This window comes from Saimiri boliviensis, chromosome 4 (assembly GCF_048565385.1).
Source record: "Saimiri boliviensis isolate mSaiBol1 chromosome 4, mSaiBol1.pri, whole genome shotgun sequence".
Classification (NCBI taxonomy): domain Eukaryota; kingdom Metazoa; phylum Chordata; class Mammalia; order Primates; family Cebidae; genus Saimiri; species Saimiri boliviensis.
Window position 1 is genome coordinate 31,467,019 of NC_133452.1, and position 288,358 is coordinate 31,755,376.

Genomic DNA, 288,358 nt, shown 5'->3' on the forward strand with positions numbered 1-288,358 from the left:
AATACGATGAGGAGCAGTAAGTTGCAAGATGTATGTGTTTTATTTTTCCCTTGTTGCTAAACACTCTGCTTTACTTGAAACTAAATTTAGCTCTGAGTTTACTGGCAGTGAAGGCAAAATACAAATACAAAAACAAACAGGTTACTTCCTCCTCCCTCCCTTTTAACGTAAGTATCTATTTACAAGATCAAATAGTTGTTCTCAAAGCCCTCGGCTTTGAATTCTTGAAAAATGGCCTCATGTTTTCTTATATAAGAAATCAAGTGATGTAATGAGTACCTACTATTCATATAGATTTATGGAAGACAGATTTGGTGATTTTTTTATATTGACCCTCTTTGAAAGCTGACACATAACGTTAAATTTTAATTTAGTGCAGGCGTTTCTAAAGGAAGCTGAGATAATTTGGCCTGAAACCATTGCCTCTCAACAGCATAGTGTAATGCAGGAATAAAATGAGAAATTCTAAAAATTGTGACTACTCAGAATGACCTTTAGTTTGCCTTGAGTATTAGTGCTCTCAAGTTATCACTTGGCAAATGCTAAATTGTCAGGTTGAATATGATCATCTGTTGTCTTGTGTGTTACTTATTCCTAGAAGATGAATTTATTTTGTGTTTCCTGTGGTTATGAGACCAGACTCAGTTTCTTGTTGTGGGGACTAGTATAACACATTATTTTGTGAGGACTGATTAAGAGAAAAAGGTTTGAATTTAAGTTTGTGGGGATGTTCAATTGATTGAGGTGAGAGAGGGTGCACTGGGAAAGACTCCCCAGCCTGGCCGTTAATTTCACTTTCATGTTTATCTCAAGCTATCATGTCCTAGTGCTGAAAGTATGGCTTTGCCCCGTCAGACTGAACTGGATTTGAATTCTGGCTCTGCCAGTTTCCAGCTATATGACCATCAGTCAGTTATTTCTGTTCACTTCTCTGAGCCATTACTCTCTCTGTCTGCACAATACGGTCTGGAAGGCTTATCTTGCAGACTGTTGGTGAGAATAAAAGGACATATTTAAAATAAATTGTTCAGTGTAGTTCCGAGTATTGAGATAATGAGAATGTGGACTTGGGGGCTTTTGATTCCTTATAATTGGATGCTCCAGTCAGAGAGGAAATGTGAACACAAAGTCATTCTTTCTTGTTTTTCTTTTTTTTCGAGATGGAGTCTCACTCTGTCACCCAGGCCAGAGTGCAGTGGTGCCATCTCAGCTCACTGCAACCTCCACCTCCTAGGTTCAAGTGATTCTCCTGCCTCAGCCTCCAGAGTAGCTGGGACTACAGGTGCATGCCACCACACCCAGCTAATTTTTGTATTTTTAGTAGAGCCCGTTTGGCCAGGCTGAACCTGAACTTCTGACCTCAAGTGATCTGCCCTCCTTGGCCTCCCAAAGTGCTGGGATTACAGGTGTGAGCCACCGTGCCTGGCCTTCTTTCTATGGCAGAGTAAATATGGAGTAGCAGAGACCCCTTTTCCTTTTAAAAGTGGTCCTCTCAGTTTCACTTTTCTTAAGAAAATGATTGCTTCAGTGGTTTAAAAATTTATTCTTAAAATGAAGATAATGAAGAAATAATTATTAGTCAATACCGGTTTACCTGTTATTGGTGTTATATGTAAAATTTTTTAGATTTATTTCATAATCTGATAGCAAATAATATAAGATTATGATGATAAAAGAGTTTGACCATTTGCATATTAGAGTTATTTGGTAAAATCATTGCCAATATTAGTTATTTAATATTTTAGAATAAATCTTAGCTTAGTAATTAGCAGTTAAGCTGGTTCCAGACATCTAAAAGGCTGGTATATTCAGTAATGGGCATAAATCTGATAGAAAATTAACGTATTTGACTTATAATTTATCCATCTCATCTTTAAATATTGTTAGGTCTATTTTTATTTTTGAGATACTCCTAATTTGAGGCAATTAAAAAAATTTGCACAAAACAATTCATTTAAAAAAAATTTTAAGAGATCAATCCTGACATTAAAGCACTGATTTTTTTTTTTTTTTTTTTTTTTTCATTTTAAAAAAAGGAGGTGAGGAGAAATTTTAGGTCATTCTATTTTTTTTTTTTTTGGGACAATGTTTTAAAAACCCAACCAAACTGAAACTTTAAATGAGTGAATTTCATGAGTACATACAGAACAACCACCTTTTTAGTAAGCTTTTTACTCTACAGCCAGGAGACCTTTCTTCTGAGTAGGAGAAAATCTCCGCATAGTCAGCTTTAGTCTACGGCTGGGAGACATCTCTTCTGAGTAGGAGAAAATCTCTGCATAGCCCCTCTTTTGAATGCCTCTAAAGCAGGAGTCTTCATGAGACCTTAATGGAACCACTTTGCCATCAGGACACTGGCCAGGGAAAGGGAAATTTTATGTTTGAAGGGACCTTAGCAATCACTTCACCAGCCCTGTCACATGGCGGGTAAAGTAATGAGACTTGAGAAGTCATTTGCTCACAAACACACTGTGTTGATCTGGGAAAGGGAGTTACAGTGATCCTAACACCATCAGGTGATATGAGAGAAAAATGTACTTGTTCCAGATAGAATTTGATGAGTTTGTCCCAGATTGACAGCCATCCCCTTCCTTATAATAACTCTAGGCCAGAGTTTCTTTAACTGACTATTGTGTCTTGGACTCCTTTGCAGCCTGGGGAGGTCTATACAGTTTTTCTGAATAATGTTTCTAAATGCTTAAGATAAAATACAATTTGTTACGAAGGAAGCCAATGTACTTATCAAAAATCCTCAACTTGTGGTAGAATAATAGATATCCTTCCCCCATGAATACGTTAAATAACAAGATCTAGTAGTGGTTTCTAATCACCACCATGTGTTCCAAGTCTGGGAATGTTTAGGATCTGCAATAGGAAGGGGCTTTTCTGGGAAATAAACTGCAGGTCCTGCCAACATTGCTGTGATTAGTTGCATACATTCCAAATGAAAGGGCGTGTTAAATTTCAGTTATGAGTCAGTGAAAATAGAGCTATAACTTTTTCCCTTTTAAGTTTGTGGACCCATTCTTTTATTTATTTATTTATTTATTGAGACAGAGTCTTGTTCTGTTGCCCAGGCTGGAGGGCAGTGGCACAATCTTAGCTCACTGCAACCTCCGCCTCCTGAGTTCAAGCGATCCTCCTGTCTCAGCCTCCCGAGTAGCTGGGATTGCAGGCACGTGCCACTACACTGGGCTACTTTTTGTATTTTTAGTAGAGGTGGGGTTTCACCGTATTGGTCAGGCTGACCTCAGGTGATGCACCTGCCTTGGCCTCCCAAAGCTCTGGGATTACAGAGATCCCTGAATTCTTTGCCTACCCTAAATTACAAACTTTCATTCTAAAGTGAAGCTACCTGGGGAATAGAATGCTTGAACAACATCCACCTATTTCTGCATTTTGAAACCTTGCCAAAGTGCAGACTCCTGAGCTCTGCGCCATACTAACTGAATGGAGAGGAAATAACATGAGGATTTCCTCTCTGACTGGAGCATCAGAGTATAAGGAATCAAAACAAGCCCCCAAGTCCACATTCTCACTATCTCAATGGATCAGAAGTTCTGCAAGAACACTTGAAGGTATCCAAGTCCTGGACACTGGCGAGTTTAACATTCAACAATTTTTTATTCTTAGGGATGTGAGAATATGAGACTGTCTAAGGTGGCTGAGCTAGTTCAACTACCTAAGTGAGCTGGGGGAGGAGGCTGTAGTCAGTGGAGGGGAAGGATGGTTTTGATAGGGGTTAAGTCACTCAGTAAGCCGGTTACACTGTCCTGCCATTTTCCTTAAGATTATATAGAGGGGCTGGGCACAGTGGCTCATGCCTGTAATCCCAGCACTTTGGGGGGCCAAAGCAGGCAGATCACAAGGTCAGGAGTTCAAGACCAGCCTGGCCAACATGGTGAAAATCCATCTCTACTAAAAATACAAAAAGTTCAGCACTTTGGGAGGCCAAAGCAGGCAGATCACAAGGTCAGGAGTTCAAGACCAGCCTGGCCAACATGGTGAAACCCCATCTCTACTAAAAATACAAAAATTACCTGGGCGTGGTTGTACACACCTGTAGTCCTAGCTACTTGGGAGGCTGAGGCAGGAGATTTGCTTGAACCTGGGAGGCAGAGGTTGCAGCGAGTCAAGATCATGCCACTGCTGTCCAGCCTGGGTGACAGAGTGTGACTTTGTCCCCCAAATATATAGAGAGACTATTTGAATTTCTAAAGCTGAATTTGGCTATAATTCACATGGGGTGGGAGATTTCTTTTGCTGATTACCTAGTCATGAAGTTGGGCTATCGTAGCCCCAGCAGAAGTGAACATGCAGTATCTAGTTCATCCAGAAGTAAGCAGAATGGAGGTTATAACACTCGGTGGGAAAACACATTTGGTTTATCTGCCCCAAATGGGTCCCTGCCTAGTGGGTGGAATCAAATTCTATTCTGTTAAAATGGCCCACATATTGAAGGGGAGAGAGTTTGGACCTCAATAGAAGATGACCAAATAAGGCAGATAGCCTGTGTTCCCAAAGAGAGCAGATAACTAGCTTTCTGAGGCCAAGAGCCACTGACTTTGAACTTAGGAATCCTTTTTGATTGTCAACTCTGCTGGTACTTTCCTTTTTCTTTGAGATGGAGTTTCGCTCTTGATGCTCAGGCTGGAGTGCGGTGGTGTGATCTTGGCTCACCGAAACCTCCACCTCCCGGGTTCAAGCGATTCTTCTGCCTCAGCCTCCTGAGTTGATGGGATTTCAAGCATGCGTCACCATGCCCACCTAATTTTGTGTTTTTAGTAGGGACGTGGTTTCTCCATGTTGGTCAGGCTGATCTCGATCCCCTCACCTCAGGTGATCCACCTGCCTCAGCCTCTCAAAGTGCTGGGATTACAGGCGTGAGCCACTGCGCTCCACTCTGCTGGTACTTTCTTAGGGAATAACGTTGCATTTGTTAGGACAGCTGGGTGGGTCTGTTTGTTTGCCATCCTAATAGCCTTACAAAGCCAGACATAAGGTTTTACAGTGATTTTTAGATTATTCACTACAAAAGCAGGTATAAATCTTAGCCTACAACTTTATTAAGTTGTAATTTTCTTTGTTTTCCTCTAACTCAACTAAAAAGTGTTCTGCACCTCTATTCTACTAGGGCAGCACAAACTTAATGTGTGTGTAAAGGACTGAGGCTTTTAGAAGATAAGAGCTGGAGACTTACAGGCAATGTTTGGCATTCTATCACATCATGGCCCTTTCCTGAAACAATAAACTCTTGAGCCAACTATTTACCTGACTAGGGAAAAACGAATGGGAGAAAACACCGAGAGACAAAAAATAGATTAATATCTTGAGAATGCTTTTCAGCCAAATGCATTTAATACTTTTGAGGAAAAACTTGTATTGAAGAAACGTGTTCTAGTAGCATTTATCTATGATTTTTGGATCAGGGATCTGGTCCTTTAAATCCCTATCTGTGCCCGTTTTTGAATTTTGGCTAGTCTACAATTTCATGAAAGATACAACTCAAGTTGTTCTGATAATTGCCTGAATCCTGTGTGTCCTTTCAAGGGAAGCCTTCGAAACAAGGCTGTTAGGATGTCAATCTATATCTGGTTCATGCCTAGGAGGCTTGGGCAGGTCACAGCACAGGTGTGCTCAGCTGAGTGTCCGGGGACAGAGAGGCTACTGCCCCTGGCCAGGCTGAGCAGAGGGCTGACAGAGAGACTGGGGAGGAGGAGGAGTTGTTTCTGTCTCCATGCCAGGACCTGCTCTAATCCCCCCAAAATCCCTGAAGGCTTACAGGGTTGGTTGGTTGTTTCCATAGAAATAAAAGCTATTAGGTTGGTGCAAAAGTAATGGGTTTTGCACTAAAAGTAATGGGAAAGACTGACCAGGTGTGGTGACTCATACCTGTAATCCCAGCACTTTGGGAGGCTGAGGCATGTGGATCACCTGAGGTCAGGTTCAAGACCAGCCTGACCAACATGGCAAAACCCTGTCTCTACTAAAAGTACAAAAATTAGCTGGGCGTTGTGGTGGGGGCCTGTAATCCCAGCTACTTGGGAGGCTGAAGACAAAGAATTGCGTGAGTCCGGAGGAGGAGGTTGCAGTGAGCCAAGACCATGCCATTGTACTCTGGCAAGACTCTTGTCTCAATACAAAAAAACCAAAAAACAAAAAAAGTTATGGTGAAAACCTCAATTACTTTTGTACCAATCTAACAGTTAAATTAAATTGACCAATCTAATAATCTAAAATTTAACTGTCTAAATCTGTACTAATATGTAACTGCCTGTGTCTTTAGTTCATTGTCCTTAGAATAAAACATCAACTATGCTCAGTTAATTTTTCAAAATGTCTATTTATAAATGGTTTTGACCTGAGAGGTCTATTATTATATATTCTCCTTCTGCTTGAAAAAGAAATCTATTCTAGACTTTATAAGAATATTATTTTTGTAACCCATTGTTATGCTTTAAAAGAGCTGTCAAATATTTACAGAGTCCATAGCCATTATAGGAGCAGATTAAAATGAAGCTTGAAATATCAAACTTTTATCTGAATACAGCCAGCATATCTTTCCTTTATAATGGGCACATTAGCTTCAATACTCAATTTTTCAAGTTGCTATAAATGGAGCTTTCTACTTCACAACATTTAACATCTTTCATTTCCTTGAAGGTAAATCATTCTTGGCTAGAGACACCACTAGAGAATGTTGTTTCAAATTCTTTCTCTACTAGAGACAGTGCTAGACAATGTTGTTTTACTTCCTTCCATCTTTTAAACTGGTTAGTATAATAGCTCAGTGTAGCTTCCTTATATGCATATACAAGAAAGACTAGGAAACAGGCCGGGTGCAGTGGCTCACACCGGTAATCTCAGCACTTTGGGAGGCCGAGGTGGGCGGGTCATTAGGTCAGAAGATCAAGACCATACTGCGCCAACATAGTGAAACCCCGTCTCTACTAAAATATAAAAAATTAGCCGGGTGTAGTGGCGCACACCTGTAGTTCTAGCTACTCAGGAGGCTGAGACAGGGGAATTGCTTGAACCCAGGAGGTGGAGGTTGCAGTAAGCCGAGATCACGTCGCTGCACTCCAGCCTGGGTTACAGAGCAAGACTTGGTCTCAAATAAATAAATAAATAAATAAATAACTGGGAAACAGTATCAAAGAAAATACCAGTTCAATATTTTTGAGTTCTCAGCTCTAAACTGTTGTGCATTTCATCTCTTCATGTTTAAATAGAAATAGCCTAGTGCTTTTTTTCAAAAAAGAAATGATTTAGAATCTGTTTATAAACGTCTGTGGGATTTAACTATGCCTTTATAATCTTTGAGTTTGAATGAGATCATTAAACTGGACAGTTTGTTTCTCTGACAGCACAACATTTTGTGCAGCCAGATTAAGTTAGCAAGGCAGAGTCAGGGCACTAATGGCTTCATGTTGTAACTAGGAATCTATAAATAAAAATAAACAAGGAGAAGACGGAAGAGATGTTTATGTGCTCTTTCAAAGGCTTGAGATAACAAACTCTGGTCGATATGTGAAAACCACAATTTTGCATTATGCTTCGATTCTATTTTCACTTGTATATGAATCTAGTTTTAAGCTGTACGAGAAAGTGAATTTTCTAATGAGTGATATAAAATATACATCAAAGCTACATTATAATACAAGTTTTGATTATAAGCCAAATAGTTGAAGTGTATCAAGTCTGTTTTAAAGAAATACACATAGATTTGTTCACATAGTATATTCATTGCTAGATATTAATAACTGAAGAATTGGCCATTGACCTAGAATTCATTTCCAAAACGTTTGATTAAAGAGATCTGTTCCTGAGCTGCTAACTTCATATTAGATTGGTGTAGTGTTAAGCTTTCTGTATTGGAGTACATTCATGAATATGAATGTCAAGGATATGTACATATCTTTGAATATAAATTAACTTGCAAAACACCATGGTATTTATAGTTATTCTCCTACGCATAGTACTTACTGTTGATTAGGAACTAGTGTTTACAAAGCACTGCAAGATAGAGCTTTCATATTACCTTTCGGCAGCCGTTTGAGGTAAGAGTGTGTTTTCATTTTACAGAGCAGGACACTTGAGCTCTAAGTAGCTAAGTGGTTTTTTTTTTTGTTTGTTTTTTTTGTTATATAGGTATATTGTATATATGCTGATGCAATCAGAGGAAAAAAAACAGTGCAAATACAATTACAATTCATAATAATACTTGGTTTCGATGCCCCCGGGAACTGCCCCATTCCTCGGCTACCTCCCAACCCCCAGCACTTCCCCACAATATCAACCTAATGCTGGGGGGTAGGGAGGGTGGGCAGGTTAGGGTAGGGAGTGGGCTCTGCCAAGGCAGTACTGGTGACCCGGAGGGACTACTCCAGGGTGGGGAGGCAAGGCACAAATTAGGGGTGGGTGGTGGGGGAGGTGGCATCTCTAAGGAGGGATGGGGTTGGAGCAGCTGCCAGTCTCAGTGTGCTGGGCCCGGCCCACTCCCCTACCCACCCTCCACAGCCCTGCCTCCCTACCCCCTCCCCTTCCCCAGAAACCCTTTTGCACGGATCATACACAAACGGGCACATTACAAAATGACATAACACAGTTTCACAATATCCATGGCTAGGGCTTTTTTTTCTCTTTTTCAGTTTTTTTTTTTTTTTTCTACACAATGTACAATTCCTTTTAAATGGATCAAGAAATAGCTTATATACACGAATGAGTCCTTGTTATAACATCTCGGCAGCAAATATCATAAGCTAATGAAGGTCTTGATGGAAAGGGTGGGAGCCTAGGGGACTGATTGGGGTTGGGGGGTAGGGGGTGTGGAGAGAAGGGTTATGCCTTCTGGAGGAGTGGGGAGGTTTCCCACTTCCAGGAAGAGGTAAAGCATGGGATGTGAACTCTGATTTTTTTGGTGGAAGCCCCACTCTGACACAGCTGTCTCCATCCACGGGCATGGTTGGCCCCTGTATTTGTGATGTGCTTTTTTTTTTTTTTCTTTTGGAGACAGAGTCTTGCTCTTTCGCCTAGGCTGGAGTGCAGTGGCATGATCTCAGCTCACTGCAACCTCCACCTCCCAGGTTCAAGTGATTCTCCTGCCTCAGCCTCCTGAGCAGCTGGGACTATAGGTGCCTGCCACCATGCCCAGCTAATTTTTTGTATTTTTTAGTAGAGATGGGTTTTCACCATGTTAACCAGGATGGTCTTGATCCTGACCTCATGATCTGCCTGCCCTGGCCTCCCAAAGTGCTGGGATTACAGGCATGAGCCACCACACCCAGCCTTGTGATGTTCTTATGCAAAATATGTTGATGTCTATTTTAGTTTTATTTCATCCTTATGATGGAAGTGATTGAGTTTTTGTGGTGTAACAGATCACTAGTGTGTATGTGTGATAGAATCATGATTTAAGGTCCTAAGCAAAAATTCCATTTCCACAGCATTTTGAATATCTCTTATCCCACACTTGACCAAACAGCAGTTTTCTATGATTTGGGCAGGGTGATACCTAGGCTGATATATTATAGACTTACAAAACAATCTTTTTAAAAATGTTTTCTTTTTTAAAAATTTTGTTAACTGACATCAATTAAATTAATTGTACATATTTATGGGGTATAGTGTGATATTGTGATATATGTATACTTAAAACTACAATCTAGTAAGATCAGGAAGTTAAAAGTAGCTGTATTTTTTTAATATTACCTTTAAATACTAATATTCTTATTAATTGAGGGATTTTTGGTTGTTTATGAACAAAAGGTAATACTTTAATTTTTTTCTTTTTTTTTTTTTGAGATGGAGTTTTGCCCTTGTTGCCCAGGCTGGAGTGCAATGGCACGATCTTGGCCTACTGTAACCTCTGCCTCCCAGGTTAAAGTGATTCTCCTGGCTCAGCCTCCTGAGTAGCTGGGATAACAGGCATGTGCTATCATGCCCCACTATTTTGTATTCTTAGTAGAGAAGGGGTTTCCCTGTGTTGGTCAGGCTGGTCTCGAATTCCTGACCCCAGGTGATCCACCTGCCTCTACCTCCCAAAATGCTGGGATTACAGGCATGAGCCACCGAGCCCGCCAATACTTTAATTTTTTAAATGAATGATCCACATCAATATCTACTGACGGTATGAATTTGATATATGTTCTTATGAGTAAAAGATAATTTCACAGAATAATCACTTTTTTTTATAAAAAAGGAAATAGTGATCTATTTCTACAAATTTGTTTTTTTAGGCATATAGCAAACTGTCAATAGTGACTATCTTCATGTTATAGGATTTAAAAGGGGCCTTTGACATTCAGACTTATGAAATGCCATGAAAAGGAGCCTGGTTCTTTTGACAGAGTTCTGTAAACAGGATATTTATATAAATTATTTAGGTATATTTAGTAAAGACAATAGTTTCATGTACCAGATTTTTAATGCATTTGAATCTTTATTCTACAACACAAGCAACATAAATACAGTATCTTTTAAAATATTTTCTCTTTAGAATTTTCATTTTCACTTCAGATAAAATGTACACAAAATACACTTGCAAGCTTGCTTACAGAGACCTGTTAAACAAGGAACAAACAGAGTCTATGAAATCAAACAGTTATAACAACATATAAAGGAGGATGATTTTCAGTTTTTTTTTTAAAAGTAAATGTGATCAAACTGACGAAGAAGACAAAATGAAAAATTATGCTTCTTTGACAAGGCCTTTGGAGTAAACAAAATGCTTCAAGGCTCCTGGTGAATGGGGTTGCAAGGATGAATTTTGCATTTTGTAGGTAAAATGGTGCACTGACTCAAATCACTATGGCTATACCAAGCTTCAGTTATTTATAATCTTCAATGAAAATACGTTGATTCTTTGGCATATTACTATAAGGAATAAAAGGACCCATACCACCCATTGGCTTTATCTAGAGTGGGAGATGGCAGTAGGGGAACTGTTTATATATAATGTAATTTGTCTAAGTTTATTCCTCTAGAAAAGTGGGAAAAGCATCTCGAATAATAGTCTTTTAGCTTGATTAGGGCAACAAGCATCTTATTCTTAGCTCCACCATCCTCCAACACAAACTAAGAAACAAAAATAACCTTTCCCTCTAGGCACCTCCTCCAGCCCTATCATGCCACACCCGGGTATTCTATCACATGGTTTCAACTGAAGTGAAACCCAAAATATCAAAAGCATTGATCCTTGTTCAGCTTTGCCTATTTTGTGGGAAATCAATTTTTATTATAGAGAAGCACTCCCATCAAGAACGAGATGAAAGAAATGCAGGACAAAGCAGCTTGTACATAATCCCAAAGTCACCAAAGACGCTCGCTGGGGCTGGCAGTGTCAGGGCTTGACCCTCCCTAACTTTAAGAAAAAGCATAATCTTTCATACATTAGTTCAAAAGATTGGCTTTCGGATTCCCTCCTCTCCTTTTTGGCACTGGTTGGTTAAACAAAAATAAATTACTCTTAGAGATTGACTTTTGAAATTTAATTTTAAAATCAGTGTTATCAAAGGAACTAAATGCACAAATAATTTCCAAAACTTATGGGAAACTAAAGTAAACAAAACAAAACAAACAAATGGGAAACTAAAGTAAACAAAACAAAACAAACAAACAAACAAACACCCTTCAGTTATTTCCACCCACAGAGGCAAAAACTCTGTGGATTGTCTCCTTGATATCATTAACATTCTGATATGCTTTCTGATCTAATTCTAGTAAACATAATCATTTCCTTCCATTCCTACAATAGTCTAAATTAATTTAAACGATGTCAGGGTGTTTATTAAGCAGAAGTCATTAGAGAAACCTTATTGAATTAATAAGCATTTTGTGTAATTAATGCAGTTTAAAAATAGGTGATGATTTTTAAGTTACTTGTTTTTTCTTATATCATTCTCTATATGGTCCTTAGTTTTTTTTAATGGTAAAAGAATTTCCAAAGCTAATTAATTAAATAAAGAAGAGACAAACTAAGGCCCCCTCTATATGAGTTAACATGTTTTCACTGGATTCCCAAAGCACATTGATTCTCTTTTATATTTTTCCCATCACTTGGAAGATGAGATCATGAATACAGTCTCCACCATGCAGATATGTGCACAGACACAACATATTTACTGAAAAGTCAAAACAGGCACACCTACCTACCTGCTTAAAAGGGAATTAGTTTATTTTGCAAATTTCCGTGAAGCCTTTGGGTAGACTCTTTACAGATATATATGAAATCAAAATATTAATTTATACCAGACAGTTAAATGAAAGATGAAAGTACAGCAAGTAGCCTCATCTCGAAAGACTAATATTTTGATGGCCAATGAGAAATGTAAAACAACAGGCAAGCAAGCAACTACTCAAAAACCTGTAAGCCAGGAGCCAAGGCTGCAATGGAGCCAACATGGAAACATCTCATTAAAATGATATGGACAGAAGAAATTTAAACACTACAGACTTAAATTTAAAATCACCTTCGGTACAAGTCAAAGGGTCAACATGATATAAATGATCATCCATAGAATCAATGTTTCTAAATACAAAGACAAGAAGCTTAGATTTATCTCACTGTTCCATAGAAATTATACATTCATTGTCTTCTAGCTTGTAAAAACCAATTGTTGGTATAATAAAACTGGAAACTGGGAAGATTGAGCAAGACTGCTTTATAGAATCCAATCCCAAGTTGTCTGCCCAAGGGTAGATTCAGTTTTTCTCTAGCATGTGATAAGTCAGGCTGATCTTAAAAGTAGTAGTTGGAAAATTTTTCAAGGCAGTGGTTCTCAAAGTTTCCAAAACAGCATTATTGGCCTCACCTTTAAACTTGGTAGAAATGCAGATTTCCTGATTTACTTAACTGGAAAATCTGAGCATGAGCCCAGCAATCTGTGTCTTAACAGGCCCTCCAGATGATTCTGACATGTGCTAAAGTTTGGGAACCACTGTGCTAAAGACAAAAGATACTAGACAACCACTGGTTAAACCTTCAGGATAGGAACTGACAGTACAGACAGTTCTTGGTGGTTGAAAAGGGTGGAAGGACCATAATTAGATGGGATTCACCAGCAGTGGAGTGCCGTTTTCTCCCTAAAGTGGTCAGCCACTCTCTCCTCCCTGGTACCCCTTCGTAGTACTGTACAAAGATACAGAGCAAAGGTTTTGTATGGTGCTAGTGGTGTGGCAGTGGTTTCTCTTCAATGACGGGGTGGGATCACAATTTACAAAGAAACCAATGATCTCAGGATATATTTTTGGTCTGTCTTCCCTGACATAAGTATTGTGTTTTGGAAATCTAAAGGGTATTCTCTTCCAAAATCTTAAGTTATTAGTTATTTCCACATCAAATAACAAAGACTGCAATACACCCAGAGAAAGAGGATCTTCCAAACAAACAAAATAAGGTATGTTTTCTAGATTGCTCCACTACTAAATGAGAACTTTTTTTTGAGGAGGCATAGTTAGAAATCAAGTTCTTGACCAATTTTACACATCTTTCTCAGTAACAAGCTCATATTTCCAATAAAAAGTGCTCCTTTGCTTTCCTAAGGCCACACTAAATCTCCCTGGGATCACCTAAGTGGTGCCCAAGCATACTGAAGTTCTATCATTCCACTGCAAGACTGGATTTTCCTTCTGCCTGTCTCCTCGTCTGTAAAACAGGTGGAAATGTGTAGATGTTACAGCACATGGTTACTATGGATATCAACCTGATGCCCTTAGCACCTGGCTCTTCAAGCAATCTCGTCCAACCAGCTGCTTCCTCTTCAGAGAATGTATATTTTGAAAAATGGTTATCCATTATTTTGCATATTCCCAAACTTTGTGCTACAAATTTAGTACCATGTATTTCCCAGAGAAGCAAGTACAGAGGCACTGTTGGCTACAGGGCACTTTATTCTGAGTTGATTAAATGATTTTTGAAAAAGGTTTACAAACATGCATGCCATTCCAGACACAGGCTGTCATGTTTTTCTGTGTTCACAGCTGGCCGTGAACAGTATTATTCCATCATTTCCACCTAATTCCGTGAGTTTTCTAAAGTAACACTGAATGTCTGCTTTTAAGATCAAAGTTCAGATTTTGGTTTTATTTTCAAACACTCAGACTGTGTTATATATGATTTTTCTATGTGTAAACACAGTTCTTTTTTTTTTTTAACTTTATTTTAAAAAACCTCCATAACATCCCAGACAAATCTAAGATGCCAGTAGTCTCATTTTAATGGCCTCATTCCTTGAAACTTTCTTTCGTACTAGAGTGCTTACTCTGTGGACTTAGAGCATGTTGTCAGAGAGAGAGAGAGAGAAAATGGCCTTTGAATTCAGAAACACCTCTTTTGCAACCAACTTTGCCTTTTACTTATCTTGGGCAAGTTTCTTAACTTCTGTGTGTCTGTGTTCTCGTCTGAAAAAATGAACACAATAGCTGTCTCACAGGTTGTTGTGAGGACTACGAGTGATAATATAGGTAAAGGTTTGCAATCACAGTGACATTCGCCACACTCACCTCCTCCCTGCTATGTGTAACCTCTTGATATTGTTATCAGCTCTACACGAAGGTCTTCATTCTGTTTAGTATGATGGGACTGATACTAATTGATTTTCCTTTCTGAGAAAGAAAACTTTTCTGTATAAGCAGAATTGTGATGAATCTGGCAAAGTCAAGGATATCTATTACGTAACTATTACCTTCTCACAGTGAAGGCTATTTGACTCTCAACTAACCCTGTATAAGCCTTCTCTTTAAAACAACAAAAGCCTAATGATCATTGCACCAGTGTTTCAATTTCAAGGTAATTTTGAGTTATATTAACATGCTTGTCATGTTTAAAATTTTATTTACTTTTTTGAGACTAAGTCTCACTTTGTCACCCAGGCTGGAATGCAATCTTGGCTCACTGCAACCCTCACCTCCTAGGTTCAAGCAATTTTCCTGCCTCCGTCTCCCGAGCAGCTGGGATTACAGGTGCCTGCTATCACGCCCGGCTAATTTTTATATTTTTAGTAGAGATGGGGTTTCACCACGTTGGCCAGGCTGGTCTCAAACTCCTGACCTCAGGAGAGCCACCTGCCCTCAGCCTCCCAAAGTGCTGGGATTACAGGCATGAGCCACTGCACCCAGGCTGATTTATTTTATTTTTGTTTTTTGAGATGGAGTTTTGCTCTTGTAGCTGAGGCTGGAGTGCAATGGCACCATCTTGGCTCACCACAACCTCCGCCTCCTGGATTCAAGCGATTCTCCTACCTCAGCCTCCCCAGTAGCTGGGATTACAGGCATGTGCCACCACGCCTGGCTAATTTTGTATTTTTAGTAGAGATGGGGTTTCCCCATGTTGGTCAGGCTGGTCTTGAACTCTCAACCTCAGGTGAGCCGGCCTGCCTCGGCCTTCCAAAGTGCTGGGATTACAGGTGTTTAAAGTATATAATATGAGCTGTTAAGCATGTTGGCATCTGCCTGGGTTCTTATTGGTCAGTCATTACACAGCCCCCAAATAGTAAAGGGGTTCTAGTTTTATATCTATAGTGAAGGCTGGACAGTTATCATAAGGGGAGAGAGAAGATGGTGTAAAAAGGCAGACTAACTATCTTTAAAAGCAGATCAGGAGACACAGAGAGCTAGGTGGATGCTATGGACAGGCATGAGCCTTCAGTCGTTAAAACCTATGTCCTCAGAGAGAACTCTGTCCCACTGTATACTTGACTGGGCAGGGTCTCTTGTACTTGGAGTTTTCCAGATGTTTGTTTCATGAAGCACACTTTACCAAAATTTAAAAAAAGGGAAAGACCTCAGCTTTAGGGTAATACACTTTTGGCTGTAAATACAGGCAACTAAGAGCAATGTATAAACTCTCATCCTGCTTAGGTCATGCTAATAACTGTTCTAAATTTCAAAAGGCTGCCTTGAATTTTGTCTTACTGTTGCTGCAAAAGAGACTCTGAGAAGCGAAACACCTGGCACTTTCAGAGACTGGGAGGGAGGGAAGGAAAGTGGGCGTGTCGGGGGGTGTGACTGAGTCACGGGAACAGGGCAAGAGACCGAGCTGGGCAGCCTGAAAAGGTGCCACTGCCCACCAGTGTTCCTCATCTCTTCCCTTTCTTCTCCACTTGCTGGGAAGCATCAACTAAAGGCCTACTTATTAAAGAGTACTCTGCACCAAGCAGTATCCTTTCTGGAAACTGCAAATGCCTCTGAGAAGTACTGCTGTCACTCAGTGACGTTTCTCGTTGAAATCTGATGTCAGCGGATGTCCGGGAACTCTGGAGCGCAGAGTATGTTAGGACTGGGTTATAGAGAAGACAATGGGAAGGTACCAAAACGCTCTTAAAAAATTGTAGGTCAAGAGCTGTGTACACCTTCGCATCCTTTTATTTGTGGGACCCATAATCAGGCTAGAACTAGAACAGTGTTCAGACATAGTACAGGGTAAACTTATGTTCAAGAACTAACTTTGGATCCCATAACAGAGTATCAAGGAGAATGAATTCTGATTTCCAAACAATTAACTAACATACTTTGGGACACAGTATTCTCGATTTTTGTTTTTTTTGTTTTGTTTTGTCTTGTTTTTGAGATGGAGTTTCACTCTTATCACCCAGGCTGGAGTGCAATGGCCTGATCTTGGCTCACTGCAACCTCCACCTCCCAAGTTCAAGTGATTCTCTTGTCTCAGCCTCCTGAGTTGCTTGGATTACAGGCGCCTGCTACCATGCCCGGCTAATTTTTGTATTTTTAGTAGAGACGAGGTTTCACCATATTGTCCAGGCTGGTCTTGACCCACACACCTCGGCCTCCCAAAGTGCTGGGATTACAGGCATGAGCCACTGCCCCCAACCAGTATTCAGAATTTGAGACAGCTTCCTTTGAATTTTTCTACTTTATGAAAAGTTGCTATGTATAAATACTGTAATTCTAGCCTCTGCTTTACTGAAGCCTTTCCCCCCAGTAAAATGGAGTACTCACAGGTTCATAAAGAAGAACTGAACCTCAGGTAAGCTATAAAAAGAAACAATACAACTGTGGTGTTAATTCTGTTGGAAAATTTTTAAAAAGCAGATACCCAACTTTCAATTTCACTTATAAAGTATAAAAAATTAAAAGTATACAACATAGTTCATTGCTATCTCAACAATTGCCTTTTAAGATCAAGCAGTTGATTACCTGTTTCTAAACTTGAATTCTTGTCTAATGAGTAAAAACTGAAGGCAAAGGGTGTTTTCTGGAACTGGAAGAAAAAAAAAAAAAGCATCTCCCAGATTCTGTGGTGATCTCTAGATGGCACACTGAATGATAAGGGTCTTTTTTTCAGATCACCTGAAGAAGTCAGAGAACCCTGCCTTCCTCTTAACCTCTAAGTTAGTTCCATATTTCTCAAGGAGGACAAAGTTTACAAATACCAGCACTGAACAAAGTTCAATCCCTTTGAAATAGTTATTTTAATACTGTAGAATTTATGTCTTATATTTAAAGGGTGACTTACTGATTATGAATACATTTTTAGGGGCTGAGAAATGATAATATATGCCTTAACAACTAGCTCTGCTCTGTAGAATGTGTGTAAGCTTGATTGAGGACTTTTCAATCATTAGGATAATGTAAGAAATACAAAAAATACTGTAAATCATAAGATAAAAAGCTTTCAAATATATTATTTGTCTAGTAATGCTTAGAAATAGCCACCTGAAATACTGGTCTGAATGAAAAGACATCAAACAGGGTAACTTTACTTGCTAAATAGGATACATTTTTTAAATAGACAACATTTTCTAAACGTGTCTTTCTCCTTTACTTTCATTTTGTGAGACTGGAGCGTGTGTAACTGACACCATACTTCTGTAAGATTGTTGTATTGCAAGATTTAAAATGATTTAGTCATCATCTCTCCCCACCCCACACTCCCTGCTCCCTTCCCTGAGTCCCTTTCCTCCCAAGAGTGTTGACAGAAAAAGAGTTGTGTTTTCATGTTTTATTTTCTTAAAAACCAAATGTTATACTTTATGTTCAGGTAATTGTGGGCATAGAAATGTAAGTGCAACAAAGGACTAAGGCACCATGTTTCTTTCCTTTCCTTGCTTGCCTTGGGGACGGAAGCAAACACCACAAGAACAGCCAGGGTGGCCGGTCAGTCTTACGTCTCTTGGCAAGGTATGTATCAGCCACTTTCACTGGGTACTCTGTGTCACAGGCTGAGAAGCCACAGACTTCAAACCCTGCTAGGAAAGAACTTTCTGCTTTTAGAAATACAGAAATAAAGGCACAACAGTACCTTACATGGGGAAATTGGCAAATACCTGAAAAGCTTAATGATTTAGGAATAATTTTGAAGTGTTCTGGATTATTTTACAACAGAAGTCACCTCTTTCTTGATTATGACACCCAAGAATATATTTTTATGGTTGTCTTCTTCCCAGCCAAACCCATAATCATACATCTTCCTCCATTTAATAATCCCTGGTATTAGATGTCTGAGTGTTTACGTTATCAGCTTGACTTACCAGCAGTTATTGCCTTAGGAATTGTATTTATTTTTAAAATGATGGATCAAATGGATCAATATGGTGTTTTCAAAGGCGTAATCCTTGAAAATGACTCATCTGGGGATAACATTGTAAGCAAAAGCACTGGGAAATATACTTCAAGAGTCAGAAACATATCAAGGATTATAGATTCTTCTATAATAATGTGCAAAATCAGAATATCGTTTGTGTCATCTAGATACAACGTTAGTATCTAGAATGGCCCCAATGCTGATAAGTGGTTGAAAAGGCTTTTTACACCGGGAAACACTGTTCTCTGAGACACTAGTTTAAGTGGGGCTGGTGGTGGGGAAAACGCAACAGTTGGATTGGCAGGCAGACTCTAACCCTCACTACTGTTTTTTTGCGGGGAGGAGTGGAACAGGAGTCTGCTACACAATGATGTCATAGACACGGCCCACTCGGCCCAGCCACTCCCTCACAGCCTGGCGAACTCTGATGTCGGTCACGTGGCAGGTCAGTTGACTGATGCACGGGAACACTGCGGGCTGAAGGGCCGTGAAGGTTTGGTCTGGGAGAATCTGAATCTGATTGAGAACTGTTAGCACCATGTTGGTCCACGCCTAAGAGAAAGGATTTAAGAAAATTAGTGGCTTCTCCCCTGGTTTTATTTGAACACTTGAGTGTGGCCCTGCCAATTTGGATTTTTTTTTTTTTTAAACAGGCTTTAGTTGTAATAAATTAGTTTTCACTCATTTAATATGCCTATAATTGTTGTTTTAACTTCACATACATAAAGATGGGCAGAGGCTCACCTTATTTTCAGCTTTCACAAACTACTAAGCTCCTACTTATTCCTTAGATTTAAAAAAAAAAAATCCTTGCCATCTCATAATGAGATTTCCATAGGCCATTAATCTCAAACTCATTTTTTGATGCACCATAGAATTACACTCAAAGCCTCCCTGAAGAATGAGAATTTTTATGTGTACGGGATGGACTAGGAAAACTTGAGATGAAAACAATTTGAAAAAAAAATTCATTGGCATAACCATACAATATTCACTTTGCTTCTTTTATATAATGCTTCATAACTACAGAATTTCCTCTGTAGTGCCATTTTCAAATGACACACTAAGAACTCAATGCCAGTTAAAGCTTACTTTTTAAGACAGAGTCTCTCTGTGTTGTCCAAGCTGGAGTACGATGGTGCCATCTCAGCTCACTGCAACCTCTGCCTCCTGGGATCAAGCAATCTTCCTGCCTCAGCCTCCCAAGTAGCTGGGATTACAGGCATGTGCCACCTCGCTTAGCTAATTTTTGTTTTTTGGTAGAGATAGGTTTTGCCATGTTTGTCCAGGCTGGTCTTGAAAAAGCCTACATTTTAAGCTTAAGTCTCACCTTATTTCTACAGGTAAGTTCCTCATTCTCAATAATCTACATTACAATGGAGAAAAGCAGTTCCTGAAATTATTTGAGAGTACAATTCCAGCTTCATCACGACATATTGATACTAGCAGATCCTGCACTTAGGCTCAGGCAGCCCTCTGACTTCGGAGGGAAATCGGTTCGTGCCCCCTACCTGTTTCTGTACATCTTTTTTCTTTTTTGCTCATTTATTTACTCAAGTACAGTTAACATTCAGATGCAAATGTAAATTTGAAATTACAAATTTAATTAAACAATGAACTAAATTCTTTAATTCAACTTTTTTTGTCTTATAATGTTAAGAAATACTGGACCTCGTGAAGCCCTAAATGTCTTATTTTTTTAACTCATTTTTTAAAAATTGCATTTTAGGTGTTGGGGAACATGTGAAGAACATGCAAGATTGTGGCACAGGTACACACGTGGCAGTGTGATGTGCTGCCTCCCTCCCCATCACCTATATCTGGCATTTCTCCCCATGCTATCTGTCCCCAACTCCCCAGCCCACGCTGTCCCTCCCCTATTTCCCCCCGACAGACCCCAGTGTGTGATGCTCCCCTCCCTGTGTCCATGTGTTCTCACTGTTCCACACTCACCTATGAGTGAGAACATGCGGTTCTGTAAATCTTGGCCTGTATGTGCCCAATCTGCAAGGGGGAGGGGGACCCATCTAGTATTGGAAACCCAGCCTCCCGCCCGCCTCCTCTAGGCTGCAGGACGGTACCTGGATCTGTGCTTCTGCGTCTCTCACCGAGACACTAAGGGAACTCCCGGTGGAGCCTGAGCGGGGCCTCTTGTCCTGCCGCAGCAGCTCGGGGCCCGCGCTGAAGGAATGCCGCATTTGCCCTTGATCCATCAAGTGCTGGGGACGCTGAAGCAGCGGGGAGTCCTGGCCCCTGGGGCCCAGTGGCTCTCCTTTCTTCTCCGCTTTGACGTCTTTGGGGAACGCAGGCACGTTTTGCTGCTGTTTCCTCTTTTTGTATTCGGTCATCAGCTTTGAAATGGTCTTGTCGGCCGCCATGCTGTAGATTTTGTTCCCTGCGTTCTCCCACCACTCCTTCTTGCGGCTGGGATCCTTCTTCTCCACCTTGGGGCTGGGGGGCAGCAGCAGGTCCCCACCCCCGGCCTTCAGGCTCAGGGACTCACCTGTGTGCTCCCGGGGCTGGCTTCTGTCGTCCTCGGAAGGGGTTTCTTTCCCAGAGAAGCCCCCGGTGGAGGGGGTGGATGACTCCGACTGGAAGGAGGGCAGGATGAAGAACGGGTCGCCCTTGAAGATGGGAGGCTCCTCCATGCAGTTCTCCAGGTCCAGGTGCATCTGGATGTAGTTGTTGCACAGTTCCATGCACAGCTTGTGCAGCCTCTTGACCAGCCACACCCAGTCCGCGTTGCTGACGGGCTGGACACTGAGCAAGGGCATCCGTGCCCGCCACTGTCTCTTCTCCTTGCCTCTCGGGGGGCTGACCTGGGCGGTTTCCTCAAAGATGTCTTCATCCTCGGATGAACACTGCTGGGAAGAGTCTGTGCTTCTCTCGTCCTCCTCAAAAAGGACCTTCTTCACTTGCTCGGCTGTGATGGTTTCTTGATTGGTGAGGACCGCACACACCAGGGCGTGGAAATAGATGTTAAAGCTCATGGCAGACTGGCGGTAGAGGTTGGCGGCACCCCCAATGCCAGACACTTTCTTCAGCAGGCACTTCAGCCCGGGGCTGGTGTCAAACTCTCTGGCCGTCCTGTAAGAGTCCAGCAGCAGGTCGAATATGACTGCCAAGTTCTGCATGGAGATGTATCTGAGGAAGCCAGCCAGCTTGGCTTCCGGCACTTGCATCGTCTTCTCCTCTCCAGGAGAGGGGCCTTTGACGAACTCTTCTAACAAGATGTCATATAAGTTCTGGAGTAAGACCTGATGAGACAGCAAGCTCACCACAATTTCCCTGAAAGACACGCTTCAAGTGAAAAGAGAGGGACTGATTAATGGTTTCTGCCTTATAGCAGGTATGTCAAAGCAGTATAGACATTACCCATTTTAGAATGATATACGCAGATTTACAAACTAAACTACCTGGACTCAAATGTTTTCCATGAAAAAGGGCATGCTTTTGGGGGCATTATGCGATAACCATTTTAATCACAACTAGTGGAATTCTTAACACTTTAAGAAATTCCCAAGGTTATAGAATATACAAGTTATGATGCCAAATTAACAATTATCAAGATATATTTGTGAAAAGACATCACTGTTGAAGGGGGTTGGAGGGTCTTTTTGCCTGTGAGGACACTGAATACATTTTGGGTTTTCTATAACCCATCACATGAGGTCAGGTGTGGAATTTTCCATTTGTGTTATCCTGTTGGCACTCAAAAATTTCAGATTTTGATGGATTTTGGCATTAGGAGTGCCCAACATGTACTATGTTTGCCAAACAAACATTTTAATTCACCAGTGTGGTTCAAGATGGTTTTGGTTTACAAGTTTCATTTCTTTTCACTGCTCTTAGAATTTTATGGAAATAGTTTAGGCTATTATATGGCCAATTAATTCCCCAAACTGCATAATTATAAAATTATGACAACTGTTATTAAAAATATTAATTTCAAAGGTCTAGCCATTATGTTAATAACATTTTGCTTTATGTCTATGACTTTGAATGTAAAAATTTGTATAAGTAGGAAAAGTGCTTTTCTAACAGCAGAAAATGACAAATTGTACATAAGTCTTAATGTTAACTTTGCCCTTTGTGTGGTCCTTACTGAGGGAAAACACGTTACTCTCAAGATGAAATGAATCACAGAGGACTGTTATTCAAAAATGGTTACCTTTTAAAATAAATCACTTAAACATAAAAGTTACTACTTCAACTTTTTTATGTACACAATTCACTGGTATTAAGTATATTTATAATGTTGTGTAACCATTACTGCTATCAATTGCTAAAACCTTTTCATCAGTTTTAATCAATTTTTTTCATCAAATTTTATTTATTTATTTTGAGATGGAGTGTCGCTCTTGCTGCCCAGGCTGGAGTGCAATGGCGTGATCTCACCTCATTGCAACCTCTGCCTCCTGGCTTCAGGTGATTCTCCTGCCTCAGCCTCCAGAGTAGCTGGGATTACAGGCATGTGCCACCACACCTGGCTAAGTTTGTATTTTTAGTAGAGACAGGGTTTCTCCATGTTGGTCAGGCTGGTTTCGAACTCCTGACCTCAGACGATCCACCTGCCTTTGCCTCCCAAAGTGCTGGGATTACAGGCATGAGCCACCGTCTCCAGCTTTCATCATTTCTAACAGCAACTTTGTACCCATTAAACAACTCTCCATTCCCCAGCCCCAGCTCCTACTTAAGCTACCAGTAAACCTGAATACGGATTATTCTGAAAAAGGGACTCCAAAAGTTTATACCAACTTGGTCCAAAAGCTACTACTTTGTTCTAATGTTTTCTGTCCATACTATAGGAAGTGAACTAAAAAGAGTTCAGACAAGTCTGTCCCCATGATACCATAACATCCTAAGGGAAAGGACAATATCGTATTCATCTTGCTGTCCCCAGTAACTGGGAAAATGGTGAGTAGCAGCGTTCAATAAGTCTCCAAGTCAAAGAATGAAAGCAGGCTGGCTCTGGGCACAGGCTGCCTGAAGGAGATGCTCCCCTGAGAAATGGCTCTGACATTTGAACCCCACTCCCCTAGGATCCTGGATCCCTGACGCAGGAAGCACCACCAGAGGGGTGAGTTTAATCAGTCTGGTGAAGGCGTGAACCCCTTCACTCATAACACTGTTTTTTATTACTTTCCCTGAGAAATGGCAAGCCATTTTCCAGCCAGCACCTAAAGAGAGGCCAATGCAAAGCCACCTCTGAATTGTGGAGTACTTTCATCCACCGAGATCATTTTTTTTGGATGCTTTAAGAGATACAGCCGCTAACTATGCATATAAAAAAGGGCAGCAAATCCCCTTTACCTTAGGTTTGGGTTAAAGGGTGCAGAGACGAGAAAACGGAGTGGGAGGGAAATAATACTGAAGAGATCAAAATTTCAGAGAGATAAGGGAAAAGGGAAACAATTTTATAGATATCCAATTCCTAATCATTTATGCTGACGGGAGACAAGAAAGATCTCAAACCAAATCGACAAATAACTTTGTAATGCAGCACACCCAACCAAGGTTTCAAGCTTTTTCTCAGCACATCTTTGATGTCTGCCTTCCTCCTGCTGCTTAAGGGCAAAGGAAAGCCAGTCTCCAGATTGGATAATTGAGAGTTAATTGCATAACAACTGGTTGACTTAAAACATGCTTATGTATATCTTAAAGCGCTAATTAAGATGTGGATTGACTAAAGCTTGGGGCATCAATGTCAAAACTATTAAAACAAACCCAAACAAACCAGCATAGCTTTCTCTGTTTAAATGCTGTAATCTGGTTTTAGGATTACATCTAAAAGATGCATTTGGCCGGCATATAATTTTCCATAGGTCTCACTCATCTTCCACTACATCCTATGCTAAACTAAGAATTGCCCCTGCAAATAACAGTCAAATGTAAGAATGCAAAGCATACAGAGTTTGGCTGAGGGCTCTTAAGGAATGTTAAGGAATGTCCTTTGGCTCAGTGGCCAGTGGCATTGGTGAAAGAATTTAATGTGCTTATTTTGTTTTGCTTAACTACGAGTGGGTAATTGCCCATTAAGAGTGCTAAGTAAATTTATGAGCCATGTTGGTATATTTTAAAACTATAACCTTTTAAAACCAATAACAAAAGGGTATTAGGCTATTCTCCTATATTTTATTTATGATTTGAATGCAGCCTATTATTCCTTTTTCCTACCTTCACATCAAAAATATTTCAGCAAGAATAATTGGCTAAATGTGAATCAGAAATAGAAAAAAAGGAAGAAACTGAAATTCTGAAGTAAAGCAATGCTTAAAGCTGTCAAAGGATTGCACAATTTTGGTATATAAAATTAAAAATAACCACTTAAAAATTAGTGACTGGTGGTTGAGGGATAAAGGGGCTAGAACTGGGGAGGAGCTCATGGGATTTTGGTAAAGTTCTATTCCTGAATTTGGAATTTTTTTGTTCATACTTCATAACTTTTGCACATTCCACATTTTTTGATATGTACCAATAATTGACCAAAAATTATTAACTATAAATTTCACTCAAGTGATTGTTATAGTAATCAAACTGCCCCGAAAACTCAGCTACCTTTTTTTTTTTTTTTTTTTTTTTTTTTTTTGAGATCAAGTCTCATTCTGCCACCCAGGCTGGAGTGCAGTGGTGTGATGTCAGCTCACTGGAACCTCTGCTTTCAGGGTTCAAGTGATTCTCCTGCCTCAGCTTCCTGAGTAGCTAGGATTACAGGCATGAGCCAGAATGCTTGGCCCAATCACCCAAAGCTTGTGAAATGATACCAACTATCTTTGTTTGGGCTGCTGTAACAAAATACCATAGACTGGGTGGCTTACAAACAACGGAATTTGGTTTCCTGTAGTTTTGGAGGCTGGATGTCTGAGATCAGAGTGCCAGCATGGGTGGCTTCTGGTGAAGGCTCTCTTCCAGACTACAGATGGCCATCTTCATGGATCCTCACATGGCAGAAAGAGGGCAAGGGAGCTGTCTCTTCTTTTAAGGGCACGAATCCCATTCCTGAGGGCTCCACACTCATAACCTGATTTCCTCCTGAAGGTCCTACCTACCATCATCACGCTGGGGGTCAGGAGTATAAAACACATCAATGTGGGAGGACACATTCTGTCCATTGCACAAACTCTCTCCTTGAAATGGGAAAGGACAGAGGCCTTATGCTCAACCAGACCCAGTTTTGTTTTATTTTTGAGGTGGAGTGTCGCTCTGTTGCCCAGGCTGGAGTGCAATGGCATAATCTTGGCTCACTGCAACCTCTGCCTCCTGGGTTCAAGCCTCCTGAGTAGCTGGGACTACAGGCACACATCACCATGCCCGGCTAATTTTTGTATTTTTAGTAGAGATGGGGTTTCACCATGTTGTCTAGGCTGGTCTCAAACTCCTGACTTCAGGTGATCTACCTGTCTTGACTCCCAACGTGCTGGGATTACAGGCATGGGCCACTGCACCCAGCCCAGATTCTGGCTGCACCACTTTGCAGTTGTGTGTCCTTGGGCAAGGGACCCAAGATTCTCTGTATGCACCCTCAGTGGGGAAATGGGAGTAGGAATACCTATCCACTGTGTTTCAAACACAGCACTCAATCATTACTGTTAGTGTGTCAGAAGTTTAAAAGTGGGAAATGTTGGTCATTGCCTTCATCCTCAAGTCTAGGAACAGTATTAAGGGAGGATGATAGTATTTACAAAGGGCAAGTTTCTTGGGGCAGAGCATAGACCTTTTTGTCTCCCAGTAGCCATTTTTTGTTCCTGGGGAAGTTTATATACTTCTCACTGAAACAATCAGAACCATGCCTCAATTTACTTTTTTATTTTTTAATGAGACAGGGTTTTGTTCTGTTGCCCAGGCTGGAGTACAGTGACACATCATGGCCCACTACAGCCTTGACCTCCTGGGTTCAAGTGATCCTCCCACCTCAGCCTCCTGAGTAGCTGGGACTACAGGCATGCACCATCACACCGGGCTAAATTTTTATTTTTACATTTTTGTAGAGATGGGTTTCACTATGTTACCCAGGCTGGTCTCAAACTTCTGAGCTTAAGTAACCCTCCTGCAGTTCTGGGATTACAGTTGTGAACCATTGCCCCTGGCCTATTTTTTTTTTTTTTTTTTTTAAAGATTTTAAGTGTGTGACATTATGAGTTGGGTTGTGTTTCCTCAAATTCCTATGCCGAAGCCCTAACGCCTGGTACCTCAGAATGTGACTATATTTGAAGAAAGGGGTTTTTAAAGAGGTAATTAAGTCAAAATGAGGTTAGGAGGGTTAGTTTTAATTCAATATGACTGGTGTCTTTGTAAGAAGAGGAAATTCGGACATAGACCTGTACAGAGGAAGTTCATGCTAAGACACAGGAAGAAAATGGTTATCTACATGTCAAGGACACGGGCCTAGGAAGAAACCTTCGTATCTGACTTCTTGATGCCAGAACTGTGGGAAAGACAGTTCTGTTATTTAAGTCACCCAGTCTGTGGTACTTTCTGTGGCAGCCCGGGTAACCTAATACATATGAAATGTGGGGAATTTGGTTACAAGGCGAACAGTTTCTATGAAAACCTTTGCTAAATGACTCCACAAATGTTTTCAGTATTCCTGGCCAGAGCCTGGCTTACAATCTTGGAAGTGAATGAACATTCTTACTTATAAACGCTCCATGAGTTAAGAACTTAGGTACGAACCTTTTCTTGGTGTGTCCATTTGGTTTTTCATCAGGAGGCAGCTCAATAATGAGCTGGCAGGACTGAGCGTGGTCAAAGTTGTTTGGCGTCTTTGGTGAGCACTGAGTGTCCAGCATAAACACCTGTGTGGGTGTGCAAAGGTACAGTTCAGAACTGGGACTACAGGCATGCACCATCACACTGGGCTAAATTTTTATTTTTACATTTTTGTAGAGATGGGTCTCACTATGTTACCCAGGCTGGTCTCAAACTTCTGAGCTTAAGTAACCCTCCTGCAGTTCTGGGATTACTCATTCTCTGCTTGACCTGTCAGGGATCAGCTGGATGACCCTGGGCAAGTTGAGCCTCATCATAAGATGAGGATGATAACCGTTTCCTATTTGATATGCTTGTTGAGGGAGTTAATTGATATGTGTATACTACATATGCAAAGCATTAGAACAGAGGAGCCAATAATCAGGGTTAGCCGTTGACACTAATACTAGCGACCCTACTATTTCTACCATGTGACAATTCATTATACCCCAAATAGCAAGTATTGATGCTTAATATTAACTAAGAGTAAATAAAGAGAGGCTTTGTAAAAGATTCTCTCTGATTTTTGAGCCTGTTTGGTATCATATTCAACACAGGGATGAAAAAATGAGTTAGGACTTGTCAGGATTCCTGATGGTTACTGAAAGGGCCACAGTGCTCTACGAGGCATGGCAGATGTGACTAAGAAAATAGTGAGAACTTACTGGATCTCTGACCAACACTCCCCCGCCCAAATTTTATTTTACATGACTTAAAATACTTTCACTACTTTCCTCTGGAAAGATCAGAAAAATAAATAAATAAATAAATAAATAAATAAATGTATATATATATATATATATGTGTGTGTGTATATATATATGTATGTGTGTATATATATATATATTTGAGACAGGGTCTTACTCTGTTGTCCAGGCTGGAGTACTGTGGTGTGAGCATGGCTTACTGCAGCTTCGACCTCCCTGGCTCAAGTGAGCCTCCCACCTTAGCCCCTTGAGTAGCTGGGGCCACAGGTGTACACCACCATGCCCAGCCATTTTTTAAACATTTTTTTTTTCAACCAGGTGTGGTGGCTCACACTTGTAAACTCAGCACTTTGGAGGGCCAAGGCAGGCGGATCACGAGGTCAGGAGTTCAAGGCCAGCCTGGACAACACAGTGAAACCCCATCTCTACTAAAAATACAAAAATTAGTTGGGCGTGATGGCACGTGCCTGCAATCCCAGCTACTTGGGAGGCTGAGGCAGGAGAATCGCTTGAACCTGGGAGGCAGATGTTGCAGTGAGCTGAGATCACATCACTGCACTCCGGCCTAGGGGACACAGTGAGACTCTGTCTCAAAAAACAAACAAAACCACATTTTTTCTTTTTCAAGTTTAAGGTCCATGTGCAGGATATGCAGTTTCTTATATAGGTAAATGTATGCCATGGTGGCTTATTGCACAGATCATCCCATCACCGAGGTATTAAGCTCAGCATCCACTAGCTATTCTTCCTGATCTTCTACCTCTCCCATTCCCCACAGCTGCCCAGTGTGTGTTGTTCCTTGCTATGTGTCCATGAGTTCTCATCCATCAGCTCCCACTTATAAGTGAGAATGTGTGATGTTTGGTTTTCCGTCCCTGCGTTAGTTTGCTGAGGATAATGGCCTCCAACTCCATCCATGTTCCTGCAAAGGACATGATCTCATTCCTTTTTATGGCTGCATAGTATTCCATGCACCACGTTTTCTTTATCCAGTCTATCACTGATGGACATTTAGGTTGATTCCATGTATTTGTTATTGTAAATAGTGCTGGGATTAACATACAGTGCATGTATCTTTATAAATGGAATGATTTATATTCTTTTGGGTATATACCCAGTAATGGGATTCGCTGGGTCAAATGTTATTTCTGCCTTTAGGTCTTTGAGGAATCACCACATTGGCTTCCATCATGGCTGAACTAATTTACACTCCCACCAACAGTGTAAAAGTGTTACTTTTTCTCTACAACCTCACCGGTATCTGTTGTTTTTTGACTTTACTAATAGTCATTCTGAGTGGCCTGAGATGGAATCTCATTGTGGTTTTGATTTGCATTTCTCTAATGATCAGTGATGTTGAACTTTCTTTCATGTTTGTTGGCTGTATGTTTGTCTTCTTTTGAGAAGTGTCTGTTCAAGTCCTTTGCCCACTTTTTTTTTTTTTTTTTGTATTTTTAGTAGAGACGGGGTTTTACCATGTTGACCAGGATGGTCTCGATCTCTTGACCTCGTGATCCACCCGCCTTGGCCTCCCAAAGTGCTGGGATTACAGGCTTGAGCCACTGTGCCCGGCCCCTTTGCCCACTTTTTAATGGAATTGTTTTTTTCTTGTAAATTTATGTAAGTTCCTTGTAGATTTCATAAGAGATGGACTCTTAACGGTGTTGCTGAGGCTGGTCTTGAACTCCTGAGCTCAAGCAATCCTCCTGCCTTGGCTGCCAAAAGTGCTGGCATTACAGGTGTGAGCCACCAGGCCCAGCAAGATTAGAATGTTTTAAAAATACTTTCTTTCAAAATCTTGTAAGAATTCTCAGATTTTCAAATAATGGGTTAAGAGCGAATACAGAAGGAGAATTTGGGATTGAGGAAGAAATAGAGAAGTATTAAGAAGTGAAAGATTGGCCAGATCTGGTGGCTTATGCCTTTAATCCCAACATTTTGGGAGGCCGAGGTGAATGGATCACTTGAGGTCAGGAGTTCAAGACTAGCCTGACCAACATGGCGAAACCCTGTCTCTACTAAAAATGCAAAAATTAGCTGGATGTGGTGGTGCACACCTGTAATCTCAGCTACTTGGGAGGCTGAGGCAAAAGAATCACTTGAACCTGGAGGTAGAGGTTGCTGTGAGCTGAGATCGCAACACTGCACTCCAGCCTGGCAACAGAGCCAAATCTCAAAAAAAAAAAAAAAAAAAAAAAAAGGCAGAAAAAGAAGTGAAAGTTTCACTAAATAGTTCTCTGTTGCTCTTCACCGTTAATGATCTATTTCAGAAGAAGATTCCATTGGCTTTTTCATATTCTTGTTGTATGACTAGATAAGGTTGCACAGACCACTGTATGTACACGTGCACATTCTTTAGCCAGATGTAAAAACTGCTTATGTGGAGAAGCTATCCTTGTGGAGGGCCACCTTGTTGGTTTCTCTGTTCTCACTTGTAGCTACACCATTGCTGCAGCAGCCACAATTGCCATGCTGCTAGGAGTAGCTCCTTGTTGCAGCCTTTTCTTCTGTTCCAACTTCTGCAGACTGGCCATGGAGACTTCATGGGATGTGCTCCCTTCCTTCAGAGCCAGCAGAATCATCAAGTCCCAGATGTTAGGCATGTGCTCATCACAGGTGTGAGAAACCAAAGGTAGAAGATTCTTGTCCCACTACCTCAAGATAGCTGGGAAAAGCCCTGCGGAAGCCAAACCTGGCCAAGAAACTTCTCAACTAACTGAGCTCTTTACATGGGTAATCAGGGAATCCTAGATGATCAGTGTGTTAAGAGAAGATTTTAAGAATTTAAACACATCTGGTAGAGAAAGGGGCCTTGCCTTTTGAGTATAACTTCCAACTGTTTTCTTCAAATTTAACTCGAACGTGACAGTTCAATTACATTTGTAAAACTTGTTTAATATTTTAAACCCACATCATGTATACACATTAATATATATATGCAAAATAGTGTCTGCATATGAAGACCCAGTTTAGGCATGTCTGTTGCTATTACATGATGGAATATGTAGCCAGTCAATGGTTATTGGGAATTTTGTCCATTTCCATTTTTCACTACTATGAACAGCATGGTTATGAATATATGTGAATTCAGGGATGGCATTTAGCTGGACTGCTGCTTAGAGTCACATATAGGGTTTCCTAGAGGCAGACTGCCATATCACTTAGGAGCTGAGGGCATCTCTGTAGCTCATGACACTACTGTATTCTTCTGATATTTCTGTGATTCGGTTACCCACTGATTCAACAAAAACATACTAAGCATCTTCTCTAGGCCTTGCTCTAAAAATACCAAGGTAAATATACAGAATATGTTCTCTGCTCCTCAGGAGCTAACGATCAAATTTTGTGACTTCTTACATGTGTCTCAAGAAGAAAAAGCCATTGGTATATGATGATTCCTGCATGAGTGAGTACACTTGAACTGTAATGCTACATTCAACTCAAATTTAGGAAGCAATGTTTAAATGTTAAGTTCTGTGTTGTGAATTAAAGATATATATATATAAAAAAACACCCAAATGAGTGGCATTGTTAGGCACTCACAGTTTAGCAGTAACAATAATATTTAAGCGACTACTTATAGGTAGCTCAAGCAAGTTAGGTATAAGGGACAGTGACCACGCTGCTGAAATCATTCTATTGGATCTGGGCACTAGTGGATGCAACAAACAAGAGATGATGGAGAGGAGGTAATGCTGTTGATTGGGTCCAGTCATTCCCGGCAAAGAATGGTACTGGCAAGAGTTGGGAGTCACAAGATGTATGTCCCTCAGGGAATGAAAGGCAATTTGGTGATGCAAGACCTTCAAGGGAGGTCTCCTAACATGTGTTTCAAGTTTCTAGAGCCCTTGAGATCAAAAGCCCCCACCCTTACCTGCTGGGCCATGGCTCGAATGCGCCAGTACTCGGCCTCGGCACTTGGGGAGGAGGATGGGGCTGCCACCCGCACCTGGCAGCCTTCCCCGCTGAAGCTCTCCGTGCCACTGTGGAAGCAGCCCAGCAGGTCCTGGGGAGAAACAGCAGATGCCCAGTGAGTGCATCTCACTGAGGCCCAGCCTTGGATCTGAGATCATCACTGTATCTGAGACAAAAGTACAGGCCTAGCAACTTCTTTCTCACTCTCTGCAAGATCTAAAGTGAGACTGCCTGCTTAGAGGCAGAACCCACCAACATGATAAGGCATCAGGGAGCTAGAGACAGTTAGAAGTGCTCCAGGGAGGGCTTCCTTCCAGTGATGTACCTTCACTGGCTTGAGTGTGGCGGAGAACGCATCTTGCAGGGCACAGCAGGCAAGCCTCCACATCTCCTCAGTGAACACAGGGCCTGCTGTCACAAGGACATATCTGCCAAAAGAAACACGCAAAGGAGTCCTGAATCCCATTTTGTCGCCACAAAATTTAGGCCGTATAGACTCATGCGTAGATTTATTCTGCAGCTCCCTGGAAAGTCTCCCTATCTCTCAACCGTCTAGTATTCCACTGTCAAAATACTTCCTAAACCATTTTAATACAGAAATATCAACGATCCCCTCTACAAATAGGCCAACCATTAAACTTAGATTTGTATGCAAGACTGTATATATTCTGTACTGAATTTTGGATTCTAGTCCCATTTTCCATCACTCCTTTCCAACTAACAAGCAAAATGAAATCTCAAACTCTTATATTGTCACTTATAACTCTTATCTCAATGCTATTTGTTCATTCTGTTTTTCTGCTTGGAAAGTCCCCACCTTCCCCATGCTTGTCTACCTTAGAGGATGTGACCAGTGTCACTGCCACAACAAGACCCTTGCTGGCTGCCCTACGGGCACTTCGCAGTTACTCCGCACTGTCACCATTTTTCATGTGACCCTCTCTCTTGCTGTATCATTTTGAATAGGCTCTAAGCTTCTTGAGGGTAGGGCCTTTAGTTTAGATTACTTTCTGGGAACTGGAGTACTTAAATTTGTTTTGTTAACTTTAATTATCATGGGTACATGGTATATGTATATTTGTATGGGGTGCATGTTTTAATGCAAGCATGCAATGTATCCTAATCACATCACGGAAAATGGGCTACCCATCCCCTCAAGTATTTGTCCTTTTTGTTACCAGGAGTCCAATTACACTCTTTGTTATTGTAAAATGTACAGTATTGTTGACTATAGTCACCCTGCTGTGCCATGAAATACTCAGTCTTATTCATTCTTTCTGACTACTTTCTTTGTACCCATTAACCATCCCCATCCCCCACTACCCTTTGCAGCCTCTGGTAACATACTTCGATTGTTCAATTGTTTTGATTTTTAGCTCCCACAAATAAGTAAGAACATATATGATATTGGTCTTTCTGTGCCTGGCTTATTTCACTTAGCACAACCTCTCATTCCCTTTTTGTTGTAAATGACAGAATCCCATTCTTTTTTATGGCTGAATAGTACTCAGTTGTGTATGTGTACCACATTTCCTTTATGCATTCATCTGTTGATGGACACTGATAGGGTTTGGATGTGTCCTCACCCAAATCTCATCTTGAATTCCCATATGTTGTGGGAGAGACCCAGTGGGAGATAACTAAATCATGGAACTGGGTCTTTCCCACACTATTATAGTGAACAAGTCTCACGAGATCTGATGGTTTTAATGAGTTTTCCCTGAGCCAGTGGTATAGTTCCAGACCAAGTCTGAAAGCCTGAGAACCGGGAGATGTAAGTCCAGTCCAGAGGCAGGAGAAGACTGATTTTCCAGCTCAAATGGTCAGGCAGGCAAAGGACCGTCTTACTTGGCATTTTTGTTCTATTTTGATCTTCAACTGATTGGACGAGGCCCACCCCCATTAGGGAATGCCATCTGCTTTGCTATCTTCCCCAGTTTAAATGTTCTTCGAATCCAGAAACACCCCCAGAGACACACCTAGAATAACGTTTGACCAAATGTCTGGGTACCCTGTGGCTCTGAGCAAGCTTCCTCTTTGCCTGCCACCATCCACGTAAGATGTGACTTGCTCCTCCTTGCCTTCTGCTATGATTGTGAGGCTTTCCCACCACGTGGAGCTGTAAGTCCATTCAGCCTCTTTTTCTTCCCAGTCTTAGGTGTGTCTTTATCAGCAGCATCAAAATGAACTAATACACTTAGCTTGCTTCCAAATTTTGACTATTGTGAACATGCAAGGGCAGCTATCTCTTTGATATATTTATTTCTTTTCTTTTGAGTATATACCCAGCAATGTGATTGCTGGATCATATGGTAGCTCTAATATTAGTTTTTTGAGGAACCTCCAAACTGTTCTCCATAGTGGCTGTACTAATTTGCATTCCCACCAACAGTGTATGAGGGTTCCCTTTTCTCCAGAATTTGTTATTACCTGTCTTCTGGATAAGCTATTTCAGCTGGGATGAGATGATATCTGATTGTAGCTTCAGTTAACATTTCTCTTATGGTCACTGATGCTGAGCACCTTTTCATAGGCCTGTTTGCCTTCTGTAGGTTTTATTTTGAGAAACTGAACCAGAGTACTTTGTAAAATGCCTTACACAATATACATTTGCTCACTAAACACTGAAATGAACAATTATTAGCATATAGTCATTTTTAATTACAAAAGTCTGCTTACAGAAAGCAATGCAAAAATAGATGGCTACCACAAAGACAATGAAATTTCCTTAGATTTTAAAATAAAAACTCCAGCTTTGTGGAGAGCCAGGAAAGCTTTTGCTCACCTAATACAGGAGCAGCCCACTCTGGAGATAGTTTCGGTGGGCTTGGCCACACAGGCGACCAGCAGCTCGAAGAGCTCCTTCAGCATGGTATTGATCATGCTCTCGTACCTGATATCTACGGGAAACAGTAAAATCACAGTTTCACGCAGCTCTAGTGTAAAGAGATAGATTGAAATGGCCATCTACAGCAACAGAAAGTCTGAGTGATAAAAAGATATGCAGACATCTGGGAAAAAGAAATAGAACAATGAGAAAAATGGTCCTATCCTCCACCCCCTAAAAAACCAGTAAAACAATAATTTTCTTAGATTTTTACCCAATTTCAGCATGTTCCATCCACTTCTAGAGAAATAAAAATAAAATATGTAGTTCACTTTTATGTGTTCCTACTATATCAGAGTCTCACACTGTGCAAAGCAATACCTGGCCAGGAACACGTGGCTACCCTTAGGGATATGGTTACCAGTTACCACCTATATGTGGAAAAACTCACTTGTTTTCTTTTGCAATTGATGTTCTTTTTTTTTTTTTTTTTGCAGGGTAAATTGTCTTTGCTAAACTTAGACTCCCCTGGGGTCAACATCCTCCTTAACTTCTCTGTCCTTTCCAGCAAGGGAACCTCTTGTCTCACCGTGATATTCCATGCCTTCGATTTATAAGCTCCGTGGCTAGCATCAATGCTTCTTCTGCTCCTGGACACCTAGATCGTCACACATGCGGCTCCACTGGGACCACAGCAGACATACCCCTGCCTCTAGGTCCCTCTCCATCTGCTGGCTTCAGCTTACTGTCCATCTCACACTTTCACAGCCTCTACAAAGTGCCCTCAATATTAAAACATTTCTCTTCATCGCTAGCTTGTTAAGCTACTTCTTGCCCATAATAGAAGCCTTTTTAAAAACCTACCTCCTCCATTTAGCCTCCCCAGATGAAGCAGGATGACAGGAGATATCCACCTATCCCCCCAGGCTACAGGGATATTTCTTTATTATATATCTAAATTTGCCTCCCCTCTCCTAATGCCCAGGTATCCCAGATCTCTTACTATGTATTTTTTTTTTCTCTCTGTTTCTTTTTTTTTTTTTTTAAAGACGGAGTTTCGCTCTTGTTACCCAGGCTGGAGTGCAATGGCGCAATCTCGGCTCACCGCAACCTCCGCCTCCTGGGTTCAGGCAATTCTCCTGCCTCAGCCTCCTGAGTAGCTGGGATTACAGGCACGCGCCGCCATGCCCAGCTAATTTTTTTGTATTTTTAGTAGAGACGGGGTTTCACCATGTTGACCAGGAGGGTCTCGATCTCTTGACCTCGTGATCCACCCACCTCGGCCTCCCAAAGTGCTGGGATTACAGGCTTGAGCCACCGAGCCCGGCCATTCTCTCTGTTTCTTTTTTGATGGAGTCCTATGCTATTGCCCGGGCTGGAGTGCAATGGTGCAATCTTGGCTCACTGCAACTTCTGCCTCCCCGTTCAAGCGATTCTCCTGCCTCGGCCTTCCGAGTAGCTGGGATTATAGGCAGGTGCCACCACACTTGGCTAATTTTTGTATTTTTAGAACAGACGGAGTTTCACCATGTTGGTGAGGCTGTTCTCAAACTCCTGACCTCATGATCTACCCACCTCAGCCTCCCAAAGTGCTGGGATTACAGGCATGAGCCAGGTATTTTATTTTCTGCCACACATATATTTTGAGCATTCTGCTTGAAAATTTTGTAGACGACACATGGGTATGAATTTTCTCTTTGAAAATCTTCTTTTACAAGACTGGCACTGGCCAGTTTGTTCTATTTTAATAATTCCCAGGACAAAAACCCTGCATTTGTATTTGCATTAGGTATTTACTATGACTTTTTAAGACAATGATGCTGTCTACCAAAGAAATACCCAGAATGAACTGCTGTGGCACTTTAAATACCTGAATGTAGAAAGCTTTGAATGTGCTCCACCACCAGCTCACAGGACAGTCCAATAGCGTGCTTGAAGTTGGCAGAGGCCACATCCCAGTAGGAATGGTCTTTATGGCTACGGCGGAGCCACAGAGACATCACAGGAAGGAGGAGGTGAACCACTGCATAGATACCGAACCCTGGTCCTAAAAAAGAAAAGTCAGCATAGCAACAATCTGTAATGAAAGGGAAGCTCTTTGCCTTCACCTGACATTGTTGTTCTCTTTTGAAGGATCCCTGCATTTGCTGAGAAAGTGCAGAGAAAAGAATTTACTGCTGATGGGGGAATGTACAGTCTTCAGTGGCATTTTCCCTTTTTGTTTTCGCAGGATTTTAGTTATGTGGGCAATATATGAATATATTCCTAAAACATTCAAATATTGCTGGTAAAGCTAAAATATCACCTTGTCAACTCCTAGGACCCAGAAGTAAACACACAAACAAACATGTATAAGAAAATACCCTTTGAAATCTAACTCTATATATTTATGAAATCTAACTACATGGGGAAATGTAGAGTTTTGTTTTTATTTTATATAAATGAGATAATGTGAACTTTGCTCTGCATACTCATGTTTTTCACTTAATAATAGTTGTCAGAACTGGCCATGGCAGTGCACGCCTGTAATCTCAGCTACTCTGCAGGCTGAGGTGTGAAGATTGCTTAATTAAGCCCAGTAGTTTGAGACTAGCTTGGGCAACACTGTGAAATCCCTTCTCTTAAAAAAAAAAAAAAAATTGGCTGGGCATTGTGGAGTGCTGGTAGCCTCAGCAACTCAGGAGGCTGAGGGGGAAGGATCACTTGAGCCCAGGAATTTGAGACTGCAGTGAGCTATGATCACACCACCTGCACTCCAGCCTGGGAAAGACCTCCGTTTCAGAGAAACCCCCAAAATGTTAGAGATTATTCTTTGTCAGCAAATTTGGATATTCCTCGTTTACTTATCCATTACAAACTTTACAACAGTTTACTTATCCATTTCCTTACTGATGAACATTTATGGTGTTTCTAATTTTTTTTTTGTTTTATAGACTATGCTATGATGAAAATCATTGTGCTTATTTGTTCAACATTGTGGAAATGTTGAGGAATCTTTGAAGTTATGATTACAAAAGCAAAGCATCCATTTTATAATAAGCATGGAAATTACATGAGAATACAAAAGAAAAAACTCACCTAGAGACAGTCACATTTCGATGTATTTCCTTTTAGGACTTTTTGAATGCATGTCTGCTTGTATTTATAATTGCATAAAATTTCATATAGTTGATATTGTACTCTGTAGTATGTGAATTTTAACATAAGGCTTTGTAAATATTCACATCATTAAATATTATTCGCAGATATTTTAATGCCTGCAGAATATTTATATGCTTTTATCACAATTAACTGCTTCCACTTTAGGGTGTTCATAACTTTGGTATTCAAGGTATTTCAGCAAACATCTTATATATACAATCTTGTCTTTATTATTGATAATTTCCTTAGATGACATGCTTCTAGGAACAGAAGGGGATTAAATGCTCTTCACACAAATTTAGTGGCAATCAGTGTGAAAGCAGAATATGGTACTGATCAGTACAACAGATTTAGAAATAGCAGTATGCAATTAATTCTATAAAATAGCTACTTATTCTTTGATGGAAGGCTTTTAACCTTTTAACATGTGGGAGTATCTATGGTGGTTTGTTTAATAATATAAACTTTGCTATAGATTTATGAAAAAGTGTCAATTATCAAGTCTTCATTATGATGAGTACAGACCTCCTCTTAGCATGAAAGTGGCTTCATTTAGGATCTGATTCTATTAGTAAAATACATTTCAATAAAAAAATTTTCTTTGATCTTGAGAAACTGGGATGAATACATGTATATACTAAAATTGATTAATTCACAATAAATAAATTCCTAAATGTCATTCTTTTCTTAGACTCTCAGGTGCATTGTACGAGGTGAGCACTCACTGTCTTTTTCCAAGTTTAATCCCCTATGACCCTTGCACAAATGGGGTGTTGGTATCTTAATACTGCATATAACTGCAAGTGGAAGACCCAGTGAGCCTAACCAACAGCCTAGGGACCAAGAGCATATGACTGTGAGATCCTGCCGCAAAGGAAGGCTGTGACCATGGAACACGGCAAAGCCAAATGGTTCATGGAGACACGGATGCCACAGCCTTGGTCTGATTAACGTGGACATCCCGCACATCCAAGTAACTGGCCACCACACAACATTTGTAACCAGACTTCTAGGAAGGAATGCAAACACTAAACAGGCCATATCTTAAACATCACTACCATTCAACAAACATTTATTGGGCATCTCTTACACGTGTGAAGCTTTGTACTAAGTCTAGGAAACAGTGAAAACAGGTAGACACCTGCAGAAATAGCCTCCTGAAAAGAGTTATATGTATAAGCATTCCCCCAAATGACAGACAGAGAAATACTTACCTGGTGTTTTGGTCACATCTCTCAATAGCTCAAAGAGTAAATCCAAAGTTGGTGGTTGGTGCTGCCGTGGACAATTGGACACAGCCGCTGTCAGCTGCTCCAGCAGGATTATCCAGACTTCTATCAGACCTGGAAACCAAAAAGCAGACCAGTAGGAAATTCAGTTAGACATAATAACAATCCCAAGATCTTATTAAACATTGTATGTAAACTGCCAAGTGCTATACAGATGTGAGCCATCACCCAGCGTCTTAGTCTTCAGTGCCCACAGACGTGAGCAGATGATGATTTATGTGTTCTGACAAAGTCAAGGGGAAAAATACCACTCACATTTCCTCCTTCTTCCCCTTTAATAAAAACGTGATAGAGTAAGGAAATTTTTTTTTTTTTGAGACGGAGTTTCGCTCTTGTTACCCAGGCTGGAGTTCAGTGGCGCGATCTCGGCTCACCGCAACCTCTGCCTCCTGGGCTCAAGCAATTCTCCTGCCTCAGCCTCCCAAGTAGCTGGGATTACAGGCACGCGCCACCACGCCCAGCTAGTTTTTTGTATTTTTAGTAGAGACGGGGTTTCACCATGTTGACCAGGATGGCCTCGATCTCTCGACCTCGTGATCCACCCACCTCGGCCTCCCAAAGTGCTGGGATTACAGGCTTGAGCCACCGCGCCCGGCCTGAGTAAGGAAATTCTAAGTTGAAATGGCTGTCAGGTTTCTAGGGAGCTGATGATCACAAATCAATAAGATAGCCATCCAGTTCCATCACCTTCATCTATCTTTTTTAAAAAATGATTTTATGGTGGTAAATATGTAGAACAGAAAAAGCCATTTTAGCCATTTCCACAAGGACAGTTCAGTGGTATTCATGACAACAGTGTTGTGCAACTATCACTACTGTTTCCAAAACATTTTCATCATCTCAAACCAAAACTTCGGAGCCATTAAACAGTTACTCTCCTTTCTTCCTCACTCCTGTCCTTTGTACCTCTAATGTACTATAAATTATGGTTGATTTTGAGGTGTGATAGTGGTGTCATGCTTATGTTTGTTATCTTTAAAGAACACACACAGAAACATCTACAGATAAAATGCTATGTTGGGGATTTGCCTTAAAATATCGAGAAAGAGGAAGAGAGAGCAAAGATAGACATGATCCAAGATTAGCCATAAATTGGTAATAGTTGAAGCTGGGTAAGTATATTATTCTGTTTAGTTCTGTATATTCAACATATAAGTATCTGTATATGTATATATTATGTATGTTCAAAATATACAAGTCTTGTATATGTTTGAAATTTCCATAAGGGAAAAATGTAATTATTTGCCTTTGAAAACAAGAGAAATAGTATCTGAGAATGTATCAATGTCGAGGATTGTTTAATTTTTTAAAACTAATTTAAAGCTGTTACTGATTTCCTTTTTTGTTCTTATTTACTACATCTACGTAATAGTAACTTTAAAGTCCTCGATATATTGATTATGTAGAAATCTTAGATAGGTGCTGGACTGAACTGTATCCCTTAGAAGATGGAGTTCCTAGAAAAAAAAGTCAAAGATTTGCACAAATGGGAAAGAGAATGTGGCCATTACATACACAACTGTTTACAGCTGTTTTAAATAGTGTTATTACAGATAAACAACATTAACTTCTGCTTATAATCATCTGGGTTGGAGGTTTAAAATGCTAAGTAAAACTTGTTCTTATCTAATCATTAAATTGAAACCTCTATTAGGCAATATCTAGCCACCTTCAATACTTTAATTGTTCTCTACATTAGATATTTATTCTTTCCTATAATTATTCCTCACAACTAAACCGAACTTGTGAGATTTTGTTGTTTATAATCTCCATCAAAAAATTTAAATCTCTTAGGCACCCCCATGAAATAAATTTGTAACATCCAAATAAAACAAAAACAAAAATCTTCCCCTCAGAAGTCCTTTATAAAAGAGTTGGAAATAACTTATACCCAGAAATTAGACCTATTTGAGGGTATGATATCCAATTCTAGATATAGAACAAGACAGGGTCTTCTGAGACAGGAGACAGAAGACAGAAGGCATGAGCTTGAGTTAATCCATCTGAAAATGATCCAGTTACTAGCTTGAACTCTGATTCACAGGAGATCACATGGGACCTAATTTGAAACAAATTCTTTAAAATCATTCCTTTCGTGAGCCTTCAGCGTCACCAGTCACAAATAGATTCTCTCTTTAGTAATGGCTTAATTTCCCCAATCTCTAACCAAATAGTCCTGTAGGAAGCAATTGTATAATGATTTGTTTTCTAAAAGGTATTAAAAGACAATTACCAATTTAAGTACCTGGGCACCAATGGAACTTCATTCCAATTTGCTAAAGTCGAGAGAATTGAGAGTTAGGAACTACTTACATGAAATTTGCAAATCTGCGCTAGTTTTAAACAGAGGAATCCATTTTAAAAGGATGGGTATAGAGGTATCCATTGTAAAGTGATGTTTTTGAAAAGTCCATGGAAACTTTAAGCAGACTTCTTGTGACAGAATTACAAAAAATAATTACAAAAATAGATGATCATTCTTATGATCTATGCTATGGTTTGACCATTTCCCCCAAAGTTCACATATTCATGGCAAGTGCATCTGGAGTCTTAGGATTTGATGCCTGCTCTGTTGGGTTTTTGGACTCACTTGGGGCATGTTACTCCTGTCTTGCCTATTTCTCCCCCTTTAGAATGTGAACGTCTGTCCTATGCCTTCCTACCCTTGTATTTTGGAAGCATGCAATTTGTTAACTTCACAGGCCCACAGCTGGAGAGAAATTTGCTTTGGAATGAATCATGCATTACTTTAAACAATACCTGATTTAGACGAGACTCTTGAGTTGGTGTTGAAACAAGGCTTTGAGACTCCTGGGATGGAATTAATGTATTTTGCATGTGAGAAGAACCTGAATTTTGGGGGCCAGAGTGGAATGCTATGGCTTGAATGTGTCCCCCAAAATTCATGTGTTGGAAACTTTATAATGCAACAGTGTTGACAGATGAGACTTTTAAGAGGTGATTAGGTCATGAGGGCTCTGTCCTCATGAATGGATTAATGTTGTTATCACGGACGTGAGTTAGTTATCTCGGGAATGGGTTCCCGATCAAAGCATGAGTTTGGCTCCCTTCTCTCCCCACCACTCTCAACTCCTTGAGTGCTCTCTTGCCCTTCCTCTGTGGGATGATACAGCAAGAAGGTGCTCATCAGATGCCAGCCCTCAACTTTTGGCTTCTCAGCCTCCGGAACTGTAAGAAATAAATCTGTTATTGATAAATTACTCACTCTCCGGTATTCTCTTATAGCAGTGCAAAATGGACTAAGACAATTTCCAGAAGCTTAAGATACTTTGTTTATGACTTATGCTTCTGGGAATATGAACACAGCAAATAACCTGGTTTAGTCCAATCAATTAACTTACCGGTGTCATCATCAAAATCAGACAGGACTGATTCAATTCCATCCTCACTGCTGGCTGACTGTTCTTGAAGTCTTCGAGGCAAGCTGGCAAGTCTCCCACTAAGGAATATTGGCTTCAAGGGCATTTTGTAGATTTTTGCCAATAACTATTTAAACAAAGACAAATTGCAATTATATCCTGGAAAAAGCTTCACTGTGGGTGTTACACAGTCATGAAATGATACACTAGTACTAAAGGGAGATGGGAAACTAGACGTCGAAAGTTTGATTGTGATTTGGATTTATAAAGGTAGCTTACAAGAGGCATTTATCCCATGAAACAGATGAAATGGCATTCAATGGCAACAAAAAAGTAGACAGAAAAAGGATCCTCTGGATAATTTTCCAGTATTTTAATTACATATGAGTTTTATAGACTTTATAAACCTACCCATGGAACCATGAAACATGTCAAGAATTTTTGCCTATAGGAAAAAGTGTTCTGTGGGTATCACCGAGAGGTCAGTCCACAGGCCAATGAGATACCAGACTTTGACTTCTCCTTCCCTTTACTCAACCTCTCAGGAAACACAGGGAGAAGAGCACTTGGAGAAATGGAGGCTGGAGCCAGGAGGGAAAGAGGAAGGTCTCAGAAGCAGAGCCAGCAGAGTGGCCCGGGCTCTTCATCCCCCTCTTGTGACTACTGACCAGGCCCCCGTGGGGTCTCTGCTACTGGGACAAACTTCCGAAGATCCTTCTGTCTTCATTAATGAGAATCCTGCCATGCCCACATTGTTGGAGGAACCATGGCTGTGAGCAAACAGACAAAATTCCTGTCCTGGTGGGTCTCACCAACTACAATCCTTTCTAAAATAATCACATTTCAGACATCAATGCTACAGAAAAAACTAAACAGGTGGTACTAGAAATAGTGAAGGCCGGGCATGGTGGCTCACGCCTGTCATCTTAGCACTCGGGAGGCCGAGGCCGGCTATTCTCTTGAGGTCTGGAGTTCGAGACCGGCTTGGACAACATGAGAAACCCTGTCTCTCCTAGATACAAAAATTAGCTGGGTGTGGTGGCACTACTTGGGAGGCTGAGGCAGGAGAACCTCTTGAACCTGGGAGGTGGAGGTTGTAGTGAGCTGAGATTGTGCCACTGCACTCCAGCCTGGGCGACAGAGCAAGATTCTGCCTCAGGAAAAAAGAAAAAACAAAACGTGACCACACAGGGGACTCTTGGCAGGAGTTGGCAGATCCTTTAGCCCTGCGCTCTGAGGAGGTGACGTTTCAGATGAGATCTGGGAGATAAAGAGTGGCACCTAGAATCTGTGGAGAGAGTCCCAGCAGAGGAAGCAGCGATGGCCCTGGGCAGTAATGAGCAGGTATATTTGGGGGAGGGCAGAAGCCCAGCATGGCTGTAGCACTGTGAGAGGGAAGGACGTGAGGGTGGGGAGGGAGCCAGGCAGGGGTCATGTCACACGGGGCCTGGGGAGGCAGCTGGATGGAGAAGCCAGGGATGTGTGTCCCTTCTTAAGCCATGGGCTCAGTGCTGTCCCCAGGAAGAGGCTGTACATAGATCCCCAAAGAGGCCCAGGGACACCGTGTGGGAAGACAGGTGAGCAAGTACTGAGAGAGGTGTGTCACTGAAGCGTACAAAGAAATGGCTTCAGGGAGTGGGCACATCATCAGGCAGAGAAAAATGGGCACAGTGACACTCATTGCTCACTTTGACAAGCACTGTTTTATTCTGCCTTTTTACTAGATGAAAAAAATTTTTTTGAGACAGAGTCTTGCTCTGTCACCCAGGCTGGAGTGCAATAGTGTGATCTTAGCTCACTGCAACCTTGCAACCTCCGTCTCCTGGGTTGAAGCAATTCTCCTCCCTCGGCCTCCCAAGTAGCTGGGATTATGGACCTGTGCCACCACATCTGGCTAATTTTTGTATTTTTAGTAGAGATGGGGTTTCACCATGTTGTCCAGGTTGGTCTTGAACTCCTGACCTCAGGTGATCTGCCCATCTCTACGAGGTGATCTTGACTGAACATGTCTTTCTTTTATTAATGTCCCTCTTCACCACTTGCACCACCCCCTCCACTTTTTGGTGCCCTCAGAAAGACTTTCCATGACCTCGTGACTCCTTCCCCTAAAACCTCATGCAGACACAGAGATTCCGGTAGTTCGGGCCTCTGAGTGTGAGGGAGAAGTTTCAGAGATCTCAGCATGCAATGCTGTGTTCTAGTATGTTTTCATTATTTGCTTTCCTTCATAGAAAAAGGAGATGCAGACTTCACATCTGAGCCCCAATCTACTCAGAGATGGCAAAGCATCTCTCTTGGGCTTCGGCAAAAGACCCCCATGCGCATTGTGAGAGCATCTTCTGAGGCAGGTTTCCAGGCCTGGCGCTCAGCTGGACCCCTCCCCTACCTGAGAGCAGCGCCTGAGGTAGTCCAGGGCTGGGAGGCACAGGTCTGTGGACGGCGCTCCGGGTGCCGGGACACAGTCTCCAATCTCTTTACAGTCCACCTCCCCTAGGGGTGGCATAAGGACAGAGACCAACAGTGTTAACTCTTGCGGGCTCCCTTCAACAGGAGACCTGTTGACTCAATAGCACTAGTGCACCAAATAGCTACTAAAAGAGCTAGAGAAAAGGAGAAAAATGACTTCAAACTGCACAGCCCTGAGGAAAATCATTTCAGCCATTCTCTCCCCTGCATGTGCACATGTTAAATACAGTTGGGGCCAGGCGCGGTGAGTGGCTCATGGCTGCAATCCCAGCACTTTGGGAGGCTGAGGCGGGTGGATCACCTGAGGTCGGGAGTTCGAGACCAGCCTGACCAATGTGGAAAAACCCTGTCTCTACTAAAAATACTAAATTAGCTGGGTGTGGTGATGCATGCCTGTAATCCCGCTACTGGGGAGGCTGAGGCAGGAGAATCGGTTGAAGCCAGGAGGTGGAAGTTGTGGTGAGCCGAGATTGCACCACTGCACTCCAGCCTGGGCAACAGAGCAAGACTCTGTCTCAAAAAAAAAAAAAAAATACAATTGGGATCATACTGTGCCACGTATCGTTTTGTTGAGATGATATGGTTTAGTAGCTCCCCCTTCCACTAATCGATGTACGTGTACATGGGTACACGTACAAAGGGACCTGCTGTTAGAGGGAGTAACTTGATGACAGAGGACAATCCCAGAGGCAAGTCCTGGATTGGGCTGGAATGAAGCACTTCCCTCTCTCCATTTGGAAAAGGATTTCTTTCCCTGCCGGTGTGTAGCATTAAATGGTGATGATAAATGAGGGATCTGGGAAGAGTCTAAACATCTGGGGTTTGGGGACAGAGACTACTTAATTGCATTTAAATGGTTTTTCTATTTTTTTCTAGAGATTTAACATGTCTGCAGAGGGGTATCTAGGTTTTTCTGTAAGAATAGTAACTGAATTATTAGAATTTCTCTTCTCATAATGAATCCATTTCTATACGTTTAATCAAATAATTTCATTTATTGTAATTGCTTCTAATTGTCTACAATTGTAAGAGCTAGAACCCTCCCCAGTGAGTAAACAGACATAATTACTAGGCGTTAGTTAAAATTTAGAAGAGGCATGTTTCTCCTTTAAAAAAAAACAACAACAATAAACAAAACATTTCTTATGTTTTTGATCAAGGGTTAGCAAACTTTTTGGCAAAAGGCCAGAGAGTAAATACTTCAGGCTCTGCAGGTCACACTGTCTGTATTGCAGCCACTCAACTCCATCACAGTAGTTTGGAAGCAGCCATCGACAAATGAGCATGCTATGTTCTCATCAAACTGCATTTATAAAAACGGTGGGATATAGCTTGCCAACTCCCAGTTTAGATGAACACATTTTATAATATAAACACACAGACCAGGTCAAATTCCTGTTGAAATAAGCAGGTGGGAATTACCAACACATTCATTTCCTATCCATGATTACAGCAGGCATCCCAAAGGTTTTGACTGTGGCCACTGTGTATTTGAACACATCCAAGTCTATGTGAATGGCATGCCCTGGAGCCAGGCAGGACACAGGCACCAAGACTATACAGGGGGCTTTACCTTTTCCATTGAACCCAGGCCCCATGCAAATAACTAACTCCATCTTATAATTCACAGAAGGAAAAAAACCGAGGCTGTTTCCAATATCTTCTATGTGATGGTTTATTTCGGGTGTCCGCTTGACTGGATTGGGGGGACCCAGATGACTGATAAAGCATGATTTCTGGATGCATCTGTGAGGTTGGTTCTGGAAAAGGTTGGTGTTTGAGTCAGACTGAGTAAGGGAGCTCCACCCTTGCCCAGTGCAGGCAGACACCATCTAATCAGCTGAGGCCCAGGGAGAACAAAAGGCAGAGAGAAAAGGAGAATTCTCTCTGTCTCTGTTTCTGGAGCTGGGATACCCTTCTCCTGTCTTAGAGCTATAGCTTCTCAGGCCTCCAGCTTCAGACTAAGAGTTATACCCTCAGTGCCCCTCATTCTGAGGCCTTTGAACGTGAACTGAGCCATGTTACCAGCTTCCCTGGTTTTCCAGCTTGCAGAGGGTCTATTGTGGGACTTCTCAGCCTCCAGAATTCTATGAATGTTCTAAGATTTCCAACCTGAGATTATTCAACATTATATTAAATAATTGCCTTTATGCAGAAATCTATTCTCAGTGTCATATGATTAGCAGCTTGAGTTTGATTTCCTAACTTTTTAGCAGGAGTTAAGAATTCCTCCTACCCTAGGTTTTATTAATTATAAAATATATTTTCTAAGTATAGAAGTCTCCCTTTTTGAAAGCCTCGTGTATTTCAGGAACTACCTAGATAATTTTATACTTAATTTAGAAACACCTTAACAAAACAGATTCTCACTATACAACATGACCTGTGATAGCAGATTTTTACAGAGCACGGGTTTATCTGGGGTGAAATGAAAGGGAGGGACACTTAGTTAAACCAAAATGTTGAGAAACTTAAAATTTTGAGAGTTTCCATGGAGTCTGATTAGACCTGGAGCCTGAGAACCTTTTAAAAAGGGAAAATACAAGGTTGATATTATTCTTTGACAATAAAGTTGGTAGAAAATAATAAGCAAATAGATTAAAAATATGCTATAAGATATTCCATGAACACAATGAAAAGTATCAACTTTGGATAAAATTCAAGTTGCTTTTACAGTAAGTTTCTGCTTCTGAGTGCACGGTGCCACACCACCTGCTTGTATCCCAGATGCGTGCTTGCTCCAGGCAGTCAGTGGGCCCCGTCTCCAGCCATACAGAGCCACCCTGGAAAGGGTCCTCAGCTGTTACGAGGCATGAGAGAAAAGTTCTGCTTACCCAGTCCTTTGACAAACTTCATAAGGCACATGATGTAGCTAGTGGCTGCATTAGCAAAGACCTGGATGTTGTCGGTATTGAGAAAAGCTTCAAATACATCAAACACTGGAGCTTGGCCTTTTCCTAAGGGAGGAAGATGATAGAATTGTAAGAAAGTAAGTTTCTACCCTCGGGATTACTAGGGTGGCCCATACTCCCAGCACCTTCCACGGGGGCCTTGAGGAAGATCTACTGGGGAGATGCCTGGGCTTTTTTACTGAACCGTTGGCTTGGCTCCAGTGCCATGCTCTGTTTTGCTGGCATGGGCAAAGCTCGGCAGAGAGATGAGGGCTGAGCTGGCTGAATGCAGGGCTGAGGCAATGTGCTGGTCTAGAGAGCAGGGAAATATGTGACCTCTGGAATGCTCCTGAACAGATAATTATAGACTTCTACAGGGCAGGGCAGGGCAGGTGTAGATAGGCCTTTGGTGGCATCTGTGAGTTTATACCTGTGCAGAAAAAGAGCACAGAAGGTCTGAGACCACTCTCCTTTTAGAAAGCTTGCTTACAAAATGGATTTTTGGCTGATGTCTGGGAACTCAGCTCCGAGAGTACTCCCAGGCCAGTTAATGGTAAGAGTAGTTCACTGTGCCTAGACTGTTCACACAAACCATTTGGTTTATGCTGAACACCTGCTTTCCTACTGGGAGTCTGGGATTTTGGTATGTGCCAGGGAAAAGGTACGTAAGTGACCAGCCCCCAGCTAGATCTCTAATGGGCTTCCACGGGCAGAAACACTGCAAACATGTTGCTGTGTTTTCACTGCTGGGGGAGGAATGTGTTCTGTGTGATACCTCATGGGAGGGTGACAGCACAGGGAAGCTGGTGCAGATTCCTCCAGACTGCCTGTGTCCTTCCTACATTGCTAAAACTTGGTCATGAACTGTGTAATAAACCTCAACGTAACTATATTCTGGGTCCCATGAGTCCTTCCGGTGGGTTTCTGAGTTTAGGGGTGGTCTTGGGAACCTCTGAGACAACACTGCTGGGTCCTGGGCATGCCTTATGGGTACCCTTCCATTTCCAGCAGCCCGAAGCTCCCTGATTCTGGTTACTCTCTGTTACGATACTTTTCCACTTCTTACTAGCAAGTGGATAACATTTTCCTTTTTGGCTTTGGAAATGAACTCAACACAGCAATGTGTAAGTGAAACAACAGAAGCCTCTCAGCCTTATTGTCCAATTGTCAGCAAGAACAGGGCCTGGCAATGCTCAGGGCTCTCAGCCTGCTGGCAGAGCTCAGAACTCACATTCCTGCTATACCACATTCTTTCCTGCTGATAAAACATGGCTGACAACCTGTTTTCCCTATTGTTCAATTTTTTTTTTTAGCATGAAACTTGGCAGAGAGAATTAATGCTGAATAGCAAGAAACATCCAAACATTCTTACCCATGGAGTAGTCACCAACCAGGTACTCCTTCACCTCTGACTTGTTCCCACCGTGCACTGTTTCCAGGGCACTGAACAAGGGTCTCCACCCGGACTGGATCTGCGTGGAACACACTTCAACCAGCTCACCAATGGATGTGACAACCTGGCAGAGGCAAAGCAAGTGACACTTAAAGTCCTCTCCTTAAAAGGAGCAGAATTTCTGGGAAGGGTGATATATTTCTCTGTTCCCTATTTTGAAGTTAATTTTAGTAAAAAAGAAAAATCAGAAGAGAAAAACTCATTCTTCTGAATAATCAGCCGTATCGTATTAATTTGCATTTCACTCTTGACTAATGTCGCTAAGCAACTTTTCACATCTTCTTAGCCGTATATTTTGTTGTTTTTAAAAATTGGGTTCATGTCTTCTCATTATTATCTTTTTTTGTTTTTAGAGTTCCTTATATATTCCCAAGATTAATTTGCAAAGATTTTTCCACAGCTTTTGGCTTTTTGAAAGTTTTGTTTTCTAATAAGGTCTTTTGAAGATGAAAAGTTCTTAATTTTGGTGAAGTCCAATTAATCTATTTTTCTTTTAATGGATATTGTTAGTGTCATTTCTAAAAAATCTTTGCTTAACTCAAGGTCTCAAAGATTGTCTCCTTTACTTTCTTCTAGAAATAAAGAGTTTTTGTTCTTATGTCTACATCATGACCCATTTTGAATTTTTTTTTAACATGGTGAGGAGGTGTAAGTTTATTTTTATCACATCCATTCAAGCACAATTTGCTGAAAATGTCCCCTCTATGATTGAATTGCAATGCTACCTTCATCAAAAATCAATTGATTATAAACAAGAGAATTTATTTCTGTCTTCATGCCGATATCACACTGTGTTGATTACTGAAATTCTGAAATCAGGTAGTGTACATTTTCAAAATTTGCTCTTCTTTTTCAAGCTGTTTTCTCTTCTATTCTTTACAGTTTCACATAAATTTGAGAATCACTTTGACAATCTCTTCAAAAAGATTTGCTGGGATTTTAATCAGAATTGCACCGAATCTATACATCAATTTGGAGAAATTTGCCATTTTAAAAATATTGAGTCTTTCAATCCATGAATATGGTATATCTCATACTTACCTGAATCTTCTTTGGTTTCTCTCAGCAATGTTTTGTAGCTTTTGTGTACAGGTCTTGAGCTTCTTTTGCTAAATTTATTCATAAATATTTTATCATATTTGATGTTCTTATGAATGGAATTGTTCTTATTTATCTTTGGATAGTTTATTTCTCATACATAGAAATTCAATTGATTTTAGTATGTTGATCTTATATGCAGTGACCTTGCTCAACTTACTATTAAGTTTAGAATTTTTTTAAGATCCCATATAATTTTCTATATAAAACCCCATGTTGTCTGTGAACTAAAACAGCTTTACTTTTCTTTTCAAACCTTGATGTCTTTAATTTCTTTATGCAACGAGTAAAAGTTAATGTTGAGCAGAAACAGAGAAGATAGAAATCCCTGTGTTATTACTGACCACAAGGGAAAAGCACTCAGTCTTTCATCATTAGATATAGGATTCTCAAAGATGCCCCTTATCTCATGGAGGAAATCCCTCTAACTCCTCTTAAAAGGTTTTGTCAAAAATGGGTGATGAATTTTGTTAAATGTTTTGGTGTATATTTATTAAGATAATCAAATGGTTTTAATCTTTTATTCTACTAATATTTATGTTAATTGATTTTGAGCTGTTAAACCAATCTTACATTGCTGGGATAAATTCCATATGCCACAACATTTAATCTTTTTTTTTTTTTTTTTTTTTTTTTTGAGACGGAGTTTCACTCTTGTTACCCAGGCTGGAGTGGTGCAATGGTGCAATCTCGGCTCACCGCAACCTCCACCTCCTGGGTTCAGGCAATTTTCCTGCCTCAGCCTCCCGAGTAGTTGGGATTATAGGCATGCACCACCATGCCCAGCTAATTTTTTGTATTTTTGGTAGAGATGGGGTTTCACCATGTTGACCAGGATGGTCTCGATCTCTTGACCTTGTGATCCGCCCGCCTCGGCCTCCCAAAGTGCTGGGATTACAGGCTTGAGCTACCGCACCCGGCCCTGCATTTGATCTTCTTTATGTGTTGCTGGATTTAGTTTGCTAGTATTTTTTTTTTTTTTTTTTTTTTGAGACAGGGTCTCACTCTGTTGCCCAGGCTGGAATGTAGTGGCATGTGATCACTGCTTACTGCAGTCTCAACTTCCTGGATTCAAGGGATCTTCCCACCTCAGCCTCCTGAGTAGCTGGGACTATAGGCAATGCACCACTACGCTCAGCTATGTGTATATATATTTTGCAGTGATGGGGATCTCACTATGTTGCCTGGCATGGTCTTGGAAATCCTAGACTCAAGCAAACCTTCCACTGTGGCCTCCCAAAATGCTGGGATTACAGTTGTGAGCCACTGTAACTGGCAATTTTTAACGGAATTTTTTGTCTCATTTCATAAAGAAAATTGGTCTATAGTTTTCTTTCTTGTGGCTTTGGTATCACAGAAATGCAGCCTCATAAAATGGGTTTGGAGGTGTTCCTGCTTTATTTTCTGGTAGAGCTTGAGTAGGGTTGCTATTATTTCATCCTTAGTTTAGAGATTCGCCAGTGAGCCCATTGGCTTTGGTTTTTGTGGGGAGGTTTATTATTGTTTTTAAATTTATAAACCTTTGTTTTATTTAATTTGTTAAACAAGAACTGATTAAATTATTGCCCCCCAAATAACAATCATGGAAACACGTCACCTGTTTGAAAGAACTATATTATCAGATACTTAGTTACAAAATTTAATAGTAAGGCTCAAACAGTGGTTGTTGGTCTAACGAATCCACATTGACAGCTTTGAAGTGTTCAGATGCTAGTTTTAAAATAAAAGTGACAAATACCAATCACACTCTCATACTACTGTTCAGGAGCTACATAAAGTTGGTTCTGGAAATAGTTCAATATACAAAGGTATGAGAATAACACTGTAATCACTGGTGATCAAACCAAAGGTGTAATTTTACAAATCACTTTTAGTAAGAATCAATTCTAACATTTTAAACATCTAAATCTGCCTAAAACTCAAAGCCATATATTTTTCTACTTGAGACCAAAATAAATTTCCTTTTTCCTATCTAAACATAATTCTTTGAGGTAAATCTGAATTCATGTGATATATCTTGTCAAACTTTTCCAAAGAATTTTAAGCCCTGTTTAGAAACAAATTCTTATGTTACATATACACATATTTTTATTTTACATATTTTTACTTCAAAGACTAACGACAACTTTATGAGATTAATAGGCCTTCAATATGCAACCATTACCACAATTTGATTTTAAAACAATTGTACTTACCCCTCAAAAAACTCAGTACCCATTTGCAGTCGTTTCCTACTCCACCACCCCATCCTCAGCCCTAGGCAACCACTAATGTACTTTCTGTCACTGTAGATTTTCCTATTCTGCACACACCATATAAATGCAGTCATATAACATATGGTCTTTGGTGATTGGATTTTCTCATGTAATGCAATGTTTTCAAGATTCATCCATGTTGTACATATATCAAAATTTCATTTTTATTGCTGAATACTATTTTGCTGTGTGGACATAACCAAATTTAATGTATCTGTTTGTTAGCTGTCAGGATTAGAGTTAGAAGTTTCTAACTTTTTGGCTATCACGAATAATGTTACTGTGAATATTTGTGTACAAGATTTGTATGGATGTTTTCATTCCTCTCGGGTATATGCCTCGAGAAACTGCCAGACTGAAAGCAGCCACACGTTTTACCTTCCCAGCAGTCGTGCGTGAGGGTTCCAATGTCTCCACCTCCTCCTTCACCAACACTTGCTATTATCTATCGTTTTTATCCTAGTAGATGTGAAATAGTATCTCACATGGTTTTGATTGACATTTTCCTAATAACTAATGATGGTAAATGTCCTTTCATTAATGCATATTTAATGCTATTATTGACATGGTTCTATTTACATATGTCGTTTGCTATTTGTTTTCTGCATATTTATGTATCAGGTCCTTTTTGTTCCTCTGTTCCTCTTTTACTACCTTTTATATTAAACGCAGTCTTTTTTTGTGATCACTTTCATTGCTGCTTATTTTTTAATCTACTTTTTGTGTTATTCTCTTGGTCACTGCCCTAGGGATTATAATATGAATCTTCAACTGATCACATTTTACCTCAAGTTAATACTGACCTAATTCTGGCAAAATACAGCAACTTTGCTCCTATATAGCTCAATTTCTCATCCTTCCTTTCTGCTATTTATATCTTTATGTTTAATAAATCCAACAATATAGTGTTAGAGTTATTGCTTTAAACATTATGCTTGTAAAATAAATTAGGAGAAAAAGAAAAATGTACACAGTGTTTATTTTCCCACATATGTACCGTTTCTTCTTATGCAATAGATTTACCAGTTTGTGTTATTTCTTTCAGCTTAAAGGAATTTAGTATTTCTTGTAGAACAGGTCTACTGGCACAATATTCTTCCAATTTTTGTTTACCTGACAATGTTTTTATGTCATCTTCATTTTTAAAGAGTAATTTCTCTAGGATTATTCATTAACAGCTTGTTTTCTTTTCAGCACTTTACATATGTCATTATGTTGTCTTCTAGCCTTCATGCTTTCTGAAGAAGTCAACATTAGTTAATCCTAGCATTAAACCTAGCATGACTACCTCTGTAGTAATATATATAGTCTTTCTCCCGCTGCTTTTAATGTTTTGCCCTGTTGTTGAGCATTTTGACTATAATGTGTCTATCGTAGATATCTTTGTGTTGATCCTAATTGGGGCTCCACTATTTTTAAAAATCTATTTTCCTGTTGTCTTTCTCCTCTCCATCTAGGACTCTCATTACAGGTATGTTGATATGCTTGACGTTATTGTACAAATCTCTGAGGCTCTGTTTATTTTTGGTCAAACTTAGTTTTGTCTGATCTTCAGAATAGATAACCTCTGTTAATCTCTTTCCATGTTCACTGATGCTTTCTTCTGCCATCTCAGATCTTTCTGGTAATCCCGTATAGCTAATTTTTCATTTCAGCTATTGCCCTTTTCCACTCTAAAATTTGCATTTTCACAGTTCCCATTTCTATATTTAGCATTCCTACTTTTGAGTCACTGTCATTATATTTTCCCTTATCTTTGGGGAATATATTTATAATAGCTACTTTGAAGGCTCTGTCTCCCAAATCCATCTGGGCTCACTCTAAGTTTCTATTTACTGTCTTTCCCTCTGAGTATGTTTCACTCTGTTTCTTTGTATCACTTATATTTTTTAAAATTAGACATTTTAGATAATATATTGCAGCAATGCTGGAGTCTAATTTATTTTTGAGGGTTTTTTTCTTTCCCCAGACTAAGTTGCTTGGACTTAAGACTTGGAATCTGTCTCTTCCCATGGTGCTCATGTGTCTGCTCAGTTTTTGTTCTTCAGTTTTATTTTCTAGCCTGACTCCCTAGTGTTCATCCCATGTCTGCATAGCTTAGTGGTCAGCTATATCACGTGGGTGGAAACCGTGCTCAAACACCTTGAGTCTTTAAGGCTCCTACCCTCTGGCAATCAATCGGTGTGAGAAGGTTGGCCAGAATATTCAAAGTTCAGCCAGTTTTTCTCTCCCCTTTCTGTTACTTTTTTGATGAGATCTTTATGGTCTCCTCTGCACATGCCCACGTTTCAGTCATTCAAGGATGTATGAACAGACTATTTGATCCCTCTTTGAATCTCTGATTTCCAGGATCTTATGTTAGATTTCTTACTAGTTCACTACTCACTGCAAACCTTAGGCTAGCAAGGTTGCAGTCTTCCCCCATTCATTTCTCCAGGAATCCATCACTTTCAGTTGACAAGCCCATGGTCTTCTCCCCCGTTGTCTTCATACCAAGTCTGTTCCTGATAGAACAGCTGATGACTTTCTCAATCAGCTTCACACTGGTCAAACTACTATTCTTGCCAACAGGGCTTGGGAGTAAAGGTGATGGTTGCGGTCTTCGGCTAACAGTGTTTTTAAGAATAAACCCTATTTAATTTTTTTTGTCTGCTTTTGGTCAATTTCCAGACCCCTCAGATTGTTGCTTTAGGCAATTCTATCCTGTTTTATGCTTGATTTTTTGTGGAGAGAGTTAACCTAACTTCTTCATGTCACCACAGCCAAAGCTGCTCCTATCCTTAATCTTCCTAAACACACTGAAGCATTGTTATTTTAAAGTGTGTCTCTGATAACTCTGATATCTGAGTTCCTATGTGTGTGTTGTTTGTTTTTTAAATTTTTGTTTTCAATGACGTTTTATTTCCTAATGAGCCTGGTTATTTTTATTAACTGTAAACATTATACCTGCAAATCAAGAAATAACTTGAAGCTTATTATTAATAGAATGATGTAATCTTCTGTCAGAAAGGTACGAGACATCTCAGATTACCTTAATCTCATGTCAAGGATTGGGATTATTTGAAGTTGGGTATTATTTTCTCTTATGACTAGTCTATTTAAGGTTCACCTTTATTTCTAAGATGTCCCTTTCTCTTCAAGATCCTGACTCAAGATGTCAGGAAGTCTGGGACTTGGCAGGTCCCAGACTGCAATTTTGCTGAGCTTCTCGGTCTTTTATTATGTTGGTGTAAAAGTAACTGCAGTTTTTGCTCTGCTGGCAAAAACTGCAATTATTTTTGCACCAACATAGTATCTTCCTTTTTTTTTAAAATTAGTAGATTCCATTTTAGGAAAAACAGCCTCAAATACCAGGAAGACTATTCTAGGTATTCTTTTTCTCCCAGATCTTGGCCCCCTAGATCTTTACTGCCCTATAGTATGTCAATGTCTTCAAGTGATTAAAAAATTTTTTTATCCAATTTTTTTTAGTTGTTCCCTGTGGGAAAGTTGATCTAAATTACCTAGTTCACTCTTATTGGTATATAGTCTTGGGTGTTAACCTATCTAGGTTAACTTATCTTAGATGTTAATGAACTAGCCTTTAGGTGTGAACGAACTGGGAGCTAAATATAGGTGTTATCTTGAATGTTAACAATCTGGTCTCTAGGTGTTAACTTATATTTTCAATCCATTATTTCCTTAAACTTGCTAGGCATTTTAATATTTTGCATGGAAGAGATCAGTATTTCAGGCCAATTGTTTATAGGTGTAGTTGTCCCATCTGTTGTTTTATCACCTCTCTCTATTGCCTTGTTTTCTTGTGTGTTTTATGAATTTTTAAAAAATACTGAGAGGTCATGTACCTTGAAACTTTATTTGTGGGATTCTTTTGTGGCCTGAGTTGATGTGAGTTTCTCTTGGGGGAATTTCGTTGCTTCTGTATGGTGCCTGTGTAGTTTCTCAGACCCCGAGGTGGTACAATTTCATATACAGATCACATAACAGGGTTAGGTTGTAATAATAATGCTGGAGTGTGTTTTTTGCTTTTTTTTTTTTTTGAGCAGTGGTGCAATCTCGGCTCACTGCGAAATCTGCCTCCTGGGTTCAAGTAATTTTTCCGCCTCAGCCTCCTGAGCAGCTGGAACCACAGGTGAGTGTCACCATGCCCAGCTAATTTTTGTATTTGTTTTAGTAGAGATGGGGTTTCACCATGTTGGCCGGGATGGTCTCGATCTCTTGACCTCGTTATCTGCCCACCTCAGCCTCCCAAAGTGCTGGGATTACAGGCATGAGCCACCGTGCCAGGCCTTGGAGTGCTCTTTTTAAAAAAACTCTCTACTTTCCATTAAGAGCCAATGTTAGAAACAAGCTGACGTGTCTTCAGGAAGTTTGTTTTAATTCAACCTTGATCCAAGTGAACCCCAGCTTTGTAAAGTTTGCGTTGAGATTTGTTTTCTGTTTCTGTGCCCTCAAATCTGGGATGATCACAACTTTGGCTCCACTTGATAGCAAATTCCCTCATGGTAAAACCAGCCTAAGGGCTCTGCTTACCTCTCTGGCTTCCCATTGACACTCAGTTTTTTGGGCTTTCTTACTTTGTTGACAGTGTGTCAGTGTATTTAAAAGAAATGTTTAAACCTCTATTCAACATTTTTGGTGGATTTCAGAGAGAGAGGGAGAGAGAGAGAGAGATCCTGTATTCCTCGCCCACCATCATGTGAAATATGAAATCTCCAGTTGGTTTCTTTACTTTGCCTTCGGTTGACAGTATGGCAGTAGTTAGGAATATAGGCCAAGTATAAAGAGACAGGCCAGTAGATTAAATCCCAGCTCCATCAATTACTGATTATGTAACCTTAGCCAAATTGCTTAACTTCTCTTTGTCACAGATTCCACATAGGATTATTGGAAAGAGTAAGTGTGCAAGGCTCACAGAACTGTGCCTGCCACTGCACTCATTAAGAGCCAGCTATGACGTTGATGACACTGATTCCCATGTCACACTGACCTGGTCTTGGACATCCTCATCACACAACTCCAGCTGCATAATGCGCTCAAAAGGTCGGAAGAGTAATTCATTGAAGTGAAAATGAGGTGGCTCATTCCAGTCAGTGAGGACCTCTGTCAGTATGTCATGGATGAAGGAAACAGCCTTCTGAGACACATGTCTTTCCTTATGGCAAGCAGCCTGCAAAATTCAGAGAGTGGCACACCATCAGGACGGCAGACAAGTGAGAAGGTGGCTTCTGAAGGCTTTCCTAACCTGCCTTATTACAAGGAGGTAGAAGAAGCAATTCTGTTAAAGTCAAAACGTTCTAAGGGATAAATACACACGAATTCCACACTAAATTGGATTTTTAACAATGTAACCAGCTTATTAGACACAAATCAATTTCATGTTGATGTTTCTGGAAAAAGAAAAGTTTCTTGTAATTTCTTTTTCTGTAACATGACAATTTTCTTGAATGGTATAGAACATGCTCACTCTAAAGACACCAGAACCCAGTCTAGGAATGGCTCATGGTTTCATCTTAAATGTGCCCCACACATAGGAAGATCAGATGAGTCATCTGTCCCTCAGTGAGGTAAGGGACCAATTGTCACAATAGCTGCAATTGGTTTTCAAACCTCCTGGTATCCAGGTTCTTGAGTAGTCCTTTCTTATACTGGCCCTGGGCTTGGATGTGTGAGCTGCTTTGGCCAGCAGAACACATGCAAACATCATGTCAGTACAGGATTAAAGTACTCGTGATTTGGGGTTTGTCCTGCTGTTGGTCTTAGAAACTCTAAGGATGCCATGTGAACAAGCTGGGGCTAGTTTGCAGGGGGCTAGTCTATGTGAGAGACCATGAAGAGAGAGGCCTATTTGTCTAGGCTTCCCAGTTAAGGCCAACATGAACCATCTGGCCCCAGTCTTTGCACCAGCTGATCATATACACACAATGAAAGCCAATGAGATCCACCATGCCTGGCCAAGATTAGAACTGCCCAGAGGAGCCTACCTCAAATTTTGACTCACAGAATTATAAGGCAAATAAATGGTGGTTGTTTTAAGCCACAAGATGTTGGGGAGGCCTTATTGTAAGGTAAAAGATAACCTATGGACTCTTTCTCCATGATTATGTTGCTATTTTCTTATATTTTATTGCACTTTAGGTTCTGGGGTACACGTGCAGAACATGCAGGATTGTTGCATAGGTACATGCATGGCAATGTGGTTTGCTGCCTCCATCCCCGTCACCTATATCTGGCATTTCTCCCCATGTTATCTCTCCCCAACTCCCTACCCCCGGCTGTCTCCTAGATCTCTCCCCCCGACAGACCCCAGTGTGTGATGCTCCCCTCCCTGTGTCCATGGGTTCTCATTGTTCAACACCCGCCTATGAGTGAGAACATGCAGTGTTTGATTTTCTGTTCTTGCGTCAGTTTGCTGAGAATGATGGTTTCCAGATTCCTCCATGTCCCTACAAAGGACACAAACTCATCATTTTAAAATTTTCTATCCACTTTCCTTACTAGAATGTTCTCAGGTTAATAATTTAAGTTCCAAGAAGTGTTTTATGATTTAGCTCTACCAGATAAGAGCAAAAGGGCTATTAAGAATAGTTATCACTGCAAAACAGGCAACAGTTTTCCCTGTCAACTTAGAAGTGGCCAGTTCTCATGTTTTGAGACGCTTAGATGTAGAGCTGCCATGAAATTGATTACACAAACTGCTTTCCTTTGGAGAGTGAAAAGGTCTTATTAATTTTGTTGGGAAAACCAAGACACAGGGTTCCCTGACTGAAAGGACACTGTCCTGAGTATATTTAGCTATTAGAAAAATAGACTGGTAGGAACCAAAGACAATGGTATATTTATGTATAAAAACAAAGCTATTAGGAATCATCCACAGTCTTTCTCTTCCAGGCTTAGGTTGATACCAGATCACAAAAAATGAAAACTAGCCGAGTTGTATAATTGCAAAGAAAGAGGGTCAGAGTGAGACTAGGTAGTACTGCCCTTTGGGGTGATTTTTTAGATGCCATGAAGTATAACCAGAACACAGTGATGTCTGTGACCAGGTGATGAGCAACTTCCCATTGCCCAATGCCCACAGTGCTGTCCCCATACATGAATGCAGGGCCCTGTGCTGGCGTTGCTGGTCACTGACTTATCACCTTCCCACCTTCCAGCTGCTCACCTCCACCAGGTGTGGGGCCACGAGGCTCCAGCAGCGCATCACGTGGAGCAGGGGCCGTGCTTTGCTACGCACGATCCTCAGCATGGCATCCCCCAGGCGGAACAGGTGGAGGGCGCTTTTGCGGTCTTGAGTGGATTTAACTTCTCCTATGGGAAGGCAAGAAAATAAATGCCAGAAAGCCAAACTCAGTCATAGTCTGACCTATTCAAGCAAAGAGAGAGGGTGACAATCTAGGTAGGACCAATAGTGTAATTTGATATTGGCTAACCAAGGGAAGAGAGAGATTCGAGGAGGACGTGGTGGTTCACTCAGCAAGGCCTGCATCACTGTCTCATTCATCACTGTAGTTCCAGTACCTGGGACGTGACAGGTGTGATCGAGACTTGCCAATAAGAGGAAACGAGGTAGCGGTTCAGTAGGAAGGCTGAGAAGTCTGACTGTCTGGGCTCATATCCTGGCACCATTTAGTAGTTGTGTTAGGTTGGACCAAAGATATTCCTCTTTAACGATCTTGTCTGTAAACGTGGGGATAATACTGCCCACTCCTAAAACTGCTTTCAAAATTAAACGTGATAATACAAAGTACTCAGCACCCGCCCAGCATATACTCACTGGCCAACATTGTTAGCTATTATTATTGATCTTGTTACTGTCACCTTTCACAGTCACCATCTGCTGTGCCAATCCTTAATAAACCTCTGCAGCCTTTGCCAAGCAGGCCTGGTCCCTCTGCTGCTCAGTAACATGCTGTCTGGCCTGCTGTGTCTCGTTTTAGCACTATCCTTGCCTACCCCAATCTTGGGCTACGTCTTGGCCACTGTCACACTCATCTTCCCCACTCCCTCCTTGTTCATGTCCTATTGCCTCTCCTCTGCTTCCTACTGAGGATGGGACCCAAGTCTAAACACAAAATTCATATCTGTTTTTTTATTTTTTTTGAGACAGAGTCTTGCTCTGCTGCCCAGGCTGGAGTGCAGTGGTGTAATCCCGGCTCACTGCAACCTCTGCTTCCTGAGTTTAAGTGATTCTCCAGCCTCAGCCTCCTGAGTAGCTAGAACTACAGGCGTGAGCCACCATACCCAGCTAATTTTTGTATTTTTAGTAGAGTTAGGGTTTCACCATGTTGAACAGGATGGTCTCGATATCTTGACCTTGTGATCTGCCAGCCTCAGCCTCCCAAAGTGCTGGGAATACAGGCATGAGCCTCCGAGCCCGGCCCATTTCTGTTTAATACATACCTTTATGCACAGCCTGAAGGCAATTTTGTTTTTCCCTTGGGAACCCTCAATAAACTGTGTGTTGTGTGCCTGCATTTCAAGTGCGACTCATCACATGAGATCAGGTGTAGAACTTTTCCACTTGTGGCATCATGCCATTGCTTAAAAAGTTTTGGATTCAAAGCATTTTGGATTTTGGATTTTTGGATTAGGGATACTCAACCTGTAATAATCATCATGGATGTTGACTGTAAGTTTACCCTGCTCTTTAAGATCACATAACTGGTTGTAACTAGGTTGTAACAGTAAATCTTGGAGTGCTCTTTAAAAAAAAACTTTCCATTAAGAACCAATGTTAGAAACAAGCTGATAGTATCCTCAGGAAGTCTGTTTTAATTTAACCTTGGCCTAAGTAAACACCAGGTTTGTAAAGTTTACATTGAGATTTAAACTCAATCAGTAAAAAAAAACTGCGTCAGACACTGTGTTGGTTCCGTAAGTCTTTAATCACTTTAATTTTTATAGCAATTATATTTTCTTTAAAGAAAATATAATTATTGCTGTCTTACAGAGTAGAAAATTGAATGTCTGAAAGGTGATATGACTTGCCTCCGACGCTGTGGCCGGTAAGTGTTGGAGGCTGCGTTTTATATTCCTACCTGACTGATTCCAAAGCAAGGCTCCCTCTTTCTAGATTTACTGCCTCTTCCTGGCCCTTGATCATTTTGTTCTTTGTAAGCTCAGAGTCTACTGTTTTCTCCAAGGCGAACGACTTTGAAAGTTACCCCTGGGCTCAGAGATTCTCTGAAAGTCTGACGGGACTGAGAGGTTGGCTTTATATAGCTCAGGTTTTACAGGCTATTAAAAACCATCAGGGAAACAATTGTGGCTCTCAAATCCAAATCTGCAGCAAGGATGAAAAAGCCAAATATACTGCACTTAGAACTTTAGATTGCTAAGGATGGAAGGGACCTCAGAGGCTGTGCAGTCCAACCTGTGACTAGGGTGTATCCCTGGCACATGGCTCCCTGTCTCTGCCTGAACTCATCTGGGACAAGGTGCTCACTGTTTCAGAACCACCACCTGTGCTGTTGAGAGATCTGCCTACCCTTTGGGACCCTTGGACAATTTAATACAACTCTGCTTTGTCTTCTACAAGACTGGCCTTCAAGGGGGCCTTATTTCTTCACCTGGCCTCACTGGTGAGGACGGGGGTACTGACCCATCATTTATGGGATATGCCTTTGAGATCAGTTTCGCAAGAGTGGTATGCAGTTTCCTTTTTAACTATTACTTTTGGAATCAGTGGTTGCTTCTACATACCACAAACCACCTCCGTCTGGACAAAGGTGTGTGGTATGGTCTGTGATACGCAGAAAAGTTCCACCCTCATGTGAAGGAAGCTATCTGCGCCCTAAGTAGCCACACAATTTCTACCACAAGCACAAAACTTAGCAGAACAACCTAGTCCAGCTCCAGTGGTAATTCGTGTAGATGTGAATGTTTCCATTCACAAAGAGTTATACCACCCCTCACACATGGTGCCTCAACATTTGGAGACAAATCTATACTTAGGCTTAGCTTGAATGTAAGCAAAGGGAATGTGGACTCAAATCTTTAGGCACACTGCTGGTGACAGAGGCCTGGGCTATTTCCTGCTAACTTCCTGGCATATGGTTTCTTCAGGGAAAGAATTACCTGGCATTGCTAGAGAATAGTCAACTGTATCTGTAACAGAATGGAAAAGCTGAGACTGTGATGCTTTCTTCAGCTGGTAAAGAAAACCTCCCAGAGCCATGAGGTTCAACTTATCCGTAGCATCTTCAAACAGCCTGGATACAAACAGAAAGAGATCCATTCTTTAAAAACAATTCAGCAAGGTCTTTATGGCAGGATGATTATGCTAATTTTGTTGATGTGATTAATAGGAATGCTGTGTAAACACTGTAGACAAATGTATGGTATTACATCTATTCTAACTGTGCACAAGTTTGCTCTAACCATGAAATTTTAATTCAAAGGCGAAAATAACATATGAAAAAATATCTTTGTGCCCTCGCGATCTAGCTCCACCATGGTAGGCACTCATAAAATGCTTGGCAAGAAGTTGAAAGATGGCAAAGCATTGTTCCCAGAAACTGAGTAACTGGGAATGGAATCTTCAGAATTAGCTTCAATTCCATAAATGATGTCCAAAAAAAAAAAAAAAAAATCCCAGGACAATAAATAAGGTTTTGTCTGTCTATAATTTATGAGTATAATCCCGGAAAGGATACAAAAATAGCTAAGAGTGGATTCTGTAAGCCCCCTCCAGGGTAGGGACTGGCCTCATACACCCAAAGGCCTGGATGTATGGGAACGCAACGATCTGTTAGGAAGAAAGAATGTTTCCTAACGTGATGGGCCTTGCAGGGTCTTTTTCTCTTCCATCCAGCTGGGCACAGACCTTGCCAGCAGAAGGTGGGGAGGCCGGTAGCAGGACTTAGGGGAGGATCTGAAGGTCACTGGAATGAGGAACGCAAAGCTCCGATCTCTGTTTTATGAGGCCACAATGAGGAACGTGCCAGGCGAGCCTTCTATGGCTCTTGGGTCACCCTGCTGTCTGTCCTCCAAGCCTAGGGACACCGCAGGGCGAGCCGAGCTGTGGGGGTGCCATGGGCTGCTTCAGGGACAGGGTGTCTAACAGAAATGGAATCACGAGTCCTTTTTGAAGGAGAAAAATGAGACACACAGTTTTAAGATGGGAATTAGTGGATTAAATGTTATAAATGAAACAAATATATTTTTCTTGCTATTTTGTAGCTTTCAATTTTGATACCATTTTCTTTCTGGATCTCATTAACCATTTCTCCTCCCTCATTCCTAGTAAGAAAATAGTGATGAATATGACATTCCACCTGACACTTGTATTTCTTTCCAGATTCTAAAACATTTTCACAGCCAAATTGGATAAGCAGGAGAAAGCAATTATGGCAGTGGGTTAGGAGACGGAGAGATGGAGTCTCAGTGCAGCTACGTGTACAGACAAGACCCAGCAGCTGGCGAGTGCTAAGCAAGGACAGGAGCTCAGGTCAACCTGAGTCCCAGTTCAGGGAGTGCTCCTCCCACTCCCATCGCCTGTCTGTCTGTCCTCCCTGTGCCCCTGCGGGGGGGTCTGGGACAGAGTGCCCAAAACGCTGAAGAGGTAAATGAGGTCGAGCTGTGTGTGATGGGTGGACAAATGCACTTTCAACCTCAGGAAGTGCCACCAAACGGTTGAGGTGACTGGCGATTTTCCCTCTTCGTCTTCACATGGTTGTTGGGCATCAAGAAATAACACGTGGGTGGGGGATTTTTGAAAACAGCCAAAATCATAAAAATAGTGGATTTTTACCATCTGCCAAGCTCCATTCCAGGTACATCAGGTTACTAGTTAATTTGCCCTCACAACTACCCAGTGGCAGACTTACTTTTTTTAAATTGTACTTTCAAGTTCTGGGGTACATGTGCAGATCTTGCAGGATTGTTACATAGGCACACACATACCATGACAGAGTTACTTTTAAAAAATGACCCTATTTTACCAATGAAGAAGCCAGGCAGGGTCCAGGGAGGTGAGGTCACTTGAGATCCCCGAGTAAGCGCATAGAAAATGTTTCATTCCAAGTATGGGTGTAACGGTAGAGAGAACTAAGCTTGAGAAAGACGGAAGAAATTGAAGTGATTGGCTAACAAATGGGTCGACCCTGGCTTGACTGAGACCAGATGGATGTGGGTGTTGCCGGTGAGCGGGCTCCCGGGAAGCAGGAGGCTGGCGCTGCGCACCTGTCAGCCTGCGTGGATAGGGTGAGTACCACCTTGGCGGCGCTGCTCCCACTCATGAGGCTCCCACCGCGGAAGTCAGAGGCCCGGCCCCGGCTGCCTTCCCGGACGAGGTCCTGGATGGACAGGGGCTGCACGACGGGAGCCGTGCTCAGGGTGCGCCCCTGCTCTGGGCTCTGCTCAGGGGGCGAGCCCTCACACTCAGGGTCCCCAAGGAGGCCAGTGCTCCCAGTGGCCTTCTGGGGCTGGCTGATGGTCAGAGGGGGCTGCGAGGCGCCGTCGCTGAAGTGGTTGTGCTCCAGGGTGCCCACGTACTCACACACCCTAGAAAGAGCACAGACAAGCAGCTGTTAGGAGCCGCGATCACCCGGCAGCTCCACAACCCCACAGTGCCTGACAAAGGAAGTGCAGCCAGCTCTGCAAGCTGCCCGGCTTTCCCTCCTTTCCTGTGATCAGTCAGTCCTTCCCTCCTGTGTCCTCATGTCACACAGCATTAGTAGTAGTAGTAGTATTTGAGATGGACCAGACAGCCTTGGAGTGGGTAAAGGATTCTTTGGGTTCTCTCATCCCAGGCTGGGAGAAAGACGGCCAATGAGGCCCGGTTCATCCAGTCCCCTGCCTCACCCAGCTCACTGGCTTATCTGCCCTCCTGCTGCTTCAGCCACTTTCCCCCAGGCACCCTGTTTCCCTCTACACAGTGCTCTGATTAGGAGTTGGGAAGGGGAAGCCTTTCATTATGACGGGATCCTGGAATGACCATGCCTATGATGGACAGGCCATCCAGCCACAGTGAATTCTGTCCAGTCATGTTCTGCCTGGTTCTGAGGGCGCCACATAACTCACATCCGGGTGGGGTGGGTGGCAGCTGGGTGGGAGGCAGCTGGGTGGGAGGGTGGTCACCAAATCATAGCAAACACAGGGAAGCTTCACCATATGTGCTACAACTGCCAACTTCCAAATGGTTTGTTCCCAACAGAACTGGGGACGAAGATGGTTTGCAAGGTCCCTCATCTTAGAGGAAGTCTGTTTACTGGTAAAGAGCGTTGTGGAAAATCCACTGTGATGTTCTAGAATCAGGGAATTTTTCGATCCCTAACCCGCCGCATGGGCACCAGGTAAGCCTTTTTCTTTTTTCCTTTTTCTTGTTAGGACAATAAAGAGCGTCAGCTCAGCAGCCTTCATAATAAAACCATTTTCCTCAACAAGCACTCATGGCTATCTTTGCTCTGAAGACGTGAAACTGAACCCAGCTCTGGCTGCTGCCCTGGGCCATCGGCCATCGCCTTGGCCACTCTTGCCCCAAGCCTGCTCTGCCTAGACCTGGGTTTGGAGTGAGCCTGGGGCATGTGCTGCGGAGAAGCAGAAGGAACAGCGTGGCCAGTCCTGCCCTGCTCCATGAGCAGAGCTCCTTCCACGGTGCTGGGTCTGTCCTGAGGCAACACTTGGGGAGACGTACTTTCAGTCTTAATTGTAAGAGGACTTGGGCTCTGGAGCTATTGCTGGGTTTCATCTTACAGGCACTGTGCACTATACAACTGGGAGTTTCTTTTCTCTTTGATGCTACAATGCTTAGAGCTCAATTTTCGGCCTGTCTTTGGCAGAGGGGTACTATTTGTTTTGTTTTGTTTCTCGGTCTAGCTAAATTAAAACTAGGTATCTTGTATTTTCCGTATCCAAATAAGCTATCTGAAATCTTTAAACATACAGCAATGTAATATTGTGGTAACATGACCAGTTTTAGATTTGCACAGTATTCACCTAACTTACATAGTCATCTCAATCCATTATTTAATTGGTTTTTCTTCCTTGGGACAACACATCTCTCTCTCATAAACATGTCAATAGAAAAGTCACAATTCCTCAGACCCAGTTCTGGCCCCTGTTCTCAAAACATACATTTAGTTGGGCCCTTCCTTATTCCCTCTTCTCTTTCCATGTCTCATGTGAAGTTTACTCAAACTCTGTGAATTGTTAGAATCACTTTACATGCCGGCAGGCTCTTGAGTCTACCCCTCTCCACCCCCAAAGCCTGCTCCAGGCTTCCCGAGGCAGGGTCGGTGCCAGCTGGGGGTGGGAGCCCGTCATGCACCTGAACACGTGTGGCCAGCAGTCCGGGTTGTGGCTTCCCATCTCCAGGCCTACGCTGAGGATGGCTTCCATGCACAAGACGTGGGCAGTGTGCAGCCACACCCCCTGCACCTTCCCAATCTGCTCCAGTTTCTGCTCCACTTTTAGTTTCACTGTGCCAGAAAGACATTGATTAAAATAACAGGTTGAGTTAGGGAGACAGAAAGGGAGAGAGAAAGAATGAAGATGAAAGAATGTGTGTCATGCAAGGGCAAAAGGGAAAGGACGGACTTCAGTGGCAGCAAGCGCCTCCACAGCAGGTCCTTGAGGACCGTCATGCAAACCGCCCAGCCGGCAGGTCCCACGTGCCAGTGGCCCCAGCTCTGCGGCTCCAGAAGTTGGATGGATCCTGAGCTGGCAGGTGCCATTCCTCCAGGCCCTTTCATGGGCTCTGGGCCAGGCACGGCAGTGTGGATGGGTTTCATGAGCCAATTCCAGCTAAAGCCATCTGGGCCCAGATCGTTACGCTTCCCAAAAATTGGTCAAATGGAAGAATTCCTGGCTTTCTGCAAAGCTTCTCTGAGATTGTTGTAATGTTAGGCTTTCATTGTGATCATCTCTAAAACAACTTATTTATGTATTTTTGGGCACCAGAATGACTGCTCTATCACTGCAAGTGACCAATATCATTTTATCCCTTGAGTCTGTATTTGTGAGCTTCGAATAATACTTTTAAACATCGTAGGCTGGGTGTGGTGGCTCACGCCTGTAATACCAGCACTTTGGGAAGCCAAGATGGGTGGATCACCTGAGATGGGGAGCTTGAGACCAGTCTGAGCAACATGGAGAAACCCCATCTCTACTAAAATTATAAAATTAGTTGGGCGTGGTGGCGCATGCCTGTAATCCCAGCTACTCGGGAGGCTAAGGTGGAAGAATTCCTTGAACCCAGGCGGTGAAGGTTATGGTGTGCTGAGATTGCACCATTGCACTCCAGCTTGGGCAACAACTGTAAAACTTCATCTCAAAAAAAAAAAAAAAATTAAAAACAATTGTAGATGTTTAATGAGAAAGAATGCAGAAGGTGACTTCAGTAATGCAAAATGCTAAGGCAAGGCCAAACCACAGTGACTTTATTCAATGACTTGAATAAAGGTTTCAAGTCATTGCATCTGGTAAGATAATTAAGTGATGGTTCAGAACCCAGAAATACAGCAAGTCAACCTCAAAGGAATCTGAACCATCTCCCAACATAAGGAGCAAAGTGATTTTTAGCAAAACATCATTTGTCTCATAAATGTGATACTAATTTTATGTATGTATGTATGTATGTTTTTGAGATGGAGTCTCGCTCTGTCGCCCAGGCTGGAGTACAGTGGCGCCATCTTGGCTCACTACAACCTCCACCTCCCAGGTTCAAGCGATTCTCCTGCCTCAGCCTCTCAAGTAGCTGGGATGACAGGCACCTGCCACCATACCCAGCTAATTTTCGTGTTTTTTTTTTTTTTTTTTTTTTTTTTTTTTTTTTTTTTTTAGCAGAGGGGTTTCAGTCACCATGTTGGCCAGGCTCGTCTCAAACTTCTGATCTCAAATAATCTACCTACCTCAGCCACCCAAAGTGTTAGGATTACAGGTGTGAGCCACTGCACTTACCCTTTTGATCTGTGTTTTTGAGATAAGGTCTCACTCTGTCACTCAGGCTAGAGTGAAATAGCATGATTATGGCTCACTGCAGCCTGGACCTCCCTAGGCTTGGTGATTCTCCCACCTCAGCCTCCCAAGTAGATGGGACTACAGGCACATGCCACCATGCCTGGCTAATTTTTGTATTCTGAGTAGAGACAGGGTTTCACCATGTTGCCCAGGCTAGGTTGAACTCCTGCACTCAAGCCATCCACTTTCCTCAGCCTCCCAAAGTATAGGGATTACAGGCGTGAGCCACCGTGCCCAGCCTCTATTGTTTGTATTTCATCTGAATAGCATGGTCTTGGTTTTGTGGTTTTTTAAAAAAATAACTGTGAATGTAAAGATTTTTACGTAGTTCATGGTTGTATAATACTTAAGTAAAACTGTGAGACTCCTTTTTAACACGGGATCTGTGAGAACTATTTTGCTTTCAAATGGGTCTCTAAATTTTATTCAAGTCTGAGAAACACAGAACTAAGCTGTGTTTCTCAGCTAAAAATGTACAGCTGACTCAGTGACTTGCTACGGTGCATATCTGATAGTTGTTACACGATTTGGACCAAGCTTGCATTTTTCCTTTGGTTTGCTGCCTGCCTTGTATCTTCTGTTGCTGTCAGGATGGTCACTCCCTTTCCTTAGATCCAGATAATCATCAGCTTCATCAACTCACTGATTTCAACACGTTAAAAATCAGCCATTTCCCAAGTTCACAAAGCTCAGACTTTTCTGATAAGAGCCTCCTCTTCCTGAGCTTCCCCTCGTTAATTTTCTCCACCTGTTTAATTTTCCCCTTTAGAAAACTGGCCAATCTGCCTTCCCCCACTATAACCTGAAGGGTCTTCAAGTGTGCACTAGTGTGAAGAGCCAAAGCCATGAATAGATGATGACAGAGGTGTGAACAGTTCGGCCAGGTGGGCCTGCAAGGACTCCTGGCAGCACCTGCTGCACTTTGCTTGCCACCAGGGGTCAGTATGTCTCTTGTTCTCCAGGGGGATCTTACCTAGGTCACCCACATAGAAGAGACCCAAGCCTGTGGCTCAGCAGGATCTTGTGATCAGTGATGTGTACATACCGGGCATCACACACAGAACAGGCACCAGTGTTGGCTGGCATGTGTGGGCCTGTGCAGATGTGTGCATACTGCACCTAAGGCACTAGGTGGGTTCTGGCTCTCCAGTTGTTACCTTGTGCAATGGCATCACTGGGTTCTTGGGCCTCCCTCTCTTCTTTTTCTTCTTGGACACAGGAGGCAGCTGCCATCTGGGCAAGGGCTGAGGCACAGTTAGCAGCAACCCCTTTAGAGAAGACAGACAATGACTTCTTGACTGAGTATATCCTGTAACCATTCACCTGGCAGAACCCCTTCTAAAAGGTTTCCCCACCAGCGCCAGATCATTCTCAGTGAGTTCTTCAGGACCACAGCCAGGGAACACGACTCCCACTGGTACCTAGTGCGCAGCTCAGCCGTGCGGCTTTCCGCAGCCCGTCGAGGCTCATGCAGATGGCGTCCCGCTCCTTCTGGTTCTGCTCTTTGATGCCTTCAGCTCCCAGAATGAAGGCCAGCCCTTTGGAGCTCCCTGCCATTCGACCAGTTAGTGGGGTTGATAAAGTATCTATCAAGTTCTTCCAGCAGCCCACCAGAATATAGCGAGCAAATGCCACGCCTGCAACATGGAGGGGTGTGAGTCACTTTCTACAGACAAAAACGAGCTGGCAATGAATGACATGGCGCTCTCTTGCCATCAAATGAGCAGTAATGAGCACACAATTCTACAACAGGAAATATAACTTAATGGATTATATGGGATCACGTTTCGCTTTGTTCTTATAAATAATAAATGTTGTATTACCAGCTGGATGATGCTAAGTAACTTCCATCAATTACTTTTTCTAACCAAGACAAAATCTTGATTCAAGTCACCACATAATAATTTAATTGCTGGTAACACCTGCAGTGTATGGATGTTCATAAACTCAAGACCCAAGTCATTACCTGCCACTGTGGAGTCATCAATTCTCCTGCTCTGGGTGAAAGGAGACTCTGTAGCAGCTGAGGACATCAGCTGGCCACCAATGGCACTGCTCTCTAAGCCATCAATATCTGTCAAGGAAAAAGAGTGAAGTTTCCCCCTAAATAAAATGTTCCAGTCAAAAGCCAGCAAACGGCCACCACGATACTCATTTTTAATAAATATCCCTTGTATCTTTTATGCTTGAAGCATGTAGCACCCTTTTATGAGACTATGATAAATTGTTTTATTCTCTCAGTCTAGCTTTATTTCCTGTTGGTGTATTTATTCTTTTGTTACATTTTTGCCTATTTTTATTTAAAAATAGATGTAAATTATAAATTATTATTTCTGTTAGAAAATCTATTAATTTAGAATATTTTGATATTAAACATTCTTTTTATTCAAAACCATGGATTATTCCCAAATTCAATATGTACAGGTTACCCAGAAGTGAACTTTTCTTTCAGAGCCTCTGTATATGAATTAAGAAGAGAATAAGCCTCTTTAGTCAGATAATCACATACTCAGATTGCAAAGTACAATAAATAATACCTTATAATTTTCAAAGTGTTTTCACATAACCTTTTTTCACTTGATCATCAAAGCAATTCAAATTAGGTAAGCAGGTCAGTATTATTTTTATTTCACACAGGAAGAAACAAATAAGAGTCCTGCACCACAAAATGATGCTTCGGTCACCTATGGACTGCATATAAGACAGTGGTCCCATAAGATTATAACAGCATATTTTTATTGCACCTTTTCTATGTTTAGATACACAAATACTTGCCACTGTGTTATGACACTGCTTACAGTATTCAATACACGTGGTGCAGGTTTGTAGCCTAGGTGTATAAGTGACTCTATCATGGTCACAAAATGACAAAATTGCCTAACATGCATGTCTCATAACATGTTCCGGTCCTTGCTAAAGAATGCATGACCGTATTTAAAGTAGGTAAATGGCTCAAGGCCATGAGGCTGATGATGGAAAGAATTAGTATTCATGTCTTCTGACTTCCACCCAGGCCTCTCTACATGATTCCAGCTCCATACTGGATCCTCAATTAACCTGTTGAAGTTTTTGTTGAAACAAATTCTCTTCTACAGAATTAGCTCAACGAACCACTCTTTAACATGGCAAGGAAAGGACTGGAGTGGGGCTAACAAGGCTGAGCTTTCATCTTGGCTCTGAATTAAGTAGCCTTGTAGCCCTGGGCCAGGCTCTCCAGGGCCTCAAGGTCCTCGGTATAAAGGAAGTAACCCCTGGAAAAGTGACTATGGAGTAACATATGTACTTGGATGCAATTAATGTAGCTGAATGCAACATAGGGAGGGATGGGAAAGGAGGGTAGTTGTGTGTGTGTGTGTGTGTGTGTGTGTGTGTGTGTGACAGAGTCTTGCTCTGTTGCTCAGGCTGGAGTGCAGCAGTGCAATCTCAGCTCACTCCAACTTACCCCTCCTGGGTTCAATTGATTCTCGTGCCTCAGCCTCCTGAATAGCTGGGATTATAGGCATATGCCACCACACCTAGCTAATTTTTGTATTTTTATTAGAGACAGGGTTTCACCATGATGGCCAAGCTGTCCCGCCTCTGCCTTCCAAAGTGCTGGAATTACAGGCGTGAGCCACTGCCTGTATTTATTAGTATTTATAAAGTCTTGAGTTTAGGACTTTACTATCACCCTAAGAGAATGAGAATTCTGCATGGTATATGAAAATTATATCACTGCATCTTTGTTTCTTACAGAAATTACAAAAAACCTGGACACTTCTCAGCAACTATCAGAACCAAAAACAGGGAAGAAATCTATATGGCTGCTAAGGTGAAAACAGACTTTCTCTGAAATTAATTTGACATCTGGTCAAATGGTCTAATGACATTTGCCAGAAATTTTCATTTATCAAAGTATAATGAATGTTTTCTTTTTTTCCTTTTTTCTGAGATGGGGTCTCGCTCTGTTGCCCAGGCTGGAGTACAGTGGCACGATCGTGATTCACTGCAATTTCTGCCTCCCAGGTTCAAGAGATTCTCCTGACTCAGCCTCCTGAGTAGCTGGGATTACAGGCATGCGCCACTACGCCTGGCTAATTTTTGTATTTTTAGTAGAGATGGGGTTTCACCATATTGGTCAGGCTGGTCTCAAACCACCTGCTTCAGCCTCCCAAAGTGCTGGGATTACAGGCGTGAGCCACCGTGCCCGACCAATGAATGTTTTCTATGTGCGAGGCAAAGGTCTGATGAATTCAAGTAATGTAAAGTTTATTTCTGTGCTAAAATTCCACAGTTCTATACAATATTCTGACATGACATCAGGAATGGCCACAGTTAGTACACGATTGATCATGAGATTGCTGGCAATGCTTCTCCTCATACGTAATGAAAAGATCAGACAGAAGTCTCCAAACTCTAGGTTAACTGCTGTTCTGATTCATTGCCACTTCATACCTGGAATTCAGAATCACAAAGAATCACAGACCCTTATTTTGTTAAATTCTTAGGAAAAGCCCTTTTCTATCATTAAAGTTAAATAACTTTCATATGGACATAGCAATTGAGCTTATTGTTCCATTAATAACAATGACGGCTAATTAACAGTGATGACTGATGAATATGGGAACTGTGAATTGTCTGTTACTTACTCCTTTTACATCTACTGAATGACTCCTTTTATTAAGATCTGGGCAAGAGAGTCACACAGATTACTTTCGGCACAGAGAAACTATGGTATTTGCAAATTAAAGCTGGAATGTTTAGGATCCTCATCCAAATTCTCAGACTTACAAGCTCTGGGCAGTAACTTCCATCCCTACTGAAAGCAGTTTGGGAAAACAGAGGGAAACCAAGCATTGCTTATAGGTAAACTAAATAAATGGCTCTCACACATTTGAATGATTATGTTTTTCTTTCTTCCTCTTCTTTTTTTTTTTTTTTTTTTAAGACAGGGTCTCACTCTGTCACTCAGGCTGGAGTGCAGGTGATGTGATCTCAGCTCAGTACAACCTCTGCCTCCCAGGTTCAAGGGATTCTCCCGCCTCAGCCTTCCAAGTAACTGGGACTACAGATGTCTGCCTTGCTCGGCTAATTTTTGTTATTTTTTTTGTAGAGATGGAGTTTCACCTTGTTGATCAGGCTGGTCTCAAACTCCTGACCTCAAGTGATCCACCCGCCTTGGCCTCCCAAAGTTCTGGGATTATAGGCGTGAGCCACTGTGCCTGGCCTGAATGTTTATTTTTTAAATGGATGTAAATGCTACCATGATTAACAAAATACAAATTGATCACCTCTCCAGTGATCCTGATCCCCAAGGTTTGAGACCCAATCTTACTTCTCCCAATTCCATCCTAGTTCTTGAAGCAAGACTCCAAATGACCAGGACTCTGCCACCTGTGGACAGACCTCACTGCATGTCCTGACCTTCTACCTGATTCCTAAATAGTGCCTCACCCCCAATTCCACATGGCTGGGTTCCACCTGCCAGTAGTTTACTCTGATACCTTGTAAGAACCCCCAGTGCCAACCATGGGCAATGTAACATGGTAACATGCCCTTTGGACAACAGATTCTGCATCCCAGCTGGACTGTCCTGCCAAGCCCAGTGCTGTTCCTGTTGGGCACAGAGCCATGCCAAGCTGGGTGAAGATACATACAGACACTCCAGAGAGGGAGGGCCATGCTCTGCACCTCCTTCCGCTGGAGCCAGGAGAGAATAACTGAGATCAGAAGCCAGTCTGGGGAGGGTAGGTGTGCAGCTCACGCCTGTAATCTCAGCACTTTGGGAGCTCAAGGCGGGCAGATCCCTTGAGGTCAGGAGTCGAGACCAGCCTGGCCAACATGGTAAAACCCTGTCTCTACTCAAAATACAAAAATTAGCTGGGCATGGTGGTGGGCACCTGTAATCCCAGCTACTCAGGAAGCTGAGGCAGGAGAATCACTCAAACCCAGGAGGTGGAGTTTGCATGAGCCGAGATGGTGCCACCGCACTCCAGCCTGGGCCACAGAGCCAGACTCAAAAAAACAACCAAACAACAACAACAACAACAAAGCAAAAAAACAAAACCAAAAAAAACAACCAAACAAAAAACCAAAACCCAGACAAGCCTGGAGCTCTAACTTATTTAGGCAAGTGATGACCAGACTAAACTTTCGCTCTCTCCCCAATCTTCGGCACTATGGCCAAGCCACAAGAAGCCATGAAAAGCTGGTTTTGCCAAAACATGTTGCTCCACGACAATAAGGCATACTGCTCTCTACACTCTCATGTGACATTTCTAATTGTTCAATAGGATTTCAAAAGTTCCTGCGATCCATCTGCACCCTGAAACACTACACAACCACACAAAAACCCCAAAATCATGTCCTGTGTAGCAACATGGACTCAGCTGAAGGCCATTATCCCACATGAGTCAATACAGGAACAGCAAACCAAATGCCAGCTGGGCTTGCTGGCTCACGTCTATAATCCCCACACTTTGGGAGGACAAGGTGGGCTGATTGCCTCAGCTCAGGAATTCGAGACCAGCCTGGGCAATACGGTGAAACCCCATCTCTACTAAAATACAAAAAATTAGCCAGGCATGGCAGCAGGCACCTGTAATCCCGGTTACTCTGGAGGCTGAGCCAGAACTGCTTAAACCCTGGAGGCAGAGGTTGCAGTGAGCCACGATTGTACCACTGAACTCCAGCCTGGGCGACAGAGTGAGATGCCATCTAAAAAAAAAAAAAAAAAAAAAAAAAAAAGAAAAGAAAACCAAATGCCATATGTTCTCACTTACAGGTGGGGGAGCTAAACACTGGGTACTCACGGACATCAAGATGGTAACAACAGACACTGGGACTGCAAGGAAGGAGACGGAGGGAGGGAGGGGACAGTGTTGAAAACTGTTGGCTACTATATCAGTATCGGTGATGGGATCAATTCACCCCGAGCCTTAGCATCATGTAATATACCCAGGTAGCAAATCTGCACATATACCCCTTTAATAAAGTAATAGCTGAAACTATACATAGAGAGAACCATCACATGAGGCTACACAAAAGCACCAACTTGCTCACAAGCCATTGCAACCTTATACAAAATAATACTCCCGTGAGGACATCTTCGCAGCACCCGCTTGCCTGTCCAGTTTAAACTGGTGCCGCCCTTGTTACTGATTCTTTACTCAAGGATCATTATGTGAAAATGAAATCCTCACTTTCCTTTTAAACACCTTTGTCGCCCTTTACCTCCCTGAATACACACGTAGTTTCCTCTGGCGGGTGTATTTCCACTGCAGTGCTTATTCCTGAATAATATTTTCCTTAAAAAAAAAATAAAAGCTCTGGACATTGAAGACCAAGCTGCTGAGCAGGTAAGTATTTGGCAATATTCTTAATTCTGGTACAGCTGGGAAGGGAAGGGATGGCCTCTGATATGGATAGAAAACAGAAGGAAACCAACTTTTGTTCTGAGACAGGGTCTTGCTCCTGGCACCCAAGCTGGAGTGCAATGGTACAACCTCCACCTCCCAGGTTCAAGTGATTCTCCAGCCTCAGCCTCCTGAGTAGCTGGGATTACAGGTGCCTGCCACCAGGCCCAGCTGATTTTTGTATTTTTAGTAAAGATGGAGTTTTGTCATGTTGGCCAGGCTGGTCTTGAACGCCTGACCTCAGGTGATCAGCCCACCTCCACCTCCCAAAGTGCTGGGATTACAGGACTGAACCACTGCACTCAGCCAGGAAGCCAACTTTAAAATCAGCCATTTTACATTTACTGGTAAATCTCAAGAACATGGAATGATACGGATTTCGATTAGCATGAGAGAGCTACCAGGAATAATCCTGGGCCTACACATCCTATCCACGTGGCCTATACTTTCACACCAACAAAGGTACTAAGTTAGTCCTCATCTAATGGGGCACAGTGAGCCCTACAGACTCCCACATGGAAAAGGGACAGAAAACTCCTGTGAAGTGAACTCATGACACTTCCCTGGAACTGTCACTAATTGCCAGGGAAGCTAGGAGGTGTTTCAAAGTCTGCTCCAAACACCATTGCTTTTCTGAAAGAGGCTTTAAAATGTAAGCCATTCCACCCTACCACGTGCCCCAAGGCTTTGCGAGGAACCACTGACCGGTCAGCATTGTGATGAGGGGAAGGCTGTTATCTTCCGGGCTGCCCCAGTAGCCAGCCTCTCCAAGCATGTTCCTGTCGAGCACCTGATGGTAGAGCTCCTCAATCCAGGCCGGGGAGAAGACCATCAGCACACCGCTGGACTGCACCTGCTTCATGAACTCCTTCTACAGAGAGATCACATGAGAAGGTGACCACATAACACCCCGCTCACGAACAGGCTCCTACGTGCCTCTGCTGCCTCTTCACGTCACAGAGCCCCGAACTAAACCAAGGCTTGTGTATTGGCTAAGGGGCTGGCAAGTGGGGAGAGGCAGAGATGGAGAATTCCCAAATGTGCTGAGGTTCCCTTCACTGATGACATTCCCTTCACTGATGACGCCTTTTGACAGATACCTTGCAGAGGGATTAGAGAGACCGCATTTTACATTCTTACTCTTGGATGTGTGGAAGGGTTTGCAGCTGCCAACTGCACAGACGTCTTTAACAGAGTAACAGAACTTCCTTTTCTAAAAGTCCCAGCAGCAGAGATGGAACGCATTTCTGCAGGAAGTGCACGTTTCAAGAGATATTTCACTTATGCTCATGAAGTAATCACTTACCTTTGGGAATTTACAATTTCTCAAGCAAACAAATGATTGTGGATTTCCTTCACGTAGATCCATGGATTTAGGCTCAGGAACTGTTAATAGGGTACACCATGGAGTGGCTTGCTCCATCACAGGCACAAGGGACAGAAAACTAACCACAGGACAATCAACATTCTCACTGCACTCCTTATAGAAGGTGCTTGTGAACAATAGCCAGTGAGCTTAGTTCTGGGTCAACAGGTCTGGGAACATACTGGAATATGGTAAAGGGTTTTTATAAGTGCACACCTTCAGCCAGCCATGGTGGCTCATGCCTGTAATCCCAGCACTTTGGGAGGGCAAAGTGGGAGAACTGCTTGAGCCGAGGAGTTCAAGGCCAGCCTGGACAACATAGTAAGACCCTGTCTTTATAAAAAAAAAAAAAAAATTAGCCAGGCATGGTGGTGCACCCCTGTAGTCCCAGCTACTTGGGAGCTGAGGTGGGAGGACCACTTGAGCCCAGGAGTTTGAGGTTGCAGTGAGCCATGCCGTGATCATCCCACTACACTCCAGCCTAGACAACAAAGCAAGACTGTTTCAACAACAACAACAACAAAAGCACAACTCATTTTTAGCAAATTCCCTGCATACCTTCTGATCTGCCTTAACATGTCAATGATGTGGTTTTGAACATGCTTTATACACACGTGTTTAATAATGTTACTGGATGAAACTACTAGGTTGTTCCTAGACAACCATTTCCAGGACCTCATGTCCACATGCTCTTCACTGGAGCCCAGTGAGTAGCTCTACACTCCCGGTGCTGGGCAACTGTATATCTATGCCCTTATATATGTGTCATCTCCTTCCACCTCCTGAAGTCCCACTGGCATTACCCTCAGCCTAGAGCAGTGTGGAACAAAACACACTCTGCTATCCCACTCAGGCACTGTCACTAGGCGGTACACCACAAGACCACAGCCTGCCTTCGGCCAGTCCAACGAGGGGTGGCACACTCACCATCACGCCTGGCGACAGGGTCGGCCGCTTCCTGTAGTAGTCGCCATGGGAGAGCTTCAGGTTGAGGAGCAGGGCGTAGTGTGCAGCTGCGTAGAGGCTGTCCGCGTTCATCAGCATCTGGAAGCTGAGGCTGCTGTTTGCGTCAAAGCCAGGAGAGTGCATCATGCCTAAGGGAGAGAACCAAGAGACTTTTGGGGATGTGAACAGTGTGCTTGGCAAGACTGGCTTCCAGAGAGCTGCAAACCCAGCATAATAGATACTGCATCATACAGGACATTGCTTTTTTATTTGTTTGAGACGGAGTCTTGCACTGTTGCCCGGGCTGGAGTGCAATGGCCCAATTTTGGCTCACTGCAACCTCCAATTCCCGGGTTCAAGCAACAATTACCTGGGATTATGGTTGTGTGCCACCATGCCTGGCTAATTTTTGCATTTTTAGCAGAGACGGGGTTTCACCATGTTGGCCAGGCTGGTCTTGAAGTACTGACCTCGTGATCCACCTGCCTTGGCCTCCTCAAGTGCTGGGATTACAGGCATGACCTGCCATGCTCAGCCATCCCTATGAATTTTAATGGATATGTAAGTAAGAAGATGTGGACCAGAGAAAGCTTTCAAAGTTGAAAATAATTCAAGATCTTTGCCATATTTGAGGACAGTGTAAACACTTCTTGGTGGGAGTAAGCATATATGTTATTCCCATAAAACCACCTTAGACACTCAAAGGTTATAAGACAAGGCAGAGGAAATTCAAAACGGTTGAAATTCTGAAGCTGCCTCAAGAGGTTTCCCACCAAGAGCACTTTGTGATCATGGACTAGGGTGCATTTTAAAAGGAAGGTCAGACTGTGAGTGAGATCTGAAAACCACATCTTTGGTTAGGACATGAGCAGTGTACCCCAGCCCTCATGGTCCATGGGAACTGCCGGCACTCTCAAGGTCCTGGTGGGGCTGATACCAGTTATCTGGAAGAGACATAGGGCCCAAGACCAGTCTCCTTCCATGGTAAAACAGAAAGCAGCATTCAGGGTTGGGTGTTTAACTATCTTGGATCATAGATGAAAGGTACAATTGAGTCTATCAACAAGAAAGTAAAAATGAATCTGTGAAAGGCTTGCAGTTTAGACATCAGCAGTAATTCCTTTAAAAATGTTGGAACCAACACTATTTACCTTGGGATGTTTTGGAAAACCAAGCACCTGCTCAGATGCTGAAAGTGAAAAAGGCAGCTAATGTGAGTGTTGACATGGAGACCAAAATCACCTGCAGAGAAGTAACGAAGCCCTGGCAGGCACTGCTGTTGGCGATGCCCAAGAGGAAAGCATTTGTTGGACTTGTTACGAGTCTCACCTGTTGGTACCACCCTAAGTCTGCATGCAGATTAATTTCTTAAATTCCAAAGAGCTGACAAATTTGTGACCAAAACAAAGGTTTATTTTGTCAACTCAAAGAAAACAGCCATTTTCTTGCAATAGTTCACTGGTGATATGGATAACGGAAACATGATAAGAATAATTTATTAAATGCTTTCTATTACCTAGAACCAATCTCTTCTCATACATCATTTTCTGATCTGTAAGAAAGATACCCCAGAGACAGTAATTTGCCCAGAGTTACATGACTCAAAGTCAGCAAAGGTCTTTTGGGCCTACACTTCAGGTTTTTGCATTAGCCATGCTATACTTGCTTCTAATGTCTAGAAAAGATCTCGCCATATCCTGTACCTCTCTAATAGATGCTCTATTTTCCATTCATCCTTCTGATTGGCCTCATTGATGTGTTATCCAATTTAGAGTAACAAACTCTAAGAACTACGACCTTTAACATATTCTGACTCTTTGTATTGCCCAGTGTTCATTAACTAAAGTTCATTCTCTCCCTTTATAATGAAGATGTGCTTTACTGTGGAAACAGGAGCATGGATCACCGACTTGACTGCTTACCAGGGAAAGATTAGCTACAAGATTAGCATGAGTGACCTCTAAAAGTCCCTTCCATGTCTAAGAAAATTTGGTACATCTTTTTTGGATGAACATTAATTTAGAACATTGAATAATACTGAAGAGTATAAAAAATAAGAACAATAGTCCCTACTTCTCCCCAAGGCCCAATGACACCTCTAACAGCAAGGCTCACTTCCTCGTGTGTTTGAAAATATCACCAAGTGAGATCACACTACATATGCTGGACTATAACTTGATGTTTTCTAAAAATATGTGTTAGATGTGTCTTGATATTGACACGGGTGTGCTTCATTCTTTTTGTTTTTTTGTTTTTTTTTGTTTTTTTTTGTTTTTAAAGACATTGCCAAAACATTTTCCAGAAGAGCTGTACCCTTTAACACTTTCACCAGCAATGTATGAGCCGTTCAGTTTCTCCACATCCTCACTCTTATTTGGTGTTGTTACTGTTTTTTGTTTTAGCCATTCCAATAGGTAGGTAAGATACCTCATTGTGATTTCACGCTGCATTTCCTTAATCTAATTATTTTCAACCGGGCTGCTATAATAAATTACCAAAAACCTGGTGACTTAAAATAACAGAAATGTATTCTCACATAGCTCTGGAAGCTGGAAATCTGAAACCAGTATCATCAGGGCCACACCCTTGCAAACTGTTGTAGGGGGGAACTCTTCCCTTCCCTTGTCTCTTGTCTTCTTACGGCTGCTGGTAATCTCTAGTGTTTCATTCTTTTTTAATGACTGTGCATATGCCACTGCATAGTTATGGGGCTTATTTATCTGATTTTAATGCTCTATTGGCGGACATTTATGTTGTTTCAAGTATGACAAAAACTGACATGACTAAATGAAAATATACTTTTATTTATTCTGCTTTTAGTACACTTGCAGAAGTGTACTAAAAGCAGAATAAGTATATTAAATTTAATAGATATAGCCAAACTATGTTCCAGATAGATTTACACCAATTTTTCCACCTAGCAACTATGCACAAAATACTCTCACACCCACTCTCAGCAACACTGGTCATTATCAACTTCCTAAACCTTCGTGATAAGATTACACAACTTTGCTTAGTCACAGATTTATTTAAGTCTATGGCTCTAATTTTTACATAACATTACTGCTTTATCTTCTGATGGAAGTTGCAAGAAATTAGAGATTTGGGAAAAGGCACAAAGAAGAAAATAATCTATAAGAACATCATGCTGAGATAAGTAATATTAACATTTTAATATGAATTTTAAATCCTTCTTTTCAAAATTACATTATGATAATTTTTCCTATCATCAAACATTATTGGAAAAGATAATTTTAAGTGGCTATTTAGGCTGGGTGTAGTGGCTCACACCTGTAATCCCAGCACTTTGGGAGGCTGAGGTGGGTGGATCACCTGAGGTCAGAAGTTCAAGACCAGCCTGGCCAACACGGTGAAACCCCGTAAACACCATCTCTACTAAAAATACAAAAATTAGCCAGGTGTGGTGGTGCACGCCTGTTATCCCAGCTACTCAGGAGGCTGAGGCAGGAGAGTCGCCTGAACCCAGGAGGTGGAGGTTGCGGTGAGCCTTGCCATCTCTCCATTGCACTCCAGCCTGGGTGACAGAGACTCCATCTCATTAATAAATAAATGGCTATCTAATATAATAAATGGATATACCAGAACTCATTTAACCTTTCCCTTATTTTTGGCAGTTATTTCTAATAGTTTTTGCTGTTAAGTAAAATGTGTATGTTTCTATATATAAATCTCTGCCTGAGTTTCTAATCCTTTAGTGTAGGTTCCCAGGAGCCAATGAGATGCCAGTTATCCATTGGTATCTTTCAGTCTCTCAGGACTTTGAAAACTCGTACATTTGCTGGGTTACAGTTTTTCAGCCAGCATGGGTTTTTTTTGTTTTGTTTTTGTTTTTGTTTTTTTAACCAGAGCTAATCAACTCCAGAGGTTTTTGTGTTCTTCAACAGCAATTCCTAAATAATTACAAATCCTCTAAGAGAAGCATGTGAAGAAGAGCTTAAAGATCCACCAGAGGGAGAAACTGAGTACACTGTAGTTAGCAGGAATGGGTATCACACAGGCATCCTAAGTCATATTTGCAAAGAATACTTAAAGACAGGAGAAACATGGCAACAAAATATTAAGTAGAAAGTAAGTTACAAAATTAGACATGATGTATTTATTCTCCCCATCCTGGTACCGTGCAGTGTAATGAGTGTGCTTTCTGGAGCCAGATTCATTGCCTGGTATCACCTCTTCCTAGCTATGTACATACTTGGATGACTTACTACTTACTACTTAACCTCTGTCTCAGTTTTCTCATCTATAAAATGAGGATAATAATACTATGTACTTTATGGGGTTATGTGTATTAAATGAATTAATATCTGTAAAACTCTTAAGACAATGCAGGGCATATAGGAAGTGCCATGTTAGATTAGCTAGTATTTTTATTATAGATACATGTAAATAAGCACATTCATATGATGAAAAATGACTGCAAGAAAAGATGCCAGGATATTCCAGAGTCAGCTTTTAGGTGGTATGATGATTTTGTGTTGTCTTTTTTTTGGTAGAGACATGGTCTTACCATGTTGCCCACTATGTCCTCCCACTCTGGCCTCCCAAAGTGCTGGGATTACAGGAATGAGATTTTGTATGGTTTTTATAGTATTGTATTCTCTAAGTTTTATATTCCACAATGCCAGGTGTTGGCCGAGGATTCTGTTAGACTACTTATTCTCCATCCCTGCTTCCAGAATACTTCGCTTCTTTCATTTATTAAAGCGAGCAAAGACTCTTATCCTTTGAGGCTCCTGTCATCTGGCCAGATCTTCCACCCATCCTTGAAACTTTCCTCCATGATATGCCAGACACAGTCACATTCACTCGCCAGCCTGGCATGGAGTCTGTGGCCTCCTCTTCACCCCATTGCCTCCTGCCCCTCCTGCCATTACCCTGTACCACTTCAGCCTCTAGATGGCCAACTCCTCCAATGCCAGGTCCTTTTAGAGTCTTGACAACCAAGCCATCCATCATTCCCTCCATTCTGCCTCTGGGGCTCCTATAGTAACACTCGGAGTCAATTCACCCCACTCCAGTGTTCTTCCCACAACATCACTGATTTAGATGGCCCACTCTGACTGGAATCTTTCTGTTGGCTTGCTCAGTCACCGACAATATAGCAGATTTTGGATGAATCCTCACCTTTCCCCTACTGTACTATTGCATTTCATTTGCAGAATAAAGTAAGTATCACTGTTTAACATACTTACATTACAGGTAGGTTATGTGATGCAGGGAGAGGGTCAGTAACCTACCCATGGTCACAGCTCTTCTTCCTCCCTCTCTCTCTCTTTCTCCCCTGCCATCTCTTTCCCTCCCCTCTCCTCTCTTCCTCTCCCTCCCTCCCTTCCTTCCTTTCTCCCCTTTTTTCTTTCTTTGACAGAGTCTTGCTCTGCTGCCCAGGCTGAAGGGCAGTGGTGCAAACACAGCTAGCTGCAGCCTCAACCTCTCAGGCCCAAGTGATCCTCCCACTGCAGCCTCCTAGGTGGATGGGACAACACATGCACCACCATGCCTGGCTAATTTTTGTATGTTTTGTAGAGATAGGTTCTCACTATGTTGCCTAGGCTGGTCTCCAACTCCTGAGCTCAAACAATCCACCCGCCTCAGCCTCCTAAAGTGCTGAAACTGCAGGTGTGAGTGGGCCACTGTGCCTGGCAAAGACCCCATATTTACAAAAGAAAAAGAATTAGCTGGGTGTGGTGGTGTGTGCCTATAGTCTCAGCTACTTGGGAGGCTGAGCCACTGCACTTCAGCCTGAACAATAGTCAGACCCTGTGACAAAAAAAAAAAAAAAAAAAAAAAAAAAAAAGACCAAAGAATAGCTTCATGAATTTACAATCAATAAATATTGATTGAGAATAAACTGTACATCTTTTGGGACCTTAGCATATAGCACAATTCAGCTTCTCTATAAATGCTGCTTGAAGGAAGATTTGGGTAGGGGTATCTGTGTGTGTGTGTGTGTGTGTGTGTGTGTGTGTGTGAGAGAGAGAGAGAGAGAGAGAGAAAGGGAGGGCGTGAAAGGGAGATCTCAGACAAAAAGAGAGACAGACACAACCATACAAAAAACACAGCCCTAGAATGTTCAATCAGAGAATGTGAAATTTAAAGACAATGGTATAAAAGATACTAGGGAGAAATATAATTTTTTTAAGAAGATTTTCCTAGTCTTCCAATGAAACATGAATTTTGTTTCACACACAAATAAAAAATCCAAAATTCAGTTTTTACATTTAACTCCAAAAGAAAAAATATTGAGGAAAGAAATTATGTTAGGTAGCCTTAAAAATCAGTGTACAAATAGGAATTAGAAAATAAAAGGAGAGCTGAGAAATCATGTCTTTTTACACCCGTTTCTAGGTCATGTGAACACTTCTGGAGTAAAAATTCTATGTCTCCTTTGGTGCTTGCTACAACTTTAGACCATTCTCGTATGAATAAATGTTCCTCCTTAGATATACTCAGATTCAAGTGTTTTTTTCTTGTCCTCTTGAAAAAGGACAATTTGGTCAGTTTCTTAAAGATACTCATTAAGCTACACGTCAGTCAGCTTCTAACCAAGTTCTAGTAACTGGGCTACAATTTTTTCATGTGTGTGTATGAAGTTTTCCTTGTTAGGAAATAAAAAGGAAGCGAGACAAGGTCTCAGCTCTCAAAGAGGAGTGTAGAGAGGGGAGGGAGGAAGGGACAGTGGATGCATTGACAAATGACTGTGATAAATGCAGCAAGCACAACGACAAACACATGTTCCAGGTTCAGTGGTGGAAGAGCAAGTGGTGATCATGGTTTTTTAAGCAGTTCTGGGTCAGTTCTCAAGGTCAGCCCTTTGGATCTGAGCATAGGCCTAGGGAGATCCATTCGCCTCAGTATTCTGGGGTCAAGAGACCCTTGTATTTGAGGGCAGTCACAGATGACCTCCCTGGTATCACATGAACATTTATTACTGCCATAAATTTTACATATCCATTAATTTTTCTTTCTGTATTATCTTTCAAGAAAACTATCTTAAAAATAATTATTCACTATGTGAAATGCTACTACTTCTCTGTGTTCCTTATCTGCTTCCTCCACCGAAAGCCTAGGCGATTCTCTTCTGTCCCTCAATAATACCAACATGATTCTCTGGTGTGAGTTGGCCGCTATTCCCCCCAGCACCACTGTTTAATTATGGTCTGAGTCAAAATTCAACAGACAGAAGGATCTGAGACAGGAGAATGCCATGTTACCAAGCTATACTGAACTATCACACATTGTTCGAATATTCAGTAGAATTCAAATATATTGGGAGGACTCGGTGTGCAATTGATCCAAGACGACATTCAAAACAGTTTACATTATACACCATGGAATACTATGCGGCCATAAAAAACGATGAGTTCATGTCCTTTGTAGGGACATGGATGAACCTGGAAAACATCATTCTCAGCAAACTGACACAAGAACAGAAAATCAAACACTGCATGTTCTCACTCATAGGTGGGTGTTGAACAATGAGAACACTTGGGCACAGGGAGGGGAGCATCACACACTGGGGTCTGTCATGGGGAAACAGAGGAAGGACAATCCCAGCACTTTGGAAGGACAGTCGGGGGTGGGGAGGTGGGGAGAGATAGCATGGAGAGAAATGCCAGATACAGGTGACAGGGAGGAAAGCAGCAAATCACACTGCCATGTGTGTACCTATGCAACAATCTTGCATGTTCTTTATATGTACCCCCAAAACCTAAAATGCAATTAAAAAAATAGTTTACATTTTGATATGCCAACACTACACTGCTCTATGAATTTCAGACACCAAGACATAGAAGCATACTGAGAATTCAGTGTTTTAAGAATTACAGATTGTCATCTTGTTTCAATCAGTAGCACCCTCCCAGAATGCAGCTACTTCTCATTCTTTACTTTTCATCCTGTACATTTATCAGTCTCATAGTATATTTCAGCCATTGACTGCTGTAGAAGTCAGATAAACCACCACCAACAGGTCTTAGATTTCTTTGCCCTCTTTAAACTGGGGAAACCCAAAGATTCATTAATATGCTTTGAGCACTTCAAACTATAAGCGTGACAGTAATTGCCCATTAAGGCAAACTGCTCTGAATAATCTTGTTGACTACACAGCACAGAATTGTTGACAAACCTGAGCAGAAAGTGGAGGCAAAGTTCTGCAGAGCGGTGTCCACCTCCTCTACACTGGAGAGAGCCAGAAGCCGAGGAAGGAGGCCTTCCAGGGACTGTATGAACAGCCTGGTGCTGTGCTGATCCGCCTCCTGGTTCTTTAGCAGTTTTAGAGACAGGGCAGCAGTTCTCAGGGACCGGTGGCCCAGGCAGTCCCGGGGGGTCTGCTCTTCATCAGCGAGTGAACAGTTATCCGACCCTATGTCCGACACGTCAGACCTGCCCGAGTCCTTTTCTGCTGCCATTGAGTACTGATCACAGGAATCAAACTCTGTCCTAGAAAGGTCTTGGTCATCAACGCTAAAATTGCTCTCACTATACCTAGATCCGTAGGACCTTGTCCTGCAGTCTACTGACAGGAAGTTAGTTATGTCAGGGTAAGGGACCGTGTGGCTTCTCTGTACCACATCTGGCTGGTCTACTGCCTCTGGTTCCAATACTTTGCTCAGTGTCTCCTTGCCCTCTGGGATGGCTGGCGACTTGAGACTGTTCTTGTGGTTTCCCGAGTGGTCCTCGGGTGTGGTCTGACCCAACTCTCCCTCAAGCGTGGTCTGGCCTGTGTCTGTGGTGACACTGATGCTGATGTCAAGGCTCCTCTCGTTCCCTGACTCCCATGGCGTGTGTTCTGAGGACAGCACTCGCCGCTGCCAGCGGAAGTCGGCCTCATTGATCTCCATGGAATCTCGGCTCCACTCAGCCCCATCCTTCAGCTCCTCAAGGCGCAGAAGCAGCAGGTGTACCTGATCTTCGCTCAAGCCCTTCCCCTGGCTGAGCTCGTCCAGGGCACCTAGCAAGGTGCAGACACAGGACACGGCCGCATAGCAAGCTTCGATGCCACCTTTGATGCATGCTTCGGTCATGCCATCCATGATGCTAAGCGGTGTTCAAAAGAGAAAGTGGCACAAATGCGTAAAATGTAGAAAATGTCTCTGAAAGGAACAAGAGCTGTTAGCCTGGCAAATAGCAGAGTATTCAAAACAGACAGTCTGATTTGCATAAAACGAAATGGTCGGGGTGATAAAGAAAACAAACATGCTCAGGTGGCCAGAGGAAAATCAGATAAAGTGGCCTGGATTGGCCAGGCACAGTGGCTCACGCCTGTAATCCCAGCACTTTGGGAGGTTGAGGTGGGTGAATCACTTGAGGTCAGGAGCCTGGCCAACATGGTGAAATCACGTCTCTACTAAAAACACAAAAAATTAGCCAGCTGTGGTGGTATATGTCTGTTACCCCAGGTACTCAGGAATCTGAGGCAGGAGAATCGTTTGAACCCAGAAGGTGGCGGCTGCAGTGAGCTGAGATCGTGCCACTGCACTCCAGCCTGGGCAACAGTGCAAGACTCCATCCCAAAATAAAAAAAAAAAAAAGAAAATAAGTGGTCTGCATTGAATCATACTCCCTTTTGGCTTGCTGGTTTATTTGGGTACAAACAGAAGCTCCTGATGAGCATTTATAATCTTCCTGAACAATCTCACTTCTGTATTATGCTGTGATTCAAATAGAAAATAGTTATAACACTTATATGATAATGTAGGCCTTCCTCTATAAACATATTCCTGAGCAGATGCATGTGAATACAACTATTACAAGTCCTATAATATTCAGTCTTCTAGGGGGAAGCTACATATGAAGAAATCCTATAGCTACAGTATTTAAGTCAAAAGTTCTTCTCTAAAATAATCCCAATGATATAATTATTATACATTTCAATTGATACATTTCACTTTGATTTTAAGTCAATATGAAAATATGACAAGTTGCATGATTATAATAAATTAAGTCTTCTCATGTAGCTTGTGGGTGAATTATTAAATAGATACTTTTCATATAATGTAGAATTTTTTTAAAACTTCAGGGATTTGCAAGCAAGGTTAAAAATCTTCAGAAAAGCAGCCTCTAAAAAGACCTAAAAGGATAAGTATCATACAGTTTGAGGAGATCCAGATGAGACTTTCTTTTTGAAATTGATCTTTTTCTGGATTCTGGTTCAGTGGAGCTGGGTCCTGCCAAGTCACAGAGACGCTGTGGGCTCCCGAGAATCTTTAAGAAAATGGTAAAAGAGTAACAGAAAAGTGAATATCACAAAAAAGCACAGGGTTTTTAAACTGTAAGATCAAATAAACATGTACTTTCCCTATTGAGTGATACAGTACAAGGAGAAACACAACTATTTGGAACTTCAAATCTTAGACTGATTGGGATTTTCTTCTTGACATATGGTATACATCGGGCTCCCAGCTCCTCAGCTCAGGGTTGGCTTAGACAAGGAAAATTCTCAGAGGGATTGTTTCAAAATCTTTTCTGGCACAGAACTAGAAAACCCTTGGATCTCTGTTCTTTAGTAAGATTGGCTCATAATAGAACCTTCCTGGACTCTTTTTGTCTTATTTTGGTATTAAGCCAGCTAGCTTCATAAACTGGGTGGAGAAGTTCACCCTGTTTCTTGTCGCTGAAAAAGTTCATGGAAGATTGGAATTACTTGTTCTTTGAATGCTTCTATAACTTGTTTCTAAAGCTACATGGGGCCAGAACTTTAATGGGAATACCTTAACTACTTCTTCCATTCCTCTAAAGATTATAGGAGTATTCAGGTCTTCAATTTCTTCTTGAACCAACTTTTATAAAGTTGCATTATTTCCCAGGGACTTATCCATTTTATCTGGTTTTCAACTTTACTGTTCTAAAGTTGCCTTAATAACCTCTTTTATTTATTTAATGTGTGTAACATCTAAAATTAGCTCTATTCATTCTTATTTCTATTTGTACCTGTTCCGAATTTTTTCATTGCTCTTGAGAATAGTCTTTCAATTTTCTTAATCTTTTCAGTCCTAACATTTTCTGTTTGTTTGTTTTTTTTGTCTGTGTTTTTTTTTTTTTTTTTTTTTTTTGAGATGGAGTCTCGCTTGGATGCACAGGCTGGATAGAGTGCAGTGGGGCGATCTCGGCTCACTGCCACCTCTGCTTCCCAGGTTCAAGCAATTCTCCTGCCTCAGCCTTCCAAGTAGCTGGGACTACAGGCATGTGCCACCATGCTCGGCTAATTTTTTGTATTTTTAGTAAAGACAGGGTTTCACCCTGTTACCCAAGATGGTCTCGATCTCCTAACCTCATGATCTGCCCGCCTTGATCTCCCAAAGTTCTGGGAATATAGGCATGAGCCACTGTGCCTGGCCACAATTCTGCATTTTAAACTCCCCTATTTTCCTTGTCACATTACTTTCTTCTTTTATCCTTATTTTTCCTCCTTTTTACCTTCTTTGAATTTATTCTATTCTTTTTTTCTAACTAAGCTGGAGAATTAGGATATTAAGATTTTCTTTTCTAATATAAGGAGTTAAAGCTATAAATATCTTTCCATTTACTGCTTTTGCTAGCTTCTCACAAGTTCTCATATATGTTAGGAATTGTTCACTTCTAAAACTCTTTTATGTATATATGGTAGAAGTCTATAGGAAATTTCAACTCGAGGCTAAATTAATTCAAGGAAAGATGGTTAACGCAGTGTGCCTGCAGCAGACGTCCCATCGTTATGTCCATTCATCTTCAAAGTGATTGATAACTCCAAGCAAAGCTAGGAAAAGGCCCATTACACAGAAGCAGCTGCATTTTAAGTGGCTCTCCTCTTTCCCTCTTTTCATATTTCTTTCTTACCACAGAAATTGAAAACTTCTGCTCTCTGGGAGGAACAGAAATGAAGCTTTCCCTTTTTGTTGACATCAAAAAAAGAGTGACAATGCTGGGCCTAAGTCAGGCAGGCTTTTTTTTTTCCTCTCTCTCTCTTCCACCCCCACCCTATAGGCCTGCAGCCTCCTGGCTGGACCCTATGAGCCTCAGGATGCTCCATCTCTTGCTGGAAGGGTAACTGCATTTCCAAAAGAGGGAATGGAAAACCTCACTGTCTCCTGGGATCCCGCCACAATTTAAAATCAGCTTCACCAGTAATAAACTAGATATTCACCGGTAATAAATTAGATTTTTTTTTTTTAGTGAAATCTCTGTCACCCAGACTGGAGTACAGCATCACAATCTCGGCTCACTGTAACATCTGCCTCCTGGGTTCAAGCGATTCTCCTGCCTCAGCCTCCCAATTAGCTGAGACTACAGGTGTGTGTCACCATGCCAGGCTAAATTTTTTGTATTTTTAATGGAGAGGACGTTTCACCATATCGGCCAGACTAATCTTGAACTCTTGATCTCAGGTGACTTGCCCATCTTGGTCTCCCAAGATAACCTATTTTAATTCCCATATCAATCTTGTGATTATTTCTCAATTGTTTCAGGATCTGGAGGGAAAGATGGACTGATTAGGCTTCCGAAGAACGCTCAACAAATACTAAAAGGAAAAGACGTTTTTAACCTCAGCTTCTTCAGGTGGAAACGAGAGATGTGGGATCAGTGGCTGGGATGCCAAGGACTGATAAAAGACTAGGGAACTTCTAAAGCTGAGCCACAGGAGAGAAAAGGAAGCAAGGCGTACTTTTTCACTACCGTTCATTTTGGAGGGTGGGGAATAAGAAACAAAAAAGAGACTGTGCTTTGAAAAACAAAATGTCCTATATGTCCTTGACCAATAGGCACAGAGTGCATATGGCAGAGTGACAACTACAATGAGAACAGGGAAATAACACACCAAGCGTTCAAACTCCGAAAGGCTAAACAAACATCCTGGGTACCCAGCGGTTTTCTTTGTGTGCATAAGCCCTGCACATTTTGGTATCTAGGTTACCAAATTTCCCAAATGATTGGTTTTGTCATATAAAGCGGAGGCACTGCTTTTCAGAACATCCTGGCCCCAATTAGTCTGCTGGGCTCTTTGGGGCAGCACCACCTGGACGTGCAACTTGGGTGCTACCATCACATTCTAGCCTCACCTCTGCAACATGACTTTGGAAAGCTAGAACATCTACAATGAACAGGAAGACATAACTAACTTCCTTTTGCAGCATGAAGGAAATTTAAAATATATTTAGGGACCTATGCATGCCATATGCAAAGTATGTACTTAGCATTCAGGTACTAAGTGGCTCTACTGTGGGCAGTGACAGCTCTAGCGCCTGTCATTTCTGAGGGGAAAAGAAAGGTTGCTGCTGCTTACAAAACAGCCTCTTTGTAGACATTTTGTCTTCAGGTCCACATGTCATTCAGTCGAAAGTTACTAAACACTTATTCTGATTCAAGCATTATAGAGTGAAATACTAGGGGAAAACATACATAAGCAATCTATACACAAAAATATAGCTGAGGAGGCAAGAAGCTCGTTCCCCATTCAATCGTGAAACATCAGTGTGATGGGATGTATAATCAATTGCTAAATGGCGGGATGGAATTTAAAGAAGAACCCGATCAGTGGTCTGAGGAAGCCTGACTGTGAAAGACAAGAATTTCGATAGCAAAGCAGCAGCCATAGTTAGAACATCGGGCTTCACCATCTTAGCCTTATGACTCACAAGGTGAAGGACTCTGGGCAAGTGATTTTCTTCCACCAGAGGCTCGGCTTTCCCACCTGGAAAATGGGCATAATATTATTTTCCTAAGAGAGTTTGGAAATAAGCTAATGTGAACAGGCAGATGTGTCTAGCCTGTTGAAATTAACTACTCAACTCTGAGAAGGGAGTGGCCCACGGGAATAAAGGACAGGGGACCCTGAAGAGAGGCGGGAAGGTGGGAGTTGAACAAAGCAGGTCATTTAGGTGGGATGAAGGTGCATCCTGGGAAGTGACAGAAAATGCAAATGATGGAAGAAGGCTCTGGAATCTGGGCACAGTAACTCAGCCTTGATGGGAGAGTCAATGAAGAGCCATTAGAGAGCCCTGGGCAATGGCAAAATTATTAACAGTGGTGATTTATGGACATAAGTCCAGTAAGACAAAAGGAATAAAGCAGGCAGGAGAGGGAGGCCAGCTAGAATTGAACCAGCTATTTTCAGTCTCCATGTGTTTTTTTCTCTTCCTTAGAATAGTAATAAGCGCACCAAATATTTGCTTAACACTTTATACTTACAAAGTACTTAGGCAAACTTGATTGCATTTTGAACTTGCAGCCTTTGGAATATTATAACAATGTACGGATGACAAAACTCTTAAGTTCAGAGTTAAATGATGTACCTCTCTCATGTAGCCAGTGAGCGGCAGAGAGAGGATTCAAACCCTGAGTCTCAAACTCAGGCTCCTGACATGGGCAGCTGAACCAACACCAAGAAAGGGGCTGCCGGGGGTCATCTGCACTGTGAGAGTCAAATCCTGTGCTAAGTATGATACAGGAAAAGACCATGGGATAAGAGTCACAGGGATTTGCACCTTTTCTTTTTCTTTGGGACTTTGGGGAAATCATTTGACCTCCTAAAGCCTAAGTTCCTTTGGGGGAGGGAATTTTCTTTGGCATCACACTTCTATGAGGAGGAACACCCAGTGGAGTAAAGTTCTAGGCCTCTCCTCTCCCTTCCTCTTTCTTCCAGGTGCAGAGGAGCCCCTGATCGACTGGTGAATTGAGGATAAGGAGCCGAGCCTGCCTTGCTAGCCCATTTCTCGCCCACCTTCCTGGGGATCTGCCAATCAGAGGAAGCCTACAGTTGCCCCTCCAGGATGCAAGTTGAACAGGGGTAGGGGAGGACCTTTGGGAAGGGCCACTGCGGTCTGAGTGGTAGAGAGTGGTTTGGTCTCACTGGCTTCCAAAGCTGTGTTGTACCCGACCACCTAGTGAAGGTCAGTTCTTATAGCTGGCCTTTTGATCTCCATTGCCTGAAGCTCTGGTGGGGAAAAGAAGTAACATTCCTAATCGGTAAAAATAAAGTTGATGGCCCGGCATGGCGGCTCATGCCTGTAATGCTAGCACTTTGCAGGGCTGAGGTGGGCAGATTGCTTGAGCTTAGGAGTTTGAGACTAGCCTGGGCAACATGTTTCTACAAAAAAAATATAAAAAGTAGCTAGGCGTGGTGGCATACACCTAGGTCCTAGCTTCTCTGGAGACTGAGGTTGGAGGATCACTAGAACCCAGGGTCCATGCTTCACTGAGTCATGATTGTGTCACTGCACTCCAGCCTGGGCAACATAGTGAGATCCTGTCTCAAAATAAATAAAGTTGATATACAAACTGACAAATTTATTACGAATAAGAAAGATAATATATATGAAGTGCCTGGCATATAGTAAGCAAGAAAATGAATGGTAATGATTATTGTGGGCTCATACCAGCCATTAAATCTAGTCCACTGTTTAATTTTTAGAAACAGTGGGTCAGAACTATCCAATACTCATTACAATAAAATCTCATAAAAACGCTAAGAAAGAATTCAAATTTAACTTCTTAGATACTGGCTGGCAGCAATGATTGCTTAAAATAAATAAATCATCAACAAGGGAATTTTGCTACTCTGTTTCTTTTGTCGGGGGCGGTAAGGTACCAAAAGGAAATGCAATCTGACCTTTATGCACAGGTTCACAAATACAGAAACACTGATGACTTTTCGTTTTGATTCTTTGAGAGAAGGCAGAGGAATCTCTGTTTGAAGAACCTTCAAAATAACCCTAATTCCGCCTCAGAACCATGAGGTAGCACACTGGGCTAGCTACTGCAATCTGGACAACCTTTATAATCTCACTGGGGTCATGACATTTGGGAGAAATGAGGCAAAAGAATGGGATAAAGGGATTCCTCTTAGCAATCAGGGACTGGTGAAGCTCTTTTTTTTGATAATGTGTAATCTGAGTATAAAATCATTTTGAAATCCAATGTTGGCAAAGGTGAATAAACACATATACCTGAACACACAGTACCTAAGGTAGCAGAATGAAATCTCAGCGTGGCCCTGGTCAGGTGCACAACTAACAGAGTCTTAACAAGCACGAGCTCAATTATCAAACGGTTTTGCATCAGTGAGCATCACTGACCCCTCCTACCCCGGCTCACAATACATGTACACACACACTGACTCAAGAGACAGCATTCGTTATTGGCGACCATGAGGCAGCAATGAAGTTCTGGCAAGTGATTAGCAAGCCTTTTCTGAGTGCTTCTCGTATGTGAGATGCTAGTCAGGCCCCTGGTAAACCGGGTGGCCATCTCCAGTGCCTCCTCACCTCTTTCATTATTTTGATGGCTTCCACCCGGTGCTGGGGTGGGGGGTAGAGCAGCACTCGGTGGTAGAGGGACTGGAGCACGGGCTTCATGGAATCCACAGACCCCACCAGCCGGACCAACTCAGCTGCGATGTAGTAGATAGTCCGAGCCACAGGCCCGCTCAGGGCCGGCGCGGTGCAGGAGCAGCCTGATCCCCGGCCATGGTCCGACACTCCCGGAGACGCAGAGTCCGATTCCAGGCTGGTGCTGGTGCTGCTGCTGTGAGCAGAGGTGATGGTTTTATCATGTATTGGATTCCCCAGGATCACGACGAGAGCAGGGCAGAGGCTTTTCCTGAGAAGACATGGGGAGAAAATAAGTTTCCCCACAAGCCAAATGATAAAATTTACTCTGTGAGTAAACAGACCCCACAGAAATGACACAGAAGAGGGGGGTTCTTTACTGCTTCTTCTTTTGGCTACATTTTGCCCGTTTTCTAAGTCTATCATTTCTGGGTATTACAACAATACTTTTCCTCATAAATAGAGCTAGCATGAACAAAATAAAAGAGAAGCATTAAGAGGCTGGGCATGGTAGCTCATGCCCCTAATCCCAGCACTTTAGGAGGCCAAGGCAGGCGGATCCCAAGGTAAGGAGTTAAGGAGTTTGAGACCAGTCTGGCCAACATAGTGAAACCCTGCCTCTACTAAAAATACAAAAAATTAGCCGGGCATGGTGGTAGGCACCTGTAACTCCAGCTAGTCGGGAACCTGAGGCAGGAGAATCACTTGAACCCGGGAGACGGAGGTTGCAGTGAGCTGAGATCGAGCCATTGCACTCCAGCCCAGGTGACAGGGCGAGACTCCAACTCAAAAAAAAAAAAAAAATTTAAACCATCATAAGTGAAGAAATGGTCTCAAAATGTGAAATGGCTGTTATAAAGTTTCATATTACTATAAATAACAAAATTATTTCTCATTTGCAAATTTAATTGCAAATTCCATACAGCTGTCATTTGACTGCCTTCCTGTCAATAAGTCCAGGGACCCAGAGAAACCAGCTGGCTGCCTTCGGGGCCTGCCACTTCTGGGAATCTCCGACTGTGATTAAGAGACTGGTATTTGGGTCGAGATGGAGCTCGGCCTAGGAGTAAAGCTCAATATCTCTTGCCCCCTGCATGAGTAATATGCTTTTTGAATGAGCTGAAAACACAGAAAAAGCTCCTGGTTCTGATCTCTCATGATCCTATGATATAAACCGAAGAGGCCCTGGAAGCATATTTTTGCCATAATCATATCGGGTTTTCCACAGATTTTGGCCTGATGAATGTCAACAAAGCAATTTCTCTGCTTTCTTTATTATTACTATTTCTTTATTTTTATAAATAAAGAAATTTTATTTTCTTCATTATTTTGAAACAGAGTCTTACTCTGTTACCCAGGCTGGAGTGCAGTGGCTTGATCTCGGCTTGTTGCAACCTCCACCTCCCAGCTTCAAGCAATTCTCGTGCCTCAGCCTTCAAAGAAGCTGGGATTACAGGAGCCCCCCTCCCCACTATCATGCATGGCTATTTTTGTATTTTTAGTAGAGACAAGGTTTCGTCATGCTCCCCAAGCTGGTCTCGAACTCCTGGCCTCAAGCAATTTATCTGCCACGGCCTCCCAAAGTGCTGAGATTTCAGGTGTGAGCAACCACACCTGGCCACAATTTCCCTGCTTTCTCTCTAAGAAATTTATGCATAGATGGAAGTACGACTGGTAGGTCAGGGACTTCATGGAGAGGGACCCAGAGACACAACCAGCAGCAGCTCTCGGGTCGGCGTCAGCGTGGGGGGATCAGGGGTGGGTGCTCACCAGATCAGGTCCGTGAAGCCCCTGTGCAGATGCATGGAGGAGGAGGAGCTGCTGAGCACAGACAGGATGCACTCCAGGTAGAGAAGTTGCAGCTGCTGACTGTCACTGCAGAGGAGCAGAGCCGAAACAGATCCAGACATAAGACAAGGCAAAATTAAAGAGGTGATGTGTGGAGACACACTCAGAACAATGGTAGGCGTTACCAAAGTGCTAGTTTTGGGGGGAAGATTAGCACTATGGGTTGAACTGTGTCTCTCCTAAAATTCACAGGTTGGAGTCCTAATCTCCAGCACCTCCGAATGTGACCTTATATGGAGATACGTCCTTACAGAGGTCATCAAGTTAGACTCAGTTCACTAGTGGGGATGCTAATCCCATGACTCTGTCCTTCCAGAAATGGAAGTTTGGACACAGACATTGAGGGCAGACAGTGTGAAGAGACACAGGGAAAGACAGTCATCCACAGGCCAAGGAGAGAGGCCTGAGGAGATGCTTCTCTCACAGCTCTCAGGAGGAACCAACCCCACTCACGCCTTCGTCTTGAACGTACAGCCTCCAGAGCTGTAATACAATCAACTAGTGTTTAAGGTACCCAGTTTATTGCACTTTATTATAGCAGGTTCAGCCAAATAATACAGTTGGGGTGATTTTTTTTTTTTTACTAATAAACTTTACTTTTTAGAGCAGTTGGAGATTTATAGAAAAACTGACCATGAAATAGAGTTACCATGTTGAGCCTATTATTAAATCTTACATTGGTATGGTACATTTGCCACAATTAATGAACAAATATTTATATATTAACTAATATCCATAGTTTATGCCAGAAATGCTAATTTTTAATAGGTTTAATTATCTAAACCTTTCAAGAGACTGTTTACCACATTATCTTTTAATTGTGAACACTTTATGACCTTGCATTAGACTTTTCTTCTTTATTAAAGAAACATGATTTTTCAAAGGGCAGATTATTTTGTGTCCAAGTTATTATTATGGAGTTCCTCATAAAAGAACAGACACAGATTAAGAGAACAGACAACCTTATGGGAAACACCTTCTTAATATCCAGATTAACTTCTCTGCCCAGCCTACCAGAAAGTATTAAAATCCAGGTAGTTGACAAGAGTGACAGATAGGGCTAAGGAAGAATTTAATTATCAGGGACATGTTTATTGCAAATACAGTAAATCCGTTTTTAGAGAGTTCACTTACCGATGTGGAATGGGAATACTCAGAAAAAGGAAAAACTTGCTTATAAAAATAGTTTTTGTGTCTCTTTCTCCTAATTTAAAATAAATTAATGACCAAAGGAAGTCTAGTATCTTTAACAGTTCAAGTAACTCCCAGGAGAAGGGGGTGGAAGGAACAGCAAGGCTCATGACAGGCCAACTAGAAACTTGGAGAGACCGGAGGGCAGCAAAGAAAAGCGAACGGTTGTCAGTGCCAAGGCCAGAGATGACAGCCATACAGTTGCCAAACTGAGACTGTAAGACAGGGGATAGGCAGAGGGGCAGACTCTTCATTTATGTGCCATTAAATACCCTGACACTGATATTATGCTCTAAAAACCTTTGTCAAAATTCTTCCATGGCCTGCGCACTAAAAATACTATTTTTATTTTCTTTTGAGGTATATAGAACTAAACAAAAACAAAGACAAGGGACAGAGATAGTTTGTAGCCCTTTATAGAAAAAGGTTCCTAACCCACATTCTAAATCTTCCTTGTCCAAAAAGAGCTGTATAATAATTAAATAAAGTTATTATGCTGTAGAAGGGAATGCCATTTCTATTTGGATAGACTCTGTCTACCACACCCTCTGAGTGGAAGAAGAGGGTAGAAGAAGAGACAGGGAAAGCCTGAGTCTCCACAAAAATTATCACTATTTGCCAAGAGAAAGGTGATGGATGGAGGAAGAGTAAGAAATGACGAGCCATTCTTGGGCTAGGTAAGGACCTCACATCTCTAGGCTTCTCGTCCTACAAGCTTCCCTATGCTTTTGATCAAGATATAGCTCTTGACATGAAACAGCAGGTTTCTTCGCTCTTACGGGGCTGGACAGACATATAAGCAAGTAGACAAAGCACTGGTGGGAAGGGCTGTGAATACCTTAACACAAGGCTCTACGGGACCGCATAGCAGGAGCACCTTCTTAGAAAGCATTTCCACAGGAAATGAAATTTCAGTAGGAGACTGTAGCATGGAGAAGCAGAGAAAGAGGTGTGACAAAATGTGGGGGTGGAGGAGGAAGGGATTTGGGCTGGGAGGTTTGTGGCTAAAGCACAGAGGGAGGGCCTGAGAGGTGGACAGAGGCTCAATCAGGCAGGGTTCTGCAGGCCACGCTAAGACGTCTGGACTTTATTTGCAGGTAAAAGACTGACATGAGCTGATCTGTGTTTCGGAATGCTCAGTGTTTGCTTAATGAGAAATTGAGTGGAGAGGACAATCAGAGGGCCGTGGTATCAACTATAAGCCATATCTGAAAAATCCCTTCTGGAAGGATTGCCTTCACTGTAGTCTCGGCTAACCATTCTGACCAATCACTTGACCCATTATTAAGAAGAAAAATTATGAAATGCTCCAATTCAAACATTTCTCTTTTTCTTTCAAACTGTCAGTCTAGCATCATAAAACTAAAGCAACTATAGACAGTAAACACTGTCAATTTCTGAAATCATTGGAAAATAAGTCCACAGAAAAGCTATGAGTCATCGAGCTATTGGCAAAGTGTGCCACAGTGAATATCGCAACCCCCGGGGAATCAGACTCGCTGACAGGGAACGCATTGCCAAGGTAACTGGCCTGAGAGTCTCCTTGGAGACTGAACGCAGCAGCTTTTCCGTGGGTTGCGGCAGTCGGGAAAACAGGTGATCGTGGCCTTGCATGAGTCATATCATTAAAGGAGCTGTTTAAAACGTAAGCACCTTCCACTATATGCACACACACACACACACACACACACACACACACACACATGCACATTGTATATGCCTGTAATAGCTGTCCCTACATGAACATATAAGTAGAATGCGTAAGGCAAAAGATAGCCTAGAAACTGGCCATCTCCTTCAGAACACCCAAGGGAAAAACCTGTCTATTTAGGAGGGCTGTAAGTCACTTTTCGTGGCTGGCAGGCTCTGTCTCTTCTGGTCTCATTCTCTGCTCATCGCTGGACATTCTCCCAGGTACACGATCTGCAGAGAACAATGCTCAGGCATGGGCCCATGGGCCGTGAAGGCAAAGCAGCCACCCTTCCTGGTAAGGCTACTGGGAGGGCAACCTAGCACGTTTTCTATCTCTGGAGTTCTTAGCCTTTTGTTTTGTTTTGAACCATATTGACTTTGCCTCCCTTAGAAAGAGATTTGAATTTAGATAAAGAAAGGAGAGAAGAAATTAAGTAATTGTGTAAGGAGTGAAATGGAATTCAGACAGACAGTAGAAATGCTTCGGTGGGTGTAGATTTCACTCTAACATTCTGTTCCAGGAGGAGAGGGAAGCACTGAAAGAGTGGTGGGAAACAGGCAGAGAATAAGTAAGTATCTTTCTAAGCCCAATTATTCTTCCAGAAATTCTTGGATTTAAAAAAGCATCATGTAACTTAACTTGCCTAATATAGGACTCTATTAATACCACATCTTCAAGGCATGCGAGGGAGTGTTCTGAGTACCTGAATACATTTTCTGAATCCTCCCAAGAGATCAAGCATATCATGAACACACACCCCTACAGAGCTAAAGCCCCATCAGGCATTGATTTTGGAAATGGCTGTTGAGGGTAAATACCGATCCTGGTGTGATTTCAGAGGAAGAACCTATTCAGAGGGTAGAAGAGACATCAGTCTAGCTAATAGAAATAAAGGAATTATAGCGGCAAAATCAGAAGAAATGGCACATACGTGAAAACTTAGCAAGGAGAATGAACAGAAGCTGGTCTCTGGTGAGAGCAGCCGGGGCATGGGATTATTTTACCAGGTGAACATGAAGGCCTTCCCTTACAGCTACCTTAAGCATCCTGTGCCCCCAGCATCTTTAGCAAAAGGCCCCCATCTTAGGGTAATGGAGTCATGATGGCAAATACCAAAATCAAACAAATCAATCAATTTATAGAGGCAGAACTATGACCAGGGGAATTGTATCGGAAAATCAAGCAAGACTATGAGGATCCTATAAAACCATTAAGCTCCAAAATAACATGCCTAAAGCCATCTTTGATCCAATGTACAATGAGAAATCCTAGAAAAATGTGCATGTGAATAATTTTCTCCATTTGAAACCTGTTCTCAAACTCCTGACCCTCAAGTAATCTGCCCACCTGGGTCCCAAAATGCTGGGATTGCAGGCATGAGTCACTGTGAGACCAGCCTAGCCAACATGGTGAAACCCTGTCTCTACCAAAAATGTAAAAAATTCGCTGGGTGTGGTGGTGTGTGCCTGTAGTCCCAGCTACTCAGGAGGCACAGGCAGGAGAATTGCTTGAACTCGGGAGGCAGAGGTTGCAGTGAGCTGTGATCGCGCCACTGCACTCCAGCCTGGGCGAGAGTGAGGCTCTGTCTCAGACCCTCCTCCGCCAAAAAACAAAACAAAACAAAACAAAACAAAACAAAACCCCACAAAAACAAAAAACTTATTCTCAAGTCATATGATTAAGAAACGCTGTGTTTTTCAGTAACTGAAATCTACAACCTCTGGTTTCTAATACGTGCTGTGCGTGTGTGCATTTGCAATGTTTGTACAATGCATTTTCCTAACAATCTACAGTCAAATTTCTGATGTACACAGCCTAGTGTTCCTAACTGCATGATGACTAGAAATAGCAGCAACTCTTCTAAAAGCAAACAAACCAGTTTAGAGCAAATGTATGTCAAATATTTACTACATGCTAGACACTGCACAATTAAAAATAATTCCACTTACAGCAATATTTCCTAGATTTAAAAACAAAATACTTGTAATAATTACATTATAGGCATAACCTTAAACTCTCTCAGGGAAACCAGGTCATACGGTTGCTCTACAGATGAAGGGGATTTCTGGAGCTGATGGAGGTTCCTGGGTGGCTGGAGCCATTCAAGTTTAAAGAATGATGAACTTGAACCCCATAACACCAGGCACTCACTGTACCTAGTCTAAGACTCTTTCTGACTTACCTTTTAAGTCTATCCTAGATGGGCCTATAGACTCATTCTGCCTTATCCTGCTGGCTAGGGTTTTATTTATTTATTTTGAGATGGAGTTTTGCTCTTGTTGTCTAGGCTGGAGTGCAATGGCGTAATCTCAGCTCATTGCAACCTCCCAGGTTCAAGTGATTCTCCTGTCTCAGCCTCCCTAGTAACTGGGATTACAGGTGCCCACCACCAGGCCCAGCTAATTTTTTGTAATTTTAGTAGAGACAGGATTTCACCATGTTGGCCAGGCTGGTCTCAAACTCCTGACCTCTAGCTAGGTTTTAATTACTAACTGGCATAAGTACCATGAGCCTCTCCCACATTTCTAGCACTTAGAACACTATTCAGGGGAAAAAAAAGTTTAGCTAATTAGTTTTCCCTTGCTTGTGAAGTAACAAAAATACAGTCTTCATATTCTTTATAGTTCTGGTGGTCTTTGTTCTATTCCCTGCCAATGCTAAGACCTGGGGGGTGGGGCAGGGGCTGAGGGAAGCATCTCTGACAGCTGGCAGTACCTGGCTGCCACCAGTTAGGTTGTGGTATCCTCTGGAACACAAACAGGTTCCCAGGTATTAACATCAGATGAGGACTCACCATGACTGCGCTAAACAGGATGAAGCCAATCAACGACCATGCCTCAGCAGAGGTCTTCTTTTTCAAAAGGGCTCGGTATGACCATGAAAATGAACAAATGTGCCTCTCCCTTAAGTGACTCCCGTTTCTTCTTCTCTGACAACTCTAGCTCCCATCTGTTCATCCCGTCTGCTAGAAAAAATTAAGATGCCCAATGCTAGAATTGCCCCTACTTTCTGACAGCACCCACTTTGAACAGAACGCTCAATTTCTAACCCACTCGAAATCACCTAACTCATGCTAAAATCCTAGAACAACCCCTCCGAACACCCTTTTACTGACTGTCCTGTAGTTCCCCATGGTAGACACGCTCCCTCACATAAGAAGTTAATAAAATGAATCTTGTTAATTTCAGGCGTTCCTGGAGCTCTTTGGCTGATGTGCATTGGCAGTCTTTTAAGTGAGTTTTCTCATTCAATCTTCTAAAAACACGAATGTGTTTTACATTACTGATATCATATTCCATACAATATTATAGTAATTATAATAGTCTATTATTTTATAGGGTACACAAGCTTAGGGTTGTTCAGATCTTTGTCCAAAGTCACACGCCAGTAGGGACAGAGCATGGGTTTTAACCCAGGTAATCCAACCAGGATAATGTAGTTGAGCCAATAGTGATTAAATACCACTGGTGATTGGGTCTTAGGAGAAAGCGTGCCAATAGAAACATATTCCAGCTCTGCTATACCAGCTGCCTGTATTATGATGGAAGGGAACTGGATAGGGCCAGGGAGGAATTAGCACTAGAAGAGATCAGACCTCTGCTCACTGATGGGTAGAGTGAACACATGACCTATCCAAACCAGAACACCTTTGAGAGTGAAGGAGGGTAATTATAATTATTGCACAAAAGGCATCATCTGGGACTGTCCCAAGCAAACGGGTGGCATGGGGCCTTACAGATGGGGCTGCTGCACTTGGTGCTAGAGCCCTCAGTTATGATGCTAATCTGAGTGCCAGCTCCATTGTTCCAACACTCCATGGTGTGGTCAGGAAAGACTGGGACCTAAGCAGGGTCCAGCAGCACTATTTATATCCATCTGCTGTAAGACTTAGCACTCCTGAGCTGGGGAAGCCCAAACCTGCTGCCTGCCTAGTCTGCCAGGGTCCAGGGAAGTGAGAAATTTGAGGGTGGGGGTAGGGGAAAAGTTAAGTGCTATTTCTTTCGGGTTTATACTATCCATATATTAAATAGGCCTTTTCATTTTTAAAAATAAATTTTATGGTGCATATTTAAGGTTTACAACATGATGTAATAGGATTTATATATATAGTAAAATGGTTACTATAGTGAAACAAATTAACATATCCATCATCTCACAGAGTTACTCACTCCCTCCCACTATCCATCCACATCCCAGTGGATTTAGCAAAAATCCTGAATACAATACACTATTAATAACCATATTCTCCATGTTGTATATTTGAATCTTCAGACGTATTCAACCCACACGTTTGCTACTTTGAATCCTTTGCCTTATATCTCCCTATTTGGTCTCCCCCACCCCAACCCTGGTACCACGATTTTATTCCCTATTTGACCTTGAAGTGCCTCAACAAAGAGAGCTTACTTTGGTCAAAATATAGAAATGACTTACAGGAACAACAGAATTGATGAAGAAACCATTTGGTAACAACTTTTAAGAGTAATTCTAAGCTTAGCTTAAAAATAATCCTAAATTTCTGAGAAACCAAAAGCAAAACCAACAACACAATGAGTTTCTGCAATGCTTCCAGCAAACTGAGAGACCTCATTCTTGCCTACAACTAGTTTATTTCTCCCAACTTGTTACTGCATTTAAAATTCAATGAGTTTTCTGCATTATCAGATATCCTAGTTACTAATGAATGATAATTTAATGTCTTTCATAATTCAAAGGGTACTTCTGAATTGTACTGTGTTGCAGAATTTTGCAATTCATGACATACACAGCTGGTAGAGACTTTTCATCCCATGTTGAAAGTCTGGCGTTTTATGATTTGGCTTTACTACAGGTGCATGGGTTGTCTTGTTAACTGACTGCATGCAAAGTTGGAGCAGCAGACATCACCTAAATGAACTCATACATTGATTAAGCCGATATGCAAAACAAGTTAAAGAGTAACATGGTCTTCTTAAAGGCAGGTGTGTGAGCTCACAGGCTCTGGAATGGTAGAAGAAATAGAGAAAGATTATACAGTCCAATGCTGTCATTTGATAGAGGAAGAAAGGGCAGCAGAGTTTGATGAGAAGAGTCATGTACTAGGACACAGCTGAGATCTGAATGAGATAGGAATGGCTCTCGCACCAGCTAGCACTCAGCCCAAGATTCCTCCCACTGGCCTCCATGCTCCAGGAAGCAACTGTTCTCTGTAAGGTATTGTTTCCCCATAGTCACATCAGAAAATGACATACTCTAGAAATGGTATGTGGTAATTTAAATTGCCCTACATCTCAGAATATATTCTTTAGGGGTAAAATACCAGTGTTGAAGGCGGTGGGGTGGAGAGGGCTCCCATAATCTTATAATCTGTCATTTGAAGTCACGCTGTAGACAAAGGTTATTTCAGAAGTAGGTGACTGGTAAGGAAAAGTGGCAATGGTCAGGGACTTACTTGATGGCGGCTTGCAGCTTCTCACACAGGATGGTGAGTACAGAGACAACATCATCACAGAGGGACTCCACCGTGGACCCTTCAAAACAGAGGAGGTTACAGGCATGAGACATTGACAGGAGGCACGACAAGCTCCCTGAACTGTCCTTCGCATCTCCCGCTTTAGATGGCTTTCCAGACTGAGAAGATGATTTTCAGATGCGGAGAAGCCCTGAGGCCACCAAAGCGATGATCACGGAAAAGATAGGAATTAAGTCTAATTATTCTTTCTAAAGCAAAACACTCAAAAGATAGTCCAGAAAGAAAAATCACAGACTGTTTATTATCGATAAAAATTAACTCGCACTTAACAAAGGGAAATTGGTAATTTCAAAAAACATCACAATGGACAGCAACTTTCTTAATATTTAGGCCAGTGGACTAATGCATGTATTCCTTATTCTGATCCTTGAATTTCTGGGTCTTCTGAGCTGATTAGAGTTGTATCCCAGAGAGATAAAATAAGGCAGCATGGGGAAAGATGGGCTTTGGAATTAAGAAATCAGAAAAAACAGGGGCAAAATAATTTAGCCACCATCTTTACCTACTTTATTTGTTCAGCATCTGCAGGCCATATGGTCTTTGTTGATACTGAAGCAGTATAAAAACAAAATTTCCCTCCAAATGTGGTCTAGTTTCCAGAAACTAGAACCAAAACTCCCACAGAAGGATAGTGGGAAAAAGGCTGAAATTTGGAATCTGTTCAACTACACGTCAACAACTTGCTGATTGTGTGAGCTTGAGTAAACTTCAGGATTTTTTTCTGGCAGAAATAGGATAAATAATACCAATTTCACAGCATTGTCAGGCTTCATAAATAGCAAGTGGGAACATTTGTTTTCTAAAACAAAAACCTGTAAAGATCTACACAAATGTGGCTCTAAGATCTGATAAATATATACATGAATGAATGATGGTGACATCAAGAAAGATGGGGAAAAAATGGCAAGTGTGTAAGAGAGAAAGTAGAGTTAGAGGAGGGCAGAGAAAGAAAACTACATGGCTGGTCCTCAGAATTAAGATTTTGAATGCAGGAAAAAAAAAGAAAGAGAAAAGAAAAATGATAAGCTACAGTGATAAAACATAGTTTAAGGTTAATAAAACCCAAACAGGTAATCCTTAAGCTCAATTTTAGATAAATGTCAAATGAGTACCTCTGTCAATTTTTTCCTACTGTATTTTTTAGAGATGTATCCTTGACCAAGGAGATGCAGAACCCCTTTTTAGTTTATAAAATCATCCTACATTAAAGTGAAGGCTTTATGAGAACACCATAGCCAAAAACAGACCAAAGGAAGATGGAACAGCTTAGTGAATGTCACTGAGAGCATCCAACTGAAAAGGGCCCTTCCTGTCCACGGCCCAAGGATATAGCGTCATGGGACTAAAACAATACAATCTAGTGATGCTTTAGAACATGACTTAAGGCATGCCTCTTTCTCGTTTCTTTCAAACACACTTCGAACTAGCTGCTTAGCTGTTTCTCTCCTTTTTATTCTCTCCCTTTTTCTCCTCCCCCTCACCACTATCTCCTTCTCATTATTATTAACTGGCAAATATAACAGAAAAGCAGATTTGTCCAATATTTTAAAAATTACTGAATAAAGTCTGGAATAAAATCTATATTTCAGTTTTTAATCAGATGATACTATTTTTGCATATTTCTTTCAGAAAACAATATCATCAAACCTGTCTTTAAAAATTAAATTGCTGGTTAATTGTATGTGGACTTCTGCATTTTTTTCGTTTCCTGGGGTCAGACTGAAAGAAAGTTCCTTAACTTGATTTTAGCTGATCTTTAAATGGGGCTGTCTGCAAGAGGCCCTGTGAGATGACTCATCATTCTTGTCAAAAAATTGATGTTTGACAAACATAAATCTGGTGCAGTAACACTGTATGCCAATCAGGTTTCTACAATCTTCTAGCCAGTTATTCTCATTTTAGCAGTTAAACCTGACTTCATGGAGAGGGAAGTAACTACAACGCCAGCCTCCAAATGAGAGGTATGTGAAGAGTTAATTTCCCTCACATAGTTGGATCAGGAACAGGTGTGGTTGGCCTAAGTAAATGTAGGAACAGAAGGAAGATAGCAGCTGATTAAATAATGCCACCTAAGGCAGAGCTAAGCACAACCACCGAGAATGGTAAAACCACCTGAGAACTCCTTCCCGTCTTTGTACTCCTCACTCCAAGCACACAGTAGGCATTCTCACACCCGCTTTAAAAACTGAACTAGTACAAATCAAATGCAATACCTTGATTCCTGAATTCCTGTGGAACATCTGGATTTTCAATTATCTAGGAAGGGAGATACACACACTATTAGGAGATTCAGGCAAGAAAAATCCTGACTCTTCAACAATGGGAAAATTCTAGAAAACAAAATGGCTTCCTCAGGGCCCTGGGCTCAGCTACCTTGCCTGAGCACACCCTCCAGCCACCAACTCTTGAGAGTGTTTCATTATTCATAGTGTTTATGGGAAAGATTATGCTCTCTGGAACTGAGCTTATCAGTTCCCAAAATAATTCATTCGAGAGTGTCCGTGCAAACGTGAACACTTGCTGGAAGTTTAAACCCTGTGGTGCACTTAAACTTCTAGGATTCCAGGATGCTGTGCTATGACTTGGGGCAATGCCTGGCTAAAGATGTGAGTTAATTTTGCACAGAGAACAACTTATTCCAAGGCTATAGCTGACACTGTGCATGGTCCCGGATAAATACAGACTCTTGACCGTAAGAATTAGGTTCCTGGACTTCAAGATACAGGTCCAAAGATAACCACTGGTCAGAAGCTCCATCTTCCTATCTGATGGGGAGCATATTAACTGCACCTAGCCAGCTGCTCTGGGCTGGGTACATCTAGAACCACGAGGACAAAGACACAACTGTGAGGGAAGGGAAATTGGAAGGAAAAAGACATTTACAAATAATCGGACCTACTTCCCATTGCAGGGATAACTCAGCGACTACTGAGCTGAGACTAGGAAGGTGGAGCTTTATTCTTCTTACCTCTTTGCACCAGGAGATAATAAGGAGGTATTTTCATGCCAATTAATTACCAGACATGTTACTCATCCCATGGTGATTTAACTTTTAAACTTGTTACGGGCACATATATCTACTATTCTCTATTCATTAATTTGCAAGTCAGCTGTTTCCACAGCAACTTTTGTGAAATGTCGTCAGTATCTACAGCTCAGATTGGCTAAAGTCAAGTTGAGAACAACACTTTTTGGAGGAAACGCATCTGAGTCATATTTAAGGGTAGGAGAATCCCTCCAACCTTCAGCCCCAAATATTTACATGTAGCAACTTTACTTTTTGAAATTTGTAACTTACAACTTAAAAATAGCTTAGGTTACCTAAAATAATTCAATCATAAAGCTGGATAATATGTAGGATTTGTGATGATACAAAATCAAAATTATCATCTGTCCTGGGTGTGCAGCTGGGGATAAACATTAGGCTGAAGATATACATCGTGCTAATGATTTTGGCATTCGACATTATTTATTCTCTTTCCACTGCATTTCACCTTCCTAATTTTGAGGTGGCCCATGATGTCCTTCCAGTTGATAACTGAAATGAGTGACTGAGGCAAGTATCTGAATCAGTCGAGGTTTAAGCTAGCTTTAGGGCATGCCCAGGAAAAATGTGAGCCGCAGACACACCTATGGCTGTCTGCACCTGTGCCTGTTTTTCTGAAAAGGTTTTCAGGAGATTTCTATATTTCCTTAAAGGAGGGAGAAAGGCATGTAGGAAGAAGGGCAGGTAGGCACTAACATGCTTGTGAGATTTTACTTAGTGCCCAGCAAATCTAAATTTTACATAAAATGAATGTTTGAAGAAAAAAAATGGGAGTAAAGGAAGAATCAATTATGCAGATATCTCTGGGTAGATAGAGGAATGATGGATCTTGTCTTTATTCTGCACCTGGGAAGACAGGCTTGTAATCAACATTAGCAGTGTGGAATCAAACAGACTTCAGTTTTAGGAGCCAGATTTAGATTACGGACCTAAACTAACAATAGGCATGTCCTTGTTTATGGGAGGCCAGCAAATATTGTACCTATGAGTGATCTGTGGGGGCAGTCATCTGGATATGCCTGAGGCCTCTTACCCTTCTGCGGCGGTCTTGCTACTGCATAACGCTAGTGGTAGCAATTCATTTGGAAGAGGGTGTTGCATGACTCAGCCTCCAGGCTTAACCTTCCCTTGGTATAAGGAATGTGGGGGTCCTGAGATTTTAAAAATTTTCTTTTACACAGTGATAGGCCGTGCTAGAAAATATACACATCTCCCCCAGGTAATGCTCAGTGTTCCCCAGGGAAATATGTGGCCTCTTTAAAACAAACCTCTCTATTGCTACAGACTACTCCATTTTAAGAGCTTTAAAAAAATACCTTAATTCTTATGTGGCAAAACTTATGACTCCCTCCATTGGACATCACAAATGCTTTGAATATCAGCATCCTGAGAATTATGTTTTCTGGGACATGGAATCACATCTCCAGGGACTACATAAGTAATAGAAAGGAAACACCAATTTTTCACATAATTTGAGCTCTTGCCTCCAGTTGGGTTGAGTCCAGATGGTCTGTGACGAGCAGCACCGGAAGGCTGATTAGCCACATAATTCCCAGGACAGAGATTGAGAGCCTCTACAGTATCACCTGGACCTCCATAATGACACCTTTGCCATCTTATAGAAGAGCAATAATGAGCTAAAATGCTGGGGTATTTGACTTGAAACCTAATACTCTCCTACTTAAAAATTTAAAAATGAGATTAAATGAATTCATATAATTGAAAGCACTTTGAAACTACAAACTTTGACTTAAATGTTTCATTTAAAAATATTAAGATATTATTAATATAGCATTTGCTCATGTTGCCATTTAGTATGGATGAAATACGAATGTATAAGATTTCTCAACATCTTAGATTTATGTCCATTAAAAACACTTTTTCTCTTAATGTTTTCTATTTAATTTCTTATAAGCTAAATATTCCCATACCACCTATATTCAAAATCCTACTACAAATAAAATTGTTTTTAGCAAGGGGTAAGCTGAAGTAATAAAAATATCTCAAGTTAAAACAATTTTTAATAGAAACTGGGGCTTTGGATATAGCAAACAGAAAAGAAAAAAAAAATCAGTATTTGTTTTTTCAGATTAGTGTTGTTTTCAGCACTGGCTGCCAGAGCACATATTAACTGAGAAGTCATCCTGGCAGTCAGCTAGGAGACAAGGGGTTTAATTCTGGCTCCTTCATTGATAAGCTCATTAATTTTAGATTTCAGTTTCATCTTTCTGAGCTTCTATAAAATCTTCCCATCTATAAAATGAGGAGCAAAGAATTTGACTAGATCATCCCTAAGGTTCCCTTCAACTCCATGATTTTCTAAAAATTAGAAAATAATTGAATTTAAAAATAATTACAAATAGTTGAAATTAAATAAGAAATTCCATTTTTTATAAAATTAATTTCTGAGCTATCTGGGACTGTAACTGAGATTTTCCATTTGAACAAATAACTAATGTCATTTCAGAACATTTCTTGCAGATTTCAAAAGGATTTTAATCTAAATCATTACAGAGGCAGATTTTAAAACAACACAAAACACCAAGTTTGAAGAGGAATCATCCTCTCATTAACATTCCCAGAAGATAATATATACAAGAAGCCAATTACACTTACATTTTCCCCTGGAACACTCATTTTAGACAATCTGTTCAAGTTCAGAGCAAAAAGCTCTAGTGGGCTTTGATGACAGAGAGAAAACCAGTTCAATTTCACCCTGAAGGCCCCGGCAGGTGAGGGAGGCCTCCTGCCACCTTCTTTTAGTTAACAAAGGGAAACATATCCAACCTCAAAACATGTAATAAATTCCATTCATTTTTCTTAATTTCAAATTTACTTCCAATATCTGTTAATGCATTGCAATATTTCTAATAAACATTTTCAATATGAGTGGTTTTAAAACAATGATTTAAAAAGTTTCAAAACAATGACTTAAAAAATTACAAAAATTGTAAGGAAAAGCAGTTCTCAAAGCTTTGGGGTGAAGCAAGAAAACACCTAAAGATCTTAATTTATACAAACAAATGTTCTTTTAAGACAAGCAAGCCCTTTCTACTGTTTTCAGTAGGCAGGCAGCCCTGGCAGGAGGAGCCCTGGGGCATGAGACACACAGACACCACCAGGAAGGTGATGAACGTGGGGGTATCACAGACTCACCGTATTCTCCTGTCTCTGCCGTAACTGTAAAGTCAAGTCACTCAGCATTTGACTGAGAGTTGCCCGCACAGCAGTGTTTATGCTACGCTGGTGACAGCTGCTTATGTATGTCTCAATGCACACCTGGTAAAGAAATAAGACAGCAACACACATGCTCTGCAGGTATCAGCTCATTAGCAACATTCTTTGGGATTAACTGGAGAGGATATCAAATCCCTCTTAAACAGAAAGTCAGCCTGATTTAGGACTGGTTATTACTAAATATATTTTAAATTCCTGGAAATTTGTTTTTAAGCATATAGGAAAAGTAGTATTTCCCTAAGGATTACCACTCTTACAACCTGTTCCTCTGAGCATCATAGGAGAATGAAAATTAGTGATTTTTAGATGTGCCAAATAATATCTAGAACCAACTCAGATGGCTGGAAATTAATCAGAAAATGCTCCCTTTGTGGTGAGATAGAACAGAATTTATTAACTCCTAGGTTATGAAGTATGGGGAAAGGGTTAGCAAAACCCTTTCTCCTGCTCTACGAATGAATTTGACCTTGGGTCAAATGTCTAGCTGTGTTCTTCTGGAAATTTCATAAAGGTAGAACATCAGCTGTGTTACTAGGTAGCATGGCTTACGGCAAAAATGTTTCCAAATTACTATGCTACATCTGAATTGAGATAACTGTGAATCAACCGTAAATGCCTGGTGGGTAGCCCCAGGTTTGGGCTTCCCTAGGTGTACTGACTCTTCCAACTGATCACATCCTCCGAAGGAATTCTGCAAACTCTGCTAATAGAGTTGTTTCATTAATACTGATCCTGTGTGGGATATGGGGCCTCTAGACCAAGGTGACTGCACTCACTGCGATGGCTCTCATCTCCCTGCACCTATGCTGTCATTTGAGAGCTGGACGTTCTTCCCTAGGCTACTTTGAGGACGCCGGGAATAACAATGCCTAACACTGTCCTGCTCTGTTTCGGGTCCTGTGTCCTGCAAACTGAATGTAAAACCAAGGCTGGCCTATTTGGATCTTGCAAGTCTCAATGCCTAGTTGAGCCTAAAAAGACTTGATGGTGGCTGCTTACATGGAGAAATCTCAACTAGAAAAAAAAAATCCCTCATTTAATAATATGATGCTAAAAGTTATGACTTTTTAGATTTTTTAAATTTATTGTACTTTAAGTGCTGGGGTACATGTGCAGAACGTATACACGTGCCATGGTGGTTTGCTGCATCCATCACCCCGTCATCTACATTACGTGTTTCACCTAATGCTGTATTTTATTGCCGTAATTCTTCTGGAAGCCACAGGGATAGACATGAAAACGCATGCTTTAAATTTGCCTACCTTTTTTTCCTCTCTCCTTATAAGGCTTTCAATTTTACAAAACGTATTTAGAGACACAAAATCAAAAAGAGGTATCTAATTTCCTAAATTATTTTTCTAGGAATAACTCCAAGATTATCTATAATGAAAATACAGGGCTCTCACCTACACGGCAAATTTAATTAAATGATTGACCACTGAGATGGGCAAGAGACTGAATTTTAATCTTTGTTGCTGCTTCTGCTTAAGCTGAGGAATTTTCCGCCAGGCCTCATGTTATTTTTTTCTTTCTGCCATGCCTATGTTTACCTAGCAGAATTAACTAGGTAAACACAAATATTTTTTAAATTTTATTTTATCTCTTATTAGTATTTCAAAGGAGCATTTGAAACTGAAAAACTGTATTTGAGGAAAAAAAAAAAAAAAAAAAGGCAGTCTTCTCAACCTGGACAAAACCCAGCAACCCCCAAGGCTGCATTTGAAAGTTGGCCTAGATTAATTCATTTCATAGTCAAGAAGCAAAAGCAAGTTATAAAGTGTTTGTTTTTCATAAAAGTATTTAGGGCATGTGACTTTTAATTCATTTTCTCAAATTATCATGGACACAGTGGATTTGAAGATACAATAATTTATGCATGCTTAGAAAAAAAGGTATTTCAGGCCAGATGTGGTGGCCCACACCTGTAATCCTAACACTTTGGGAGACTGAGGTGGCTGGATTGCTTGAGCCCAAGAGTTTGAGATCTGCCTGGGTGCAACGTGGCAAAACCCCATCTCTACAAAAAATACAAAAATTAGATAGACATGGTGGTGCCTACCTACAGTCCCAGTTCCAGGCAAGGGAGGATCACCTAAGCCTGGGAAGGTAGAAGCTGCAATGAGCTATGATATCATGCCTCTCCAGTCTGTGTGACAGAGACCCTACATACCCCCTTGAAAGGTGTTTTAATCCTGAAATGCTTCTACTTTTGCATGTGATGAAATGGTTTTAAAACTTTGAAAATCATCTAAATGAGTGCAGTGATTCACTTTGATGAAGCCAAACTCACCATCATGTATCATTTGTATTTCATAATTTAACAGTTTTCTTTAAATCTTACATTTCCTCAGAAATCTTTTTAACTGTTGATCTCCAAGATCTCTAAGCTCTGACATTTTAAATTTCTGGAGGAATTTTAAGCCTTAAAAGCATTACAGATGAAAGAAGAGCTATTTTCAGAGCTGTATTACACACTTAATATAAACTCTCTTGAATACTGAGAGACATATCACTATAAAATATGTTTTAAAAAAATTAGACTCATGAAAGAAAGTGACCACATGAGGAATTGGATTTTCTATAATGCAGCACTGTAAACAGAAAGAACTTTCCAAATATCAAAGGTTGTTGCTGTTGCTGTTTTTTTTTTTTTTAAATGCCAGCACTGTTTTTAGTGTTTGGTTGCTAATACTCTAGGCATTAACACTGTACATGACTTAATGCAGGAAACATTTTATTCAGGGAAAAGGTAAGCATGTTTACTCAGCTAAAAAAAGTATTAATTTAAGAAACTCATTTGGCTATAGTCGGGAGTATAAAGGCTGAAGGCTATCCCACTAAATATAACAATTACCATGTATTGGATGATACGGCTCTCTTTAGGTACCCGGAAAGAAATGCTTTCTCAGCTATCCTGATATCTTCTAAAGCAAAGTTTCTTAAACTTCCTATAATAATAATACATTGGTAAACTAGTAGGATTCATAGAACTAGCTAGGGTTTCCATTTTTTAAACCTGTTCGTTGTATTCCAGACCAACTATTTTTAATGCTTTTCTTCCTCTATTTCAGAGCAGTATTAAATGAGCACACTGAATCAGAGCAGGTAAGAGAAAACCAAGTCCGAAGGCAGGCTGAATTTCTGGGAAAGAGCTAATCAGTTTCTTCTTTTATTCTGTGCATTATTGGTTGTACCTGCCCATGCTTTTGGCTTTCATAATGCAGAATCAACACTGGGAAAGCCTAAGTCCTGATCCTCTCTCTGCCAAAGGCTCAAAGGGCCAAGGCAAATACCTTGTGAAAAGCCCTACAGGCACCTGATCACAAGGAACACACAAAGACCAGGGCAGTGAGGAGGTTCTAAGGGACGCTTGGATTATTTCACTGATTTGTAGACATCCAGCTTCATAATATGCTAAACAGAACTGAGAGCAAACACAAATGGCTAATGACGCAAAATAACCCCAAGAGTAGAAGAAAAAAGAATAAGAAAACACAAGTCTGCAGGCCATATATAAACAATAAAAGCGTTACATCATTGAGTAAGCAGACTGATGGATAACAGTACTAGGTTAAACCCAGGAAGGAATCACTAAAGTATTTAATATGAAGTGGCACAGTGAAACAGAGTGCGCGCGCACTCACACACACACACACACACACACACACACACATATTCAATATATATTGTTCAAAGGGATCACAAATATTAAAGAAGATGCCACAATAAAAATGTGCTTAGCTTTGTAAAATACTTATGATCTTCACTTTGTTGAACTGTGCAATTACCTTATCTTTTCCATTTGAATGGAGTTGTTGGCACTGCTTTGTTAAAATCATGCCTAATATCGAGTAATAAGTTCCATAAAGAGAAGACCTAGTATATTTCCAATTGGAAAACTTTTATAGGGATGAAAAATAATTTATGGTAATTAAAAATAGAAAGGATCAGAGATTAAGCTATAAACAAGCAGAGGGAATGTCTACATAGGGAAGATCATAAATCCTTCTTGAACTCATTAGAACCAGAGAAAATCTTGGCTACCGCTTTAAGTATAAGCCCCACGATTAATCATGCTGACAGCTCAGTTGCCAGGCTATTTCCTATTCTTTCCTTCCCAAGACAGATGAATAAGTGGGTATGTGGCAAGAGGCATCTCATAAAATTGGTCCTGCTGATGCAAACATACATATATACACAGGGTGAACTGAAGTTGTTTTTATTACTTCTAGAAAACAGCTGTATAAGTAAGTCAGATCACCACATTAGATAGGGAAGCTTGCTGGTTTTCCTTTTGGATGTAAATTCAAAAGCAAATTCTAAAAGTGCCAGGCATACCCGGAGAAATCTGACTGTGACTTGCCTCTTCTTCCCTTATTGTCTTCATGGCTTAAGTTGGCATATTAAAATGGCTTAAGACACCTTAACCCATCCATTGCTGCACCTTCCCAGATGCCATCTACTTGGTCTACAGAAGGTCTGCTGAGACCCTCTGTCCTATGAACCAGTCCAAAATGAAGCAGAGACACTGGTCTGTGTGTCTTCTAACTCCAAACAACTTCAAGAGCCAAGCAAGTGAGAGGTTTAAGGGAGATGTGGAAATTCCTTGCCAAAGAAGCACTAGCTTGCTCAAAGCCTATCTGGCAGTAACTAGCTAAAGAACAGACTCCTCAGCGGAGTCAAACCAGAATCCAGAGAGACTGGCACACAGGAAAGAAAGGGTTTCAGGAAGAAAAAGTCAAGCTCCTCGAAATACGATTTCCTCAGTCTAGTGGTCTCAACTGGTTGGAGGCCCTGGTCCTGTTTCCTTTGCTAGTTTTCCTGCCAGGAGGTGGGGTTACTCCTCCCACTCTTACAGAGAACGTAACAAGATGCTTCCAAGATAAAATAGATTAGGGTATTTGTGTATTTTTCTGTGGGATTATAACTGAGACTCTCTGTTTTTAAATTGTAGAACATTTTATTTTAGGTATGTCTCAGAAACAATGCTAATAAAAAAAAAGTATCACTGAACATTTCAAAAGTTATAAACCAGCCCAATCTAAAAAATACTTTAGTGACAACTAGAACTGTTAAATTAGAATCATTGGTGGCAGGTGTTGAGCTTCAATGTTTCTCAAGCTCCCCAGGGCAACAAGTGAAACTATTACTAACTTCTAGTTCTCCGATGTGTTATATATAATGCTCAGAAAAGATACACTATCGATATGGAAAGATATTAGAAAAAGTAGCATATTCCCAATGGCCACTTGAATCCACGGTCATAAAAAAAATAAAATGAATCAACACTTGAGCTTTATATATAAAAACACCATAGAACAATTATCTAACTAAATGTCTCAGTAAAGGTCTAAGGGTATAAGTCTCCTAAGAACTTCCGTAGGTTGCCAATATTATCATGGCAAGATTCTACTAACATTCTCTAAGACTGAGGGGAGCCAGGAAGAAATATAGCAGAGTGATTCACAGCACATGTTTGCAATATTAAAAGCCTGAATTTGAGTATCTAGCTGTAGAAACTTGAGCAAGCAAATGAACTTCACTTTGCTTGGGTTCTTTATTAAGTTGTGGCAGAGATTAAAAGAGAAGACACGTAAAATACTACTTATTGCTATGCCTTAGGGATTCAATGGCTAGTAGCTATTATTATTAAACAATATGGAATGAAGGGCTGGCTGGCTGGAATGAGTAATGATAAAAAGGTATTTTTCATACCCTGAAAGTATGCATCTTAGAGGAAAAAAATGGTATTTGAGAAAGATTTTGCTTGACCCTGATAGCATGCTACAGAATCAAAGACTAAAAGTTTCCATGAGTCAATAAAAACAAACCAGCAAACATGCATTTATGAACAAGGCTTTCTGCCTTTGAGAAATTCCACAGAGAAGCCTTCCGCAGGTATAAAAACCTTTGCAGTGGAGCAGCATTAACCATCTTCATGGCTGTAGCTCCACCTTTTCCACTTTTTCTTTTACTTCAAGACCTTGGCAATTTCTACTCTCACAGCTTTTTCTTATATGAAGGTAACGTTCCTTGGAAAACTCAACATATCTGCTACTCTGTGCATAGTATTAAGAGAAATCTTGGGCTCAGCTTTCAACGAATGAAGAGAAGGGCTATGTATCCATATGGAATTTTAGTAATGAGTATTCACGGAATTGAGCAGAAAGTGCTTGTTGGCTATTTCATAGTTGTCCATTTTTTAATTTGGTAATATTTCGTATGCTTCCTGTCACAGAGGATGCTGCTCTAAAAACCTTTCATTATTGCAGTTTAATTAAGCAAGCTAAATTTAGATACACAAATGAAAGCTGCCCTCTTATTTACATTTTGAGAGCTTAATGATCCTTTTATAGTTTCAGTACCTTGGAGATATAGCCTCATTTTTCATACTTAAGTACACATCCCACTCCCTGATCAGCAGGTTTCAGGGTAAACATTATTCGTGAGTAACAGTCAATGTATACAAGAGTAAGCAGGAAGAGAACATCTAGATTCCTTCTTAACATTTCCACAGACGTTTTAAATGGTTTATTTTAAGGTGCTTTTATAAACTGCTTCCCTGTTTCAAAAGTGGCAACGGCAAACATTTCACATTTACCATGCGGCTGGACTTACACTAAGAGCTTTTTATGTGGATTGTATTTTTCTGTCTCATTAGCACACTACCCTATGAGCAAGGATCACTTATTTCATCTACAGAGAGCAAACATGAGGTCAGCACAGGTATCCCAGGCAACACCACTGTGAAGTGTAGAGCCAGATTTCACATGTAAGCGGTGGGACTCTGGAGCCCATTTTTTCTCCCACCAAGCTCAAATGCCTTTATCATTATATCGCTCTTTGGTTATGATCTGTTGTTGTTTTTCCTTTCCTGGTTTTGGAAGAGGCCATAGTATTTAGTTGTTGCATCCTATCTGGATGGGCCTACTGAGTCTTTTTATTTTGGCTTCCAGATACTCTCAGTGAACACCCTTCACTCATGCCAAACTTGGTGGTGTGTGCCTATTATTCAGGAATTATATTTTCTTTCGAGACGGAGTTTCGCTCTTGTTACCCAGGCTGGAGTGCAATGGCTCGATCTCGGCTCACCGCAACCTCCGCCTCCTGGGTTCAGGCAATTCTCCTGCCTCAGCCTCCTGAGTAGCTGGGATTACAGGCACGAGCCACCATGCCCAGCTAATTTTTTGTATTTTTAGTAGAGACGGGGTTTCACCATGTTGACCAGGATGGTCTCGATCTCTCGACCTCGTGATCTACCCGCCTCGGCCTCCCAAAGTGCTGGGATTATAGGCTTGAGCCACCGTGCCTGGCAAGGAATTATATTTTCAATCATTCTCACTCTCATTCAAAAACCAGTTCTCGTGAGGTTGATACTAACAACCTCGAGAGAACCTATTCCTATCCAGGGGTAGTGCTGAGCTCCCTGGCAGCCCTCTCCTCCTGAAGATCCTCTGCTCCTTGTCATCCTCTCCCCCCAGTTCCACTGGCAGGGGCAGTAGCTTAGCACCTCTCCTTTCTTCCTTCAGATGGCAAAGGGCTAACAAGCCTCTTACACACCAATCCTGCTTCTTGCTATTCTCAGAAACAACACTATCCTTTGAAAAGTGAACCTGCAAATGATGAAAGCACTCACGGGGCTCTTAAAATTCAATTAAAGGTTGAGCCAGGTGGCTCACACACGCCTGCAATCCCAGCACTTTGGGAGGTTGAACCAGGTGAATCACATGGTCAAGAGATTGAGACCATCCTGGCCAACATGGTGAAACACTGTCTCTACTAAAATACAAAAATTAGCTGGACATGGTGGTGTGCACCTGTAGTTCCAGCTACTTGGGAGGCTGAGGCAGGAGAATCACTTGAATCTGGCAGGTGGAGGTTGCAGTGAGCTGAAATCATGCCACTGCACTCCAGCCTGGCAACAGAATGAGACTCTATCTCAAAAAAAAAAAAAAAAGATTCAATTAAAAGCAAACACTGATAATTATTTGATTTCATTACTTGTACAGAGTATATATATAAATGTGTTAAAGGAAAGTGTTCTTTCCATCTATATCAATATGTATTTTAAAAGTGACTTGTGTTGTAGTGAGAGGTCAGCTGATTGGCTGCTGCTTTCTCTTTTGACTAAAAAATTTTCTACATGCTCAAAAATAATTTTCTCTTAATTTTCACTTTTTAATACCACATGATACCATAAAAAGCACACGTATCTGCTAATGTAAGTACTCTCCATGAGCGCTGATAATTAGCCTTTTTCTCCATCATTTCAGAACTCAGAAAATCATTTCTTTTTGTCATTTGAATGTATACTCTTATCAGAACATAAATCCTGAAGATATTCTTTTCGAGAAATGGAAGGGAAATTATTCTAAGCATATTAAAGTTCAGCTTTGAAATGATAATGTTTCCAAAAGCCAAAGGCATATGCCAGACATTCGAGAAGCCAAGTTTTCTGTTGGACACATTCTTGGGAGTGCTGGAAGGCCATATTACTCTGGGCTGCAATACTGATAGAAAAAGGGAAGGCTTTATCATTACAAAAGGCATTCATCAGGGTTTTGAAGGGGAGGGGATTTAATCTAGAAACATCTCTCTAAATCTCCTACTTGGTTTCTTAAAAACTATTCTTTAAAATCAAACGCTTTTCAATGAATCTTAGGCAAATGAGACCGAGAAAGCAATAAGCCTGGGTAGAGCACGGTAAGGAGAACCAGTACTGTTATTCCCACAATTAAGGCCTCAAGCGAAGCAAACGCAAACACACAGGGCTCCGAGACACAGAGCGTTACGAGCAAGGACGGCACACCACACAGCATGCTTCCCACAGATCAATTTCTTAGCAGAAATTCCCCATGGTAGTAATCAGAGAAGGGTTCACTCCAGTGCTGGGGCTTAGTTCCACCCCAGTATTTATACCAATTAGAGATAAAGCAGCTGTGAACAGGACACAGGCAGTACTCACCTCCGCGATCTTCAGCACAGCACTCCCATTCAGATCAAATGTCGGCGTGTAGGTGATGCACAGTAAAACCTTTAACAAGGTGTGAGATGAAGGAAGGGACAAGGGGTTAACAGTCTGGAAATTCACTGTTGTTTCATATGCCCTTTGTGGAGTCCTGTTTTTATGATTCTTTTGCTATTTGCTTTATCTGATGTTTCTTTATAGCCCACCCACTGCTTTCTCATTAGTGGCCACACAGTGTTTAATAAAGCAGAGACTATCCTTTACAAAATAAAGGCTGCTAATCTCTCCCCATGGAACGGACTTGCAAGACTGGCCAAAAACAGCATCTCTCAACAGCTCCAGGACACGTGTCCAGTAACAGCAAAAACCGAAAAAGAGTTGTTTAGTAGCAGTCATTTGAAAAATCCCAGGCTTAATGCTAGGCACTCCATATGAATTACCTAGGATGATCTTTTAAGAATAAGTGTTGTTATTATTGCTCCTGTTTTACTGATGAGAAAACTAAAACCCTATGATTAAATATGTTGCCTAAGGTCATACAGGTAGCAAGTTGTGAAGCTGAGATTTGAACTCAAGGACTGACTCCACGTGCTCACTAGGCAAAGCCATCTCCACCTCTTCTGGGAGTCAAAGGTGAGTGTCATTTTCTATTCCTATCCCCTTCCCAATCCACATGGAATTAGAAATTCTTTTATGGCATTTTCCTCTTCCCTCTTGCAGTTTCCTCCAGAATGCTGCATGGGGTTTACTTATTTCCCTTATTTTCCGAGATACACAGACAATGGGTGCATGACATCTGTAAGATCTTTAAAGATCACTAAAAACTTCACTTTCTACTTGTAGGCCTTTAGGGAACAGATCAATAAAGGCCTGTGGCATTTTAAGAAATGCTTCTCAATTTGTAAAGAGGGTACTCTCTCCCTCTTCACTTAGCTTCTAACTTTTCTTGCTGCAGAAAACAGACACGAAAGTGCTGGTTTCTGCTCCTTGATCTCAAACCCCACAGCCATGCCCTGCCTGCAGCTTGGCCTGCCAGGAGCAATCTTCTGAGCATTTTTCTCATCTGTTCAATTCATGAAGGAGCATGGAAGCCTAGCAAATTTACCTAATACAGGATATACATCTAATCAGCATGCCCCAAAACTGCAGTTGTCAGAGGTGAAAAGAAATCTCTCCCCATCTCATAGTCTTAGCTGTCAGCTAGGCCGGTCCTTCAGAGAAAGCAAGTATGAATGCAATTAGAGGGGAAGAAATACTTTTTGCCATATTTAGTCACAAGGGTGGGTATTAATTGCAGGTGTGTTCCTCAGTCTTTTGATTCTTAGAGAGACTTGAATCCAAGAATCAACTCCAGATAAAAATCGGCTCAGTCGGCAGGGCACAGTGGCTCACGCCTGTAATCCCAGCACTTTGCAAGGCCAAGGTGGGCATATCACTTGAGGTCTGGAGTTTGAGACCAGCCTGGGCAACATGGCGAACCCCTGTCTCTACTAAAAACACACACAGAAAAATTAGCCGGGCATGGTGGTGGGCGCTTGTAATCCCAGCTACTCAGGAGGCTAAGGCATGAGAATTGCTTGAAACTGGGAGGCAGCGGTTGCAGGAAGTGAGCCGAGATCATACTGTTACACTGCAGCCTGGATGACAGAGTGAGACTCTGTTTCAAAAAAAAAAAAAAAAAAAAAAAATTGGCTAAGTGCTGTGGCAACTGAGAAAAGGGGACTAGGTGAACAACTGCCCCTTGGCTTTATGGGAAATGAAGGCTTCTGTCTCCTGACAATCTTTGAGAGTTGGGATTTGGTAGGCAGGGAGGGATGAAAGCTGAGGACAGTGGGGTCACCAGGACCTACCCTGGGCTTGGAGGGAGGCTACACCTTCCAGACCCTGTGAGGACACAGTGGTGGTCCCATGGCTGGAAAGCCCTGTCCTTGGCTCCTCCTCTACTTGTTTTACCATGTGGCTTGATTGGCTACTTTCCCGTCTCAACTCAGACATCGCCCCCTCAGAGAGACATTCCCGGATCGCCCTCTCTAGTGTACTCCTCAGCACATCTCCTTGTTTCATCTACTTCAGAGCAGACATTGGTCTCATAAATGACTTGTTTGCTTATTTGCAATCTTCTCATTAGACTATACCATCCGCTGAGCCTCTGAAAGGCCCTCAGGACATTCTCACATGATGCTTTCTTACTTTGAAGTTTTTTATTTTTGGTGCCACGTTTCATGGCAGGGGTGTGGGGAGTCTGAGGTGGTGGTGGTGGTGGTGGTGGTGGTGGCCAGCAGAGGCCACTCCGTCCATCTGGGCTCTTGGTTTTTTACGTATTGACAATAAAGACTGCCACCACTTTACAATATGAAAGCAATGATGGCAAATATTTGGCTGCACTGGTTAATTATTAACATTGCTTACAGGACTGACGATCGACTTTCTGCCTTCCGTGGCTCTATGCATTCATACAAGGTACACAAGGGCAGGATTAGGAAGAAGCATTCAAAACTTGACCCAGTTTTCTGTGAGCAAGAGCTGCTTTTCGGCAGCAGCAGCTGGAAGTAGGAGCAGTTCCCATGGCGAGGTCTTCATGAGGGTGTTGAGTTAGCAGTATCAGGAATCAAGATTCTCAGGGGAATGCAGGAAGCTCGACCCCCTGTGTTGCAGGGAAGCCCAGCATATATAGAGGGAGGCCTCCCTGCAACAGTCCCCAGAAGCTGAGGATACCTACACCCCGGCCCCCAGCCAGTGCTGACCATGTTCACAAGATGATGGAAGGAAGGCTTTTCACACCTAATGTCTGGCCACCAATATTCAAAGACTCACTGTGTTCCGGGTCCACAAGGGGGTGTAGTTTTAAGGGCAAGAACTTCCCAGTGCCATACCCCCCTCCCATCTCTCTCCATCCAAAGATCTAACGGTTTATGTTGAAACGTCGCAGGTGCAAGAAGAAACAAAAAGTCGATCACTCCAGCGGAAGTTCTAAGGAACTCCTTTCATTGGTCCAGGGTCTTAGGGAAGGTGGGGGTTCCTCCCAGATTAAAAGTCCCCTTCTTCCACACCCCTTTGGATGCCATGTTTGAGTTCCCTTCCACAAACACTCCCGTCGTGGAAGCTGTCTTTCTCTCTCCTGGATTTCCCCTCTGGAGCCCCCTTCTGCACTCTCTCATGGAAGCCTGTCTTCCCCTCCTAAACTCCATCTCTCTCTGTTCCCTTCCACTCAGTGTGGAAGCTGCTTTCCTCTCCTGGATTCCATCTTTCTGGATTCTCTCACTCAGGGTGAGAGTTGGCTGTTTCTTTCTCTCTCCTTCTCTGGTTTCTCTCTCTCTAAATCACTTTCTACAAACACTTTTGAGTCTGGCATTTACTATGCACTGCGCCATGGTCCCCTCTCTCATTCTTGAGAGAGCAGGAGACCAAGAACCTGGAGAAACATCCTTTCAGGGGAGCTGAGGGCACCCCTAAACCCTAATATAACATATATATCTGAAAATAACAGGAAATAATGAAGGTAAAGCACACTAATGAAGCCAGTTCCTTAAGTTCCTGCAGTTTGTTGTTGAGAAGCACAGCAAATTTTAATTACAGGGCTAATGGTTCCATGCCCTCCTGGGACTCACAAAATATATAAAGGGCAGAGTGTCTAGCCAGGATGATGCAGCAGATAAAAATGACTTATCGAAACTGTTGATATTCCCAGTCCTTAGCATATATTAATTTGCCAGATTAAAACACAGAGTAAGGGTAGAAAATTTAGGGCAATGACAAATTGAAATCATCTGACTTCCATTGCATAATGAGAGGGCAACAGGTTTAGATTAACATTCTGAGCACGTTGGCTCCATGGAAAACAGAAGCAGCTAAATATTGAGGGCGATTTTATTAAAAATATATCCTTTACAGGGTCATTAAAGCATACTAACTAAATTAGCATGGAACAGCAGGAACTTGAGTGATGGGCAGTGTCTTGCAATCTATAACAGCTTGCAGAAACTGCCTCCATAAATGAACCACAAGGAAAACAGGAAAAACAGGGGCAAAGCTTTCCATGAAAAGGCAAAAATCGTTACAATGGCAAATAAAAGTCCCAGATCACTTTATTTAAAAACTGAATGGCTGAACAGCTACTATGTGCAAGAAGCAATCCCTCAATTTAAAATGTGCACAGAAACCCTGGGTTTACAGGAAAAAAAAAAAAAAAAGAATTAGACTTGAAAGGAGAAAGCAAAGCTGATTTATTGCAAGATTTGGGCACAAGTGGTAAGAATCTAGGAAATGTGGTCACATTAAGATTAGAGAGGGATGGATGTGGATAGATAATGATGGTGAGTACAAAATTGCAGATATGCTCTTCTAAGAACATTCTGAATTAATCCTCTCCCAAGGACATGTCCTGGTCATAATCGGGGGTTTCTCTGTCAGGCACACCCTGCCCAGTGCCCATGATCAGGGCAGAGCAGAGGCTGTGATGTCAGGGCCACAAATGGGACATGATCATGCATGTGATTTAGTGTTTAATTGCCGTGTGACTTTGTCTATGTCCTCTAGCCCTTTACCTTTAAAATTCCCATCCCAGCTCCCAAGGATATTTACAGGAACAAATAAATTAAATGAACGTTTAAAGAAATAGTGCAGATGAGACAGATCTCTAAGGCTGCCTTCTCACAGAAGATACACAAGTCTCATTTCATGTAGCTCATGGTAGCTATTCCAACATAAATGATTAAGCTTATTTCAAGTAAAAGGAACTTAGAAATGTCAGATAATCCATATTGAGAAACATAAAACCTTTGGTTTTCACTCCATGTCTTAACAAAGCCACAAGTTATCATTTTTCTGACCCAGCTCCACTTTCTTCTTTCTGTTCTTTTAGACTATTATTCAATTCCAGTCATTATTCACTAAGGTTCTAATTGTTGTGGGATTACAAATATAAAGGAAGCACAGTCTTTTGACGAAAAAGGAAAAAAAAAAAACAAAAAATATCATCATCTATTGGAGAAATGAATGCCTGCAACTTTTCTTCAAGGCTGTGATAAATGCTTCTGCAATTGTGAGGTATAGAATGATTTGGAAGGCTAGAAGACACAGTAACTTTGGAAAAGATACACTTTGCAGATGAGAGGAGATGTGAACAAAGCACCGATACTGGAGAGAAAAGGGAGGGAAAGATGCCTCAAGCAAAGGCAGTGTCATGAGCAAGGCATGGAAGTGTGAAAGCAGAGGCCAGGGGTGATGCTGGAAGGGCCAGCTGGAACTTTACTGCATGTCAATTTAAATGCCTTACCTTAAGTGTTTCACACATATTAGGGCTGGTCAGGCCAACAAATCGTAACCAAGAAGAGATAAACTAGGGCAAATTGGAAGTCAGAGAGATAAAACAGGCATTTAGTAAGATGTAGATGATGTCAAAGACAGTTCCTAGTTGTTCCAATGGCAATGAATTGGCATGAATTGGCTGTTGCGCATTTGGAAAAAAGATGCAGGGAAAGTGGAAGGCAATGGTCACCCATGTCTGAAACCTGGGTACCATCCTATCAACTGCCCTCCCACCAAGCCTTACTGTTCGAGTCAACCTGGCTGAAATCTCTCATACCCCACCGTTCCCACATATTTTACCAAGCTTTATATTAGATATTAATGAAGTAACAGGCCTTAGAGAATACAATTTGCTTAAATTGCCTAATACAAAGTATTTAATGCTACAGAATGAGCAATTTGGAATGGTTTAGATACACTACTTAAATGTGTATACTTACACACACACACACACACACCCCCCACTGGACTTCTCAGCTTCTTGAAAGTAAGGACTACCTTTTTTGAGGCCTGCTTGTTCACAGCACCTTGCTGGGCCCCAGGAGGTGCTGGGAGCAGCTGGGCCCCGGCCCGTGCTCAGTATCTTCTATCAAATGTCCAGATGAATGGTCAGCCTAACAGTTTCAGTGGAACTGTGCATCTATGTGCCTACTCATTACTGTAAAATGTGTAGACCAGGCATCCCCAAACTTTTTACACAGGGGGCCAGTTCACTGTCCCTCAGACTGTTGGAGGGCCGCCACCTACTGTGCTCCTCTCACTGACCACCAATGAAAGAGGTGCCCCTTCCTGAAGTATGGTGGGGGGGGGGCGGATAAATGGCCTCAGGGGGGCCGCATGCGGCCGGCGGGCTGTAGTTTGGGGACACCTGGTGTAGACAATGTAGTAAAACAGCCCTCGTGGTATGGAAGAAAACTGTTCTGGGCATCTGAATGTCAGATCCAGGTAGCCTGACTGGTGAAAGGCAATTTTTGTAACCATGTAAAGTAATACTGGAGTTTCAGATGATCTATTTAAGGAAGTTATAATTTGGTAATCCCTCATTCAGGATTAGCAAATTACATGAATCTGGCAGTACCTCATTTTGGATGGGGAGAAAATCATCTCTGGTAAAGTCAGAAAGCATCTCCCATGAGAGCTTTCTGATATTTCCCTTTATGCTCTGTTGAGAACCTATCCATCTTCTGTACTCATCATCATAAATGGTAACTTGCGTAGGATTTATGAGTTGAAGAGCTCATTTCTGTTAGGTTCCAACAGAGCCCTTTGCAGGACCATTTCCAGAGGACTTGGGGGTGAGGAAGTGATTCCTGAAGCGATGAGAGAGCAACTCCATGGCCAGGTTACATCTCCCTGTGTGTGGCATGATTCAGGCTCCCATTCATTCACTCAACAAGTATCTGCTGAGGTGTTACTACAGGCCACGCCCAGGGTAGGTGTTGGGCACACAGCAGTGAACAAATAGATAATCTCTAATCTTGCAGAGCTCACATTTGGTATGAAGATAGTCATAAAATAATGGATTACAATAAGCTGTAATGAACATTCCGAATGGGGAAAGGCACTGTCCTTTGGGGAGGCATATCAGGGTCTAACACAATAATACACAAGGTGTAGTGCTGTATTCATCCTTTCACGGAACTCTAAATTTCATGTTATAATACATATAATCAATAAATTAAGCCTAGGGAACAAAAAGGGTACCATCAAAATGTGAGCTGATTTGGGGGAGTCAATCTACCCCTAGGCCATATGGAGGGCATGAGGGCATATCAAATGAACAAAAAATTTATTTTTTCCTTGTGAAAAATTATCTTAATGAACACACGTGTCCTTCTTGGGGGATCTTTCTCAAAATATCAGATATTATTTATAAATCAAACCAAACAAAATAAGCTACTTAGGGCTCGAAAAAGTACAGCCCACAGAAGGCCTTGCATTTGTCTCTTGGTGCATGGAGAAAACCTTAATGCCAGGTGCATTTCAAAGCCCAACTCTGGCTCTGGCTGAGAATTTAGCTTTGTTACTTAACACGCATTCCCTTCTGGCCTCTCATGTAGATTGGCTTTAAACTTCATAAAGTTAAAAATCATTGCATAATTCCTTCTCTTTAGAAACATTCCAGTTCTTTTTTTACTGTCAAATTTGGCAGCAAGAACAGAAAATTCACTGATTCACACAGGACTATCGAGACATCAAATGCTCTTCTACGGGGTGAAGTGTGTACCTGACTTCCGCACGTCAAATGGAGTGTTAATTGCTGAAAGTGTACCTAGACCATGATATATCAAGAGAGGTTTTTTTCCCTCATGGTCCAGGCACAAAAAACAAAGCAGACTTAGTCTTCTGAAGTTCGCAAAATGGCACAATGTTTATCTTTGGAGTGAGGGAGGGATCGAGTCACAGAGGAAACAAAGAATTTTCAGAGGACATTTCCTTACTTTAATTTAAAGTATGGATGTTACAGAGTGATATAATGGACACTGAAGACTCAGAATGGGGGAGGGAGGAGGATAAGGGAGGTACACTACCCAAGAGACATGTTCACTAAAATCTCAGACTTCACTACTATATAATTTGTCTATGCAACCAAAAGTCACTTGTACCCCTAAAGCTATTGATATTAAAATAAATAAAATGTGGAATGACAAAGATGAGCTTTTTTTTTTTTTGTTCACTTGGTCAGGTTTTTCAATCTTGGCACTATTCATGTTTTAGACAAAATAATTCCATTTGTAGGGGGACTGTGCTGCTCACTGAACGATATTTGGCAGCATCCTGGGCTTCTAACCAATAGATGGCAGTGGCAGAACCCCATCCCCCAGCTCCTCCCTCCCACTGCCAGCTGTGACAACTGAAGATGTCTCCAGGCACTGCTAAATGTCCCCTGAGGACAAAATTGCCCCCGTGGGAGAACAACTGTTTCATTCATTTCTATCCCACATGCCTTGTAGACACAACTCAGAACTTCTACCAACAGCTCAGAACTTCTACCAACAACACCAACAAGCTGTCCAATCCCACAGCCTATGGGCCACATGTGGCCCAGGATGGCTTTGAATGTGGCCCAACACAAATTCATAAACTTTCTGAAAACATTATGAGATTGTTTTGAGATTTTTTAAAGGTCATCACCTATCAGTAGTGTTAGTGTATTTTATGTCTGGCCCAATATAATTCTTCAGATGTGACCCAGGGAAGCCAAAAGATTGGATGCTCCTGCTCTACAACATTGTTCCAATTCCAGAAGGCTCAGAGCTAGAATCTAGGACTTCCAGAGAGGATCTAGGACGAGCCATTGATCCTTCCCTTTGCTTCAGAGACTGTGGCCTGCAAGTCACAACGAGTAGTTGGGCTACATCCTCAATCTTTATTTTGACCCTAAGAAAATGCATCAAGTTATTTCATTTCGTAAAACATCTACCACTATTAACAGGTTATCAAACAAATCACTTTCTGGCTCAACTTACTGAAGTGCTGGCAAATAGCTATTCTGAGAGGTTTTTTAGGAAACTGATTTTACTAGAGCTCCTAAATACTGAAGGTGGAAAATCTTTCAAGTTACTTATGGGCTCATGGTCATGTCACACGTTCTTTTTTGACCTTTATTGATGCCACTAGAAGTTATTCATATTCCTCAGATATGCCCTTAGCACCTGATTCTAGGAAATACTGTACCAGTGATAGTCATAGAAAAAATATGTAAATATTAATTAATTTAGCTAACTCACCTGAACAGATAATCTGTTCATTATGTATATTTTCTTCTCCCTTCTAAACTTTCTCCCTTGGCCAAGTCTTATAACTGTCCTTTCTAACTAGAGGCCTCACAAATCTATTTCTAGAGTCAACATTTCCCCCAGGTTGTAATCCTTAATTTCAGTTTCTAAACATCCCAAATATTGACATATTAGACCAAATAATTTCTTGGTGCCATTCATGAAAATCACATCAACCTCACCAAGGCTCTAATATGGTAAACAGCTAATTTCTTGCTCTAAAATTCTTAATTACCCCTGTAGATATCCCCATCAAGAAACAACCTATTTCTCTACCTTTTAAACATGAGGTACGGGGTGACCATTAACTTGAAATGACCAATGGGACATCAGCAAGCAAACCAACTAAACCCCCCAAACACCTGGGGGTCTGAGTTCCTCAGTTTTCCCTGCCACTGCCACCACGGAGATAACCTGCCATGCTAGAAAATGAAAGGTTTTCTTTCTAATAAAAAGCCTCTTTTTATAAAAAAAAAAAAAAAAAAAAAAAAAAAAAGAGGCACCAGTTTTCTCAGTTGCAGCTGATGCAGCAATTGTAAGTCAGCCAGCCCCAGCCAAGCCACCAACTGACCGAAGGTGGCTGAGTAAGTCCGGCTGGGATCAGCAAAAGAACAGACGGCTGAGCCCAGCCTGAACTGCCTACCGCATTTTGGGGTGGTTTCTGATATATGAGGCATAGTCCCAACCATATTTATTTTAGAATATGAACTTGCTTTACTCTTTCAAGTGAATTCCTGGAGATTCCGCTGTGTTTAAGTGGCAAGGCAATTTAGTTGGTCAAGATGAGGTCTACTCATTCCAACCCTTAGGAAGAACAAACTGGATCAGTCAGTTACATGTTGATTACTGCTGGGTGATAACGCATGATTATGGTGGGAAAAAGAAAAGGAAATTACTGCGGAAGGGCTGACTCAATGCCCTTCCAGCAAGTGTATCAGACATGAAGACCAGCAAGTGTATTAGAACCTGCACCCAAAAGTTGAGTGGAGAAGACTTACATTTTTTTGTTCCATTGTACAAGCAGTTCATGTTTTACAAACAGACTCTTGCCTAAGATTTCAGTAGAATGCAGGATACATTTTCTCATAGAAACAAGGATATAAGAAAATCCTATACATGCAATGAATATAACTGTAAGCACATAGGTATGATGAGAAATCAGTATACAAAAATCAGATTTCTCTTTCATCTAGAACATAGAATATTTTGTATTGGCAATAAATGGAAAATAATAGAAAAATTAAAAAAATATAATTAAGTATGCCACATCAAAACTGTACTTAAATATATATATATACGTGTGTGTGTGTGTGTGTGTATAGCCATATCGTAGAAAATGCTTATGATTTAAAGTATAAAGCAAGCAACAGGTTGACTATGATGGCTCGTGCCTCTAATCCTAGCACTTCAGGAGGCCAAGGAGAATGGATCATTTGAATGCAGGAGTTTGAGACCAGCCTGGGCAACATGGCAAAACCCTGTCTCTACCAAAAAATACAAAAATTAGCTGAGCATAGTGGTGCACCCAGGCGGCTGAGGTGGGAGGATCACCTGAGCCCCGGGAGGTCAAGGCTGCAGTGAGCTATGATTGCATCACTGCACTCCATCCCAGGTGACAGTGAAACCCTGCCAAAAGAAAATAAAAGGGAAAAGAAAAAAGAAAAGAAAGAAAATCCTAAACACACAATGAATATAACTATCAGCACATAAGTAGGTATGATGAGAAATCAATATACGAAAATCAGTCAACATGATGGGATTTACAACGAACTTTTTCTTTTTTGGAATACCCATAATGTTCAACTACTAGCATGTCTTTAAACTAGTCTTTTAAAATATTATGCACACATACACACACACACACACATCAAAAAATTAAATATAAATACTGAGATATGACAATATGAACTCAGTCTCTCTCTCTTAAATTAGCCCCTTAAGACCAGCACTCAACCTACTAGACTCTGGCTGTGAGTCCCGCAGGCAGCTTGGGCTTTCCTTTCCCACCTACTCACTGCCCATGCTCTAGTCACCAGCTGCTCCTCACTGTCTCTGCAAACCAGGTCAGTACACTCAGTCACACGTTTCTGCATTCAGCCCAGGTGGCCCCTTCCTACTGCCACCAACCTGAATTAAGTCCTGGTACCACTGGCTCAGCCTCTTCCAATAAGATATTTCACAATGCTACTGACTTGGTTCTGCTGATTCCTGGATCATGCTGCAAACCCATCCTCCCTGTCCTCACCTTCCATGTTTAACACCCAGCTCTGGCTGGATCACTTGCCTGCTTACAGAGAGCAGGCCTTCTAGAACCTCTGCAATCTGCCTTTCAGATTCATCATCCACTATTCCTCACTAATTACAGTTTCCATCTCCCGGACATTTTTTCTTTACCAAGAATGCCCTCTCTCCCAACATAATTATCTATTTACCTGTCTTTCGAAATCCAACTCAAATAGCATCCTCTCCTTGAAGGATGTTCTCTCCTGCTAAACACACGTCTTCCTCCTGAACATGCCTACTGAACTTTTCTTCTGATTAAACATACACAGCTACTTTGAATTGTGGTAATAGCCTGCCTCTTCTTGCTTTCCGACTGAATAATAAACCCTTGCCTTTGAATGTTTTGTTTTTAGTCCTAGTTTTATGTACTGTTGGTAACAAAAATATATTTGCTGAGTAAACTAGTAAAAATAAGGTCTTAAAAGAAAAAAATTCAATACAAGTAAGTTCAATAACTTATTTTTTTCAAGTTTAACCTGTAACAAACGTATTTTGACTTAATTTCACAGCTGGATTTTTAAGAAGTCAAATTTCACTGGCATGCTCCAGATAACACCCTCACTCTCCTTCCTTTTCTCTTTCCCTCTCAGACTCTGCAGAACGAGAAGCTCATCTCAAAGTGTCTCTGCCAATTTAAACATAGGACTTTTGACAGTTTTATTGTTGATACTTATAGACCTCACCAAGCAAGCCACTCAAGATAGGATTATTAAAGAGCTAGAGCCAACTTGAGTCTCTAGATCTGAAACACTTAATAATTACAGAGCTCTTATGGAATAATCAAATCACAAGAACTCCACCTAGCAGGATGGAACGGAAACATTAGCTCAGCTAAATAGAGGGTGTTTTCCTCGGACTGTGGACTCATGGCTGATGGTTAGGACCTTAAATATATTGAGGTGCTGATATATGATAATTTACAAAATTATTCTTTTAAGCTAGAGAGCTACAGTTCAATTTACAGTAGTAAATATGAGGGCCTTCTTAAGTAATCAGAAATGTAAGGATATGCACGATATTATTCACATTTCACAAATCAGAAAAAGCACAGATAAAGTAATTTCCCAAGGCTACCAGGCATTCTAGCTCCAGAAGCTGCATTCTCACCATTTTGCTACAAGATATTTTGAAAAAAAGAAAAAGTAAAAAGAAGTCAAAGGGCAACAGAGTTCCTTGATTATTCCACAGAACAGTCACACCATGCCATTCTTGAAGACTTGCAGACACACTTGACCATGAAAGTTTCCTCAGTGAATACCTATCTAGTGTGAGGGATTTCCACGCTCTCTTATGTTTCATTATCTTCACAGCCATATCACTCGCATTGATCTTACAGTTAACTCAAACCCCCAGGTCTGGAGTGTTGTCTTCTCTACTTACCCGAAACCATACATCCGCCGACCACATAAACTCTCAGCCTTGCTGCAAAGCCTTTCCAGAAAAATATAAAGGGTTGAAAAGGCAATTCTGCTATCAATGACTGTTTAAACCCAGCCAAGTTACTAAAGCATTCCAACTTCAATTTACTTATGAAAAGGATTTGATGATGTAGGATGTTATTTCAGTTCTAAAAAATAAACCCATGTTGATCTTTCTCATTCTTGTACTCACAGATTATTATCTGTTATCTCAATTTAGTTTCTTTGGTTTGTTGTTTATCCTAGTGGACCATTAAAAACTACCACATGTGTTTCTGTCTCTCCATTAGTCAATAACTAAATTAACAAGGCATTAGTAAGCTATGTGCCAGATGCTGTGCTAGGCACCAGATGGATAAAAACAACACTCATAGTATGCCACTAGTTTTCCCTCAGTAACTAGTGACATTTTCAAGTCATGCCTGAGTCAAGAGTTTAGGAGACAGTACAATGTGTAATGGAAACCAACTAAAGTGAAACTGTGGATCCCTGGGAACCAGTGGATTTATGTGTTTACTTGACTTCTAACTATCACTAGCCTCCAAACACAGACTACATTTTTCTTTGGTTTTGTTTTTTTTCACCACAGGATCTTCTGTGCCCAGCACAGTGCCTGACACAGAAAACAATCAAAGATTTGCTGAATAAATGATTACAAAATCAGAGAACCTTCCCGTTCTATTTGGAACTAGAGAAGATCTAGAGTAAGTGATGGGGGCCTCTGCATTTATACTCGCTTAAATAAGATTATGTGGGAAACGTTTTAAGACACTTAGTAGAGTGATTCTCAAATATAGTTAACACTTGGGAATGGTGGTGCTTTAAAATGATATTAATAGATAATATGAAAATCTCCATCTCAAAAATAATGCGTAAACTCTTTAAAGGAAAATCACATCTCTAAGCTTTCCATGTTTGTTACTTTTTCATGTATTTTTACCATCTGCTGAAGGCTGTCAAATCAAAGGGTAAAGAAAGATGTGACGAAAGTTAGCAAGAATTATATCAATATGTTTGCAAAGGAGAAAAAGATTCTCATCACTCAACCTTATGAGCAGGAAGAGGGAAGGCTGTGTGAGAACTATTTACTTAGCAGAATCACATATTTTAGACACTTCATCGCATTAACTGCGCAAACAATATGTTTGCAAGCTTGTTGGATCAACCTCCAACTACGACACATTCAGGAGGTAAACATTTTTCATCAAATGTTGGATTTTTCCTTAATGCTAGAGATTGCTGCAAATCTTCTGAAGTGTCTTGGTGGCTTCAGGCTAAGAAGAGATTTCTCCCTGTTATGAGAAGCCAGACAAATTAGCCATTTCACTCTCAAACTTCACTAATGATCACATTCTTTCCAAAAGGAACTCTAGAAGACCAAATGCCCAGAGTTAAGAACATCAAAGCTAACCATCTGAAGAAACATCCCAAGTGTAAGACTCTGCCATTAAAACATTACTGAGAGGGCACTTAAACATAGTCTTTCTTCCTTTGTCCTGTTTCTTGCTCCCATACCAAGGCACTGACAGCAGTACTGATACATAATTTAAAAGCACACTCCCCTCCACTTTGTAATACCAGAACTCTAAACGGATACCTTGAAGCTTAGGAATACCAGCCATACAGATAAACTCTTTGTCCATGATTCACTCACCTGTGTATTTTCTGTAGATGTTTGCTAGTCTTTTGTTACATAAAAATACCCCAGTTGGGTGCAGTGGCTCACATCTGTAATTTCAGCACTTTGGGAGGCCGAGGTGGGTGGATCACCTGAGGTTGGGAGTTCGAGACCAGCCTGACCAACATGGTGAAAGCCCGTCTCTACTAAAAACACAAAAAAATTAGCTGGGCATGGTGGCGCATGCCTGTAATCCCAGCTACTTGAGGCAGGAGAATCACTTGAACCCAGGAGGCGGAGGTTGCGGTGAGTGGTGAGTTGAGATCGTGCCTCTCCACTGCACTCCAGCCTGGGTAACAAGAGCAAAACTCCAATTCAAAAAAAAAAAAGAAAAAGAAAAAGAAAAAGAAAACCACAAAGTACCCCAACAGTAAATTCACTCTTTCCCTTTCTCCAACTCTCTCTCTCACACACACACATGCGCGCACACACACACGCACACACGCACACACACCCAGATCCATTAGCTAACTTAGTGGAAAAGACACTTTGATTCCTTCTTACATGTGAATTTAGCTCATAGAACTACTGAGGGAATATCACTGTCATGGGAGGACATGGAAAACACACAGGACTCTGAGCCAGTCCTAGTTTTACCCCTCATTAGCCTGTAACTTGGCTTTTCTGCTCCATCATCTATACAAGGAGAAGAGCAGTGACTAGCACCCACAAGCCTCCTGGGATAGACTCAGCAGGCAAGGTAAGCCACCATTTAAGAGCACAGGTTCAACCTCAGGCTGAATGATGATTCAGATAGTGGCCTGGTCACTTCACTAGCTGTGTGACCTTAGCATCAATGTGCCTGGTGCATAGTAAGTGTCAAATGATCAGCCCCTGTCATTTCTCCTTTAAAAATTGTAAAGCGCTCCACCAGTATTCACTTCTATTATCTAAAGATGCACATAAAACCAGATACCCAGTAATAGAATATTTATCAAATGCCGTCTCAGTGTCCAGTATCATCTCCTTCCTTATCGCCAAAGCCAGCCTGCCCTCCTCAGATACGACACTCACATCTTGCACATGCTTACAGAGCTGGATGGCCAGCCATAATTCCACGCCGCAGCCTTTGAAGACTCAGCCAGCTGTATCAGGTAATAACCTCACTAAAGGTTATCCATCAGAAAGAAGAGAAACAAGTCCTGATTATTCTTGTCAGAGAAGTCATTAGATACGTACCATGGCTCCTATACAGTCTATCTGGCATTTATGGAAACAGCACACACCACAGGAAAATGTTGCCAAAGCAGATGAGTATTTAACCTAAGTGTTCAATAGGCTACTAATCCATTTCAAAGGTAGGTAATCTACCTTCAGAGAATCTTTCTGATTCACTACAGTTCTGACATTTGCTCAAGCTGCAAATTTTTTATTTGGGTTCCATAGCCATTTCAATAAATTGAACATGCCTTTTCTCCCCCTCCTGTTACACAGTAAAACCATGTGGAATATAGTTCCTACTCTGAGTGATTTAACCTCATTCCTGTTTAATTTGTCAGAAGCAAGCATCACTGATTTTTTTAACCCTCTCGTTGAAAGTCTAGGGCCTCCTTTCTAAATGAGAATACTATCCTTGGGATATTGGATTTCATTATTGGCTAGTTTCTGTTTAATCTTGGAGAAATCTCTGCAAAAGGAAACTGTTATTTTCTTTCCAGGAATTTAATATAACTGCTCCATACTCTTTAGAGTTTGACCTGGTTCAATTTCTCATGTTTATAAGCACTAACAGATACCAACATGTGAATAAAATGCATGACCTAACTTCTAAAAAATAACACCTAGGATCTGATATAAAAATGGGCCATGCTCTGGTTGGACAGACAAATGAAAACTGCATGATGTGGCTTTATCCCTCTTGATTAGTATATCCCAGACCAACAGTTGAAGATGTCCACCATATCTTGTTTTAAAAGATTTTCTGTGCCTACAAAATACTTATATCAGATGGCTGGAAGATTTTTACAGGGAATTTCTTAAATAATTTATCATGAGAATGAGTCATGTAGAAGCAACACGACTAAATTAACATACCCTTCATATGTAATGGAAATCCGGTCTTTTCCCTGGGAACTCATCTAATTCTCTCTTCTATAATTTTTGGGAGAATACAGTAAAAGCATTTAATACAGTAATGTTATTAGCAAAACAAGGACTTATGTAAGAGGCTTTACCTGGGTCATTATAAGTATTAGAGAATTATAAGATAAAGGGGTGTGGGCTTCTGGAGATTACTAAAATGGTGATATAGAAATTCCTTGTGCAGAAAGAAGGGAGATAAAACATATTATTCTAAGCCAGAAACTCTATACTATGAACCAATCTCTATACAGAAATAAGTATTTTAAATCTCAGAAACGGGAAATGATCATGGAATCCCTACTTGTGACCTATCAAAGTAAGGTTACCATCAAGTTTTATTTGATGTTAATAATAACATTATCCAAAGTACAGTAATCATATCATTAATTTTCTAGCAGCTTGGCCAAAATGTTTATCTAAGATAAAAGCATACTACAAAAAATTAACTTCAGGCTAGGTTTGTTGTGAACCAAAGTATTTTCCTCCAATCCTGATATTTAAATAGTTAAAAATAATAGTATGTTTCCTGATCATCATCTCCCCATTGCTCCTCCCTTCTAAGCACCCCTGCCTCCAGCAATCACCATCATTCTCTACTTCTGTGAGTTCAACTTTTTTCGATTCCACATGTGAGTGAAATCATGGTATTTGTCTTCCTATGCATGGTTTTATTTTATTTAACATAATGTCTTTTGGGTTCATCCAGAATTATAGTTAAATTGGAGGAATAAATTTCAGATCTATTGTATAGCAAGATAATTATATTTAGTGACTATCTATCTATCGACAGGGTCTTACTCTGCTGCCCAAGCTACAGTGCAGCTGTATGATCTTGGCTCACTGCAACATCTGCCTCCTAGGCTTAAGTGATTCTCCAGCCTCAGTATCCCAAGCAGCTGGACTACAGACACACACCAGCATGTCCTGCTAATTTTTGTAATTTTCTGTAGAGATACGGTTTTGCCATGTTGCCCAGGCTGGTCTCAAACTCCTGGGCTCAAGCCATTCCCCTACTTTGGCCTCCCAAGTGCTGAGATTACATGCATGAGTCAAATGCCCAGTTACAATATATTCTTGAAAAACAAACAGTGGCTGTTATGTGCTCTCACCACAAAAATGATGTAATGCATTTGTTAATTAGCTAGATTTAACCATTCCACAATGTATACATACTTCAAAATCACGCTGTACATAATAAAGCATACTACGATATCTATCAATTAAAAATATTATAGCATGTAACAAAGGCCCTTATCTTTCTAAGCATTTTGGAAATTTTACTGTAAAGACTGATTTATTATTTTTCTTTTTTCTGACAGTGTCTGATTTTCTTCCCAGACATTAACTAAAAGTACTAAGGTTTATAATAGTGTCATTGGAGAGTCCATTAAAATAGCCTTTCCATGATTTCTGGTAGAGTTAACCTGTGTCAGCTCCTATCCTCAGCAAGGTTAGCAGAAGGCACTGCTGGGCTGGATGGAATCAGAAAGCAAGTATAAGTTTTCAAAACAGGTGCTACTGTTGACATAACCATTAAACATTCTGCTTGTGCATAGCTCCTAGAAGAATGGGTACTTCCTCATTTTAATTTTTAACACAAATCTCTGTATTCCACAAAAACTATTCCTGGCAGAATTTCCAGAATAATATATAATCTGTGAGTTGTGTCTCTTAGTATGACACCAAAGCTCACTCTCCAGTATTTGGAGACCTAATAGCAGAAGAAAGATTCACAGGTTGCACTTGGAAGTTACAGAAGTGACTAGCTTGGCAGTTGGCCTCGCCTGTTTTTCAAGAGTGGCACAGAGATAGTGAAGTAAAACAAAGCTAGAGGGGGTCACTCTGCGGTGCCTAAGAATGCCAGCTGCCAAACTTAAAGGATAAGGTAAAACTGTACATTCCAGAATCATAGAGAGTTAAAGATGAATGAGATCCTCAAGATCAGCCAGCTCAGGCATCATCAATATTCACTGTGTTTAGGAATCACTTGGGATGCTAGTGAAAGCTGCACCTTCCTAGTCCCATCCACTGAGATTCTGACTCAGCAGCAGAAGCAGCAGTGGTACCAGCAGTGATATATAACAGTTCTAAAGCACTAGCTTTGTGCCAGATACTGTGCTATGTTTTTTTAAAATGTCACCTTATTTCATTCTCAAAACAATCTTATTCAGTAGGTACTACTATTGCCCCCATTTTACAAACAAGGAAATCAAGGTAGAGTGACTAAGGCATCTCTCCAAGGACATTCTGCTAGGAGGCAGAAGAATAAGAATTCAAACCCAGACTTGTTTCAGAGTTTGAACTCTTAATCATCACCCTGAACTACCCACCAACAGGGTAAGGGTGAGGCCCAGGGCATCAGGAAAATGTCATAACTCCAGTCAATCTTTTCTGCATGGAGAAACTGAAACCAGGAGAAGTTATGTATCTCATCCAAGAAAAAAAATCCTTCAGTGCACTTGCAGGAAGAAATCCACCCCTGGATGACACCAACTATTCCTGAATATTCGTCAACATATGTTCCTCTAGGGAGGAAAAGGACAGAATGCATTATTAAAAGCTTTCTTGTTGGTTCCTGCTGTGTTACCATGACCAAGGTGCTGTTACAGGGCAGAGGCTCTCTCCTTTTCTGTCTAACTCACCATTCACTCAGAGAATATGACACACTCTGGTCAGCATACGGGACCCCCAATCATGACGATTCTTAAAAGGGAAAGCAGGAGGGAGAGATGCTATCATAATGGGAAGGTGGTAATTGGACTGAGGGAGATAAGTTTCACATAACCTGAAGGAAAAAAAAGATGTGATTCTTATATGCCTCCCAACTGTGGTCTTTCTCCCCCTAACCTGACCATTCTGAAATCTCAGTATATATCAAAATATTATCATCATTATTGCTTTAACATATGCAAGTAGGCAGACTACCCAGAATGATCAGATCTACCCTACACTGGAACTACTCACATACATTCTCTTAAAAGGTTACAAATATACTAACAGCCTTTAATGCAGAATGAGTTCAAAATGTCACAAATTTAAGGAAATTTGTCCCTTTTTGATGTTAAACCATCAGAGTAATTTAAGGGGACCATGAGCAAGAATAACAACCATTGTTCGGAATGAAAGATGAGCTAGCATGACCACAACACAGAGGCATTTTCAGATAACAAGTACAGGGGATCAGAATGTGTTCCTGTCCCAGTGACGCACACTGGTGATCACGTCAAACCAACCTTCATCACTTCCACCTGCAGGTCCTCGTTGAGCGAAGGCGTCACTTTCACGGCATTCAGGATCTGATTGAGCAGCTGCTTCTCATCAGAGTCTGTTTCCATGGATACAAACCTCTCTTCCGACAGAAGCTTCTGTAAAGAGGCACAAGGCAGTGATCACAGATAGGCTCTTCCCTGCTTCCTTATTTGGTTGTATCTTATTATGGATTGATGATCAGTCTTACTGGGGGGGGCGTGTAGCTGGAGGCTATTAGGAAAGAACTCATGCTATGTGCCATTAAAAAGAAAAATTCGACTGGGTTCGGTGGCTTATATCTGTAATCCCAGCATTCTGGGAGGCCAAGGTGGGTGGATCATGAGGTCAGGAGTTCGAGATCATCCTGGCCAACAGGGTAAAACCCCATCTCTACTAAAAACACAAAAATACGCTGGGGGTGGTGGTGGGTGCCTGTAATCTCAGCTACTTGGGAGGTTGAGGCGGAAGAATTGCTTGAACCTGGGCCAGGGGGAGGGGCATGGAGGTTGCAGTGAGTCCAGATCGTGCTACTGCACTCTAGCCTGGGTGACAGAGCAAGACTCTGTCTCAAAAAAAAAAAAAAAAAAAAAAAAAAAAATGCAGATGGTTTTTGGCAAAGACCTTTTCCTGCTATTGGATTATTCATTCTAAATTTCCTCAAATAAAACTCTAATGTGCTTGCCATATAGGGTATTTAGGTGGTGAGGCTGAAGAATGTTCCTGCTGAGAGGAATCAAGCTCTGCCCAATAGTCATGCACACACATACACTTTCTAAATGTGGCTTCATCACAGGAAAGAAGGTCCTGTAGACAACAAGTTCATTTTTCAGGTTTTTATCTTTTAACTTTCTAATGTGAGCTATCATTTATCCAGGAATTATTTAGAAATCCAGAAATCTTAATGTATTTCCATCAGAAAATGCATCCTAAAAACCTAAACAAGAAGACTTTCATTTTCACAAGGACTCCCAGGAGTCCACCTCACAGGATAGGCTTTTTCTATTTCTCTTTCTCATTTTCATAAAATTCTTTTTCAGATTGTATCAAAACCCACCTGCCCACAACTTCTACTCCCTCATCTTCCCCTAGAGACACACGGATTAAGCTTCTAAAATATCTGAAACCAGCTATCAAGTCCACCCAAATCTTGTCTTCTCCACACTAAACCTCCTCAGGCTCCTCCGAATGTTCTCTGCCAAATAAGGTTTCACTTGTGTTCTTCTGCTTAGAATGTGGCCTCAAGAGTGGTCGATATTAACAAGTGATACCTAACTTGGATCACATTCTCAGGTCAAATGAGCTTAGTTGGTTGTCATAGCACATTCTATGCTGACTCACCTTGAAACCCCTAATTCTCATTCATAAGGACAGCAATTAAGCTGTTTTCATCCATGATGTCTTGGTGCAATAAGATCCCAGTATAGTCCTTAATGTTTATCCCTATTCAGTTTATTCTTTTCCAAAGTGGCTTCGAGTTGCAGCCTGTGGAGAACTTTGAGAATTCTGATTCATCCAGTGTAATGACTCCCTCTTTTACCTTCATGCCACTAAAGATTTTTAAAATATATTTCAAACCTTTTTAAGCCTACCTGAAATTTTGCCTATATTCTTTCAAAAGGTTTTTTTTTTTCAAAATCATGTGATATACCCAAGAAAGCCCAGAATTAGAGTTTACATACAATTTATTTTTTACTTAAAGTGATAAAAACTGAGAAGCTCTAAAAATGTGCCTAAAGTTAGGAGGCAGCAGGGGGTGGTAAAAGGAAGACTCACAGCCCACCGAGTTGCTTAAGTTAATAAGATTCAGTAAGCCCATGAAAACATGGCACTGCAATTTAGAATATTCCACGGTTAAAGAAAAAAAGAGAGAGAGAAGCTAAATGGAAAATCTACACAATACTAGAGAAAAAAGAACAAAAGCGACAGATCAAAACACATTCTCATCCATGTTTATGGTTGGCCCAATGACCCTGGAGAAAAGCAAAAGCTTTATTTAAATAACATTATTCATAAAGTTTAAAAGATTCAAATGTTGCTGTGTATTAAAATATACATTATCTAATTCCAATCTGCTGGGGGAAAAAGAGCTGTTTCTATTTCATAAGTTTTGTCTCTTAAAAAGCATTAGGAACATTTCTGAACTCAAAAAGCTAACTATGAAGTAGTTCATAGTGACACGAAGACATCTGACAGATGCCACCACGGTTTATCCATGGCGACACTGAACAAACCTACGCAGGCTTCAACTTCACAGCACTTGTCTCTTAGAGGCCAACCGCTTTAAAAAGTCTGTGTGTTTACATAGTCATCACCTTTTTACTGCCAGAATTAGACCCATTATGTTTGGTGTAAAACACAAACCCAAAAAATGTATTCAAGCAAATCTGACTTTTCTTATTCAATTAAATTTCCTTTTTCTTCCTAATCTTGCTCTGCAAATAAAAGATAGTAATCCACTCATCAATCTAACTATGGAATAAAAAACAAAACAGAATCTTTCCAATTTACCATCAATTTTTATTATATAGAACCTTAGATGTTGAATGTATAAAGGATTTGAATTGGTATGAACAAAATCTATATTTGTGTGGGCTTAGCTAAGTACCTATGAATTAGTGTCTGATCACAAAGGTTCAATGAAATAATGCTGTATACAGAGAAATTCTGGTGCCTATACAAAAATCCTGTCATTTTCTATGGTTATTTCATAGTCCAATCAAATTTCTGTCTGAGTCTTTAAACAGCCAGTATTTAAAATGTTAACTATTTGCCCATTCAATGCCAAAGTGGTCTGTCAATTTCTATTATCCCATTGCATTCAGTCAAAGCCATACCTGCATCCCTGCCAAAGCATGTTGGGCCAGCTTCACATTCTTGGATTCCAAAGCCAACTGGAGAGGCAGCAGGCATTTCTCCCTGGCAAACACAAAAATAAGGACAACATGTGAGCTCAGCAAAGCTGGCAGTCAAGTGATATAAGCCTTATGTACATCCACCCCCAAATGACACTACACACATACACAAAAATTATAACCAATAATAAAAATGCACATGGGCTTAAGAGAAAACACTGCAAATAAGCTGTGCGGAAATGTCCCATCAACCCTTTGCCTTCTTGGTATAGCTACAAGAAGGGCAAACACAATGACCTTCACTAATTAGTACCTGGTACACTCATTAGTACACATTGGGACCCCAGCCAGTCTGTGAACCTGCTTTGTTCTTTCCCAAATTAACAGCAGTGCTCACACCCAGCACACCTTGGGTGAACAACTCTAGGAAGCACCATTAAGTAGATTTCTATATCTTGCTTCTACCTTTTCCTTACCTGGAAATTATATACATCACCATCAGCATTCTGCCTCATCAATATACACCAAAATTCTATTAGTTTGTCAATTCCTCCCCAACTGGAAGTATTCAACAATAATTTGTAAATTTAACATTTGCTCTATAGTCTCCATCAAGAAGTAGATTTTGTGACAGGTTCTTAATAAACATGTTTCCAAGACAGAAATACAAATGAACCATCAACAGCATTGGCTGATGAGAGATGCCTGGATGCAACATTATCTAGTGTCATGGGAGAGACAAAAATTAAAAAAATAAAAAACACTCAAAAACCAAAACAAACAAAAAACCATGGAGAGCTACTTGGATATTTTAAAGCTTAAAAACACAAAAACAAAACAAACAAAATGACAGGGCTTTGAAATAGGAATAAACCAAAAGAGTTACAAAGACAAAAATGTCTGTTAGAAGCATCTACTCTAAATAATTAAACAACAGACCAATAATTTTAATCAACCCATTATTTCCCTATGGTGTCATTAGCACAAAAATGTGACTTCATTTTACCAGGTTTCTCTGCCCTCACTTAAACCAGAGCAGCCCCATTCCTATCTGTTTCATATTTTCAGCATAAACTGAAAGATACATTGACTTTAGAGTGTGAAAGCTACTGCATTAGACTATAGGATTTCATCGTTGGAGAACTAAGGGTTACTGTCATAGAACACAATGAAACACAAAGTTAATTACAGCTCTGACTTCCCTCGTCCACTCTGCAGCTCTGCTGCTTTTCCATAAAATTCTGCTACCAGCAGCTCCACAACCAATGAAGTGAGAGTCACACATTCTTTAATGTGCCAGCCACACAGACTACAAAAACAGACTATCAGGAAAAATATTTGCCTTCCTAATCCTCACCTTTCCCCTCATCAACCCAATGTTACAATATTCATTTTTATGGTGACAATTAACACTACAGCCATTTTTCATTAGATTCATCCTTTGACTTACCCAACTGTGTTACATACAGTTGGGTGGCTGTAACTTTGTCACTGTTATAACTGTGACAAGCTGACAATAAGGCAAACACTGTGGTGTAGTCAATTAGTGCAGGAATAGCTTTTTTTTTTTTTCTAATTTTGTTTCTTTTGTTCAACGACAACCAGTTTAAGAGCTTAGAAAAATTAAATGGAGGCATGAAGGTAGAGTGGGAAGTAGAAACCATGGGCAGATGCTATGCTAACAGAAGCAGCACAGAAATTCATCTGTAAACCCTTGGAACAATCAGATTTCCACCAGGCTTAATCCACTGTGAAAGAACGCTCAACTTGGATTTGGAGTCAGATTGGCCAATGAAAGGGCATAATAGAAGGGAAAAAGCATGGAAGTCCAAAAGTCTTACAGCCTAATAGCCCAGGGAAGAGAAAATCTATCCAGTAGCTAAGGGCTAAAAATGTACAAGAATTTACACATTACACATTGGGTACCCATTGAGATTGGATGCCATGTCCAGCAGCAAGGACCCTTTTGGAAATGCTCAACCTGTTGACTCTTGGAAAGCAGCAATATATTCACTTATCCATATTACTCTGCCATTTGCAGTATTAGCCCTTGAAATCCTTATTCCACTCTCTCACCTGCTTATACATTCACATGACATACCATTGACCTAAGCCAGGTTGCTGACAAATGCCAGGATCTCCAGATTGCACCACCACCAGGGGACATCACTGCACTGTTCCCATACAAGCCATGGTCACCAGGCAGGACTGGTAGAGGAAGGTGGTTTAACTAGGTTTTGTCTGAGTTGAAAGATATGGGTGTTTAGTAGAAAGAACATAGACTGTGGAATCACATAGATGTGAATTCAAATGCTAAGCATTGATATGTTTTGCAGTCTCAATTGGGATACTAAACTCTGTGGGTCTTAGCTCCCTTATCCATAAAAAGGGCATTTTAAGACCAATCCTGCAGAGTTGGAGTATAATATGTAGATAACATGAAGATGATATATGCAACAGAGATTGTCAAACTTTTTTGGTAGAGAGCCCCATAATAAATATTTTAGATCAGGCATTCCAAACGGTCTCTGTCCTAACTATCCAACTCTGCTAAAGCACAAAAGCAATAACAGACAATTAGTAAACCAATGAGTATGATTATATGCTAATAAAACTTTATATACAAAAACAGGCAAAAAGCCAGACTTGGCCTACAGGCTGTAGTTTGCCCAGCATTGATATAGACAAAGTGCCCAGCACAGATCATGATCTTCAGTATGGGACAAGCAAATCAATCTTTTTATGTATCCAGAAAGATTTTGCATAAGACAGCAGCTAACTGTCCCAGGAAGGTCATAGCAGAGGCAAGCACAGCAACAAGATCTCCCTTATAAAATAAATGCTTTGGGGAACTATCACTGCAGACAAAGACTTCATCTGGATATTAAACCAAGGCACTCCATCATTCAACCATCCATCCAATCATCCATTCAAACAACATTTGAGTGCCTCCTGAGTGCCAGGCAGCATGCTGAGAGCTAGGGAAGGGTCAGCAAGAACCAAGTTCACAACAGGTACCTGCTTTCATTAGTATTCATGGGACAAAGAGAGAAAAAAGAAAGTTAGCACTTACTATTTCTCTCATCTTAACTGTCACTACAACCTTCTTACCCTTATTCTAAATTTGAGAAAACTGAGGTTCAGAAACTGTCCAAGGCCACACAGTTAACATGTGTTGGAAACAAACTTAAATTCATCTGACTCCCAAGAACAAGTTCTTTTCAACTTCCTTTGGTCTCATAAGATGAGAGAAAGGCTAGAATAGACGTGTTTCTTAACTCATTTTAGTTCTTACACACACACACACACACACACACACACACACACACACACACAAAATCTGGCAAAGGACCCTCTTCCCAGGGGAGGGTACCTATCATTTCAGGGAATCCACAGGTACCCAAACCTCAACTCTACATGGATCCCAAGTTAGGAGTCCTTGCCCTTGGGAGAAAGAACTCTGCTCCACATTCGAGGTCTGTATCAGATAAGAAGGCAGTGCAACCTGGCTGGGGTTCTGCTAGGACGGCCTTGGAAGAGATGCTACACTGAGCCCTGAGTAGCTCTCGTGTGTGTGTGCGCGCGCGCACACGTGTGTTTGCGTGCACCATAGGTATATGCATATATATGTAGGTGTAGGTTACTATAAACATTTTATATTGAAATTGAGGAACAATGCTTAAGAAAATGTCTACAATGTCAATAGTGCTTTTTACTGCAAAGTAGTTTCTTCTTACTGTATCTTCAACAACAATATTTGATCAAATAGATATTTAAAATGAAATGCATAACAAAAGGTTTTTTTTTTTTTTTTTTTTTTTTTTGGTAGTAACTACTAGTAAGAACAAAAGTGTACCCACCAGCCTAATGCTTTTAAATAAGTAACCAAAATAAATGTGAGGCTGGGTGGAGTGGCTCACGCCTGTAATCCAGCACTTTAGGAGGCTGGGCCAGGTGGGTCACAAGGTCAGGAGTTTGAGACCAGCCTGCCCAACATGGTGAAACCCTCTATGTACTAAAAACACAAAAATTAGCTGGGTGTGGTGGCACGTGCTTGTAATTCCAGCTACTTAGGCTGAGGCAGGAGAATCGCTTCAATGTGGGAGGTGGAGGTTGCAGTGAGCTGAGATCAAGCCACGGCACTCCAGCTTGGGCAATGGAGTGAGACTCCATCTCAAAAATAAATAAATAAATGTGAATAAGAATGATTTACTGTAGTAGTAACACACAATTGATAGGACAAGAATAATCTGTAGCTGGGCGCGGTGGCTCAAGCCTGTAATCCCAGCACTTTGGGAGGCGGAGGCGGGTGGATCACGAGGTCGAGAGATCGAGACCATCCTGGTCTACATGGTGAAACCCCGTCTCTACTAAAAATACCAAAAATTAGCTGGGCATGGTGGCTCGTGCCTGCAATCCTAGCTACTCAGGAGGCTGAGGCAGGAGAATTGCCTGAACCCAGGAGGCGGAGGTTGCGGTGAGCCGAGATCGCGCCATTGCACTCCAGCCTGGGTAACAAGAGCGAAACTCCGTCTCAAAAAAAAAAAAAAAAGAACAATCTGTATCGAAGGCTTCTTATCCCCTCAGACCTAGCAGCCCCCTAGAGTATCACAGGCCTCAGATCCTGACTGCAATTGGAAATGAACCCATGTGCAAAAGAAGGAAATTCATAGGGCAGAACTAATTTTGCTGCTTCCTCTGTGATATCCTAAGAACCCTCCTACCTTCATTTTTTTCTAAAAGTGATTCTAATGAAAGAGGAAGCAGGCCTGTTAATTGGGTCTCAGGATGAAATTTATAATGAATAAATATTATAATGAAATTTATAATTTATAATGAAAATGCAACATGGCACACACTGTATTGGAATAATCCCCTTTGCACACACTGTATTGGAATAAATCATCTTTTGATCTTTCTAGATGCTGCCTCATGGGAAAAAGGAATAGCAAAAACCAACATTCGATTACATTAAGTGATTATTTTTTATGCACGGGCACATGAAAATTTGTTCTTGCTTAATTAAAGGCAGTGTCCCCAGGTTTCGTGTCCTGCCATGCCATTATTTCTTAAAGAAGAATAGTGGTGCTGCATATGCTTGAGGAAGGTATCATCTGCACTGTGATGCTGTATCTGGTCATGTCAGTGAGACTCAACCCACTTCCTTAACCGCACTGTCATGGTTAACAGACCAGCTTTATTAGGCTGACAGGTAACAGTGGACAGAGGGAAGTTAAAACAGGTGAACAAAGGAAGAGTTAGGATTTACTAATAATTATCTTTCAATACAAGCACAAACGTGAACTTTTGAAAAAAAAAATTTCCATAAGTTATTAGGGTACAGGTGGTATGTAGTTACATAAGCAAGTTCTTCAGTGGTGATCTATGAGATCCTGGTGCACCCAACACCCAAGCAGTAGACACTGCACCATATTTGTAGTCTTTTATCCCTTGCCCCCCTCCCACCTTTCCCTCCAAGTACCCCAAAGTCCATTATATAATTCTTATGCCTTTTCGTCCTCATAGCTTAGCTCCCACATACCAGTGAGAACATACAATATTGTTTTCCATTAAACAGTTACTTCACTTAGAATAATAGTCTCTGACCTCATCAAGGTCATTGCAAATGCTGTGAATTCATTCCTTTTTATGAGTAGTATTCCATCATATATATGCACATACATACATATAAATATATTCCATCATATATGTATATATATATCCATCATATATGTATGTGTGTATATGTGTGTGTGTATATATATATATATATATATATATATATATATAACTGTGATATATATAGATAGATAGATAGATAGATATCCATACATATATCACAGTTTCTTTATCCACTTGTTGATTGATGGGCATTTGGGTTGGTTCCACCATTTTGCAGTTGGGAATTGAGCTGCTATAAACATGCATGTGCAAGTATCTTTTTCGAATAAAGACTTACTTTCCTCTGGGTAGAGACCCAGTGGTGAGATAATTGGATCAAATGGTAATTCTACTTTTAGTTCAAGGAATCTCCGTACTGGTTTCCACAGTGGCTATACTAGTTTAAGGTTCCACCAGCAATGTAGAAGTGTTCCCTGATCACCACATCCATAAAAAACATGTACTGTTTTTTGATTTTTTTTGATTATGGCCATTCTTGCAGGAGGAAGGTGGAATCACATTGTGGTTTTGATTTGCATTTCCCTCATCATTAGTGATGTTGAGCATTTTTTCATGTTTGTTGGCCATTTGTATAGCTCTTCTTTTGAAAATTGTCTATTCATGTCCTTAGCCCACTTTTTTATGGGACTGGTTTTTTTTCTTACTGATTTGTTTCAGCTCATTGTAGATTCTGGATGTCAGTCCTTTGTCAGGTGTATAGATTGTGAAGATTTTCTCCCATTCTGTGGGTTGTCTGTTTACTCTGCTGACTGCTCCTTTTGCCGTGCAAAAGCTCTTTAATTAGGTACCATGTATTTATCTTTGTTTTTATTGCATTTGCTTTTGGGGTTCTGGCCATGAAATCCTTGCCTAAGCCAATGTCTAGAAGGGTTTTTTCATGTTATCTTCTAGAATTTTTATAGTTTTAGGTCTTAGGTTTAAGTCCTTAATCCATCTTGAGTTGATTTTTGTATAAGGTAAGAGACGAGGATCCAATTTCATTCTCCTACATGTGGCTATCCAATTATCCCAGCACCATTTGTTGAAAAGGGTGCCCTTTCCCCACTTTATGTTTTTGTTGGTTTTGTTAAAGATCAGTTGGCTGTAATTACTTGGGTTTATTTCTGGGTTCTCTATTCTGTTCCATTGGTCTATGTGCCTATTTTTATACCAATACCACACTGTTTTGGTGACTATGGCCTTACAGCGTAGTTTGAAATCAGGTAGTGTGATACCTCCACATTTGTTCTTTTTGGTTCCATACGAATTTTAGAATTGTTTTTTCTAATTCTGTGAAGAATGGTAGTGGTATTTTGATGGGGACTGTGTTGAATTTGTAGACTGTTTTTGGCAGTATGGTAATGATCAAGTGGGTTTCATACCAGCGATACAGGGATTATTTAACATACACAAATCAATAAATGTGATATCCCACATAAACAGAATTAAAAGCAAAATCACATGATCATCTCAATAGATGCAGAAAAAACATTCAACAAAATCCTGCATCCCTTTATGATTAAAACCCTAAGCAAAACTGGCATATAGGGGACACAACTTAATGTAATAAAAGCTGTCTATGACAAACCCACAGCCAACATAAGACCGAATGGGAAAAGTTGAAAGCATTCCCTCTGAGAATGGGAACAAGATAAGGATGCCCACTCTCACCACTCCTCTTCAACACAGTACTGGAAGTCCAAGCCAGAGCAATCAGGCAAGATGATTTGCATTTGGATGCAAGTAAACAGGAAGTCAAACTGTCCCTGTTTGCTGACGATATTATCATTTACCTTCAAAACCCTAAGGACTCCTCCAGAAAGCTCCTAGAACTGATAAAAGAATTCAGCAGTTTCCAGATACAAGATTAATGTACACAAATCAGTAGCTCTTCCATATACAAACATCGACCAAGCGGAGAATCAAATTGAGAACTCAATCCCTTTTACAATAGCTGCAGAAACATAAAATACTTAGGAATATACCTAACAAAGGAGTCGAAAGACCTCTACAAGGAAAACTACAAAACACTGCTGAAAGAAATCACAGATGACACAAACAAATGGAAACACATCCCACGCTCATGGATGGGTAGAAGCAATATTGTGAAAACGTGAACTTTAAGTAACACCAAATACATTCCCGAATGTTAGGACAATTCCTCTTTGATGCCTTGGGGGAGGAGAAGCATAAAGGTATCTTACATTTCTGAGGTCTGCTTATACCCTAAAATTCTAGGATTCTGTGACCTAAGCTATTTATCAAAAAACTTTCTGAATTTCTTCACATCATAATCATAGCTATGGTTGAAATGGCTTAGATGTGGCTTGGCTATGCAGGGTAACATGCTACACATAACTTCTGAAGGTAAACATTTAATTATCAACCAAACTAAAACTAAGAGAGATTAGATTACCTGTCCAAGGTCATATGTTTGCAAATGACAGAACGTTATTCAGACTTACACCATCCCTTTTCTTTTTTAAAAATATTAAATAGACACAGGGTTTTGCTATGTTGCCTAGGCTGGTCTCAAACTCCTGGCCTCAAACAATCCTCCTGCCTCAGCCTTCCAAAGTGCTGTGATTACAAGCATGCGCTACTGTGCCTAGGCTAGACGATTTGTTTCGATAATCTGTGTCAAGCCTACACCACAACGCCTATGTGGATAGCCAGCTCCCACCGACTATGTGTAGGGCTCATTGCTTTAAAGTGGCAATTCAAAGGTCCACTATGTTAAGAGTGGGGCCAGGCATCAAACAAGTAATGTGAACTCTTATTTCGAGTGATAGTCCATGAAGCAATGCATTATGTTGACAGTTGGTGTATAGTTATGAGAAGGTGTACGCAGTTTGGATATGTGGGAAAAAATTGGCTTTGGAACTAGCTGCTGAGTTCAAGCCACAGCCAACACCTTTCCCGGTAGTCAAGATGTTTCCTAATTTGCATATGAAAGGTTTTCCACCCTCACTGTTTGACAATCAGGTTGTTAGTATTCATGCTAATGAATATGGATCCTGTAAATTTAAACAGTTTACACCAACACTGATGAATTTTCATTGATTAAGCTTTTGCCAGAGCCAATTCCATTGAGCCAACTGGAACTACACTGATTCCTTAATTGATTTTCTCTATAGCGCCGTTAAAATGTTTCCATTTCATTTCTATTTTAATGAAATTATTTTTATCAGTATCAATCCTTTTCTATTTCAAAACAAAGATTGGATTCACCCTTCCGGCACTGTTTCAGGCCCTAGGGATATAGCTGTGAACATAAAATTCCTTTTCTTCTGCAGGCTTTCAAGGTTTTTTAGCAAGCCTATTGCAATTATTAAGTTGAGCATATGAAATTGGCATTTGTGTAGGTCAGAAGAGGTTGAATATTGGCAATTTCATATGATTCAATCTAGTAGAAATCATTCTAAATCATATAAAATGGTTATGCCCATACTTTACCTCAGGATACCAACATTTATTGTCCACGATTTTCTTATAAAAAGCACATGAAAAATCCAAACACGCCGAAAAAAATGAACATTAACATATAGCAATGCAAATCAATTAGGGCATTATTTAAGAAAGAGCTCAGCTCACTGCTGGCAGTGGGTATTTCCAGATAGTGGCATCGGAGAATTTTTTTTATACTTTCCATTTGTACCAATTTTAATATAATAACTCCAGAGTATACTTGCGTAATCTGAAGAAAATATTTTGTAAGCTTGACTGATGTAAGTAGAGTGGCAGCTGAGTCACGGAAGTGCCATTATTAAAACCTCCAGCATGCCAGTCACCAGGCTAAGAGCTCAGACACATGATCCCACTAACTCTCACAACCACTCAGTAAGGAGGGGCCAATACAGTCATGTGCCGCACGACAGTGTTTCTGTCAGTGACAGACCACAGTGGTCCCTTAAGATGATAACGGAGTTGAAAACTTCCTATCACCTGGGAAATTTCCGAGCATAACTGTCCTAACATCATGCAACACTATACTCACGTTTGTGGTGATGACAGTGTAAACCAGGCATCCCCAAACTTCACTGTCCCCCAGACCCTTGGAGGGCCACTATATACTGTGCTCCTCTCACTGACCACCAATGAAAGAGGTGTCCCTTCCTGAAGTGCAACGGGGGGCCGGATAAATGGCCTCAGGGGGCCGCATGCGGCCCGTGGGCCGTAGTTTGGGGACGCCTGATCAACTGTGCCGCCCATTGTATAAAAACACAGCACATATAATTAGGTACAGTACTTCACACTGGATAATAAACATGTTACTCGTTTATATATTTACTATATTTTAAAAATTATTTTACAGCATACTCCTACTTACAAAGAAAACAGTTAACTGTAAAATGGCCTAAGGCAGGTCCTTCGGGAGGTATTCCAGAAGGCGGCATTGGCACCATAGGAGATGACAGCTGCATGCGTGTTACTGAACCTGAAGACCTTCCAGTGGGACAAGATGTGGAAGAGAAAGACAGTAACACTGGTGATCCTGACCCCGTGTAGGTCTAGGCTAATGTGGGTGTGTATGTCATTTTTAACAAAAAGCTTAAAAATTAAAAATAAAGCTTATAGGCCAGGCGCGGTGGCTCACGCCTGTAATCCCAGTACTTTGGGAGGTGGAGGTGGGTGGATCACCTGAGGTCGGGAGTTCGAGACCAGCCTGACCAACATGGATAAACCCAGTCTCTACTAAAAATGCAAAATTAGCCGGGCATGGTAGCACATGCTTGTAATTCCAGCCACTCAGGAGGCTGAGGTATAATTGCTTGAACCCGAGAGGTGGAGGTTGCAGTGAGCCGAGATTGTGCCATTGCATTCCAACCCAGGCAACAAGAGCGAAACTCCATCTCATACATACATACATTAATCTTATAGAATAAGGATATAAAGTATTTTTGTACAACTGACAATCTGTCTTAAGCAAAGTGTTATTTCAAAATAATAAAAAAGATAAAAAATTAAAATGTTTGTAAGATAAAAATGTCACAGTAAGCCAAACTTAACTTATGATTGAAGAAAGAACATTTTAAAAATAGTTAGTGTAGCCTAAGTGTGCAGAGTTTATAAAGGCTATATCAGTGCACAGAAATGTGCTTGGCATTCACATTCGCTCACCCCTCTCTCACCGACTCACCCAGAGCAACTTCCAGTCCTGCAAACTCTGTTCATAGTAAGTGCTCTATGCAGGTGCACCTGCATAGATGGCATTTTTTGTCTTCCGTATCTCATTTTTACTGTACCTGTCCTATGTCTAGTTACACAAACACTTTTCATTGTGTTACAACTGCCTACAGTATTCATGCATAACATGCTGTGCAGGATGCCTGGGAGCAAAGGCCTATAGCCTAGGTGTGTAGTAGAGTGCATCATCTCGGTTTGTATAAGCACACTCTACGATGTTGATGCAATAATGAACTCGCCTAATGACACATTTCTCAGGACTATCCCCATTGTTAAGCCACGCATGACTGTGTTATCCACATTTATTGATGAGGGATAGAGAGAAAGAGAAGAAAATCACTCCCAGACCAGAGGTAGGACAGGCACTGGACCCCCAAGCTCATGCCTTGGCACTATGAGACCTTAATGGTGTCCATTTGTCAATCTCAAACTACATTCGAAGAACTAAACATTTTACACACAGCAAACCTGTGAAGAATTTTCTTTACAAAGACATTTCTTTCTTTCTGTCCAATGTCAATCCATTTGAACACTGCCTCACATTATCGCCCACATGTCAGCTTTACAGCTTCCCACCTTGAAATGCTGTACACTGCTCCGCACCCCCGTAGAAACACCTAACTCCACAGAGTCACTTCTCATGGCACCGTGGACAGCACCTGCTCTTTCAGGTTTTCATAGGAAGCATTTTGTCATATATATCAAGAAATTAAAATATCGGTATGCTTTGAACTAGGAGTTCCTCTCCTAGGAGCCTTTTCTAAGGAAATAATCACAGATATAGCAGTTTTCTACGTAAGATTTTTACTGTAGCATTATGAATAATATAACTGACACTAAAGAAATCATGGTACAGCTACAGAATGGAATAATACATAATCACTAAAAGTATTCTAAAGTTTTTTGACACAGGAAAATACTGTGAAAATGTTACACAAAAGTATGAGACTATCATGCAGTTATATACCACACACGATTGTCCTCTTGAATAAAAACTTGCACAAACATACAGTGGAGGGAGGGAGGAAGCAATTGGAAACAAAATCTCCCCCACACTCTGAACTATGTCTTCGCTTTTGGGGAATGTGGATGATTTTGGTTTGTTTGTATGTTTCTACATTTTAAAGATTTTCAAGAGTAAAACATGTTACCTTTAGAACTAGGGAAAAGGTGGCCAGGTGCAGTGGCTTACATCTGTAATCCCAGAACTGTGGGAGGCTGAGGCGGGCAGATCACCTGAGGTCAGGAGTTCAAGACCAGCCTGGCCAATATGGTGAGATCCCGAGTCTACTAAAAATACAAAAATTAGCCAGGTGTGGTGGCAGGCGCCTGTAGTTCCAGCTACTTGGGAGGCTGAGGTAGAAACATCGCTTGAACTCGGGAGGCAGAGGTTGCAGTGAGCTGAGATCTCACCACTGCACTCCAGCCTGGGTGACAGAGCGAGACTTCATCTCAAAAAAAAAAAAAAAAAAAAAAAAAAAAGATGATGATATTGTCCCGCTACTTTTCTCTTGTTCTGCAAAATTCAAGTGTTTGCGTTAGGGACCTCTGCTGCTGCTGTTTCTGTTCAACACTCCTTGGCAGAGGGACACTGCTCCTGCTGGAGAGTCCAGGCAGAGTGCTAACTCCACATTGCCAGACTGCCAGCTGGAACACTTTTATCATGAAAAAAATCATTAAGGAACAAAATGCAATGTTCCATGATCCAGGGCAGGGCAGAGCAATTTCCATCGGCATCTTTCATGCTGTCGGTATAGCCACACTCTAAGGCTGAAAGCTTGATTGTAGGAAAGCATGTCACAGAAAGAAAGAAGCAAGGCTAATTAAATAGACTGATTGTAAATGACACACTTGGCTAAGTTAACTATATTTTAGGATCACAAGCCTCATTTCAGTCAGGAAGGCTTTAGGGAGAGGAGGTAATTCAAGAGCTGTTTGAAAGATGGTAAGAACATTTTTTTAGGGGGAAGAAAAGAAGAAGTGATTCCAGGAACATGGGTCAGTTATCGATAAATTGGAAAGAGTGGTGACTGTATAGAGGAGATTAAGTTAGCACAGAGGAATTCAGGAAGGATGACATTGAGGCCATTAAGGGAAATGGCCTCATTTGCACTGCAATGGTCACCATTACCTCTGCCTCCCAGGTTCAGGAGATTCTCCTGCCTCAGCCTCCAGAGTAGTTGGAATTACAGGTGCCTGCCACCACACCTGGCTAATTTTTTGTATTTTTAGTAGAGATGGGGTTTCACCATGTTGTCCAGGCTGGTCTTGAACTCCTGACCTCAGGTGATCTACCCACCCCACAAAGTGCTGGGATTACAGGTGTGAGCCACCACACCCAGCCCCATCATCTTTTTTATATGCTAATAACCTTGCACAACTCTAGAGTTACCTGTTAAAAAAAATGAAAACTCTATGGCATAAGGATCTTTCAGAAACATCTATGTAACAAGACAGATAACTTAAAAGCAAAACAAAAGTAATAATTTTGAGAAAAAAACCTGACTTCATATTCTCTTTGAGACTCACTGGCCTATTAAAGCTCACAAATAATGCATAAATAGATGTATTATAATTTCTTATAAATTAAGTGCCATGACAGCAAAATGGTTGACCAAAGTTAACAGTTTCTAAAAAATAAAAATTTCCAGGTATGGTGTCAAAATGCCTTATGAAACCAGTCCAGTACCAGTTAACACAACAGTCAGAACAATGTACTTCTCACAAATGAATTAATTAAGCATTCCTAAATGACTAATCCATTTGTGAGAAGTACGTAAGAGTTTCAGTAATAAACAGAGCATTTATTTAATAAATATTTAGCCTACTACATGTCCAGGCACGGTGTGAAATGTTAGACACATAACTATGAATGAGACACATGGTTCCTGTCCACATGGAACCCATAGTCTAGGGGAGGTAATAGACGTGTGATAATACGGTAACATAGGCACAAGGTAATAAACACTTGTACTAATGTACACACAACCAACTAGAGAAATATAATTGGGAGTGGGAGAGATTTTGTCTAGAAAAATGAAAGTTTCTTCATAAAAGGTGATAACTCATTTGGCCTTGAACCGCAGAAGACAGAATGGAACTTGGTCAGCCCAGTGAAGAAGAGGAAAAGGACATTCCTAGCTGAGATTGTAAATGCAAAGATACAGAGTGGATTCATGGAGCAGCCAAAGTCCCATTGTGGCCTGATGAAGTCACGGTGAGAAGACTGGTGTGAAATAAATTTCACAAGGGAGCTTTGAGCCAGCTTTTGAAGGGTCTTGCACGCCATGCAGAGAAACTGACCTTCAGCTAGCTGAAAATGAGGAGCTGATGAAAGATTTTTAATCAAAGGAGTAATGTAATCTTAGACATTTTCTACCAAATGGAACTCTGGCTACAATGTAGAAAATAGAACACAGAATATCATAACAAAAATGTCTGGAGCCAAACTACTCTTGGTCAAATTCAGGCCTTGCCAATGGCAACCTGTGTGCTAAGCATTTCACCTCTTCAACTTTTCTTCATCTAAAAACATGGAGCTAATACTATCTACCTCAAGCAGTGTTAGAACGATCCGATAAGAAGTCACATTAGGCAAAGTCCTGAATGCTCAGGGCCATCCTAACATTTATAGTGCTCTGGGGGGCCCTGGGCCCGTCCTGTTCTGTAAGGGGTCTTAGACAACAACATGAACGCCTCAGCCTGCAGACCAATCCCAACCCAGTCACTGCAGGCAGCTGCTTCGTGGCCAGCCCTTAGGCCTAGGGATGCACATATTTGTGGTACCATTTGCCTTCCGAAAGATAGAGCCAGGAAAGAGACCACAGAGCTGAGTTTTTTTTTGTTTGTGTTTTTTTGAGATGGAGTTTTCTCTGTTGCCCAGGCTGGAGTGCAATGGTGCAATCTTGGCTTGCTGCCATCTCCACCTCCTGGGTTCAAGCAAATCTCCTGCCTCAGCCTCCCAAGTAGCTGGGATTACAGGTGCCTGCCACCATGCTTGGCAAATTTTCGTATTTTTAGTAGAGACGAGGTTTCATCATGTTAACCAGGCTGGTCTTGAACTCTTGACCTCGGGTGATCCACTCACCCTAGCCCAGTGCTAGGATTACAAGCGTGAGCTACCTTGCCCGGCCCCGACAGCTGATTTTTGTAAGGAGGCTCAACACAGACAGAGCAGGGAATTCTGAGGTCTTCAGTACCTAGAGAGAGAAGGGCGGGCTTTGGGTAGGAACACTTCCATTGCCCTGTGGAGACTGAGAATAAACCCTCTACAACATGGGTGCAAGGCAGGGCCCCGCCTCGCCTAGGACTCATGGTAGCAGTGACAGTACCTAGCACATTAGACATGCTCAACAAATGCCTGTGATTATGGTGCTCTTTCTCATGGTCACAGTTGCCTTACGATAACTTCACTGTTGTCATCTTCATTACCCAGAGGCAGGAGAGCCGAGAGGAAGGGCTCCGTTCTAATGGAAGGACCCAGCACTGAAAGTGCATTGAGGTGTCTGCATTCAGGAATGGAAAAAAGGAAAAAGAACCTACAGAGACAGCATGCAAAGTAGAGAGGACTGCCTGAAAGAATAGCTTTGAGGAATTAAGTGGGAAAGACAGCAACTGTATTTTTGAGTTCGAAGTGCCTTTGGGCATCCAAGTACTAATACGTAACAAATTGGATGTACTAGCCTGGAGCTAGGGAAAAATTTAGAAGTCACTAATCTATAAGTAGTAGCTGAAAACTTGGAAGTGGATGAAACTTTCAAGGAAATGTACAAGGTGCAGAACAGAAGGATAGAGCTCTGAGAAATCCCTCCAGCCACTGAGTAGAGAGAATTAATGATGCCAGCAAAGCACTAGTAGTCAGAAGAGGCTGTGATGCTCTGGAAGATGCCAGAAGGAAGGCTGTCCTTCTAAGATATGTCCATTTAGTACCAGTACCCTCCAGCCATTGATGCCCACTTTGTGCCAGGCATTCTGACTTGGTATACATTATCTAGTTTGACTGTTAACACACTATGTGATACATAATTATTTCCATATTATCAATGAGCAGACAGGCTCAGAGACAGTAACCTGTCCCATGTCACCTAACTATGATGAATTATCAGCTCCCACTAGAAGCCTAACTCTACTGTGAAAGTCAGAAGAAACTAGGCACACTTTGTTCACTGCTCAAGAGGAGGCAGCATGGAAAGAAAAAGAAGTGATGTGAGCTAGGAATTTCTCAGTGAGTTAGCTCATTGACTCCTCACAGGAATTGGGGCAATGGGCATTATCCTGTCCATTTCACAGTCCAAGACACGAAGCTCCTGGAGTCATGGATCCACGGACAGAGTTAGTAAATGGAGGAGTCCAGACTCAAATATGAGGATTCTAGGACACAAAAGCCTACAGCCTTTCCATGGCAACGGGTTCTCTCTCCACAAGGGAGCAAAGGCTAAAGGGGGGGAAAAGGCCCCCACAACATGGAAGCAAGCACTGGCAGCCCTGCTGATTAACCAAAGTACTGAAAAGGTTTAATCTTCCAGTTTTCCTATGCTCTTCCCTCAAACCACGCAGCATATGGAACCAACACAATACTCTCCACTTTTCTCAGGAAACGCAGCACTGAGAACTGTTTCTGTTTGAATCGCAGGCTCAGATATAAAATGGGCAAGTACATGGGCTCCAGAAGATAGAAAAATCTGTACCCTTCACTCTTTCATTGACTTTTTATCTGTAGTGATAAAACTTTCAGCATTACACCATTAAATTTAGTCTCAGATATAGTAAAAGCTAAGCATCAGGCTAGTTTAAATACAGGGAAAGGCCAAGGATATTACCTTAAAGCTTCATCTCTGGTGCTGTGATTGACTATACCACTTAAAGCTCAGAATCACACACTCATCAAACACACGCTAGGCACTGTTAAGCCTCATGTCCACTTGACACATCCATTCATCCTTCCAAATGCTATCCTGCTCCATATTCCTGCTTGCCCTATTGGCATTCCCAGAGCCCCTCCTGGCAAGGTTAGTGCTACCTCCACCCCCATGGCACAGGATATGGTAGCTGGTTACATACAGGTGGTTTTAGGAATATCATTAAATAACTGTGGGGGAACATGTCTATCTTGCTTGGTTCGCAATCAACTAGCAATGAACATCTTTGTGAAATCATCTAATATGCAAGTGAACTACCTTTCTAGTATCACAACGGCATACTACATTTTTTACATTTTTTTTTTTTTTTTGAGGTAGGGTTTTGCTCTATTGCCCAGGCTAGAGTGTAGTGGGTGGCTCAATCACTGTTCACTGCAGCCTCAACCTCCCAGGTTCAGGTGATCCTCCCACCTCAGTCTCATTGGTAGCTGGGACTGCAGGCCGGCTAAGTTTTTAAAAAGTTGGTACAGACGGAGTTTTGCCATGTTGCCCAGGCTGGTCTCAAATCCCTGGGCTCAAGCGATCCTCCCTCCTCGGCCTCCCAAAGTGCTGGAATTACAGGCATGAGTCATCATGCTCGGCCACATACATTTTAAAAACTGAGACCATAGCTTCAAAGAGGAGAAGATACCTGTATTTCATGTTAATTTCTGACCAATTGTTAAAATCATTCCTGTAATAAAGGAGACAGTAAAATGACCTTCCTCACTACCATGGCACATCAATTTGATGGAATTTTAATGGCCTTTAAAATGTTTTTAAATAACACTTAATGACATTGGAAAAATGTGTTTGATATGCTAAGTGAAAATAGCAAGCTTCAAAACCTGACATACCATATATGCCAATTTCATTAGATATCTCAGAAGAAAATAAATCAAATATTAAGATTCATCTTTGCACCCAGCAGCCACAGGTTAGAGTTTAGATTTTAACAGTTGTTTCTGGGTAAACCTGGGCGAGTTATCCTCACAAAGCCTCGATCTCTTCATCTGTAAAAGCAGGAATGTAGTAAAACCTTCTGCGTGGTTCAAATGACATAATGTGTGTGTCAATACTTATGTTTTCCAGGCTTTTGAATTTTCTGCATTGAGAACATACTCAATTCGGACCCTGACATTACCTTTTTTCACAAGTGTGTCATTTGTGTGTGTATACTCTTAGGTTCTAAATAATTTAAAATGGGTGTTACGGTGGGTCAAACTGAAACCTTTTTACCTTTTGAAGTTACAGCTTCTGTCCTCGGCTAAAAGCTTTGCAGTACCTTCCCCATAGGCACCAAACATCACTTTCATGCATCCATGTATGAGATAACTCCCCTTAAGTAATTCATTTTGGCAACAAGCATCAGGCAGAGAACAACCAGGTAAAATTTTATTTTCCCATAAACAGCAACTTCTCCCAGCAGTAATACGTTTGTGGTATTTCAACTACTGAACATCCCTTTCAATCCTGTACTGCAAGCATTCTTTAAAAACAGGCCTTGGGTAGGAGCCAAAAAGGTTGGGCTGATTCCTTACTAGCTGCCTGCTTTAAATATATCACAGACCTTATACCTCCCTCTTCCAGCCTGCAGGTCAGCTGACTAAGATCTACATTAACCTGCCCAACAAGTAGCCTCAGGTCTGGCACCCTGTGATGAGAAGACAAGACAAGACTGTTTCTCGGGATAAATGTTGTGTTAGAGGCTGGGTTTGTGTGTGGGCACAATAGGTGCCCTTTAGCCTGTTTGCAACTGCCTGATAGCCTCGTCACCCCGAAGGCAGCTGTATATATAGCAATACATCAGCAATGGGCTGCTTCACTCCAAGCAGGATAATAGCAAGTCGACTATATAAATGCATGACCTTTCCAAATGAGACATGTGCTGGAAGAAAAACAAATATGCCCAGTATTTTTTTTTTTTAACGCACTGAAGACATTAAACAGTAGCAGACTGTTCTCTTAGTGCAATGATTCAAGAGCAAAAGGCAGTCAAACTGAGACAGTAAAAGCTGCCTGACAACTATCCCAACCCAGGGCATGACAAAGGGACTGTGGAGGACAGGACAGATTCTACTTAAGGGGCCAGAGACAGTGGGGAACCTAAGTCTGCCTGATGTTATTATTCTCGCCAATCATATCAGACACCACAAAAAGCAAATGCAGCACCATCATTTGCAGCAGGAGTGGCTGTAAATGCCCTGCATCCAAATAGAGACTTAGTAAGCTTGCAGAACTACACATGTAGGTGCCCACAAAAACCAATGAAAACTGGCTAAGGTCCTGGAAGCTGATAAAAATGTTCATATGGAAGAAAAGGCAATCTGCCAGTAAACAAATACTCAAGTATTATAAACACTATAATTATTCTACTCTCATTTTATAGCAAAATCCTATTATGTAGCTGCCTTTAGCTCAGGACAGGTGTTTTTCCTTTCCCTAGATTAAACTCCCGCAACACACACTCATTTCCCATCCTAGTATAATTGGGAGAAGTTCCTAAATTGAGGAAAACTAGGAGCACTTGACTCACCCGCCTGCACCTGCTGCTGGCTACACCCAATGCCTTGTTACCAGGGTGACTGGACACACTATTCACATCAGGTGGATGCTGAGGTGGGCTGCAGTGTTTCCTCCAATGTGTCAGAAAGCACCAAGGCACACTCTGTCCCAGCGTGGAAAGGCGAAAACAGGCCATAGAGGACTGAATGAGGAACTGGACTGAAAGACAGGCTCAGACCAGCCTGGAGAGAAACGTTCAGACTCAAGTTTACGGGGCATCACCACTCTTCGTGGCTATACTAGGGGGCATTTCCTCCTCCCCAGGGACACACAGGGACTCAATATTATGGAGGACCCAATTGCTCCTTTAGAGCGAGAGCCTTCCTTGCTCAGGTGTCAAGGCAGCTGTGCCTACCCATTTGAAAGCCCAGGGGGCCTGAGCAAGGCGCCTCACTGCTCCAGGCTAGGCAGAGAGACCATAAAGGGTCACAGTATCATGAAGGACAATGGGGTCTGTGAAAAGCACCCTGGTCCAACTCCCTCCCACAGTTTAGCTCTGAACAGAAGTAGGGGATAATCCTGGGCATGTTACTTGGCTCTCTCCGAAGCTTAGTTTCTATCCATCAGATACTAGGAAGGTTCTGACCTCCCCTGCCTCCTTCAAAAGAATGAGAGGGGCTCGGTGGCTCATGCCTATAATCCCAGCACTATGGGAGGCTGAGGCAGGAGGATTACCTGAGGTCAGGAAGTCAAGACCAGCCTGACCAATAGAGCAAAACGCTATCTCGACTAAAAATGCAAAATTAGCCAGGTGTGGTGGTGCATGCCTATAATCCCAGCTACTCAGGAGGCTGAGGCAGGAAAATCTCTTGAACCCAGGAGGCAGAGGTTGTGGTGAGCCGAGATCACGCCACTGCACTCCAGCCTGGGCAACAAGAGCAAAACTCTCATCTCAAAAAAATAAAAATAAAAAAAAGGATTCGAGGAACAACTTGCAGAGGAGATATGTAAAAGCTTTGAGAGGGACAGCACAGTGAGAAGAGCAGCAGAGTCTAGGGAAACAAGCCCTTTTCTTTTGTCCTGGCTCAGACACTTGTGTTCCCTGCAAGTCTCAGTTGTTTTGCTTGCAGGATGGGGATATCTCCACCACCTCTTCAAATTCTAACAGCCTCCACTTTCAGATGTGTGGCTGGCAGCATCAGCAGCCTTCTCCTTAGTGACCAGAGTCCAATTTATTTTGCCCAACAGCATGGTCAGCTCCAAGTGGTAGATGAGGATTGGTGTGAGCCTTTCCCAACAATCCTGTTTTCCACTTTCCCTACGTCCCTTGTAACCTCGGAAGAACTTTTGCTTTACCAACGAAAAGGACCAGACCTGCTTAGTTGGCTCTGCCCTTCTGCCTTCAGTCTTTCGGACTTCTTTCTGGATGGGGATGTGATATCTGAAGCTGCAACAGCCATTTTGTGCACAAAGAGTCAGATATAATGGAAGGCCAAGAGAATTCTGGCGATAATCAGTGCGGGAAGCTGACCTCCAGACAGCCTGTTAAATGAGGAAAATGACCCCATCTCATTTAAACCACTGCTAGTTAGGCTTTCCCTTGCTGACAACTGAACACATTTGTAAGTCATATACTTCACTAAAGCCTGTTTCCAGAGAAGAGGCAATATTCAAGTATGACACATGTGTCCTCTATCCCAATACATTTCCCAAGGGTGAAAGGTGAAATAAACAGGAACAATTTTCCTATGCTAACACATCTAAATGGCAGATATTCAACAAATATGCATTGAAGAAAAAGAACAATTTTCAAGTCAGACCTATATTTGAACCTCTATCATATATTAGCTGTGGGACCTCAAGCAAGTGATTTTATCACTCAAGTCTCAGTGCTCTTATTATTAGAATGCAGATTATATTAGTACCTATCGTACTTGCAGTAAACATTAATAAGACAATGCTCGCCAAACCGTTAGTATAATTCCTGGCGTAGAACAATGCTCCATAATTGGTAACTCTCATTACTGGGGGTCACTTGTGTTGCACCAGAGGCCATGGGTATAAGGATGATGGAGTTCGGGGTCTGGATGGGAGAGCCTACAAGTAAATCAGTCATTTACGGAGGCAGGTCGAAGCTAGAACATACATCTTCATGCTCGAGGGGTGAAAAGAAACCCAAAGCCCCACATCTAAGGTCCCACACCTTGTAAATGCCACAGATATCTCAGCTCTCCTCCCTATCTTATCAAAGTTACCAACCATTTAATTTAAAACTTTAACTCTTTATCTTACACACAAAATTACAGGACAAGAAAATGGTCAAAAGACAGCCAGACACAAAGACAAGAATCCTACCACAGATCTTCAGATTGGTTACGGCAGTTGCACACGCCTGAGCTAGCCTCCCTTCTCTGGGTCCTATGGGTGGTGATAATTCCTATAGGGAGGGTTCATCAATTAGGGCATGTTCAGCTGCAAGTAACAGAAAGTCCAATTCCCTGAGTGGTCTAAACAAGGAGGCAGATTGGCTCCAGGTTTAGGTGATTCAATGCTCAATTAACACAGCCAGGAGGACCTTTTTATCTTTCTTCGGATCCACCATGTGTCAGCTTGATTCCCTGGCTGGCTCTTCACACAGCTGCAAACAGCTATGGCTGCTCCAAGCATCATTTGAATGTGAAATGTTTCAGAGGAAGAAAGGACTTCACTTTCACAAGACTGAGAGGGTACCCCTCTCATATTCCGATGCAGGGCAAGCCCGTGGCCAGCCTCCTTGGAGGCACAGGGCTGATAATGAAGGCAGATCCTATAGCTGGTATGGGGGTCGGGAGCAGTTGGATGTTGGGTAGGCAAGTAATGGTTTCTTCATTGGAAAAGGATGAAAGCCCTAGAGAACTTAAAATGCCATTAACCCCTAAACTAAGAAAGCCCCTGAATATTTTCTGGTTAAAAATAAAACCCCAGCATTATCTTCAGGGAGGTATGTGTTGCAGTACTACTGGAAATGTGATGTCCTCTGTCGAACCCATAGCTCCATCAACAGCCACCCTCATCCATGGACTGCCACAAGAGAGGCCAGCTCAAAGAAATATGAGTCTACAAGTAAAAATGGAAGCAAAACACACTGATAGAGCAGCATTAGATCCCAGCTCCCTTTTTTCAGACACCAGAATTTATTTTAAAGAACACTTAAGACTGTCATAGTCAAGTTTTCCAGATCTTGCCTGCTCAGGCAGATTTGCTTATAATTCCCAAGGACCAATTAGGTCCCTTTATAGTCACAGGACTAGAAAATAATGCTACTTAAATCCAGAGTCTTATCTGCACTTTCTTCCCTGTACCCTTGTGTTTTCCTATCTAAAATCACACTTTGAAACCCAGCGCAGGAGGGGGAAATCCTTAATCATGTTGCAGACTGCCAGAAAACTGTGAGCCTGTTTACTGGAGTGACATTTCATTCACGATTTGTTGTACATTTTGCAAACTGCCGTCTTACTTTCTAGCTTATGTAATCTTCATAAGAACCCAGCAAGGACTACATTGTTTAGGGAGGTGGGGGCTATTCATTCCATAGCTATAAGGATAGTAGAAGTATAATAAAAGTAGTTATTTTTCATTAAAAGTATATTAACATGGAATGGGTTTGCTAATGTTTCTAATAATTTTAAACATTTTGTTTTAGTTTCCAATATGGTAAATCGATATAATCTAAATTTTAAATAGAAGCTCTGTGGGATAATTTTTTTAAATGTGCAGGGTCTTGAGACCAAAGAGTTTGAGAATTGCTGCCTCAGTCCACACAGAGCGTTCTGAGAGCGAACCCGGTGGGTGGGAGCTGCCCTCCTGCCCCAATGCAGGGCAGACACAAAGGAGCAAGGCCCTCCTCCGGACAGACCCAGAGTGGACATATGCTGAGCACTCACAGGGGAGGTGGTGGCCACCTCTGTGGCCTGCAATGGGGTCTCGCCAGACTTACCATGCTGGGGAGACAGAAGCACCTCTCCACCTTCCTGTTTCTATCTCCGTTTATAGAAACTGACAGGCAAAATGACCAGCTCGAGGTCCCAACAGGCATACGAGGGAGAACCAGGACTTGGCCTGTGTATTATGATGACCTCTTTGCTTTCTCTTCAGCAAGTGACGCGCTCTTTGAGAGGAGAGAGCGCGTCCTGTTCCTCACTGCGTTTCCAGCACGCACCACGCTGCGTGTTTGGCTCTGATTCCAAACCCGGGCCACCTGCTCCCGGTTGCCAACTGCCTGATCCACGTGAGCTCAGTCCCCACTCTGTCTTCCTACTCAGCATCACACTCTCCAGACCCCACCGATAGAGATGTCAAAATGCAGAACTGAGAGCAGTGAGGCCATTACCTCGAGCAAACATTCGTAAGAACATCCTCTGCACTGGATGCCTGGGCATGCGCACCTTTAACGACGGGGTTTTTTTTTTTTCTTAAACCCCCCTGTTGACTGTAAATTACATCTCTGTTTATTACCTCTGAAGTGCACGAATGCTACCCTCCCCATTTTCAGCAAAGGTGGTGTTGCTGGCCTTGTCTTCCATACCCAGCTTTATTTCAGAGTTGGGGGTAAATCCAGCAGCCCTCCCACCTAATCAGTTCTCTGTGTTCAGCCCTCTCCTTCTGCCCCTCCCACTCTGGGATCCCTTCTCCCCCCCACCCCCAAGCACAGCTGGACCCAGTTTCCTGGCTTCTGTCCCACCAAGCCTCTGAAATATGCATACAAAACCCCTTTTGTTTTTGAAGGTTTTTCTCCCAGCTGGTCAATACAGAAAAACAAAATAGGATTTATAAAATAAACCACACCATGGGGCAGTTACAGTTTCAGGAAAAACAAAAACATTATTTTAAATAGAACAATTCTCTCTGGACTTCATTAAATTGAAAATTAGTGTAGGTCTGCTCTCACTTAAATATTCTAGAAGCATTCCTTTAGGCCTAAAAATGAGCCCTATCCTAAATCTTCTCTCAGTAATTCTTCAGTTTTGCTCACCTTAACCCTTATTAAAAAATCATATTAATTGTTACCCGGCCTTTTCCCTTGCTCAAGTCTGCAGAAGGTGGAGAGGTAAGAGTTAGTTATTTAATTACATAATTACTCAGGTTTCCCCAGTGGGTATTCACATCCATTCCAGACTAGAGTCTTTTTTATTTTATCTTAAAGTTTCCTCCTGCCTTACAGAGAGGTAAAGTCAATTTAGGTCATTTCCTGGCAAAGTTGGGGATATACACTAATCTTAATAGCTCTAATAATTCATGACACTCCCCTCAGTCTGAATATAGAACAACCCTCTTTTAAAAGTACTAGCTCCTTGGAAATTCCATGTAAAGCTGTTTCGATACAAAGTGGTCTAATCTATAATCCTTTATTGATAAACTGCACTTGTGAGTGGGCAATGGCGAAATATAGCAGATTTTCTAGGTTTTTTTCACCAATGGTGCTTCATCAAGTAATTTACTACATGAAATTTAATTGTATGTATCTCAGCTCTTCCCATAAATTACAAATAATAAAAAAACACTTCTGTCTTAAGTCAAATAATCGGAGAGCTAATACCCCATAGTGAATTAAGAAGGTGATCTTAGGGGTCCAGCAACCGTAGATCTGCCCTGGACTGGCTCAAGGAGCAAGGCCAGCTGCAACAGCCTCTCCAACCTCAGTGTGCCCACTGTCTCACACAAGAGTGCTGTCAAGATTGAGAGAGGCCAGCATATATATAGTAAAAGTCCCTGACACTTGGTAAAGGTTTGAAAATGTTAACTTGTGTTCTCATGTGTCCCAAATTTAGATGGGAAATGTGAATTATAAGGCTATTAAATACATTAAGAAGCATCATATTTATGGAGTATGGACTACAGAATAGGTAAAGGGAGATCTCCTGTATCACATGTATCAGACTTAACTTGAGAAAGATACATCAGGGAATTATGTAATTACATAATCCTACTGATTTACATACAATTCAACTATACATAAATATGCAGCAAAATATACAAAAATATAAAATAATAATAAACAAAGGTTTCCAAGAAAACAAAATATGATTCTAGTCTGCACCCAGCCTTCTCCCAGAAGTCCTAGAGGGTGAAAATGAAAGATGTAAATACCTCTATGGAGCTACTGACATCACTAAATTGATGAGCTCAGGTCCCTCTCCATCTCTTGGAATCCATTTGTATAACTCATTAAAATAAACAGTTTCACAGAGGCATAGTTTGAAATAAAAGCAGGAAATTTGGGACTACTTTCCCTTAAAGGCACAGTTTTATGGTGAAAACAATTTATGGAATAATCCACACAGCAAAAATCCAATCTTCATTCCATTCAAAAGGGATGAAAAGGCTGGATGCTGTGGCTCACACCTGTAATCCCAGCACTTTGGGAGGCTGAATTTGGAGGATCGTTTGAGGCCAGGAGTTCAAGCCCAGTCTGGCCAACATGGCGAAACCCTGTATCTACTAAAAATACAGCGATTAGCTGGGTGTGGTGGTAGACACCTGTAATCCCAGCTACTCTGGAGGCTGAGGCAGGAGAATTGCTTGAACAGAGGTTGCAGTGAGCCCAGATCGTGCCACTGTATTCCCACCTGGGCAACAGAGTGATTGAGACTCTGTCTCAAAACAGAACAAAACAAAGCAAACGAATGAAGAGGCCTACGAAACAAAAATTCATGATTGGATTTGTTAGGCGTGTTGTTTGGGTAAAGAGACCACTAGGCAGGCTTTGTGTGAGCAACGTGGCTGTTTATTCACCTGAGTGCGGGTGGGCTGAGTCTGAAAAGAGAGTTAGTGGAGGGTGGTGGGATAGGAGTTGGTTTTATAGATTGGGGCAAGTAGTCAGTTAAAGGTGGTAATGGTGGTAATTTATTTTGGGGAGGGGAAGGGTGTCACAGGATGCATGGTCACAAGGGTAGGGGGGTCAGTAATCTATCTTGGGGAGGGAAAGGGCATCACAGGATGCATGGTCACAAGGGTAGGGGTCATCTATTACAAACAGGCATGATCATAAGGGTGGGGGGTATCAGCTGCAAGCAGAGGAGAGGGTGAGGTAAATTACATAGTTACAGAGGTGGGGGTCCTGAGAAACCCAATGTCCAGGGAGGAAATTCCACAAGGCTGAGCAGGAACAATGATTGCAGGCTGCAGGAGGAGAGCAATTAGTTGAGGCAGCAACAAGTTGTTTCACTTCTTTCTGTGGCCACCTGGTTACTTGTGGTTACTTAAGACTTTCTGGCTCCTGGGGACCACCCAGAGGTGTACGTGTGGGTCACGAATGGCCAGGCTTGGACTTGGAGGCCTGACAGGATTGTTATTTTTTTTTCCAGTGGGTTTTTTATGTTTAAAGCTAAGTATTAGCAAGTCATCAACTAATGGTCATAAAAGATGAGGGGCCATGGCTTGTTTCTAAACATTATTATGTTTTGTGCACATCCTAAAATATCACTCAAGCCAATACCCCCTACATACTAACTTGGGTGATTTATGCACTTATTTTTTAAGTGGTGATTTCTTTAAGTGATGACTGCATCTCTTAAAAAGTGCTTTTAGGTCAGGGCTATTAACAAGGAGAGGCTTTGTAATGGAGAGCTAATTGCAGGTCTTCCTTATCAACCGGAATAGAACACGGAAACCATTACGACTGGGTTGCAATGGGCAGATAGCCCACAGAAGCAGCTGTTGGCAGGTTTGGAAATAGAATGGAATTATCACTTAGACTATGTTAAAAGGAAACAAGAATATTCTTTGTCTTCCACGGCAGCAGGGAAAGGAAAAAGAGAAACTAGATCTTCAGAGCACCTTGATTTCTAACATGGATTTCGGCAACCTCCACTGCTAAACGCTAGTCCGTGTGTCACTCTCTCCTTGCAAATAGATTTTTGTGGTCACCTGTTTATGGCAAGCCTGATCTTGGAAAGCTAGAACAGTTCAGGTCTCCTCCAGAACAAGCCCTTGCTCATTTACAAGGTTCCCACAGAGCCCAGCAAGACTGACAATGTATTCTCCATATTGCCTTTCACAGCTTGCTGAGATAAAGAATTCACTAAATCTGAAAATGAGACAGGCTTGGTCTAACCAAAGTGTCTTAAAGTTCCCATTCCTTTTTTTTTTTTTTTAATGGTGCAGAACCAGCAAAACTCAACAGAGTTTGACTCAACAGAACCAAAACTCATTTACATTTGTGTGATTCTGCAAAGAGAAGTCAGCTATAGTAGGGAGGAAAGGAAGAAGGGAGGAAGAGGAGACTCAAGATGAGTTTACATCCAAGAGAAGCAGGGATGTTCGTAATCTACCTAGAATAATGTGAAGCCCCCGTCCAGCATGCTCACATCCTCCATTCATTAGCACAAGCCAAAAACATGAACTGGAAATTCTACAACAGCATCCTCTGCTTGCTCCTGACAGTGGGACGTAGCAAGGGGAGTCCAACACTTCTCCATGACATAAGAAAGGCAGGAACAATATTGATGAGACTCAAACTGTGTGCCAAAAACAGCTACAGTATTGGGGTGTTGCTGTCCTCGTCATTTTAAATCATACAAAGTCTTCCCAGTTGATGCAGACCTATTTCTTTCTTCAGTTAAAGCCAAAAAACTGCTAGGCATGGTGGTTCACACTTGTAACTCCAGCACTTTGGGAGGCTAAGGTAGGGGGATCACCTAAAGCCAGGAATTTGAGATCAGCATGGGCAACACAGCAAAACTCCATCTCTACAAAAAATTTTTTAAAAATTAGCTGGGCGTGGTGACACACACCTTTCGTCCTAGCTAGCTACTTGGGAGGCTGAGGCAGGAGGATTGCTTGAATCCAGGAGTTTCAGGTTGCAGTGAGTTATGACTGTGCTCCTACACTCCGGCCTGAGCAACAGAGTGCAACTCTGTCTCTAAAAAACAAAAACAAAACAACAACAAAAAACCTCTCATATCTTGCAGAAGTCACTCAGCATTCATAGGACAGAACTAAAGCACTACAATAGATCAATGCAGCATAAAACCAATTAAAATAAAACCGTATGAGGAATGGGAAGCTGTTATGTATGGTTCTTTTCAAGTATAAACATTGATGATTGTGGTCATGGCCTGCATGAAAAATCAGTAGGTCCCCACGTCAAGACAAGGAGGAATATGTCATTATCTGAACTGAATGAAGTGTCTGGACCAAGCAAGCAAAATGAAGCAGAGGGCCAGGCAGAGGGTCAGCCAGGGAGGAGAGAGAGTAGAACACATACAATGACAAATGGGGAAGAAAAAAAAAAAAAAAAAGCTCTTAGAGTCTTTCTGGAAAGTATAACTGGCAAGAGAAAGGAATTACACTGAAGTTGATTCTGAAAAATCATGAAGCAGGTAAGCAAAATGGCTGGGTTATGGCTAGGATAATCACTGGGATCGTTCATAAAGGGGCACCTTGCAATGCCAACAAGAGGTTTGTTGCCAATGGCTGCTGTTTGACAAAATAGCTCCAGGATTCCCTTGTCAGATTTATCTCATCTGGACCAGCCCTGTTGCAAGTGACCTGGAAGGAAGAAAGAGACAATCCTGGATTGGGGCAGGATGGGAGTGGGGGTTCTTCTGTCCTTTAGAAGGGTGGCCAAGGACTTTTCATGGAAATCTACTGAGAACTGAAACCTATGTATCTTTAGCATCCTTTGGCATAGAATATTGGCCAGAGTCCTGGTTACTACCACCACTACCATCCCCCACCTCTGATCTAACATACATTAGGTGGGGCAGGGCTTTAGTTAAGTAGAGGGCACAGGATTTAAGTCTACACTAGCTGAGGTCAATGGATTGGGTGTTGGGCTTCTGGGTCTACTCTTTCAGACAAGCCCTCTCAGTCAGTAAGATATTAGAAGTCCTATTGCCAAAGCTTAGATTCCATTTTGTCACAGATTCTTTTGAATATTGCATTTTCTAAGAATCTAGGAGATGAAGGCAGTGGCTCTCTGAGACATGTGATATAAAGTTGGAGAAGCAGTTTCACCCCCTCATTTATAAGCCACTGAGCTAAGAGATACAAAACTGAGTGATTTGTGTAGCTGAGCTCCTTGAGAACAGAATCTGCAAACAACTGCCAATGTGCTTGATGAGCTTCATGATAGGATTATGTAAGGAGAATGGTGAAGACACAAAGCAGAGAAATATCATTTCTACCTAGGAGACTGAGGAAGGACTTCAGGATACCTCATCACAGTCTTCAAGGATAAGAAGGATACAAAAGTGAGAAAGGCTGCATGTTATAAGACACATAGTGGGCAATCTTGATGAAGAGAGCAGCTCAGAACATGTCCCCCTAAAATTTTACTGCTCACATATGAAGGGGAGCTACTGGGCTGCTTATTCAAACACCTCTAGTCTTATGGTTTTGGTCTTGCCTTTGGCATAGGGAAGAAAGAGAAGCCATGACAAGTATGCTCTATTTCATCTTATGATATGGCCCAGAACATTAAGAATGGTGAGGATTAGGGAATGCCTTCAGTAAAACCCTAGCCAACCAACATCATAGTCACAACTTCAAGAGAAAAAGTGTCCCTGCCCAACAAAAACAAATTCAAAAATAAAAAGCTGCCCTTGCTCCAAATGCATATAAGTCAACATAAAGACACAGGAAGCATAAAAAGCAAGGTATGTGACACTCTCAAACGAACACAATGATTCTCCACCAATAGATTCTAACCAAAAACAATTCCTTGAAATGTCAGATAAAAAATTCAAAATACTGATTTTAAAGATGCTCAATGAGATGCAAGAAAAATCTGAAACCTAATACAAGGAAATCAGAAAATCAATTCATGATATGAATGAAAAATTTACCAAGGAGATAGATACCCTAAAAAAATTCTGTAACTGAAAAATTCATTGAAGGAATTACAAAATATATTCAATAGCTTCAGTAATAGACTAGGCCAAGCAAAAGAAGGAATCTCAGAACTTGAATGCAGGTCTTTTAAAATAATACAGTCAGGCAAAATATAAGGAAAAAAGAATGAACAAAGCCTTTGAGATATTTGGGACTATATAAAGCAACCAAATTTATGAATTATCAGTATTCCTGAGGGAAAAGAAAGACCAAAGATCTATTTAAGGAAATAATTGATGAAAATTTCCCAAGTCTGGCAAGAGATTTGGACAGATCCTCCAGATACAAGAGGCCCAGGAATTCCCAGAAAAATACATTGCAAAAAGGACTTCACTGCAGCGTATTATAATTAGACTGTCTAAAGTAAAAGTGAGCCAGATGTGGTAGCTCATGCCTGTAATCCCAGCATTTTGGGAAACTGAGGTGGGTGAATCACTTGAGTCAAGGAGTTTGAAACCAGCATGGGCAACATGATGAAACCTAATCTCTACCAAAACAAACACAAGGTAAAAAAAAATTAGCTCGGTGTGGTGACACATGCCTGTAGTGTGTACAGAGGCTGAGGTGGGAGGATTGCTTGAACCTGGGAGACAGAGGTTGCAGTAAGCTGAGATTGCTCCACTGCACTCCAGCCTGGGTGGCAGAGCATGACCCTGTCTCAAAAAAATAAAAATAAAAAAATAAAGTAAAAGTGAAAGAATTTTAAAATCAGCAAGAGAAAAGCATCTAGTCACCCCATCAGACTAACAGTGGATTTCTGAACAGAAACCTCTTGGATAGAAGAGAACTAAATGACATTTCGAAATGCTGAAAGACAAAGGAAAAAAATTTGACCAAGATTTTAATATCCAACAACCGTAAGCTTCATAAATGAGGGAGAAATAAATTCTTTCCCAGACAAGCAAATGCTGAGAGAATTTATCATCCCTAGATTGTGCCTACAAGCAATGCTCAAGGGAGTTTTAAACATGGAAATAGAAGGCTGATATTCACCATTATGAAATCACAAAAGTGTAGACAGCCAGAATAGCCCACCCTCTCTACTCAACAACTGCAGAATATTCTAAATGTTCTTGATCGGTAGCCTCCAAGTCTTATGTTATCACTTGGTTGAAAAACCAGCAGATAACCACGATGGATTCAGTGATGATGGATGGCAACTGTACTTGGTCACGTTTTTCACCACATCTGTCCCTATTAGGAAACATCCTAAATTGGATTTTGCTCATGAAGCAAAAAGGGCATTGGGAGGATGATTCTAAGACAGAGCCTGAGCTTGATGGCTTCTTGAGTGTCAGGATACCATAGTAGCCCACTAATTCATAGATTTATTCAACCCTGAAAAGATGCATGAAAGAAGGCCTTGAAGTTTAAGAAAAGGGACAAGAGTAGCAAAGATAGCAAGGCTGCAGGCTCCTCATGGAGGAAGACAAGGACCCTTAAAACTCACCCCAAAATCAACAGCAAGACTAAGGGCAGGAAGGTGGAACGATTTTCAAGTGACTAGCCACTAATAAAGCCAGGAAATATTCCACAGTACATATTCCCTGGACCTCGTTCCCTCCCTGACATTGAATCTCAATGGGCTCTGCATTAATTCCTACCCTTTTTGCTCACCACATCAACAACGTGAGCACTTGATCAGTGACAAAGCCTTCGGCACAAATAAGCAATGTCTCTTGACCCCCTTAATTCCATCTAAAATACTTAATCATCACTGTCTCTCTTAGAATTATGCATAACTGAGTCCAGTCACCAGTCACTTAATCATTCAAAAGTCCTTAGAGCAATCAATGGCAAAAGGAAAGATAAGACAGCATAGGTCTCTCAAAGATTCAATTTCAAGACAGGCTCTTCAAGAGTTCCTCTGATTTGAACTACCACTAGTAATGTACACAATTGACTAAACAATATTAGCAATTACGAAAATGGGAATATATTTAACATGAAAGTAACAAATCAATGGCAAAAGAGAAAAACAGGAAAAAGAAGAACAAAGGTATTCAAGATTATATGAATGATCCCTGTAGCCCTTTCCAAAACAACAATTTTTAAAAATCTTCAAATAATCACTTCTAAGTGATAATTTGTTACACAAATGAAAACTAAATCTGAATTCAAAATCAGAAGAATGCAAGAGATAGTTTATAAACTTGGTTTCTTTCCCATATATTAAATGTAAGCACAGTGGAAGAAAAAATAACATATCCAAATTCTCCACAATGAGCAGACAAATATTTACAGTGCCTGGATTTTTTTTTTTTTAAGTAGATGCTCAAATAGAAGGATGCCACATTAAACATAACGATTTAACAGAGTAAATGCTCTCGTGGTTTAAAGTGCTTGAAAGATGAACCAAAGGATTAAAGAAGGACTGATTTACAACACAGGGGGAAAAGTCCATTACTGTATGTCTCCTCTTTATATCATTTCCCTAATGATAACATGGAATAATAAATCAGACTAGTATTGATTCCATCTCTTTTCTGCTCTAATTATGGCTTCTTGTATCTTAGAAGAGGCTTTGAGAAGCTCCTCACTATTGTGAATCACAAACTAAAACCTCTTTATCCGTATAAAAGTCTATAAGAAATTTACATTTGCTACCGTATCACAATGTTTTCCATTTTATATATCTTCACTCTCCTCCTTCAGAATTTAAAAAACAAACAAACAAACAAAAAACACCTTTTAATGCAAGGCTCACATCTGCTGCGTCTCATTCATATGGTTCAATTCTCTGTACAAGAATGCCTGATAGATCTCATTGTGCATCTGAAATATGATAATGTCCATTCTTTTGAATACAAGATGATGATGTATCTTTGTACATTAGGATAATCATCATTAGGGGAAATACTCTGCATTGAATTGCTAATAATGGTGAAAATATGTAAAGACATATATATATATATGCATATATTCATCCATAGTATCTCATCTGGCACCCCTCCCACCAATTTTTTGAACAGTTCCCATGGATGCGAAAGATAGTTAGCTGGCTCTGGGGTAAAGCAAATGATCACTGAATAAAATAAAGCCAAATTAGTAAAAGGAGAACCAAAAACATGTCCTTGGACACAATAAAACCATATTCTCTCCAGCTGATCTAGCCACACACATACACATGAACACTAGACAAAGAAGGCCATTATATAATGATAAAGGGATCAATTAAGCAGGAGAGTATAACAATTCTAAATATACATATGTGCCTAACAATTTTAAACATTGCTAGCCAGTGGGGCAGAAACCTCTTCTGGTATTATTACCACCCTGTTCTCTTCACACTGAAGACAGACCTTTTATCACAAACCCAGAACCACAGAAAATCTCAGTGCTGGGTTAAACTTTGGATGAGGAAACAACCTTGAGAGCAGAGTTGATCAAACACTTTTACTCATACAGTCATTAAGATAATGCTAGGATTCTGTTTTTCACATATTGTAAGTTAGCATTCAAACTTTTTCATCATAATTTTAATTGTTAAGGCTGTAATTCTAGAATACTGAAATCACTAAAATTTCAAATTAAAACATATCACTCTTGAAATATATCTTGTGAATAGCACAGCAATTTGAAAAACACCTTCATCCATCAAAAAAAAAAAAAGGTGAGCAAACTCTTCTTTAACAGTAAAAAAAGCTGTATTGTTATTTTTCTCTTTGAACTTCTATTTCCATTCCATTTCCATCAAAAGTTTTCTCCAATATATTTTAATGCTAGAAAGGCTTTTATTAATTTCCCTACTATACTCTGCTAAGAAAATGTATAAAGTAATATTTAAAATATTTCCTGTAACCATAAGGCTTAAAAATATTCCATTTTATTCTAGTTTAAGCAATCATTACTAATGCACAAAATTGTTCCCAAAAAATTAATAATTATTTATCAAATGTTAATATGGTCAACATGGAAAATACATTTTTATTAAAAATGCATTTCTAAAGAAATGGAGTTTGTTTATATTTCCCCCAATTAGTTCATAGGCCTATGGACAAGAGTTTTCTATTGTTACATAATAAGGTAGAATTTGGCACCAATTACATACCCATTCTTTTTCACTTTTATAATTACAAGCAGTAAGAAACCTTGTTTACATAAATACTAAGGGAATGAAAGAGACATTATCAAAAAAAATCTTTTTGTCTATCATCTTACAGCTCCTTCAATATTGCTGAAAGCCAAGAAGTTAAAACTACCTAACTTGAAAAATGACGTGTTTTCTGGTCCTTATAATCACTCCCTTTACCAATATGGACACTAATATTTTTATAATCTCTTGTGGGTGGGACAAGATTTCTGTACCCCAGGGCAACCCACTACTGTCAGACACAAGGTGGGTAACAGGTATGGTTTTCTCTGTCAAGCAGAAGCAGAGTGACAGCAGAAAGTGAGGTGGAAAAAGAGACATGTCAACATCAGTTTTGAAGCAAATCGGTTATAAGAAAGAGAACTTACAGAAGCTGGAGGCCAGGAAATTGACTCCTTTAAACTACCCATGCCTTCACAGCTCATAGAAAGTCCTCAAATCCTCCAATGTGCTGGACACCCCGGCTGCACCTCTCCGCTAGACAAATACGTTGTTGCCAGACATTCTGTTCATGTAAAAGCTTTGTACACACAGAAGTGCACTCAGTGTAACACACGGGGTTCCCTTACAATATGTAAACCTGTAGCAGCTACTATAGGAGAAGTAATGAATTTGTTAAAAAGACAGAAACATAAATTTTGTTCAATCTACTTTATAAGAGAGAAAATATCTAATCAATCATAGTATCCTGACAACATAGAAACCATACTCAACAAAGGGTTATAGTCCAATATATTTTATAATCTCAAAGAAAGCCCTGGAAACAGCCCAAATGGTGAATAATAAGAAAACTGCTAAATAAATTATGCTACAGCCATATAATGGAAGCATACGTAACATTTTAATTTGAAGAACAGATACTGGCATCAGAAAATATTCTTCATATGGTACTGAGTAAAAGAAACCAAGCGGGCAACAAAGTCGTAAATAAAATTTTATATTAATTTATAAAAATATATGTGCATAGAAAAAGACATTTAAGAAATTCTATTAAACTGTTTTCAGTGGTTATCCTTAGGTGATGTAGTTATGGACGACTTCCTTTTTTGTTCTATAGTTCTTTCCAATTTTCCTACAGAGGGCAGGCATTTCTCTCTCAGTGAGAGTCGGGAGAAGGTATGGGGGAGGTGAAGAAAGTGGGGAAATAGGTTCACTGCCTGGGGGCTGCCGCATGTGGCTGTGGACTTCATAGTCTGCTAAATGATGTCCAGCCAAGGTGGCCAATCAGAGCTTAAATCCACACTACCTGGTGTAGGGCTGCATCCTCTTCAGGGGAAACACATTTTTCTTTCTACTCCTTCATGTAAGGTTTGGTCATGTCTCTACCTGACCAATTTGATCCTTTTACCATGGACTTCCATGGCTGGTTCCTTTAGGTCACTGACGTCATTCCTGCCACAGATAGGTGGAGCTAATGCCATCAGGTTCACATAATGCTAACCTCATGAAAGACCCCAGCTCACGGGTGCAAGAAAGTCTTTAGTCAGCAAGTAAAATGCTCTGCTGTGGTTTGAATGTGTCCCCACCAGAAGTAAGTGTTGGAAACTGAATCCCCAATGCAACAGTATTGGGGGTCAGGCCTAATGAGAGGTAATCGGGCCATGAGGTCTCTGACCCCATGAATGGATTAATGCTGTTATCATGGGAATGGGGGCTGTTATAAAAGAGTGTATTCAGTCCCCTTCTCTCCTCTGATCTAGCCTCTTTTTGTCCTTCTAACCTTTGAAATGATGAAGGAAGAAGGCCCTCACTAGATGTGGCCCCTTGATCTTGGACTTCTCAGCTTCCAGAACCATGAACCAATAAATTTCTGTTCATTATAAATTACCCAGTTGGTAGCATTCTGTTATAGCAGCACAAAACAAACTAAGACACGCTGCAAGCCAATGTGGTTATCTGGGGCTTCAGGAAAATACCGTGGACAATGTTGACTTTTGTGATATTATTCAATGTCCATCTCCTACCTCAGTACATGTGGAGGGATCTTGACAATGGTATCCAGACCACCCAAAGTTTCTGCAAAAGGAAAATTACAAAGTTAAAAATAAACACTTAAACACTGAGAATATACACCGTACATGGATTTCTCTGTTAGTTTCTCTTTTCTCCAGGAATTCCTCTAATTATAAATTAGTCAGTTCTCAATTATCTGCATGCAAGTCTTTCATATTTTAAAATCCTTTTTCCTTGAAAGCCCCAGATATTTTTCTGGACCTTGCAAACTATTGGGGAGTGGAAAGTTAAAAATTAGGGCACATTTCCCTATACAGGTAAAGAATGGTTAAATTCCTAACCTGAACCATTGAATCTAGTTACAACTGACGAAGATACTATATTCTTGCAATAAAAATAGAGGGGAAAAAAAAGCTATTTCCTTGAAAATACTGTTTCAATATCCTTACACAATAACTCATACTCGTGAAAGACTTTCAAGTTCACAAAGCACTTACATAGCATCTCATTATTCTCACACACATTTGTGACATGGTATATTAAACTGTTTTTTAAAAAATATCACAGTATAGTTAGGATACCGATTGGAAGGCTCACACCAAAATCTCATTAATCCAATCTGGATGGTCAATACTTCACCATTGTTCATGGATTTTTCACACTATTGCTGCCTCCAATTTTAGAGATAATGAAAAGCTCACCAGTCTCTTCCCCAAAAAACTGTTCTATTTTAATCATTCCAACTGTCTCCAGTCTTGCAGCTCAAATTGTGTTAACCCCTTTCTTAACTCCTTAGAGTCAACAAGCCCTGTCTATCTGAATTATTTTCACTGGGGAAGGAAACATCTCTTCCCACCTTGCTCAGAGATCAGAGAGAATAACAAACATGAACTATAGATGAGAGACTCAAGGCTAAGAAAGGCTTGATAGGATCTGGGCTTGATGTGGCCAATGGGGCAAAAGAGTGGATTTCAGAAAAACAATTGGCAGAACAGAAAGATGAGTTCAGCAGGATACTTGGTACCTGTGAAGACAAGGCCAACAGAGGAAAATGAATCACTGAAGTGTCAATGCTTAAGATGAGACAGGATGTCAAGAAAGGGAAGCCCTGAGATGCAGGTACAGGAAGCAGCTCAAAGGCCATACAGACCAGCACAGTGCACACCAGTTAGCATGGCAGGGATTGGTGCCCAGGACAAGCTGATGCTGCTCCCCAAGGAGAGGCAGTGACACTGAACAACCAGATCAGCATGGCTTTCCCACAGGACAGAGGGAAATGTAGCCAACTAAGGCTGTGTAACTGCCCAGCTCTGCAAGGCTAAGAGTGAGCTAGAAGAAAAGGAAAAGAGAAAAGGCAGTCACACAGCAGCCACCATGAACCTATGCATCTAAGTGCAGTAAGACTCCCAGGCATGTGAGCTAAGTGTGGGAACCAAGGTGGAGAGCATCCAAAGGTCAAGGAGAAAACAGCCTGCAGCTTTGCTATAAGCACTCAGGATGGAGTGGTAGCTGGGGAGAGGGCACCACGGAAGCATCAACAAGGAAAGCAAAGAGAACCAGGTTCCAGTCCCAGCTCCACTCCAGCTTGTGACACTGCGATGGGAACAGGTCACTTATCCTCTGTAAGTTTCAGTTCCCTCATCTTTAGAAAGACGTCAATGACACCTTCCTCCTGAAATGCTTGTGAGGAGCTGAAAGGATCATGATCATAAAGGGCCTGACACAGTCCTTAGATGCCAGTGCCAATTCCTGTCTCCCTTCTTTGATTCTCCCACTAAATACCGGACCAGGTCCTAGGCTAGGGACCCAGTGGTGAGAACAGACATGGTCTATTAATTCATGGATGCACATTCTCATTTCGAAGTATCATAAATGCCAAGAAGGAAAATATAGGGAACTGGGCAAAAGTGAAACAGGAGGTCCTACTGTGGACTGTGAGGTCACACTTCCTTGCTGGGGGCGATGAGACCAAAAATGATTTATTTAAAACAGATAAGGAGGGGGTACTGCAAGTGGAGGGAATAATAAGTTTGAAATGCTTGGAGAGCCCAACATCTTTCCTGACTCTGTCCTGCCACTCAGGTCCAAGCTGCCACCTTCTCTCACCTGTACCAGCCCCTGTCCTGGGCTACCAGATTTGGGGCTTGCCCTGGAAGCTGCAGTCTCTGCTTAACACAGTAGCCTGAGAGACCCTGTCAAGACCCAAATGAGAGGACTTCTTTCCTCCACTCCAAATGACTCCCATCTCTCCCGCAGAGAGCCCAACAAGGACTTTCCTGATCTCAGTCCTCATTTCCTACTTCGCTCCCTTCGCTCCAGCCCCCTGGCCTCTTTGCTCTTTCCTGAAGCCAGCAGATATTTTCCCAACTAGCAGCCTCCCTTTGGGTATATTTTGGTAAATATCCCTGAATACCCTATTTAAATGGCAACTCCCCCTTTACTCCAGGTGCCTCCTATCTTCTTCACTGTTTTATGTTTTCCCTTAGCTCTTATCAGTCTCTTTGCTGTCATGTATATTTTATTTATTTAGCTTGATTATTGGCTGTCATCCCTCTAAGAGTCTGTAAACTCTAATCAGGGAAGGACAGGATCATGTTGCCTGTTTTGCTCACCATGTTATCTCTAACACTTAGAACAGTACCTGGCACACAGTAGGTAATCACTAAGTATTTGCTGAATGAATGAAGTAAGAGGGAGCACAGCCCATCTGAGTAACTGAAAGGTCAGTGTGGCTGAAATTCAGAGAGCAAGGAGGAGGGTGGCATAGGACAAGGCTGAGGGGCAGGTGGAAGCCAGGCCATGTAGGGCTGGACAGAACACACTGGGGACTTTTGTTTTCATCCTAATGGGATGCCATTCAGTGTTTTAACATGGCATATCATGCAACGATTGGGGTTTCCAAGGTGACACTACTTGGGGAAAAAGAACTAGAGCAAACAAGGAGGGAGTAGTTAGGAGGGTGTTGCAGAAGTCCAGTAAAAAGGGAAGGTAGCTTATTCTGGAGAGCTGGCAACAGAGGTGGAAAGAAGTGGACAGGCTTGAGATATATTTAGGAGGTAAAAATGAGCAGAGCTTGGGTGATGGACTAGGTAAGATGGCAAATTACAGAAATGTATCAAGGACGACTGGATCTCAGGTTAATGCAACTGGACAGGTGATGGCATCAACTGATCATTTAGAAACACTAGAGGTGAGTGAGGTCTGGCGGTGAGGTGGACATGGGGAAGAGCACACGGTCACTTTGAGCCTTAGTGAGCTGAGTGCCTGTGAGACATCCAGGTGGAGATGTTCAGTAGGTAGCTATGTTGTAGGGTGTGGGTTTCAGACCACCAGTGTGGACAAGTTATACAAACACTAGCATCGCATTCTCAGAAATGGAGCTGAAGCTGTCAGTATATGTGTGTTCAACTCTAGAGGAGCTAGGAGTAAGAGATGAGGGCTCAAAGCTAACCCTTGAGAAACTCAAATATTTACAACTGGGGAGAGAATTTGGAGCTAGCAAAGGAGACAGAGTGGCTCAAGAACCAAGATGGAACTGGTAGGGTGTGGTCATAGAAGTCAAGGTAAAGCAGGTGCCCAGGTATGTCCAGTGTCACTGGGAGGACCTGTGAGATGGGAGTGAGAATAGTCTGCCAGCCAGATGGCCACATGTGTTACTGTTCTTCAGTAACTGTGAGTTGGTGGGATAATGGAGGTAAAAGGCAGATGACAGTGAGATGAAGAGAGAGTAGAAGGTGAGAACACAGATACAATTTCTAAACTTTTTAAGGAGTTTGGCTGTGAAGTAACAAGCTGTGGCTGAAAGAAAAAGCAGGTAGGTGATATAGAGAAGGGTGCTGGTTGGATGGATGTTCCCTCTTTCCCTACTTGGCCTTTGTGCCTCTAGTTTCTTTCCCTGCTACCACTTCCATCCTGCATAAGGCCTCTGATAGATATAAAATGCTAAAAGCTTCCAAATGGAGAACGTGACAGCTCTCCTGTTCTGCCATTCTGTTTCAACCTACCACAGCCTAGCTCACAAGCCCCCAGGACTGCCAGTTCCTGAAGATCTTTCTGCCTTTCCCCAAGCTAACCCTTCATCCAGTACATTGTTTCCTACTCCCTGGCCAGGCTTATTCCTCACTGACAAAAACAACCAGATAGCACTAAATAAAGAGAATATGCCTTGCTAGTTATTCTTCAGCCATTAACACTAATTTTCAGAGAAGTGTAATGACAAAGTAGATAAAGTAGAAGAAGATGCTAAAGTTAAAAAACACATGACAATATGCCATATGTGGTATGACCTCTTGCAAAAGGAAAAGACTCCAAGATGTCAACAGTGTTATCTCTGGGTAGGGAGACTGTAGATTATTTTAATTTTTTCTTCATGCTGTTCCATTATTTGCAACATTCTAAAATGAACATATATAACTCTTATAAATAGAAAAAGATGAATATTATTTAAAACTCAAACAAGTAATTAAAGTATTGACTTACTTATTGAACATCTGCCTTCCACTATAGGTGCAGAAGCAACCAAAGAAGCATAAACAACAGTCCCTTTGCTGAAGAGTTCACTACACTGCTGACAGGTATTGTTTTGACTGACCAGTATCCGTTCCCCTGCCTTCTGAAGGAGCATCCTAATTTTACTTCCAGGAAGTCATTTTTCCCCAGCTCTGGATTTCAGTGGAACTTATAGCCTAGGCCTAAGCTAGTTATTCCATTCCATTCTTTGGCTAGAGGATTGGTTCAAGGATACTCACATGAACCATCAGGACAAAGAGAACAAGGGAAACCGAGGATCAAGCAGGAGTCACTGGAAAAGTTCAACTCTCTTGATATGGTCCAAATATTGCAATGACCATGTATCTCAAAATGGTCTCAGAGAGTGATGATGCCTCTCTCCCTTGAGGGTCTCAGAGGGGGGAATGACCCTTCTTTCTCATGAGGGTCTGTTGGGGTCACCACCTGAGGGGGTCTGCCCTGCAGACCCTGACTCAATGACGGATGAATAAATTCACTCAGACACAGATTTTCAGTGTAAAAGCAGGCTGAGTGTCCGTGGCCATTTAGAGGCACTCGAGGACAGTGCTGTAAAGAGATAACAGCCACTGCAGCCCCGACAAGCTGGCCTCTCTGGCCTTTGTTTAGCACACATTAAGTAACAAAACCTTTGAGTCAACACTACTAGAGTGAAGAGATTAAAGGACAGGTTCTGAGGCCTAAAGCGAATACCGTTAGTGGCTAATATCCCTGGTGGACCTTGCCCCAAGAGAGCCAACCAGAATGATCCAAGGTTATAGAACCACATGAGTAAACAAGTTATTCAGGTAAACTTTCCCACATTTCCTAGCTATTTGCTTTTCTTATCAACTAAAGGTAAATAGGGTAAGGCTGCCTTCAGCTGAAACGTCTACTGAAATTATGCAAACTTCTTAACCTTCCAAGAAGGTTTATCACTACATTCTATAACTTTATCTAATATTTTTCCCTTAATATTTTTGCCACCACCCTAACTGAACTCCCACAGGTCTCAGAGGGGGATGACCCCTCTCTCTCATGAAGGTCTCAGTGGGGAATGACCCTGTCCCTCCTGAGGGGCTAAGTAAGGGATGACCCCTCTCCCACAAGGGTCTCAGAGAGGGATGTCCCCTCTCTCATGTGAGGCTTTCTGAGGGGGATGCCCCCTCTCTTCCATGAAGGTCTCAGTGAGGAATGATCCCTCTCTTCCATGAGGGTCTCAGAGGGAGATGACCCCTCTGTCCCATGATGGTCTCAGTAAGGAATGACCCCTCTCTCCCATGAAAGTCTCAGTGGGGAATGACCACCCTCTCCCATGAGGGTCTCAGTCTCAGTGAAGCATGACCCCTCTCTCTCATGAGGGTCTCAGTGTGGAATGCCCCCCCTCTCTCATGAGAGTCTAAGTAAAGGATGATCTCTCTCCCATGAGGGTCTCAGAGGGGGATGACCCCTCTCTCCCATGATGGTGTAAGTGGGGGATGACCCCTTGCTCCTTATGAGGGTCTAAGTGGGGATGACCCCTCTCTCCCATGAAGGTCTCAGTGGAGAATTACCCATCTCTCTCATGAGGGTTTAAGTGAGAGATGACCCCCCTGTCTCATGATGACCTAAGTAGGGTTGACTTGCTCCTCTCATGATGGTCTAAATGAGGGGCTGAGCCCTGTTTTCCTGAGATGGTCTAAGTTTATTGTTGCCTCTTTTCATGAGACAGTCTAAGTGTGTTGATCCATGAGACCAAAACTGTGGAGACCCATGCAGAGCATGTCAGCCAATCCACAAAGAGCAGGACAAGATCCCTGAAACAGTGTCTAACTCCTAAATCACAGGTATTCTTGTAAGAGATATTTTAGTTAAAGGAGCAAATAAATCCTGCTTCGCATAAGTCAGCTTAAACTCGTTGTTGTTGTTGTTGTTTTTGTCTCTTGCACCCAACATATTTGTCAATTTATACTGTCCATAAGAGCCTACCTGTGCACACAATCAACTATTATCCAAAGTAGTAGGTACTCGATGAGAATGAAGACAAGGATCTGAACCCAGGCAAGCAACTGATCCTATTGTGGAGCTCAGGGAATGTTTCCTAAACAAGTTGTAAATGGCAGAGTCTGAAAAGGAATTCCCTGCACAGCATGTTCAACAAAGTGCTGCAGCTGACTGCCACTAGATTGTTGAATCTTGGTTGGGGAGTGACAAGAATAGAGGCTGGGGCTAAATTCTGAAGAGCATTCTGAGGAATTTATACTTTAATCTAGAAATGAATTATGGGGGTTGAAGGGTGGCAGGTGTTTTGTAATCTAAACAGTGATGGGCAGTGGAAATGGACTCGAGTGGGAAAAACAACAGGAAAACCTATCTCCATGCCTTTGTTCATGTTTCCAGTATACCCTTCTAACAAACTCCTTATAGGGGACATTTTATTCATCCATGTATCCCAAGCTCAGTACTAGGGAGGTTTTAATCAATGTTTGCTAAATAAAGAAGTGAAGGAAAGAAGGAACCCACAGCTTCCCCATTCTTCAAGTGAAATGTACTTCAAAAGCCCCACCAGCTCACACCAATTCCCCCACAACCCATGGACCCCATATCTATCCTCCCTTCTTTGACTTGTTTTCCTGGTTTGCTCAATCCAACTGCATAATGAATGCCCTGCACTATTATTTAACTACTTCATGCACTTCTTGCTAATTATGGAACAATCACCGGGAAAGGAAGCACATCCACTCAGGCTGATTTATTTCGGGCTTGACTCAAGTAATCTACCTGCCTTAAGGCTCAGCTTTCCCATAGCTTTAAGGAACCTAAACTCAGCAATGTTGTGGTTTAACTTATTAAGATGTTGAATGTCAGTATTCAAAGTTATTAAAATGCTAGATTGCACTCCTCCTCCCTGTTTATCTAACTCTGCTTAATTTGTAGCAAAATAATAACGTATACTAGGAATGGCATTTTTAAAGCACAATTGGGCCCTGCTTTATCATGTTACCCAGCCATCTGTGACCCTTCATTAGAGGCATTTTGGAATCTAGCTTCAAAGCACTCTGCTGAATGACAATGGCCACGCAAAAAAATTGTACTGTGGCTTTAAGAGCCTTGCTGCTCTCTCATATATCTGGTCCATTTTTCGTTCACAGTAAACTAAAATGGTCAAGTGCTGGTTCTACCTACAAAACAAACTTCCTAGACAGTATTCTAGATAATATCACGATGATATGCACAGGTTTAACAAAATGATGTTGCTGTAATTGTCTGTACACACACCCAAGCATATGTGAATTAAGACCATCTACATGTTAAGAGTCACCTAAACCACTCACAGAATTTTACATTTAGTGGAAAGCCTGCTAAAGGCTCTTCACTATCTCAGGCTACATCACAGCATACACAGTGTCATGACAGAGAGTGATGGTTCTTGGTTGCAAGGGAAAAGGAGTCAATTTCATTTTTCAATTGAGTGGCAACTGAGGCATCACATCAGGCTCCGGCAAGGCAAAGCAAGGAGCCCACAGAGCTACGCTGGCTTCTTCTTGGCCTTTCCTTTCTAAAAAGCATCACTATCACCCAAAATATGCTTCTGATCTCTTTGTATTACCATCCTGACAATTTTGATGCCCAAATCCCCGCCTAATTGAAACGGCCTTTCGTTTTATCCGCTGCTGAGTTCCACAACCTGAGTCTGACGAGAAACGTAAATTTGCTCCCCGGAACTTATTTCAATGCTAGCACAGCTCGCAAACCTGAAATCCCACCTGTCTGAAGGGCAGACCACAACAGAATTGCAGAGGTAACATGATATCCGCCCGTATGTTATTTTTCATGTGCAGTAACCATGAAAGCTAACACTTAGGAAGCTGACCTCTATCGGGAAAATAAAATTAAACAAGCCTTTCCTTCCTGGTTCCACTCGCCAAGGATTCAACATCGGGGTTGTTGGTTTAACTTCCCTCTTCCCCAGAGGCGCTTCGCCCTCAGGCCCCAGCATTCGCACCGGCTCCGGGTCCTGCTTAACTCGGCGATGGGGAAGCGTCGTCCCCAGCACGGGGACCGGGAGAAGGGGGCCGCCTGCGGGGCGGGGAGGACAGCGGTTCCGGGGAAAGGTTTTGGAGAGAGAAAGAGACCGCAGGGGAGGTGGCTGATGTCCACGCCCGAGCCAAGACTCTCAAATCCCACATCAATTCCCCGAGGCGACTCTCGCCATCGCGCGAACGGCACCCACGACCCACGCTCCGCGAAAGCCCCACGCGCGGAGATGCCGGTTCAGCCCCGGCCGCGCGGCCCTCCCGCCGCGGCGAGCAGGTGCCGGGCGCTTACCCAGGGCCCAGGTGCAGCTCTCCTTGATGGCTTTGTACTTGCTACCGGACGCCTCCTTCTGCAGCTTCCTCAGGATCTCTTCCATCTTGACCTTCCAGGCGCCGGGCCGCCGCCCACAAGGAGAGAAGCGCAGGCGAAGCGAGCCGGGACAGGGACGCCGCCGCTGCCTGGCCCCGGGCGCCTAGGCGGCCGCCGCGCGCCCCTCTGCCGCCCCGGCGCGGCTGCTGATGAATCACGCCCGCTCCATGCCGCGGGCCACGTCAGCCCCGGGCCCCGCCCGCCGCTCCGCCCCGCCCGCCCGCCTGGGTCAGGTGCGCTCCTCTCCGCGGCCGCGGCGGCTGCGGGCTGGGGCCGGGGAGCGAGGCTGGAGGCCACTGACCCGACCTCCGAGGCAGGCCCCGCGGGCGCCGGGCTTCGCGGAAAGGTGGGGGCGGATGTCCGGAGCGGACTCGCCGGCTGCCGGGAGGGAGGGAGCGCCTGGCCAGCGGCGGGCGGGGACGGAGGGGCCTCGCCGCGGTCCTGGCACCGCCTGCGCCCAAGGTGGCCGCGGGCGGCGTCGGAGCCGTCCAGTCCGGACCCCGGGACCCCCAGCACGGTGCAGGCGCAGCGCGCGCTGCATCCCGTCGTCTGCAAACCAGAAAATTGGTGCGTTCAGTCACAAACAGCGCTTTGGGCCACTCCCCGTGCCAGGCTCGGACGATGCAGCGTTGAAGCCACTGTGCCCTTGTCTGCAGGGAGCCTCCAGTCAGGCTGTCGACACCGGCCGGGCGGTGGGCTGCGGCGGGGCTGGAGTAGAGCTGGATACACCCAAGGAAACCGGGCCCAGGGAGGCTGAATTACTTCCCTGACCAACAGGAGTTGGGCTCCAAACAGGTCCTGAATCCAAAGCCCCTGCTAAAAACCTCTCGCCTCCCCTTCCCGTCCTCTCTTGGCACTGAATTGCTGCCCTATGAAACATGGGGCGGACCCGGGCCACAGCAGCAGGGGTCTTCTCACTGGGGTGAAAAGGGGGAGCCCCCAGGAGGCGCACGTGGGCAGTGGGGAAAGCAGTGCGACAGAGCACCCCGTGTTTCCTGTTTCCTTAGAAGTGTTCCTGCCGTGGAAATGAGGATGACGGACTCCAGAGGGGCAGCGGGGAGAACAAAGGTTCTGCAGGAATCTAGAAACCAATGAGGCCGAGGGTGGCTGGGAGGGGATAAAGGAAAGTATGTCAAGAGATATTTAAGGGTAGAAGCAATAGGATTTCATGACAGAATAGGGAAGAGACGATGTATATGGGCTGGCTCCCAGGTTTCTTGTTTAGGAAATGGGGAGGATGGTGGCCCCATTCTCTTAAGTTAAAGAACAGGAGAAAAAAAAGGATTTGGATTAGGAGGGATATATGAGTTCAGTTTTGAACATGTTCGGGTTGAAACGATACTGAGATACATGTCGGTGTTTTTTTCATGGACAGGAACTCAGCATAGGGCTCTGGGAGGGATGCCAGTATTTGAAGGCTGGTAAATATAGGGAGTTGTTGATGCCTCGAGTTTGGCAAAGGTTGCACAAGAGAGGAAGTGAGGGGCTCCTTAATTCTCAAACGATGGGTACAGGAGCAAGGGCCCAGGAAGGAAGAGAAAGAGCAGCTGGAAATCTGAGGTGTGGGGGGCAGCCAGGGGAGGGAGTGCCACCGGAGGGGTGTCCAGCAGATGGGGATGTTAGATTACTCCTTCGGCGCTCTTGGTATTGAGGAGGCAAAACCTACAAAGTCCCAGCCCCCAAGGATCCTCTTACCACTACCCTCACACCCAATGAAGCCGTCATTTAAAGAAAGGTTTAAAAAAAAAAAAAAGGCAAAACACTGCAGCAGATAATGTGCTTGGGTTAAAGAACATTGTTAACTATTTGGAAAAATATATAGATCACAACTTTTTTTTTTTTTTTTTTTTTTTTTTTTTTTTTTTTTTTGAGACAGAGTCTTGCCCTGTCGCCAGACTCGAGTGAAGTGGTGCAATTTCGGCTCACTGCAACCTCCGCCTCCCAGGTTCAAGCCATTCTCCTGCCTCAGCCTCCCGGGTGGTTGGGACTACAGGTGCACACCACCACGCCTAGCTAATTTTTGTATTTATAGTAGAGACAGGGTTTCACCATGCTGGCCAGGATGGTCTCGATCTCCTGACCTCGTGACTGGCCCGCATCAGCCTCCCAAAGTGCTAGGATTATAGGTGTGCCTCAGCCTCCCAAATTGCTGGGATTACAGGCATGAGCCACCACGCCAGGCTTAGAAATCACAACTTTACATCATGTAGCAAAATAAATTACAAATGTATTAAAGAATTAAATTTAAGAATTAAATGATAAAAAGTTTAGAAGAAAGTGTAAGTGAATATACTTGTCTTAATGCATTAAGATTATTTCTAACAAACTAAGGCAGAAACTGAAAAAAAGGTCAATAGATTTGACTATTTGAATATATAAGAACTTTATGTCAAAAGTTCCATACAAAATTAAAAAGCAAATGACATTTTGAGGGGTGAATTGAAGTAAGAAAAGAGGACAACTCTATTTTAACGTGTTTATTATTTTTATAATTAAAAACAATTTCACTTAAGCTGCAAACTAGGAAAATGTTTATATCAGACGTGTGAAGTTCAAATAGCTTTGAACAAAAAAAAACTTTTCCAAAGAATTAAAAAACAAATGTTCCCTCTGTATTTAAAATAAATCAATAAATCAATAAATATAAAGTCAGTTTACAGAGGAAGGAATACATATGACCCCATAAACTTATGAAAAATGTTCAGGTACCTAATAAAGAGCACAGACTTTTAAAAAAGATACTATTTTTTTATTAATCACATTGACTAAGAGATGTTTTAAATGTTATTGAAGAAGCTGAGCAACAAGGGCCTCTCATGTCTTGGGTGCTGGTCAGAGTGTAACTTGGTACTACATTCCTGGAGGGAGCCTGGATGTGTATGTAGTATAGGTATAGCTCTGACCTAACAATTCGAGTTCTGGGAATTCATCCAAAGGAAGTGATTATGGAAATGGATAAGGATATTTCTACAAGGATTTCAGTGTGTCTTTCAATTCTAAAAAAAAGAGAAAACTATCTAAATATGCAACAACAAGGATATGGATAGATAAGCCATGATATATTCATAAAGCATGATATTATATAACCTTTAAGATTAATGTGGGAGAGTAGGCTTGGTGGCTTATGCCGGTAATCCCAGCACTTTGGGAGGCTGAGGTAAGCAGATTGCTTGAGCTGAGGAGTTCGAGAGCAGCCTGGGCAACATAACAAGACCTCATCTCTACTAAAAGAAAATTTTTTTATATGTAAAAAGAATAATGTTAGAATGAGAAAAAATTTTTGCAATCTACCCATCTGACAAAGGGCTAATACCCAGAATCTACAAAGAACTAAAACAGATTTACAAGAAAGAAAACAAACAAATCCATTCAAAAGTGGGCAAAGGATATAAACAGACACTTTACAAAAGAAGACATATATGAGGCCAACAAACATATGAAAAATTGCTCATCATCACTGGTCATTAGAGAAATGCAAATCAAAACCACATTGAGATACCACCTCATGCCAGTTAGAATGGCGATCATTAAAAAATCTGGAGAAAACGGACGCTGGAGAGGATGTGGAGAAATAGGAACACTTTTACACTGTTGGTGGGAGTGCAAATTAGTGCAACCATTGTGGAAGACAGTGTGGCGATTCCTCAAGGACCTAGAAATAGAAATTCCATTTGACCCAGCAATCCCATTACTGGGTATATACCCAAAGAATTATAAATTTTTCTATTATAAAGACATATGCACACATATGTTCATTGTGGCACTGTTTACAATAGCAAAGATCTGGAACCAACCCAAATGTCCATCAATGATAGACTAGATGAAGAAAATGTGGCACATGTACACCATGGAATACTACACAACCATAAAAAATGATGAGTTTGTGTCCTTCATAGGGACATGGATGAATCTGGAAACCATCATTCTCAGCTAACTGACACAAGAACAGAAAACACCGCATGTTATCACTCATAGAAGGGTGTTGAACAATTAGAACATGTGAACACAGGGAAGGGAGCATCACATACTGCGGTCAGTTGAGGAGGCTAAGGGTCAGTTGGGGGTGGGGAGGGTGGGGAGGGATAATGAGGAGAAATACCAGATACAGGTGATGGTGGGATGGAGGCAGCAAACCACATTGCCATGTATGTACCTATGCAACAATCCTGCGTGATCTGCACATGTACTCCAGAACCTAAAGTACAATTAAAAAAAAAAAAAAAAAAAAAAAAAAAAAAAAAAAAAAAACAGGTAACTGAAAAAAAAATAATGTAGGAGAGAAATATTGAATAATATGAAAAGTGGTGTTGGGGGCAGTGGCTCACACCTGTAATCCCAGCACTTTGGGAGGCTGAGGTGGGTGGATCACTTGAGGTCAGGAGTTCAAGACTAGCCTGGCCAACATGGTGAGACCCTCCCCCCGCTGCCGTCTCTTTTAAATAACAAAAATTAGCCTGGTGTGGTGGCATACGCCTATAATTCCAGCTACACAAGAAGCCGAGGCACAAGAATCACTTGAACTTCGAGGCAGAGGTTGCAGTGAGCCAAGGTCGCACCACAGCACTCCAGCCTGGGCGGCAAAGTAAAGTGGCTTGTACTAAATACTTAAATAAACAAATTGTAAAATGCTGTGTACTTCTGTATACTACATAATTCCAATTTTATTTAAATATTTTATTTAGATGTATATGTAAGTTCAAAAATATTTACATATATGTACATACATATCTATGGAAAGTACACACAAAATATTAAGTGATAATCTTTGATGGGCGTATAGGGGAGTTTATTTTTCATTAAATATTTTTATATTCTGATCCTAAATACTTTTATGATCAGCAATTTTTGTTTTGTAAGTGGCACAAAAATGAAATAAAAGTAGTATCCAGGCAACAAGGTCAACATCCAGGGAAAGGACAAAGGTAAACATAGAAAATGACGTGAGAGAGTTAGGATCCAGGCGAAGCCCAAACCGGGAGAAATGATGACTGCAGCAGCCAGTGGAATCAGGCAGATAGACAACCCAGCTGATGGCTATGAAAGAAAGTACACACTTTTCTACTTTCTTCCCGTAACTCACAGTAGAAAATACGCTTTGCATTGTCAACTCCTATACACATACATGTATAGATGTGTTAAAAAACGGAAACAACAGTTGTAGGTATCAAGCAGTACTTATTGTTAAGTATAACAGTTACTATTAGGTATGATTTCATTCACTGCAGCAGGCATGCTTGCCTGGTCCTAAATTCATTCTAGGTCGCGGGCATGAGGACAATGCTTCATGCACAACCACAGTGGTGTGTGCTGTGATGACTGCTTCTTCCCAGTGTTTTTAGTTTTGTTGCTTAAAAATTCTGGCTCACTAAATAAGTTGCTGTGAATGCTCTTAATAACAGTGAACTCTGTCTAGCAATGGAAAGTCTTTCTTAATCTTGATCTAAAGTGGTGATAAACTTATTCTTCAAAATATTAACATAAAGTATTAGTGATTAGCTTTCTTCTTTGAGTATCAACCTTAATATGGATTCAGGATTTTGGAAAACAGATCTTCTATCAATTTTTCCCTCAATATTTCAAATTTCTCTTTGGGAAATAAGTTTACAATAGAGACTTGTAACAAAATTAATATCATTTTATTCAAAATATCTTCATTAATTTTCTCTTTACGTGTTGCAAAATTGTGGACACATATTAACCACAGTGATTACCTAAAATATATTTGTGAGTGTTGGACATATTAAACGTCTTGAAATGTATTGCTACTTTTTCCATGTAGATCCAAATTCATTCAGTTTAAAATGTCAAAAAAAATGAGTCCTATTTGCAAATTCTTTTGGTGAAATATCATCTTCAAAATGCCAAGTGAGATGGCTTTCCAAATAGAAAAATACAAATCCCATTCCTGAGCTCATATAACTTAATTAGTACTTTCCTTGTAACAATCAATAACTTCAGTACAATGCGACATATACATGTTATTTGATGGAAAGGCTAAGTTGTTTTAACACAGACCCAGCAATACAGTGGTTTAAAAGCATAGCCATTGGCTTCCCAAACCCTGAGTCAGTGGTCTAGGTTGGTGCAGCAAGTCCCAAGAGATCATTAAGTGACCATGTACCTTAAATGTTACTGTTTCCCCATCCCATAGGGTGTTGTTCTCATTTGTGTGTTCCAAAGATATGTCCCAGACACGTTGTGTTCCAGCCCATAGAAAGAAGAAAGGAGAGCAGGGGATTCCATGCCTCAGAGGTGGAAGTCACACAAATCCCATCTATTGCATGGGTGAAGACAAAGTTGCAGAGACATATCTGAGTAATCACAGCTCCGTTCCTATGGCAAAGGGAGGGGAATCATTAGTCTCAGCCACAGATCCAATTTCTGAGAAACACAAAATAAAAAGCAAAGGTTCCTTTAATAAAATTAAACAGCTACTACTAACAATACTACTTTTGTTTTCAAGTCCAAGAGATTCAGTACAATTGTCAGGATGTGAAATCTTTGTAATGTATAAAACACAGATTTTAAATAATGTACAGAGTAATTTCTAACAGTATTTTAAATTATTCTACTATGTTTCCTGGTCATATTTACTTCTGAATCACTCACAATTCCATTACAATTTTCCAGTTGAATTTATGTTCTTCAAGTAGTTTGGTGTTTGGTTAAAGGAAAACAACACAATAAATCCTTTATAAAAATCATATTTTCATACATATATTTGGCATAAACTGAAAGTCTAAGTAATATGAAGTATTAGTGCTCTCATTAAGTGGAATTATGCAATCTGTGTCTGCCTGTATGTGCCTAAGAAGTATAAATTCTATTCTGTACATTCCTTAGAACTATAATATGTTATGACTTAGAAGTATAATTTTAAATTCCCAGCTGATTTATCAAGGATCATATTCACTATAACCATGTATGCTGAGAATAATTTTTTAAGAAGCTGTTTGTTTCCTTTTGCTAAACATAGGTGACTAATTGTGATGGTAATGCTTTTACATTAATACCAATGGGAAATAATGATAACAAATTTATCTCTTTTTTTTCTTTGAAAATATTTGAAGGCCGTATGAACAAATTTGGCTTGCTGTATTTCAAAGGATTTTTTTGAAAGATCTTAAGCTTTTATTTGCAAGAATGTCATTACAAGTAATAAATTTTCAGTGAATTTTGAGCAATTGATAAGCTATACTTTACCATTATTAAAATGACTCACACTTCTTGGGCTTATAGTTCAAATAATATAATTTGTTAATTAAAAGAGATGTTTTTCTTAATATTCTAACTATAAACATGCCCAAATCTGGCATTTCAGCCAGAACATGCCTCTGTGTTTTTCACATGATTGTTTCTATTTCTTCTAATATAATCAACTATGTTAAGGATAATTGGTATAACTTTGATTAAAATGTACAATTACCACAAAGTTGAAAAATGCCTAACAATTATGCCTAATTCAAAAAGCACACTGAAAGCTTCTAGCTCATAGCCAAACCTTGGTGGAAAGTCTTGCTGCCTTTGCCAACATTGGACAAAGTTCTTCTAAAACTCACTTTATAATTAGCTATAAATTACATTGACGTAAAATAAAACTATAAAACATGAACCCTCCTGATGCAATTATGATCAATTCCAGAAAATCAGCTGAGACACCAGTGAGCAGAAGAGTGACTGGCTGGCAGTTCCCAGCCAATGCATGTATTCATTACCTCCCATCCTCCAGCTGTCACTCAACTCAGTTGTCTGCAGGATTTGTGGCAACATGGACAGCTCCTGCTAGGCATGTATGTGTTGCATTCTGATATGGCAGGTTCCATATTAATTCATTTCTTAAAATAATATGGTTTGTGAAACAGACTCATTAATTTCACAACCCACCACTCATGGGGAGAAGCCTGGAATTTGAAGAACACCAGATCGGAGGAAAATTTGTGATTAAACAGCCTAGTGGTGGGGAGTATATTTATACAGTGAAAGAAAAAAAGACATAAAAGCATGGTTGAAAAAAGACAGGAGGATGCCAGCCTAAGGGGGGAAACAAGTACCCTAGGAAGATGGGAAAGGTGGTACCTAGAGTACGGACAGAGTTATTGCCCAGTTAGGGGATGAAGGCCAATTTACAGATATGGGCAGGGGGTGAAGATAGAAAGCTGGGCTTTTATGTTGTTTAGTTGTTGATGTAGAGACAGGAATTTGTGGGAGCTACACCTGGTGACTTCCGTTTTTCCTCATGAAACAAGAAGACATATGTTGAAAGTAAGAGGAGAAATAAATAGAGGACCCAAAGTTTGGAAATAGGAAAGGGGGGACTAAGGATGTTTAGAAAGCTTCTGTGAAATGTGGAGGACCCAAGTAGTTCCCTATTTATGAATGCTTCGAAGGCAGTCCCAATCCTGCAAAATTTTCATATCTGACAGTATCTGCTGAATTTGCCATTGCTTTAGATCTTGACCACCTAGGTTCATGATACTAAATCTATACTTATAGCTCAAATCTCTGTTATGCTTGTTTTATCTGATGTACAAATCAATCTTTTCACTTACTCTAATGCGTGACTCACAGAATACAGTAGTAAAGAAATTTATTTGCGATATAAAAAATTATACCCAAATGTGCAGCAGTATAATCAGAAAGTAAAATAAGCATATTTTTGGGTTAAATTCAATTTTGAATTAAATTTAGGTGAGTAATAAAGTATTTAATTTGAATATGCTTTATAAAAGTATAATTTCAGCATTTAAAAAAGTAATTATATTTAATACTTTTAAGAAACATATAAAATATTGTGTGTCTTTTTTCAAGGAAAAATTTTAAATATTCACAAAATGTAATATTAAACAATTATTCATATTAAAAGATAATCTCTTTACTTACAAAATAATTTTATATTTTAGCAATAAATAATATGCCCTTAAATATGAGACATTTGGACTTTTGCTTCTGGCTCTGCTAAAGCAGCTTATATCAGAACCACTTACTGTTGAAAGCAGTTATAAATCTGGTTTAAACCAATTAAGAGGAGCTGTTTGAAGGCATCTAAACAACCAAGGCAGCCAGGACTTGAAGGAACAAGATATTAGAGGGAAGGAGAAGGTACAGAAGTGAGCCTGATGTTATTTGCTACTTTATTCCTTTGGAGCATTTGCTAGTTTACCTCATAGTGCATGGAAGTCAAGCTGAAAATGGTGACCTAGGGATATCTGGGAAGACAAAAATTGGAATAAGACAATTAGAATTGAGGAACCAAGGTAATGGGGAAAAGGAAATCACAACAGTGTTATGGCTATATAAAATTATACATCACATTACAAACAATAACCAACCTCAAAATACCTGCCACCTGCTTGTTAATAAAATTTGTATGTTTTTGGAGAAACTCCATGTCTACTAAAAATTGGTCAGGCATGGTGGTGCATGCCTGTGATCCCAGTTACTTGGGAGGCTGAGGCAGGAGAATCCTCCTCCTTGAACCCAGGAGGAGGAGGTTGAGGTGAGCCAAGATCCTCATGCCATTGCACTCCAGCCTGGGCAACAAGAGCGAGATTCTGTCTCAATAATAATATTAATAATAATAATAACTAAATGTTTTGATAACCATATCTGTGTATGTAGACATATATGAATTTGTACATATTGGTAACTTTTATATAAACAAGGTAAATGCTCTTATACATTCTGCTTCCTTTTACTCTTTAGTTTGTCACAAACAATTTTTCCTTTTCAACGGCTGCTTATTCTGTTGTATGACTCTAGCAAACTATTTAATCCATGTATATTGTTGGATTCCAGTTTTTACTATTATAAACAAGACTTCAGTGAACACTGCTGTGGTTATTGTATTACCTACCTATTAGAATATATTTCTAGAATAAACTCCTAGAAGCGGGGAGTGCTGAGTCAAAAGGGATACACAACTGTGAGACCAGTATTAACAAAACCAGACAAGGACACAACAAAAAAGAAAACTACAGGTCAGTATCCTTGATAAACAAAAATGCAAAACCCCTCAATGTAATACTAGCAAACCAAATCTAACAACACATCAGAAAGAGTAAATATCATGATCAAGTGAAATTTATCCCAGGGATACAAGGATGGTTCAACATATGCAAATCATTATGTGATGCATCACGTTAACAGAAAGAACAAAACCCATATGATTACTTCAATAGCTGCACAAAAATATTTGACAAAATTCAACATTCCTGGCATGGCAGAGGCCGCCGCCGCCTGGAGCCTTGTAGTATCAGCCATGGTCAACCCCACCGTGTTCTTCGACATTGCCGTTGACGGCGAGCTCTTGGGCCGCGTCACCTTCGAGCTGTTTGCAGACAAGATTCCAAAGACAGCAGAAAACTTTCATGCTCTGAGCACTGGAGAGAAAGGATTTGGTTATAAGGGTTCCTGCTTTCACAGAATTATTCCAGGGTTTATGTGTCAGGGTGGTGACTTCACATGCCATAATGGCACTGGTGGCAAGTCCATCTATGGGGAGAAATTTGATGATAACTTCATCCTAAAGCATACAGGTCCTGGCATCTTGTCCATGGCAAATGCTGGATCCAACACAAACGGTTCCCAGTTTTTCATCTGCACTGTCAAGACTGAGTGGTTGGATGGCAAGCCTGTGGTCTTTGGCAAGGTGAAAGAAGGCATGAATATTGTGGAGGCCATGGAGCACTTTGGGTCCAGGAATGGCAAGACCAGCAAGAAGATCACCATTGCCGACTGTGGACAACTTTAATAAGTTTGACTTGTGTTTTCTCTTAACCACCAGACCAATCCTTCTGTAGCTCACGAGAGCACCCCTCCACACTGTTTGCTTACAGTATCCTAAAATCTGTGCTCTTGCCGCAGTTTCCTTTGAGTTCCGTGTTTTCCTTGTTCTCTTCCATGCCTAGCTGGATTGCAGAGTTGAGTTAAGTTTATGATTATGAAATAAAGACAAAATAACAAAAAAAATTCAACGTTCCTTCATGATAAAAACTCTCAACAAATTAGGTATAGAAGAAACATACCTCAATACAGTAAGGGCCATAAATAACAAACCCACAGCTAACATCACATTGAATGGGGAAAAACTTGAAAGCTTTTCCTCTAAGAACTGGAACTACACAAGGATGCTCACTTTCACCACTTTTATTCAACACAGTACTAGAAATTCTAGCTAGAGCAATTAAACAAGAGAAAGAAATAAATGGCATCCAAATTGAAAAAGAAGTCAGATTATCCCTGTTTGCAGATAATATGATTGTATATATAAAAATATCTAAAGACTTCATTAAAAAAACTTCCAAACTGATAAATGAATTCAGCAAATTTGCAGGATTTGCTGCACAGTGCTATTAGTGTAGCACTTCTGTACACTAATAATAAACTAGCTGAAAAAGAAATCAAGAAGGCAATTCCCTTTACAATAGCTGCCAAAAATATTAAAATGCCTAGGAATAAATTTAACCAAGGAGGCAAAAGATCTTTACAATAAAATCTATAAAATGCTGATTAAAGAAATTGATGAAGACACAAGTAAATGGAAAGACATCCCCTGTTCGTAGACTGAAAGAATGAATATTGTCAAAGTGACCCTACTACCCAGAACAATCTACAGATCTAATGCAATCTCTATCAAAATACAAATTATATTCTTCGAAGAAGTAGAAAAAAAGTTCTGAAATTTGTGTGGAACCACAAAAGACTCACAATAGCCAAAACAATACTGACCAAAAAGAACTAAGCTGGAGGCATCAAGCTACCTGATTCAAAACATATTACAAACCAGTAGTAACCCAAACAGCATTGCACTGGTATAAAATCACTCACATAGACCAATGGAGCAAAATAGAGAACAAAGAAATAAATCCAGATATTTACAGCCAACTGATTTTTGACAAAGGTGCCAAGAACACACACACTGGGGAAAGCACATCCTCTTTAATGAATGGTGCTAAGAAAACAGAATATTCATATGAAGAAGAATGAAACTAGATCCCTATTTCTCACCATATACATAAATCAACTCAAAATAGATTAAAGACTTAAATGTAAAACTCAAAACTGTAAAACTACTAGAAGATAACACAGAGGAAACACTCGATTTGGGCAAAGGTTTTATGGATAAGATTTCAAAAGCATAGTCCACAAATGCAAAAATATACAAATGGGATTACGTATATCAAACTGAAAAACTTCTGCATAGCAAAGGAAACAACTAACAGTGTGAAGAGATAACCTGCAGAATGGGAGAAGATATTTGCAAACTATTCACCTGAAAAGAGATATTCAGAATATACTAGAAACTCAAAAGCAGTAAAAGATCTGATTTAAAAAATGGGCAAGCAATCTGAATAGACATTTTTTAAAAGAAGACACACAAATAGCCACCAAGTATGTAAAAAAAAAAGCTCAACATTAGTAATCATTAGGGAACTGCAAATCAAACCACAATACACTATCATATCACCCTAATTAGAATAGCTGTTATCAAAAAGACACAAGATGCTTGTGATAACTCAGAGAAATGGAAACACATACACTGTTGGTGGCACTGTAAATTAGTACAGCCATTATGGAAAACAGTGTAGAGTTTCCTCAAAAAACTCAAAGTAGAACTATACTATATGATCCAGCATTCCCACTACTGCATATTTATTCAAAGGAAAAGATTATTGCAGCACTATTGTAGCTAAGCTACGGAATCAATGTGTTTATCAGCGGATGAACGGATAAGGAAAATGTGATGTGTGTACACAACAAAATACTGTTCACCCACAAACAAGAATGGAATTCTATCATTTTTGGCAACCGAGTGAGACTAGAGGACATAATGTTAAGTGAAATAAGTTAGGCACAGAAAGATAAACACAGCATGCTCTCACACATATGTGGGAGCTAAAAATGTTCAGCTCATAGGAGTATAGAGTGGAATTGTGATTACTAGAAGGTAGGCACAGGGGGAGACAGAAAGTTTGGTTAAGGGTTACAAAATTACAGCTAGCTAGAAGGAATAAGTTCCAGTGTTCTACAGCACTGTGGGGTGACTGACCATAGTTAGCAATAATTTATTTCATATTTTCACATAGCGGGAAGAGAGGATTTTGAATGTTCCCAACACAAAGAAATGATAAATGTTTGAGGTGATGGATATGTGAGTTACCATGATTTGATCATTACACATTGTATATGTGTATCAAAATATCACTCTGTATCCCATAAATATGTATAATTATTAAATGTCAGTTAGAAAATTGTAAGAGAATTCAAAGTGATAAAACAGATTGTACTATAGTTTGGCATTTTTTTCTTTCATAGTAGTACACAGAATAATGATATATATGATCAATGCTATGTTAGTTTTGGTGAAATATCAATTATTAATAATTGAATATAGAAAGACGGTGATCTGGGCTGGGTGTGGTGGCTCATGCCTGTAATCCTAGCACTTTGGGAGGCCGAGGTAGGTGGATCACGAGGTCAGGAGTTCCAAACCAGCCTGGCCAACATGATGAAACCCCATCTCTACTAAAAATACAAAAAATTAGCTGGGTGTAGGGGCAGGTGCCTATAATCTCAGCTACTCAGGTGGCTGAGGCAGGAGAATTACTTGAACCTGGGAGGTGGAAGTTGCAGTGAGCCAAGTTTGTGCCACTGCACTCCAGCCCAGCCACGGTGTGAAACTCCGTCTCAAAACAAAACAAAACAAAACAAAAAGAAAGAAAGACTGTGATTTGCACATGTACCCCAGAACTGAAAGACAAAAGAGAGAAAGAAAGAAAGAAAGAAAGAAAGAAAGAAAGAAAGAAAGACAGACTTTGCTTATGTTCTTAAAGCTTGTTTTGTTTTTGATAGAATAAACTCTCATGAACTAAGAAGAAAAGTTTACATGGTTAAAGGGTTTGGCAACATACTGTCTATGTTCAAGACTCTATTCAAGGAACATCAATGTTTGCTTCCTCTAACAGTGCATGGAGAGCCTGTGTTCTCTCTTTAGCTTCACAAGATATTGAAGATCTTTTCTCCCTTAGCCAATTTATTAGTTGAAGAAATTACATTTAATTTTTGTTTTAGTTTATAACAAAACCTAAAAGATGAAGTTAAACATCTTATTTGTATTGTTTATTCTCTGACTGTTTATGTCCTTGGCCCATTATAAAATCAAATAACTCTTTTATCAGTTTATAAGTACTATATGTATATTAGGGATAGTAACTTTTGTCATATAAATGTTGCAATTTTTGTCATTTTTAAAAAACTTTGTTATGACTATCTACAGAGAAATACTAAATTCCGTGTGTGTGTGTCTCAATTTGGTGGCAGAATGCTCATTATTAATTGCTTTTTATTATCACTAGCAGTAATCCTCTAGAAAACCATAAAAGAACATGAACTTCTTCACAGACATGAAAGTAAAAGAGGAGCTGGGAGATTGTGATCTACTTAGCGGTAACTTAGGCAGAGGAAAACATGGATACGGCTGTCAATGATAACACTGGAAACAGAAGTATAGAAACCCGTGAAAGAAGAGGGGGGAATAACTGAGGATGTGACTGGAAAGAGTCATCTCTGAAGTTTTACACTGATGAGAAATTCTCATTCTTTAGAATGCCCCATACTTCATCTCCATTCATTCCCCAGATGTCACCTTCTTAAAGATTCCGCAATGGACCAGAGGAACTTCCATAAATAATTTGGAACGGGGGAATCTCCAGTTCTGATATTATGTACCCAGTAAAGGGAGATGTATTCTTTGAATTTGAAATGAAGAATAAATCCTCCTATAGGCACGTTATTGATGGTGATTGGGTTGATTATGTAGACTCTTGCTGTGCATAAAGACAAGTATACAGGCAATTACAAGTTACTCTCCATTGTCTGGCATTTGAATGCCCTTCCAGTTTTGGAGAAATTCCTAGAAAATTCGAGAAAGAGCCCTGTATCATACTATGGCATATGTTTTCCTCCTCCACCTTCTTCTTTCTTCTCTTTCTTCTTCTTCTCCTTCCCCTTCTCCTTCTCCTTCTCCTTCTCCTTCTTCTTTCTTCTTCTCCTTCTCCTTCTTTCTCCTTCTTCTGCTTTCTTCTGCTTTTTTTGGCAGTTAGAAAGGCCTGAGACTTAAGCTTGGCTAAGTAAATGTGCTCATTTGGGACTCTGGTTCTGTACCAAATGCCAAAAGAGAAAAAAAAAAAAAAAAAAAAAAAATGGCGGGGGAAGAAAGAGACATAAGTCCCAGACAAGAATGGTCCCAGAATAGGAGAATCATCACTTCTATTCAACGGTATATTGGCTAAAATTCTATCCAGCACAATGAAACAAGAAAAATATACGAGAATTAGGAAAGGAATAAATGAAACAGCCATTATTTACAGATGATATAATTATCAACATGGAAAAATCAAAATAATCTACAGATAAATGGAATCTACAGGTAAATGATCAGATTTCATGAGTTCAACAAGATTTCTAGATGTAATATCAATATAAAAAGAAAAGTGTATTTCAACAGTAGAAAGTGTTTTATAGCATAAAATAATATAAAACACCCAGGAATAAATGTAAGAAAAACGTGCAGATCCTTGGTACAGAATTACTACAGTTTTTATTGAAGAACTTTAAGGAGGTCCAAGTATATGGAGAGACATATACAGCTCCATAGAGAAGCTCAAAATGGCATGAACAGTTATCTCACAGAAGTGCAAGTGTGTATGGCTTATAAATGCAGGAAAACACCCAAACTTGATAGTAATCAGGGAATCTTAACTTAAGACCACACTGAGCTACTCCTTTGCACCCACTAGTTTGACAAAAATAATACGGTTGGATACTACCGGATGTTGATGGAGACATGGGACAGTGAAAAAAGTCATCACTGCTGGTGGGAATATAATTATTACAGCCATGTTGGAAAATAATTTGCTGTCACCTAGTAACGTTAAATATTCACATTCCTTATTACTTAGAAATTCTGCTTTCACTAGAGACCTCAATGAATTATTTAATATGTACACCAGGAGGTATGTATATATAATTAGCAGCATTGTTGACTGGGAAAAAATAATCCTTACTTCATTATCAGCAGACAGGATAAAGTAGTTCTGGTATATTAACACAGTAAAGTAGTGGACATGAAGAAATGATAGCTATTTCACACCAACACTGAAAATATATAGTGAGCAGAAAATATATTTCAGAGGAATACATACAGTGTGATTTTATTTACACAAAGCACAAAACAGGCAAAAGTGACAATGCTAGCTATAGTGTAGGGACACAAATCTGTGTTAAAACTATAAAGAAAAGCAAATCCAGGGGTTGGCCGCAGTGGCTCATGACTGTGACCTCAGCACTTTGTGAGGCTGAGGTGGGAGGATCACTTGAGCCTAGGAGTTCAAGATCAACCTGGGCAACATAGGGAGACCTTATCACTACTGGGAAAAAAAAAATAGCTGGGTGTGGTGGCATGTGCCTGTGGTCCCAGCTACTTGGAAGGCTGAGGTGGGAGAATTGCTTGAGCTCGAGAGCAGGTCAAGGCTGTTGTGAGCCGTGATCATACCATTGCCCTCCGGCCAGGGTGACAAGAACAAGACCTTGTCCTCCTCCCATCTCCCCTCAACACACAAAATAGAGCTAATCCAGAAAACTTAGTTACCCATGAGATGAGGGCAATGAGGGGAAAATAATGAGAAGAACACTAAAGGGTTTCAAAAGAATAGCTCAGCCGTAGCTACGGAAGTGCTCACTTACTATACTTTAAACAGTAGCTAAATGTTAAATCCCCTCTTTATTTATTTTTACTTTATTTTAGTTTTTTGAGACAGGGTCTCACTCTGTTGCCCAGACTGGAGTCCAATGAATTGATCTCAGCTCACTGCAAACTTGCCTCCTGGGTTCAAGTGATTCTCCTACCACAGCCTCCCGAGTAGCTGGGATTACAGATGATTACAGATCTGTGCCACCAGGCCCAACTAATTTTCTTTTTCTTTTTCTTTTTTTGAAATGGAGTCTTGTTCTGTCACCCAGGCTGGAGTACAATGCCACTATCTCAGCTCACGGCAACCTCTGCCTCCCAGGTTTAAACAGTTCTCCTGTCTCAGCCTCCTGAGTAGCTGGGACTACAGGCGCCCACCAACATGCCAGGCTAATTTTTGTATTTTTAGTAGTGATGGGGTTTCACTACATTGATCAGGCTGGTCTTAAACTCCTGACCTCAGGCGATCCGCCAGTCTTGGCCTCCCAAACTGCTGGGATTATAGGCTTGAGCCCCCACACCTGGCCAAATCTCCTTTTACACATATGATGATGATTATTATCTTTTTTTTTTTTTTTTTTTTTTTTTTTTTTGCCACAACTGAATAAACTGAAGGAGAAGGGGACAGTTTGGAATTCACTCTCTTGGTGATATGATGGCAGCAGCACCCAGCATCTGGTGGCAATAGTGGTGATGGGCCCCGGTGTGAGCTGGGTAAAGGTGGCCTGGTTAACTCACCAGCGCACCTGGAGATGTAAGCTGGCCTGTATCTCCACTGCTTGGTCTTTTTTGGATTTAGCCTGTTTTCTACATTAAAATTCTGCAAACTCCCACATGGCCTTCCAAAAAAAAAAAATGTCTTTTCTGTTTCAGTTTATCAGAGATGGTTGCTGCTGTCAAGAAAAAAATATAATTGCAATGAAGGGAAGTAAACAGTGCTTACAGAAGCAAACAGGAGGGGCACCTAACCAAGACTTGTGGCTTGGGAGGATCCCTACAAGTAGCAATATCTAAGCCTTGACCTGAAGGAAGAGTAGAAGAGAGCCTGGTGGTGGGAGAAGAGCACGAGGGTTCCAGGCTCCCCAGTGCCTCCCCTGCCACGTGGTTCCAGTTCCCAGCCCTTTCTCTCCATTAAATATCTCTTTTCTTTAAATACCTAAGACAAGCCCTCCATTTTTTTTTTCTCTCTTAGCAGCATTTGCTATCATGGACCACTGTTTTATTGAAACCATGCTCCTTTATTGGATTCTGCAAAGCCACATTTGATTTGTTTTCTTTTTATTTTTTGCATACTTTACTAGGCTTCGTTTCTGGCTCTCTCTTTTTGCTCAGACTGGAAACATGAGTCTCACACCTCAGTTCTAGCCCTCTTTTTCTCTTTCTCAAGGTCTTTCTCCTTCTCTCTCTCTGTCCTCTTCCTCTCTGTCTCCCCATTGCCACCCCAACACCCCATAGATGATCAAATCCACTCTCAGAGCCTTTGAGGCTATCATTATGCTGATCACACTTTAGAGCAAGTATCTCTTCCAGGTGCAAGTAATTTCAAAGCTGAGCGGGCAGGAATCATGTCTGTTTTGCTATATATGCGATGCCTAACATGGTGCCTGGCACACAGTGGTTACTTGATTAAAACATTCATGAATGACTAAGTGAACAATTATGCTTACATTACTCCGGATGACTGGAAACATCTATTCTTATTAGACCTTCTGTAAGTTTCCATTTACTCTGAAAATAAATAAGCTGTTTCTAACTTTTGGAGGTAGGTATACTTTTAGATAAAGAATCGTGTTTTGTTGGCAAATTCCAGTAGACCCACAGACTCGATAATTTATTCCTGTTATGTTCTGTCTTATAGTTTAACCTTCACTTTCCATTTACTATGGGAAAAAATGAGCTATTTCTAATCTTTTTGAGGTAGGTATGCTTTTAGATGAATTGCAGCTTGACGGTAAATTCCGATAGACCTACAGACTCAATAATTTAGTGTTTGGGAGAAATGCGATTTTCTCTTGGAACTAAGTAGTGGATTCAAGAACCAAACAGAATGGACTTCACCTCTCTCAATCTCAAATGGCTCTGACCTGTGGCTGGGTATAGAAGTCAGAGGGAAATGGGAAAGAGAACTAGAATCAACATACATACCTGACCTGCAGGAACTTGGGTGAAACGGAAACAAGCAATGTCTACTCCTCTGATTACAACTCTGCTGTGTGGGGCTTAGACTCTAGGGTCTCTGCACGTGGTGTAGTAATGCATGCACTCTACATGCCTGGCTGAGCTCCTCTGGCTACAGGGTAGGATGGGTGCTACTGAAAGTCAAGAATTCTAATCCTGGGCCTGCTTTTTGGAGAAGAAACTTTTGGTTGTAAGAGTCGAAGGAAATGGAAATTTCCTCTTGGTCAGTAAAACTATCCAGGCATCTTCTCTAGAGCACTTACTGCTCTGATCCAACTTTGTCACATGTGGAAATTTTTTCTGCAAAAATGTTCTGGCTTAACCAACACTAAAGACATTTTTAAAGAACTTCAGAATGAGGAAGACTGAGTTTCTCCTCTGTGACCAGTTACTTTTTTTAAGTTGGGGAGGACAAATAAGTGTATTGTTTTACAAGTACATACCATGCCCCTCAGAAGCTTAAGATTTTAATACACAAACCAGATAGAAGTGATTGGACAAACCATGTGTATTGGTCCATCTTCATGCTGCTGATAAAGACATATCCGAGACTTTGGAATTTATAAAGAAAAAGAGGTTTAATGGACCCATAGTTCCACGTGACTGGGGAGGGCTCACAATCCTGGTGGAAGGCGAAAGGCATGTCTTACATGGCAGAAGGCAAGAGAGAATCAGAGCCAAGTAAAAGAGGAAAACCCCTTATAAAACCATCAGGTCTCGTGAGACTTGTTTACCACCACAGGAACAGTATGGGGGAAACTGCATCCATGATTCAATTATCTTCCACCAGGTCCCTCTCACAACCTGTGAGAATATAGGAGCTACAATTTAAGATGAGATTTGGGTGGAGACATGGCCAAACCATATCGCCATGTGTCTGAAGGAGAAAGAAATGTTGCTCGCCTTCATTGCTGGTAGATCCCTTGAGTTAGCTACAGGCATTCCCAGAAAGGAACGATTCTCTTTTCATCCTTACAACTGGACAGGGCTTTAATATTAAAGGGAAAACATGCATCTTATCTAATATTTTATCAAATAAAAAGAAAAATTAACCATAAATATTAATATTTACTCTACAAGTAATCAATTTCAGAAGGTATTTTCTTAAGTCTGTGTTTAGAAGTGTTATACATGGTGGCTACATTCTCAGGCAAACTCATAAAATCTTATTTAATTTATCATGGGGCTGAAATATCCCTGAGGGTAGTTTGTAGTATTTCCAAAAATAAAGACCTGACCATCACCACCTTACATGCTGAGTCCTAAGCCCTGAGATGCTTGAGTCCTGAGGCGCTTACGTTCCTGATGCTTTTGGCAATAGGGTGGAATGGGGTATAGGTGCCACTGATCTGAGAGGTCCCAAAGCAAGGCAAGGAAGGAGATGGAGAGCACCCAGAGAGAGGATCCTGGTGGTTTCCGCAGCAATGGTAGGGAAGGGCTTCATGGATCCAGGTGTCAATGACAGAGCAAGTTTCCCAGACAACAGGACATCAGTGATAGGGGAAGACTTTGTGGGAATGCGGTACTGGTCATTCATTTGTAAGTATTATTAAGCCAAGAGCTTAGAAGTCTGGGGATGTTTGTACATATAACCATTTTTAAACATTTTATTCTAAGTATTTTATTATTTTATTTTGAGACAGGGTCTTACTTTGTCATCTACGGTGGAGTGTAGTAGCCTGATCTTGGCTCACTAAAGCCTCAACCTTCTGGGCTCAAGCGATCCTCCCACCTCAGCCTCTCAGGTAGTTGGAGCTACAGGCACATGCCATCATTCCTGGCTAATTTTATATATTTATTATAGAGATGAGGTCTCACTGTGTTGCCCAAGCTGCTCTTGAACTCCTGGGCTCAAGCAATCGTCCTGCCTCAGCCTCCCAAAGTGTGGAGATTACAAATGTATGTAAGCCAGTGCACCTAGCCTTCTAAGCATTTTAATTGAAAATGTTTTGTTAATTCATTCAACAGGTGCTGTGTTAAGCCTTAGAGGTGAAAAGGCATATATGACCTTCAGAATCACCTGTGGAATATATACCACTTTTCTCAAATATCAGCATTTGAGAGGGGTTGTAGAGCAGACACTAAGACTCTGAAGACTTTAGGAAGTGCCTGATTTGGAAGACTAAAAGAATTCTAAATTTTTTATTGTGAAGTGATCCACAGACATTAAATACCACATGAAGAAATGACAACATTGACATTTGTCATAAAAATTCAATTTCTTGACCTTCTTATACAAAATTATTCATACCTTCATTTAGGTGAGCTCTTCTTTCCTATATATACAAAGAGGGTGATTAAAATATGAATCTTGAATGAAAATTCTGATTGATTGGTAACTGCAACTAAATTTTCTGTGATGTTCACAGCTTAATTCCAAAACTTAAAAGGGAATACACAAATTTATAGTGTTTAGATTTTACATCAACTCTTCTACAGAAAATAATAAAATTCAAAGCAAACAACCAAAAAAGGAAATGACAAATTGAGAAAAACATTGGCAACATATATGAAAAACATCTACTATCCCTAGTCATGGGGTCTTACATGGAGCAGGAAAAGAGCAATGCCAAAGGAAACTGCACCCCAGGAGGTACACATAAGAAATACAAATGACCAATAATGAGAAGCGTCTAGGCTTCATCATCAAAACTGAACACATCACTCTACTAAAAGTGGTCCTCTTCCAGAATACCCTGGAGTTGTACCACCACCAGCCTTAGAGCCAGGACTCTCATAGTCTTTCTTGCCCCTAGTACCCAACGTTTCTCCAAATCTTGTCTCACAGGGCTGGCAAATCCATTCTCTTTTTAGCTTCACTGATGCCACCTTGAGCTAAGCCAGCATCATCGTTCTCCTAGATGCTGTGGGAGCTTTGGAAGGAGGCTACCCACATCCACTCTGACCCCCACTTAAACATTTTCCAACCTGAAACCAGGTGATTTTTTTCAAAATGTAAATTCTATTATGTGACCCTCTTGCTTGAAATATTTTAATGACATCCATTGTTCTTCAGATAAAGATCAGAATCCTTCAACAGATATCACCAGTGGAATATATGGACATGAACTTACCATGAATGACAAGATCCTGAGTGATGTGGCATCTCCTCCCTTTCCAGCTCCATCACAGCACTGTGCTGCCCTGGCTTGTCACAAATCATCCATGCTGGCTTTCTTTCTGTTCCTGGAACATGCACAGTGCCTTTGCACATGCTATTTTCACTTTCTGAAATTCTCTCTAGGCCTGCTCTAGCTCTCATCTATGATCCCCTGATTAGCTGATGATGGTATCACTCAGTCATTATTCTTTCAGGGAAGCTTTCCCTGACTACTTAAGCTCCCAACTAAATTATCATGTCAATCTCAGCCTGTATGCTCATTGCACTGATTCACTGTCATAACATTTATTACAGTTGTAAATTTATATTTATCTGTGACCTTTGATTATTGTCTGTCTCTCTCACTAGAGTATAAGCTCTCGTAATCAAAAAATACAAATTATAACAAATTTTCCTCCTTTCGGATTGTCAAAGATTAACACAATTAATAACAAGCTACTCTCTCTCTCTCTCTCTCTCTCTCTGTGTGTGTGTGTGTGTGTGTGTGTGTGTGTGTGTGTGTGTGTCTGTCTGTCTGTCTGTCTGTCTTAGGAATACAGCCAAAGCAAATAATCAGGGAAACATCAAAAAATGTTCAATGTTCGTTAATAGAAAACTGGCTAAACAAATCGTAGTACCTCCATACAACATGTTATTCGATTTAAGTAAGGTCAATCTCTCTGTTGATATAGAAAGATCCCCATGATACATTTTAAGAGAGAGAAAGCTGTGTAAAAATAGACTGTGTAATATGATGACATCTTGGGAAAAATATGAGTGTGTTCCACTCTCTATGATGTATAGATACACAAGAAAAATCTGGAAAGAGAGTAACAAAATGTTAATGATGCTCATCTTTGGGTGGTGAGACTATGGATTATTTTTCACTTCCTTGTGTGCAACTTAATTATCAGAAATATAATGTATGTGCTTTATATTCATAATCAGAAAAGTACATATTTTTAACACAAATTAACACTAAAAATGTCAAATTTTCCTTTTTATCAAATCTATCTGTCTATCTATCTATCTATCTATCTATCTATCTATCTATCTATCTATCTACCTACCTACCTACCTTCCTACCTACGTATCTAATCTATCTATTTTTGTTTTGAAGCAGAGTCTCTCTCTGTTGCCCAGGCTGGAGTGCAGTGGTACAATCTTGGCTCACTGCAATCTCTGCCTCCTGGGTTCAAGTGATTCTCATGGCTCAGCCTCCTGAGTAGCTGGGACTACATGTGTCTCACCATGCCCAGCTAATCTTTGTATTTTTAGTAGAGACAGGGTTTCACCATGTTGGCCAGGCTGCTCTCAAACTCCTGACCTCAGGTGATCCACCCACCTTGGCCTCCCAAAGCACATGGATTATAGGCATGAGCCACCGTGCCTGGCCTCAAATCTACATTAAATATTTTTTGTTTCACACAACTCCATCTGAACCTAATTTGGAAAGGAAATTCAGAGGTAACCTGCCTCCCAACACAGAGTAAAGCACTGTTATCCCTGGCAACTGGGAATGCAGTCTGTACTCACACAGATGGAGATGCCCTACTTCCTTTGTAAAGGACTTATTTGTTTATTTTTTTTGGCAACTCCAGTTGTTAGAATGTTCTTCTTTTTATTGAACCAAAATCTATCTCTATATAACAATGAAAATTTCTTCCATTTATTCATCACAAGCTTAATCCCTAGAATAATGCCTGGAGGATGGCAGAGATTTAAGTACTTACTGAATGAATTATGAGTTCTTTAAGATAATTAAAATTTTCCGCTACAGATTTATTTCGTGATTCGACAAATTTCCCCAACCACCTAAATTGTCTTAATTCAGTGGGGGTTCAAGATCAAAACACATCCAGTTTCTCCTACTCTGATGTTCTTTAGTTATGAATGTCCCTCTTTTTAAAAGACCCACAGCATTTTACATATAGGTTGACTAGTAAAGGAAAAGACAGGCTGTTATACTGTTTGTAAAATTAATATTGCCTAAAGTTTCGTCACCTTTTAAATTAAGTATGCTATATTGGAAGCCCATATTAAGTATGGTAAATTAACACTCATTCAGAAATCTTCTTCCACAGAAACTATTCCCAAATAAAACCTCCTCCGCTGTGACCTGGCATAACTAATTTAAAAATTGTTTAAATTGACTCTATTAAAGTAAAATTTGCATATAATAAAATTCACTGATATAATTGTACATTGAGTTCTGACAAGTGTTTAGTCAGTAGTCATGACCACAGTCAAAATGTGGAATAGATCAATTGCTGAAAAAGTTCTCTCATGCTCCTAGGCAGTCAATCATTTTCATTTTTCCTTTCCTTTATTCCTGCAGCATTTGTTTAAAAGACTGTCCTTTTCTCCACTGAATGGCCTTGATACTTTTGTCAAATATGAACGAACTATATTTGTGTTGGTCTATGTCAACTTGACTGGGCTAAAGAATGCCCAGATAGCTGGTAAAACATTATTTCTGTGAAGATGTTCCCAGAAGAGATTAGTGTTTGAATCAGCAGATGGGATAGAGAAGATATGCCCTCATCAGTGTGGACAAGTGTCACTCAATCTGTTGAAGGCCCAACAGAACAAAAAGAGAAACAGGGAATTCTTTCCCTCTTTGTAAGCTGAGACAGCCATCTTCTCATGCCCTTGGACATCAGAGGTCCTGGTTCTGGGGCCTTTGAACTTTGGGACTTACACCAATGCCTCCATGTCCCCAGTTCTCAGGCCTTTGGGATTTAACTGACATTCCCCCAATCAATCAGCTCTGCTGATTCTCAGGCCTTCAGAATTGGACCAAATTATACCATTCGGTTTCCTGGTTCTTCAGCTGGCATACGGCATGTCATGGACTTCTTGGTCTCCATAAACATGTTAACCAATTCCCACAATAAAATCTCCTTGTAGTTAGATATAGAGAGACAAATTATATCAGTTTTGTTTCTCTGGAGAACTCTGACTAATGTAGCCTATTTCTGCACTCTGTAGTCTGTTTTACAGATCTCTATAGTTATAATTGTAACAATACTGCACTGTCTTGTTACTGTAGCTTTGTAGTACTTACTAAAATCAGGTAAATAGTGTAAATCCTTTAACTTTGTCCTTTCATTAGAGTTGTTTTAGGTATTCTAGGCCCTTTACATTTCCATATAAATCCTAGAATCAGTTTGTCAATTTCAATTAAAAAGTTGTTGGCTGGGCGTGGTAAATCTGTAGACAATCATTTGAAAAGTTAATATCACAACAATATTGAGTTATCTGATCCATTAATATGGTATGTGTCACTATTCATTTTGGTCCTCTTTAATTTCTGCCAGCTATGTTTTGTTATTTTCAGTCTTGTACATGATATATTAAATATGCTTATATTTCATTTTTTGATGCTATTATAAACTGTATTGTTCTTAACTTCAATTTCCAATTGTGTGTTGCTAGTATGTAGAAATATAATTGATTTTTGCACATCTTACAGACTGTGGTAGTCACTTATTAATTGTACTGGGATTTTTTTGGTAGATTTCTTATGGTTTTCTATACAGATGTTTATGTCACTACAATGAAAGATTGCAATGTACTTCTTCCTTTCCAACTATATGCCATTTATTTATCTATTTTACATAACTGAGCTAGCTGAGAGTCCCAGTGCAATGTTGAATAGACATGGCAAGAACAGACACCCTTGACTTTTTCCTCACCTTAGAAGGAATATGTTTTGTCTTTCACCATTAAGTATGATGTTAATAAAAGTTTTTGTAGATGGCCTTTATTGAGTTCTTTTTCTAACATTCCTAAAGGTTTTTTCACAAATGGGCATTAAAAATTTTCCAATGCTTTTTCTGCATCTATTAGAATGTTTATATATTTCTTTTTTTGAGCCTTTTAATATGGGGAATTAACACTGATTGACTTTCAAATGTTAAACCAATCTTGCACTCTTGGAATAAACTCTACTTGGTCATGATTTATTTTCCTTTTTCTATATTGTCCAAGTCAATCTGCTAATGCTTTAAGAATTTTTATGTCTATATACGTAAGAGATATTGATCTTTAATTTTCTCTTATAATATCTTCTTTGGATTTGGTGTCAGGATAATAATGGCTTCATAAAATGAGTCAAAAAGTGCTCCTTTCTCTTCTCTTTTCTAGAAAAGTCTGTAAAATTGGTATTACTTCTTTGTCAGATGTTTGATCAAATTTACCATTGTATCCATCTAGGCCTAGTCTTTTCTTTGTGGAAAGGTTTTCAACTATAAATATAATTTCATTAATAAATAGAGTGCTATTCAGATTATTTCTCCTTGAGTGAGCTTTGGTGAGATGGTTTTGAATAAATATTATCTAAGTCACTCTATAATACTTTATATAATTGATTTTTATAATTGAGGTATAATTCATGTACTAGACAATGCACCTACTGAAAGTGTAATATATGTTCAAGACCAGCCTGGGCAACATAGCAAGACCCCAACTCTACAAAAAATACAAAAATTAGCCAGATGTGGTCATGTATGCCTACAGTCCCAGCTAGTCGGGAGGCTAAGATGGGAGGATCATGTGAGCCTGGGAGGTTGAGGCTGCAGTGAGCTGTAATTATTCTACTGCACGTTAGCCTGGTCAGCAGAGATCCTGTCTCTAAAAAAAAAGGGGGGTGGGTAAAAGCTACTGTTTTTTAATTATTATAACCACAGAGTTATGCAATCATCACTACAATTAATTTTAGAATATAATATTTTCGGCACCTCAAAAAGAAATTTCTTTTTTGAGGCGTTCCCTTATGCTTCAGCAGTCACCATACATTTCTCCAAACTCCCAGGTCCACTAGTCTTTCTATCTTTATAGATTTGCCTTTTCTGGAAATTCTCCTAAAGGAACCATACAATATGTAGTCTTTTGTGACTAACTTCTTTTATCTAGCAGAATGTTTTAAAGGTGAATTCATGTTGTAGCATGTCTCAGTACTTCATTCCTTTTTATGACAAAATAACATTCCATTGTCAGGATATACCACATTTTATTTATCCATTATCAGTTGATAGACATTTGAGTTATCTCCACTTTTTGGATACTTTGGATAATGTTGCTACAAATGTAAGCATACAAGTTTTTGTTTTTAATATATTGTAGGTATATAGTTTTAAGAACTATCAGACTGTTTTCCTAAGAGGTACATCATTTGACATTCCTACCAGTAGTGTATGAGGGATCCAATTTCTCTACATCCTCATCAGCATTTATCTGTCTTTTTTGTTATAGTAATCCTAGTAATACAGAATGGTATCATATTGTGGTTTTGGCTTGATTTCTCTAATAACTAAAGATGTTGAGCATTTCTCCATGAGATTATTGGCCATTTGTATGTCTTCTTTGGAGAAATGTCTATTCAGAGCCTTTGCTAGTTTTAATATTGGGTATTTGCCAGTTTATTACTGAGTTGTAAGAGTTCTTTTCATATTTTAGATAAAACTATGTTATCAAATATGAGTTGCAAATATTTTCTTCCATTCTATGGGTCGTCTGTCACTTCCTTGGGTGTTATAACTCATTTGGATCATAAATATATGGAATTATATATGGATTTCTTTCTGGCATTATATCCAGTAGATTTTAACTGAGAGTTTCTTTATTTTGACACACTTTTAAATAAATTCTGTCATTTAATACACTTGTTCTTTCTAAGCTTTATGTCAACCATAGATTTTGCTGAATAAGATATTAACAAGACAAAGCTTTGTGGCATGTCATAAACATGTTCCTCCAGATTGACGTCAAACAATAGTCAAGCAACTAATGAAAACTAGGCCCTATAATAATGAGTCAAGCTTCATGATTTTTCCCTCTTCTTGGTATTCCCCAAGTTCAACCTATGGACTCAGCTCCATTTATATGACAAAATCAGAGGAGACAGGGAGGCTGATGGAGAGGAACAGAGCTACTTTGGATGCTACATTGCAGGATCTTCTCATTAGCACAGAGTCTATCACTTAAGCCTTAATATCTTGCATCCTTCAGTTGCTTTCCATTATACTTAGGGTGAATCCCAACTCCTGAACATAACTTACAAGTCCTGTTGATTTGGCTCCTACCTAATTCTTTCCATCTTGGGCCACTCATCACCCTTCTCTCTCTGTGTGGGCTGCACTACCCCCTCCAGTTTTTCCCAGCCTCAAAGATTTTCATACATATACACTCCCAACACTCTTCCCATTTGAGATTAACTATCACTTTCTAAAGAAGTTTACTTGACATACCTATATAATCATGTTCTCATATTATTCTCTCTTAGAGCATCTCCTAGTATGGATTATAGTTTGCAATTAAGTATTTCTTTTCATAATTGCATCTCTCTTTCACCAGACTGCAAGCTCCCTGTAAGAACAGCTTGTATTTGTTTTGCCTTCTTATATCTCTACTGTCTATCCCAGCACCTGGCACAAAGGTGGTGTCTTATAAATATTTGTTGAATGAGTACATCATAGGAGAGAAAAAACATGTATTCCCACCTCCTTATGTAATCATAAAGGAAAGGAAATTTTTACTCCGCTTTCTAGAATGGAGGAACATGGGTGGAACCTGCCCATCTTCTCTACTTCCTCCCTCCTCCCTGTGGAAAGAGGAGAAACTAAGTGGTTAGTATATTTAGAAAATGGGAGTAGGTGTTTTGACTCAGCCCTTTATGGGCTTCTGTTCCTTTTGGAGTCAGTCCCTCTGCAGGACACATCCATTCTCTGTCCCTTCATATGTTAAGAACTTGTGGGAAGGCCCAAGGTGTCCAGCTGGGCCAATGACCTAGGTGATAGAGATCAAGCAGGGGGAGCATTGCTGCAGCTCACATGAGCTACCTTCACTAACCCAGCTTCCATCACCATCAGTAATCAAGCCCGTATTTCACTCTCCAACTGCCAGACGCCAGCATCCATCATTCAATTATTTTCCAACTCAGAAAGGGATTCCACTGAGAATGAGTGAGAAACTCTAAAGGGAAGGTCAGCTGGAATGTGGGGGCAGGGAGGCACACTTTGAAAATGGTGAACTGGGTTGAATATACTTATTTTACAGAAAAGACCCCTAAGGCACAAAGATATTTGAAAGGTTTTCATGTTTACGTGATTAGTGACTTGAGAGTTGGGGTGAGAATCCAGGTATCCTCACTTTCTGAATCAGTGTTTCAACCCAGGCAAGCTTCATTATTGTCATCTCTCAAAAGTTTAATGTACATAGGCCCAAAGTTTATACAAATTCTCCTTTATGCCATTGTCCTTCCTTCAGAAAACATTTGGGGAAGGAATGCAATTGCCACATATAAAAGACAGAAAAGCCTTTATGAAGTTACATGTATATTTCTCATGTATGCTTGAAATTAACATAAATCTTTACAAATTCAATTCTGAAAACCATGACTTAGTTCCTATATACAAAAAATGATTACCAAGTCCTCAAACTTGATCTGTTTATCCCCTGAGTCACATAAAAATATGTCAGAACGAGCTAATGTAATGTCCTTATATAAAGTTAAATCAACTGTGATTTAGTGAACATTTTCATTGCACACATTAAGGAAAGTATCTTTTGCAATCTTGAATAAAGTGCCGATGTACTGATTGAAAGGTTAAAAGAAACTATATTGTAGTTCATTCAGTAAACTATAAAGTGCAGCGTTCTGCAAAGACCAAACGCTGTTTAGGTCAGTGTCACCTCTAAGCTCGTAGAGGTGTCCTACTGCACTTCCTCTCACTTCTTTCTCCACTGACCTCTCCCTTTTTTGACCTTTACATCTCATCTTCTGAATCTCTGGTCACAGACTCTGTGCTTCTGACTTCTGTCCGAATCCTCACAGGTGGCCTAGGGATGCCCCCAGCAAATTCCTGGATCTTGTCCTCCAGGGACTCCCTGTTAAAGGCTATTTGTTCCTGCCTCCAAGAATATGTGACTTCCACATTTATGAGGTTCTCTGAACCTTGGGCTCCCTTCCTTCGTTACTCTGTATTAGGCAGTGAGGGCTTTGGCGTCAAGCTGTGTAGGAGAGGCCTTAGCCAACAGTTTATGTTCCACTCGGTTGGGAGACAGGGAAAAGAGAGCAGGTGTCTACTGTGGAGTGGGTGGGTGGGTGGGGGAGGGTTAGAGTGGTGGGGTGTAGGGCTTGTTCACAGACTCTTGGTGACCTAGGTTGGGAGGAGAATGGGCAGCATCACTGAGGCTTGTGCTGAGAATGTGATGGTTTGAACAAAGAAAGGCAGACCGCTAAGTTACCTGTCAGGGAAACAAGACCAACAAATACCTCCATGCCTATGCTTTTACTAACCTTTGCCTTCCTGAGTAAAATAAAGCACTTGAACTAACAGTAACCGATCTCTGCTCTCTGAGAGTTTTGGGGGTAAATGCATTCATGAGAACTGAAGTCCTTCTTCTGTGAAAACAATCTGGAGAAGAGAGATCAATGAGAAACTGGACCTAATAATGCCTATTTCACAGTTATTATTGTGATGATTAAATGAAGTAGCATATGGGAAGTACTTAGTAGAGCTAAATGTGTAATAAACGTTACTTTCATTCTGCACTGGTCCGTTTTGTGTTGCTACAAAGGAAAACCTGAAGCTGGGTAATTCATAAAGAAAAGAGGTTCACTTGGCTCACAGTTTTGCAGGCTGTACAAACATGGCATCAGCACCTACTCCAGATGGGGCCTCAGGAAGCTCCCGATCAGGACGGAAGGCAAAGGGGGAGCATGCCTCTCACATGGGTGAGATGGGGAGCAGAGAAAGGGGAGGAAGTGCCAGGCTCTTTTAAACAACCGGCTCTTGCATGAACCAGCAGAGTGAGAACGGACTCACTCCTATAAGGCGAGTTCCAAGCCATTCATGAGGGATCCACCCCAATGACCCAAACACCTCCCACCAGGCCCCACCTCCAACATTGGGCACCATATTTTTAAAATTATTCTGGGTATATAATAGGTGTATATATGTATGAGGTACGCAAGATATTTTGATACAGGCATAAAATGCATAAGAATTAGATCAGGGTGAATGAGTGTGTCCATCACTTCAGGCATTTATCTCTTCTTTGTATTAGAAACAATCCAATTATACTCTCGGAGTCATTTTTAAATATACAATAATTTATTATTGACTGTCCTCGCCCTGCTGTGCTATCAAATACTAGATCTTATTCATTCTATCTAACTATATTTTTGTACTAATTAACCATCCCTATATCCTCCCACCCCCAATACCCTTTCTAGCCTTCTACTCTCTGCTGTGAAAACTCTACATCCATATGCAGAAGACCATCCTACTCTCCATCTCCATGAGTTTGAGCATGTTAATTTTAGCTCCCCCAAGTAAGTGAGAACATGTGAAGTTTGTCTTTCTGTGCCTGGTTTATTTCACCTAACATAATGACCTCCAGTTCCATCTAGGTTGTTGCAAATGACAAGATCTTATTCTTGTTTGTGGCTGAATAATACTCCATTGTGTTTATGTACTACATTTTCTTTATCCATACATCTGTTGATGGATACTTCGAATGCTTCCAAATCTTGGCTCTTGTGAAGACTGCTATAATAAGCATGAGAGTGCAGAACCTCTTTGATATATTGATTTCCTTTCTTTTGAGTATATACCTAGCAGTGGAATTGCTGGATCATATAGTAGCTCTATTTCAGTTTTTTGAGGAAACTCCAAACTGTTCTCCATAGTAATTATACTAATTCACATTTCCACCAATAGCATACAAGGGATCTCTTTTCTCCACATCTTTACCAACATTTGTTATTGCTTATCTTTTGGATAAAAGCCATTTTAACTAGGGTGAGATGATATCTGATCGTAATTTTGATTTGTATTTCTCTGATGCTTAATGATGTTGAGTACCTTTTCATAGGCCTGTTTGCCATCTGTATGTCTTCTTTTAAGAAATGTCTATTCGAATCTTTTGCCTATTTTAAACTGGTTTTTTAGATTTGTTTTTCTATACAGTTGTTTGAGCTCTTTATATATTCTGGTATTAATCCCTTGTCAGATGGGCAGTTTACAAACATTTTCTCCCATTCTATGGGCTGTCTCTTCACTTTGTTGATATTTTCATTTGCTGCATGAAAGCTTTTTAACTTGATGTAATTTCATTTGTCTATTTTTGCTTTCACTGCTACAGGGTATTGCTCAAGAAATCTTTGCTCAGACCAATGTCCTGGAGAGTTTCCTCAATGCTTTCTTGAAGTAGTTTCATAGTTTGACGTCTTAGATTTGTCTTTAATCCATTCTGATTTGATTTTTGTATATGGTCTGTTTTCATTCTTCTGCATATGGATATGGAGTTTTCCCAGCACCACTTACTGAAGTGACTCTCCTTTTTCCAACATATGTTTTTGGCACCTTTGTTGAAAATGAGTTCACTGTAGATGTGTGGGTTTGTTTCTGTGTTCTCTACTCTGTTCCATTGGTCTACGTTTCTGTTTTAATGCCACTACCATGCTGTTTTGGTATAGCACCGTAGTATAATTTGAAGTCAGTTACTATCTAATGGTAAACTCACTGGCAGTAGTAAGTACACAGAAAAACACAGAATATTATGATACTGTAATTGTGGTATGTAAGCTACTCATATTATGAGTAGAAAGATTAAAGATGTACTTATCAAAAATAATAACTACAACATTTCAAGACATAGACAGCATAGGACATAAATAGATACAATATAAAGTTAAAAAGCATAGGATGAAGTTAAAGTGCCGAGCTTTTATTGGATTTCTCTGTGCTTATTTGTGCTATCAGTGGTAAGTCGGCATCAGTTTAAAATAATGGGTTAATGAATTATTATTTGCCAGCCTCATGGCAACATCAAAAAAAATATTACAACAGATATACACACACACAGGCAAAAGCAAGAAATTAAGACATATCACTAGAGAAAATAACCTTCACTAAAAGGAAGACAGAAAGGAAGGAAAGAAGAAAGAAAAGACCACAGAACAACCTAAAAACAAATTATAAAATGGCAAGAAAAAGTTCTTACTTATCAATAGTAACTTTTAATATTTATGTACCAAACTCTCCAATCAAAAGACTTAGAGTGGTAGAATGGATTTAAAAAACCAAGACCCAACAATCTGTTATCTACAAGAAACACATTTCACCTATAAAGACACACATTGACTGAAAATAAAGGAGTGGAAAAGATATACCATGCCAGTAGAACCCAAAAGAGAGGAGGAAAAGCTATACTTATATCAGATAAAATAGATTTCAAGACAAAAACTATGTAACAAGACAAAAGAAGGTCATTACATAATAATAAAGAGGTTGATTCAGCAAGAGGATTTAACAATTCTAAATATATATGTATCCAACACTAAATCACCCAAATATAAAGCAACTATTAGAGCTGAAGAGAGAGATTGACCCCCCAGTGTAATAGCTATAGACTTCAACACCCCACTTTCAGCACTGGACAGATCACCCTGGCAGAAAATCAACAAAGAAACATCAGACTTAATTCGCACTGTAGACCAAATATACCTAATTGATACTTAAAGAACATTGTATTCAATGGCTGCAGAATATACATTCTTCTCCTCAGCATATGGATCATTCTGAAGAAGAGACCATATATTCGGCCATAAAGCAATTCAAAAAAATTGAAATTATGTCACCTATCTTCTCTGATCACATGGAATAAAACCAGAAATCAATAACAAGGAATTTTGGAAATTATGCAAACACATGGAAATTAAACAATATGCTCCCGAATGACCAGGGGGCCAGTGAAGAAATTAAGAAGAAAATTTAAAAAATTCTTGAAACAAATGACAGTGAAAACACAATCTACTAAAATCTATGGGATACAGTGAACGCAGTATTAAGAGGGCAGTTTGTAACTATAAGCACCTACATCAAAAAAGTAGAAAAACTTCAAATAAACAACCTAATGATACATCTTAAAGAACTAGAAAAGCAAAAGCAAACCAAACCCCAAACCAGATAATTCTTATTAGCAAAGTACAGGGTTAGGGCAGAATCTACTATACCAGTATTTGACTTACCAGCACAGAGCAATGATTGTCCAAAAGCAGGGGACTTTCACTTGCCTAAGCATGAACAGAGTGAATATGATGAAACTGTGTCTTTAGTTGGGGCTTAAATTCATTGTTCACAGTAGGATGTATTCTGCTACAGTGGGATATGTTATTATTCTGATTAGGCAAATCTGCAGACTTGATATAAATCCCTTTCTTTCTGATAATTCCTTTTATCTCAAAACCCAGATTCCCACAAAGCAAATGCAGTTGAAACTATTTACTTTTGTGTCATCAACCCTGCCATAAGCATCATCCCTTAAACAACTCACTTTCTGTTGTGCCTTAGTGTTGAAGATGCCACACACTTTTCAATGGAGTCATACCCTAGTATCATATCAGCTTCAGAAAATGTTTAGCCCAGGAAACAAATTATTCTGTTGTGTATTCATGCACCTTGTAACTTGTGCATGAATCACAAATAATAATAGATTCTTAGCAGCATTTATTTTAAAGTAAAAGAAGGATATACAGGAATTTAAAATCATTTTTATCTCTTATACGTTTGTGAGCCATTCACCTGTTATTTAAAATTAGTGGCCAGAGCAGATGGCAAAAAGCTAGGCATTAGGTAATATAATCATAAAACACCCCTTCCTCCCAAAAAAGCAGAAATCTTTTAAATTGTACATTTCATATACTGAAGGATTTTTTTCCTCTGCTGGAATATGTTGCAAGAATTACGACATTAGATAAAAAGATATTTCCACATCAAGAAGTTCAGAAGATTAAGATGCTACTGAAATGTAAGTTAAAGGAATTCATGAATGTGTCAGGAAACATTATAGTAGAATTATTACTATAATTTGAGAAAGGCAGGCTCTGCAATAAAGTGAGATTCATTACAATGCTAACGTTATTTTTCAGACTTCTGACATATTTAGATAGAATTTTCATGCTAACTCAAATAATTATGAAATTTAAAAATTGCTTGAAGAAATATGTGGAATTTTATACTAATAAGGACTTAACTTTAGAGGACGATTTTGCTCTATTAAAATGTTATGTCTTATAACTTCCTTCTAAGCTCTCAAGGGATGTTAGTATGATAAAATTCCTATAAAAGCAGAGGTAAAAGGAACATTGTAAATACTTATTCAAAGTTGTCTTCCAAGGTTTTTATAGTTTTAGGTTTTACATTTAAGTCTTCAATCCATCTTGAGTTGATTTTTATATATGGTGTAAGGAAGGGGTCCAGCTTCAGTCTTCTGCATATTGCTAGCCATCCCAGCACCAGTTATTAAATAGGAAATCTTTTCTCCATTACTTGTTTTTGTCAGCTTTATTGAAGTTCATATGGTTTTAGGTTTATGGCCTTATTTCTGTGCTCTCCATTCCATTCCATTGGCCCATATGTCTATTTTTGTACAGTACCATGCTGTTTTGGTTACTGTAGCTCTGTAACACAGTTTGAAGTTGGATAATATGATGCCTCCAGCTTTGTTCTTTTTGCTTAGGATTGCCTGGCTATTCGGGCTCTTTTTTTTTTTTTTTTTTTTAATGAATTCAAAGTAGTTTTTTCTAGTTCTGTTAAGAATAGCATTGGTAGTTTGACAGAAATAGCATTGAATCCATAAATTGCTTTGGGCAGTATGGCCATTTTAATGGCATTGATTCTTCCTATCCATAAACATGGGATGTTTTTCCATTTGTTTCTATCTCCTGTGATTTCTTTGAGCGGTGTTTTGTAATTCTCATTGTAGAGATCTTTCACCTCCCTGGTTAGCTGCATTTCTAGGTATTTTATGCTTTTTGTGACAATTGTGAATGGGATTGCCCTCCTGATTTGGCTCTTGGCTTGGCTGTTGTTGGTGTATAGGAATACTAGTGATTTTTACATTGATTTTGTGTCCAGAAATTTGGGTAAAGTTGTTTATCAGTTGAAGGAGCTTTGGGCCAAGACTATGGGGGATTTTAGATATAGAACCATATTGTCTGCAAATAGAGATAGTTTAACTTCCTCTCTTCCCATTTGGATGCCCTTTCCTTCTTTCTCTTGCCAGATTCCCCTGGCCAGAACTTCCAGTAGTATGTTAAATGGAAGTGGTGAGAGAGGGCATCCTTGTCTTGTGCTGGTTTTCAGAAGGAATGCTTCCAGCTTTTGCACGTTCAGAATAATGTTGGCTGTGGGTTTGTCATAAATAGCTCTTATTATTTTGAGTTATGTTCCTTCAATATCTAGTTTATTGAGAGTTTTTAACATGAAGGGGTGTTAAATTTGATTAAAACCCTTTTCTGCATCTATAGAGATAATCATGGAGTTTTTTTCTTTAGTTCTGTTTATTTGATGAATTGCATTTGTTGATTTGCATATGTTGAACCAAACTTGCATCCCAGAGATTAAGCCTATTTGATTGTGGTGGATTAGCTTTTTGATGTGCTGCTGTATTCAGCTTGCAAGTGTTTTGTTGAGGATTTTTGCATCAATGTTCAGCAAGGATACTGGCCTGAGGTTTTTTGTTGTTGTTGTATCTCTGCCAGGTTTTGGTATCAGGATGATGCTGGCCTCAGTGAGTTTGGGGAGCTTCTGCACAGCAAAAGGAACTATCAGCAGAGTAAACAGACAACCAACAGAATGGAAGAAAATATTTGCAAACTATGCATCAGACAAAGGTCTAATATCCAGCATCTATAAGATGCTTAAACAAATTTACAAGAGAAAAATAAACCCATTAAAAAGTAGGCAAAGGACATGAACAGATACTTTTCAAAAGAAGACATACATGTGGCCAACAAGCATATATAAAAAAAAGCTCAATATCACTGATCACTAGATAAATGCAAATCAAAACTATAATGAGACACCATCTCATACCAGTCAGGATGGCTATTTTCTTTTTTTTATTGCATTTTAGGTTTTGGGGTACATGTGAAGAACATGCAAGATTGTTGCATAGGTACACACGTGGCAGTGTGGTTTGCTGTCTTCCGTCCCCTCACCTGTATCTGTCATTTCTCCCCATGCTACCTCTTCCCACCTCCCCTCCCCCCATCCCTCCCCCATTTCCCCCCAACGGACCCCGGTGTATAGTGCTCCCCTCCCTGTGTCCATGTGTCCTCATTGTTCAACATCCGTCTATGAGTGAGAACGTGCTCTCCTGCTAGAACCTCCAAACAAGCTCTCAGGATGGCTATTATTAAAAAGTAAAAAAGAGCAGATGCTGGTGAGGTTGCAGAGAAAAGGGAGCTTCTTATACACTGTTAGTGGGAGTGGAAATTAGCTCAACCATTGTGGAAAGCAGTATGGCAATTCTTCAATGAGCTAAAAGCAGAATTACCATTCAACTCAGCAATCCCCTTACTGGGTACATACCTAGCAGAATATAAATCATTCTACCATAAAGATACATGCACGCAAATGTTCACTGCAGCACTATTTACAATAGCAAAGATATGGAATCTACCTAAATGCCCATCAATGACATATTGGATAAAGAAAATGTACATATACACCAAGGAATAGTATGCAGCCATAAAAAAGAATGAGATCATGTCTTTGTGGGAACATAGATGAAGTTGGAGGCTATTATCTTTAGCAAACTAATTCAGGAACAGAAAACTAATTATCACATTTTCTCACTTATATGTGGGAGCTAAGTGATAAGAACTCATGAGCACAAAGAAGAAAACAATAGACCCTGGGGTCTGCTTGAGGGTGGAGAATGGGAAAAGAAAGAGAAGAAAATGTAGCTAATGGGTACTGGGCGTAATACCTAGGTGATAAAATAACTGTACAGCAAACCCCATGGCACAAGCTTACAAAGCTTCACGTGTACCCCAGAACCTAAAAGATTTTTTAAAAATTCGCCCACTCATTATAGAACATCTAGAAAATATAGCTGAATTTAAAAGTGAAAATAAAAACTACCTGTAATTTACCTCCCATAAATAACCATGTTAACATATATCCTATATCTTTCCAGTCTTGTCTCATGCATATAAAGATATATGCTTTGCTTTGAATTAAAAAATAAACAAAACCCAAAAACTTCCCCAGACAAAACTGAATGATACAGTTAAGGAATGATGGCAGAACAGACTTCCTGAAACAAGGGAAGGGGCAGGTAAGTTAATATTGCTCCTCACAGAATTGAGCAGAGAAGATGGAGATGGGTGGGGATGGCACCAGCAGTCGGGGGCACCATGAGCCTCTCAGATGACATTTCTCTTGAGTGCACTGGGGCTCAGAAGGGCATGGCTGGAGGTTCCCATTTTGTCCACAAGAGAAGCCGGTGTTCCGATGTCAGTCCTCTGGGGTAGGACTGCCAGCTGTCTGTTGCAAAGTTTCGCATGCCCAGGACACAGGAGGCCCCTGGCCTGGCCTGGCTTTAGAGGGAGATATCCTGGCCTTCCTACTGTGTCCTCCTCACAGGGCAAGAAGTCCTTAGGCCAAGGGGACATGACCACCCAATACCCTCATTGTCCTCTCAAGACCACACCGAGTACCCATGCCCCACAAATTCCCTGCCTAACCAGCCCCAATGGTCCATCCCCTCATGGTCCAAATGCTCTGCTGGTGTGTGCACTCCAAGTCCTACGATGGTAGCCAAGGGGCGGCTATTTAGGGAACTTGGACAGAGCTGGCATGTGGACTGAGGTGTGCACACCTGGGGTGCACAACATCCTGGCAGTGCAGAAAAGAGCCAGAGGGAGGGAAACACTGACATTTTTGTTGTTGTTGTATCTCTGCCAGGTTTTGGTATCAGGATGATGCTGGCCATGAGTTGGGGGGCTTCTGCACAGCAAAAGAAACTATCAACAGAGTAAACAGACAACCTACAGAATGGGAGAAAATATTTGCAAACTATGCATCTGACAAGGTCTAATATCCAGCAAGTTCCACGGTTTCTCCGTTCAAACCTAACTTTCCATGTTGTTAGGAAGTAGCCTTGTCAAGATAAGAGGACAGAACTTATTTCATTTCTGAGTTTGCTGTCTTGACCTGTAACTTTTAAATACGTAGACATATGGTATTTGGCCTCCATTCCTATTCTCAGCCAAGGCTTCACAAATATTTAGGGACAGGTCTGTCCAGTATCATATTTATTTTTTTCATCAACAAAATTTTTACTGTACATTGATTGGATATAAACATGTGAGATAAAGAGGTGAATGTATGCATTTATCCAGAAAAGTCTTAGGAATCATGTTCAACAAGTTTGCCCTAATTTTCTTGATATCCTGTGGGGAAGCTGTTTTTCAGGTTAAGATTACCTGGATAATTGATTTCACTTCACATTCCATTTTTCATTTTTATATCTCTATGTTAGCTAGTTCAACTCATGTATTTTACAGATGAGGAAAATTAATTCCAGAGAGACTTAGTATCTTCCAAAGTTGTATAATTAGTTGGAAAGTCAAGACCCAAACTCTAGTGTTTCCCAGTCGGATTCCCTTCCCATAATGTTGGCTCAGAAATAGCTTGAGAAGGGCAAAACCTAGGATATTGTTCTGAGAACCTGGGACAGAGCTAAATATGGTGCATAATCTGCATTTAAGGCAGCTGGTGTCATTAGACTCTCAGATAGGCAATTAAATCCACTCTATCACTGCTTACCGGACATACTGAGAGAGCACTCCTTTCTCCACTTCTCTCCTCTTGGCTTATTTCTGCTATCTAGTCTCCCACTCTTTCTTCTCCCTCTCACTCCTTGGTTTCCAGTTCTTTCCTATGCAGAGAGATGCCCTGGAATGTCAGTGATTAGAGCAAGCTGAGCACTGATCAGTTTTCTCAGAAGTTGTCAAGCCTGTACCCATCCTAGTTCTGATGCGCCCTGGTAGTTGATGTTCAGGTCCCAGACCTTACCAAATATTCTGGCTTGGCAAGTTTGATGACCGGCATGCCTGAAACCCAACTGGGCTATATCCTAGATTGCATACATGATCCAAGGCTTGGCTCCTGGTTTTGCAAGACACAATATAGTCTAAAGCCCTGAATTTCTTCCGTGTCATTCTCTTTGACATTCTCTCCAGTTGAAATTGTCCGTTTCACTCAAAGTTACTTACATTATGCTGATTAATAAATTAATCTCAAACCATGCCATCAAGGCAACTAACATAGAGCCTGTGCCATTTTGAAAGTTTTTAGACATCCTGAAAAATTAGAATAAAAAGCACATTTAATACTTTTTAAAGCATGATCTCAAGAGAACATGGTGTTTAATTTAAAGAGCACAGACTTTGCTGGATAGACTCAGCACAGAGTCCTGGCAACCAACTCTTTAAGTGAGAAATACCCGGCCTTGGTCCAAGGCTACCGAGACTGTGGGCATGTTGTTGAACTTCTCTGATCCTCAGTTTTCTTATCTGCAATAGGGGAGTTATAGTATCCGTTATCTTAAGGTTTTTGGAAAGACTGCAGACAACATTTAAGAATTGCTTGCCACAATTTCTGACCCAATGTAGACACTAAATAAATAGTAGCTGTCAATAAATATCCATCCCTTATATTTTGTAGTTCCCCAGGGAAAATATACAATAAACACTAAGTATACTTGCCTAAAACCTTTATTTATTTGAAGAAGAAGTCATACTCTGCCAGAACAAGCTGTTGGATCTTGAGAGTCGAAGGAAATTCTGTTCTTGCAGCTACTGCAAGCAAGCTCTCTCCATGTCTCTTCTCAGAGCACTGATCTCATTCATGAAAAGTCCACTTTCATGATCTACCTATTTTCCAAAAGCCTCACCTCCTAAGGCTACCACATTAGGGGTTTGGCTTCAACATGTGAATTTTGGGGAGACACAAGCCGTTCCTAGCACCAGCCTACCCCATAATTCTTTTTCCAGCTCTCCTTTGAATGTTCGCTCAGTGAATCTCTGCTGGGCACTTAACAGATACTTTGCAATGCTGTTTGTTTTCATGTATATTCCACTATGAACTATCCCCAAAATTAGACTGAAAACTCAAAAGAAACAGAGTTGGGAAGGTCTACATTCCTTTTTTTAAAAATTTATTTTATTGCATTTTAGGTTTTGGGGTACATGTGAAGAACATGCAAGATTATTGCATAGGTACACACGTGGCAGTGTGATTTGCTGCCTTCCTCCCCATTACCTATATCTGGCATTTCTGCCCATGCTATCTCTCCCCAACTCCCCACCCCCTGCTGTCCCTCCCCTATTTCCCCCCAACAGACCACAGTGTGTAGTGCTCCCCTCCATGTGTCCATGTGTTCTCATTGTTCAACATCCACCTATGATGTTTGATTTTCTGCTCTTGCGTCAGTTTGCTGAGAATGATGGTTTCCAGGTTCATCTATGTCCCTACAAAGGACACGAACTCATCATTTTTGAACACTTTAACACTGTTGGTGAGAGTGTAAATTAGTTCAACCACTGTGGAAGACAGTGTGGCGATTCCTCAAGGACCTAGAAATAGAAATTCCATTTGACCCAGCAATCCTATTACTGGGTATGTATCCAAAGGATTATAAATCCTTCTGCTGTAAGGACACATGCACGTGAATGTTCATTGCAGCACAGTTTACAATAGCAAAGACCTGGAACCAACCCAAATGCCCATTGATGACAGACTGGACAGGAAAAATGTGGCACATATACACCATGGAATACTATATTCCTTTCTAGCTGCCACAAATCCGGCTGATAAAGTGCTTAATTAACTCATATAATTTTAAAAGAAATACTCCTTTAAATCTTTCAAAGTATAAAAAATGGATTCTCTTGTAACAGAACAACCGTATTTAATTTGTGTGTTTTGCCATTTGAGATTTAAACTTTCAAAAAACATCTCATAGGCCCGCTGGTGCTCTCTAACTATACACCAAGATCATATGTAGTAAATGAAGATTTCCATAAATTTAATATATGATATTCATATATTTATTAGATTTCTCAGATTGGAAATTTATTGCTGCTTTCCAAAACAAAAGCATTTGGTTCTACATATTGAATGTGTATATGCATAGTGCATATGCATGTATACAGAACACTTGGATGAGAAAAAGAGAAAAAGGCTTAGAGCTTTTGCTTCATTTACGGAAATCTTCATCTGAGTCCAACTAATGAAAATGGTAACAGCACTACAATAATAGACAAGAAATGTTATATTCTGCTAAATTCATCTCCAGAGAAATGAAGCAAGTTATCTGTCAAAAGACTTGAGGATATCCTTATGTTCTACTTAATATTCTATGTGAGTTCTAAGAGTCAGCATAGTTCTTTCAACATCCTCTAATTGAACATTAATAAATTAATAAGCCTCCTGGCTGCTCCACTTCGTCTCCCTGCACGGCAATGTCAGCTGACTCTAGACTGATGGAGAGATGGGTCTCAGTGGCAGATGCGGATTTCTTGAATGAGTTTAAGAATCACTTAAAAAAAAAGAGGTATTAGATATTATAGGATACGTATATATTTTAGAATATTTTCTTCTTTGTCATTTTTGAAAACTGTGCATCTGACAAACATCTAATATGTAGCATCTGTAAGGAACTTAAACAATTTTACAAGAAAAAAAAACAATCAACCTTATTAAAAAGTGGGCAAAGGACATGATCAGACACTTCTCAAAAGAAGCATATGGCCAAGAAGCATATCGAAAGTAACTCAACATCTCTGATCGTTAGAGAAATGCAAATTAAAACTACAACGACATATCATCTTACACCAGACAGAAGAGCTATTGTGAAAAAGTCTAAAAATAACAAAGGTTTGGTAGGTTGTGAAGAAAAAGGAATGCTTTTACACTGTTGTGGGGAGTGTAAATTAGTTCAACTGCTGTGGAAGACTGTGGCGATTCCTCAAAGACCTAAAGACAGAAATACCATTTGACCCAGCCATCCAATTACTGGGTGTATCAGTCCATTTTCATGCTGCTGATAAAGACATACCCAAGACTGGGCAATTTACAAAAGGAAGAGGTTTAATGGACTTACTGTTTCTCATGGCCAGTAAGGCCTCACAGTCATAGCAAAAAGCAAGGAGGAGCAAGTCACATCTTACATGGATGGTGGCAGGCAAAGAGAGAGCTTGTGCAGGGAAACTGCCGTTTTAAAAACCATCAGATCTCATGAGACTTAGTCACTATCCAAAGAACAGCATGGAAAAGACCCACCCCCATGATTCAATTACTTCCCACCAGGTCCCTCCTACAACTGAAGAAGAGATTTGGGTGGGGACACAGCCAAACCGTATCACTGGGTATATACCCAAAGGAATATAAATCATTCTGTCATAAAGACACATGCATACATATGTTCATGGCAACATTACTCACACTGGCAAAGACATGTAATCAAGTTAAATGCTCATCAATGGTAAACTGGATAAAGAAAGTGGGGCACATATAGACCATGGAATGCTATGCAGCCATAAAAAGGAACAAGATCATGTCCTTTACAGGAACATGGATGGAGATGGAGGCCATTTTCCCTAGCAAACTCATGCAGGAACAGAAAACCAAAAACTGTACGTTCTCACTTATATGTGGGAGCTAAATGATGAGAACACACGGACAATAGAGGGAAGCGGCACACACTGGGGCCTACCAGAGGGTGGAGCGTGGAGGAGGAGGAAGAGGATCAGGAAAAACAACCAATGGGTACCAGGCTTAACACTGTTGAAATAATCTGTACAGCAAACCCCATCACATAGGTTTACTTGTGTAACAAACCCGCACATGTAGTTGGAACTTAAAAATAAAAGTTTTTTTTAAAAAAGAAAACAAAACAAAACAATAGAATTTTTTTTTTTTTTTTTTTTTTTGTATTTTTAGTAGAGACGGGGTTTCACCATGTTGGGGCTGGTTTCAAACTCCTGACCTCATGATCTGCCCACCTCAGCCTCCCAAAGTGCTAGGATCAGTTCTATTTCTTGAAATGAAAGAATATGGAGCCTGGAAGTTGAAGTGGACACTGTAGGAATACAGAGTAGTACCAACCCCTACCTTGAGGTGTTTCAGATCGGTTTGAGGATAAGACAAAGATGTGTGTAGAGGCAGGAGACAAGGCCAAGTGGTCTCTGAGAGGTTATTACGGGCTGGGCTGAGATGGCCTCACTTGAAGGAAGGGACTCACTGAGAGATGCAAACATGTTTATGTCAATATCAGAAACAGGCTGAAATGTGTGACTTTTAAATGCAAAAAGTCCTGCAAACGTTGATGGCTCCTTCAACTTGTTCAAGAAACAAGTCTGGGAATTTTTAACACAGCTCAGCTCAATGTGGGCCTGTCTTTTCTCATCCCCTTCCCCCATCTGGTGAGGATATTTATAAAAAGTGTATTTTAAGGGTATGAATCATTTAGGTCTGAGCTGAATATTTACTGGAAATTCTCCAGGCTGAAGTAACCCTGGGATATACAACCAGCATTTTTGTGATGGACCCAGGAGCATAATAATAATTTTTATTTTGTAATGAGAGAGGGTGATTGTGTGTGAGAAAGAGTGAGTAGTCTGGAACTGGTTCGGAGAGATAAGTAGAGTCTTAAAATATATACTGACAACTGGGTATGCACTACAAATTTCAAATGTGTTCCAATAAATTTAAGAATATGCACATTGAAATGGAAAGTTTTAGGAGTTAACCGTGCAGCTCTGTAAAGATCTGGGCCTGCCGCCCAGTTCTGTCACTGACTAGCTGTGCTATCTAGGAAAAGTCAGTTAGCTTCCCCGTGCCTCAGTTTCCTTATCTGTAACGTAGAAGCAAAAACTGTACAAACCTCATAGAGATGTTGTAAGGATAAAAGAAATTGATGTGCGATTCAAACAGGGACTGGAGGCCGGGCACGGTGGCTCACGCCTGTAATCCCAGCACTTTGGAAGGCTGAGGTGGGCACATCACAAGGTCAGGAAATTGAGATCATCCTGGCCAACATGGTGAAACCTCGTCTCTACTAAAAAATATAAAAATTGTCTGGGTGTGGTGGTGTGCCCCTGTAATCCCAGCTACTTGGGAAGCTAAGCCAGGGGAACCACTTAAACCCAGAAGGTGGAGGTTGCAGTGAGCCAAGATCGTGCCACTGTACTCCAGCCTGGGCAACAGAGCAAGACCCCGTCTCAAAATGAACAATCAAACAAACAAAACCCAGAGACTGGCACGTAGCACTACATAAGGGTTGGTTGCCATTATTATTACTATTACTAATTGTGTAGTGTTTAGGTGCTGAGGTCTTAGAGCCAGAGGGTTGGTCTGGGCTCTAACACTGACCTGTTGAGTAGCCTTAAACAAGTAATTTAAATGATCTGTGGCTCTGTATCCTCATATGCAAAGTAGGTATAATCATTGTACCTACTTCACCAGATGGACCTGAAATTAAATAAATTAATACATATCATATACTTAGAATAGTGCCACGTGCCTTGAAGTGTTCAATTAATGTTAGCCTTTGTTATTTCTAACTACATTTTGGGGCTCCGGGTGATATTGTTTGAGCTCAGTGTTACACTCTCCACTTAACCTAGTGACTCTCAAGCTTGGGACTGGTGTTGACATTTAACTATTATCAATAGATAGTATATGTCTATACTAATCATTCATTAACCCCATTTACCTGTTTGTTCCAAACGCTGTGCTTACTTAAGTCACAACTTTTAGCTCAATTAAGAAATATGACATCAACGTGATAGGTTACACACATTGTGTGTAACACACATTGTGGCAAGCAGGTCGGGGTTTGAATCCCCTTATTTACTAAGCTAATTTACTTAATCAGTCAGTCTCAGTGTTTTCATCTGTAAAATGGGCCTCACAGCATCTAACTCACAGTTATGACAATTCAAAAAGATATTATTTGTAAAGTAGCTTACAGAATTCTTAGCACATGGTTTTTTGTTTTTGGTTTTGTTTTTTGAGACAGAGTCTTACTCTGTCACCCAGCCTGGAGTGCAGTAGTATGATCTTCCCTTACTGCAACCTCTGCCTCCAGGGTTCAAACGATTCTCCTGCCTCAGCCTCCTGAGTAGCTAGGACTACAGGTGTGCCTGGCCAGAATATGTTTTTTTCTTTTTCTTTTCTTTTGTTTTTCTTAAAAAAAACAAACAAACAAACAAAAAAAAAAACAAATGCTTCCTGCTAAACAAATGCTTGTTGCTCCCACCCACTGAAAGGCTATCAACAATCTCTCTTGGAATGCTGCCACACTGGTTCCAGGGAGGGCGTTAGAACTGGAACTTAGAATTAACTCGCAGAGAACAAATGGATCTGAAAGCAGCCTTGACTTCTGGCTCTTTTATTTATTTTTTATTTTTTATTTTATTTTATTTTATTTTATTTTTGAGACGGAGTTTCGCTCTTGTTACCCAGGCTGGAGTGCAATGGCGCGATCTCGGCTCACCGCAACCTCCACCTCTTGGGTTCAGGCAATTCTCCTGCCTCAACCTCCTGAGTAGCTGGGATTACAGGCACATGCCACCATGCCCAGCTAATTTTTTTTTTTTTTTTGTATTTTTAGTAGAGACGGGGTTTCACCATGTTGACCACGTTGGTCTCGATCTCTTGACTTCGTGATCCACCCGCCTCGGCCTCCCAAAGTGCTGGGATTACAGGCTTGAGCCACCACGCCCGGCCGTGACTTCTGGCTCTTAATAATTACGCTGATTTGGCCTGTTATGGAAGCTCATACCTGTAATCCCAGGGAGGCTGAGGCTGAACTCCCTTGAGCTCAGGAGTTCAAAAACAGCTTGGGTAACGTGATGAAACCCTGTCTCTAGAAAAAAAAAAAAAAAAAAAAAAAAAAAATTGGCAGGGTATGATGGTGCACACCTGTAGTCCCAGCTACTTGGGAGGCTGAGAAGGGAGGATTACCTGAGTCCTAGGAGGCTGCAGTCAGCTGTGATTGCACCACTGCACTCCAGCCTGGGTAACAAAGTGAGACCCTGTCTTAAAAAAAAAAAAAAAAGAAAAAGAAAAGAAAAAAGAAAAGAAAAGAAAAGAAAGAAAGAAATTATGCTGATTGCTCCAGGCCCCAAAGTGGCAAGCCTTTGACTCTGGCAGCCTCCAGACATGGCCCTGCCTTAGGACAGCCCAATACGTAGCCCATGCTATGCTGAAATATGATGTGCTACTGCCATCTACTGTTCCAAAGAAATATTTCCTTTTCAATTTTGATCTAAGACTTTTTCATTTACCTCTACTTCCGCAGCATTTTAGAGCTATTCATTTGCTTATGGTTCATTTTTTTAACCATCTCGACAGATAGATGGCTATGCTGAAGTTCAGAGAAACCATTTTCATGTATGGTTGTTGACAAAATCAATCATATTATTCACATATTCATCAACAATTACGTAACACCTGCATGAGGACAGGTACTGGGGGTACAAAGACCAATAAGATGAGGTCCCTTTCCTCAAGGAGCTCAGGTCCAATTGGGCCATAACAGAGCTGACTACAGAACAATGTGATTCATCCACATGTTTTCAGCGATTGGGAGCACGGGAAAGAGCACAGGGTTACATTATTTTGGAGGAGGTGACAGAGGGCACAGACCAGTATTCAGGGAAGATTTCCTGGGTGATGTGGTCTGAAGCTGATCTTAAAAGATCAGTAAGAAGTAAAGAGGGAGAGGACTGGGAAGAAACGTTTTCCAGAAATAGCATCAAGAGCAAAGCAAGAATTGTGTCGTGTATGTGAGAAGTGAAAACAGTGGGAAGTGTAAGGCAAGCAGAGGTGACAGGCGCAGCTGGAGAGGCGAACAGACACCAGATCATGCCGAAGGGGTGGTCATATGTCACTTTTAGGAAGCTCAGACTTAATCAAAGACATAATGGAGAACCAGTGAGCGACACATGGAGTGTCAGGGCAGATTCACATTTAGCCGATCCTTTTAGTGATCTTGTAGGAGGTGGGCGTAGGAGGGGAGGGGGCTCAGTTGGGGGCAGCTGTAGCAGTAAAGCAATGAGCCAGGGGAGGAGCATTGGGATGGAGCAGAGAGCCTGGATGGAGGAAATACTTACGAGGTAGAGTAGATGGCGCATTTCTAAATTACTAAATATAGAGTGTGAGATAAAGAGTCGAGGATGATCTCGGAGTTTTAGTGCTGGTGACCAAGATGATAGAGGTGCTGCAGAGGCTGCAGAGAGAAGATACTTGTTTAAGAGAAGGGAGGGCAATTTGAACTCTGTACTGGTTGAGGTTAAAGTGTTTAAGTGAGGACCCAGGTGGTGCCATCTGGCTGGAAGTTGGATATAAAATGTTGAAGCATAAAGGAAAGGTGTGAGCTAAAGGTATATATATTCACAAGCCATGAGTACACAGGTAGGGGCTGAAATCACGAAAGTGGATGATGTCACACACAAAAAATGTTTAGAGATGGCGGCGCCTACTGCGCGCCCACGTTCCCTCTTTTCCTGATTTCTCCGAGTGCTGCTGCAACGCGGTGCCCGGCCTGCACCATCTGCTGCCATCCCTGTAGGCTGAGGCCGTTGCAGGTTTTGGAAGATGGCAAAGTTCATAACACCCGTGATCCAGGACAAGCCCTCAGGCTGGGATCCCTGTGCGGTTCCCGAGCAGTTTTGGGATATGCCCTACCTGCCGTTAAGCAAAGGAGATCGGCTAGGAAAGGTTTCAGACTGGACGGGAGCCATGTACCAAGATAAGAAGTACACAGGTAAGTACTCCTCTCTGTTTGGAGGCGGAAGTCAATATGCTTATTTCCACCAGAAGGATGAAAGTAGCTTCCAGCCGGAGGATACGGCGCACATAGAAGAGGACCCACCAACGCAATCGAGTGAGATTTGCCCAGAGGAACCTCCGCAGACAAAGATCGTGAGAACGTGTTGCAGCTCAACCTGCAGATCCTGCCTAAGAGTGCCAAACAGAAAGAGAGAGAACGCATTCGATTGCAGAAAAAATTCCAGGAGTAATTTGGGGTTCGGCAGAAATGGGATCAGAAATCACAGAAACCCCAAGACTCTTCAGTTGATGTTTGCATTGACTGGGAGGTGAAAGAGGAAATGGATTTTCCTCAGTTGATGAAGATGCACTACTTGGAAAGAAAGGAACAGCCAGTACCAGCCACTCCAAAAATGTACCAAATGGTAAAGACCACTGACACAATGAAGAAACTGCGTTAACTAACAGACAAAACAACCAGCTAACATCAAAATGGCAGGATCAAAATCACACATAACAATATTAACCTTAAATGTACATGGGCTAAATGCCCCAGTTGAAAGACACAGACTGGCAAATTGCATAAAAAGTCAAAATCCATCAGTGTGCTGTATTCAGGAAACCCATCTCATGGTACAAGGACACGCAGGCTCAAAATAAAGGGATGGAAGAAGATTTACCAAGCAAATGGAGAGAAAAAAGAAAAAGCAGGAGTTGCAATCCCAGTCTCTGATAAAATGGACTTTAAATCAACAAAGATCAAAAGAGACAAGGGCATTGCATAATGGTAAAAGGATCAATGCAACAAGAAGAACTAACAATCCTCAATATATACGCACCCAATACAGGAGCACCCAGATACATAAAGCAAGTTCTTAATGACCTACAAAGAGATTTTGACTCCCATGCAATAATAGTGGGAGACTTTAACACTCCACTGTCAATATTAGACAGATCAGCAAGACAGAAAATTGGATTTCCAGGACTTGAACTCAGATCTGGACCAAGCAAACCTAATAGACATCTACAGAACTCTCTACCCCAAATCCACAGAATATACATTCTTCTCAGTACCACATCACACCTACTCTAAAATTGACCACATAATTGGAAGTAAATCACTCCTCGGCAAATGCAAAAGAACAGAAATAACAAACAGTTTCTCAGACCACAGTGCAATCAAATTAGAACTCAGGATGAAGAAGCTAACTCAGAACCACACAACTTCATGGAAACTGAACAACTGCCTCTTGAATGTTGACTGGATAAACAATGAAATGAGGCAGAAATAAAGATGTTCTTTGAAACTAATGAAAATGAATACACAAGGTACCAGAATCTCTGGGACACATTTAAAGCTGTGTCTAGAGGAAAATTTATAGCAATAAATGCCCACATGAGAAGCAAGGAAACATCTAAAATCGACACCCTATCATCAAAATTGAAAGAGCTAGAGGAGCAAGATAAAAAAAAACTCAAAACCTAGCAGAAGATAAGAAATAACTAAGATCAAGCCGAACTGTAGGAGATAGAGACACACACACACACACACAAAAAAAAAAAACCTTCAAAAAATCCATAAATCCAGGAGCTGGTTTTTTGAAAAGATCAACAAAATAGACCATTAGCCAGATTATTAAAAAAGAAAAGAGAGAAGAATCAAATAGATGGAATAAAAAAATGATAAAGGGGATATCACCACCAATTCCACAGAAACACAAACTACCATCAGAGATTACTACAAACAACTCTCTGTACATAAACTGGTAAACCTGGAAGAAATGGAGAAATTCCTGGATACTTGCACCCTCCCAAGACTAAACCAGGAAGAAGTTGAAACCCTAAATAGACCAATAACAAGGGCTGAAGTTGAGGCAGCAATTAATAGCCTACCAACCAAAAAGAAGCCCAGGTCCAGATGGGTTCACAGCCGAATTCTACCAGACAAAGAGGAGCTGGTATCACTCCTTCTGAAACTATTCCAAACAATACAAAAAGAGGGAATCCTTCCCAAATCATTTTATGAGACCAACATCATCCTGATACCAAAACCTGGCAGAGACTCAACACGAAAAGAAAATTTCAGGCCAATATCCGTGATGAACATAGATGCAAAAATCTTCAATAAAATACTGGCAAACCAATTGCCACAACACATCAAAAAGCTTATCTATCATGATCAAGTAGGCTTCATCCTGGGGATGCAAGGCTGGTTCAACATACGCAAGTCTATAAATGTAATCCACCACGTAAACAGAACCAAAGACCAAAACCACATGATTATCTCAATAGATGCAGAGAAGGCCTTCGACAAAATTCAACAGCCCTTTATGCTAAAAACTCTCAATAAACTAGGTATCAATGGAATGTATCTCAAAATAACAAAAGCTATTTATGACAAACCCACAGCCAATATCATACTGAATCGGCAAAAACTGGAAGCATTCCCTTTGAAATCTGGCACTAGACAAGGATGCCCTCTCTCACCATTCCTATTTAATATAGCATTGGAAGTTCTAGCCAGAGCAATCAGGCAAGAAAAAGAAATAAAGGGTATTCAAATAGGAAAGGAGGAAGTCAAATTGTCTCTCTTTGCAGATGACATGATTGTATATTTAGAAGACCACATTGTTTTGCCCCAAATCTTCTGAAACTAATAAGCAACTTCAGCAAAGTCTCAGGACACAAAATCAATGTGCAGAAATCACAAGCATTCTATACACCAATAACAGACTAAAAGAGAGCCAAATCAAGAGTCAACTCCCATTTACAATTGCTACAAAGAGAATAAAATATCTAGGAATACAACTAACAAAGGATGTAAAGAACCTCTTCAAGGAGAACTACAAACCACTGCTCAACAAAATAATAGGGGACACAAACAGATGGAAGACCATTCCACGCTCATGGTTAGGAAGAATCAATATTATGAAAATGGCCATACTGCCCAAAATAATTTATAGATTCAATGCTATCCCCATCAAGCTACCTATGACCCTCCTCACAGAACTGGAAAAACTTCACTGGAACCAAAAGAGAGCCCATGTAGCCAAGACAATCCTAAGCAAAAAGAACAAAGCCAGAGGCCTCATGCTACCTGACTTCAAACTATACTACAAGGCTACAGTAATCAAAACAGCATGGTACTGGTACCAGAACAGAGATATAGACCAATGGAACAGAACAGAGGCCTCAGAGGCAATGCCACACATCTACAACCATCTGATCTTTGACAAACCTGACAAAAACAAACAATGGGGAAAGGATTCCCTGTTTAATAAATGATGTTCGGAAAACTGGCTAGCCATGTGCAGAAAGCAGAAACTGGACCCCGTCCTGACACCTTACACTAAAATTAACTTTAGATGGATTAAAGATTTAAACATAAGACCTAACACCATAAAAACTCTAGAAGAAAACCTAGGTGAAACCATTCAGGCCATAGGCATAGGCAAGGACTTCATGACTGAAACACCAAAAGCATTGGCAACAAAAGCCAAAGGAGACAAATGGGACCTAATTAAACTCCAGAGCTTCTGTACCACAAAAGAAACAATCGTTAGAGTGAATCGGCAATGAACAAAATGGGAAAAAAATTTTGCATTCTACCCATCTGACAAAGGGCTGATATCCAGAATCTACAAAGAACTAAAACAGATTTACAAGAAAAAACAAACAAACCCATTCAAAAGTGGACAAAGGATATGAACAGATACTTTTCAAAAGAAGATATGTATAAGGCCAACAAACATAAAAAAATGCTCATCATCACTGGTCATTAGAGAAATGCAAATCCAAACCACATTGAGATACCATCTCATGCTAGAAAGGTGTGAGATGGTATGAATGGCAATCATTAAAAAATCTGGAGACAACAGATGCTGGAGAGGATGTGGAGAAATAGGAACATTTTTACACTGTTGGTGGGAGTGTAAATTAGTTCAACCATTGTGGAAGACAGTGTGGCGATTCCTCAAGGACCTAGAAATAGAAATTCCATTTGACCCAGCAATCCCATTACTGGGTATATATCCAAAGGATTATAAATAATTCTATTATAAAGACACATGCACACATATGTTCATCGCGGCACTGTTTACAATAGCAAAGACCTGGAACCAATCCAAATGCCCATCGATGATAGACTGGACAAGGAAAATGTTGCACATATACACCATGAAATACTATGCAGCCATAAAAAATGTTGAGTTTGTGGCCTTTGTAGGGACATGGATGAATCTGGAAACCATTATTCTCAGCAAACTGACACAAAAACAGAAAATCAAACACTGCACATTCTCACTCATAGGAGGGTGTTGAACAATGAGAACACATGGACCCAAGGAGGGGAGCATCACACACGGGTCTGTTGGGGGGGATTAGGGGAGGGCCAGTGAGGGGTAGGGAGTTGGGGAGGGATAACATGGGGAGAAATGCCAGATACAGGTGACGGGGAAATGGAGACAGCAAACCACATCGCTATGTGTGTACCTGTGCAACAATCCTGCATGATCTGCACATGGACCCCAGGAGCTAAAGTACAATAATATATATATATATATATATATATATATATATATATGAAAGAAAATGTTTAGAAAGACAAGCAGAGTGGTGAAAATGTTTAGAAAGAATTCTACAGAATACAGTACTGGCAGGTGGTGAGGGCAGAGAGAGACTAGCATGTTAAGGAGAAAGGGAAGCGATGGATGGAGAACCAGTAAGAAAGGAAAAAAAAAAAAAAAAAAAAAAAAGCATCCCCGACAGCAGCTGGTTGGCTTGGAAAACCATAGCTAGGCTATAGCAATCCTATGCTGAACGTACGTAGTTTCACACAGTATCAACATTAGACAGGGTCACTGTGTAATTGTGATAGAGCAAGACAGAAACAAGACCATTCCGTAATTAGATCTGAACATGGGAAAACAAAAACACCATCCCTCTTTCGGGGATGAGATAACTCAGAATAAAACATCCACCTCTTGACCCCTCACCAAGACCACCAAACATTAGCCTAAATCTCATTCCTCATCCCTCCGTGTGAGGAGACATCCTACCCAAGACATCCCCAGAGTCCCCCACGGTGTGCAACCTCCCTTGCTGCAGCAAGTTAATAAGTTCAATTTTCTTTGGCTATTGGTGTGTTCTGGGTGGTCTTTGATCAATGGGATTTAATGTTTTCATAGGATTCAAGAGAGCAGAGTTTTGTGGAGGAAGACATCAGAGTGTCCAGTACAACAAAGAGAAAAATGATATCCATTGAGTTTTGCAGATGTGAACTCACCAGTGACCTTTGTGATAGCAGGTGCGGTAGAATATTGGGAGTATAGGTCTCACTCTTGGACAGACTCCCTGTTACCCAACAGGGTGGGTGTAGAAGCTGCCAGCCTGTATTCGGAGGCAGCATCCACATCCCACGTGTCCTATTTAGAGACAGGATTCAGTGCTCAGTGTCTGGAGCCCTGGCACGCTTAGCAGTGTGTTCCTACCAGCTTAGAGAGCTCATTACAAATATTTCTTCTTAACTCTGTTCAGTGACATCAAGTTGGTATTAGGTTGGTGCAAATGAGTTGTGGCCTTTGTTACTAAATGGCAAAAACCACAGTAACTTTTGCACCAACCTAATAGGTTGAAATCAACCACAGGGGCAATATTTACACTATGGAAATTGGTAAACGTTATGAATCAATGCTTTTTTGTTTTCTTCAGGAAGTTGATTGTTAATTTTTTTTTTTTCTTTTTTTTAGATGGTGTCTCACTCTCTCACCTAGGCTGGAGTGCAGTGGCATAATCTCAGCTCACTGTAATTGCTGCCTCCTGGGTTCTAGAAATTCTTCTGCTTCGGCCTCCCAAGTAGCTGGGATTACTCATCTGCTATCATGCCTGGGTAATTTTTGTATTTTTAGTAGAGACAGGTTTTTACCATGTTGGTTAGCTGGTCTTGAACTCCTGATCTCAGGTGATCCACCCATCTTGGCCTCCCAAAGTGCTGGGATTACAGGTGTAAGCCATCACACCCGGCCCTCTCTCCACTGAATAGAAGAGAAATTGCTGAAGGTGGGAGGAAGAAAGAGGAGGTGACAGAGTGGAGATAATTAAAAGTTTGCATGAGCAGGGGAGAAGAGAGATCGGGTAAGAACAAGCAGGGAGACACAGGGTCAGTGGAAACTAGAACTCAGGTGGCCTGATGTTCTGCTCACGGCCTGTTCTGCACCATGCACTGCTAGGAGGGAAACCATGTCTTCTTAATGACAGACACCAAATGAAGTTGGTTATTCTGTGTGTGTGTGTGTATCTGTGCGTGTGCGCAGGGGCACATGTGTACACACATTTGTGTATATGCACACCCTTGTGCAGGGGAGGTTGAGAGATGGTGGAGTGGCTCCAAATAGGGCCTAGTCCATCTTCTAGAACCACCTCAACAGCAGTAGATGGAGAAATGAATCTCATGGGACAATACAAAGACCATTGATTTTGAAACAGCTGTTTGAATCACTGACCCTTTAAATGATCAACCTTCAAGTGAATTGTTTTCCTGCAGAGTGCCTTTATCGGTTTCAGAAACACAACTAAACAAAAATGCCTGGAAGTTATGTGTTGAAGTAGTCTTGTTAGGAAAGAACGCTGCTGCTTTGTTTACTAGGGCAGTTTGTACAGAATTAATGTTTAAATTGACAGTTCTTTTTTTTGGTTTTGGAGACAGGGTCTCAGCTTTAACCTCCTGGGCTCAAGCGATTCTCCCACCTCAGCCTCCCAAGTAGTGTACACCACCATGCCTGGCTAGTTTTTGTATTTTTTTGTAGAAATGGGGTTTTGCCATGTTGCCCAGGCTGGTCTCAAACTTCTGGGTTCAAGCAATCTGCCTGCCTAAGCCTCTCAAAGTACTAGGACTACAGCTATCAGCCACCACGTCTGGCTGAGAGTGCCATTATTTATGGGAAGACCTAACAATATTTGAAAAATGATTTTAACCTGAAACGGATATTAGCACGTTGAATTTCCTCAAGGCAGAATTTTAAGTCTTTTTTTCCATGGGACTTTATCTTGCTTCAGAGGAACGTAAAGTAGAGTTGCCTTTTACATGCACACAATGGCCCCGAAGCAAGGAACTCTAGTGGTTTATAGTAACTAACTCACTCTAAAAGAAGGAAACTGTGTAACTTCAAAAGTCATATTAATTTGTATAAACTAACTAGCCCTGCCATAAAAATGTGATGCTTTTATTTAGTACTCCAATGATATTTTTGCATTGAAAGTTACCACTGGGCTAGGTGCTGTGGCTCACGCCTGTAATCCCAGTACTTTGGGAGACCGAGGCAGGTGGATCACAAGCTCAGGAGTTCAAGACCAGCCTGATCAACATGGCAAAACCTCGTCTCTACTAAAAATACAAAAAGTAGTCAGGTATGGTAGCAGCTGGTAATCCCAGCTACTCTGGAGGCTGAGGCAGGAGAATTGCTTGAACTCGGGAGGCAGAGGTTGCAGTGAGCCGATATCGTGCCATGGCGCTCCAGCCTGGGCCAAAGAATGAGGCTCCATCTCACAAAAAAGAAAAAAAAAAAAAAAAAGAAAGAAAGTTATCACTGAATTGATATATGGTGGTAACAAAAACATGATTATACATTGCTTCACAGAGCACTGAATTGATTTGCCAGCATTCTGCAATTTGGCTAAAGGTGCTACCCTCCTTAGATTCGTATTTCTAAAAGTCTCCATAATTCAGATGCTAAATTATGGGCTGGTTATGTTCACTGGGAAGTCATTATCTGAAAAAATAATAAATAAAACACCTTTAAAATACTTACAGCCATTCCCAAGCCCATGCCTTCACCCAAGGTGGCCACTTAATCCGGAAAGTCATCACCCCTCCTTTCTGTCTTGTGAAAGACTAAAGTCGCACATCCTCAGAGAAGCCTTCTATTGCCTTCTGTGGCTCACACTGGCTTCACAGGTGTTTGCTTTATGTCCCCAGATAGGAGTATTGTCCAACAGAGAGAGTTGTCTGTCTGGAATGAATTGTCAAGTAATGAACCATGATGTCCTGGTCCTTTTTCCAATACAATGGTTATCAGTGGCTTGTATGACTCTATATATGGAAGACAGATCCACAAAACAAGAAGCCACAATAAGGAGCAAATGTATTGTCCTAAAAGAACAAAGACTGGTGAAGATGCTGGCAGGCCAGCATCATGGTCATTCTAATGATGACATAGGACCGGGATAAAAACAATCATCTCATAAGAAAAGCACTAATTTACAGTGCAAACTGCACAAGCAATCCCATCTTCCAGGTTCTAGTTGAGCACGAGTTTACTATGACGGATATCTGCATAGACCAACAAAAAAGGTACATATCTGGACTCTATTACTAGAGGTGTCATGTCTTCTCTGAGGGAGACAAAAGCTCTCTTGTCACCATTGCTGAAATCACACCCGGAGTGCTAGGTTTAATTCTGGGCACCACATATTATGAGTGAAAAGAAAATCTAGGTTGTTCAGAGAAGGGTCAAGACATTGACAAAGAAACCGAAAAAGTTAAAATAACAGATGTTCAGCCAGCCAAAGAGAAGACACGCCCGAGGTGAGCGATGGAGGAATGGAAGAAAGACAAGTCTCCACTTAATGTGAGAGGACTTATTATCTGTCAATGAAATCAAGGGGAAAAATCACAGGATATTATGCGGAGATAGAATACGGATGACAATTTTAACAAGACCTTCTAAAAGGAAGAGTGCTCAGAGACCCTCTGAGTTATTTTGAGACTAGACAGATTCTCATGTTCATTTGACAAGTGTTTCTTGGAATTTTATTATGAGCCAGGCACTGGGTGCTGTGCACACCGTGGTGAGAGATAACAGATAACGCTTTTGTCAGCATTGAATTTACATTGTGGTGGGAGTGGATGAAAACTATTCAAAATAAATGTATAATTAAAATTGTGAGAAAAGATTTGAAGGAAAGACACACAGGGCTTTGAGGATGTGTAACAGGAATTTAATCTAGTTGGGAGCTTCCTATGGAAGTAAGCTTTTGCTGAGATCAAGGGGTCAGCTCCTGTGAACAGGTCAGAGCAGGACTGACAGGGGTGAGGTAGAAGAATCCTCGGTTGACGTCTACTGTGTCTTCACAGTCACTGTTAATTTACAGAGGACATTCTTGGTTTTCTGGATCATGGCTATTGATTCTAACGCAGGCTATGCTATTATTAAGGACTCTCAAGGGTCCGCAGCTATCACGTGATCTCATTAATGCTAAATGTGAAAAATAAGGCCCTGCATCTTTGCAAATGGTTGACAGTGGGAGTATTTGCGACGTCCGGAGGAGATTCAGTCCCTCCATAGCCACTGGAGGGCACTTCATCCAAAGACTGAACCGGACAGCCACAAAAGAAACACGTCAAAGGCCCAACGGTCCCACACACGTGCCCAGAATGGTAGCAGGGGGATCATGTCACTACAGCTTGGGATATAGCTAGGAGGCGTTTGGGTGTTTACAAGGACAAGAAGAAGGGAAGAAAGAAGGAGACATTTGAAGAAATGTACAAACTCTTACGCGTGTGTATTGTGATTAACAGCACTATCTCTGATGTTAAGCTCCTAGGTGGAAGCCTGGCTTTGCCGCTCGTGACTGCGTGGTCTTGAGCAAGTTACTTCACTTCTTTGGGTCTCAATCCTACGTCTAAATGAAGGAGATGCTGGTGTATACCTCATAAGGTGGATGTGAAGCACTCACTGGCACATGGTAAACTCCCAGAAGATGTTTGTTAGCTGTTATTATTATTACTTTCTAACAATTTTTATTCTTAAAATTATATATATATTTATTTTTCTTTGTAACAGTCTTTGATTTTATAACCATAACCCCAAATTATAAAAATAAAACCTTTTTTTCATGGTGATAGTTTCATGGGCATGTACTTATCTTCAAATTCATCAAGATGTATATATTAAATATATACTTTTTTTGTATGTCAGTCAAGCCTCAACTAAAAAAAAAACTTTAGGTACAATTTACATTTTTGTCAAGTGCTCAGTGCTCAGGCGCAATCCCTAAATTATCCAGCAGGGGGAACTATCCAGCTGCCTACTGTTCTCTACAAGCCATCATTTTATGCCTATGGCTAGGATGAACGATTGCATTGTCTAAAATAACTTAGTCACTTACAGTTGACATTCACCTATAGAAGTTGCCCTTTAGAAACATGGACATTCCCCTCTTTCGATCTTCTGAAGTGGAAAACCTACGTGAAAACTCATCATCATCAACCTTTACTATATGCCAGTACTATCTTGAGCACTTCAGATGTATTTGCTCTTTTAACACTCATTTACATAACACTGAGGTTAGTCTGTCTTACAGATGAGGAAACGGAGGCATCAAAAACTGGAGTCATCTGCCCTATGTCACACCGCGAATATGGGAAAGCACGTACACCTGAACCATCTGGTTCCACATTTCTGTACCACATATTGGGTATATTATTGTTGGGACCCCACCAGGGTCAGTGTGGTCTCTTCCAGAAACTGTGAAGAGCTAATCTCCTTGTATTCACCTCAGCATTAGTGAGCTCTTTTCCTGACGTCCATAGGAAATGGTTTCAATGAATAACAAAAAGAAGGTAGATCAAGTCCAACATTATTCAGAGATAATAAGACGCCTTTGAAACTCTCATTTTGTCTGAAGCCACTTTGCTTCTGATCAGTATTTGACTTGTAAGAACATTTTTCCTCATGAATATACATAGCTAATTAAACAAATATCTTCATTCCTTTTGAAAACCCCGAGAACATAAATATCACAATTTTCTTCGTGAAACTTACATGCTCTAAAGTGAACTTTGGCGGAACACCTTCCTGTGTTCACTGAAAGTGAAAATATCAGCCTGTAATCAAAATATATGATGTGGTTTATGTAAAACTTGAATTATGTAAAATAAAGGCTAGGGAAACTATTTCATGTGTTTTCAGATACTTTCTCCGTTCCTTTGTTTTATTTGTCCTCAAAATTTGCCAGAAAAAAAGCATAAGTCAAATAGTATTCTGTTTCTATTGAGCATGCCAAATTGGAATACAATTTTTATATTTTCCAGTAGCTCCCACTGCTTTTATATTAAATTAACAGAAAACGTAAGGGATTCAGAAATGTTTGCAGGCACAGGGTTAAGACATAGCCCCCATGAGATGTTTCAGTGATTTGCTCAAGGCCGCCAAGATCCCTGACAGGGCTATTGGTTCTAAGTCAGGCTGTTATTAAGGACTCTCAATGGTCTTCACACTGGGCCTGATACAGAACGCCTTTGTCTTCAGCGACACACCTGGCTGCCGCCCCACCCTCCCGCCACACCTGAGGAGTCAGGACTCTGGCGGGAGCTAGCCCAGGGCAACCCGGGACAGGGGGAGGCGGATTCTAGATGCAGGTTGCACGCTGATGTGTGATTTTTATTTGGAAAAACCTCAAAATAGTACATGAAGAGTAGAGAAAGTGAAGTTTGAATAGGTTAGAGATTCGTAATAGGAAGTGGACTGCAGCAGAGCCGACATGAAATTATCTGCGGAAGCCAGATGAAGCGTTTCCGAAAAGAGAGCATTTGTTATATTACATGTTCATTCATCAAACTCGCGGAGCCCCCCTTGGGATCCAGACACGGTGCTGGACACCAGGGACACACAGATACATTCAGCAGCGCCTCCGCCTTCCAAAAGCTGGTAACCCTGCAGGAAAGACGGGCCTGCAAAGAGATGAGCACCCGGCGAGTCACGGTCCAAAGTGCAAAGGCAGAGCCTGGGAGGAAGGGGTCACCTGTGTCAGCAGGGGTCAGGGACGGGCTTCTGGGTTGGGGTGCACGCAGGCAAAGGAGTGCAGCCTTTAACCACAGGAGCAATCACAACACCCCTCAAACATGGCATTGCTGACCACCGCGCCGCGAGGCGACGCCGGGGTCAGATCGTCGGCTGGCGCCGTGCTGATACACAGGTGTGTGTGTGTGTGTGTGTGTGTGTGTGTGCGTGTGTGTGTTGGTGCGCCAGGAAGACACGCACGCGCCTGGAGAGGAGCAGGCGGGCGGGACGGGAGGCTCGGGGGACGCGCGGGGCCCTCGGGCCGCCTTCCGCCGCCGCCCAGGGTCACCCGAGCCCCGCCTGTTTACCAGCGGCCCCGCCCGCCCTGGCCGGGCCGGGCAGGTCGGGGCGGGCGCGCTCTGAGTCACCGGAATCGAGGTGGGGCCGCCCGGAGCGGCGTCCTCGGGAGCCGCCTCCCTGCGGCCTGTTCCCTTTTGTGGCGGCGCCCGCGCTCGCGGGCCACTCTCCGCCGCCGCCCGCCCCGCGCGCTCCTCCGCCCCGCTGCGCTCCGCTCGGCCCCGCTCGGCCCCGCGCCGCCCGTCACCATGATCCGCTGCGGCCTGGCCTGCGAGCGCTGCCGCTGGATCCTGCCCCTGCTCCTGCTCAGCGCCATCGCCTTCGACATCATCGCGCTGGCCGGCCGCGGCTGGCTGCAGTCGAGCGACCACGTCCAGACGTCCTCGCTGTGGTGGAGATGCTTCCACGAGGGCGGCGGCAGCGGGTCCTACGAGGACGGCTGTCAGAGCCTCATGGAGTACGGTGAGTGCCCGCCCGCCCGCCGCCGCCTCCAGGAAGCCCTCGGGGCTGAGCGGCCTGCCAAAACCGCCGCGCGTGATGTGCCCTCACAGGGTCGGGGGAGCCGGTGCTTTTCGGAATGCCTGTGTAGGGCGAGCTCGGGTTCGTGCATCTGACCTGAACCAAGTGCACCAGCAGTAGCTTTGGGTGGCCAACACCAAGCTCAGAAAAAGAAAAAAAAAAATTGCCCTGTTTCAAACTGTGTAGTTTTTTCCCTGGGATTTGTCGGTTACGTACGAAAGATTATTTCAGCCTTTGCAGGTTTAGATGAGTAAATATAATGAACAAAGTTTCTTGGAGACCTGAAATTTCCTCCCGTTTCTCTCTTCCTCCTGTTTCTTCTTATGATCAAAATATAAATATTGAAATAACGTGCCTTCCCGAATATTAGTGGATTCGTTTAACCTGAAATAGCTGAAAGAAACTTTCCCATCTAAAAAAGCCTGGGTTTTAGCAGTTAACGATTTCAATAGACACCTCAGTCTTTTTACCGGTCAGACTAGTTCTCGTTTGCTCTTGCTCTAGGGAGTGTCCTTTGGTTTAAGCATGGGATTGCTATTAGGAAACTTAATTATTTTAATCTGATTTGAAATCTAAAGAGCAAACACATTCCCTGCACCCGCGAAGTGAAGCAGAGTTGACACATTGATCGTACCCGGCAGATGAAGTACGGCGTTCCATTTTCCCAGCATCCAGGAAGCGTCCCTGCTTAACTTGCTCAAAGTCTGGACTGGGGAGTGGCTCCAGTCGGAGAAGGCATTTTCTTACACAGTGGGGAGCCCCCTCCCCTTGCCTAGGGGTGGAAGGGAATCACAGCTGGGAATCGCGGCTGGGTCTATTGTGATTAGCAATGTGTGTGTAGGTGGAGATGGGGGCTGTGTGAGTCTAACACAATCTTAGAGCCAAACGGGCTTTACCTACTGGGTTTAATAGTTTTAAACGGAGAAAGCAAGCTACCCTGCCTTTTTTCATTTCTTAGTATTACCATTGACTTGATTCTTTCTTTGAAGTGGTTCAGGGCTTCCAATCCAATCCTGTTTCTTTGTGTTTCCGGGGGACCATATTAGCAGCTGGGTGCCCTTTCTTTTGTGTAATCCTTTGGAAGTTCTCATGATGAACTTCCCCACAATAGGAAGCATGGTCCCCATTACCCAGGTAATAAAATGTAAACACTAAAGAAAATTCCAGCTTTCCTTGCCGTTTGTGTGTTTTCTTCTCTGAAAACTTGACAAAACACTGTGCCAGCCCAGGTTTGTATCATCTCCAGTCTTTTAGGTTTTTAAAGGGAATTATTTTTTTTTGAAATAATATACCTCTATCTTCTAGTTAAAATGCAGCTGAACTCAGTCTGTTGTAGGGGACCTAACAGGTCTGCCTGTGTGTTTTTAAAAAGATTTTGATAATTATACCCTACTCCAAAGACTAATGCAGACCCAAAGTATACACATCCTCCTCCTATGAAGTAAGGTTAGTGTGCCTTCGACGGGTGGGGGGATATTTGGCAGAACCCGTGATCATTGACTGCCGGGACATGGTGTGACCTGCAAGGCTCTGGCTGTGACCACAGCCCTCTTGTGAAACATGCACAATGCCATTTTTCTTTTTCTTGCCTTGCAGGATGAGCTCACCTTGTTAGGGTGTGGCTGTTCCACCTCAGACTGATACAGTGCCAGTAAGCAGGGTATTTTTTTTTTCTTAGTTTGCTTGAAGTTTTAGTTAAAGTCTAAAATGTTAATTTTTTCATTGTAAAGAAAACACTAATCATTGTATAGTTTTTCAATTGGACATAGAAATTGGCCCTTGGAAAAGCTGGATTTTCTAGGTGGATCTTGAAAAATCCGTTTATAATGCAGCATGACTGATTTTCAGAAATGGTAGTAGCTTTAGCAACTCCAATTAGTTGTTCCTGCTACCTTTGTAAAGGTAATTAAGTGCCAGTAATGCATTTCACATGGCTCTTGCTCAAGATCTAGAATCAAATCATGACTCCGGGATCCGCTGTTGTGAGGTGGCTGTGGGAAGAAGAGAACAGATATGGAGCCACCAGGAGAGAGCCGCCTCTGGCCGCTGTGGTCAAAGATGAGTTTATGTGCTTGTTAGACTTCTGCCTCACTGCCTGCATGCACCTTGGCTAGTTCTGCCTCACAGTTGTAGAAGTTGTGTGTACCGACACTGTAAAGTGATTATCTAGGCATCTATGAATTCAAGATTTTCAGGTAGCCTCAGTAAGGCCTTACTGAAAACCATATATTTACATGAGCTTGTTCTTTATCTAGAATGAAGTAAGCAGTTTACACATACTCGCACGTACGCACAAACACAGAGTATCTTGTGCAACGAAGAATAAGGTTGATGGTGCTGATTAAAATGAGATCTCTGCATAGAGAATTGAGTGTATACATCCATTTTGAAAACTTGTTGATGTGTACTAGGCAATAACTATTTTGATTTACCATTGTAACGATTAAGAAAGTAGACTTTTTTATTAAAAAGTGTTTCAACACCTCTCTTTTTAGTTGGTATTCATAACAATATGTTCATTTTGGTAGTGAAGACAGGTTATTCCTGGCAAGTACTAACAATAATCCTAATGAATATGGATGTTATATAAAGATACATAGTTCCTTAGAACTATATAAAAAGTAGATGATATATTTTACGGTTATTGACACTTTAAGAATTTCAGATGACCAAGTCACCTCATTTTTCCTTGTAAATGTGACAAATTATTTGCTGAATATTGTCTTTGGCATGATAGTCCCAGCCTAAATTAATACCCAGCTTAAAACGTGCTTGTTCGAATTTGTTAAAAATCATGGTTTATATTTGTCAAAACAGGAAAAGAAAATGTGTAGATTAATGATTGAAATCGTCATTCAAATGTCACCTATGAGTGAACATGCATTTAAATTTCACATATTACTTATAGGTGACATTTGAATGACGATTTAAATGCATGTTCACTCATACTAGTTTGGCACCGCTGGCACCTTCTTTTCTAGTTTTTAAGAAAGAATACATCAGGAGGACATTTTCAGCCTCAACTGTGTAGATTTCAAACGGCGGGCAAGCTCCAGCTTGTTCAAGTGAGGAATAATGGAGACAAGTTTATGCGCCAGAGTGGAACAGGGAGTCGGTGAGGATTTGCACTGAATCCAAACTGGGAAGTGCAGAGCCACTGTTTTTGTCGTTGTTTTTAACCAAAGACACCCTTTGCATACTGCAGAATGCATCGATTATTTTTTAACATGAAATCACCATTAGACAAGTCAAAGAATCAGTATTACATGAAATAGTTTTAGGTCAGTTAGCCCTGTGGCTCTCAAATGTATAAGAAATAAGAAAAGTAAGCACAAGTCAATAGCTTACATTAGGCTAAATTCCTCTTAATGCTGGGGTCCCCAACCCTGAGGCCACAGACTGTCACTCCCACTGATTCTACATTATAGTGAGTTCTGTAATTATTTCCTTATATATTATACAGTGTAATAATACTAAAGTACGTAATAAAGGTAATGCACTTGAATCATCCCCAAATCACCCCCCAACCCCAGTCTGTGGAAAAACTTTCCCATGAAACTGGTCCCTGGTGCCAAAAAGGTTGGGGACCGATGATTGAAAAGACTTAAATTTGAGATTATGGTTTTTTTCAGTGGGGAGTCGGATAGAGAAAGGTATTAAACTCTTCCTGGCTGGGCGCAGTGGTTCACACCTATAATCCCAGCACTTTGGGAGGCCAAGGTGGACAGATCACTTGAGGTCAGGCATTTGAAACCAGCCTGGCCAACATGGTGAAACCCCATCTCTACTAAAAATACAAAAAAATTAGCGGGTCATGGTGGTGGGCACCTGCAATCCCATCTACTTGGGAGGCTGAGGCAGAAGAATTGCTTGAACCCAGGAGGCAGAGGTTGCGGTGAGCCAAGATCGCACCACTATACTCCAGCCTGGGTGACAGAGCAAGACTCTGTCTCCAAAAAAAATAAAATAAAATAAAACCTTTTCCTAATTTATGTAATTAGGCATTAGCAGACAGATTACTCTTTGCATAAGCATGTATGCATTCAAGTCCTTACACAGCAAAAAAAAAAAAAAAAAAAAAAAGTTGGCCACTTTATTGATTTAATAATTTTTTAAAGTAGGTATGATTTATAAACTCTAGACGTTTAGGACCCAGTAATCTAAAGTCCAGGCCACTCATTCCTCATAAGCCTCACTCAGCAGTAGCCACCCCAGAGAGCCTCAATTCCTTCTCAGTGTCCCCTAACTTGTGTTTGTCCTGTTAAGGGGTGCAGACTCCTGGGATGTTATAATTAAAAGGGAATTAAAGTACACTGGGGTCAAGCTTTGGCCAAAGCCCGCACCCATCCACAGCACCCATGACTAAGCTTCGTCCCTTGTTCAGCAACTTAGTTCTTTTCCCTGGATAATACAGTTTGTTTCCAAGTACTTCTCTTAAACTGACAGAGCAGTGTAATTCCTACTTTCCAGCCTTCTTTCATTGACAGATGTTCAAATATTTGAGGGTAGATCCCAGATTCACTAGTAGTTATCTTGTCTTTAGATTGTTTACTGTTTTCACCCCTTCCTGTATAGAATGGCTTCTCCCATCGTTGATCAGATAAATCCTCGAAAAGAAGGTTACTAAGGGTTAAAGTAACAGAGCAATGGAGTAATCAGTTTCAGGAGGCCACGCGGAGTATGTAAAGAATTTCACACCAGCTGTGGAATGCTGTCCCATATATTCTCCCTGCCATCTCTCCGTTGAGCCATTTAACTGCCTTCCTGAACTTCTGCAGAATGGTGTCTTTTTATGCAAATTCTTGGGGTCCTGCTCTAAGCTGTCCTCTAGATTTATGTGGCTCAAATTGTCGCAAACAAGCCACAGCAGAATTATGTGGGTGTTTGTTGGACATCCAGTGTCTGCTGCCGGCCTACTAAATTGGAATCTGCATTTTAACTACTTCCCAGAGGAGGCAAGGATTTTTAAGTTTCAAAAGCACTGACCAAATCACTGTGGATTACCGCCTCATTGAATATGCAAAACTATATTTTTGAATATATCATTCTCCCATGGTTACATTTAGTTGTAGGTAGGATCTTTTTTATTTTTTGAACTGTGGTTTTATCCAGTCTTCAGTTTTGTCTGTGTTTGGCTTCAAGAGACTTATAGAAACAATGTGAAGAAATGTGACAAAATCTTGGATGATACAGAATCTTTGGTATTATTGACAGATGTCCTGCATTCTGGAAAGGGACTGGACTCTGGTTGGGTGCCACACTGGTGTCACAGGGCATGGAGTAGGATGGCAGGCCACGTTTAAAACTACTGAAGAATGCAGCAGATTCGTTAAAAGGAGGACTACCTTTGAGGGAGAAATTAGTGACAGTCTCCAAAGTCTTACCAACAATTTAAAAAATATTAACAATGGCCGGGCGCGGTGGCTCAAGCCTGTAATCCCAGCACTTTGGGAGGCCGAGGTGGGTGGATCACGAGGTCGAGAGATCGAGACCATCCTGGTCAACATGGTGAAACCCCGTCTCTACTAAAAATACAAAAAATTAGCTGGCATGGTGGCGCTTGCCTGTAATCCCAGCTACTCAGGAGGCTGAGGCAGGAGAATTGCCTGAGCCCGGGAGGCGGAGGTTGCGGTGAGCCGAGATCGAGCCATTGCACTCCAGCCTGGGCAACAAGAGCGAAACTCCGTCTCAAAAAAAAGAAAAAAATATTAACAATGTTCTTCCTGCCTTAAAAGTTTATTTTCTTTTCTCAAGCTTCAGTTTATCATTTCTAGCTTGACCTCTTTTTGAGACAGTCTCCCTCTGTGGCCCAGGCTGGAGTGCAGTGGCGCAATCTCAACTCACCTCAACCTCTGCCTCCCAGGTTCAAGCAATTCTCATGCCTCAGCCTTCTGAGTAGCTGGGACTACAGCTGTATGCCACTACACCTAGTTAATTTTTGTATTTTCAGTAGAGACAGGGTTTCACCATGTTGGCCAGGCTGGTCTCGAACTTCTGACCTCACGTGATTCACCTGTCTTGGCCTCCTGAAGTGCTGGGCTTACAGGCGTGAGCCACTGTGGCTGGTCTGTTTCTAGCTTGACATTTAAGGTATTTTTTTTCTGTTTTTTTTTTTTTTTTTTTTTTTTTTTTTGCTTTTCTGGTTGATCTTACTGGCCTTTTCCTTGCTGTATTTGCCTTGCAGCATTTTGTGTTTTTTTGGTATGTAATTTCTGGAAAAAAACATAGCATGTTTTCTCATACAAAAAACTTAAAAACACTTCCTAGAAGTTTTGTTAGTGACCATTAAATGGTTTCTGTGTTCTTGATTTAATGTTGAATCTTTGCAAGGGCTAGCAAACTTTAATAAGCTTTTGTTCATCTAATGAATATCACTTAAAATTGGATTTATAATGCCGCTGGTTTCTTTGATTACATGAACTTTTCCAAGTTGTACTTAGAAAATAAAGTTAGGACATATAATATATTAATTACATGTATAAAACACCAAATTGATCTTTCCTTAAGAAAAATAAACAAAAACATTCCTGCATGGAAACACAGCATCTGTTTACCTAGAGTACTGAATGCTTTTGTGGTCTCAGTCCAGAGGATGACAGTTGAAAATGAGAATCCTTTCTACTCTCTCCCATACACTTACACACACACACACACACACACACACACACACACACACACACACACAAATTTGGTATATAAAATAGTAATGAAAGACAAACTTGTGTTCATATTACAGATGGATAGTCTGCCTTTGAAAAACTGAGGACCGTCTATTGAATCATGAAAGATGTACCTTTAGGACAATTTCTAAAAATTGATGTTTTCCACTGGGGTTGGCAAATAGGGTATAATTTAGACCATGATATAATATAAAAATATAAACAGCTCCCAAAGGGTTTGGTCAGTTTGTAGATATCAGGCTCGTTCTGGGTAACTAAGTGAGACCACAGCTACCTAGGGCATAAAGTTATTAGCTTTTCCAAATGTATGTCATGGAGAATACTCATGTCCTAAGTCTTCACATCTGATACTCCCCTTCTCAGACAAAACAGTGGGCTGGGAGGACCCTGCTCAGACCTGGGATGGTCTAAACCAGGCGTCCCCAAACTACGGCCCACGGGCTGCATGCGGCCCCCTGAGGCCATTTATCCGGCCCCCCACCGCACTTCAGGTGGTCAGTGAGAGGAGCACAGTATGTGGCGGCCCTCCAATGGTCTGAGGGACAGTGAACTGACCCCTTGTGTAAAAAGTCTGGGGATGCCTGGTCTAAACAGTCACTGACATGACAAGGCAGATTGCTTTACTTGAAGACATCTGTTATTCATTAGTCAAGATCTTTAGGAACTGTGCCAAGATTCCTGTCTTAAATGATAGTTAAGTGATTCAATGTGGGTGTTTCCGTGATGCAAGGAGCAGGTTTTACATGTTCTAATTCCAAGGCAGTCTTTCTCAAGACAAAATGTTTAATTTTCCATTTTGATTTTCTCTAGACTCAGCACTTTAAATAAGCAAGACAGTCACTGAATTGTTTTAACATAGCGTGGGAAAAGATCTTAAAATATTCCTATATTGATGTTCACCTGTTGGCTTTAGGTTAGGTGAATTCGCTTACCACTTCTTTAGTTTAATTCCTTCCAAGCACTTGAAACTAAACATAAATTATACTTCAGCTATAAAGTTAGATGAAATATAATAGTAATAATCTTTTTATGTTAATTTTCCTCAAATAAATAAGTAAAATTATATTACTCCTTATAGAAATATTATATATAATTTATTTAGCTAGACTTTTCAAACCTTTATCTGTGATTATCAAAGTTTAGTTATTGAAATAGGTTCCTTGTTAGGAAGTTTTGCCTGTTTTTATTGAAAACTCACATTCCGCTAGGCAATTTTTTAATTATGTTTGCATTCTTTTACATGCATATATAGATATATTTCATTGCAAAGTTTCAAACTTGTGAACTCATAAAATTTTTTTGCTTATTTAACTATTGGGTTTAATTGAACTTAACAATTAGCAGTGGCCATTTAAAAAAGTCTAAAGAATGAGATTGTAATTGACAGTGGGTCACATGCGTAAAGCTGTACACTCATTTTTGGTAGTGCTGCATCTGTTTTAATAAGGACTTTAATCATCTAAATTGTCCTTAAACTTTATGGATGTAAGAAACATGACTAAAATGCAGATTCTTGGGTGCTGCCTGCCAGCTCTGATTCAGTAGGTCTGGAGGAAGGCACAAGAATCAGTATCTTTTTTTTGTTGTTGTTGAGACAGAGTCTTGCTTTGTCACCAGGCACCAGGCTGGAGTGCAGTGGCACGATCTCGGTTCACTGCAACCTCCGCCTACTGGGTTCAAGCAATTCTCCTGCCTCAGCCTCCCGAGTAGCTGGGACTACAGGTGTGCACCACCATGCCCAGCTAATTTTGTATTTTAGTAGAGACAGGGTTTCACCATGCTGGCCAGGATGGTCTTGATCTCTTGACCTCGTGATCCGCCCACCTCGGCCTCCGAAAGTGCTGGGATTACAGGCGTGAGCCACCGCGACCGGCAGGAATCAGTATCTTTTTAAGAAGCACCCCTGCCTGTTTTCCCTCTGTGGTCTGTGGGCTATACTTTGAGAGGTCTGATTAATCAATGTTCTTTCCAAGGTACGGTCTCTGTTCTCTTAAGAGTTATCTTACTTGAAGAACAAGGCAAAAGTGAGAAAAGAGACTTAATGAGTTTCACATTTTGGCTTTCCTTTTCCTTTCTATTTTAAAATAAATGTTCCCATTTTAACCTTATCTCTAAAATCACTCAGTGGTCTGACAGGAAGAGCTAGAAGATTTGGAGGAAAGTAATAAAAATTGTCCACACAAAACTAGGCCCAGTCAGGTACAGTCTCACCACGATCCTGACCTAACTCATGTGAAAACTGTTCCTGGGACAGAAAAGTGTTTCATCTCTTTAATAATCTATTGAGTCCCGATCATTCATGAATCTAGAAGAAGACCTGGAAGGTGCATGGGAGTTGGAGAAGGGCACGTTCAGGTCTGTCTCTAACAGATGAAGAGAGAAAAATGCATCAGATGGCAGAGGAACAGTCTTTATGGGATGGTGCAGAACCTTGCGAATGCAGAAGAAAATAAAAACACATATTGGAGAAAAGCCACAGGGACACAGGAGGAAGGTTTTGAGTTGCGAAGGCTGGGGAGTTAGTTCCTGATACTACGGCGGTGTGCTTTCTTCCTCATCATCATCTTGGGACAGGCATTTTTAGCCTTGGTTAACAGATGCAGAGACTAGAGTATGGCCAACAGGGGCAGGGGCAGAGGCAGGGGACAAACGAAGTCCCGCAGCTCCAACACCCTTGCTCTTTCTGCCAGCTCACATCTTTGCCTCACCTTGACCAGCCAAACAACCTAGAATTAAGTGAGGACAAATACTGTCAGCTGTGCTGTGTTACAGAGTAAGGGTGACGCCGAGGCGGAGGGTATGTGACTCACGCCTCTCCTTTTCACATGCAGTGAAGGCTAATCGGTTAAGCGTGCATGATCTTCCATGAGCAAATGAATGGATAGACCAAAGTGGCATATCCACACCATAGAATATTAACCAGTCATCAAAAAGAATGAAGTGTTGATTGATGCTATAACATGACGAACCGCATCATACTATACTCAGTGAAAGAAGCCAGTCACAAAAGGACACATAGTATATGATATTCTATTTATGTGAAAGGTCCCAAATCGGCAAATTTATAGAGACAGAAAGTCGATTTGTGGTTGCCAGAAGCTAGAGGAAGAGGGGAGGGAGGGTGGCTGCTAATGGCACGGGATTTCTTTCTGGGGTGATGACGATGTTCTGGATTGTTAGTGGAGATGGTTGTATAACGCTGTAAATATAGTAAAAACCACTGAATTATACATTTTAAAAGGGCAAACTTTATAGCATGTAAATTATATCTTTTAAAAAGTTGTGTTTTGGATTCAAACAGGCTGAACTCAAATTCTGTCTAAACCGTTTACTAGCTGTGTGGCTATGGGCAGGCTCTTTGAAGTCTAGGTATATCCTTCATTTCTAAAATAGAAACAATAGCAGTGTGCACCTTAAGAAGTTATTGTGAGATTTATACTACTCAGGTAATGGGTACACTAAAATCTTCACCATCATACAATTCATCCATGTAACCAAAAACCACTCGTACCCCCAAAACTACTGAAATTAAAAACATATATATATATAAATAAAAACCAAATAGCCAGGCATGGTGGTGCACGCCTGTAATCCCAGCTACTCAGGAGGCTGAGGCAGGAGAGTCGCTTGAACCCGGGACGAAGAGGTTGCAATGAGCTGAGATCTCACCACTGCAGCCTGGGTGACAGAGTGAGACTACGTCTTAAAAATGAATAAATAAATAATAAAATGGAAAAAAAAAGTTGTTGTTGTGAGGATTCTGTGAGCTAATGCATGTTCTGAATGTTACGAGGTATTACCGCTAGAGGGAAGGTTGTGTGTGAAGAGATTTTAACACTCAGTGCGGGTTGAAGGATAGGCATTGTTGACTAGAACCATTCGTGTGGACAGTATGGATCTCTGTATTTCCTCAGTGCAGAATAGAATGCCCCATGGCTGGAGGTGCGCCTTAGGCCTTCGAACCTAGAACTTGATTTCCATCACATCCTGATTTTTTTTTTTTTTAGGGGAAAGATAGATACATAAGATCTCCTGTGCAACACAGTTTGAATACCTAAGAAATTAAAATTTAGGCAGAAATTTAGAAAAGTAGTTTGCTTCCAAGCCGGTTACACGGTCAGAGCTACTTCTCCACACTTAAACTGTTTTATTTAACACATCTACCTAGACATCAGTATATTTTTTTCAATGATTATTTTTGCACGGAACCAAACGTTAGTATGAAACAAAGATCCCTTAAAGGTATTTAAAACAGTTCCTAAAGAGTGTATAATTTGTATTGTTAAGTACCAAAAATGTTGTTTATTAGGATCATGTTGAGTTAGAACCTGGGTGAGCCTTATAAATATACCCGTTATGTGGCAACCTTATTACATGAAAAACAGCTTAATGAAGTTTGACTTTCACTTCAGAGATGTAAACTTTTGCCAAAAACTAGAGGAAGGGAGAAGGCATTTCTGAGTCTCAGTATATTAATCTCTTACATATTAATTGCTTGTTCTTCTCTTGAAATATGGAGATGCTTAAGTATTGTCAAAAGAAAAACTCTCCCTCCATCCAAACATAACTAGTCGGGGGAAAAAGCCCAAAACCCTATTGATACTGTGGTAAGTAATTTCTAAACTTGGGATGTCTGTCTTGTTAACTGCCGTTTCTTTCATTTCTTGCAGCGTGGGGTAGAGCAGCAGCTGCCATGCTCTTCTGTGGCTTCATCATCCTGGTGATCTGTTTCATCCTCTCCTTCTTCGCTCTCTGTGGACCCCAGATGCTTGTCTTCCTGAGAGTGATTGGAGGTCTCCTTGCCTTGGCTGGTAAGACTGTGTCAGCAAGTCTTCATTTATGTCTTCAGTAGGCATCAACTTAGGAATGGTCAATTCCACAAAGAAGACTCATGACAATTACAGTTTCCAACCTGTTCTCAGAAAATGTATCATCAAGGGCAGAAGTGACAGAGGAAAGATGTGTTTTAAGATCTGGCTCCCTTTCCTCCTGTGCCTTGGGCAGTGTTCTGTACTCCCTACCCAAGTGACCAGGGTGTCACTCTGCATGCCCATATCTCTCTTAGGGGGCCCTATCCACTGACTCCTCTACCCAAGGAACTAGGCTGTGTCAGCCCTGGAAAAGCGGTGATCCCCATAGGGGTCCCCAGCCCTGGCCTGCTGTGAGCCCCCTGCCAAGGGGACCTGAATGCTCCTGCACCATTTCCCTTGTGGAAAGAGTCTTGTGATCTTATGATGGGGGTCCTGAAATGGTGTCCTGCTGTGAGATAGAAGACCCTGGGAGGGGCCGGAGCTGGAATCTGTAGCATGGGACCTGTGCGAGGAGACAGAGGTCCAGGCACAGGTGATGTGAAGAAATTTAGTTATTCAGGTGTGCAGGGCCAGGGTGAACACTTTCTGATGGAGTACGAACTAGGATTTTAGGAGATGAATTATTGGAAATTTTAGTCAGGTGCCTGGCACTAGGGAAATCTGTCAAAGGGGAAGGACCCGAGCCACAGAGCTAGATTCAGAAGTAAAACCGGACATTCTAAGGAGGGAAAAAGAGAAGGTGCTGCGAGCAGCCAAGCAAGGCCACAGGTCATTTCTTAACACACCAGTTTAGGCTTGCCGGACCAAAACAGAAAATCAAGCTACAGATCTGAGGCACGAATGCAAAGTGAGCAGATGGTCTTGGAAACAGGTCAGAAGCCTTATGACTAGAAGGGGTCTGTATGAACACGCATGAGCCAGGAGGAAGGCCACTTTGGGCTGGTTCCCTGAGCTTTGAAGAGTTAAGCTGGCAGGGCCGTAGACAACACAGATGAGTGGGAAGGAGACTGCCTCAGAGAACCGGCTGGTACAGACACAGCCTGGCCGTCCTCGTGGCACGTTCGGCAGTTTCTCTGGATTAAAAATAAAGTTTACTTCCTGATCCTCACATTTTCAAAGTTTGCATTTGGAATAATATTTTAAAATCAGAAATGACTTGGAAGCACAAAAGAGGTAAAGAACCTGGTTGATGTCCACCTTCATTTCTACTTGGTTATTTTTGTAGTTCAAATTTACGAGACCCTAGCAAAGAAACACCTTTGATGTATCTTCCTTTCACACGTCTTAGAAAACTCCTGTAGATGCCAGTTTAAATCACCATTAGAAATAACACACTAAGACCGGGCGTGGTGGCTCATTCCTATAATCATAGAACTTTGGGAAGCTGAGGCAGACAGATCACTTGAGGTCAGGAGTTCGAGCCCAACCTAGCCAACATGGTGAAACCCTGTTTCTCCTAAAAATACAGAAATTAGCTGGGCTTGGTGTGTACACCTGTAATCCCAGCTACGTGGGGGGCTGAGGCAGGACAGTCAATTGAACCTGGGAGATGGAGGTTGCAGTGAGCCAAGGTTGCCCTGCTGGACTCCAGTCTGGGTGACAGAGCAAGATTCCACCTCAAACAAAAAAAAAAGAAAAAAGAAAAAGAAAAAGAAAATGACACACTAAGACATTAATGTTAGTTGAAAAATCCTAGTAAATACTATATGACCCAGCATTCCACTCCTAGGTATATATCCAAAAGAATTAAAAACAAGAAATTGAAGATACTTGTAACCCATGTTTCCAGCAACACTATTCACTACATACACTTTGGAAATACCAAAGTGTCCATGGACAGATGGATGGACAAACAACATGTGTATATACCTACAGTGGAATATTATTCAGCCACAAAAAGGAATGAAATTTTGATATATGCTACAATGTGATGGACCTTGAAAACATTATGCTAAGGGAAATAAGCCTGGAACAGAAGGACAAATATATTACTCCGTTTACATGAGCTACCTGGAATTACAGAGACAGGGAGTAGAATAAAAGTTACCAGGGGCTGTGGGGAGGGAAGAATGGGGAGCTATTTTTTAAGAGATACTGAGTTTATGTATGGATGAAAAAGTTTTGGTTATAGATAGCAGTAATGGTTACACAATATTGTGACTTTATCTAATGCCACTGAATTGTACACTTAGAGTGAACAATTAAAAGTGAACATGATACATTTTATGTATATTTTACCAGAATAAAAAAATATCCCAGTAAAACTCTGTCATTCATTGCTCTCACATAGCATTACAACAAAAAGATGTAGCAATGGCCATCCACAGTGACAGGGTAGCAGAGCTATTGTTGTAAAGAAAATTGGTTCAGTGAACTTCAACAGATTTACAGCTTAACAATCAGCTTAGCCCAGTGTTTTCATTTTGTAATTTAATACTCATTCTTTCCTTTAGCAAGTATGAAAAATAGAATAGAAAATGTATTTAGAAGAATAAAAAGTCTAGAAATCTCAACACATTTTTAGTGGTAATGTAGAATAAGGCCTATTTGACTTTTAAGATATGTTTCATAGAAACAGTTATTTTAAATTTTTGTATATTCTTATATTAAACATCAGAAAAATCGAATACTGATACAATTTAAATTTTGCAGAAATTCATCCAAACTATTATAAAGACCGCATACATGATGAGCCAGAATGGATAAATAGCAACATTAAATATTTATTACTAAGAAAATCAGAAGCCAACGTAGAGCAGCATTGCTTTTGTGCCTTACACAGTATGTGGTGGCAAATGACAAACTTAAGTAGTAAGAGTTTGCTATTTAAAGTATACCAGAAGTAGATAAGTATTTAAGATTTGCCCCAAGATTGTCCTTTGTAAATTGCAAGAGAAGAGGAACGTTTTAGTTAAGAATTAGAAGCAACAAATGCAGATACGGAAACAGCTATAGCCTTTCTAGCAATAAAAAAGAAAAAGAAAAAGAAAACGACAGCAGGGTACATGTGTGGCGCTGTAGAAAAGAATTTAGATGGTAGAAAAAAGGGTGGTGAGGATTACCATCGGATTCCCTGATACTTTCCTGGAGGCCACAGCCACTTGGTGCCTCCTTGTGGAGGGTAGTGTCTTATGGTTAAAAAGCTAAAATCTGTTCAGACCCTTTGACATGGCAATGCACATATAAATCGTAAGTTAAAAGGGTGCAGAACACACATGTATACACTCATTGTAGCTTTATAAAATTATGCATGTCCACTGGAAAAAACCACGAAAGTAGACTCAATAATGTTCGTTTTATTTGAAATTGCTTAAATACTATCAGAAAGATGAGTAAGAACTGTACTAATGTGATTGTTCTACCAGAGTTTAGCAATCTTCACGTTTTGCTTTCCACACCCTCACACACTCCTCCCTAAGCACTGTGATCACTTGCTGCTTTGACTTCTGTCCCCACCGTACCTCCTCATGCCATTCCCCCTGCCCGCCCTCCATGTCTGCTTCCTCTTCAGATTCCCACGTCCTCTGCAGGCCTTTCTGGGGATTCTCCCTTGACCATTCTCAATATTAGTTCATTGTTTCATTTACTTACTGAATGAATATTCCAGTGATGTGTTACTGAATATCGAGTCATGTGTGCACGCCTGTGTGTGTGTATATATATATAAATACATGTAATTTTTGCTAACATTGAACATATTAAGTATGTGTTTGGTATAGGAAACACAAAGATGAAAAAAATAGTTTTTTACTGTCCTGCTTTCTATTGTATGCCACAGTTTTGCACTGTTTTGCTTTAGTATATATAATGCTTATGTAATATGGAATGGTTTTCCAATTACCTTCTGTGGGTTTTTCACCTATTTGGCGTGTGTGTGATATTGCTTAGTGCCAGGTGTCTCTTACACACAGTAGTCAAGAATCTTTTTTGGCCTGTGCTTCCCTAGATTCCTTCTGCCTCCAGGTAGATTTTATACTTATTTTAAGGCAGAAACTTGGTAGAAGGAGTTCATCTGTCATTACTGTGTGTTCATTCCTTCATGTATGTATGCATTCATAGCTTGGGATTTTTTTCTTCCCTTTAGCTGTGTTCCAGATCATCTCCCTGGTAATTTACCCCGTGAAGTACACCCAGACCTTCAACCTTCATGCCAACCCCGCTGTCACTTACATCTACAACTGGGCCTATGGCTTTGGGTGGGCAGCCACGATTATCCTGATCGGCTGTGCCTTCTTCTTCTGCTGCCTCCCAAACTATGAAGATGACCTCCTGGGCAATGCCAAGCCTAGGTACTTCTACACCTCCGCCTAACTTGAGAAAATCACTGCTACTGAGACGGACTCCAGAGAGGAAGCTGTTTCTCCAGGCGACTTTGAACCCTTTTTTTTTTTTTTTTTTTGCAGTGTTTTTATTAGTAAACCAGTCAAAAATGCTAAAATAATTTGGGAGAAAATATTTTTTAAGTAGTGTTATAGTTTCATGTTCATCTTTTATTACATTTTATGAAGTTGTGTCTTTTCACTAATTACACAATATAACTAATTTCACAATATTTCCTTTTATCTATCCATAACATTTATACTATATTTGTAAGAGAATATGAACATGAACATTAACACTTCATAAGGTAAAAATGAGGTTTCCAAGATTTAATAATCTGATCAAGTTCTTGTTATTTTCAGATAGAATGGATTGAGTCTGCTAAGGTCTAAGGAGAAGAGGAAGATAATGTTAAAAATTATCAATGACTCAACAGTCTAAAAGAAATGTAAAAAAAAAAAAAAAGTTTTTTTTCAAGCCTTCAGACTATTAAAGGAAAGCAAAAGAGTTTCCTAAATGCATATTGGTTGTGAGAATTTCTCATTAATATCCTGAATAATTCATTTTTGCTAAGCTTCATGTTGACTCAATATGTCATCTAGGAAAGTATCGTTTTGTGGTCCAAACCTGTTGCTGCAGTTAGTAAGGCTTTCTTTTAAGTGTGAAATATTTAGATGAAATTGTGTCTTTTAAAGTTCTTTACAGGGTTAGGGTGTGGGAAAAGGCTATGTTAAGAAATCTGTAGTGTTTTGTGTTTATATGTTTAGAACCAGAGTAGACTAGATTGAAAGATGGACTGGGTCTAATTTATCATGACTGATAGATCTGGTTAGGTTGTATAGTAAAGCATTAGGAGGGCCATGCCTGTCACAAAAGTGCCACTAAAACAGCCTCAGGAGAATAAATGGCTGGCTTTTCTAAATCTCAGGTTTATCTGGGCTCTATCATATACACAGGCTTCCGATAGTTTGCAACTGTTAGGCAGAAACCTACGTATAGTTAAGATCCTGGTCTTTCTTGGTAAACATATACAATATTTGATGTAAAACATGCCACACAAGAATTTGGGGATTTGAGTTGCTCTGAATAGCGTATGTATGGTACATCACATGTGTTGTTACAATTTTTTACCATTTCTACTTACATATTGAAAACCAATTCATTTTAAATATCACATTATTATTTTGTAAGTTGTGGAAAAAGCCTATTGTAGTTTGCATTATGAAGTTTTCCCAATAAACCAGGTATTCTAAACTTGTTTCCAGTTTGTAGTTTTTCTTTTTTTCAAATCTGGGGAAGGGAATTTAAAAAAGAAATGGGTAACAAGAACATGGGATATAACAAAAAGTGGGTTTTTGTTTTTCAGTTTTAAGGGCCTTGCTCATTTTAGGTGTCCAAAACCGATTTTTGAGTGGAGGTTAATGAATTCTAATAGCCTACTCCCTGCACTTTTTCCTCAATAAACAATACCCTATACACACATTAAACAATATCTCTACAGTGCTACTAACCACAGGAAGATGGACTAAGAGACTTCTGGTAGGTTCAGACACACCCGGGGGCCATTTGTGCCGTTTCGCTGAAGCCTCCTTGTCATGGGGGGGTCCCCTTCCATTCAGGCAGTGGGGTAGCAGTCTCTTTTCTTCTTGCCCACCTTCCCATTTTATCATTTATTTTTTCCATCATAGGTCATAGGTTACTTTCACTATGGTGTATGTCAGTATGAGGATGGGTACAAAGTGGCTGGGTGAGAGAATGGAAATATTTCTCCCTAGGGATACTGTTGGCCAGCTAGTCCTTGGCAGTAGATCTTTCTATGCTTTTCAAAATGCGAGGTGAATGTTGCTCATAAATATAGACAAATGTAATCTGGGTGATTATACCAAAAGTGAAAACAGAAACCCACACAACTATGCCATGACTGGTGGAGAATTTGAAATGGTAATTAAAAATGTTAAAAATTCCATCTTTCAAAATCATAGCACAGCTCATTCAAGAAGATAATGGATATCTAGAGATTAAGAAATGTGGTCTCCCGCTACACATGAAAATGACTCAGTTTATAAGCTTCTCTGACACGTGCACTTGTCTTTGTTATTTCCCATCCATCTTTCTTCTTCCCCTCCTCAATGACACAATGCCTTAATGGTGCACATTTAGGAAAAAATGCAACCTCTTGGTACCAATGAGCCTGATATAATAGAAGCATGTCAACCTAAAGGATTTATGACAAAGGTAAACTAAGTCTGTTACTTTTGCTGAAATGTTCTACCTCCTTCAGCCTTGTTCTAGTATCGAGATTCTCCATTCCTTGTAGGTTCAAATTCACCAAGGCAGATACGTTTATGTCATTAACAGAAGAGAAGTTCCAGAGGATTCTGGAAAGTAATGAAGAATTGGGCTGAGAAACCACCTGAAGACTAACAATGCATTGCATGAGATTTCCCATGGTAAAGCCGAGAGGCTTTTGGGTTCAGTAATTACATTGGGTCCCCACCCTTTAAATAAGCAGTTCTAGGTTCCTAAGCAATTATTTCACTCTGTAAGTAGCCAGACATGCTAAGTGCCACTTACTGCTGAATATAACAAAGCAGTAATATGTCACGGTCCTTCAGTGTTCGCAAAAGGTAGCTGTCAGGTGTAATAACTTAGCTTTAAAACCATAGACTGCAGAGCTAACAATCAAGTTCAATAGGCTTTCCTTTTTTAAGGAAATGAAAACAATGGAAAATATAGTCATCATAATTTAATTTGGTTTATTGTTTTTACTACAAACTCCCGCTGAAAGACGCGCCTATCAATACAGTAAATGTGAACACGGACTTGTTTCTCTAAGCACATCTGAAAGGGCATATTTGAGTCTCTTCCCAACTTTGGTCCTTGCTATCTGTGCAAGCTCGGGCATGTCATCTCCCTGCTGGTCGCAATATCCTCGCCTGTAAAATCATTATAAATGATCCCCTTTCCTTCCAGATTCTTTCACTGATAGAAGGTTTTCTAATTTAAAAAATGTGAAATATTCCTTGAGTCAGAAGCACTGATCAGTAAGTGGATTGCTTAGGGAAATTGAGACGAATGGATTCAGTCCTAACTTCCTGTTTTAAATTCCCTCTTCCTCATTCTTCCTGTAGCAGTTAATTACAGTTGAGTTTTAAAAATAAGGCTTTGGGGGTCAAAAGACTGCTTTATCTCATATCTTTAGTGTGCTTTCAGGTTTCAAAATCCCTGCAGACAGGCTGGGCTTGTAGCCCCATCTGTGGGTGGTCAGAGCCTTTTGCTTTCTGAGACCATCCTTGGGTGAGCTTGGCTTGCCTGGATACGCTGTGCAGTGCATTCTTCCTGAATTTTGCAATTTTGGTATCTGGGTGTATTTTCTAGGTGTGGCAGTGCTGAGTATAATCCACCTCGGGTGTGGAAAAAGCCAAGAAAGGGAAATTAAAAGAAGTTCCTATGCAGTCATGTTAATGATCTTCCACGTGTACTATCCTGTGCTTGTTAACCTCAAAAACACTCTTGTTAGCTGCAAAAATAAACAAAGGGAAACTCAGAAGTGTGTGAGCTTGTACAAGTATTTAGAGAGAGTTCTCTGATGAAGAAATGGAATCCTGTCGATTTTAATGGCACCAGATTATCTTTGTGATAATGAGTCATCCTATAATCATAATAGATGGTTGTATAATGGGTTGCCCAGCCAGTTTTTCCAGGGCAAAGACTCAAGGTAATTAGCCTGCTATTATCAACTGCTTTTGATTAAGTTACTTTCAAGAGGCAATACTTAGATTTGAAACATAAACTCTGAATTTCATAACTAAAAGTAAATTGCCAAGGGAGACTTTGAAAGGAAGTCCCATGCGGGTACATCTGTTTCCCTATTCTATCCTTTCTATACTGGATAGTCAGTAGATACTCGAGTTGAAATGCTTCAGTGCAAATTTGCATTCCCCAACGTCACCCCACCCAATTTCTAAAGTCAAGCAACACCTCAATGCTTAATCCTTTCGCAAGGAAGAAAAAAAACACTAAAGAAAAACTGATGTCAGTGCAGATGTAGAAGACCGTGAGAAATGAAGGACGCAAAGGACACTGGCATTTGCATCACTGATTTCTTGTTGATGGATTTTACTATTGGAATAATATCCTCTTCTGAAGATGAGTAGGTGATAAGAAGTGGGACACATCAAGACTGGAGACATCAATACAATTAAATGAATTCCTGGCAGATGCCAAACAAGACAACCTCCTTTGTCTCAGAACAGTACATTAGCCATGCAGCACACTTATGGGCTCCCACTCAGGAGTGATCTTCCTAATAGAGCTGCTGTAATTTAGGGAAAGGTGACCCTTCTTCTGGGCTGACACAGCCTCCTCCCACCAAGAGCACCCTGGACTAGTTACCCTTGTGCAAAAGGGCTTGATTGCACAACCCTACCAGGCAGCACTGGCTATGGGATTAGCGCATCCAGACACCACGGTGGAACAGTCTCTAGTCCAAAGACAAACCCCAGGAGGGATGAGAATTACTGCCAGGACTGTTTAAAGAAGTCAGTCAAGCCTTGTTCCTCTTCCCTCACTCCATATATTCCCACAGTGACTGCTCCCAAATTGTCTTCCATTGGGCTCAGAAACACAGAGGTGTCTTTTTCCATCAATGTCAGGGATTTAGTACACGGGTGAATAGACCTCTCCCTGCACTCTCCAATTTAGTCTTTGAAGGGCAAATTCAACATTCAGAAACATCACAAAGTCTAAGCTAAGTCAAATGTTTTTTTTTTTTTTCTGCTGCAAATGTACAGTGCCTTAAATGAAACTATGATACACGGATTTTTTTAAAAAAGAAATACTATGTTGAAGTTTCTCAGTTCAGAATGCAACCTCCACTCTTCCTCATTGCAAAGACTAACAATAAGCTTCTAGTTGCAACTGGCTAATTATTAGTGAATTGCTTTAGAGGGGCTTCTTGGGAATCTCTGAGTGAATTGTCTCTTTCACTCTTGGGTAGAGTGGTGCTGTCTTTGGAGTACAGTATAGCAAAGCTGAACTGTCAAAGGAAAGTCACCTCAAGAAGAGAACCTGCTTCTAAACCACTGTCTGAGTCATCCCAGTTCAGCTTGTTAGGTACTAAGGAGCTTATATATCAGACATGCCTGGTTGTTCATGTTCTTTCACCCAATGGTTTTTTGTTCAAAGAAGATGTTAGAAGAATGTTCCGAATATGTAGTTCTGTAATCCAAGGGATGCATTTGATAATAAAGGCAGCTATACATGTTCTCACCAAGGGGGCCCATTTGCATAGTCCGTCTGCTAGCAGGTGATCAATGAAAAAGGCTCTACTTGGGCCCTAGTGTTTCCTTTGGTAGCAGAGCAACCCGATCTTTCCTCTTGACCTGGGGATGAGTGAGTCATCACAGCATGAGTTAGGACTGGCAGACAAAGTCTAAACAACTTCGACATTCTAAAACACAGATATATTATCCTGGAAAACCATTTGTTCAGAACGAAGAAGTTTCAAAAACAGGCAAACTAATTATCTTCAAAGGAGTTTTTGAGCTTATATTCATTGCCAAGCTGAGATTTTTAACTTAGGTTCTTATTTGCAGGAGTTAACTGATAAGAACCCTCTTTTCCTTTGGAATTCTACAAATGTCTTTAATATTTCTGTAAAAAAAAAAAGCCATCACTAGAATTATAATCTAGTATTTTCAGTGGAAGATGAGAGATTCAATTTTCCCTGGAGAAATGCATATAATTCCAAAAGAAACCATGTTCCAGATTAATATACACGTGTGTATGTGTGTGTGTGTATATATATATATATATATATATATATATATATTTTTTTTTTCTTTTTGAGACAAGATCTCACTCTGTCACCCAGGCTGGAGTGCAGTGTTCAGGTTCACTACAGCCTCAACTTGCCAGGCTCAGGTGATCCTCCCACCTCAGTCTCCGGAGTAGCTGAGACTACAGGTGCACATCACCACACTCAACTATTTTTTTAATTAATATTTTTGTAGATATATTATTATCTCCATTTTAGAGTTAGGGATACTGAACCTTGGAGAGGTTACTGACTTTCAAAATAAATAATGCAGTTATAATTTGAAGCCAGTTTGGTTTAATTACAAAGTCCATTCTGTTATCCACTATGCAAATACATTTGGGAAATACAGAGGTAAACATGGTTTAAAGGTTTTTATTTTTGCTTTTTGTTTGTTATTATCATACAAGTTGCAGAACCATGAATATGCTGAAATGAATTATAATCATCAGTCAGAACACTTCCTGTTTTTAATGGTACGCTGCTTTAATTTGGATCCCTGAACAGGGACTTGGTAGCAGGTGATTTATACGGGACGTGATCCCAGGATGCACAAAGGAAGCAATGAGGAGAGAGTAGGGTAGTTTAGGAGAAAAAAGAACCAAATGTGTGTGTTTATAATCAGATCACTTCTGTGGGCTCCTGGGGACCTCTGAAGAGCTCTGTAGAATGTACTGCAAAATAGTTCTGTTTGAAAACAGGGAGGCTGAATTATTTACCCAATGGCTGCTGGGTTGTTTTTGTTTGTTTGTTTGTTTGTTCGTTTATGAGACAGTCTCCCTCTGTCACCCAGCCTGGAGAGCAGTGGCACAATCTTGGCTCACTGCAACCTCTGCCTCCTGAGTTCAAGCAATTCTCATGCCTCAGTCTCCCAAGTAGCTGGGATGACAGGTGCAAGCCACCATGACAGGCTAATTGCTGTATTTTTAGTAGAGAGGGGGGTTCACCATGTTGGTTAGGCTGGTCTGGAACTCCTGGCCTCAAGTGATCCACCCACCTTGGCCTCTCAAAGTATTGGGATTTCAGGTGTGAGCGACTGTAAATCCAGCCATGACTGCTAATTTTCATTGTTAAATTTGCTCACAAGGGTTTTAAATTCCCAGCACATCTGGGTTGCCCTGTGTGCAGGATGAGATCACTCCTATGACACCAGGTAAAACTCTCAGGCCGAGAGGCAAAAAGACAGCTGCTTGGGGTGGGGAGTTGCCAGTATGCATGGAGACTCTACTGTAGTTGCAAGTTAAATTAGACAGGTCAAGGAGGCATAGTTGGAACATCAAAATTGTCTGCCAAAGTCCACCGCTCCTGGCTGTGCGCAGATCAGCTCTGGCTCACACTGCGTAGGCTCTGATGTTTCTGTTGCAGTGTATCATAGTTACCGGCCAGTCTCTTAAAGACAATGAAAGGGCAGGAGGGTTGGTGAAACAAATTGCAGTTCCCATAGCTACAGCAGTTGCTGAGGCTTTAATTAATCTTGTGTACAGCAACTATATCCCTTGTGATAATCAGGATCAATTAACACACCAGAATATTAACTCTGATTGTTGAATAGTTGGTTTACCTTCATGAGGAATTCCAAATGACAAGTGGCAGTAGCTTTTAGGTTCAGTGGAATCTTTATTTTGTTTCCTGGTAGAAGCATTTCTGGACCTCTAATTCTGCAGAGCCTAAATGTTCTATTAGAGTGGTCATAAATTCCCCCAAATGGGACAGTGGAAGTGATGGTACAAGGGCTGAGCCTCAGCTCTGAAGGGTGTTTTCTGTGAGCTGGTACCTCTGTTGAGCCTGTAAGAGGCTGTTTTAATGTTTTATCAGTCTGGCAGTTTCTGGGAGATGCAGTATATGAAAAGGCCAGTGGATCCCATGGTCATGAGCCCACTGTCATAATACAGGGTCTCATGTCAATAACACAAAGACTCCATGAGTCCTCATATAGTGGGGCTTACAGATGTAGGAGAAGCAACCCTCTTAAAGTCCCTGGCTGAGCCTGAGAATTAAATTGACATAAGATAGATTAACAGGGGAAAGGCATACAGATTTAACGTACATCTCAGATGACATGGGAGTCCCCATAAGGAAATGAAGACCCATAAACGGGCAAAGCCTAAATGCTTTTGTATAAAAGAGAGGCAATTGTGGAGGAGTAACTAAACTATGTGGGGAGGCTAAAGAAGGATAAGTATTATTTTAATAACATTTGTTTGTACAGGATTCTCTCAGTTGGGCCTCCGCCTTGAAGAATATTTCTTTTCTCCTGGTATAAGAAGGATATCTTTCACATGGGAGTTTTGTTTGTTTTAAAATCTCCTCTTTTGTGGAAGAAAACAAGAGATTAGAATGTCCTTGCATCTGCTGTTTTTCAAGTGCCTTTAGCTCAAAATAATCCTTATGTCAACGTGGCATATTATGGGGTGGCATATTCTGCCATACTTCATAGAGGCAGTACAGGCAGGGAAGTCTGGAAACTGAAATAAACATCAACCCCATAGGATGAATTGCTGCCCCCACCAGGATGGAAGGGTCTGATGTAATCAACTTGTCTCTAAGTGGGTGGTTTATCTATTTATATATATTTTTTGGAGGGGTGGTTTATTTTACCAACACATTCCTCAATCCAGTATCCTCAAGATCCACTTCCAGATATGTTCCTTCCGTTCCTACCGGACATGTTATCCAGCTCTTTGGGTAGATACTCTATTTCTTCCTGTAGCATGGACTCTAGCTACTTCTCCATCCAGGATATTCTAAGGCCTCAGCCTAGCTATTAATCTAGAAGCGATAAGCGAAGGAGTAATGAGAAGGACGCAAATCACCTTGTGGAACATCTGCCCCAGGACAAGCCTTGGCATGGTTTCAGGCAATGGGAGTAGTTTGCTCTCTTTTACTAAAGAGGAAGAAGCCATTTAGCCAGCCTGGAGCTTTCCACCCAGAGGTCCCCATCCCAGGTCATAGAGTTTAACGCTTTTCCTATTAGGGCCTGATTTTTAATGTGGAAGACCTCCTCAGCCTGTGCATTCAGCCTCCTTTGTAGGTCTATCATCCTTATATCAAGTTCTATACCTGATGACCAGCATTCTTCCCTACAACTGCAGGAGGTAATGGTCTGTTTAAATGCATCCATGGAGGACCTCTGCCTTTCAGTGTGCCATAGTGAGCTGATGGTTGGTTGATCTGAGTCTTTTATTCACTTTCACAGCAACTCCACAATCCTTACTATTACTACTATTGCCCGCGTATCTTTCAAGTGCTATAGAGATCATGAAAGCTGGTGCTTCCTTTTCTAACCCGATCCATTCCTGGTGAGCATTTCAGTGATTGTGATGCCACAGCCTTCAGGAGTTCTCACAGATGCATTCATCAGCAAGAGTGGAGCTCATGTTGGCATTTGACTGGAGTGAACCAAGTGCAGGATCAATCCTGAGACTACTTCTGGAACCATTTGTCTGTATCTAATTTTCCCTCAAAGCAGAACCCGAAGCAAGGATAGTATGTGAGTACAGGCAATACTGGGAGGTGATCCTAGGAATCCAGATGAGAGGTGAGGAAATTGATTGATATAGGGAAGGGGAAAAAGCCAGTGCAGTGTATGTTAATGAGTTGATTGCTCCTGTGGACAACTGGGGCTCAATCTTGCTAGGCAGTCCCTGAGCAACCATGTGGAACTGTCTCATGAGACTCGCAGATGCTGGAGCCCTCATCAATTGCCCTCTGTCCCTTAATGGTTGAGTTCTCTTGAGGCATCAAATTCTCAGCAATTCAGAGGGGTCCCGTGCATGGGCGGAGCAAGGTGCCCAAAGCCTGAAGGCAAAGAGGCAGAGTCACAGCTGCCTGGAGAGTGTGAAGGTGCTGTCCACTATAGCTGTGGGGTCTCATGGGCCAAGAGGTTTAAGAGGATAAAATAAAATTCAACAGTGTGGCTTACAAACCCACCATGACCTCGCCCCATTTGCTTTTCTAGACCCACATCTTCAAACTCTCATTCCTCTCCCAACCACTGCCTTGTCCTCTACACACACACACGCACACACACACACACACACACACACACACACACGTGCGTCATGCACACATGCAATTACTGCCCTTTACATTCTGGCTATAGCTAACTTTTTGCAGTTGCATGGCATTTCATTTCTCCATGCTTCCTCTTTTCTTTCTGCCAAGAATGACCTTCCACATACTGTTTTTGCCTGTCAAAAACTTTCTAGGATAGTCGTGATGGTTGCACATTACCGTGAGTATTCTCAGTGCCACTGGATTATACATTTAAAAGTGCTCAAAATGGTAAACTTTAGCTTATTTGTATTTTACCACAATAAAGATACTAAATCATTTAACATCAAAAATAAAATATTTAAAACAGAATTATTTTATATTTCTATATTTATAGTTAAATAATACATTATTTTTTCTGGAGAATATAGGAAACAGGTTTTTTGTTTTCTCCAACTTTAAAGTCCAGGGGTACAAGTGTAGCACGTACAGGTTTGTTACACAGGTAAACGTGTGCCATAGTGGTTTGCTGCACAGACCATCCATCACCTAGGTATTAAGCCCAGCATCCATTCACTATTCTTCCTGACGCTCTCCCACCCCGCTTCTTCTGACACCAACAAGTCCCAGTGTGTGTTGTTCCACCCTGCTTTGTTCATGTGTTCTCATCATTCAAATCCTACTTATAAATGAGATCATGCAGTGTTTGATTTTCTGTTCCTGCGTTAGTTTGCTAAGAATAATGGCTTCCGACTCCATCCATGTCCCTGCAAAGGATATGATTTCATTCCTTTTTATAGCTGCATAGTATTCCATGTCATGTATATGTACCACATTTTCTTTGTCTGGTTGATCATTGATGGACATTTGGGTTGATTCTGTGTCTTTGCTATTATAAATAGTGCTGCAATAAATATATGGTTGCCTGTATCTTTATAATGATTTATTTTCCTTTGGGTACATAGGCAATAATGGGATTTCTGAGGCAAATCGTATTTTTGTCTCCAGGTCTTTAGGTTATTTTTTTTCTTTGAGACAGATTCTCACTCTGCCACCCGGTCTGCAGTGCAGTGGTGCGATCTTGGCTCACTGCAACCTCCACTTCTGGGGTTTAAGCAATTCTCCTGCCTCAGACTCCCAAGTAGCTGGTTTTCCCAGTATCATTTATTAAGCAGGGATCCCTTTCCCCATTGCTTGGTTTCATCAGGTTTGTTGAAGATTAGATTGTTGTAGATGGGTGGTGTTATTTCTGAGGTCTCTGTTCTGTTTCATTGTTCTATGTGTCTGTTGTACCAGTACCATGCTGTTTCGGTTACTGTAACCTTGTGGTATACTTTAAAACTGAATTGCATGATGCCTCCAGCTTTGTTCTTTTGACTTACTTTGTCTTGGCTATTCAGGCTCCTTTTTGCTTTCATATGAATTTTAAAATCATTTTTTCTAGTTCTGTGAAGAATGTCAATGGTAGTTTAATGGGAATAGCATTGAATCTATAAATTACTTTGGGCAGTATGGCCATTTTCATAATATTGATTTTTCCTAACCATGAACATAGAATGTTTTTCCATTTGTTTGTGTCCTCTCTGCTTTCCTTGAGCAGTGACCTGTAGCTCTCCTTTAAGAGATCCTTCATATCCCTGTTAGCTCTATTCCCAGGTATTTTATTCTTTTTGTAGCAATTGTGAATGGGAGTTCATTCATGATTTGGCTCTCTGCTTGCCTGCTTTGGTGTATAGGAATGCTAGTGATGTTTGCACTTGATTTTTGTATCCTGAAACTTTGCTGAAGTTGCTTATCAGCTTAAAAAGCTTTTGGGCTGAGACTATAGGCTTTTCTAGATATAGAATCATATCTGCAAATAAAATTAATTTGACTTCCTCTTTCCCTATTTGAATAAGCTTCATTTCTTTCTCTTGCCTGATTGCCCTGGCCAGAACTTCCAATGCTATGTTGAATAGGAGTGGTGAGAGAGGGCATGCTTGTCTGGTGCTGATTTTCAAAGGGAATGCTTCCAGCTTTTGCCCATTCAATATGATATTGGCTGTCGGTTTGTCAGAGATGGCTCTTATTATTTTGAGGTATGATCCTTCAATACCTAGTTTATTGAGGGTTTTAACATGAAGGAATGTTGAATTTTATCAGAGGCCTTTTATGTATCTCGAGATAATCACGTGATTTTTGTCTTTAGTTCTGTTTATGTGACAAATCACATTTATTGATGTGCGTATGTTGGACTAACCTTGCATCTTGGGATGAAGCCAACTTGAATGCGGTGGATAAGCTTTTTAATGTGCTGCTGGATTCCGTTTACTAGTATTTTATTGAGGATTTTTGCATCGATATTCATCAAGGCTATTGGCCTGAAGTTTTCTTTTTTTGTCGTATTGCTGCTGGTTTAGTATCAAGATGATGCTGGCCTCACAGAATAAGTTAGGGAGGAGTCCCTCATTTTCAACAGTTTGGAATAATTTCAGTAGAAATGGTGCTAGCTCTTCTTTGTACCTCTGGTAGAATTCAGCCATAAATCCCTCTTGTCCTGGGTTTTTGTTGTTGTTGTTGTTGTTGGTAGGCTATTTATTATTACCTCAATTATTGGTCTATTCAGGGATTCAGTTGCTTCCTGGTTCAGTCTTGGGAGGTGTAAGTACCCAAGAATTTATCAGTTCTTCTAGATTTTCTAGTTCATGTGCATAGAAGTGTTTATTGTATTCTCTCATGGTTGTTTGTATTTCTGTGGGGTCAATGGTGATATCCCCCTTATCATTTCTGATTGTGTCTATTTGATTCTTCTCTCTTTTCTTCTTTATTAGTCTAGTTAGTGGTCTATCTGATTTATTATTTTTTTCGAAAAGCCAGCTTCTAAATTTGTTGATTTTTTTTTTAAAAAAAGGGCTTTTCATGTCTCTATTTCTTTTAGTTCAGCTCTGATCTTAATTATTTTTTGTCTTCTGCTAGCTTTGGTGTTTGTTTGCTCTCAGTCCCCTAGTTATTTTAGTTGAGGTATTAGGTTTTTAACTTGACATCTTTCTCACTTTTTGATGTAGTCATTTAGTGCTATAAATTTCCCTCTTAACACCGTGTTAGCTGTATCTCAGAGATTCTGGTATCTTGTCTCTTAGTTCTCATTGGTTAAAGGACTTCCTGATTTCTGCCTTAATTTCGTTGTTTACCCAAGAGTCATTCAGGAGCAGGATGTTCAATTTCTATACAGTTGTGTGGTTTTGAGTGCATTTCTTAATCTTGAGTTCTAATTTGATTGCACTGTGGTCTGAGAGACTATTATGATTTCAGCTTTTTTGCATTTGCTGAGGAGTTTTACTTTTGATTATGTCATCAATTTTAGAGTAAGTGTCATATGGTGATGAGAAGAAAATATATTCTCTTGTTTTGGGATGGAGACTTCTGTAGATATATATCAGGTCTACTTGATTCAGCGCTGAGTTCAGGTCCTGAACACCTTTGTAAATTTTCTGTCTCAATGATCTGTCTCCCACTATTATTGTGTGGGTATCTTAGTCTCTTTGTGGGTCTCTAAGAACCCGCTTTATGAATCTGGGTGCTCCAGTATTGAGTGTCTACATATTTAGCATAGTTAGCTTTCCTTGTTGAATTGAATCCATTACCATTATGTAATCAATTCTTTACATATGTAAACACATTCTTTACAATGTAGCCTTCTTTGTCGTTTTTTAATTCTGTTGGTTTAAAGCCTGTTTTGTCAGAAACTGAGATCGCAACCCCTGCTTTTTTCTGTTTTCCATTTGCTTGGTAATTTTTCCTCCATCCATTTATTTTGATCCTATGTGTGTCTTTGCATGGGAGATGGGTCTCTTAAAGACAGCATACTGATGGGTTTTGGCTCTTTATCCAGCTTGCCATTCTGTGTCTTTTAAATGGGGCCTATGTACATTTCAGGTTAGTATGGTTATGCGTGAATTTGATCCTATCATCATGATGCTAGCTCATTATTTTTCAGACTTGTATACGTGGTTGCTTCAAAGTGTCACCGGTCTGTGTACTTCCGTGTTTTTGTAGTGGCTTATAATGGTTTTCTTCTTTCCATATTTAGCACTTCCTCCAGGAGCTCTGGCAAGGCAGTCCCGGTGGTGATGAAGTCCATGAGCATTCGCTTGTCTGAAAAAGATCTTATTTCACCTTTGCTTATGAAGCTTAGTTTGGATGGATATGTGATTCTGGGTTGGAAATTCTTTTTTTCTTTGAGAATGTTGATATTGGTTCCTAATTTCTGCTTGCTTGTAGGGTTTCCACTGAAAGATCTGCTATTAATGTTAGTCGAATGGGCTTCCTTTTGTAGGTGACCTGGCCTTTCTCTCTGGCTTAACATTTTGTCTTTCATTTCAACCTTGCAGAATCTAAAGATTATGTGTCTTGGGGTTGATTTTCTCATAAAGTATCTTAGAGGGGATTTCTGCATTTCCTGAATTTGAATGTTGGCCTGTCTTCGGGAAAGTTCTCCTGGATGATATCCTGAGGTATGTTTGCCAACTTGGTTCCATTTTCTCCGTCTCTTTCAGATACCCCAATCAGTTGTAGGTTGTCTCTTTACATAATCCCATATTTCTCAGCGGTTTTGTTCATTCCTTTTTATTCTTTTTTATCTATTTTTCTGTGCCTGTCTTTTTCAGAAAGATAGTCTTCGAACTCAGATTCTTTCCTCCATTTGGTTTATTTGGCTATTGATACTTGTGATTGTGAAGTTGTAAAGTTCTCAAGTTGTATTTTTCAGCTCCATCAGGTCTGTTATGATCCTGTCAAAACTGGCTGTTCTGGCTATCAGCTCCTGTATTATTTTATTGATTCTTAGCTTCTTTGTATTGGGTTACAACATGCTCCTTTAGCTCAGCAAAGTTCATTATTACCCACTTTCTGAAGCCTACTTCTGTCAATTCAGCTATCTCAGCCTCAGCCCAGTTCAGTGCCCTTGCTGAAAAGGTGTTGCAGTCATTTGGAGAAGAGGCACTCTGACTTTTCGTGCTTTCAGTGTTTTTGCATTGATTGCTTCTCATCTTTGTGGGCTTCTCTATCTTCATTTTTTGAGGTTGCTGACCTTTGAATGGGGTTTTTGTGAGGTCTTTTTTGTGGATGTTATCTTCTGTTATTTTTTTTTTTTTTGCTTTTTTTTTAACAGGTCATTCTACAGTAGGGGTGCTGTGGTTTGCTGTGAATCTACTCCAGGCCTTAGCTGCCTCAGTTTTTCTTGTACCTGGAGGTATCACCAGTGAAGACTGAAAAAAGCAAAGACAGCAGTCTGCTCCTTCCTCTGGAAGCTCCGTCTTAGGGAGATATTGACCAGTTGCTGGCCTGAACATGTCTGTAGAAGGTTGCTGGAGACCCCTGTTGGGAAGTGTCACCCACATACAAGAAATAGGATCAGGGACCTGGTTAAAAAACAATCTGACTGCTTTTTAATAGAGCAAATGTGCTAAATTTGGGAGAACACTTCCTTGTCTGGAGTGTTTGTATTCTCCAAAACCAGCAGGCTGGAACAGCTGAGTCTACTAAACCACAGAGGTAGTGGCCATCCCTCTACCTGGGAACTCCATCCCAGGGAGAGATCAGAGCTGTATTAATTCATGCTGCTGGTAAAGACATATCCGAGACTGGGTAATTTACAAACAAAAAGAGGTTTAATGGACTCATAGTTCCACATGGCTGGGGAGGTTTCACAATCATGGTGCAAAGCAAAAGTCACATCTTACATGGCAGCAGACATGACAGAATGAGAGCCAAGAGAAAGGGAAACCCCTTATGAAAACATCAGATCTCAGCTGGGCATGGTGGCTCATGCCTGTAATCCCAGCACTTTGGGAGGCCGGCGAGAGTTCAACACCAGCCTGGCCAACATGGTGAAATCCTGTCTGTACTAAAAATACAAAAAAATTAGCCAGGCATGGTGGTGGGTGCCTGTAATCCCAGCTACTCAGGAGGCTGAGGTAGGAGAATAGCTTGAACCTGGGAGGGAGGCAGAGGTTGCAGTGAGCTGAGTTCACACCATTGTACTCTAGCCTGGGCAACAACAGTAAAAATCGGCCTCAAAAAAAAAAAAAAAAAAGAGATCTCATGAGACTTATTCACTACCATAAGAACAGTATGGGGGAACCGCCCCCATGATTAAATTATCTCTCACCAGGTCCCTCCCACAACAAGTAGGAATTATTGGAGCTACAATTCAAGATGAGATTTTTTGACACAGCCAAAACATATCATTCCACCCCTGGCCCCTTCCAAATCTTATGTCTTCACATTTCAAAACCAATCATGCCTTCCCAATAGCCCACCAAAGTTTAACTCATTTCAGCATTAACTCAAATGTCCACAGTCCAAAGTTTCATCTGAGACAAGGCAAATTCCTTCTGCCTATGAGCCTGTAAAATCAAAAGCAAGTTAGTTACTTCCTAGATGCAATGGGGATACAAGCATTGGATAAATACACCCATTCTAAATGGAAGAAATTGGCCAAAATGAAGGGGTTAAAGGCCCCATGCAGGTCCAAAATCCAGTGGGACAGTCAATTCTTAAAACTCCAAAATGATCTCCTTTGACTCTATGTCTCACATCCAGATCATGCTGATGCAAGAGGTGGGTTTCCATGGTCTTGGGCAGCTCTGCCCCTGTGGGTTTGCAAGGTACAGCCTCCCTCCTGGCTGCTTTCATGGGCTGGCACTGAGTGCCTGCAGCTTTTCCAGGTGCACAGTGCAAGCTGTTGATGGTCTGGAGGACAGTGACCCTCTTCTCACCGCTCCATTAGGCAGTACCCTAGTAGGGATTCTGTGTGGGGGCTTCAACCCCACATTTCCTTGCCACACTGCCCTAGCAGACATACTCTATGAGGGTCTTGACCCTGCAACAAACTTCTGCCTGGACATCCAGGCATTTCCAGACATCCTCTGAAATCTAGGCAAAGGTTCTCAAACCTCAATTCTTTACTTCTGTGCACTCCCGGACTCAATACCATGTGGAAGCTGCCAAGGCTTGGGGCTTGCACCCTCTGAAGTCATGACCTAAGCTATACCTTGGCACCTTTTAGCCATGGCTAGAGCAGCTGGGATGGAAGGCACCAAGTCACTAGGCTGCACATAGCAGGGGGCCCCTGGGTGGGCCCATGAAACCATTTTTTCCTCCTAGGCCTCTGGACTTGTGATGGGAGGGGCTGCTGCAGAGTCTCTGACATGCCCATTGTCTTGCTGATTAATATTTGGCTTTTCATTCCTTATGCAAATTTCTGCAGCTGGCTTGAACTTCTCCTCAGAAAATTTTTTTTTTCCGACTGCATCATCAGGCTGTACATTTTCCAAGCTTTTATGCTCGGTTTCCCTTTTAAAACTGAATGCCTTTAACAGTACTCAAGTCACATCTTGAGTGCTTTGCTTAGAAATTTCTTCTGTCAGATACCCTAAATCATCTTCCTCAAGTTTAAAGTTCCACAAAACTCTAGGGCAGAGGTAAAACACCACCAGATTCTTTGCTAAAACGTGGCAAGAATCACCTTTACTCATTTTCAACAAGTTCCTTATCTCCATCTGAGGATATTTTAGCCTGCAGCATTTTGGTCAAAGTCATTCAACAAGTCTCTAGGAAGTTCCAAACTCTCCCACATTATCCTGTTTTCTTCTAAGCCCACCAAACTGTTCCAGTCTCAGCTGTTACCCAGTTCCAAAGTCACTTCCACATTTTCAGGTATCTTTATAGCAACACCCCACTCTGCTGGTACCAATTCACTATATTAGTCTGTTTTCACATTGCTGATAAAGACATACCTGAAACTGGGTAATTTTTAAAGAAAAAAGAGGTTTAATGGACTTATAGTACTAGGGAGGCCTCACAATCATGGTAGAAGGAGAAAGGCACATCTTACATGGTGGCAGGCAAGAAAAGTGAAAACCAAGTGAAAGGGGAAACCATTATAAACACATCAGATCTTGTGAGACTTGCTTACTACCATGAGAACAGTATGGGGGAAACTGTTTCCATGACTCAATGATCTCTTGCTGGGTTCCTCCCACAACATGTAGGAATTATGGGAGATACAATTCAAGGTGAGATTTGGGTGGGAACATAGAACCCTTGCTGGAGTTCTCAATTAAAATATTAAAATATAAAATTAAATTAAAATATAAAAATAATATTTAAATATTTTTGCAATAAAATATTATTTAACATTAAAAATGAAATATTTAAAACTGTATTTTGTATTTTATTTTTATATCTAAATATTCATTATTCATAAGATTTAATATTAGATATATAAATTTTAACATTAAAATATTTAAAAATTAAAAATAAATATCTTGGACTCTCTCCCTCTCCCAACTTGAATATTCTCATCTGTCATTATTTAAATAATGCAACACACTTCCTAACCTACTAGGAAAACATCTTCCCAACTGAATGAGCCCATTTTTCTATATTTGAAATATGGGCAAGATACCATTAGGGGGTTCCCTAGCATGGTAGCTAATTTTATGTGTCAACTTCACAGGGTCATGGGGTGCCCAGATATTTGGTTAAACATTTTTCTGAATGTGTCTGTGAGGGTGTTTCTGGGTGAGATTAACATTTGAATTGATGGACTGAGTAAAGCAGATTGTTCTCAATTTGGGTGAGCCTCATTCAAACCTCCAAAGGCCCAAATAGAACAAAAAAGGTAGGGTGAGGAAGCATTTATTTCTCTGCCTTACTGTCTTTGAGCTGAGATATAGGCCTTTTCCTGTAGACTCAGACTTGAACTTACAGCAGTGGTTCTGCTGGGTCTCCATCTTGCTGACTGCAGATCTTGGAACTTTTCTGCCTCCATAAACACATGAGCCAATTTCTTATAATAAATGCCTTTATATATAAACCCTATTTATTTATAAGATTTAAAATTTGTTATAAATACATTATAAATATATAAAATCACAGATATGTAGTAACTCTTATATAACATAAATTTTATATATGAGTCATAGCTTATTATAAGAAATCTATGTATCTCACTCTCTCTATATGTATATATTCCATCCTATTGGTTCTGTTTCTCTGGAGAATTCACACTGATACATTATCCCTTGCATTTTAGGTGAAATTTTCTTAAGAAGACCAATTCAAAGGCTGGATACAGTTCACAGTAATGTTCCCCCAGATTTTGTCAAAAACCCTTGGAGTTACAGTTTCCACTTTCCCTCTGTTTCCAGGCTATTTGACTCCTGTTCTGTTCCCACATCTGCCTGAGTGCAGGACTCAACAGCTTTTCATGTTTTTACAAGATACCAGAGAGCACAAGCATTTCTCAACGTTTTGCCTTTCCTGGTGATTTAGGGAAGAGCTGGGGAAGCGGTCACAGTGAACAGTGCTCATCTTACCATCTACTGATCGTCTCCCATTCTTTCTCCTTTCAAGTCTCTCAAAATACAAAATACTCAGATTCTTTCCCTTACGTTATCCAGAATTGTTTCCCCCTCCCCGCTGGAAGCACTGACCCTGCTAGCCACTAAGCTCTGGCCCAAGCTGGCTCACCAAATCACTCTTACCCTGCATCATTGCATCTCTATGAAACAAAATAGCACAGTGATTGTGAGTAGACTCTGGTGTTACACATCTTCACTCATTACTAGTCATGTGACATTCAGCAAATATTTAGTATCTTTAATGCTCATTTGATTTACCTATAACATGCGGATAATTGTAGTTGTGAGAACAGATTGAAAGAAAAGAGCTCGGTGCAAGGCCTGGCACATAGAAAGTGTTCAAGGAACTTATAACTGTTATAATTTGTATATATTTACATATAATGGGTATAGTTTTTGAAACATTTTTTCTTTTCTTTTTTTTTTTAAAAAAAGATGGGGTCTCACATTGTTGCCCAGGCTGGAGTGCAGTGGCACGATCATCACTCACTGGAGCCTTGACCTCCCAGGCTCAAGCAATCTTGCCACCTCTGCTTCCAGAGTAGCTGGGGCTACAGGTGGGCGCCACCACACCCAGATAATTTTTGCATTTTTTGTAGAGATGGGGTCTCACTATGTTTCCCAGGCTGGTCTTGAACTTCTGGACTCAAGCAATCCTCCTGCCTCAGCCTCCCAAAGTGCTAAGATTACATGTGTGAGCCACTGTGCACAGCCACATTTTCTAACATCATTTCCTCCATAAGCCTATGGTTCTGTGGTTCTCTCTGGGTTGAGAAGAACAGTCAAAGAGAGGCAGAAATCACAGAGAAGTGGCGACGGAAGAGGAAAGCTAATAACGTGTAGGGGTGTATATAGCACTTCCCCCTTCAGAGAGAGGATATAAAACACAAAAATAAAGAGATAATTGATCAGATGTGAGTCTCCAAGCTGACTTGGGTCTCCTGAGTTTTTTTTGTTTTCCCTCTCTTTTTTAAAAAATCTAATCTTGAAATGATACTCAACTCCATTAGGAAACTTGATTAGAAAAACGGTAAAAAACATCAACTCTGATAATATCGGTGAATCAGTTCTTTAAAGAGATTGAAAAAACATGGGTATACGTGTCAATATGTATCTTTAAAATCTTCATTTCATCCTATTTCAGAGGACACACTGATTTTTGAGTGTCATCCTTGAGGCAGCTGTCGAGATCAGGAGACACAGCACAGTATGCTCACCACGGGAAAGGAGGTTCACGGGATGATTAAAGAGCAAATTGCACTGAGAAAACTGCATGCTCTGTCAAGGTTAGGTAATTCTATGGAAACAGTGATCAGTTTCCTTGTCTGTCTGTCTGGTTCTCTCTTTTAAAAAATTTCAAATCTTTAAAATGATTTTTAAACATTATTTTGAGTACATAATAATTGTATTGCTTATAGGGTACCTGTGATGTTTTGACACAGACATATACTATAATGATCAAATCAGGATAATTGTTTTGATATAGGCATAGGATGTGTAATGATCAAGTCAGGGTATTTGGGGTGTCCATCACCTCAAGCATTTATCATTTCTTTTAGGTATAGCCTCCTGAGTTTTGAAGTCAGGAGTTTTGAAGTTGGTATGCTTTGCTCTTGCCAGGTAACAACAAAGTTTTGTTCTAAGCCATAGGTAGAGAACTCAGGATATGATTTATGTAAAGTTCCCACTAAACAGAAAGAGCCAGACAGCTTTCTGCTTGAAAAAGAGGAATTACGGGTGGAAGTAGAGGGTAGACCAAGGCAAAAGCTCAGGCTTAAAAACCTTACATCTCCAAGATCTGGGTTGAGAAGAGGATTTAGAGTAGAAATTACAAAGAAATAGAGAGGGAAGCTAATAATACATAGGTGTGTGTGGTATCTTGCATCCTGCTTCCCACTGAAAACTTAAGAAAGGAGCCATTTCTTTCAGGTGGCATGGAAGGAATTTAGATCTTCCCTTACACACACACACACACACACACACACACACACACACACACACACACCCCATTATCCCAGGTGGTACTGCTGAGGAAAAGATGAATGAGCCTATCAAATCACCTGATGAGTTCTGAGACTAGAAATATATTTCACATTTATTTAGCACATAATATTGCAGACATTGCTCTATGCTTGTTTATGTGCATTATCTCATTTAATTTTTCTGACCACCCAACAAGATGGGTACTTTAAAAAATTCTTTCATTTCACAGATGAAGAAACTAAGGCATAGGGAAGAAGTAACTTTGCTCAAATCACAGAGCTAGTTAACGGCAGAGCTGAGTCTCAACCTCAGGCCATCTAGCAAGACAGCCAGTCTTATAGCCTCTCTGACCTCTCACCAGCTAGGAGCTACAGGTACCTACAGGACCAGCGAAGGCCAAGGAGAGGCCATGCCAGCAGTGGTTCATGGCCAAGGGCTCTGAGAATTCAACTCCATACCTTTCTAGAACCAAGAAAGCAGAGCAGGCTTCATTCCAGGAATGAGCTTTTTTGGCAGTAGAGATAAATTATCGATGATGATAATAATCAATTATGAGGATTACGATTCATCGATTGTGAAGACCACCTCTTTCCCACAGACAGGTAAATGCTCCCTGCTTACAGGTGTCTTCCGGGGAGGGAGGACATAGATGGGGATCCTTGAGGAAAGGACAAAACAAAGAAGTTTGGACTTTGGGTAACTAAATATTTACCTCTAAAGGAATTAAGATCACCGAGAGAGATTGTTAAACCAGAACAAGCTAAGTTACCTTTCGTTGGCAAGTTTAAGTCTAGCTCCAACTTCCCCTGCTGCCGACCATTACCCAGGGACAAGCTGGTATCAGTTACGGAAAATAGAAGAGCTGTGTTTTGCTTGTCACAGTGTGTAAATGTTGACCCCTCAACGTTAATGTTTTTGTTGCATCATGCTATCTGCAAACTCCTTAAGGCTGGTGAGCATGTCTTTGTATTTTATCATCTGCAAAGAGCATAATGTCTGAGTCTAGAGATGGTCATTACTGCTGCTGAATGAATGAATCCATTACAGTATTTGCCTCTGTGGCCCACAAAATGTCACTTCAAGCAACTACAAACTCATCCACCATCACAGTGGATTGTCTTCATCACTTAAGAATTCTTTTCTTGTCATCCAGCAACAGCTGTAGCAGGGACTCTCCTTGAGATAGCATGGTTATTAATTCCTCAGACTGCATTAGCAGAGGTGTCTTAGTAAGTCCTTCCCTTATGTGGAGGGATTAGATTTTTATAATATTTTTGCTGCTAGCCATAAATGCTGCAATAAACATTTGCATTTACCTATTAGATTTCTTTCTTTGGGAATAGATTCTTAGGAGTGGAACTGGTAGGTTATAAAGAATCAATATTTTAATGAGAGCCAGCATAGTGTTGTGAAAAAGTACTGACTTTTGTTTATCAAAGAAAATTGTGGCTCTTTCAAGAGTTAATGGCATGGCCTAAGCAGTGGGTTTGACCTCATCGAACTTGAGCTTACTTATATGCAAAGTGAAAAAATACATTAATCTCATAGGTTTGCTAAAATGATTAAATAAGGTATTCCAGTACTTAGCATGTAATAAGTGCTTCCCTTCATCTTACAGTTTTTCAAATATATTGCAATATTGCTTTCTAAGGCCTTTATGGTGGTATTAGTTCTAGGAGTTTTAAAAATTTTTTGTCATGTAGTCATTTAAAAAACCAAGATAGACACATATACATATATATTACATATGTATATGTACATATCTTGCCTGTGTGTGTGAATATAGATACACATACATATATACACATAAATACATCTATTACGTATATGCACATACACATATACAGATACATGTGTATACATACATATGTAGGTACACATATATGTATATATGCATGTATATGTGTGCATACTTAATATATGTATGTGTATGTATGTGTACATACATATGTATGCATGCGTATATATAAAATATGCCTACACATACGTATGTGTTTATATGTATGTGTATCTATACACACACACACGCACACACAGGCATACCTGAATATTTTAGGTTTGATTCTCAACCACCACACATGCAATAAAACAAATACTGCACTAAAGTGTGTCACAGAAA

At 41.0% G+C, this 288,358-nt stretch overlaps 4 protein-coding genes across 5 annotated transcripts; 3 read left to right on the forward strand and 1 right to left on the reverse strand.

The window, feature by feature from the left end:
• Nucleotides 1–13,872: 13,872 nt before the first annotated feature.
• On the reverse strand, nt 13,873–188,050 carry ARFGEF3 (ARFGEF family member 3). 2 transcript variants are annotated; one of them, XM_003926873.4, is made up of 34 exons: nt 187,827–188,050; nt 179,024–179,075; nt 142,827–142,908; nt 139,977–140,108; nt 120,194–120,262; nt 111,148–111,270; nt 107,159–107,201; nt 104,865–104,943; nt 96,472–96,576; nt 94,639–94,972; nt 88,491–88,603; nt 86,526–87,436; nt 78,362–78,528; nt 76,774–76,939; nt 70,641–70,748; nt 70,096–70,311; nt 69,832–69,942; nt 66,984–67,134; nt 64,898–65,218; nt 62,792–62,925; nt 59,877–60,022; nt 57,702–57,881; nt 49,278–49,422; nt 47,849–47,971; nt 44,935–45,038; nt 42,531–42,675; nt 39,094–39,222; nt 36,609–36,785; nt 34,697–34,811; nt 32,237–32,339; nt 31,871–32,002; nt 27,215–27,336; nt 20,623–21,841; nt 13,873–19,093 (listed from the first exon to the last, which is right to left on the reverse strand). In XM_003926873.4, the coding sequence occupies exons 1-34, from the start codon at nt 187,909–187,911 to the stop codon at nt 18,902–18,904; spliced, it is 6,534 nt and encodes a 2,177-aa protein (XP_003926922.4). In that variant the 5' UTR covers nt 187,912–188,050; the 3' UTR covers nt 13,873–18,901. The 2 variants fall into 2 exon arrangements, with proteins under 2 accessions (XP_003926922.4, XP_010335863.3); XM_010337561.3 differs by lacking the exon at nt 179,024–179,075 and having other exon boundaries at nt 187,827–187,905.
• PBOV1 (prostate and breast cancer overexpressed 1) lies at nt 132,538–132,836 on the forward strand. The gene is given in 2 exon segments (XM_010337567.1): nt 132,538–132,607; nt 132,610–132,836. Coding segments are annotated over 2 exon segments (297 nt in total).
• A 10,086-nt stretch (nt 188,051–198,136) lies between the features above and the next one.
• Nucleotides 198,137–198,683, forward strand: LOC101052883 (peptidyl-prolyl cis-trans isomerase A-like). Its single transcript, XM_010337562.3, has one exon. The coding sequence runs from the start codon at nt 198,163–198,165 to the stop codon at nt 198,652–198,654; it is 492 nt and encodes a 163-aa protein (XP_010335864.2). The 5' UTR covers nt 198,137–198,162; the 3' UTR covers nt 198,655–198,683.
• Nucleotides 198,684–248,660: 49,977 nt separating this feature from the next.
• Nucleotides 248,661–266,292, forward strand: PERP (p53 apoptosis effector related to PMP22). The gene is made up of 3 exons (XM_010337585.3): nt 248,661–249,170; nt 260,578–260,718; nt 264,803–266,292. Exons 1-3 carry the CDS (start codon nt 248,957–248,959, stop codon nt 265,027–265,029), a joined length of 582 nt encoding a protein of 193 aa, XP_010335887.2. The 5' UTR covers nt 248,661–248,956; the 3' UTR covers nt 265,030–266,292.
• Nucleotides 266,293–288,358: the final 22,066 nt, after the last annotated feature.

Coding starts and splice junctions, on each gene's coding strand:
- PERP (XM_010337585.3), top strand. CDS start 248,957: ATGATCCGCTGCGGCCTGGCCTGCGAGCGCTGCCGCTGGATCCTGCCC. Junction 249,171..260,577: donor TCAGAGCCTCATGGAGTACG/GTGAGTGCCCGC, acceptor CATTTCTTGCAG/CGTGGGGTAGAGCAGCAGCT. Junction 260,719..264,802: donor AGGTCTCCTTGCCTTGGCTG/GTAAGACTGTGT, acceptor TCTTCCCTTTAG/CTGTGTTCCAGATCATCTCC.
- LOC101052883 (XM_010337562.3), top strand. CDS start 198,163: ATGGTCAACCCCACCGTGTTCTTCGACATTGCCGTTGACGGCGAGCTC.
- ARFGEF3 (XM_003926873.4), bottom strand. CDS start 187,911: ATGGAAGAGATCCTGAGGAAGCTGCAGAAGGAGGCGTCCGGTAGCAAG. Junction 49,423..57,701: donor ATGAGGATGTCCAAGACCAG/GTCAGTGTGACA, acceptor TGCCTCTGCCAG/GTTGTCACATCCATTGGTGA. Junction 19,094..20,622: donor ACGCAGAAGCACAGATCCAG/GTACCGTCCTGC, acceptor CCTTTCTCTTAG/GCGTGGACCAACATGGTGCT.